Below are 286,926 nucleotides of genomic sequence, written 5' to 3'. Positions count from 1 at the left end.
CAAATAAATAGCCTGTTTTGGAAACGTAAAAAAAAAAAATCTCACCAAAATTAATGAAACTCTAGGCTTACAATTTTGTCCCAAAATTCATCCTTATAAGGGAAGTCAACAGTTTGGTAACAATACAGGAAAAACTTCCAGACACCTTTGGACCAGAAATAAAATACTGTTTGTGGAAGGCTGTTTTTAAGTACTGGGAATGCCATTTCCTTTCGTGAATTCATTCTCTGTGGCAGATGTAGTGTATAAATATGTTGGTTTATTTGCAGACATTAAATTTGAAGATTGAGGTAAAGACTTTTATTAGCTTTTTACTTCAAGGATCTGTGTATACTCATGACAAGAGTTGAAGGAAGAATGACACTCATATTAGGCGTAATTAGTCACTGGGTAGTAATTAAAGGCAGTATATCTCACAAACAAGCTGAGTGGCAACTTCTAAACAAGTCCCTTAGGTCAGACAGATTCTGTCTTTTCTTTCTCCAAGCAATTCTCTTCTGCCATAAACCACAGAGATGTAATTCAAAGAAAAGTAAGACCATTGAGGAGTTGGGTGCTCTCTAGCCAGATTTACTCCAAAAAATATATCCCTAAAGGGAGGAATTAAATTGTGTAGAGGACCTTAAAAAAATACTGTCTGGCATCTTTTTACACCTTTCCCGGCTTTACATCCTAAGAGGCCTCTTGAGCCTAATCAGATTTTGCCATGGTAGAAATCATAGGAATCAGTTATGTTTAATGAAGCTATCCAAAATGTGTGAATACAGTCTGTTCTCTCCTATCCAATCCTCGTAGAAAAAAAAAAAAAAAAATCTTAAAAACGAAAGCAAGTCAAGGAAGGCAGAAAAAGAAACCTAAATTTCGATACATTTTAGAAGGAAATAAAAGTCTTGTGAATCTTATTTTCTAGCTTTAACCTGGTTGTCCGTCGGGATGGATTTGCCCAAGTGATGGCCCACAGAAAGACCAAATTTGTTACTTTTTTGCTCATCCTGCACCTGCTTTTTCATTAAGAATCCTGCCTGGAAGTTTAGGTCAAAGAGGCTACTTGGCGCAAAGTACAGTGGCGTCTCATCCCAAATATTCTCCAGGCGTTTCTTCCACTCTTCCAGGATCTGGATTCGGGCATCCTCTGGAGTGTGCCCAATGCTGTACGTCAGCTGAGGTTCCAAGACTTGGAAGCCACAGAAATGCAAAGTGCCACTCTGGGGATACACAAAGCACACTGGTGAGTCACAGAACAAACCCCGTATGTCGTGCACCATGTGCAAACAGTGTAAGTTCATCTGAGCTTCCCAGCAGGACACCCTGATGTGGAGGCCTGAGGCACCCTGGAGAATTCGCTCACAGCTCCAGTCCCTCACTTTGTCTCATTGTACCTGGCTGTCACCTATTTTAGCGTATTCAGCTGTGCTCTTCTTTTTCTTTTTTTATTTGCTTTTCATGGCCGCATCCATGGCATATGGAAGTTCCCAGGCAAGGGGTCCAATCAGAGCTACAGCTGCCGGCCTACACCACAGTTCATGGCAACACTGGATCCTTAACCCACTGAGTGAGGCCAGGGATCAAACCCGAAACCTCGTGGTTCCTAGTCGGATTTGTTTCCGCTGCACCACAGTGGGAACTCCCTGTGCTCTTCTTTAAGTGAGTAAAACCTTGAAACTGTGCCAGCCCTGCATTCTCTGCCAAAAGTGCCAGAAGTTCCATTACCTAAGGGAGAGGTTCAGCTTCTTAGTATCTGACTCTTGCCAAGGCATGCAGATGTGCATTTCTCTGCCTCTCCTTAACTAGATGAGTCTTTTTTTTTTTTTTTTTTTTTTTTTTTTTGTCTTTTTAAGGCCACACCTGCAGCATATGGAGGTTCCTAGGCTAGGGGTCGAATTGAGGCTGTAGCTACTGCCCAGAGCAACAGCAGTGTGGGATCAGAAATGCCTCTGCAACCTACAGCACAGCTCACAGCAATGCCGGATCCTTTAACCCACTGAGCAAGGCCAGGGATCGAACCCGCATCCTCATTTGTGCTAGTCAGGTTGGTTAACCGCTGAGCCACGAAGGGAATGCCAGATGAGTCTTAATAAATGATTTTTATCATCTACTCTCCAATGTGAATATTAACTCTCCAATATTATGGGTGGCCCCTTATGTGCTGCTCTTCTCTCCAGCCCTCTTCCTGAGACGAGATTATCTTGAGGGTCCAATAACCACCAGTAAGTCTCCTTCAGACTTGAGTTTTATTAGCTGGACTAAATCATTTCTTGACTTTTCTTAGGCTCTAATACTCTGTGAGACTGGAGCAGCAGTGGAGAAGGACAGGAAGATTGGAGAGAACCCAGGTGTCATCTGCACTAGTCCGTAGTTAGGACAGCGTGGTGTTTAGACACGTGCACATAAGGGTAATTCTCTGAGCACAGGGTCCTAGGAAGACAGGTAAGGAAGTAGTTCTGAGTCATCACTGTGCTTTCATCTTCACACCTCAGGTCTGTTTCCAGCTGTTATCTGGAGTATTTGGACCCTACAGAAAGCTCCATTAATTAATCCCCTGAAGGGGAACTGAAAATGAGGTACCTGAATTGGCCAGAGGAGGATATTCATGTCCCCGTGGATACCCTGCAGAGAGTACATGGAGCCACTGCCGCCAGTGGTGATGGAAAGCACTGCTTTCTTATTCTGTAAAAGAAAAGTCATTACTTGCCACAGCTCCTTGATGCCAGAAAGTTAATGCAACAGCCCCAGGGAAAAGAAAAGTACACCCCCATCTGCTGTTTATGTTACTATACACATTGGCTCCTGGGAGCCACTCAGAATGACTGTGCAGAAGTGCCAGCCTGGAAGATAGTACACAGTTGGCGAGAGGGGCAGGCCCAGGATTCCATACCCCTGGATGTAGCAAATCAGGTGAAGGTTGGCAGGGCAATGCAAAAGCCGTGCTGGGTGGAGTTACTTATTTGTGGTTTTTTATCTATCTCTTCACATTGCTAGGCATGTATCTAGACTTATAATCCAGAAGATCTCATAATGCTTCTTGTCTAGTTTTGGGTCTGTGGAAAATGAAGACAGACTTTCTTTTTTTATGATTATTTTAGGACAATTTCAAATACATATAAAGAAGGTAAAATTGTATAATGATGCATCCACCATGTAGCTTTAACTCTCAATATTTTGCCATTCTAGTTTTGTCTAATTCCCTCTCCCATCTTTTACCTGGAGTAAAAACATCACATCAGGATATCTATATAAGGAACTAGAGTCAATATCCTATGATAAGCCATAATGGAAAAAATATTAGAACATATACATATGTATAACTGAATCACTTTGCTATATAGCAGAAATTAACACTGTCAATCAACTGTACTTCGGTAAAATTTTTAAAAATCTATGGAAATGTCTATAAAAATTTGGGGAGAGACATGCATCTTTCCCAAAGAGATCTAGACCCTGATCATGGTATCTAATTGTGCCCAAAACTCTGCCTTAGGAGTTCCCACTGTGATGCCACAGGATCAGCAGCATCTCTGCAGCACTGGGATACAGGTTTGATCCCTGGCCCAGCACTATGCCACAGCTGCAACATAGATTGAAACTGTGGCTTGGATCTGATCGCTGGCTCAGGAATTCCATAGGCTGTGGGGAAGCCAAAAAGAAAAAACAAAATAAAACAGAACAGAACAACTCTACCTCAAGATAGAATCTACCCAGAATCCAGGTGTCAGAAAAAGCAGAACCATCCACCTACCCGGAAAGGTCCCTTGTCATACATGGCAGCGTATGTGTAAGCAAACTCCCCTATGAGCACACGTTCAAACCAGCCTTTCAGAATAGCAGGGACTCCAAACCACTGCAGTGGGAACTGTGGGGCAGAGGACAAAGAAGTCAGATCGAGAAAACAGAAGAAAATCCATGGTGCTAAGCTGCTGCCTGTGATGTCACTGACGGGAAAGCATTCTTGAGGTCCTGTCAGTCATTCTCAAGAAGTTAGCACATGCCAGAAAAGAAAATTATTGTCCTTGGTCAGTCAACTTGACACTCCTGTTTCTGCCTGAAAGTACAAATATTGGGTGGGTGTGAAGAAAGCTACACGCGATAAGATTTGTTCCCATGAAATCGTGTTTGGCAGCAAAGTCTAAACAGAAAGGATTACAGGCAAATTTGGCTTTAGTGTGTGATGACTATAAATCAATATTTTCCCAAGAGCTTAGTGAGTGTGGTATCAAAAATATGAAATATGTGCCTTGTGCTCACAGATGTAAAATCCTATCATTTAGAATAAACAGAACCACTCATGTATGCAAACAAATGATCAGTGTGACTAAGGTTCATCAGAGAATTCCCATGAGAAAGACATGCTGGGCTTCTCATCCTTATCAAAAAGCCAACTTGACTTATGAATTTTTTCGTTTTTGTATTTTTAGTGCCACACCTGCGCATGTGGAAGTTCCCAGGCTAGGGGTCCAAGTGAAGCTGGAACTGCCGGCCTACACCACAGCCACAGCAATGCAGGATCCAAGCCACATCTACGACCTACACCACAGCTCACGGCAACACCAGATCCTCAACCCACTGAGTGAGGCAGGGATTGAACCCGCATCCTCATGGATCCTAGTCAGGTTCGTTGCTGCTGAGCACACCACAACAGGAATTCCAAACTCATTATTTAAAGCAATGACAACAGGAACATGCCAGAGGTTTAAAAAAAAAAAAAGCTAGGATAGAGAAAAAATGTTTTTAGGCCTTGATAGCAGCTCTCTCTTTGAAGGGCAGTTGCCCTCTAAGAAAGGAGGCAAGGAAGTAGGGTTTTAGGACAGAAGACATGTTTGAGAACAAGATCTGCATACTCAGCCCAAACCAGCCAGGAACGTGCTGCACGACCTTTGTCACACAAGCCCCATCCTTTCTCTCTGTTTCATTTGCCTCATCCATAAAAAGAGGGGCTCAAGGGATTGCTAGTGGCTTCTCCCATTCTCACATTTATGATTCTCCAATTGTGAGGGACCAGATCTTTAGCTTTTAGGATATATGCGTAGGTTGTTTAGGCAAGTGGATCTGGTCCCCTGTGAATGTTCTACAGTCATGGCTGAAAACACAATTGGCTGGCTTGCTGGGTATTAAAAGTGTACTCTCTCAAGTTGTTCTTGGAGAAGTGAGACCACTGAGCAGGGGGGCACCTTGGTATGAATTAAGGCACTCCTTCCTCGGGACATTTATTTCCATGTTGAAAGGCTATCATGTATAGTACACTGATTTTGCTAGAATAAAACTCTTCCTATCATCTTTTGGGAAAGTGTTACAATAAATATGCACATCTGCAGTGTTTACATTGCCCTTCAGTGTGTGGATATTCTGCAGTATGCAACCTGCACGGAAGTATTGGTAGTAAAGAAAACGGAGGCATTGGATAAAAGCTGAATTTAAAGGCCGAGGAACATTCCAATTCTAAGACAGGTGATTCTTAGATCTAGAAACTGCTACTGGAGTTCCCGTTGTGGCTCGGTGGTTAGTGAATCCGACAAGGAACCGTGAGGTTGTGGGTTCGATCCCTGGCCTCAGTCAGTAGGTTAAGCGTTGCCATGAGCTGTGATGTAGGTTGCAGACGCGGCTCGGATCCCGTGTTGCTGTGGCTCCGGCATAGGCCGGCGACTGCAGTTCCAATTAGACCCCTAGCCTGGGAACCCCCATATGCCGAGGGTGTGGCCCTCGAAAAGCCAAAAAGCCAAAAAATAAAAATAAATAAATAAAAACTGCTACTGCCGCTGCCTTGGCTGCACTACAGTAAGAGAGAGTAGAAAATGTGGACCAAAACGGGATCTTTTGGGGCACTGGCTAGTGGCCTGTGGCTTTGATTCATAGCAACAAGTAGAATAAGAGACTTCAAAGGTTAGAATCTTTGCAGCTGATGGAATAACTGCAAAAACCACAGCCAGTATCACCGTCTTGTGAAGTTTCCACTGTCACATACATTCCATGTTCAAATCAAAAGGCTGGTTGAGATTGGTAGCAGCGAAATCACTGAGTCCAGTCTGGCATTTTCAGGAAAGGTGACTTACAAGAAGCACACACAGCTTCAGTACGGACTGCTACATGGTGAGGCAGCTTCCGGCAGGAGAAAGGCTACGGTTTGCCGCTGAAACACACTAAACAGGACAATGCACACTGCAGCCGGGATCTCTCACGGCACAGAAGTCTCTCTCATGCCCTGCTCCACGGACTATTGTCAGTATGTTTACGGAGATGGGGAAGAATTGGAAACTTGAGTGATTCCAACAAGAAGTCCCTAATTGAAGAAGAGATTAAACATGCTGGGGGGAAAAAAGCTCAAGGCTTGCATGTCGTCTGTGCAGTCACAGTCATATTTTCCAATAGTAATACAGCCAGACTCACAACATCTGGAAATCTGTGTAATACTGCATCTTTGAAGGGATCACCCTTCTTTATAGAGGATGCAGGCAAGTGGCTAAGGGACTTTTCTGAGATCACATAGCTAATTAGGTGACAGGTCTAGGACCAAAAGCACCCAAGTGTCCCAACACCCCTTCTGATGTCTTACCACACCTGAAAAATCACAAGGTCTGCGGCTTCCACCTTCTTTTGTTCGGCCACAATATCTGGGCTCAGACGGCCTTCTTTATAAGCCAGAGCAGTCTCGGCAGGATACTGAAAGTTCCCGGGATCCTTCAGTTTACCTGCAGAGAGGAAAAAGAGAGGCTGATGCCAGAGAACCCGCAGGCGAGACGTTCCACAAAGCCCTAATTAAAGGGGAGCGCTGCCCCCACCTGTGATGTCCTTTCTGGAGATGACGGGATTGAAGTTCATGGCATACAGGTCCGACACGGCGACCTCCCATCCTCTCCTCTTCAAAGCCTCCACGGCGGCCTCCTTCATGGCATAATTGAAGGACGTCTTCTCGGAGTGGGCCAGTATGATCAGTGCTTTTCTGACTGTTTAGACACACACACACACACACACACGGAACATGGAGAAAATCAATCACCAACCAGCAAAGCTCTGGCTGCAGGGGAGCCCAGCTGGGATCCATGATGGAAGGTGTGACTTTTGTTAGAGACATGGAGTCACGCACTCCATCCACCGCATCCAGAAATATATTTCCTTCCTCTAAGTGCCAACAATTAAAGAAGGTATGTTAACTCAGTGGAAAAGCAGTGGCTAATTTGATAAATGGGGTTGGCGTACTTCATCAGCCATCTGCATGAAAATAAAATCATCCCCCTAGAAAACGAATATAAGATGTCACAAGTCAGTACAATGGGGACTCTCGTCAGGGGGTAGTGACTGGAAGGGGATAAAAGGGCTTTGGGGGGTGCTGGCCATGTTCTGTGTTTTGACCTGGGTGCAGATGACACAACTGCGTGTTCAGTTTGTGAAAATTCGCTTAGAACTTGTGCCCTTTTCAGGATGTCTGTTGTAGTCAGTAGAAGGTTTTTGGTTTTAACTATCCCGCTAACAAACTACATAGAGCAACAGTTTGCTGGCAGATTAAAGATCCAAATTTTTAAAAAGGAAACTATTAGAATAGTATGGGATGAAAGGGAGAATTTGAACAACTCTGGATATAGGATATTTTTAAAGAACGACTCAGATCTAAAAACCGTAAAGGAGAACTTGACAAATAAAGCCACATAAACATCAAATTTGTATTTAATAAAAGGTCTCATGAACAGTCAAAAGACAATCAGAAGATATCTACAACCCATCACAAAGAGTTAAAAATCCCAAAGAATGCCTACCAATAACTGGAAAAAGACAGACAACCCAATAGAAAAATAAGTCAAGGATATGAACACATGATTCAGAAGAGGAAATTGCAAACGACAATAAACAAATGAGAAGGTGCCCTGCTTAGCCAGCAAGGAAAAGCAAATTAAAATGAGATATCATTATTTATCCATTAGATTGGCAAAGCAATTAAAGAGTAAGACTGCAGTCCAGGAGTTCTCATCGTGGTGCAGTGGAAATGAATCCGACTAGGAATCAAGAGGCTGCAGGTTCGATCCCTGGCCTCGCTCAATGGGTTAAGGATCCAGTGTTGCTGTGAGATGTGGTGTAGGCTGGTGGCTGCAGCTCCGATTCAACCTCTAGCCTGGAAACTCCATATGCCACGGGTATGGCCCCAAAAAGCCAAAAAAAAAAAAAAAAAGACTGCAGGAAAACTGGCACGTTGCCAGTGGAATATGATGGAATATGAATTGCCTCGGCCTTTGGGGAAATCTGGGAGCCCCCCCCCCCCGTTTCCAGGGGGTGGAGCTAGAGCGGAAGCATCCAGGAAGGGCTATCAGGTGGCTTACAGGTAGGTCTTCCTGCATGCACGTTAGAGGCTGTTTCCCTCTAGTTGATTCATTCTTCTGCTGTCTGGGGGGCACCAGCACCCCATCCTGAAATACTACATGGTTTACTGAGTACCTACTATGCTCCAGGCATTTGGGATACTTCAGTGTAGAAAAAAGACACAGATCTTTGTGAAGAGTGCATTCTGGTGGCCCAGGCATCCTAACTGTCCCCAGTAATTGCTCTGACATTACAATTCTGTCTTCAAACTGCAGCCAATCTGAATTAAGGAGTTTTTACTAACCTTTCAGACTGAACTGTACTCTGTTAACATGCAGTTTCATTGATGACCTATATAGAACTGAATGGCAAGATATAAAGCTGACAAGAAAGAAAGGGGTTGTGGGAGTTCCTGCTGTGGCTCAGTGATAACGAACCCATCTAGGATCCATGAGGATGTGGGTTTGATCCGTGGCCTCGCTCAGCGGGTTAAGGATCCGGGATCCGCGTGAACACAAGCTACGGTATAGATCACAGATGCAGCTCGGATCTGGCATTGCTGTTGCTATGGCTGTGGCATCGCCAGCAGTTGCATCCCTTTTCTCAGAGTTCAACTAGCTTGTCAACGAAGGGAACAACCCCCCCGTCCATCCTTACTTTTAACAAGATGAGGTGTGTTTTGAATGTGTGTGTTCAGAAAGCAGAACTAGGTTCACAGGAAAGAAATTACAGAAAGGTAGAATTCTGCCCCTGTCGAGGAAATAGATGTCTGGACCTTAGCACTGTGCAATCTCAGGGCCAGGCTTTCTGGCTGGTCCTGGTGTTGCAGCTGGTCCAGGATGTGTGAAAGGGGCCCACGCATCAGACTGACAGGAGAGGAGGGAGTTTCTGTCACTCAACATGCACCCAATGCCAATACCAGAGCAGGTGTGCCCACTCCAAAGGTCACAGTCGAAAATGATTCCTGGCTTGGGAGCTGGGAGCTGGCTCTGGCATCTGTCCAACTAAAGGGAGCAGCTTCCCCAGCCAATTTTCCTCCTATTTGGTCCAGATTTTTATGTTCAAATCTTAGTAACTTACTCTAAAATGTTTTAAATACTATTAAGGCCAAACGAGTTGTGCCAGTGGGTCAGTGTGGCCTCTGACGGCCGATTTCTGACCAGTTTTGGAGAAATTGTGTTGCTTCCAAGGTCAATTCTCTCTTAAACGCCCACTGCGGTTTGTGCGGTCAGAGTATTAGCGGGAGTTCCCCGTCTCCTGGTGTTTGGCAGGGCTCATCCTGGGACCTAATGCCGTCACTCCTCCAGTCCTGCGTCAAGGAAGAAGAAAACGCAGGCTGAGCCCTGCAGGGCTCCGGGGGGGCCACTCACCCGCCATGGCTCCGGCGGCGCGCAGATTGGCCGGGCTGCTGGTTGCCGGGCCGACTCAAGCTGGGAAGGCGCGGGGGGCTGTAGGTCCTCTGGCTGCGACCTGGGAGGTGTCACTCGTGCTGCCGGCGGAGCGCCCGGCTACTTTATACACGATCTGGCCCGGCCCACAGACTGGGGGACCAGCAAAGGCGGAGCCGCCCCATGGGCCCTGGGGTGCAGGGCGGGGCTCACCTCGGCAGCTGGCAAATTTAGGGACCCGCGTGCGAGAAGGGTGCCCAGGGGGCAGAGAATGAGAGGGGCCTCTGGGGTCGGGGCGAAGGTGGGAGGATGTAACCAATGGGGTCCGGGTTCCGTTGGGCGCGTCATTCGTGCCTCCCCAGCCCCAGGAAATCGCTTCCGCACGGAATTGGCCGGACAAAAGGAGGACGCGGGGGACTCCCATCCTTTCGCTCAGAATCTCGCTGAGTCACTGTGACTAGACGTAGGTTTTGAGGGCTAAGGCGACCAGAGAGACTTGCTCCTGGGGAAATGAGTTTGTTTCAGCTTTTGCAAGGTTTGGATTCTGCACTTGGTGCGCGCGGGGTGGGGGGTCCCCTAGAATGTACTCCTCCTCCTCTCAATGGGGGAACTAATTGGTTTTGTTCTCCCCTCTCCCCCAAGAGCTAGTCCGAGTCTTGTGCAGGAGATAGCAGTAAGGAAAAGCATTTAAAGAATAGTCCAGACAGATAAAAGTGTAGTGGCTTTACTCAAAACCCTGCTTAGAGCAGTTTGAACAGCGTAGAGCAAAAGTTTTTAAGTTCTACAAAGTTAAAAGCTCAAGTCTTTGTCTACAGAACAGAGAGAAGTCAGTGTCAAAAGGCAGAAGAAAAAGAAACAGAATCTTAAAGTGTACCCTTCAGAAACCTTACAAAGGGTAAGTAAGAAAATTCAGAGGGGGCCAGAACAGTTCAGGTTGAGATTCCTGGGGTGAGGGAGAGACAAGATTTAAGAAAATGAGAAAACTCAGTAATCAAGATAAAGAACTCTTGAGTGCTCTGTTAAGTCAATTTGCAGAAAAAAGTCATGGCAGATTAAAACACTAAAATGTGGGAGTTCCCGTTGTGGCATAGTGGAAACAATCTGACTAGGAACCATGAGGTTGCAGGTTCCATCCCTGGCCTTACCCAGTGGGTTGAGGATCCTGCATTGCTGTGAGCCATGGTGTAGATTGAAGACGTGTGCTATGGCTGTGGTGTAGGCCGGCAGTTGTAGTTCCGATTAGACCCTTAGCCTGGGAAACTCCACGTGCCGAGGGTGTGGCACTTAAAAAAAGAGCAAAAAAGAAAAAAAAAGTGATATTAATAAAAAAGAAACCCCCCTAAAATGTGGAGTTCCCATCGTGTTTCAGCGGAAACGAATCTGAGTAGTATCCATGAGGACACAGGTTTGATCCTGGGCCTCACTCCAGCGTTGCCCTGAGCTCTGGGGGGGTAGGTTGCAGACACAGCTGGGATCACAGGTGCAGCTCTAAAAAGACCAAAAAAAAAAAAAAAAAAACATGTTAAGGAGTTCCTGATACTGATAGGGATGGAGTAGGCACAGGTAGCTGTAGGAGTTCCCATCGTGGCACAGTGGTTAACGAATCCAACTAGGAACCATGAGGTTGCGGGTTTGATCCCTGGCCTTGCTCAGTGGGTTAAGGATCTGGTGTTGCTGTGAGCTGTGATGTAGGTTGCAGACGCGGCTCGGATCCTGCATTGCTGTGCCTCTGGCATAGGCTGGTGGCTACAGCTCCGATTAGACCTCTAGCCTGGGAACCTCCATATGCCACAGGAGCGGCCCAAGAAATGCCAAAAAAAAAAAGTCCCGATAAAGGATCTTAGAGAGGGAAACATAGGGGACTTTGGGAAATCACTGTAAGTTAATAATTGCTCAAGAACACCATCAAAACAATGCAGGCTTGCTGGACGAGTGTAGGCGTGAGATTTGCCTCAGGTCTTTGGGTGTGGGTGGGTGGGGATGGGATGGGGTGTGCATTCAGGTTCAGACCTAGAGCTGGAGTTTAAGGACCACCTGATTTGAATACCGGATGATCAAGGAGGAGCTGCCACACCCAGAAAGGAAGAGGCGGGCTTTTCCCACCCCACTCCCCTGGATGATAAAACTAGCCCACCTGGTCCTGGGGCCGAGCCTCCTTGCCAGCCCACTGGCCTCTCTCCCAAGCGTCCCATCTCAATAAATCTGTTTCTTGCCTATCCTTTGTCTCTGGCTGAATTCCTTCTGTGTGGAGGCATGAAGAACCTGAACTTCAGTGAGTCCAGACACCAGGTGAGTGATTCAAATTTAAAACCCTGGGTTCAAGTCCCAGTCTGGGTTTAGGGTGGGTTCAAGTCCTGGCATATGGGTTCTGATAGGTTCCCAGGAGGATGGAGACAGACCCCCACCCCCCAAATGTGACTGTTCACCTTGCAGACCTGCTGTGGACACCCCCTCCCAAAATAGAAACAATGGCCTGCGGAAAACACCTGCCTGCCCAGATTAACCTCCTATGGGTTAAGTGCCCTCTGTCACAGGAATCGGCCCCCTACCCACTCCTCCCTGGACCTTCCCCTCCTCCTTCTTTGTTCCTGCCCCAAGGTCCCGCCCTGAACTCCAGCCACAGATTCCAGTCACAGGTCCTTTATAAGGCCAGCCCGTCCTCACGGTCAGGGCTGGTGCCACCTTGAGCTCAGCCCGCCCCCCTCTGATGTCTGCATCAATCTCTCTTGCTTTACCAGCTTGGCCTTGCGCCTTCCTCCCTCGGCAAACCTAACATTTGGTGCCGAAACCCAGGAGGGAATGGCGAGGGAACGGGTAGCGGGTCAGCGGTGCCCAAAATTCCCAGGTTTGCAACCCGGAGAGCGGCAGACAGGGGCAGCTCGTCCTGGGCGAACCTCAGGATCCCACCAGGTCTGGGCCCCTGATCTAGGCACCTGCCATCCAACCCTGTGGAGCCCGGCCAGGGAGGAACGCCAAGCCGGGAACTCCGCCTTTCCATTACTGACTCCACAGCCAAGACCCGCCACCTAGTTCTTGGGTAATTGCCACCTTTCTGGGTCTTTTGTCATCAGGGCCATGGCCCCGGTTCCTCTGACACATCAGAGCGCAACCTGCCTCTCAGACAAATCCTAGCGCTTGGTCCGAAGACTCCAAGGCCGCCTGGCCCCCATTCCTCTGATGTGGGGGCGCCCATAGAGTGCATCCTCTGTCTCTTCTTGGGTCCACGACTCAGACCTTGGGGATGCCCAGCCTGAGGAGTGGCACTGCCAAAGGCGGTCCCCTACTTACCTTCTGCCCCGTCCCCTCTTAGTCTTCTCTTCTCATCGTGGGGAACACTTCCTCCACTCTTCCAGGGACAGCCTCTGGGCTGCCTCTCACGGACTGATAGAGATGTTAGGTCCCAGCGTTTTAAATGGTAACACTGCTTGGACACAATACACATTGGATAATGGCTCTCAGTGGCCCTGAAATGGCACTTTTGTTGTTGTTGTTCTTTTGCCTTTTTCTAGGGCCGCATCCGCGGTGTATGGAGGTTCCCATATGGAGGCTGGGGGTCGAATCAGAGCTGTAGCCGCCGGCCTACGCCAGAGCCACAGCAGCACCGATCCCAGCCGTGTCTGTGACCCACACCACAGCTCACGGCAATGCCGGATCCTTAACCCACTGAGCAAGGCCAGGGATCGAACCCGCAACCTCATGGTTCCTAGTCGGATTCGTTAACCACTGTGCCACAACGGGAACTCCCAAAATGGCACTTTTGATTTTAATATCCTGCGTGACCACGATAACTTTTGTCGCCGTAATGGCGAGGGGTCCAAAGTTCCCTGCGTGCAGGCTGTCTTTACCCTCCACTCCCACCCTCCCTCCGTTCTTCTTGCTCCACCTTTGAAATTCTTCATTCACAACGACTTCCCTCTGATTCTGAGAGCTCCTCCTGTGATCCTGCACATCATCGTCCTCCCTGTGTCACCCTCTCCGTGCAGCCAGCTCTCCCACCAGCTCACAGCCATCCTCTCCTCCGCCCTCGGCTTCCTCAGCTTCTCCCCATCCTAACCCAGATCCTGACCCCTTCTTGCTCCCCTCTTCATCCTCAGTCTGGACCTGACCTCCTGCTTCCAAAGACACCTGCCAGCCGGCTCCTTGACTCCCTTTAGGGGAAGTCGCAGGAACTGAAGGGATTGTCCGGGTCCGCCCACCTTTTTCAACGTCCACCCTCTCTCACATTGAAAAAAGATGAGGCTCCTTCTCTTCTGACCCCTCCACCTACATTAGGCAATTGGAGTATCTCCCTCAGTCCTATGACCTCACCTGGCATCTCCTCCCCCACCCTCTCCCCCGAGGAAAAGTAAAGGGTCTGGTGAACCCCTCAGGCCCACGCTGACACCTCCACTGGCAAGAAAACCGCCAGCAGGTCAGGGCAGCAGCAGCAGGATCCAAAGTGGGACTATCAGGTGGTCACCGCCCCCTCCCCGGCCGCAGACACTGGAGTCTCATGGTAACTTGTCTCATAGGAGGAGTGGCAAAGCAGCATATGGAGCTGTCAACTATAAAAGCTAAAAGAAAGTAGCCGAGGCCCCGATGAAACCCCTGCCCTCTTTCTCACTTCACTTCTTTTCCACTTTCTCCAAAAAGGCACAAATTTAGACCCGGTTTCAGTAGAAGGAAGTCTTTTCTTTCTTTTTTTTTGACGTCAGATGGGTAATATGCCGAAGTTGTACCAAGGTTGGAGGGAGGCACATGTCACACAAGCGTGTGACACCCAGTCATCATGCTCCTGAACGACAAAAGGACCTGAGGTCTTAAACACTCACTTCGTGTCTCAGGCTGCACCTGACATGCGGCACAAACTGCAAACATCGGAGGATGGCCCTCAACCCCCACAGCAGGATCTCTTGAGCCGCGCCCTCAAGGTATTTAATAATCCGGATAAAGAGGCTAAATGCCAAAAATTAAAAAGCGATCAGGGAGTTCCCGTCGTGGCGCAGTGGTTAACGAATCCGACTAGGAACCATGAGGTTGCGGGCTCGGTCCCTGCCCTTGCTCAGTGGGTTAATGATCCGGTGTTGCGGTGAGCTGTGGTGTAGGTTGCAGACGCGGCTCGGATCCCGCGTTGCTGTGGCTCTGGTGTAGGCCGGTGGCTACAGCTCCGATTAGACCCCTAACCTGGGAACCTCCATATGCCGCGGGAGCGGCCCAAAGAAATAGCAAAAAAAAAGACAAAAAAAAAAAAAAAGCGATCAGGCTAAATGTGAAATGCTAGAAACTGCCATTCAGGGCTCCCCAAAATACAGGCTCCTTCACAAGGACGATGGCTCTGAGGCCCCTCCAGGACCATGTTACAGATGCGGCAAGAGAGGCCACTGGAAGGTTGAGTGTGACCAGCCCCCTCCGGGGAGGGACGCATCCCTCCCTGTGGAGAGACCAGAATCCTCGGACCTCGAGCTGCTGAGCCCCTTTGGTCAGGCCACAGAGGACTGAGGGTGCCCTGGCTCCCGGCCCGCATGCCTGTCACACCATCGCAGCCCCGGGTAACTCTGCATACATATGTATGTATATAAAATCACTCCTAACCTGAAAACACTGGGATAACTATCATTAAGATGTTGCTAAGTCCAGACTTTCTAGACTTTCATCTTTTATGTCCCCAATTCTTTAAAAATTCCTCTCCTTCCAAAACCCTTTTTTTTTTTTTTTTTGTCTTTTTGTCCTTTTAGGGCTGCACCTGTGGCATATGGAGGTTCCCAGGCTAGGGGTCGAATCAGAGCTATAGCTGATTCGAGCCACAGCAACACCAGATCTGAGCCACGTCTGCAGCCTACACCACAGCTCACGGCAGTAACAGATCCTTAACCCACTGAGCAAGGCCAGGGATTCAACCTGCAACCTCAGGGTTCCTAGTCAGATTCATTTCTGCTGCGCCACGACAGGAATTCCCCAAAACCCATTTTGAAAAGCTGCAACATAAGGCCATTATAAGGATATGCTAAATATTGTCAACTATTCATTCACTGTTCAGTAGGTTGCTTCCAACTTTTTGCTCAGGGAAAATAAACCACAAATGTATACAGTATTTGCATGCATTTCAGAGTATTTGTCCAATGGATATGAACTTCTTTTTTTTAAGTTCATTTTTTTTTGTCTTTTTGTCTTTTTGCCATTTCTTGGACGGCTCCCGCAGCAGATGGAGGTTCCCAGGCTAGGGGTCGAATCAGAGCTGTAGCTGCCAGCCTACACCAGAGCCACAGCAACGCAGGATCCGAGCTGCGTCTCCGACCCACACCACAGCTCACGGCAACACCAGATCGTTAACCCACTGAGCAAGGGCAGGGATCAAACCCGCAACCTCATGGTTCCTAGTCGGATTCGTTAACCACTGCGCCATGATGGGAACTCTTCTTTTTTTTAAGTTCTTAAAACTGCTTAATTCCTTTCCAAAAAGGGTAACCCCGTGTAGACATCCATCAGCCTAGAGGAATACGTCCGTCTCACCAAACACCACACAGCCCTCAGCACTGTTTTCCACTCTCCACAAATTATATAGATTAAAAAAAAAAAAAAAGTATAAAGATAACAGCTAAGATCTACTGGCCACTTATTACAGACACTACGCTACGTGTACATGATCTAACTGAATCCTCACAAGGATTCACACTCCATTTCAGCCAGGAGGAAACAGGCCTGGGGAAAGCGAGGGCCTTGTCCCAGGCTACAGAGCCAGGGAGCCTCGAACCAGAGGGTGCACCCGGCCAGACTCTACACCACACTGTAAGTCACTAACAGCCTTTGCTTATTTGCTCTAATGCTGTTCTTCAATTACTAGCCAGATTGAGTGTTTTTTCCATGTTCTTGTTAACCATCTGCATTTCCTCTTCTGCTCGTTTCCTTCATGAGGCAGCATTTTTGATGCTCGCATGGCGCCAGCCAGTCAGGGACTCAGCACCAATGAGGCAAGCATACGCCCAGGGCTGGAGGCTAGACAAGCTCCTGGCGTAGCATTCATCAGCGCAGGGGCAACTCCAGGTCATGAGGACGAAACACATCTAGATGGCTTCTACCCGATGCCCCAAATCAGGGCATATAACTGCCGCTCCTAGCGCCTGATGACAAGACTGCCGGGTCCTGATCTCCCATCATGAGTAAGCAGACCTCTCCCTCCCAGACCCCTCTGAGGGGTGACTGTCCTAGAAGGTCTGCAACCTGGCAAAAGGCAAAGCAACCTCCGATTGTTTTTAGCAATACCGGTCTTCTCTAGGCCCAAAAGAACGTCAAGGAAGAACAATGACAGCTGTGGCGAAGCTTCAGGAGCAAAAAGGGAAGGTGCTAGGAAACAAGGTGTAGTGGCTGGGAGGTGTGGCCCAGAAATGAAGTGCTTCCCACAGAGACGGAGGTGAACTGAGGCCCCCTGGTGGTAGGAAAGAAGCTCTGCACACAGACCCTCACATGTAAATAAACTACAGGGACTAGTTACAGAGACCTACCATTTTGAGCTAGACGGCTTCTTTAAAATCAACAAGTTCAAACCCTCTATTTAACAGGTGGGCCAACTAAGATTCAGGGAGGTGGGACAACATACCCAAAATCACAGAGCTAGTCAGAGGCAGTGCTAAGCCTGCAACCAGGTCGGCCAGCTCCCAGGCCAATTCTTTGACCTCTGCCATCATGTTTCCTTTTTGGTCCTCTAGGTTATTTTCTAGTATTTACATAGATAGGTAGATAGATAGACAGAGAGACAGACAGACAGACAGACAATGTGAGATATTTAAAAAGTTGAAGAATAAGACAAAGAATTCCTATAAACCCTTCACCCAGAGTCATCCAGTATTAACTTTGTGCTATATTTGCTGTATTACTCTCCTCTCCCTTGATTCTCTCCCATAAACATTTACATTTTTTCCTAAAACGCTGAGACTGAGCTGTACATGCAGTTCCCCTTTACTCCTAAATCCTTCAGTGTGTCTTTTCTAAGAACTAAGACATTTTCTAACACAACCATAGTTAGAAACATTGGGGATAGTTAACATTCTTTAATGCTATTTCCTAACTGATAGACTTTATTCAAATTTCACCAGCTATCCTATCAAGGTTCATTATGGCAAAAGAGAAAAGAAAAAAAAAATGTTCTAGTTCTGGACGCAATCTAAGATCACATGTTAGTACTTTTATCATGAAGTCTCCACTTTACAGAAAAATTCAAAGAATAGAATCCATAGGAGTTTCCTAGTGGCCTGGAATTTGGGGAGGCAGCATTGTCACTACTGTAGCACAGGTTCGATCCCTGGCCCAGGGACTTCCACAGGCTGCCAGCACGGCCAAAATAAAAAATAAAAATGAAAATTTTAAAAAAGAATAGAATGAAGAATTGCAAGCTCTTCGCCAATTGCTATCATTTTGCCACATTTGCTTCTTCCCTCTCTCTGTGTGTCTGTTTGCAGTCTTACCCAGAGAACTTGCGCAATAATGAAGATGTCCTGCACCAGCGCTGTCCAGCACATCGCCACGAAATGCGTGTGGCTCTGAAGCACCTGAAATGTGGCTGGTGAGACTGAGGATGTGAGCTCTGATGTCTATGTAATTGTATTGTAGATAATACTACCTGGCTACACCTGCTATCCTACTGGATTGCACGGGACACAGTTAAATGACATCTATGTCCGTGTGTGTGTGTGTACATGTATGCCCACACACTTTTTGTTTGGAGGTTCTAGCAGGGGAGCACAGCTACTCGTATACCCTTGACCCAAGAACGGTCCTCCTCTATCGGGCATGGTTGACCTCTGCGACCGAGCGCGCAGCTTCGGGAGGGACGCACCTGAAGCGGCGAAGGAGGAAGGGGACATCCGCCTAGCCAGCCAGAACAGCCCAATCAACCCTGGCCATCAATGGGGTGACAGATATCACAGCCGGATTGCCCTCACATCCTATACCCACACACTTTTTTGGAAAACTATCTGAAAGTAAGTTGTAGACATCATGACAGATCAGACCTCATTACTTTCAGAAACAACCCTGACAATAAAAACACTCTCCCACCCAACCACACCATTATTATACCTAAAAAAAAAAAGTACAGGTGTTGCTGTTGTGGTTCAGTGGTTAACAAATCTGACTAGCATCCATGAGGACGCAGGTTCGATCCCTGGCCTTGCTCCATGGGTTAAGGATCCGGCATTGCCATGAGCTGTGATGTAAGGGGCAGACTCGGCTCAGATCCTACGTTGCTGCGGCTGCAGTGTAGGCTGGCAGATACAGCTTGGATTGGACCCCTAGCCTGGCAACCTCCATATGCCACAGGTGAAGCCCTGAAAAGCACAAAAAAAAGTACAGCCGCTCCCTCTTATCATTTATTTACTATTTCATGAAATATAAATGCCAGTTTATTCTACACAGAGTCACATCTTCACATAGGATTTAGCTTTTAAAGTCAACAAATAAGGCAAAAATCACATATTTCCAAAATTATACCCAACAAGCTGTTTGGAAGACCACAGAATAGAGCGTGGCATATTATCTTTCATTAGGTTCCAAAGAGCCAGTTTTTTGCTGTGCTATGCTATGTTTTCAGTGTCCCTTGAGTTAAATATCAGATAAAATAGTTGGCTTATATAAAACTCTAGGACTGCACTATGGAGGGGCACAGGGCAGAGAGAGGGAACAGCATAGCAACAGCTCCCCTACTACACTGACGGCTTTTCCTCCCACTGAACGCATGAAAGAATCCCCCACACTGTTTAAATGGTTATTTTCCTCCTTCTCTCTCTCCTTCACCATTCTCCTGGATGGTATCATTGAATCTCTACAGGTCACGTGCATATAACGAGATGCACCTGCATGATCAAGTTAGCTCTCTCCACACTAGTAAGAAAAAAACACACTGGAGAAAGGCAGCAGAGAAACCTTTAGAAGCCAGTGTGAGTTCCTGAATAAAAGAACCTCAAAACAGGGACCTCTGCTATCACTGGTTTCCATGGGCGGGCTTCTGTTTTGGCCTAGGCCTGCTATCTATTAGATATGGCACTAAAGGCTATAGTCTCAAGTTCAAAACCATTACCAGTTCACTTGAATCTTCTCCCTTCTCCAAAGGGCTGGAGCAACCATGAGACACCAAGAAAAATAATTAAAATGTACGAAAACTATGAAGAAAATCAGTATCTCGGTAAGAAATAGGCAAAGAATATGCACAGGCAACGTACAGAAAAGGAAATAGAAATTTTCCTTAAACACATGATAAGACACTAAACATCACTTATAATTAAAGAAATGCGAAGTAAAACCAGACTGAGAACACAATTTTCTTTACCAGCCACACTGGCAAAGATTAAAAAAAAAAAAAAAAAAAAAAAAGAAGGAGTTCCCTGGTGGCCTAGCAGTTGAGGATCTGGTGTTCTCACTGCTATGACAAATGTTTGATCTCTGGCCTGGGAATTTCTGTATGCTGTGGGTGCAGCTTTCCTCCACCCCCAACCAAAAAAAAAAAAAAAAAAAAAGGTCTGAAAACACATTGTGTTGGTAAAGATGTGGAGAAATAGGCACTCACTGATAACACAGGTTTCTCCCTCCAAGCAGGAGCATTGAGGGGCTGGAGGAAAGGAATGAATTGTAAAGTATCTAAGTGTATTAAAAAATGAATAACATTTACATTTTTGAAATAATAATGTTTAAATTTTGACCCAAGACAGAATTTTGCCTCCAGAGGACCATGTGGAGAGGCCTGAGCCAGGATACTGAGTGCCGGCCCCTCCCCGCACACCTCTTGGTCCCATGACTCCTGCTCACACTAAAGCTATGCAGCAACATGCTTTCATTCGCGTGCTATTTACTGAGGACCCACTATGTGGCAGGCACCGTTCTAGGCATCAGGGTATCAAGAGTAACCAGAACAGACAAAAATCCCTGCTCTCCTGGGGCTTACGTTCTACTGAAGGAGACAGCGCCGAAATAAAATAGGCAGGGCTGGGACAAGGGCTGGGAAGGAAAACAGAAAGCAGTGATGAGGAGAGATATGAGGAAGCCCAGGAAGGGGGCGGGATGGGGCTCAGGGAAGGCCTCGATGAGGAGGTGGCTCTGGGGTAAAGACCGAAAGAAAGAAAGGAAGCAGACCAGGTGTATCATTTGGCCAAAAGAATTTCACTCAGAGGGAACAGCACGTGCAAAGACCCAGGGGTGGGAGTGTGCCTGGTATAGGCAATGGCTGGCAGGCACGGTCCATGTGCACCCGTGCATCGGGCCAGAGCAGAGGAAACGTGGAACAGGAAAGGAGAAATGGCAGGGGCCCCATCACATGGGATCTTCAGCTTGGTCCATCAAGTGAGTCAGCGAGTCCTCAGTGTGTTCGAGCTGAGGAATGACAAGAGCTGGCTCAGGTTTTAACAAGATCACCGGCTGCTGTGTGATCCAAAGAAGGAAGCTGGGCAAAGGGCAGAGGGAGGGAGCCGGGTTAGGGAGCTACCGCCTCAGTCTCAGGATGATGGCAGCTTGTGGGATGGTGGGCATGGTGAGAGGTGGGGGTGAAGACAGACACAACCAGACTGGCTGACTGGCTTAAAACAGTGGGGAAAAAAATTGAGGGAAAACAATTAGAAGGTGAGCTCTAGGAGTGTTACATTTTGGATGGTCACTGAACATTCAAGTGGAGATGACAGGGGGGCTTACTGGATCCGCAGACCTGGAGTTCAGACACACAGGCACAGCTAGGCTGGAGACACAAATTTGGCAGTGATCTTATTAACAGTGGCATTTAGAGTGATAAGGATAGGAGTTCCCTGGTGACCTGGTGGTTAAGGATTTGGCATTTGTCACTGCTGTGGCTCAGCTTACATCCCTAGCCTGGGAATCTTTATATGCCACAGGCGCAGCCCCAAAATAAAATACAATAAAAAATATGGAGCTCCTGCCATGGCGCAGTAGGTTAAGAAGCCACAGCTCGGATTCAATCCTTAGCCCAGGAACTTCCATATGCCAAGAGGGCGGCCTTAAAAAAAATACAAAAATATAAAATAAAAATGAAAAATGAAAAAGTAAAAAAAGCTAAAGTGATAAGGTTAGATGAAATCACCAAGGGAATCAGCATAGACAGAGCACTGGGGGATGAAGCTATCACCATTTTATACAATTTCTGCCAAAAGTTCCTTTTTTTCCCTCTTCAAGAACTCCAGCTAAAAGAGGGCAACCCAATGAGAATGCTTATGCTCACAGGCCATTTCACAAAATCTGGCTGTCCAGGCCAAGGTCTGGTATCATTCTACTTCTTTCCCAAAGACTGGGCTGGACCTCAAATGACAAGCACGTCACATGGTGCCACTCACCTTTCAAAATAAGCTGAGATTTCTCAAAAGGCAGGGCCACCCCTGCCCGGCTGGAGCTGGCAGATGCCATGTCATCACCAGGACACTGAAAGACAAACACAGCAGGTTTTAGAGGACATCTGATAAGAGACTAAGGAACTGAACCCAACTTTAATATCTGAGTTTCAAGGGACACAAGCTGGAAAATATAAACAATCAAGCAGCTGCAGCTGAGCTACTGCCAGCAGAGTGGTGTTTGTCTCAGGGTGACTACTGAACCTGGATAGGACTTGAAGAGGGAGAGCCTAAAATAGTATCTCCAGAAAGAAAGCCACGGAGTCCCTGCTGTGGTACAAGGGGGTTGGACCTGCAGTGCTGGAATACAGTGTGTCTGCAGTGCTGGGATGCAGGTTCAATCCCCGGCCCAGCACAGTGGGTTAAGGATCTGGTGTTGCCGCAGCTGCAGCATACACCATAACTGTGGCTTGGATCCGATCGCATCCTGGAACTCCATATGCCAGGGATCAGATCCCTCCCAAATGCCATGGGATGGCCCAAAAAGAATAAAAAGCAGAAGAAAGTCACAGTTCAACATTGTTTTTAAATAGTATCAATCCGGAGTTCCCATCGTGGCACAGTGGTTAACGAATCCAACTAGGAACCATGAGGTTGCAGGTTTGATCCCTGGCCTTGCTCAGTGGGTTAATGATCCGGCATTGCCATGAGCTGTGGTGTAGGTTGCAGACGCGGCTCAGATCCCGCGTTGCTGTGGCAGTGGTATAGGCCGGCGGCTACAGCTCCGATTGGACCCCTAGCCTGGGAACCTCCATATGTCGCGGGAGTGGCCCAAGAAATGGCAAAAAAAAAAAAAAAAAGTAGTATCAATCCTAATAAAGACCATATATGACAAACCCACAGCAAACATCATCCTCAATGGTGAAAAGCTGAAAGAATTCCCGCTGAGATCAGGAACAAGACAAGGATGTCCACTCTTGCCACTACTCTTCAACATAATTTTGGAAGTCCTAGCCACGGCAATCAGTAAAGTAGAAGAAATTAAAGGAATACAGGAGTTCCCATCGTGGCGCAGTGGTTAACAAATCCCACTAGGAACCATGAGGTTGCGGGTTCGATCCCTGGCCTTGCTCAGTGGGTTAGGGATCCCGCTTCGCCGTGAGCTGTGGTGTAGGTCGCCAACTCAGCTTGGATCTGGCGTTGCTGTGGCTGAGGCGTAGGCCAGTGGCTACAGCTCTGATCAGACCCCTAGTCTGGGAATCATCCATATGCCACGGGAGCAGCTCTAGAAAAGGCAAAAAGACAAAATAAATAAATAAATAAAAGACCCACCCACATACCCCTGTCCACCCCAAGACATGCCCCTGAGGGAAATTGCTGGCGGAGTCTCAGGCGCAATCAAGGTCCATGTCCCCTTCCCATGTCTGATCTATGCACTAATCCAGACCCCGAGACCAGTGAAGGACACGCCATTCCTGCAGTCCATTTTATAAGCCAGGCTTCCCCTGACAGACAAAAACTACAAAAATTAGAACAGGGCCCACGAACTCCATTCCTGGACTTAATTGGCAAGGCCTTTAAGTCTCAGGAAAGAGGCTTGTAAGCATCGAAGGGAAATTTGTTCTGACCTTGAAGGAACAAAGTCATCCCAGGAGGAATTTGCCGGTGGCTTTGAGGTACAGAGGCTCTGCCTGGCCTTCTGGAACACTTATCTCGCCGTCTTTTTGAAATACAAACTTCAAGAGAAGGGGCACAAGTTGGAAGTTGAATTCTCAGGGGCAAATAGAAATCCTACGTCTTTTTCATAAACATGAGCAAAAGGGGGTTTAGCCATCTAGACAGGTGACCTTGATTTGTTCCATCTGCCAGAAACCCAATTTCGACCCAGTCTCTCTTGTAACTGATGGGTTTTACACAGTTGTACCTTATTCATGGCTGAAACTTAGGAATGGGAAATATGAGGTCTCTGTTTTGCTTGTTTGTATGTATCTTTGTGTGTGTTGTGCATGCATATGGCATCGCCGAAATTAATTCACAAAAGAGCTCTACTTAATTGGCTTAAAGGAAATTAAGCACTTACGTAAGTTCTCAAAATATGTGAGGTCAATTAATTTTAGGTTCACATGAACTGGAAAATATTCAGTATTACATTAACATCTAATATTAAAGTTTGTTGATCTAATATAGACATGACTTTAAAGTCATCAACATAAGTATGATTTCTTTCGTACCTAGGTTTGATAAAAGTCAAATGAGACTGAGACTTCAGTTACTAAACAGAGAAACCAAAGTCATTTAAGACTCTTGATCGGGGAGTTCCCATCGTGGGGCAGCAGAAACGAATCCGACTAGGAACCATGAGGATGTGGGTTTGATCCCTGGCCTTGCTCAGTGGGTTAAGGATCCGGCGCTGCCATGACCTGTGGTGTAGGACACAGACGAGGCTCGGATCCTGTGTTGCTCTGGCTGTGGTGTAGGCTGGTAGCTGTAGCTCTGATTTGACCCCTAGCTTGGGAACCTCCATATGCCACAGGTTCGGGCCTAAAAAGCAAAAAAAAAAAAAGATAGTCTATGGTTGCTTCAGAAGAGTAGGATGTGTGTTTTCGGTAAAGAAGGAAGGAGGAATAGAATTGCATTTTATTAAGGGAAAAGATAATAAGTCTGTCCTATAGCTTGTTGTTTTGAATGGAAAGATAGGGGACAGAATAACATGGATACAGAAATTGATGATAAGTTTGTGGGAAGTGGACACTGAGAAAAGAATTTTGTGCAAGGACTAAGTTTAGAATTAACTTTAATTGAGTAAACTAATTTTATTATTATTACTATTTTTAAGGCCACTCAGCATATGGAGGGACCCAGGCTAGGGGTTGAATCGGAGCTGTAGCCATTGGCCTACACCACAGCCACAGCAATGCAGGATCTGAGCCACATCTGTGACCTACACCACAGCTCACGGCAATGCCAGATCCTTAACCCACTGAGCGAGGCCAGGGATCGAACTTGAAACCTCATCGTTCCTAGTTGGACTCGTTTCCGCTGCGCCATTATGGGAACTCCATTACTGAGTAAACTAATTTTAAAAGTAAGCTAGTGCAAAGCTTTAATTTGGATTCTGTCTCTCTGTTAAGATTTTCTTTAAGTGCTGCTTTTGATAACAGGTTATGTGAATTTCTTTGCCTTTAATTTGTATTTGCTTTCAAAATCCTTTGTTACTTTGGTTGAATGAATAAGTAATGTTAAAACAATAATATTCTCTCTGACCAGGTATTTTTAAACTTGTCCTTGTATTTTTTTTTTTTCTTACAAACTTCCTAAGTGTAAATTACAGGGGAGACAGTGTCAAATGAGAAGTAAAATCAAAAATCTATAAAGATTATGGCACAAAGAATTAACCCCTCATTGTCAGATTTTTGCCATGCCCTTGTAGCACAGGAATAGTCTCCTCCTAAATCAGAGAAGTTAAGAAAAACAATAGCTGTGAATTTAACAGTCAGGGCAATGGGAAATCCAAGACGGCCGCTTGGTTCTTCCCGGCTCCCTGGGAAACCCAATAACGAAAAAGAAACAGTCAGAAAAGATGTTTTCCATTTGGAGGATACTTTCTACAGTCCTAATTTGACTATACTTGGTGAAAATGAGGGTAATTTTAAAGAAAAAGATTGTTTTGATTCATCTAGTTTTGTGTACTAAAACTCACCTCCCAAATAATTCTTTGCTGGTATGTTACATCTTTGTAAAGTTTAAGTGAATTGTTAAGAAAATAGTCTAAGCTTGTTTCTGAAGCTGATTGCTGTAATCTGTCTCTGGGTGAATATCAGATGTTCCGTGATAACCAGGAAAAGTTTCATTTAAAGGGCTGTCTCCAGCCTAGATAAAAGGTTTCTTATCAGGAATTCTTAAATGCCCTATGCACAAAGAAAGTGAAGAAAGTTAACTCTTGTATTTGTATTTCTCACTTAAGAAGGGCCTCTATATGGGACTGGTCTATAGGGAGAACTGCTGACGTCAAACTCACCCTAGGAGTTCCCATCATGGCTCAGCAGTTGACAAATGTGACTAACATCCATGAGGACCCAGGTTCAATCCCAGGCCTTGCTCAGTGGGTTGAGGATCTGGCGTTGCAGACGCGGCTCGGATCCAGCATTGCTGTGGCTGTGGTGTAGGCTGGCAGCTACAGCACCCATTCGATCCCTAGCCTGGGAATCTCTGTGTACTGCAGGTGAGGCCCCCCCCAAAAAAGCAAAAAAAAAATAAACCCAAAAAACAACAACAAAGAAACCCACCTCACCCTAAAACAAGGCTTTAATAAGACAAACACTAATGCCTGGACAAAAAGAAGACAACCTCAGAAGCAGACCAGTATCCTAAAATTGCCACCCCTGACTCACATGGTTATTTGTTTTACTTCTGATTTACCTGGGGTGGGTTTCTCCCCTCCAAGCCTCTGATTATCTTATTATTGATGTTACTAAGTAGGATCCCCTCACCCGGCCAAGTAATACCTGCTCTGACCCAGCCCATAAATATGTTTTCTTCTAATGTTACTTGAGCTCAGTCAGCAGCAAGTAAGACTTCAGTCAAGGGGTATAACTTTCCCAGACTGTATTAATTTAAATTTAAATTTAAAGGCTCCTTATGTTGGGAACAATTACACCATCTAGGGATAACCAGCCTAATAACACTAGGGAATCAGGCTGAATGGACAAAGCCAGTATATAAGTTCCTTTAAGGATAAAGAACAGACTAAGCCAGCTAAACGGGGATATACTGGGCGGTACTTGGTGAAAGCTCTTAGCGTAAATTCTTTTTTTTTTTTTTTTAATTTTTTGGTCTTTTTGTCTTTTTAGGGCCACACTTGCGGCTTATGGAGGTTCCCAGGCTAGGGGTCCAATCAGAGCTGTAGCCACCGGCCTACACCACAGCCACAGCAACTCGGGACCCGAGCCACCTCTGCGACCTACGCCACAGCTCATGGCAACACCGGATCCTTAACCCAGTGAGTGAGGCCAGGGATTGAACCCGAAACCTCATGGTTCCTAGTCGGATTCGTGAACCACTGAGCCACGATGGGCACTCCATTAACTTAAATTCTTTAGGACTTTACTAATACTGCTATCTATATTGTTTTTTATTAACTGTTTTTTTTGTTTTGTTTTGTTTTTGTTTTTGTCTTTTTGCCATTTCTTGGGCTGCTTCCATAGCATATGGAAGTTCCCAGGCTAGGGGTCGAATCGGAGCTGTAGCCACAGCAACATGGGATCCGAGCCACGTCTGCAACCTACACCACAGCTCGCAGCAATGCCAGATCCTTAACCCACTGAGCAAGGCCAGGGATGGAACCCGCAACCTCATGGTTCCTAGTCGGGTTCATTAACCACTGCACCACGACGGGAACTCCTGCGACAGTACATTTTCAAGGTCTCTTCCTATAACAACCTAAAGGAGGCAACATTTAATGAAAGGCTGGAATGATAGGTTCCCAGGAGGATGGAGACAGACCCCCACCCCCCCAAATGTGACTGTTCACCTTGCAGACCTGCTGTGGACACCCCCTCCCAAAATGTGGAGGCTCACGTTGGGCAGCAAGAAACAATGGCCTGTGGAAAACACCTGCCTGCCCAGATTAACCTCCTATGGGTTAAGTGCCCTCTGTCACGGGAATCGACCCCCTACCCACCCCTCCCTGGACCTTTCCCCCCACCTTCTTTGTTCCTGCCCCAAGGTCCTGCCATGAACTCCAGCCACAGATTCCCGTCACAGGTCCTTTATAAGGCCAGCCCGTCCTCACGGTCAGGGCTGGTGCCACCTTGAGCTCAGCCCGCCCCCCTCTGATGCCTGAATGAATCTTGTTTTCCTAAATTGGCCTTGAAAGTTCCTCTCTTGGCAAACCTACCAGGTTCAAGTCCCAATGTGGGTTTTGGCTGGGTTTGAGTCCTGGCACGAGGGTTCAAGTGCCAATCTGGCTTTAGAGGGGGTTCAAGTCCCAGTCTGGGTTCAGGACATTAGTGCTGTCAGTTTCAGCGGGTGGACCGTGAAGGGACAGTGATAAGGCAAGAAGGTGTTAAGAGTTAGGTCTTGGTCCTAGAACAGCAGCTCCAGGACAGAGCTCCTACTCTGCACACTCTTCTCCTTGATTTTGAGGTTTTGCCCTGTTCTGCTCCACTCTCTTCCTTTCTTTCTCTTTTAACCCCAGAAGAACTGTGTGGCCACTAAGATGTCCTTTTTATTGTCCTCGCCCTTGCAGGTGCTAACGCTTTATTCCCAGCTTGCAGCCAGGCCAGCTCCCACCCATCTTGGACCCTGTTGGGAACCCCTTCTGGCGGCACCTTCTCTGGGCACCAGTACCGGGTTGGGGGACGACCTTGGAAGGAATAACATCTATAATAGGAAGTGCAAATCTTGACCAGATTGTGTGGTGGATTTTGACACAAGAGTGGAATTTGGATAATAGGGGACCTAAAGAGATCACCTCACAGTTGACTCTGAAATGGGTCTGGCTGCATCAACCCCAACCACCCCCCAGGTGGGAGCCCCTCCTCCAACCGAGGCTATTGACAGAGCTGGGGATGAAGAGAGGCCCCCTGCATATTCAGGAACTGCTTCTCTGTACCCTGAGTTACCCAAGGGGCGCATCCTTAGCCCAACTCGCACTCGCAGTGGTTTAAATTACCAACCAACTGCCCCTACGGTTTTGCCTCTGAGAGAAGTTCCTGATGGAACCTTTCTCCATGTCTGATCTAAGTATGGCAGAGGTCAAATTAGGACGTTTTTCTGATGGCCCTGAACTCTTTTTTTTTTTTTTAATTGTAAAGCCTTTTATTTATTTATTTATTTTGCCATTTCTTGGGCCGCTCCCACGGCATATGAAGGTTCCCAGGCTAGGGGTCTAATCAGAGCTGTAGCTGCCAGCCTGAGTCAGAGCCACAGCAACATATCTGCAACCTGCACCACAGCTCACCGCAATGCCGGATGGTTAACCCACTGAGCAAGGGCAGGGATCGAACCCGCAACCTCACGGCTCCTAGTCGGATTTGTTAACCACTGCGCCACACCAGGAACTCCCCTGAACTCTTTACAAACCCAACGAGTGAGGGTTTTTTGTTTGTTTGTTTGTTTTTGCTTTTTAGGGCTGTGCCCTCGGCATATGGAGGTTCCCAGGCTAGGGGTGGAATCGGAGCTACAGCTGCCAGCCTACACCACAGCCACAGCAATGCAGGATCTGAGCCGCGTCTATGACCTACACCACAGCTCAGAGCAACCCCAAATCCTTAACCTACTGAACGGCCAGGGATTGAACCTGCCACCTCATGGTTGCTCTGACTAGTGAGATCTTCTGATCTCAGCTGGGGAGATTTGCAGATCTGACTCTCCCACTGCTGCAGTGTGTAATAATGGTGGCCAGAGCACATGCAGACCAACTGGCAGCCCGGGCCCTACCCGACAGGGCCACGCAGTACACCGGCTGGGGAATGATGCTGCTCTGAGGCAGAGCCACAGTGGAATCATTAGGTGAATTCTATTGTTAGCAACAGATGGGATCATGCAGTTAACTGTGTAATAGAGGCTATGAAGAAGCTTACAATGAAACCTGTAAATTATGGGAGTTCCCATCGTGGTGCAGTGGTTAACGAATCCAACTAGGAACCATGAGGTTGTGGGTTCGATCCCTGGCCTCGATCAGTGGGTTAAGGATCCAGCATTGCCATGAGCTGTGTGTAGGTTGCAGATGCGGCTCAGATCCCGTGTTGCTATGGCTCTGGTGTAGGCCGGTGGCTATGGCTCTGATTGGACCCCCAGCTTGGGAACCTCCATATGCTGAGGGAGCGGCCCTAGAAAAGGCAAAAAGACAAAAACAAAACAAAACAAAAAAAACCAAACCTGTAAGTTATCAAAAGGTGAAAGTGGTCCAACAGAGACAGGATGAAAATCCTGCAGTCCCCAAGGGAGACTAGTGGAGGCTTTTAGAAAGTATACAAATGCGGATCCCTCCTCTCCTGCGGGACAGGCCCTTTTGGTTATGCATTTCACAGCCCAGTCTGTCCCAGACGCCAGGCGCGAACTTCAAAAAGCAACTGCTGGTCCTCAGACTCCAATGAACCACTTGCTCCAATTGGCTCATTCAGTTTTCAATAATAGGGATGAGGCCGAAAAGGCTGAATGCACCCAGAGAAAAATGCAAAAGGCTCAAATGATTGCAGCGGCTTTGTCTGCTCAGAGACCACCAATGGGGAGGCTGGCTTTTCTGGGCTAATCTGCCTCTGGCAGATCACTAGGCTCATGGGTACCCAGACAGGACCAGTGTATCCTGTGTGGACAAAAGGGGCACCAGAGAGAAAACTGCATTCGACGTGCCTCTGCAAAGCCAGGGCATTGGAAGAGGGAATGCTCTAGATTCCAGAGGGCGACAGGGCCCCCTCAGCCATTGATGGTTTTGCAATCAGAAGGTCGAGGGGGTGGGGAGTTCCCGTCGTGGCACAGTGGTTAATGAATCCGACTAGGAACCAGGAGGTTGTGGGTTCGATTCTTGGCCTTGCTCAGTGGGTTAAGGATCTGGTGTTGCCGTGAGCTGGGGTGTAGGTCACAGACGCAGCTTGGATCCCGCATTGCTGTGGCTGTGGTGTAGGCAGGCGGCTACAGCTCCGATTTGATCCCTAGCCTGGGAACTTCCATATGCCACGGGTGTGGCCCTAAAAAGCAAAAAAAAAAAAAAAAAAAAAAAAAAGATCGAGGGGCCCAAAGCCAAAAGGGGCTCTGTCTAGAGATATCATCTACATAAAAAGTGACAAGCCTCGAGTGGTCATTGATGTGCCAGGACACTTAATAAAATTTCTTATGCATAGTGGTACAAGCCTCTCGGTCTTAACCCAAAGGATCGGCAGCCTTCATCATCATAAGGGGTTCGTGATGGAGCTGTCACGGAAGGGAGAAGGGCACACTTTCCTGGAGCCCCTCTTGGGTAACACTGATGGCCAGCCGTTTTTACATTCTTTCCCGTTTGTGTCTGATTGTCCTGTCCTAATAGGAAGAGATTTATTTACTGAGTTAGGGGTCACTCTGTTTCTCCCGAAGCAAGGGAACCACCCTCATCACCACGTGGTTCCAACAGAAAACAGAGAGGGACCCATTGAATGTGAAGTTGAGGTAGCCGCCCTAGTGGACTCTGGAGTGTGGAATGTCGGGGTTCCAGGCTTAGCAAAGATATCCAGTTGAGACCTGGGCAGGAATATCCCTGCAAAAAGCAGTACCCCTTAAAATCAGAGGCAGATGAGAATACTGTTAAGACCCCAACTCGTTTATAGAATAAGGGTTCCCCGAGGCTGAGGTGTCACCCACGGACCAGGAAACCATGGGTGTCAAGGGACCCAAAGGAGATAGTGGAGCACCTGGTCCCCAAGGTTTCCAAGGCCCCCCCAGTGAGCCTGGAGCTTCAGGTCCCATGGATCCCCGTGGTCCCCCTGACCCCCTTGGCAAGAATGGTAAAGTCGGAAAGCCTGGTAGCTCTGGTGAAAATGCAGTTCCTGGTCAGATGGGCCCCTGTGGTGAGAGGGGTCACACTGGACACCCTGGCCCTGCTGGTGTTTGTGAAAATGTTGATGCTACTGGTGCTGCTGGACCCCCTGGTCCCACTGGCCCTGGTGGTCCTCCTGGCTTCCCTGGTGCTGTTGGTGTTACCAGTGAAGTTGGTCCCGGAGGAGCCCCTCTGGACCTCGGGCACCAGCAGCCCACCAGGTCCCAAGGGAGCAGTGAACCTGGTGCTCCCGGCAGCAAAGGAGACACCAGTACCCAGGGAGAGCCCAGCACCACTGATATTCAAGGCCCCCCCGGCCCTGCTGGAGAAGAAGGAAAGCGAGGTGCCCAAAGTGAACCCAGACCTGTTGGCCTGCCTGGACCCCCAGCAAGCGTTGTGGACCGGGTGCTGCTAGAGAGCAAGGTGTTCCTGGACCCCCTGGTGCTGTTGGTCCTGCTGGCAAAGATGGAGAAGCTGGAGCTCACCGCCCCCTCACCGCCCTGACTTGCTAGCTTCACTGCAGGCAAACCCAGTAAACAGGGGGTTCTTGGAGTTCCCATCGTGGTGCAGTGGTTAACGAATCTGACTAGGAACCATGAGGTTGCGGGTTCGATCCCTGGCCTGGCTCAGTGGGTTAAGGATCCGGCGTTGCCTTGAGCTGTGGTGTAGGTCGCAGACGCGGCTCAGATCCTGTGTTGCTGTGGCTCTGGCGTAGGCCAGCGGCTACAGCTCTGATTCGACCCCTAGCCTGGGAACCTCCATATGCTATGGGAGTGGCCCAAGAAATGGGGAAAGACAAAAAAAGACAAAAACAAACAAACAAACAAAAAAACAAAACCCAGGGTGTTCCTGGAGACCTCCGTGCTCCCTCTGGAGAAAGAGGTGAGAGGGGTTTCCCTGGCAAGCATGGTGTGCCTGACCCCTCTGGCCCTGTTGGCTTCGCTGGCGCCCCTGGTGCTGTTGGCCAACCTGGTGTGAAAGGTGATGCTGGTGCCCCTGGAGCCACTGGTAACATTGGTGCTCCTGCCCCCAAAGCTGCTCATAGAAGCCTGGTCCTCCTGGTGCTGCTGGTTTCACCATATGCTGTTTAATCTCCAAGGTGGCTGAGAAAATGTTAACCCGAGCCACAGAGGGTTATGGCCTCCCAACAGAAGAGACAGTCGGGTGTTTCACTCCTCCCCCAGGCAGGCCCTCGCCCTCCCCCAGCAGGAAGTAGTTATTGAATGGTCATCACCCAGTAGCCCCTTTAAGCATAAAAGGGTGAAACACCTGGAGGGGGAGTGAGTGCCTGGATGGAGCAGGCACAGTAGCTGTAGAGATCCCAACAAAGGATCACAGATGGAAAGGGAAAGCGAGGGGCCTTGGGAGATCACTGCAAGTTAGTAACAAGAAAGCCATCAGAACAATGCAGGCTTGCTGGACGAATGGAGGCATGAGATTTGCCTCAGGTCTTTGGGGGGATGCGGTGAGGCTTGCATTCAGGTTCAGACCTAGAGCTGGAGTTTAAGGACCACCTGATTTGAATACCGGATGATCAAGGAGGAGCTGCCACACCCAGAAAGGAAGAGGCGGGCTTTTCCCACCCCACTCCCCTGGATGATAAAACTAGCCCACCTGGTCCTGGGGCCGAGCCTCCTTGCCGGCCCACTGGCCTCTCTCCCAAGCGTCCCATCTCAATAAATCTGTTTCTTGCCTATCCTTTGTCTCTGGCTGAATTCCTTCTGTGTGGAGGCATGAAGAACCTGAACTTCAGTGAGTCCAGACACCAGGTGAGTGATTCAAATTTAAAACCCTGGGTTCAAGTCCCAGTCTGGGTTTAGGGTGGGTTCCGGTCCCAGTCTGGGTTCTGGCTGGGATTCAGGTCATGAGTACTGTCAGTTTCAGCTCAGTAGGTTAAGAATCTGGTATTGTCACTGCTGTGGCATGGGTTTGACCCCCAGCATGGCCAAAAAAAAACCACACCCCAAAACAGTAAATTTGGGCTTGGTAGCAATGCCAGACCATACTGAGAGTAAAGCAGAAGGAAGAGTCAAAACTGATTCGCTATTTTGTTTAAAAACAAAACTCAAGGCTCAGTGGGTTAATGATCCCTAGTTGTTACTGCTGTGGCTCATGTTCCGTCCTTGGCCCAGGAACTTCTGCATGCCACAGTCTAGCCAAAAATATAAATAAATAAAAAATTAAAACAAAATTCAAACTGAGTAAATTTTAAAGCTCTTATGGGCTTTATTCTGCAATTCAGGAATCAGGCGGCATCCAATCTAGCAGAGAGGAAGGAGCTCTGAGGAGCTGTTCAAATTAAAAGATTTTTGTAGGTAAAAGGAGAAAGGAACAAGAAGTTACACTGGGAAAAAAGTGGGTTAGTGGGAGTTCCCATCGTGGCTCAGCGGAAACGAATCCGACTAGGGACCATGAGGTTCCGGGTTCGATCCCAGGCCTAGCTCAGTGGGTTAAGGACACAGCATTGCCATGAGCTGTGGTATAGGTCGAAGATGCTGCTCGGATCTGGTGTTGCTGTAGCTGTGGGGTAGGCCTACGGAAGTAGGTTGATTTAGACTCCTAGCCTTGGAACTTCCGTGTGCCTTGTGTGTAGCCCTAAAAAAGACCAAAAAAAAAAAAAAAAAAAAAGTGGGTTAGTTATTGCACAGTGGCTTTCCTTTAAGGGATGGGAGGGGTCTATCTAGCAGGTTACCCAACCAGGGCTGATCAGGAGATTGCTGACTGATTCATTTGAGATTCCATTTCTAGGGGAGCCAAAGCTGTAATTAAGTCCCAGTTTAGTGACCTCAGGCTTAGCATAAGCAACTCCATTTTGGGTCTATTGTCTTGTTTTAACAAGGCCCTTCTTTGGGGAGTTCCCATTTTGGATCAGCGGGGGGTAACAAACCTGACTAGCATCCATGAGGATGGGAGTTCGATCCCTGTCCTTGTTCAGTGGGTTGGGGATCCGGCATTGCTGTGAGCTGTGGTCTAGGTTGGCAGCTGCAGCTCCAATTTGACCCCTAGCCTGGGAACTTCCATATGCTGCAAGTGCAGCCCTAAAAGGCAAAATACAAACAAAACAATGTCCTACTTTTGATCAAACTCTCAACGTAAAAGGTGTGATTTAAAATATTTTAAGGCCTTAGTGCTACTCCCAGCTAAACTCTAGAATTCTCAAAGTTTTTCTGAGTTTCTGTGTGGTACTCATATTTCACAGTATCAGGTTGATTTTCTTTAAGTCAGTCTTTCTCTTTGATCCTCTTCTGACAGTCAAGTCTTAGGGAAGTCATTTCCTTGGTAGTTAGCAGTTGCAAATATGGATCTAAAACTCTTTGTTGTTTTTTTTGGAGTTCCCCTTGTGGCTCAGTGGTTAGTGAATCCAGCTAGGAACCATGAGGTTGCGAGTTCAATCCCTGGCCTTGCTCAGTGGGTTAAGGATCCAGCATTGCCATGAGCTGTGGTGTAGGTCCCAGAGGCGGCTTGGATCCTGCATTGCTGTGTGGCTCTGGCATAGGCTGGTGGCTACAGCTCTGATTCGATCCCTAGCCTGGGAACCTCCATATGCTGTGGGTGGGGCCCTAGAAAAGGCAAAAAAAAAAAAACAGAAAAAAAAAACTTGGGGGGTGGGGGGATGTGCTGGGGTTGTGGGATGGAAATCCTATAAAATTGGATTGTGATGATCATTGTACAACTATAAATGTGATAAATTCATTGAGTAATAAAAACATTAAAAAATAAAGAACATACTGGAACTCCCCCCCCCAAAAAAAACACACCTCTTTGGTTTTTTTGGTAATAGTTTTTATTTTTTTTCCATTATAGCTGGTAAAAACTCTTGAGATAATATACCGCACCAGGGAGACCACTGTGATTTTTGTAAGCAGGATAATTCCCAGTGTCAGGGGTGTATGTACTTCAGAGCCACCGTCCTCAAGACTCAGACCAATCAGAATCAAGTAAGTCAAAGAAAGGCCCTGGTGAAGGAGTCACTTTTTGTTTTTTTATTTTTATTATAGTTGATTTACAATGTTCTGTCAATTTCTGCTGTACAGTAAAGTGACCCAGTCATATATACAAATACCCTCTTTTTCTCACATTATCCTCCATCATGTTCCATCACAAGTGACTCGATACAGTTCCCTGTGTTATGTAGCAGGATCTCATTCATGGCTTATCTACTCCAAATTCAATAGTTTGCATCTACTAACCCAAACTCCCAGTCCATCCCACTCCCTCTCCGTGCCTCTTGGCAGCCACAAGTTGTTCTCCGTGTCCATGAGTTTGTTTCTTTTTGGTAAATAGGTTCATTTGTGCTGCATATTAGATTCCAGACATAAGTGATATCATATGGTATTTGGCTTTCTCTTTCTAACTCATTTCACTTAGTATGAGAATCGTTTCATCCATGTTGCTGCAAATGGCAATATTTTGTTCTTTTTTTATGGCCGAGTAGTATTCCATTGTGTATATATACCACATGTTCTTTTTTTTTTTTTTTTTTTTTTAGCAGGTGTCACTGTTTATTGGGCGAATATAGTTCTTTTTTTTTTTTTCCCACTGTACAGCAAGGGGGTCAGGTTATCCTTACATGTATATATTACAATTACATTTTTCCCCCAGCCTTTTTTCTGTTGCAACATGAGTATCTAGACAAAGTTCTCAATGCTATTCAGCAGGATCTCCTTGTAAATCTATTCTAAGTTGTGTCTGATAAGCCCAAGCTCCCGATCCCTCCCACTCCCTCCCCCTCCCATCAGGCAGCCACAAGTCTCTTCTCCAAGTCCATGATTTTCTTTTCTGAGGAGATGTTCATTTGTGCTGGATATTAGATTCCAGTTATAAGTGATATCATATGGTATTTGTCTTTGTCTTTCTGGCTCATTTCACTCAGGATGAGATTCTCTAGCTCCATCCATGTTGCTACAAATGGCATTATGTCATTCTTTTTTATGGCTGAGTAGTATTCCATTGTGTATATATACCACATCTTCCGAATCCAGTCATCTGTCGATGGACATTTGGGTTGTTTCCATGTCTTGGCTATTGTGAATAGTGCTGCAATGAACATGAGGGTGCACGTGTCTCTTTTAAGTAGAGTTTTGTCTGGATAGATGCCCAAGAGTGGGATTGCGGGGTCATATGGAAGTTCTATGTATAGATTTCTAAGGTATCTCCAAACTGTTCTCCATAGTGGCTGTACCAGTTGACATTCCCACCAACAGTGCAGGAGGGTTCCCTTTTCTCCACAGCCCCTCCAGCACTTGTTATTTGTGGATTTATGAATGATGGCCATTCTGACTGGTATGAGGTGATATCTCATGGTAGTTTTGATTTGCATTTCTCTTATAACCAGTGATGTTGAGCATTTTCTCATGTGTTTGTTGGCCATCTGTATATCTTCTTTGGAGAAATGTCTATTCAGGTCTTTTGCCCATTTTTCTATTGATTGATTGGTTTTTTTGCTGTTGGGTTGTATAAGTTGTTTGTATATTCTAGAGATTAAGCCCTTGTCGGTTGCATCATTTGAAACTCTTTTCTCCCATTCTGTAAGTTGTCTTTTTGTTTTCTTTTTGGTTTCCTTTGCTGTGCAAAAGCTTTTCAGTTTGATGAGGTCCCATGGGTTTATTTTTGCTCTAATTTCTATTGCTTTGGGAGACTGACCTGAGAAAATATTCATGATATTGATGTCAGAGAGTGTTTTGCCTATGTTTTCTTCTAGGAGTTTGATGGTGTCCTGTCGTATATTTAAGTCTTTCAGCCATTTGGAGTTTATTTTTGTGCATGGTGTGAGGGTGTGTTCTAGTTTGATTGCTTTGCATGCAGCTGTCCAGGTTTCCCAGCAATGCTTGCTGAATAGACTTTCTTTTTTTTTTTTTTTTTTTTTTTTTGTCTTTTGTTGTTGTTGTTGTTGCTATTTCTTGGGCCACTCCCACGGCATATGGAGGTTCCCAGGCTAGGGGTCAAACTGGAGCTGTAGCCACCAGCCTACGCCAGAGCCACAGCAACGCAGGATCCGAGCCGCGTCTGCAGCCTACACCACAGCTCACGGCAACGCCGGATCATTAACCCACTGAGCAAGGGCAGGGACCGAACCCGCAACCTCATGGTTCCTAGTTGGATTCGTTAACCACTGTGCCACGATGGGAACTCCCAGAATAGACTTTCTTTTTCCCATTTTATGTTCTTGCCTCCCTTGTCAAAGATTAATTGACCATAGGTGTCAGGGTTTATTTCCGGATTCTCTATTCTGTTCCATTGGTCTGTCTGTCTGTTTTGATACCAGTACCACACTGTTTTGATGACTGTGGCTTTGTAGTATTTCTTGAAGTCTGGGAGAGTTATGCCTCCTGCTTGGTTTTTGTTTCTCAGGATTGCTTTGGCGATTCTGGGTCTTTTGTGGTTCCATATAAATGTTTGGATTGTTTGTTCTAGTTCTGTGAAAAATGTCATGGGTAATTTGATAGGGATTGCACTGAATCTGTAGATTGCTTTGGGTAGTATGGCCATTTTTACAATATTGATTCTCCCAATCCAGGAACATGGAATATCTTTCCATTTCTTTACATCTTCTTTGATTTCTTTGATTAAAGTTTTATAGTTCTCAGCATATAGGTCCTTTACCTCCTTGTTCAGGTGTATTCTGAGGTATTTGATTTTGTGAGGTGCAATTTTCAAAGGTATCGTATTTTTGTATTCCTTTTCTAATATTTCATTGCTGGTATACAGAAATGCAACTGACTTCTGAATGTTACTCTTATAGCGTGCTACTTTGCTGAATTTATGAATCAGTTCAAGTAGTTTTGGGGTTGAGTCCTTAGGGTTTTCTATGTATAGTATGTCATCTGCATACAGTGACAGTTTTATCTCTTCTCTTCCTACATGGATGCCTTTTATTTCTTTTGTTTGTCTAATTGCTGTGGCTAGGACTTCCAAAACTATGTTGAAGAGCAGTGGTGAGAGTGGGCATCCCTGTCTTGTTCCAGATTTGAGTGAGAAGGCTTTCAGTTTTTCCCCATTGAGGATTATATTTGCTGTGGGTTTATCATAAATGGCTTTGATTATATTCAGGAATGTTCCCTCTATACCCAGTTTGGCGAGGGTCTTGATCATGAATGGATGTTGGACTTTGTCAAATGCTTTTTCTGTGTCTATTGAGATGATCATATGATTTTTGACTTTTTTTTTGTTAATGTGGTGTATGATGCTGATTGATTTGCATATGTTGAACCATCCTTGTGAACCTGGGATGAACCCAACCTGGTCATTGTGTATAATTTTTTTGATATGTTGTTGGATTCAGTTGGCTAAGATTTTGTTGAGAATTTTTGCATCTATATTCATTAATGATATTGGCCGATAGTTTTCTTTTTTGTATACCACATGTTCTTAATCCATTTATCTGTCAGTGGACATTTAGGTTGTTTCCATGTCTTGGCTATTGTGAGTAGTGCCGCAGTGAACATGCAGGTGCATGTATCTTTTTCAAGGAATGTATTGTCTGGATATAGGCCCAGGAGCGGGATTGTTGGACCTTATGGTAGTTTTATCTTTAGTTTTCTGAGGGACTCTGTACTGTTTTCCATAGTGGTTGTACCAATTTACATTCCCACCAACATTTGTAGGATGTACCCTTGTCTCCACACCCTCTCCAGCATTGTTACTTGTAGACTTACTAATGATGGCCATTCTGACTGGTGTGAGCTGGTACCTATTTGCAGTTATGATTTGTATTTCTTTGATAATTAGTGATGTTGGACATTTTTTCATGTGCCTATTGGCCATCCATATGTCTTTATTTATTTATTTATTTAGGGCCACAACCATGGTATATGAAAATTCCCAGGCTAGGAGTCTAATGGGAGCTATAGCCAAGGAGTCACTTTTTAAAGTCAACTGGCTTATCTGGTGATCTTAGGCAGCTGAGTCTCATCTTCCCCATAAATTTGTTTTCTCTGTGAGTCTGCTTCTGTTTTGTAAATAAGTTCATTTGTATCATTTTCTCTTAGATTTCAAATAGAAGTGATATATGGCATTTGTCTTCGCTGTTTGACTTAACCTCACTGGGTCCATCCATGTTGCTGGATATTGTATTATTTCATTCTTTTTTATGGCTGAGTTGTATTCCTGTGTGTGTGTGTGTGTGTTCGTTTATATACCCATTTGTCAGTGGACATTTAGATTGCTTACATGTGGAGTTCCCGTTGTGGTGCAGTGATTAACGAATCTGACTAGGAACCACGAGGTTGTGGGTTTGATCCCTGGCCTCACTCAGTGGGTTAAGGATCTGGTGTTGCCGTGAGCTGTGGTTTAGTTGGCAGATGTGGCCTGGATCTGGTATTGCTGTGGCTCTGGCATAGGCCAGTGGCTATAGCTCCAATTAGACCCCTAGCCTGGGAACCTCCATGTGCCAAGAGTGTGGCCCTAGAAGAGACCAAAAAAAAAAAAAAAAAAAAAAAAAAGAGATTGCTTACATGTGTTGGCTATTATAAACAGTGCTGCTGTGAACAATGGCGGTATGTGTATCTTTTGGGATTAGAGTTTTCAACTTTTCTGGATATATGCCCAGGAGTGGGGCTGCTGGATCATATTGTAACTCTATTTTTTAAGGAAACTCCATACTGTTTTCCAGAGTGGCTGCATAAATTTAGAAATCCACCAAAAGTATAGGAGGGTTCCCTTTTCTCCACACCCTCTCCAGCCTTTATTATTTGTAGACTTTCTGATGATGGCCATTCTGACTGGTATGTGGTGATACCTCATTGTAGTTTCTACCTGCATTTCTCTAATAATTAGGGATGTTGAGCATTTTTTCATGTGCCTCTTGGCTATCCTATGTCTTCTTTGGAGAAATGTCTGTTTAGGTCTTCTGTCCGTTTTTGATTGGGTTGTTTGATTTTTTGTTTTGAGTTGTTTATATATTTAGGAAGTTAAACCTCTGTAGGTCACATCATTTGCAAATATTTTCTCCCATTCTGTAGGTTGTCTTTTCATTTGCTTATGGTTTCCTCTTCTGTGCAAAAGCATATAAATTTGATTAAGTCCCATTTGTTTATTTTTGCTTTCATTACTATTGCCTTGGGAGACTGACCTAAGAAAATATTGCTGTGATTTATGTCAGAGAATGTTTTGCCTGTGTTCTCGTCTAGGAGTTGTATGATATTTAAGTCTTGAAGCTATTTTGAGTTTATTTTTGTGTACAGTGTGAGGGAGTATTTACAAGCTGTCCGGCTTTCCCACCATTACTTGTTGAAGAGACTGTCTTTTCTCTACTGTATATTCCAGTCTCCTTTGTTAGAGATTAATTGACCACAGGTATATGGGTTTATTCATGGGATGTCCATTCTATTCCATTGATCTGTATGTCTGTTTTTGTACCAATACCATGCTGCTTTGATTACTGTAGTTTTTGTTGTATTGTCTGAAGTCTGAGAGGGTTATGCCTCCAGCTTTGCTCTTTCCTCAGGATTGCTTTCGCAATTCTGGGTCTTTTGTGGTTCCATTTAGAATTTGATGTGGGGACTTCACTTGTGGCTCAGCCAGTTAAGGATCCTGCATTGTCACTGCTGTGGCAGGTGTTTGATCCCTGGCCTAGAAACTTCTACACGCTTTGGGTGCAGCCACAAAAGAAAAAGAAAAAAAGAAGAAGAATTCGAGGAGTTCCTGCTGAGGTGCAGTAGACTAAGAATCTGACTACAGCAGTTTGGGTTGCTGTGGTGGTGCGGGTTCGGCCCTTTGCCTGATGCAGTGGGCTAATGGATCCAGTGTTGCTGCAGCTACAGTGTAGGTCGAAACTGTAGCTCAGGCTGAATCCCTGTCCTGGGAAATTTCATATGATGTGACTGCAGCCACTAAAAAAATCCCTTTGCATCCCTGTGGTGCAAAGGGATCCATGGCATCTCTGCAGTGCTGGAATGCAGTTGCAATCCCCAGCCCAGCACAGTTGGGTTAAAGATCCGGCATTGCCACAGCTGTGGCATAGATTGCAACTGCGGCTCAGACAGGATCTCTGGCCCAGGATTCCGTATGCCACAGGGCATCCAAAAGAGGAAAAGGAAGATAGAAACAAACACTGAATTATCTATTTAACCAAAGTGACGTAGAAGATGTTAAAGGCAGATGTGGAAATTTTGCAAATGTAAATGAAATCTATGCAAATGTATCTTTTGAGAAGATAGCATTTTCTTAAGTAATCAAAGACCTGACAGCGAGTTACCCTTCTGTTGCAGTGGAAACAAATCCGGCTAGGAGCTATGAGGTTTTGGGTTTGATCCATGGCCTCACTCAGTGGGTTAGGTATCCGGCGTTGCCGTGAGCTGTGGTGTAGGTCACAGATGTGGCTGGGATCCCGCATTGCTGTGGCTGTGGCCATAGGCCGGCGGTTGTAGCTCTGATTAGACCCTTAGCCTGGGGAGCCTGGGAACCTCTATATGCCGTGGGTGCAGCCCTAAAAAAGCAAGAAAGTAATCAAAGACCTGACAAATACAATGTATGCAATAAATTATTTTGGTAAAGACACAAAATCTTTGCTGTCCATGCAGATGACTGAAAAGTTAAGGAAACTTTCACTCTTTCTTATTTAAAGCAGACCAAGAGTCCAATAAAACTTTGTTCTTTTAACATTTTTTATATTAACAATTTTTTTTTAGAAAAACTTAAACTCTTGGGGGGTGGGGGGATGTACCTGGGCTGTGGGATGGAAATCCTGTGAAATTAGATTGTTATGATCATTATACAACTACAGATGTGATAAATTCATTTGAGTAATAAAAAAAAAGAAAAAAGAAAATGCACTAACTTTGTGCAATAAGATACTGTAACAGAAAGACCGTATTCACAGTTTGTATCACAGTATATTATCACTGTTCTACTTCACTATGCTATTGCTGTTAATCTCTTACTGTATCTAATTTATAAATTAAAATTTATCAGAAGTATGTATGTATAGGAAAAAACATAAAATATATATACTGTATGTATAATAAAAAAAAAGAAAAACTTAAACTCAAACCCACTCTTAGCTAGCTTGATTCCACATAATGTTGCTTTCCCAAGATTCCTTTTTCATAAACCTGCTATAACTTTTTTATGTCCATTCAGATTTTGTCCTATTTTTTTTCTGTGTTCTCATTCCGGAACAATTAATTGTTTTACTTTCCTTGTCTGCTTTCTATACAATTATTTCCTTTAAACCTTCTTATTTCTAAGCCATTTTTAAAAATTGAGATGTAATTGTCATACAACATTGGGGAAGTTCAAGGTGTACGGCGTGTTTCTTTGGTACATTTATGTATTGCAGTATGATTCCGTAGCATTCGCTAACACCCTCATCATGTCACGTTTATTATTTCCTGTTTGTATTGAGAACAATTAAGATTTGGTTTCTTAGTAACTCTGAAGTTTATGATGTGGGATTGTTGCCTATAATCACTATGCTATGCGCTGGATCTCCAGAGCTTCAATTTATCCACCAGTTGTAAGGTCGTACTCTTGTTTGGGGGGGATGGGGCCATACCTGCGCCATATGGAGGTTACCAGGCTAGGGGTCCACTCGGAGCTGAAGCCGCTCCCTATGCCACAACCACGCCAGATCTGAGCTGCATCTTTGATATATACCACAGCTCATGGCAATGTCTGATTTTTACCCACTGAACAAGGCCAGGGATTGAACCTAGGTCCTCATGGGTGCTGGTTGGTTTGGTACCGCCTAACCATGGCGGAAACTCCATAAGTTTTTTTTTTTTTTTTTTTTTTTTTTTGTCTTTTTGCCTTTTCTAGGGCTGCTCCCGTGGCATATGGAGGTTCTCAGGCTAGGGGTCCAATCGGAGCTGTAGCCACCAGCCTATGCCAGAGCCACAGCAACACGAGATCCGAGCCGCGTCTGCAACCTACACCACAGCTCATGGCAACACTGGATCCTTAACCTATTGAGCAAGGCCAGGGACCGAACCTGCCACCTCATGGTTCCTAGTCGGATTCGTTAACCACTGTGCCACAACGGGAACTCCATAAGTTTGTACTCTTAAATAACATCTCTCCAATTCCCACACACACACACACACACACCTCCCCACACACACATACACACATACACACCCCAGCTCCTGGTTACCACTATTTTACTCTCTGTTTTTACAAATTTAGTTTTTTAGATACCACATATAAGTGATATCATACAGTATTTGTCCTTCTCTGTCTGGCTTTGCTCACTTAACATAATACCTTTAAGGTCAAACCTTTTGTTGCAAATGATAGGATTTCCTTCTTTCTCATGGCTGAATAATATCCCATTGTATATATTTATTTTATCTTTATCCATTCATCTGATGACAGGTTGTTTCCATATCTTGGTTATTGTGATTAATGCTGCAGTGAACATGGTTGTGCAGATAGCCTTTTGAGATACTGATTTCAGAAGTTCCTGTCTTGGCTCAGTGGTTAACGAATCCGACTAGGAACCATGAGGTTGTGGGTTTGATCCCTGGCCTTGATCAGTGGGTTAAGGATCCAGCGTTGCCGTGAGCTGTGGTCTAGGTCAGGTCACAGATGCAGCTTGGATCTGGTGTTGCTGTGGCTCTGGCGTAGGCTGGCAGCTACAGCTCCATTTAGACCCCTAGTCTGGAAACCTCCATATGCCATGGGAGCAGCCCTAGAAAAGGCAAAAAGACCAAAAAAAAAAAAAAAGATACTGATTTCATTTCCTTTGCATATATACCTAGAAGTGGGATTGCTGGCTCATATGGTGGTTTTATTTTTAATTTTTTTAAATTTAGCTTTTTTATTAATGATTTTTATTTTTTCTATTATAGTTGGTTTACTCTGTTTGTCAATTTCTACTGTACAACAAGATGACCCAGTCACACACATATATGTATATTCATTCTTTTTCTCACATATCCTCCGTCATGTTCCATCATAAGTGCCTAGATATAATTCCCTGGGCTATACAGCAGGATCTCATTGCTTATCCAAATGCAATAGTTTGCGACTATTAACCCCAGACTCCCAGTCCATCCCACTCCCTCCCCCTTGGCAACCACAAGTCTATTCTCCAAGTCCATGAGTTTCTTTTCAGTGGAAAGGTTCATTTGTGCCGTATATTAGATTCCAGATATAAGTGGTATCATATGGTATTTGTCTTTCTCTTTCCGACTGGTAAGTAGTTTCAATTAATTACATATATTGATTGAAATTTTTAACCCTTAGGATCCTTTATTCCTAGTGAAACTGAGGGGTAAGCACCTGTGGACTATCCATTACACTAACATTCTGTGGATTGACAAATTTATAAATACATTTTATAATTTCTAGAAGTATATTCTTCCTCATAGCAAAAACATCACTGTGCCACACAAAGTGTTTACTAATAAACCCAAATATCTTTAGTTTTTCTGTAAAAAGAAAACTGAAAGTGGATACCTCAATCATTAATGTTTCAGTATTTTATCTTGCTTGGAAATGACCTAGAAATTTGATGAATATCTATCATTTAACGTATCTCAGCTTGAGGATTCAAGTATCCAAAAGATTTTGGAAACTATGATTAAGTAGACGTAGAATAAAGCATACGTATCATTGAAAAGTGCATTTATAAATTTTTAGCTTCTACTTGTTCTTAAACATTATGTTGACATTACTCAAAATGTCATGAGACATTGAACAGCTAACCATCATGTTAAATTATTTTTCTTGCAGACAAATTCTGCAGCAGAGATAGCATGAGCGTATCTGACTTTTAGTAGACCTAGGTAGAGTAAAAGTATTACACTCAAAACCAAATTCATGAGAGTCTGAATTTAGGAAGGAAAGGACCGTGCGAGCTTCTACCTTTCTCTCTTGACCGGGCACTACAGAGATCCAGGAGAGCCAGCTCCTGTAAGAATTCTCATCTTTTGCCAACTGCTGTCAATTTTCCTAGGATCCCATCTGCAGGCTCTGGGGCAAATGAAACTAAAGTCGGGAGAGAACGTAGCCCAGGTATCTACAGAACTTGGCAGTTTTTTGATAATTTTCATTTTAGTTTCCCCTTGGCTGATTAAGGGAATGGCTAGAGAATCCCTTGGAGTCCCATCCACACGGGAGGTGCCCCCCTGGGGGCCTCCCTTCAATGGTAGATAGGCATTCAAGTTGTTATGGAAGGATTTGACAAAAACCTTTGAAGACTATCTTTATTCCACTGTCCCAACTGATTACAATTGATACGCCAATTTCCAAGCCCGCGTTTTGTGGATGGACGACCTCTAGGCGGGCGCAATGAGGGAGTTCCGGGGGGGGGTTCAGTTTCTGATCTTGGAACTGGTTGCAGCTGTATTGTTACTAATTTGGTGGACTTTTTTCTTTTTGTCTTTTTGCCTTATTCTAGGGCCACTTCCCATGGCATATGGAGGTTCCCAGGCTAGGGGTCTAATCAGAGCTGTAGCCGCCGGCCTACACCAGAGCCACAGCAACGCGGGATCCGAGCCGCATCTATGACCTACACCACAGCTCATGGCAATGCCAGATCCTGAACCCACTGAGCAAGGGCAGGGATCAAACCCGCAACCTCATGGTTCCTAGTCGGATTCGTTAACCACTGAGCCATGATGGGAACTCCTCAAGTGCATTTCTTACGTGAACTATATTGTATAATTAGAATGTTCCCCATAATGGCCACTGCATGGCCAGATTGTTTTAGTAAGATTTTCCTACTTTTGTAGATATCTACAGCTTCTGGACCACCGTTCTTATATAAAAGTAGTTGTGTCACATGGTGCATGCTCGATTCTTTGAAACCTGAAGATCTCATTTATTTAGCTAAGCCTTAGGGCTCTTGGAGCCGAATTAATACCTAAGATGGGAGTTCCTGCTGTGGCACAGTGGGTTAATGATCTGGCTTCTCTTTCTGGAGGCACTGGTTTGACCCCTGGCCTGGCACGCTGGGTTAAGGATGAGCAGTGGGTTAAGGAGCCAGCATTGCTGCAGGTTGCAGCTCCAGCTCAGATTCAGCCCCTGGCCTGGGAACTTCTGTATGCCACAGATGTGGCCAAAAAAGAAAAACCAAACCAAACAAAAACAGTGATTAAAAAACTACACAACAAACCTGAGGGATGTGCCACAGGCTCGGGGATTTTCTGGTGTTTTACAGTGTACCTCATTGCATGGACATTTTCTTGAGATTTCCAGGTGACCTAGTATTGTCCTAACCTACTCCATAACCAACTTATCCTAACACAGGATTCATACATTTTCGTGGTGAGCACTCCCACTGCTTTTAAGTGCTCCATCTGTGCTCACCAGTTCTGTGGCTTTGGCGTTGAGATTCCTGTTAACAATAGATCTATTATTCCTTTACCACATGTGCACATTAACAGAAACCAGCAGTAACAAAGGAAGCAGAACTGTGGACATCAGCAGTAACCAAGGAGATGGTACTGTGGATTGGCCAAGAGAAGGCTTTAGGTAGTTGCTTCCAGTAGTTCCCAGGTAGAGCCACGGACTGAACCAGCAGAAGCCCACAAATGGGGACCGTGGACTAACTGAGAGCTGGGGACTCAGGTTCCAGGTGTCAGCTCAGATTGACCCATGAAGCTCTCTCCCTGGGCCACAGAGTAACCGGTAGGTAAGGACTAGGGCTCTGTTAGAGCCTCCTGTCAGTCTAGGCAGAACCATGAACCATGGACTGGAAAGCCATTTATTTTTATTTTTATTTTTTTTGTCTTTTTACCATTTCTTGGGCGGCTACTGCGGCATATGGAGGTTCCCAGGCTAGGGGTCTAATCAGAGCTGTAGCCACTGGCCTACGCCACAGCCACAGCAACGCGGGATCTGAGCCGCGCCCACGACCTACACCACAACTCACGGCAATGCCGGATCCTTAACCCACTGAGCAAGGCCAGGGATTGAACCCGCAACCTTATGGTTCCTAGTTGGATTCGTTAACCGCTGAGCCACGACGGAAACTCCTGGAAAGCCATTTAGATCAAGAGCTCAGTGCAGAGAACTCAGATCTGAGAGGAACCTCCCCATGGCCCTCGGAAACAGTGAGACAGAGAATGCAAAGCATGTGTGGGTGTCAACACCTGTGTTGATGGTTGTCCCTGAAGCCATCAACAGTGTCCTTCAATCCCATTATGACCACAAAAACTTAAAAAACAAAATTCAACTGAGTAAATTTTCAAACTCTTAATGTCCTGATGATTCATGAATCAGGCAGCATGCAAGTCCAAGCTCATACTGCTTGCCCCATGACAGGCCAGTAAATCAAGAAACAAATTGTTGGGACAAGGAAGAGTAACTTTGTTTGGAAAGCCAGCAGGTCCAGAAAAGGGTGGACTGGTGTCTCAAAGAGCCATCCTTACCCAAGTTAGAATTCAGGCTTCTTTTATACTAAAGAGGGAAGGAGTGGGGCTGCTTATTGCAAACTTCTTGGTGCCAGAATCCTTAGTTCTTGAAGCTTTCTGCGTGGAAATGTTTCTTTAAGCCTCCAACAAGACTATTGGTGGTTTTCCCTGTTCTGCAACTTTTTATCTCTATATGAATGCAAAAGTATTACACTTTTAAAGACAAGAGCCTTGAGAATGGGCTGTCTTGTTTACTTCATGCAGTTCTTTTTTTACCAAGATGCAGAGCCAGCATGACTATGCACAAGTAACAGAGTTCAAAGGTTAGAGCTAAAGGAATAAATACAGTACACAATCAGGTATATTCTTCTCTCTTAAAAGGAGGTGGAAACAAGGAAGTTATACTATGTAAAAAGTAAATGGATTATTGCAAGGCTACTTTGCTTTAGGAGATAGCAGAGGTCTTTTGCACAGGTCATCTCACTAGTGCTAATAAGGCAATGCCTGATTGACTAGTTATAATTTCCATTTCTAGGAGAGCTGAAACTGTAATTAAGTGTTGGTTTGCTGATATGGGGCTTAGCATAAGCAACTCCATTTAGCACCTATTGTCTTATTTTTAACAATTAAATATAGTTAACACTTTTTTTTTTTTTTTTTTGGTCTTTTTGTCATTTTAGGACCGCACCTGAAGCACATGGAGGTTCCCAGGCTGGTGGTCTAATCGGAGCTGTAGCCGCCAGTCTACACCACAGCCACAGCAATGCCAGATCCTTAACCCACTGAGCGAGGCCAGGAATCAAACCTCATGGTTCCTAGTCAGACTTGTTTCTGCTGTGCCACGACAGGAACTCCAATACTTTTTTTTTTCATTCTGGACTTTTTTCTTCACTAGTTTTGATTTTTAAAAAAGAGTGCATTAAAAAATAGCTTAATTACTCAGTTTTCTGCCACTTTAAACTTTGTGCCTGAGGCAAGTGCCTCCTACTTTCTCATTTGAGTCCTAGTCTTGACTATAAATAAACTAAATATTTTTTAACTTTTTCATGTTACAAAATTTACTGATATTGTGTAAAACTAATACATCGAGAAGTAGTGTACATTATCATAATGTAACCACTAGAACCATTAAACACAATTTTAAAAGTATTTCTTTTTTTTTTGTCTTTTCTAGGTCTGCACCCGAGGTATATGGAGGTTCCCAGGCTAGGGGTCTAATTGGAGCTGTAGCTGCTGGTGTATGCCAGAGCCACAGCAACACAGGATCTGAACCGCTTCTGCAACCTACACCACAGCTCACGGCAACGCCGGATCCTTAACCCACTGAGCAAGGCCAGGGATTGAACCCACAACCTCATGGTTCCTAGTTGGATTCATTAACCACTGAGCCACAATGGGAACTCCAAGATTTTTTCTTTTTTCAGGGCCGAACCCACAGCATATGGAGGTTCCCAGGCTAGGGGTCAAATTGGAGCTACAGCTGCCAGCCTACACCAGAGCCATGTGGGATCCAAGCTGTGTCTGCGACCTATACCACAGCTCATGGCAACACAAGATCCTTAACCCACTGAGCGAGGCCAGGGATTGAACCCGAAACCCCATGGATCCTAGTCGGGTTGGCTAACCACTGAGCCACAAAGGGAACTCCCTAAAAGGATTTTTCCTTTTTTTTTGAAAGATCTAGGCAGCACAATTCAGTAACACTTTGTGTATCTGGGCTGCTCAGAATAACCATGGCCACATGTGGCTGTTGGGTTCTTGAAATGGGGCCAATACAGCTGAGGAAGTGAAGTGTTCCTTTTAATTAATTTAAATTGTAAGGAGTTCCTGTCGTGACTCAGTGGTTAACGAACCCAAGTAGCATCCATGAGGACTGGGGTTTGATCCCTGGCCTCCCTCAGTGGGTTAAGGATCCGGCATTGCCGTGAGCTGTGGTGGTTGCACCACCGCAGCTCAGATCCTGCATTGCTGTGACTGTGGTGTAGGCCGGCTGCTAAAGCTCGAATTAGACCCCTAGCCTGGGAACCTCCATATGTCTCCATATGCCCAGTCCTAAAATGAAAAAAAAAAACAAACAAAAAAAATTTAAGTACCTACACATGGCTGGTGAGCTACTGTATTGGGCACTGCATGTCTAGAACACAGAAGAAAGATGGGGAGCTTGGAGGTCACAGACTGAGAAGTCAGGGTGCTGGCTATGCTGCCTCCCCTGTCTTTTTTTTATTTTTACAGTATAGTTGACTTACAATGTTGTGCCAATTTCTGCTGTACAGCAGAGTGACCCAGTCATACACATGCATACATTCTTTTTCTCATACTCTCTTCCATCATGTTCTATCCCAAGAGATTGGCTATAGTTCTCTGTGCTGTATGGTAGGACCTCATTGCTTATCCATTCCATTTTTTTAAAAATAATTTATTTTGCTCTTTAGGGCCACACATGCAGCATATGAAAGTTCCCAGGTGAGGGGTCAAATCGGAGCCGCAGCTAAGCCTCCAACCAGACAGTTGTTATTTTCTGTTCTCTAACTTTTTATTCTTATATGAATGGAAAAGCATTACCCCTTTAAAGGTCAGATCCTTGAGAGTGGGCTCTGCTGTGTGTTTCAGGCGAGAGGCAGTGTTATTTTACAAAGGAGCAGGGCCAGTATGACCAAGCGCAGGCGACAGAGCACAAAGGTTAGAACTAGAGGAATAGACTCAACATGGAACCACGTTTGTTTTTTTCTGTGACACATCCTTGGCAGGGCTCCCCTTTATGACTTTGTAATATCCTGTTATATGGATAAACCACATTTTGTGTATTTATTCATCAGCTGATGGACATTTAGGTTGTTTCCACTTTGCCTATTAGGAGTAATGCTACTAGGAGCATTGTTTTTGGTTTTTGTTTTTTTTTTTCATTTTTTTCAAGTTTTATTGAAATATTGTTGATGTACAATGGGATACTTTCTGCTGGGCAACAAAGTGATTCAGTTATGCTGTGAACATTTGTATGCAAGTTTTTGTTCGGACATATTTTTTTGCTTCTCTTGGGTATATATCTAGGGGCAGAATTGCTGGTAACTCTGTTTAACATTTGAGAAACTTCCAAACTCTGAGGTGGGGAATAAAACCCCCATCTTACAGATAAACAGGCACCAAGTGGTTATCGGCTTGCTCACAGGTATGCAACAAGTTAATGGTGTAGTCCAGAATTTGAACTCAGGCCCTCTTACTCCAGGACCAGCTCCTAGCCCCTTGTTATTTGAGTAAGAGTCAAAATTCTCAAGTCTAGTTCCTGGTCAGCTACTAGTGCTTCTCTCTGAGCCCTGATTTCCTCAGCTGTAAAAATATGAGTTGGGGCTGGATTGTCTCAAAGATCCCTCTAGCTTTCTTTTGCTATCGCAGTTTAAGATTGTAGAATGCCGGAGTTCCTGCTGAGGCACAGCGGGATCGGCGGCGGCGTCTTGGGAGTGCTGGGACACAGGTTCGATCCCTGGCCTGGTACGGTGGGTTAAGGATGTGGCATTGCTGCAGCTGCAGCTTAGATTGCAACTGTGGCTTGGATCTGATCCCTAGCCTGGGAACTCCATGTGCCATGGGATGGCCAAAAGGGGGAAGAAAAAAAAAAAAAAGGATTGTACCATTCCCATCATTCTCTCTGAGCAGGCCTCTGTCGCAGGAGTCTGTATGTGCTGGGCATTGGGTGTCGACTGAAAACAGTGTCCTCAAGGCTTTCCCCCCATCCCCAGGGAGCAGGCCGGCACCACGGAGCTGTAGGTTGACTGTCTTCATTATCTAGAAATAAAAAGTAGGGGCGGGAGAACCCTCAGGAGTCCCCCATCCTCCTCCCAGTGAAAGTACACAAACAGCCTCATTAGTCACCTCCTAGGGCACTGTGTCCACACATGTGGCTGCTTTTTTGCGCAACAAGTCCCCAAAGCCCCCTTGCTTTTCTCTGAGCTGTGGCTGATGGACTTAGGACAATAGCTCAGAGCCACGCTTAGGTCTGTCTGGGGACCGGGGCATCTGTTGTCCTCAGTGGTTTCCTTGGCTACCAGCCAAGCGTCCCTGGAGGGACTAGGTTCTTGGTGTGAGGAGTGAGATGGTGCTTCTGCTGTAAACCCCACCCATCCTGCCCTCCTGTCTCACCGCCACACCCACGACCCCACAGACCACACACCATTATGCTGGCTTCTCTGCCTGCCTGTGCGTCCTGCTGGTACATAGTGCATAAAGTAGGTCATTCTTTGTTGGGCTTAGACCACTCTTGTTCAACAAACTTTCTCTTGGAATGGCAGGCATGGGTTGGTTGTGAAAAGTTTTTTTTTTTTTGCTTTTTGGGGCTGCCCCTGTGGCACATGGAGGTTCCCAGGCTAGGGGTCTAATCGGAGCTGTAGCTGCCGGCCTACACCAGAGCCACAGCAATGCCTGATCCAAACCGCATCTGTGACCTACACCACAGCTCATGGCAATGCCACATCCTTAACCCACTGAGCAGGGCCAGGGATAGAACCCGTGTCAGGTTTAACTACTGAGGCATGATGGGAACTCCCTAAGCAGCCATTAGTAAATGTCCACCACACTTGCTTGTCATGGTGCTTTGCAGAATTTGTCTTATCATTGTCTTAAATCATGCAAAAGGTTTCATTTATGAAGATTTACCTCCAGGAAGTTCCCACTGTGGTGGAGTGAGTTAAGAATCCGACTACAGCAGCTCAGATGGCTGCGGAGTTGTGGGTTCAACCCCTTGCCTGGAGCAGTGGGTTAAAGGATCTGGCATTGCCACAGCTATGGCTCATTCAATCCCTGGCTCAGAAACTTTCATATGCTGCGGGTGAGACCATGAAAAAGGAAAGAAGGAAAGGAAGGAAGAAAGGAAGAATTTACCTCCAAATACACGAACGCGAACATAGCAGTCGAGACACGTTCAACCTTTCCATGCTAGATTTCTTCCTTTCAGTATGTACTGGGGTACAAAGTGATGATAATTTCTGGGATATTCTTCTAGATGCCACAGGTTTGGCATGTGCTCCTTGGCTGTGATTTAGGGCAATACTGCTTCCTTGGTGGAGGGTTTTGGAAATGTCAATTAACACTGAGCTTCTGATGGACTGGGAACTGGGGGTTAATAGATGCACAGTCTTGCCTTTGGAATGGATAAGCAATAGGATCCTGCTGTATAGCACTGGGAACCGTATCTAGTCACTTCTGATGGAGCAGGATAATGTGAGAAAAAGAAAGTATACATGTATGTGTGACTGGGTCACCTTGCTGTACAGTAGAAAACTGACAGAACACTATAAACCAGCTATGATGGGAAAAATAAAAATCATTAAAAAACCCCAACACTGACCTTCTACCCATATCATGTATTAAAGAAGATGTGGTATAGAAGTGTCAATCAAGGAATATTCCCCATAGAATTTTTTAATGGCTTTTATTTTTTCCATTATAGTTGATTTGTAGTGTTCTGTCAGTTTCTACTGTACATCAGTGACCCAGCCATATATGTGTGTGTGTGTGTGTGTGTGTGTGTGTGTGTGTGTATGTATATGTTCTTTTTCTCACATTATCCTCCATCATGTTCCATCACAAATGACTAGATGTAGCTCCCTGGGCTATACCACCGTATTTCATTGCTTATCCAAATGCAATAGTTTGCATCTATTAACCCCAGACTCCCAGTCCATCCCACTCCCTCCCCCTTGGCAACCACAAGTCTATTCTCCAAGTCCATGAGTTTCTTTTCTGTGGAAAGGTTCATTTGTGCTGTATATTAGATTCCAGATGTAAGTGATATCATATGGTATTTGTCTTTCTCTTTCTGACTTACTTCACTTAGTATGAGAGTCTCTAGTTTCATCCATGTTGCTGCAAATGGCATTATTTGGTTCTTTTTATGGCTGAGTAGTATATATACCACATCTTCTTAATCCATTCATCTGTCGATGCACATTTAGGTTGTTGCCAAGTCTTGGCTATTGTGAATAGTGCTGCAGTGAACATACGGGTGCATACATCTTTTTCCAGGAAAGTTTTGTCCAGATATATGCCCAAGAGTGGGATTTCTGGGTCACGTGGTAGTTTTATATTTAATTTGCTGAGGTACCTCCATACTGTTCTTTTTTTTTTTTTTTTTTTTTTTTTTTGCTTTTTTTTTAGGATTGCACCCGAGGCATATGGATGTTCCCAGGCGAGGGTTCTAATCTGAGCTGCCAGCCTATGCCATAGCTACAGCAACTCGGGATCTGAGCCACATCTGCAATCTACACCACAGCTCACGGCAATGCTGGATCCTTAACCCAATGAGCAAGGCCAGGGATCGGACGCGCAACCTCATGGTTCCTAGTCGGATTCGTTAACCACTGAGCCACGATGGGAACTCCCCTCCTTCTAGTTTTGATGTGCATTTCTCTAATAATCAGTGATAATTGAGCATTTTTTCATGTGCTTGTTGGCCATCTATACATCTTCTTTGGAGAAATATCTCTTCAGGGCTTTTGCCCATTTTTCAATTGGTTTTTTTTTTTCTTTTTCTTTTTGCTGTTGAGTTGTATATGTTGTATATTTTAGATGGCCAATGCCTTATCCAGCAGGCTACTGGGGCAGTTGTTTGCATATTTTAGAAATTAAACCCTTCTCAGTTGCATTTTTTGAAAGTATTTTCTCCGATTCTGTGGGTTGTCTGTTTTTTTTATGGTTTCCTTTGCTGTGCAAAAGCTTGTCAGTTTGATTAGGTCCCATTGATTTATTTCTGCTTTAATTTCTGTTGCCTTGGTTAAACATGAGTTCTGAATATCCTGACCTAGCAATCAAAATTTTGAAGGAGAGGAGTTCCTGGCATGGCTCACCAGTTAATGAAGCTAACTAGCATCCATGAGGATGTGGGTTCGATCCCTGGCCTTGCTCAAGGGGTTAAGGATCCAGCCTTGCCGTGAGCTGTAGTGTAGGTTGCAGAAGCAGCTCAGATCCGTGTTGCTGTGGCCGTGGTGTAGGCCAGTGGTTACAGCTCTGATTTGACCCTTAGCCTGGGAGCTTCCACATGCTGAGGATGTGGCCCCAAAAAAGACAAAAAACAAAAACAAAATACTCTGAAGGACAACTTACTAATATAAACAAGTATTTCCTACATCAATATTCTTGAAAGCAAACTAAATATAGCACTTCCTCACTGTTTCTACATTTTCACTATGAAACTCCAAATCAGATTTAGTTTCATTTGCCACATCAAATTTAAATAATGGTGTGATAGAAATTCCAATCATTTTACTTAAAATACTGTTTTTAGGAGTTTCCATGTGGCTTAGTGGGTTGAGGACCAGATGTTATCTCTGTGTGTTTGCAGGTTTGATCCCTGGCCTCACTCAGGGGCTTAAGGATCCAGTGTGGTTGCAAGCTGCACTGTAGGTTGCAGATGTAGCTGGGATCTGGTGTTGCTGTGGCTGCAGAGTAGGCCCCAGCTGCAGTTCCAGTTGGAACCCTGGCCCTGGAAATTACGTCCATACGCCACGGATGCATCCATAAAAGGAAAAAAAAAAAGATTGTCTTTGTTTTCAAATATGGCTACAAAATAGGAAACAATCCATTGGTTTCTGGGTAGTCATGCCTGCTTTGTTAACTCAGTGTTTTTTTGGTGGAGTAAGCAGATTCACTTTTCTATTATACCCTTATAAAGCACATTTTACCTTTTAATAATTTCTCATATTTGTGTTTCACATAATCCAGAGGACTTGAATTTGCCAGTGGCCTTTGGTGCTAAGGCCAGCCCCATTTTGGTGTATGTATAATAAACCAACCTCCCTCTACTTCACGTTTTACCAATATTTACACCATTCTAGTATGAGTTTTGCTTCTTTGCGTGTGAGTGAAATAGATGGGCTGTCTGGGGGAATGACTTCAGTGAATGGCTGTGGGGATATGTCGCTGGTCTCTTGTGTGACTGGCGCCTGGCTGGTGTTACCTTATTGTGGGTGTGTCAGATTGCCCGTTTCTCAGAGTAGGCTTCACAGGCCATGTTTTCACCTTCTTGATGAAATTCTCTTTTGCTTCTTTATGTTGGGGGCTCTTTGTCTTTGCAGAATTCAATCAGAACTGTGTGTGGTTTGCCTTCGTTCATTCCTAATCAGTATAAATAACCCGGAAGCCCAGCTCTGGGCTACGCGCTCTCAGAGGACTAAGGGACAGCTCCCTCCCCTTTGTTGCCAAAATATCAGCTGCCTCTGCACACGGAGGCCAAATAGAAACACGGACACAGAGTTGGAGGAACTAGATAAAGCAGCTTTAATTGCAAGGCAAGGAGAGGAACACGGCAGGCTAGTGCCTCAAGGACTGTGCACCCCCCTGCCCCCCTGCCTTGGAGAGGATAGTGAGGAGTCTTAGAGTGTTTGTGGGTCAGGGCGTGATCCGCTCATGGACGTTTTCCTGATTGGTGGGTGCTGGGCTCAGTGGGAGTCAGTGCCATCAACCTTCTTGTTCCAACTGGTCTGGGGTCTCCGTGCTTGTGGGCAGCATACAGTTGACTTGTCTACTGGTGGGGCTTCCGCACCTGCAAAACGCCTTCAAGGACATGGCTCAGAACATTCTCTGTAGTCTTTGATGAAGGTCCTTGACTTTGTTGAATGGCTGAATTATTAGTTTTTTTTTTTCCTCTGTGTTTTTTTCCTACGTCCCTCATTAAATTGGTTCTTAGACTTAAGTTTTTCTATAGATAAAAAGGCAGGTGGAGGACGTGAGTGGGGTCCACTCTGCCTCACAGGGTCCTGCCGGGTCATACCCGCTGCACGATAAAGCTATCAGTGGGTGAAAGGAAACCGTCTCTAATTCCTAAGCTTGAAAAACCTAAGGACTGAAAAGCTGGACTGAACAGTCTACTGTGCCTGCATCGACAACCCCTGCGAACATGTTCCTGCAGGTACACATCTCTGCAGGTGTGGTTGTAGCTAGTGCTGCAAGCCCAGCCTCTAGCACCCCGCCCTCCAGATGGGTTAGGATTGTTATTTGTTCCCTTGGGGTTGGGCGGGGCCCCAAGATTAGTTCTGGCCGTTGAACGATTAGATCTTTGATCTTTGTTTTCCTCCCTTTTCCTTTTCACAGCCTCACCCTCGGGATACTGGAGTTCCCAGGCTAGGGGTCAAATTGGAGCTACAGTTGCCGGCCTACACTACAGCCACAGCAGTGCAGGATGCAAGCTGGGTCTCCACCTACACCACAGCTCACAGCATCATTTAATTCACTGAGCAGGGCAGGGGATTGAGCCCGCATCCTCATGGATACTAGGTGGGTTCTTCACCACTGAGCCACAAGACTCCAGTAAATTTTGAATTGTATGTTAGATAATAGTGATGTATCCACGTCACAGTACTGTGGCTATGTTAAACGAACATCCTTTCCTGAGCAGACCCGCAGAAAGAGAAACTACAAAAGAGGAGGAATACTCACAACTGGAGAGAAAGGTAAACAATGAGAGATTCTAGGTAGTTCAATGCCGAATTTTCCTGGATGATCAAAATGTTTCAAAATAAGTTAAAATGCTAGCTCTTAGTTTTATTATAATAAACATAGTGTATCTTCTTACAAAAAATATAAACCTCAACGCTTGATTCTTGGGCACACGCAAGTGTTTGCTTCATATCACCTAAGAGGCAAAAAAAGAAAATGCACAGAAGCTTGCAAACACATTTATTAGAAAAATATCACCACTTGGAAGTTCTCTTCTTTAAAGGTTGAAGATCTGCTTCAGGCACTGTTTCTTCTGCTTTCATTCAACTCTCTCTCTGGATGCACGGGGGCCAGGGCATGGCTGAGTCCCACCACCAACCCAACCCGAGGCACCACGGCAAGTCCTGGGGCAGCACTGGGAAGCCAGGCCCACTCCCTCGGTCCGGCACAGCTGGGGGCGACACATGGGACTCCCCGGCAGCCACGGCAGCAGTCCAGCTTGCCTGTGAGCCCCCCTTCACCTTTTCTTCACAAACTTCTTTCTGGAAGCATTGGGATTTAACCGTCTCCTCCCGGCTCCCAGGGTGCTGTCTCGGACCTGCAGGGTAGCCGACCGGCTGGAGATGTCGTTCTCTGCAAAAGGAGACACCCCAGCTACGTAGTCGGGGGCAAACACGTCGGTTTTCTGCCTGGCCTTGCGGGAGAGCCGCAGTTGAGGGAAGCGCTGGTCCTCGGTCAGGTGGGGGTTGATGGCGTACTTGCCCCCTTTGGGAGCGGGGAGTGAGTACTGCAAATAAGACGACGGAAGACCATTAGAAGGACGGGCTCCAAAGTCATACGCATCAGATCCTGTAAACATACAGCTCACCTGACAACTCGACGCAGGCTCTGCCTGCGACGACAGCAACGGAGTTTATCATCACTGCCCACAGAGCACTGAGCCTCCCACATGAGCCGTGCCCCATCCCGCCTCAAGGATGAGAACTCGGAGTTCCTTTGTGGCTCAGTGGTTAATGAATATGACTGGGAACCATGAGGTTTCGGGTTCGATCCCTGGCCTTGCTCAGTGGGTTAAGGATCTGGTGGTGCCGTGAGCTGTGGTGTAGGTCGCACACTCGGCTCAGATCCCGAGTCGCTGTGGCTGTGGTATAGGCTGGCGGCTACAGCTCCAATTAAACCCCTAGCCTGGGAACCTCTATACGCCTCGGGTGTGACCCTAGAAAAGACCAAAAAAAAAAAAAAAAGGATGAGAACGCAATGTGGTCTTTTGACTACACACCCTCAGCTCAAGACAGACAGAATAACACAAAAACACAGAACTCTGGTAAGCAGGTACCATTTTCACAACAGTAGAGGCTAGCAATTCTCTCTCTATATATTATAGTCTCTGGTTGAACAAATAAACAATTAAGGAAAATGGTGTTACTAAGGGTGTAATGGATACAAAAAGGAAGCTAGAATGAACTATGCGGTGTTGGGCTGAAAGTGAAGTTAAAATTTACTGTTTAATACAGTCAGAGGCCCCATGAACTGTCTGAGCATCAAAAGTCAGTAATGACTAATGACAACAATGAATCACAAGCTACAGACCACACTCATAAATAAATTTATGGCTAAGTTCCTCTTTACAACAGAATACCAAGTAGTATATAAACTTTAACTGGTCTGATGAGAAACAGTATTCATACAGTATCAAAGTATCTTCAGCTACTAATTACAAATAACCTAACAGGAAATTTGGTAATCTTGGGGTGGTAATTATATATTGTGGTTATATAAGAATTCACCTTAACTAAGTGATCAAAGTTATTATCGCTAGTAAACGGAGCAATGAGTCACCATTCACCCCCAACAGGACGGTGAATGGCAAGACAGCATCAGTTCTGGGTGCCCCTGCCAAAACATACACAGCCTGGCTCCAACCACAAGGAAACACCAGACAAACTCAAGGTAAGGGATCTGCTACAAACTGCCTTGTACTCTTCAAAAACACGAGCGACAACAGGCTTGAGAAACTACTTTGGTTTAAAAGAGATGAAAGTGATGTGACAAATGCAATGTGTGAGCCTCGACTGGATCCTGGACCCCCAAACCCTGTTCTTTTGCTGTCAACAGGGAATTTGCGGCAAAGTTGGAACTCGGTCGGGAGACTAGCTGGCAGCACTGTGTGTAGTAAGGCGAACCTCCTGGTTGTTACATCACGGGTGAGACAGTCCTCGTTTCCAGAAACAAACACTCATGGGGCCAAGGGCATCACGTACAATTCCCTCTCACATGGTTACGGGGGAAAATGCAGTCAAAGATTAAATTGGGAAATCTAAGTGAAATGAAAATGGGAATTATCTGTACTGTTTTGGGCAACTTTTCTATAAATCTACAATTATTTTCAGATAGAAAAGTTAGACACTCTTCTCGCCTATTAATGGCATCTGCCGCAGCTGGAGGGCCCGGCGCCAGGTCAGCGGCCGTCAGAGCCGCCTGTCTCTCAAGCCCTCTCTCCCGATTCCTCCAACCAACTCCTGGCCGCCCTGAAGCACCCGGCACTGCCTGTGCTGCTGAGCACTTACTATTACCTGCCCTCTGAAGCTTCTGGAAGTTCTGCTCATTCTCGAACTCCTGCACAAATCCAACCTCTACCATCGTGCAAACCGTCTCCCTCTTTGTGACCCTGGGGCTTCCTGGGCCCGTGGTGTTTACTCCTGCGCTTACTGGTTATGTCTCCTCAGACTGCAACCCCCTCAGAACCCTCTGATCTGGCCGGCCGTGTTGGCATCGGGATCGCGGGCTTCTGACACCGGCCTCTAGAGCCCCCGCGGCCCTGCGGGTGGGGGCGGGCTACTCACCCGGAGGCCCCGCGGATTCAGCACCTTGGGGTTGCGGGAGAAGTGCATGTGCAGGGTTCCGTCGTCGCTGACGGTCACAGACACCTTCTTCAGGGTCTTGTTTCCACAGTGTGAACAGAACACTCGGCTCATGTCGGACGTGGTCCTAGAGACACAAAGGAGACGTGTTGCCCTGGAGCCACCGGCAAAGCGTGGGCCCGGAGCCCAGGGCGGGGCACGGGGCTCGGAGGAGACGGGGAACTGGGGCCGGGCTGGATGGCACCCCACCCTCCGCAGACCCAGGCCAAGGCCGCTGCTCAACCGCAAAGGACACAAGCATCAAGTCAGTAAAGAGGGAAACGGAACAGAATGGTGTTGCAATAATCACGACCTCTCTACAAGTGTAACAATGCTATGCAGTTGCTCGGCCCCCCTTTTAGACGGGAAAAAGGTCAGGTAAGGTCAGGTAGCTTGCTCAAGGTCACAGAGCTAGTAAGTGGCGGGTATGCCCCTGGAATCTAGCTCTAGAATCAGCGCTCTTGGAACCACCACACCTTCTCAAGAGGCAAACTGTGACATCATTACAACTATGACTCAATACCCTGTCCCCACCGTCAGCCTGGGCATTAAGCTGGCGGTGGCTCTGGAGGTGCCAAGCATTAACGAGTGACACAGGAAACTCCGGCAGAGCCGCTGAGGGTGAATGGTGTGCGTGCTGAGGCCGACCCCAGGCCTTGGCTCTCTCCGACCCCCTTAAGCCCCGGGGTGGACCCTGGCGGGACATGCTGCTGCTGTCAGGGACCACGCAGGTGCCCTGGTGTCTGTGCTTGAGGAATTCTCCCTCAGTCCCTGTGGTCAGGAGACGAGGGCTGCGAGAAACTGCTAGAGCAGCCGAGCCCTTTACCTGAAGTCTCTGCACGTGAACTAAGCCTGTCAACAGTGCAGGGAGAATCATTCGATAAAAGAAACTGTCTGGTCAATGGGGCTAATCTCACAAGAACGTTTCCAAGAGTTTCTAAGAATGAATGTTAATTTGAGGAACTTGGGCCTTTTGTAACAAAGGACAATGGGAGAAATGAGACTTCAAGAAGCAAGAAGCCGCACTGTCAGGAGCCTGGTGCATGTATGCGCTAAAGATTCTGAGGGGCGGGAGAAGTTCCCGTCATGGCGCAGAGGAAACGAATCTGACTAGGAACCATGAGGTTGCGGCTTCGATCCCTGGCCTTGCTCAGTGGGTTAAGGATCCGGCGTTGCCGTGAGCTGTGGTGTAAGTCACAGAGGTGGCTCAGATCTGGCGTGGCTGTGGCTGTGGCTGTGGCTGGCAGGTACAGCTCTGATTAGTCAGTCCCCTAGCCTGGGAACCTCCATGTGCCGCGAGTGTGGCCCTAAAAGTAGAAAAAGAAGAAAAAAAAAAAAAAAAGATTCTGAGGGGCGAGAGGCAGCTTTGAGAAGTGGCTAGTGGGCAGATCTGCAAAGGATGGTGGCAGAGCTGGGCCCCAAGCAAGGAGGGATTGTTTCTCTTTTTAATGGCCGACCCCACAGCATGCAGAAGTTCCCGGACCAGGGACCGAACTTGAAGCAACTCAAGCTGCTGCATTTGGATTCTTTTTTTTCTTTTTAGGGCCACACCCTCTGCATATGGAAGTTCACAGGCTGGGGGTCAAATCAGAGCTGCAGCTGCTGGCCTGCACCACAGCCACAGCAATGCTGGATTCGAGCAGCATGTGCGACCTACACCACAACTCACAACAACACCAGATCCTTAACCCACCAAGCGAGGCCAGGGATCAAACCCAAATCCGCATGGATACCAGTCAGGTTCTTTACCTGATGAGCCATGATGAGAACTCCCTGCAGTAGGATTTTAACCCACTGTGCTGCAGTGGGAACTCTACAACCGGTTGTTTTTAGGGCTGTTGGGGAGCAAGGCTCCATTCAGGCTACTCTACCCTCAGCGGAACAGCACTGTGGACTCAGCGAGACACCTGACTGCTTCAGAAAGCAGCACACACAAGGCCTCCGCGAAAAGGGGCTCCACCAGACAGATGACCTACATGATGGCAACGTCTAGAACGAATCCATGGAGAGGCTGGAACCACTGAATGCAGCTCCCAGGGTGCATGCTTTGACAGCAGCGCTGCAGCAGGGTCTCTTCCACTGCCCCCCAGCTCTGGGACCTGGGGGCCTCTCCACGCTAACACCAGCCCCCACTGCAAGAACCAGTTCCAGAGGCAGAGGCAAAATGGAGAGGAGGGCCCGGCCACCAAACTCCCAGTTCACCTGCCTGGAGAGCTTCCTGTGCACCAGACTCACACGCTCATGTGATCAGCTCCCCAGCTCCGCACGACCATCTTTCCAGTTTTGGGTAAGAAGCAGCTCAGGGTACAGAGAAAGCTGACCCATGACTGCAAAGTCAGACAGCTAGGAGGAGAAAGACTCCCGACTTGAACCCACCAAGTCTGGATCCTGACCCACGTTTCTTCTAAATAGAAAATTCCAAATGTACAGCTGATCAAAGCGCATCAGGAAGCCCCGTGGACCCTTCACCCAGCTTCATTTCTACCTGTACCCGTTCTTCCCACTGTTTTATTTCAAAGCAAATCCCAGACATCATTCCATCCACAAACATTTCAATACTTGTCATTAGATGAGAGCTCCCTGCTCCAAAACCCACACCCTTAATCCTATGCCATGAAGACAAGGACTAAAAACAGCCTCCTAGGATTTGGGAGGTGGGAAGTCACTGGAGGTTTCTTTTTTTCTTTCTTTCTTTTTTTAAAGGGCTGCACCCCTGGCATAAGGAAGTTCCGGGGCTAGGGATCAAATCTAATCTAGCTGGCCTCCCCCACAGCCACAGCAATGCAGGACCTGAGCTCCATCTGTGACCTACACTACAGCCCCTGGCAAGGCCGGATCCTTAACCCCCTTAGCAAGGCCGGGGACTGAACCTGAATCCTCACAGACACAACATCAGGAGCTTAACCCACTGAGCCACAATAGGAACTCCTGTTCCAGGGGTTTCAATGCCCTGGTGGGGGCAGGACCCAGCCCACGCAGAAGCGACAAGGGGGAGGGAACACCTGTACACAAGGGAAAGCTCTCCTTCAAGAAGTTCATAGAAGGTTCAGGAAGAGAGGAGAGTGTGCAAAGAGGGGTGCCGGGCGCACATTATTGGCTACGTACTTGAAACAGCCGTGGCAGCGCAAGATGTAGCTCCGGGCCTCACGGATCAGCATGCCGTTCACAGCCAGCACGTGCAGCCCCATCTGGAGCAGGACGTTCTGCAAGCAACAGGTTAAAGCGGAACTGAACGCACAGCAAAACCAACATTTTTTAACAGCTGCATAAACCGCTGTTGAAATGACTTCACAAACCCTGGCCTGCGCCATAGGGGGGGGGTTTGCTAAGGAAGAATAAACTTAAGATGCCTCTAAAGATGTGTAGTCGTACACGAAGACGAGGACCCAGACTTCTCCCATCTCAAGGGCCGCAGACGGTGCTCATCACTTCAGCAAGGTCCCTGTGGGCAAGCTCTCTGAACAGAGACATTTATTTTGCCTTAACAAATACATTCCTTTCTGGGCTAGAAATCTCTACATCCAGTAAGTATTGAACTGAGCACAAGACATTAGCACACTGAAAGAAAAGCATCAACAGACCATGAATGTTAAACATTAAAAATTTACTCTATAGGGAGTTCCCATTGTGGTGCAGCAAAAACAAATCCAACTAGTATCCATCAGGATTCGGGTTTGATCCCTAGCCCCACTCAGTGGGCTGGGGATCCTGTGCTGCTGTGAGCTGTGGTGTAGGTTACAGACTCAGCTCAGATCCCGCATAACTGTGGCTGTGGTGTAGGCCAGCAGCTAAAGCTCCAATTCGAACCCCCTGGCCTGGGAACTTTCATATGCCATAGGTGCAACCCTAGAAAGCAAAAAAAATTAAAAATAAATAAAATCTATTATATAAATTTCCCTAACCTCCAAGCAAAACTAAAAATTACCAAAGACCACAGGTAAAATTTCTAGAATCAGGAAAAGAAGCTGTGTACACAACAGCTCTGTACACACCCCCAAATCTCTGAGGGGCCAGTGCCTGTGTGACAGGTACGACACATAGCGAAGGCCCTTCCGCCCACCTGCATGGCGAAGTCCGTGGTCACACAGCCGACCCGCACGTCCTTGGGGACAGAGCACCGCTCCAGCTCCTGCTGGATCTGCTTGATGTTGCTGGGGGTTATCCACCCGCCCCCGTCGTCATCACTGTCTTGGTCCTTCCCTTCTTCCAATCCGTCCTCTTCCTTCTCCTCCTCACTCGGAACACACCCACCTCCGTCAATCTGAAAATGTTCACAGCATCACAGCTCCCTGCCCACAGGAGCGACTGGGGGATGCTGGTGCATCATCAGGAGATCACAAAGCAGGACCTTACCAGCAGCTCCTGCAGGTCACGATCAATGTCAGGCAACGGGTTTCTCCAGAACACAAAGGAAGTGAATTCTAGGTCCTCAGACGCCCTGGCTGGCTCTCCATGTTCTACTGTTTCTTGTGGACGTTTAGGCTGAGGTTAAAAGAAGTAATACCGTTAAAACCTGCAAATGGAGAGGGTTATAGATGAGATGCCATATGATGCACAAATCAGGTCAGAGAAGCCCGAAGACACTACGGTATTTGTCTCGGGAAATTTGGTTCCCTGTAAACAGACAATGTGTGGAGGTCTGACATGCAGCAGAAAAGAGCATGAAGAGTCTGACTGATCTAAGAAGTTACCTTTGAGGGCAGATGGAAACCAGAAATGTGCAGAGGAGTTTCTGGGTGCTGAGACGATGAACTCACTTTCACCTTTAAAAAGAAAAAAGTGACAACTCTAAGCAAAGAAATACAGGTTGAAACCTCAACATGGAAGAGTAATTAAAAAGAGGGAAAGCAGGAGTTCCCTGCTGGCTGCTAACAGGTTAGGGATCTGGTGTTGCCCCTGTGGCACGTTGGGTTACTGCTGTGGTGTGGGCTCAGTTCCCGGCCTGGGAATTTGTATATGCTAGGGCACAGCAGCCCCCACTCCCGGTTTGAAAAAAACAGAGAAAACGTATTATTCCCACCTGGATAGTGAAAGAGAAGATATTCAATGTTTTTTAAAAGTGGGAAACACAAAAACATATAGAGAGAATTGGTCAGCAATTCCACTACCAATAAATAACCACTTTGAGGCAGTTCTCTTTTGTCCATAGACTTATGAACACCATTACATGTAAAAGTCAGAATTATCTTTGGTTACATCCTTAGGATAAATGCCTCAGAATGGAACTACTGGATCAAAAGATAAGCTGTTTTAAAGCTTTTGATATACAACATCTAACTTCTGCCAAAAAGCCTGTAGGACACAGCAATTTTTAAGAATCCTGAAGTAACAGATACAAAAATGAAAACCCAGCTCAGCCACAGAGTCAGAATTTATGTAAAACTATATAAATTCTATATAAATTATGTAAAACTATATAAATTCACTCCCATCCCCTCAAAACATTCTGGTAACGTCGTAAAGTCTTTATCTTGGGCATCACTGTTAGACTTTCTGGACTGAAGGACTCTAAATTGGTTAAAAACAAATGAAGGCAGTTCTATCCAGACTAGGAACGTGAGTCTACTGAGTTTTGAAGATTTAAGGCAGTGAGGAGCAAGCAATTCTTTGCAAATGCTAGTTGAAATTAATTACTTGAGGCTAATTATCTTCTAAAATCCTCTGGTCTGGAAACAGCCAGCAGAGCGCAGACACAAATCCCTTAGTCTCTTCAACCCGGCCAAGACTCTGAAAGCACAACAGGAACCCAGAATTCTGAAGGTAGCCAGGGTTGAAAAAAAGTGTCAAGCTCTGAAAGTATTCTTTCTTGCTTGTTGCTGGAAAGAATTCTATTTTTTTATAAAGTAGTGAGAATATAGTTGATTTTTACTCTTTCTACCTTTTTTTTTTTTTTTTTTTTCTTTTTTCTTTTTAGGGCCACACTCACGGCACATGGAAGTTCCCAGGCTAGGGGTCTAATCAGAGTTGTAGCTGCTGGCCTACACCACAGCCACAGCAATGCCAGATTCGAGTCGCATCTTCAACCTACACCACAGCTCACGGCAACGCCAGATCCTTAACCCACAAGCGAGGCCAGGGATTGAACCCAAAACCTCATGGTTCCTAGTCGGATTCGTGAACCACTGAGCCATGACAGAAACGCCTCTTTCTGCATTTTTTTTTAACCAACCATTACCAAAAACCTATAGGTCAAGACTGGGACACATTTGCTAACTGCAATGTATGGACTTAACCTGGATCCTGATCCAGACAAACTATTAAAAAGTTTATGAATTACTATTAATTTTGCATCGGTGTAATATTGGTTTTGTGGGTATTTTTTTGAGACATCCATTCTTTACAGACACAGCAAAAATATCTACAGTGAAACCACATGATGTCAAAGTTCAAAATCTTCAGGGCTGGGGGTGGTGAGGACAGAACAGATCATGAGTTGATTAACCGTGGAGGCAGAAAGATGGGGACGGTGGCTCTCTACTTTTGTACCTGACAGTTCTCATAATAACAAAATCCAAACAGGTTAAACCAACAATCCTTCTGATTTACCTTTTCTGGTTCTTGTTTTAGGTGAGACACCCCAACGAACTCTGCTTCCAACTGGTAGGTGAGTGCCAATACTTGGATATCTGTGGCAGAGAGGCTGGGATAGTCTCCCGTTTTCTTTGAAAACTCAGTTACTGTGAACAAGAGATTCCAAACCTCAGTCAGAAGCAAAGAGCCATAGCTGCTGGATAACCATGATAAAAGTATGAAAAGAACTTATATCCCAAGAAAAACCTCTTAACATTTTAATCCATTTACTGATCCTTTGCTACTCAGAACTGGGACATTTGTATTCTCATCACGATTCATGCCAGGGAGTTCCCTTGTGGCACAATGGGTTAGGATCCGGTGTTGTTGTCACTGCAGGGGCTTGGGTCGCTGATGTAGCACGGGTTTGATCCCTGGCCTGGGAACTTCCACATGCCACGAGTGTGGCAAAAAAAAAAATTAAAATTAAAATTTTAAAAAATAATAATAAGGAATCACAATAAAAACTTAAAAAAAAAAAGATTAATCCTAGCTAGTCATGATGTCCTCATTGACTTGATGGCAAATGAAGGAAAAGAACAGGTTAAAAGTTAGCATAACATCTGCAAATGAGAGTTCCAATTTATCTGGGCTTTGGTGATTACATTAGAATAGAAGGTCTCTTCCCTCCCAGAAATAAAATTCTTTTGATTCTAACAATCCAGATTAATAGACTGGATAATCAGGAGTTCCTGTCATGGCTCAGCAGAAATGAATCTGACTAGTACCCATGAGGACTCGAGTTTGATCCCTGGCCTTGCTCAGTGGGTTAAGGATCCAGCATTGCCCTGAACTGTGGTGTAGGTTGCAGATGGGGTTTGGATCCATCTTTGCTGTGGCTGTGGCTGGCAGCTGCAGCTCCAATTCAACCCCTAGTCTGGGAACCCCTATATGCCACGGGTGCTGCCCTAGAAAGACAAAAAAAAAAAAAAAAAAAAAAGGCAAAGAATGGATGAAAAATATTGGGTGCATTGGGTTGCTTCATATTCAACACATAGTAAAAGCCCGCTGTTGCTACTGTTATTCTCCTGAGACATCAACAATAAACACATAAGAGATTTTCACTTATCAGTAGAAAGATGTCTTTTGCTACACTAGCACAAAAAACATTAAGTATGCTAGTCATGTTTCCTAAAAAAGCATCTCTTAAAAGCAGCTAAAATTTACTGGCACTTACTGTGTACCAGGCATTTTTAAAAAGGCTCTCATTTTATCCCTCAGCCAAATCTTGTATAGAATTTCCTCATAAAGATAAATAATTGGTCAAAGATCATATAGCCAATAAGTTGGAGAAAACTACATAAGTCACAAATAGTTTAGATACCAACAACTCCATCATCAACTTTTAAACCCTAAAAACACTTCCAACCACCCAGGCCCTTTAAAGAGGTGGGATCGTTACCTTTGATTCCCTAACAATAGAAAAACGCTGACTCCTAAGCCAAGCGACAGCTGTTTAGTTTTCTTACAGGGCTAATAACGTAAAGCCTAAAAACTATTCCTTTTTCTGATTTGAGACCAGCCTCCTTATCCAAAACCGTCATCACTCTGATCTACTGGAAAAAAAAAAAAAAGGTGGGGGCAAGAATAAGAGATCTGGCTTCTTTTTTTAACCCCAATACATTTACTGAATGTTTCTACAGCGCTGGATACTGTGCTGAGTGACAGACTCCTCATTTAATGCTCCCAGCAAACTCGTTATTAATTCTGTCTTACAGATGAGGCAAGTGAGGCCTAGAGAGTGAGTGATGTAACTGGCAAGTTCTGGCTGACTCGTTACTCAGAAAACCCCTCTCCCACCACGATCTCCTAGATGGTGCAGTTTCTAGTTCAACTCTGCTTTAGAGACTCCAACCAGCACCAAGTTAGGTCCAGTCAGCAAGCCGGGACCCTGCTTCGCCATCAATACAGGGCAGAGGCACTCACCCAGCCGCACGTATTCCGGGAAGGGCTCCTTGAAACGCAGCTCGTAGGGCAGGACCGCGAGCCTCCTGCGCGTGGCCTTGTCTCGAATCTCGCTAACCACATCCCTAATGGTGTAGATGTTCTTCCCGATGTCCTGCGGGGAGGCCGGCCCGGCTCACATTCGCCCGTACCCATGCAACGCGCTGCCCGATTTCCCGCGCCCCTTTAGGGGCCGCCAGCCCAGATCCCGCTCCTCTCCGCCCAAACCCCCTGTACCTGCAGAGCCGCGTTCTGCAGAAAAGCCCCGGCATCGGCCACAACGTGCTCCACCGGCGCCATCTTGGCCAAGATGGGCCGGAGCGCACATGCGCACGGAGCTCGCACCGCCCCCTCAGTCCCAATCAGGGCCTCTGGAAGCCGAGAAGAACAGAGGCGACTAAGCAGCGTCGCCTGGTGGCCGCGCCCGCATCTTCCGGCTCAGGGTTCCTCGCGCGCATGCGCAATGCTGCCACCAGCCCTGCCACGGGAGTGTGGGCGGGGGCAAGCTTTGGGCCGGTGGAGCGGGAGGAAATGTGCTTTGGTATCCACTCCTTGGCGCTTTTTTTAGGTGTAAAGGCCAGTGAAACTAACAATTTCACTGTTCAGAGTTAATCAATACAGGTGACCTCATTTAAAGATCACAACAACACTAGGTACTAGTTGGTGAGGTATGGAGGTTAACAGTGAAACAAGCCTAATCTGGAGATGTTGTCTTTTCTTTTTCGGCTGCACCCGCACTGCATGAAAGTTCCCGACCAAGGATGGAATCCAGCCGCCTCTTCAACCTATCCCACTGCTAGGTCAACGCTGAATCTTTAACCCAATGTGTCACAGTGGGAACTCCAGAAGCCGCTTTCTTGTCCACTTCTTATCCATTCTGCTGCTGTAACCCACTTCATTTTGAGCGACTTGGAGCCAGGATGTATCATTTACTTAGCTTAATATTCTTTTTTTTTTTTGTCTTTTGTTGTTGTTGTTGCTATTTCTTTTTTTTTCTTTTTTTTTTTTTTTTTTTGTCTTTTTGCTATTTCTTGGGCCGCTTCCGCGGCATATGGAGGTTCCCATGCTAGGGGTCGAATCGGAGCTGTAGCCACTGGCCTACACCAGAGCCACAGCAACGTGGGATCCGAGCCGCGTCTGCAACCTACACCACAGCTCACGGCAACGCTGGATCGTTAACCCACTGAGCAAGGGCAGGGACCGAACCCGCAACCTCATGGTTCCTAGTCGGATTCGTTAACCACTGCGCCACCACGGGAACTCCAGCTTAATATTCTTATCCCACTTACATAAGAAAGGTTCTTAATTCCTTGCTGGACAGCCGAGCAGCACAAGGAACCAGGCAGGACCACGTGGCCCAGCCACATGAAGCATGACTGCAGACTTGCAGTGGGCTCCTGAGCTACTTGATCCTTCTCAGGAACCAGGTCACGCTCTTCCCCCTCATCCTGATCTTCTGGATCGAGTTTAAGTTCCTCTTTTTCCTCAGTGCTGTCAGTGGCCTCTACATCAACAGCCTCATCCACGTCAACAGCCTCACCCATCTTTAGGGGCATCATATAAAATTTAGGCCCCCTTCTGAGGATATCAAATTCTACCAGAAAAGGATGTCAAGTTGGGACTCTTCTAACATGTAACCTTAAAATCTCCACCTTTTAGCTTTTGGATGATCAGACCAGTGGCCCAGGTGCCTATTCAGCTGGTCTGCAGCCCAGAGGCCAGTGGGTGACTCAGTGCCACCAGCTGCACTGGCTTAGCTAAGTTATTAAGATGTTGATTTTACAAGAAGAAACCTATTTTTAAAAAATAATTCCTTGCTCAACTGAACCAAAGGGATATTTCTTAAACTTTTAAATTCCCTTTCAAGTCTGAGATTCCATAATTATGAGATCTGGTCTGTTAGAAATGCCTGCTAGTGAATTTTGACTGGATGATGACTTGAGTTTTCAGTCATCCATTTTCAGTGGTATTGAGTTATTCTATACTTCGTCAAGTCTTTCGTCTTACTCTTGGTTAGTAATTTATCCATCTATCTCCAAAAACTGTTCAGTGCCTGGGAGTCTTTTACAACAATTGCCCCAAACCCCTTTTCCTTTTCCCCGCAAAGTATCTCAACTCTTCTTATCATTCATTCTCTTCAACCTCCAGAGCCAGTGATTCCTGTCCCCACTGCCCCACCTGAAATAGAACAGTTGGAGTCTGTTTCTAATTGTCTAGTTCATCATTATCAAATTTTTTTCTTTTTGTTCCCCAGCATTCTCGGTTCCTCCATAGGTTGTACATTGCTAACCATCTCTGCCTTCTGGACTGTCTCTCTTTGTCTCATGTTGTCGACACATCACTATCCTGGTCACCCTGTACTTCTGATGGCTTGTCACCCTCCTTCACTGCACTCTCTTCTGCCTTGCACACAGGGCACCCTCCAAAGAACCAACCTTGCCTCTAAGTTTTCTCCTTCAGCAATACTGTTTAGCCTCAAAGCTCATCACAATTACCACATACAGGAATGCTTCCTGCATCTATAGATCCAATCTCTGTTTATTCCCCAGTCTAGCTTCCATGCACCTGAAAATTTCTGGCATCTTCACTCAGGAGGAAGGTTAAAATTAAGGTAATTATCTCTCCTGCCCCCGCATAAACTTCCTTCACCGATTGAGTTCCTATTTTTACTAATGGCATTATCAAAAAAGGCAAGAAGGTAAGAATCTCTGAGTCATCCTTAGTTCCACTCTCACTCTCAACCCATATTCTTTTTGCTAAACTTTATTGATGTCACTTGCAAAATATTTTGAGGAGCCTCCATTCATGCCCATTACCCTATCAAGTTTTTATTTAGTGCCTAGAAAATATAATCCACTCAACACTAACATTCCTGACTCTAATTTCTTCTTAATAGACTGCTCCTGTTGCTTAAAAAGGGTGGGAGGAGTTCCCTCGAGGCTCAGCTGGTTAAGGATCCAGCGTCACTGCTGTGGCTTTGGTTATAGCTGTGGCACGGTTTCCATCCCTGGCCTGGAAACTTGCTTATGCTGCTAGTGCAGCCAAAAAAAAAAAAAAAAAAAAAAAAAAAAAAAAAAAAAAAAAAGAAGTACATGGAAACTATACTCCCCATTAACAGAGGTTTATTGGAGTTGATGATAATTCCATAGACACTAAGATGAAGAGAAATGATCTAAATCAGTGTTCTTCAATTTGAGTGTGACTCAGAATCACCTGGGGAGCTTGCAAAAATAGATTTCTGCAGTTCATCCTCAGTTTCTGATTCAGTAGTTCTGGGCAGGACAGGAGAATCTGCATTTCTAATAAGTTCCAGGTGATGTTGCTGCTCTGACCTGAAGTCACACTTGAGAACCACTGATTTAGGGGAATGATCAGGAAAAGAAAGATCAAGCTTTGAGCCATTCATTTTTTAGTAAACATTAAGAATATTTGTTACTTGGAGTTCCTGTCGTGGTTCACTGGTTCATGAACCCAACTAGCATCCATGAGGACACGGGTTCAATCCCTGGCCTCACTCAGTGGGTTAAGGATCCGGCGTTGCCGTGAGCTGGGGTGTAGGTCGAAGATGTGGCTTGGATGCCAGATTGCTGAGGCTGTGGTGTAGGCTGGCTGCCACAGCTCTGATTCGACCCCTAGCCTGGGAACCTCCATATGCCGCCTGTGTGGCCCTGGAAAAAAAAAATTTGTTACTATAAAGGTTTCTTGACATTTTGTAGCATATGTCATTTTTAATCTACTTTAATCCCTTTTCCATTTCCCTGTAACACTCATCTCCAAGCCCTTTGAAACTTTAGAAAGACTCTCACTTAGTACAAACATCTATTGAGAGCTAATTTATACCATCATGATTTAGATGATGTAGGAGCTGTGGACAAAGTACTATTTTATATGGTGTCTAGGGGCCCTTTCGAGTTGAAGACTTTGGAGCTGGATCTTGAAGAATGAGTAGGGCAAAGGCATTGAGTGAGCCCTGAAACACTTGTTTGTGGAGGCTCCTTGTTTTTTTTAAAAGCAAAGAAAACAAATGTTCTAACAAAAATTATGGTCACTTTAAACAGTTTACATTAACAAATTAACACTTTCAAACCCTTATGGAAGGACTCAAGGTATAACTCATGCAGTGATAATGACGACTTTTATATGTGGGGCCCTTTATGAAAGAGAAATGTCTTGCTTGTGGGCCAGTGAAGATCTGAGTTAATTTCCCGGACTGGAAAATGTACAGGCTATGAAACTATATGCTAATAGCGGGAGAGGGGATGTGGATGAAACACTATGTGAAAGTATCAGTAAGTATCCCTAGAATTCCTCTGGTCTTTTCTGGGAGTGTCCTGGACTTTGTTTGGACTCTGTTGTCTCTGCCTTTGCCCTTGTTTTCTCTTCTCCCTGGAAACTCTGCTGGCCAATCCCTGCTTACTTAATCTCCAAGAAGTCCCTGAACTCTGTAAACTAGTTCTGATTACCGAAATCACATTTTTCCCCAAGGACATGTTTGAACTCTTCTTTGTCACCACACTTAAGACATTTCAGTTCTGTCACTTAATGAGCAGTTCCTATTTCTGCTTTGCATTGTAGTTAATTGTGTGTCTTCTCTAAGTAGATTGTCTTTTTCCTTAAATGAACATTTCATTTTACTTTTTAACTTTTGGGGGGGGGGCGCTTTTACAATGACACATTTCATATTTTTTTATGTGTCTTTTCAAAATCTCCTATGCTGGAGTTCCCCTGTGGCACAGTGGTTTAAGATTTGGCATTGTCACTACAGCCACTCACGTCATTGCTGTGGTGTGGGTCATATCCCTGGCCTGGGAATTTTCACATGCCGCAGGCACGGCTGAAAAAAAATAGGGTGATTACGAAAGGCTTCACTGAGAGGGGTGGTTGAGTAAATATCTGAAAGAGATGAGTGAGCCAACTGACTACCTGGGGAAAGAGCTTTCCAGAAAGAGGGAAAAGCAAGTCCAAAGGCCCTCAGGCCAGAGTGGCTGAAGCAGGGTACTGAGTGGAAGAGTAGTTGGAGATGAGGTGAGAGAAATAAAGAAGTTTGAATAGGTTTATAGATGGGATTCATATAGGAATTACGGTATTCAGAAAGGCTGTAGCTCCTTGAAAGGCCATCTCCTGGATGGATCTGGAGTGGAAATAGGAAAAGCAGAGACTAAGTGCTCAACCAATTTAATTTGTATGCATAATAGGATCACTCTGAACGGGAAGACCCAAAAATAACAGAATAATCAGTGCACAGTGCTTAAAGCTAATTAAGTGATTAGTCTTCATTTTAGTTTGTGGTGATGAAGAGTGAAAAATTGAGCCTTCCTTCAACTTGTCAAAACTGAATTCCCTACCATCAGTAAAGTATATTGATTAATTTTTTTTTCTAATTCATAAAGTGCTATTGACTCTTTATATTAAGGAAATAGGGGTTCGATTGGTGTGGTGGGCATTTTACCAACCCCAGCAAGGGTTCTGGAGTCTTTTTACTTTTGCTTTATGTCACAAGAACAGATGCTCCGGAGTTCCCATCGTGGCTCAGTGGTTAATGAATCCGACTAGGAACCAGGAGGTTGTGGGTTCGATCCCTGGCCTTGCTCAGTCGGCTGAGGATCTGGCATTGAGGATCTGGCGTTGCCCTGAGCTGTGGTGTAGGTTGCAGACGCGGCTCGGATCCCGCGTTGCTGTGGCTCTGGCGTAGGCCGGCGGCTACAGCTCCGATTAGACCCCTAGCCTGGGAACCTCCATATGCCGTGGAAGCGGGCCAAGAAATGGCAAAAAGACAAAACAAAACAAAACAGATGCTCCACAAAAGTTACTTTTGTGTGTTTCTAGAATCTAGAACCCTGCCTGGCACATAGTAGGCTTAAGGTTGTCAGGTATAGCAAATTAAAACCCAATTTGCCCAATTAAATATGAGCATCAACCACAAATAGTTTTTTAGTATAAACATGTACCAGGCAGTATTTGGGGCACACCTACATATTACATATTTTTTATCTTAAGTTCATATTTAACTGGGTGCCCTGTATTTTATCTGGTGACCCTAGGATATTTTAAGTCAGTAAATTAACCGCTGACTTAATTGACTGAAAGCCTCCTTTCACCTGTGAAATGGGGCTGACAGAGACGCCCCTGGGCTCGATGGGAGGAGTAAATGAAGCTCCTGGCACTCACCGAGCCCTCAATTTACTTGATTGCTCGGGTACCATCTGACGAGGGGAAAACCCTCCCATTTTTAAACATACAAAGGATAAGAAGGCTTTCTGGCTAAAGGTTCCCAGGCCTGGCCTAGGTTGCCCACACCTGCAGGTACGGCCAGCCTCTTCCGGGTCAGGTGACCACGCGTGGTCACGTGACCTGGCCCGAGTGCGGGCGGTCGAAGGCGGAAGTGGGAGAGGAGTTGGGCTCCGCTTCTGTGGTCCCGTCAGGTAGCGAGCGCCGGCGCGGGGCAGCGCGGCGGGCAGGCTGGCGGGGGCGCGGGGCTGGCCTGGGGCAGCGGGCAGCGGGCAGCGCGGGGTGGGCCAGGGGCGGCGCGGCCCGGGCGCCGGGGGGCGGTGGCTTCCTGTGGGAGGGGCCTGGCGCGGCGGTTCCGGCCTCCGAGGAGGGGTGTCCCGGCTCCCGCCCGAGCGGGGTGGGCGCGCTGCGGGCGGTGCGGGGGCAACTCCGAGGTGGGCGCCAAGGCACGCATAAGTGCGGTGGCCAGCAAGTCCTCCTGGAAGGGACAAGCATCTTAGGTGCCAGGGATGAAGAGGAGTGACCTTTGTGGCGGGATCGGGACAGGAGGAAGGGGCAACTTGGGACTGAGCTAGAATGGGTCGCCTGAGAATTGGCGAACGACGTGGAAGGAAAAATCAGGAGGAAGATGCTGCCTGAACCGCGCTTGAGCGCCTCTTCCTTCCTTCCTCTTTGGCAATGATTGGTACCCGAGACTTTGATTTTGGTCCCATTCAGTTTCTAAACTTCAGGAGGGATCAGAGAATCTTGATCATTTTGCTTTCGTCACGCCCACTTAGTCCTGCTTGGGTAGGGTTTCTACTTCTTGAGAACCTAGCCTTTCAGATCATGTTTCTTTGAAATTTCCACAGATCAGATCAACTTCTGGGCTTAAGAAAAGAGCGTGGGCACTTTGCTCTGGCTGTAAAATGGCTTTTAGCTTAAACTGTTGAGCACGGTCCAATCCCAGCATTACCTCACCTAACAGCGACTGCAGTAACCTTGGCCGGTATCTACCTACCCTGCTTTATGACTTTTTCTTTCTTGAGTTTAAATTATTCAGTTTCCTTTGCCATGTGACTGCTTATCTTGACAAACTGTAACTAGCTAGCATGACTGGAAGGTCTGTGTTGTGTTCCATAGAACTGTGACCTGGATCATGATTTTGAGATTAAATACCTGTGTTAAGGCTGTTCACCCGCTTTTTCTTGTGTTTACTAACATTTGCAAAAGTGGAATGCATTTCATGGATGTGATGTAATAGAAGTGAATGTTCAAACTGGACAGTCCCAGGAGCTGGAGTTGTTTTGGGTTACAAGTAGGAAAAAAAAAAAAAGTACCTTGCTAATGTGTTTTGAGTTCAAGTTTTTAGAATGTTTGACAAACATTTAAAAATTGATTTCTGTGACAGCCCTGGGAGTTAGATTAGGAAGATGTTTATTCTCATTTCACAGTGAACAAACAGATCTCAGAAGACTGGATTTTGTTGACAATTTTTTTGTGTTTTCTTGTCTGCTGTTCTCTTTCTTTCTGATAGACTGCAAATTCCTCAAAGGGCGGGGTTTATATCTTATTTGGCTTATTTGGCAACTAGCCTGGAGCCAGGTGTGCTATGGGCACTTGGTAAGTTTTTGGTGAATAAATGAATTTCTAAAGGTCACAGACCTGTAAGTGGAGAAGAGATTTGAATCTGAGTCCTGCCTCTTCTTCTTGGTAAATGAGCTTGCCATTTTGTTGTTTGGTCTATAAGAAAATGATAGGTGTGGGGTTGGGTTGGCTTGGGTTGGCTTCTCAATCTCTTATTTAGTGACTACTTTCCCATAGTAAAAAAAGCTTATGGGAGTTCCCTGGTGGCTCAGCAGATTAAGGATCTGGCATTGTTACTGCTATGGCTGGAGTCACTGCTGTGACATGGGTTTGATCCCTGGCCCTCAAACTTCCACATCCACCTCCCCCCCCAAAAAAAGAAAAAAAGAGCTTATTCAGTCTTCATTATGATCCTCTGAAGGTTGAAATTGTCCCTATTCTGCAGTTGAAGAAACTGAGGCTTAGTGAAGTCCTTGTTTGAGAATCTAGAAGTCGTGAATGACTGAGCAGGGACTCATGCCCAGGCCTTTTATCCTTGGACCTATTCTTTTCCATTTTTAGATTCAATGTAAAGTTTCAAAAAAATGTTTTTTTCAAGTGTGCAAAGGATGACATTTTAAGGGGAAAATAGTATAGGTTATAGCAATAATTGTGAATATGGAGTGTAACTAAAGTTTAGAAAATCCTATGCTATACCATAGCTGCCTCTTTATTTTTTCATTTGGTGGCTATTTATAAGCACGAACTCTTTGCCAGGCATTGTTCTAGGGTTTTCATTGTTCAGATCCGTAGTCACTAGACACATGGGGCTGCCGAGTACAGGAGATAGGCTATGACTATACAATACATGCCAGATTTTGGAAGACTTAGTACAGAAAGATAAAGGTAAAATTTCTCATTAATTTTTAAAAAGATTATACTAAATGACCTTATAAATGTAATGTACTTATATGCTATAAATGGTAGCATTAAAGTTTATTGTCCTAAGTACAATAGAATTGAAATTTCCTTTGTTTAGTTTTTATTTTTATTTATTTATTTATTTTTTTGTCTTTTTGCCATTTCTCGGGCCGCTCTCGCGGCATATGGAGGTTCCCAGGCTAGGGGTCCAATCGGAGCTGTAGCCACCGGCCTACACCAGAGCCACAGCAACGCAGGATCCGAGCCGCGTCTGCAGCCTACACCACAGCTCACGGCAACGCCGGATCATTAACCCACTGAGCAAGGGCAGGGACCGGATCATTAACCCACTGAGCAAGGGCATGGTTCCTAGTCGGATTCGTTAACCACTGTGCCACGACAGGAACTCCCCCCCCCCTTTTTTTTTTTGAGTTTAGTTTTTAAAATATTTCCTAGAGGTGTTCCTGTCGCAGTGCAGTGGAAACAAATCTGACTAGGAACTGTGAGGTTGCGGGTTCGATCCCTGTCCCCGATCAGTGGGTTAAGGATCTGGCATTGCTGTGGCTGTGGCTGTGGCTGTGACTGTGGTGTAGGCCAGCAGCTGTAGCTCTGATTTGACCCCTAGCCTGGGAACCTCCATATGCCACAGGTGCGGCCCTAAAAAGCAAATAATAATAATAATAATAATTCCTAGGAAATTAAAGATTATGTTGGACAGTGCTATTCGAAGCACCAGGAGTATAGTACCCAAGGAAGGTGAAAATCCCTGCCTTTGTGGATTTTAAATTTTAGTGGGTAAAGGCACAAGAAACAAAATAACTGAGTAGAGTGCACCTTATGTTGTAAATGAAGGAGGGAGGCAGGCCGTGAAGTATTGGCTGGCGCTGCACTTTGAAATGGGGTCCTTAGAAAGTCTTGCTGAGTGGGAGATGGTTGAATGAAGAAGGCGTGTGGCTAAATGGGGACCTAGCGGTCCCGGCAGAGGAAGCAGCAAGCTCAACAGCCCTAAAGAAGGACCACCCCTGGCAAGTTGGTGGAGGCCAGTGGTTGGTGGCTGGAGGGTGTGAGTAAGGGGTGACGGAGAGGATGAAGTCAGAGGTACTGGGGAAGAGAAAAGATGGGCCGGTGGGGGCCTTGCAGGCCCTTGTGAAGCTGTTGATTTTCACTGAGTTGGGGCCGTTGGAGGGTTTCGAGCCACAGAATGGACACGTGTCATCCTGCAGCAGGGAGACAGGATCAGAGGTTGCTGCCACCGTCCAAGGGAAGGATGGGCCGGGTGGAAGGATGGAGGGGGCAGAAATGATCAGACCTGGGTATATTTTGAAGTACAGCCAGCAGGGTGGGTGGAGGTGGGATGTACAAGGAAAGAAGTCACTGTGATCCAGAGTCTTGGGTGGGAACCCCTGGAAGAATGGAATTGCCTTCCATTGAAACGGGGCGAGTGTAAGAGGACCAGGGCACGGTTTTGTACCCAGTGACTGTAAAATGCCCAGCAGAAATCCAGGTGAGGGTGTCGTGGGCACTTAGAGAGGGAAGTCTGGAGCCCGGCCGGGGCTGGACGTGTACACGTGGAAGGGATCAGCATGAGGATGGAATAGAGAGTCAAGAGACTGGGCGAGGTCACTTACCGCGTGATGTGGATACAGACCCAAGAGGAGAGCTTCTTGCTGGAAGTTCAATTTTGAGACAAAATCTTAGTTTCTGCCATTATACCAGGAGGCATTTTAAGGGTGGCAAAGCATTGTCGTACATCGCAGGGAACTTGGTTTTCTCTCCTTTTCCCTTTTCATTTAAAGACCCTTTTGAAAACCACAAGCTAATGGGTTTCATTTTGTCCTAAGGAGGCGACTCTTTGAAGCGTGCATCTTTGTAGTGCTGCCGAAATCAATTTGAGCCCCAGTTTCTGGAATTAGTCGGGCTTTCTGGGTTGGCAACCAATTTAGAGACCTCCGAGAAGGATGGGAAGGAGACAGACAGCCCGAAAGGATGGGTAATGGCTTTTTAATGTTTAAAATATTGGTTCTCCCTAACATGCCAGGCATCCTGCTGTTTTATAGACTAAACAGCGCCTCATGGAGGTGACGTGAGCTACATGAGGTCATGGAGTTAAGACACGGAAAGCCTGCGATTTAAATCTTGGCCTTTTGAGTCCAGATCTGATGCTTCTTTCAGTAACATAGGCAGTCCTGGATGCATGCCCATCAACTTCCCCTGGAATCAAATCAGTGAGCTGCTTTTGAGTGACTTTGAATCGCTTCAGACTATTACACATTGGAATTTCTGAGGGGTAGGGACAAAAGGGAAGACCTTGTTTCTCTTCAAGAGAACCAACTGGAATCTTTTTGAGAAGGCTCTCGTCTCCTGCTCCTGCCTCTTCCCCATCAGCTTGAAAACAGACATTTGGTGATTTACGTCAAGTGGGAATCGTTACTTCTAGGAAAATATCAAATACCGAGAATTAGCAGGCCTGACCTAGGGCAGGTCCTCTTCCTCTGTGTGTCACCCATGCCTTTTGCTTCCTGTTTTGTTGTTCGAACTGCTTCCCAGTCTCTTTTATTCCCAACTTATAATTCCACTGGGCTTCCAATTCCATGACCGTCATGGTCCCTCCCTCTTGCTGTTTATGGGCTTGGTCTTTGTGTGGATGTTGTTGGGCCAAGTTCAGTTCTGTTTGATTGTTTTTCAATATGGATTTCTGGATTATGGAAGGTAACCCAATGCTGGACAGAGCAAAGGGCCCAAGAAAGAAGCATTCGTGTTGGAAGAAACTGGAAAAGCGTGAGTGTGAGGAAAGGAAGACTGTTTTGAACAGACCCATCTCATCCACGTCTTTCAAGAAGTGGTTAGAGGATGGATCTTTACTTACAAGTAAGAAACTCAGGAGGAGTTCCCGTCATGGCACAGTGGAAACGAATCTGACCAGGAACAGTGAGGTTGCGGGTTCGATCCCTGGCCTTGCTCAATGGGTTAAGGATCTGGCGTTGCTGTTTCTGTGGCGTAGGCCGGTGGCTACAGCTCTGATTAGACCCCTAGCCTGGGAACCTCCGATCTCCATATGCCTCAGGCACAGCCCTAAAAAGGACAAAAAGACCAAAAAAAAAAAAAAAAAAAAAGAGAAAAAGAAACTCGGGAGTTCCCATTGTGGCACAGTGGAAATGAATCTGACCCGTATCCCTGAGGATGCAGATTTGATCCCTGGCCCCACTCAGTGGGTTAAGGAACTGGCATTACCATGAGCTGTGGCATAGGCCAGCAGCTGTAGGTTGGATTTGACCCCTAGCCTGGGAACTTCCATATGCTGCAGATGTGCCCCTGAAAAAAAAAAAAAAAAAGAAGAAACTGCCTATTTTTACAGCGGGCTAATTAAAAATAAAGTCTTGGTGCTGGTGGGTTGTTTTTACTCTTCCCTGCCTCATCTGCTACACAGGTCCTTTCGACTCACAGTCAGTTGTTGAGTGTTTTCTTGACTCAAAGCTGGGTCAAGGAGTTCCCATGTGGCTTAGTGGAAACGCACCCTGACTAGTACCTGTGAGAACTCAAGTTTGATCCCTGGCCTTGCTCAGTGGGTTAAGGATTCGGTGTTGCCATGAGCTGTGGTGTAGGGCGCTGACGTGGCTGGGATCTGACGTTGCTGAGGCTGTGGCTCTAATTCAACCCCTAGCCTGGGAATTTCGATGTGCCACAGGTGCGGCCCTAAAAAAAAAAAAAAGCTGGGTCAAGAATTTCAGGAATCTCAGAGCCTAGACTTTCAACATCAAGAAGAACAAGTTTCGCTTGTCGTTAACACTTGAAAAGCATTTAGTATATCCTAGCTGCTTACCTGAACTCATTTATTCCCTAAGATAATCTTCTAAGGTAAGTACCACTGTTAGATTCATGTCACAGATGAGGAAACTGAAATTTAGAGAGGATAAGTAGCCTGTCCAGTACCACTCAGTGGCTAGTGAGTGGTTAAACCTCTGTGTTTCCAAAAGAATGACTGCTCTGAAAGGTTCTGGCTGAAGTTGAATGATAAGAGCAGTCAGGTACTTCAGATATTGCAAGAGCCGTCGCTTGCTAACTCTGACTTGTGGTTGCTTTCTCCTGCCAAAAACTCTTTGAGTATTTATGCAATGGGGTCTCTCAGAGAAAGATAGCTGAGCTTCCCTTGCTGGGGCCCCCTCGAATTCTGCTGTGTATTTCCAGGGCCTGCCACAGAGTAGGGTCTATGAGCATCTGTAGAAAGACTGACCCTGGCTCAGGACCCTGACCCTGGCTCAGGGAGTAGCAAAGGGACCTGGAAAAGGTAGAGCCAGAAGATGGACTGCCTTCTTGCTGAAGGGGCCCTTGACCATTGTAGTCTTACCCTGCCTTCAAGAGTCAACCCATCCTCATAATACAGATGTTGAGCTATCTCTTGACTGATGATGGGATAAACAAAATGTGGTCTATCCATACAGTGGAATATTACTCAGCTGAAAAAAGGATGAACTGAGGATACATGCTGCAGCATAGGTGAGCCCTAAAAAAATTATGCTTAGTGAAAGAAGCCCGATTCAAAAGACTACGTGTTGCATGAGTCTGTTTATTTGTAATGTCCGGAATAGGCAGGTCCGTAGAAACAGAGTGGATGAGTGGTTAGGGGCTGGTGAGCAAAGAAGAATGTGGAGCAACTATTAGTGGGTGTGAGGTTTCTTTTTGGTTGATGAAACTGCTCTGGAATTTCATAATGGGGATGGTTGTACCGCTCTGTGAATATACTAAATCCCACTAAATTGTATGCTTTGAAAGGGTGAGCTCGTGGCCTGTGATTTATATTTCAACAAAAATAAAAAATAACAAAGAATCAACCATGCATCCTTTCCTCTGTGTTCTGTTGAGATCAAGTCCAGATTTTGGTGCAGGTGACAGTAGCCACCATCTTTTCTTTTCTGGCTGCTGTGTGTTATTTATTTATTTATTTTTGTCTTTTTGCCTTTTCTAGGGCCACTCCCGTGGCATATGGAGATTCCCAGGCTAGGGGTCGAATCAGAACTGTAGTCGAAGGCCTAACGCCACAGCCACAGCAACTCGGAATCGGAGCCGTGTCTGCGACCTACACCACAGCTCATGACAACGCCAGATCTGTTAACCCACTGAGCAAGGCCAGGGAAACCTCAAGGTTTCCTAGTCGGATTCATTAACCACTGTGCCACGACAGGAACTCCTGTTGTGTGTTATTCAGTTTCCTCTATTGTTCCCAGTTGAATATGTTGAAAAGTAATGACCCTGCTTTTTTGAGCTCAAGTATTTGAAATATTTTAACCAAAAAGGACTCTGGTAAATCTTTGTTGTCTTCTTGAATGTCTCTGGAAACTGTGAACTAGCAGGTGGGCCCTTGAGATGCTTAATTTCACTAATGAGAAGGATTCAGTAATTACTACCTTAGTGAATATTTTCTTTTCTTTCTTTCTTTCTTTCTTTTTTTTTTTTTCAATTTCAGGACTTCACCCGAGGCTCATGGTAGTTCCCAGACTAGGGGTCGAATCGGAGCTGCAGCTGTCAGCCACAGCCACAGCCACCCCAGAGCCACGTTGCATCTGCATCCTGCGCCACAGCTCACGGCAACGCCGGGTAGCTTCTTCTTTTCTAACAGCCAGTGGATTACAGGCAATGAAAGTTTTTTTGGGGCGGGGTGGGGTGTTTCTTATTTAAAAGTAAAGATGTATGGGCACTGTTTCTTCCCTTTTGGGCAGAGCTGATAAGGCCCTGGCAGCTGGTAGTTGAGGCTGGGCCACAGTCTAACTCTGAGCTGAGGGTGGCTACCCTTTTGGTGGCGGCTCAACAGCCACACAGGGCGTGGCTGTGTCACAACAAGAAAAAGGAAGAAATCAGGGGAGGGAGGGCCTAGCAAAGTAGAAAAGGGAAAGGGAGGCGAAGAGGAGGAGGAAGATGGCAAAGCTTTCATTCGAAGATCAGAGGGAGACTGCGTGTCATCTCTTGTGGCCCTTCTTGCTTCATTCTGTCACTTGTCACTGGAACAGGGTTCTCAAATTCTCAAAGGCTGATCGACTGTTGTGTTAGTAGTGGCATCAACATACTGTTCTGAATAGAGCATGAAAAATACTTGTTTCTTAAAAGGTAATGAAATGGTGCATTTGGGATTCTGACTTGTACCTGGAGTCACAATTAAGAAACGGACAACACCTTCAGCAAGACCACAGCCCCCTGTGACTGCAAGGGTCATTACTTCTTCCTCTTCTTCTTTTATTAAAGTATAGTTGATTTGTTGTGCAGGGGTTATCTCTTAAGGGAAGTTCCCGGGGGGCCTATGTGCGGGTGGATGTGGGAGTCGGGGGCACCGAGAATGTGTTGCTGGAGAGGCCCTCCAGCTTCAGCCTCTTGTCATGAAATCCACACCTTCTAAAAAAGGCTTTTTCGCTCCTATTTCCAATTCCTTATGTGTGTAACAGATGACCACAAACTCAATGGTTTCACAGAAGTTTATTCCTTTCTAGTTCTGAAGGCCAGAAGTCCAAAGTCAAGGTGTCCCCTATGTCAGCAGGCTCCAGATCCGTCTGCAGATTCCGTCTTTGTGGCTGCTAGTGGCTGCAGGCGTTTGTGGGCTTGGGTTGTGAGACTCCAATGTCTGACCTGTGCTTCGTGCCCATCTTTCCTGTGTCCCTGTCTTGTCTGTTTTGTCGCCTGTAGGGGCACTGGGCCACCCCAAAGGATGAGATCCTTAACTTAATTACCTTTATAAGGGCCCTATCTCTAAGTAAGGTCCCATTCACAGGTTCCAGAGGGGTTAGCATGTACGCGTGTCTCTGTAGGAACCACAATTCAACCCACTATGCTAATTAAATACAGATGGGATGCTCTTGTAAAAATGAAATGAGGACATCATCCTGTAACCTGATTTGAAGAGAACCCTTTTCCTTTCTTGACTTTAAATTTTATTTATGCCCCAAATAATGCATGCACATGTATTAGAATCTCAAATAGCAGTACATGGCTTAAAATGCAACAGCACTTCACTGCTTCACTCCTTTTTTGTTCTCGATTCCTGTTCCGTAGAGTCAGTGACTTTTTTAAAAATTTTAAGTGAAAATTGCAACGATTTAAAACATTTTTATTTACTTATTTTCACCAATGCCAGATCCTTAACTCACTGACCAGAGTGAGGTCAGGGATCAAACTCGCAACCTCATGGTTGCTGGTTGGATTCGTTTCCGCTGTGCCATGACGGGAACTCCGAGTCAGTGACTTTGAATTCTTGGAGCTCTTTTCTGGGATTGAGTTCTGCATCTCTAAATGGCATCCTTATGTGGTCAGTTCTTAGCTGGTCAGATTTACTATCTATTGCCTTTTAACCATTGAAGATAAGGATTCAGCTCTCTCCCTGGCCCGTCTCCACAAACACACGCTTCTGCCCCCGACTTATTACAGCCATGTTACAAATACTGATTAAGTTGTTCACGCTATTGGAGTTCCCATTGTGGCTTAGCAGTTAAGGACTGGACATTGTCTCTGAGAATGTGAGTTCAATCCCTGGCCTTGCTCTGTGGGCTGAGGATCTGGCATTACCGCAAGCTACAGCTTAGGTTGCAGATGCGACTCCAATTTGCTGTGGCTGTGGCTGTGGCATAGACCTGCAGCTGCAGCTCCAGTTCAGCCCCAGGCCTAGGGACTTCCACATGTCACAGGTGCAACCCTAAAAAGAAACGAAAAAAAAAAAAAAAAGAAAGAAAAATAGAATAAATTGTTCATGCTATTTTGATTATTATTTTTCACTCCTGAGCCATATAATGTATTAGGATTGTTTTTTTTTCTTATACAGTTTTTATTTTTACTAGAGTTCACTATTCCCTGTTTTTTTCCATTTGCATAATTTTCTATGTACTTATCGCTAACCTCTACCCACACATTCTTTTCTTTCTTTCTTTTTTTTTTTTGGTCCCCGTATGTGGCATGTGGAAGTTTCCATGCCAGGGATTCAACCAACACCACAGCAGTGACCCAAGCTGCTACAGTGACAATGTTAGATCCTTAACCTGCTGTGCCACAAAGCAAACTCCCAGTCTTTTAAAAAAATTTTTATTGAGGTATAGTTGATTTAATATGTTAATTTCTGCTGAGCAGCAGAGTGACTCAGTTATCTGTCTATATTCTTTTTAATATTCTTCTCCATTATAGTTTATCATAGGATATTGAATATAGTTCCCTGTGCTATACAGTAGGGCTTTGTTATTTTTCTGTTCTGTACACACTAGTTTGCATTTGCTAATCCCAAACTCCTAATCCATCCTTCCCCTAGTCTTCCTCCTCCCCGGCAGCTACAAGTCTGTTCTCTATGTCTGCGAGTCTGTTTTTTGTTTAAACATTGTGATAGAACTAAAACAACACTTTGTTCAATGCAATCAGATGCCTCTATTTTGTCCATTTCCTGTCTTTCATCTAGAAGTGACACTTAGAAACTCTCTAATCTGCACTTGTTGCTCTTTAGGTAAATGCTTTGGGATTGCTCATCATGGTTAATCTAGGAATTCCTTTTGTCTATGCCGTGTGAATACCCACTATCCTCTAACTTTCTCGTTTACTTCCCCAGAGCGCATTTTCAGTAGCTTCCTGAGAAAGTGAGCTTTGGAAGCAGTGTTTTGAGACTTTCCAAATCTGAAAATATCATTGCTTTCATTGCTTTCCTGTCGTACCTGACTGATGGTTTCCTTGGTAATAGAATTCTGGATTGCAAATAATTTTTCTGAAATTTGAAAGCATTGCATTGTCTTCTAGCATCCCGAGTTGCTGTTGAGAAGTCTGATGCCATGCTGATTCCTCTTCTTTTTAAATGTTGCTGGAAGCTTGTATATTCTTTGTTCTCATGCTCTGAACTTTCATGACCTTGTGCCTTTGTGTGTGTGTGTGTATGTGTATGTTCCATTCATTATTCTGGGCACTAAGTTAGGTTCTTTCTGTCTAGAATTTAATCCTTAAGTTTAAAAAAAAATCTGTAACATTTCCTAAATGTCTTTCTCTCTCTCTCTTTTTTTTTTCTATTTCTGGATCTACTTGTAAGTCTGACATTCGACATTTTAAATGAATCTACTAAAAACTCTTTTCTCTCCTATTTACAATCTTTTACTTTTGGTTCTACTTTTTGTGATATGTCCTTACTTAATCAGCTTCATTTGTGCTGTAAGAACTGTCCAGGAGTGTTTTCTTATTCTTTGTACCAAATGACCAACCAGTTTCCTTCCCTCCCTCCCTTCCTTTAAAATTACTTTGGGTTCTTGTTTCATGGGTGCAACATTTTATCTCTCTGAATTGTTTTGAGCTTTTCTTTGACCTCTATTATATTTAATGATGAGTTTTTTTTTAAAACAAAACTGAGATATAGTTAAAATTTACCACCTTCAAGTGTTCAATTCAGCAGATTTTAGTTTTTCACAGAGTTGTGTAACCATCACCACTGTCCAATTCCAGAACATTTTTATCACCTGAAAAGAAAACCTGTACCCTTTAACAGACACTCCAACCCCCAACCCTCCACCCTGGGCAGCCAGGACTCTATTTTCTATTTCATGGATTTGTCTATTTTAGATATTTCATATAAATGAAATCATAATAATTGAATTTTTGCTTTGGCTTCTTTTACTTAGCATAATGTCTTCAAGGATCATCCATACTGCAGTGTGAAAACAGTACTCCATTCCTTTTAATGGCCATATAATATTCCAGTGTATGGATATGCTACATTTTATTTATCCATTTACCAGTTGATTTATCTACTTGCTGGCTACTGCAAATAATCTGCCATGAACATTTGTGTACATTTTTTTTTGTGAACATACAATTCAATTCTTTGGGGAATATACCTATAAATGGATTTGCTAGTCCTTTTGGTAATTCTATGTTTAACTTTTTGAGGAACTGCCAAACTGTTCCAAAGCTGGTCATCATTTTTCATTTCTTGCCAGCAGTGAATGAGGATTCTACTTTGTCCAAATTCTCGCCAGCATTTGTAATTGTATGTTTTTTGGTTTTGGCCATTTTGGTTTGTGTGAACCATTGTGGTTTTAATTTCCATTTGTCTAGTGACTAATGATGTTGAACATCTTTTCGTGTTTATTGTTTATGTTTTATTTATTTTTTATCTTATTTGGAGAAATGTCTATTTATATCCTTTGCCCATTTTTGTTTTGGTTGGATTATTTGTCTTTTCATTGTTGATTTATAAAGGTTCTTGATATATTCTGGATACAAGTCTTTTTATCAGTACATGACTTGCAAATATTTTCTTTCATTCTTTGTGCTATCTTTTTTTTTTTGATGTTATCTTTTGAAGCACAGACATTTAAAATTTTGGGAGTCACATTTACATAGTTTTTCTTCCAATGTTTGTGCTTTTCCTGTCATATCTAAGAAACCATCTCCTAATATAAAATCATGAAGATTGACCTCAGTGGTTGATTCTAAGAGTTTTATGGTTTCCTTTCTCCCTCCCTCTCTCTACTACTTCCTTCCTTCCTCCCTCCCTCTCCCCTCCTTCCCCCTCCCTCCTTCCCTTTCTTTCTTTCTTTCACCACATCCATGGAATGTGGAAGTTCCTGGACCAGGAATTGAACCTGTGCCACCATTGTGGCCTGTGTCACAGCTGCAGCAGTGCTGTATCCTTAATCTCCTGTGCCAGAAACTTCCAGTATAGCTTTTGCTCCTCTGTTTTGGTCTATGATCCAATTTGAATTCATTTTTGTCTAAGGTTTGAGGGAAGGGCCCAACTTCCTTCACTTACACATGGATATCTGGTTTTCCACCATTTGTTGAAAAGACTAGTATTCTTTCCCATTGATTTGTCTTGCAGTCTTGTAAAGTCAGTTGAACATCATTGTGGGTTTGTGTCTGGACTCTCAGTTCTATATCGCTACTCTATGTGTTTCTCCTTATGCCAGTACCACACAGTCTTGATTAATGTGGTTTTTCGGTAAATTTTGAAATTAGAAAATGTGAAGCCTCGAATTTTGTTCTTTTTCAAGATTGTTTTGGCTATTCTGGGTCTCTTGCATTTCCTTATGTATATTAGGCTCAGCTTATCCATCGACTTCTTTTTTTCCTCTTTGTTTTGCTGTCTGGCTTTAATATTTGGGGCTCTCATCAAATACTTGTGTGGTCAGGTGAGTGGGGATGGGGGGACAGTGACCCTTCGTAGTTGATGATACAGACTTTCTCTTCTCTTCCTGGATCAATATGGTGCCTTCTCCGCACCCTCCTCTGTGCCTGCAGTTCTCAGATCTGATTTAATCTCTCCAGAGACTAAAATGTAACTCTCCTGTTTGGGATTAGGGAGGGGTGGCTGCCTAGCTGAACTGGGTGGAGGGGAGTCTGGGACTCTTTCCCATATAGGCTTTTTACCAGTCCTCCTGTTTTTAGCCCCATTTCCCTAATCACAGACCGTTACGTTTTGGTTTCAACTCACTCCCCATGTTCCATAACGTGGCTGCCATCTCTCTTGATTCCTTTTCCATTCATTTTACTGGGTTTATATTTTTTTGTGTTTCTTTCTTGACGTTTTGATGGGGTTTGAGAAGGGAGCAGAGATAAATATGTGTGTTTAATCTGTCATGTTTATTGAAAGCTCCTGGAAGACTCTAAAAAAAAGTTGGTATCAAGGATGGCGGTGCAATCCTTAGTCTCCTTGGAACCACTCCTGTCACAGCTCCTCCTTCTGTTCCTTGAGTTACGTACATATTGCCCCATTTTCTCATTTGCATTTTTTTTGCATAATTTTAGTTTAGCCTCGAACATTCTGATAGAACTAAAGTCTTGAAGTGCAGTCAAATTAGTTGAGGTCTCAACTGATTCTAATCCAGTGCTTCTCACCCCAACTTCCTATAGAATCATTGGACCACTGGGGAATTTGTAAAGAACACAACTGCCCCCACTTGACTCCTAATCAAATGAGAATCTCTGAAGTTGAGGTTTGGTCATCACTGTGCTTTTTTTTTTTTTTTTTAATGCTCTCCAGAGAATTCAAATATGCATGTGGAAGTTTCCAGGCTAGGGGTCATGGATACTGGTCAGGTTCATTACTGCTGAGCCACAGTGGGAACTCCTTCAGGCAGGTTTTTGTTTGAGAAAGTCTTTTTTTTTTTTTTTTTTTTTTCCTCCTTCACTTTGAAGGATAACTTCATTGGATACAAAATTCTAGGTTGGTCAGATTTTTCTTTCAGCACTTTAAATATTTCACTGCACTCTCCTTTTGCTTCTTTTTTAAGTTTATTTTTTGATTTTTGTGTTTACCCTGCTTGGTGTTCTCTGAGCGTCTTGGATCTGTGGTTTGGTATGTGTTGTTAATTTTGGGAAATTATTGGCCATTATTACTTTGCCTATTTCCTTTGTTCTCTCTTTGGGTATTCCAACTTTGTGTATTTTGTACCTTTTGAAATTGTTCCACATTCTTAATATGTGTATTTTGTACCTGCTTTTTCCTTTTTTTTTTTTTTTTTTTTGGCTGCACCTGCAGAATGTGAAAGTTTCCAGGCCAGGGATACGTGAGTCACAGCAGTGACAACACTGAATCCTTAACCACTAGGCCACCAGGGAACTTTGATTTGTATTTAACCATTGTTGTGATTGTAGGTACCAGAGGCCTCAGATTACTCTAGTATCCTTGTTTTTGTTTCCCCTGTAGTTCTGGTCTTCCCTAAGAATGCTTTCTTAAATAGAGTGCACATTGAAGTTCTTTCTGTGGCTCAGTGGGTTAAGAATCTGATCGCGTGGAGTTCCCGTCGTGGCGCAGCAGAAACGAATCCAACTATGAACCATGAGGTGGCGGGTTTGATCCCTGGCCTCAGTCTGTGGGTTAAGGATCTGGCGTTGCTGTGGCTGACAGCTACAGCTCCGATTCGACCCCTAGCCTGGGGACTTCCAATATGCTGTGACTGTGGCAAAAAAAAAAAAAAAAAAAAAAAAAAGTGTACGCCTTTTACCTCTTTCAGCTGTAAGCTGTGGATTCACTGTTTCTCTATTGGAACCATGCTATGGTGACAGGGTGTGGGGGAGGGGAAACATTTTAGAATTTTATGATTAAATCTCAGTCTTTCCATGGGTCTCTTTCCTTGGGGTGTGACCTTTACAAATGTTTATTAACTTATTTCCCCTTCTTAGTGAGAGGAGAAGTCTAGAGGGGACCTTAGGGAAATCTCCCCTCCCCAGTTGGGGTAAGGCTCTGGTAGAGTCTTTTTCTCTGGGGTGAAGGCCAAGGTTACTAGAACACTTTGGACATATACCACAATGGTTACTTTTCCTCTTCTCCTGCCAGAGCTAGGAGGGGATCGTTCTTGGCTTTTTTTTCCCCCCTTTTTAGGGCTGTACACGTGGCATGTGGAAGTTCCCAGGCTAGGGGTCGAATTAAAGCTGTAGCTGCCACCTACACCACAGCTCACGGCAATGCTGGATCCTTAACCCATCAAGCGAGGCCTGGGATTGAACCTGCATCCTCATGGAATGTCGCGTTTGTTAATCGCTGAGCCCTGACGGGAACTCTGTTCTTGGCTCTTTATTAGGAGAATCTTCTAGGGTAGAATTTTTTTTTTTTTTTTTTTTTTTGTCTTTTTGCTATTTCTTGGGCCGCCCCTGCGGCATATGGAGGTTCCCAGGCTAGGGGTCGAATCGGAGCCATAGCCACCGGCCTGTGCCAGAGCCACAGCAATGCGGGATCCAAGTCGCGTCTGCAACCTACACCACAGCTCACGGCAACGCCGGATCTCGTTAACCCACTGAGCAAGGGCAGGGATCGAACCCGCAACCTCATGGTTCCTAGTCGGGTTCGTTAACCACTGCGCCACGACGGGAACTCCCTTTTTGCCTTTTGTAGGGCCGCTCCCGAGGCACATGGAGATGCCCAGGCTAGGGGTCTAATCGGAGCTGGAGCCACCAGAGCCACAGCAACACGGGATCTGTGCCTCATGTGCAACCTACACCACAGCTCACAGCAACGCCGGATCCTTAACCCACTGAGCAAGGGCAGGGATCGAACCCGCAACCTCATGGTTCCTAGTGGGATTCGTTAACCACTGAGCCACGACGGGAACTCCTAGAATTTTTTTTTTTCCCTGTTTTACTCACTGATGTATTACCAACACCAAAAAAACAGTGTATGTACAGAGTAAATGCTCAATTGGATGATTGAATGAATACCTTTTACCCAAGCCCATGAGATTAATGTAGATGTGGAAAAATTCGTCAGACCTAACCTGATGAGGATCAACTGTGAGTGAGTGGTTGGTCTCAGTCTAGTGTTTGGCTCTTTACTTAGTGTCTGTGTTTCTTTAATCTAAAATCCTAATAACTAAGCTAGGATTATTGTTGAGCAGTTTTTCTCAAGGTTTTTAGCTACAATCTTTAGTAAGACATACATATTTTTAAAATTTTATCGACATGTATTTGATTTACAATGTTAATTTCTGCTGTACAGCAAAGTGCTTCAGTAATATAGACATATACATTCCTTTTTATTTTCTTTTCCATTCTGGTTTATCACAGGATGTTGTATATAATTCCCCATACTATGCAGTAGGACCATTTTTTTAAAATCCATTCTCTATATACTGGTTTGCATCTGCTAATCTCCCAATCCTTCCCTCCCCTAACCCCTCTCCCTTGGCAACCACTAGTCTGTTCTCTGTGTATGTGAATCTGTTTCTGTTCCATAGATAGGTTCTTTCATGTCATATTTTAGATTCCATATATAAGTGACATCATGTGGAATTTGTCATTCTCTTATCTGACTTACTTTACTTAATATGATAATTTCTAGTTGCATCTATGTTGCTGCTAATGGCATTATTCCATTCTTTTTTTATGACTAAGTAGTATTCCATTGTGTATATGTACCACATCTTTTTTTTTTTTTTTGTCCTATTAGGGCCACACCCACGGCATATGGAGATTCCTGGGCTAGGGATCAAATCAGAGCTGTAGCCGCTGACCTACGCCACAGCCACAACAATGCCAGATCCAAGGTGTGTCTGTGACCTACACCACAGATCATGGCAACACCGGATCCTTAACCCACTGATTGAGGCCAGGGATTCAACCCACATCCTCATAGATCCTAGTCAGGTTCGTTAATCTATGAGCCACAAAGGGAATTCTCTTTGGTATTCTCCTGCTTCTCTCTGCCTGCCTCAGGCTTCTGATAATTTAGTTTTTTTTTTTTTTGTTTTTTTTTTTGTTTTTTTTTTTTGGAGTGATTTGAATGCAAACACTTCTCATCACTAGTAGCACTTGAACAAATTGCTTGAGTGTATATACGGAGTCATCTATTTGTGTTGCTGAGATAGGTGTAGAGTAAATTCTGGGTTTCAGGTTTCATAAGCTTCCTGAAGTGGATGGAAGGAGTTTGGACCTCTTGCCCATTAGGAGCCATGTCCAGTTTGGGGCCCTGAGTTCATGGGTTTTAGGTACTTTAGGGTGGGATCTGACTTCCCTTCCAATCTGAAAGGTGCAATTCACGATACTTACCTTGTAGTGTCAGGTTGGTATTTTGTCAATGGATTCAGAAAGACAGCCCCATCAAACCCGAGTCCTCATTGTTACTAGTTGGGTTCATTAACCCCTGATCCACAATGGGAACTCCAAGCCAGTTTAAAAACTGTCCTCAGGGAGTTCCTGTTGTGGCTCAGCGAACCTGACTAGCATCCGTGAGGATACAGGTTTGATCCCTGGCCTTGCTCAGCAGGTTAAGGATCCGGCGTTGCCGTGAGCTGTGGTGTAGGTCACAGACGTGGCTCGGATCCTACGTTGCTATGGCTGTGACTGGCAGCTGCAGCTCCAATTCGATACCTAGCCTGGGAACCTCCATAGGCTGCTGGTGCGGCTCTAAAAAGCATTAAAAGCAAAAAACTATCTTCGGTAAGGTTGCTTTAAGAAAGAAAGAGTCCCAGGGTGCATGTATAGTGTGTGTGTGTGTGTGTGTGTGTGTGTGTAAGATATATATATATATTTTTTCTGTGCCCATGGCATGTAGAAGTTTCTGGGCCAGGGATTGAACCCATGCCATAGCAGTGACAATGCCGGATTCTTGAGTGCTAGAGCACCAGGGAACTTTTCTTTTTAAAGTCTATAAATAATGGATTTCTAACTTTTAGTGCTTTAACCTCTGTTGCTAAAAGCCCCAAGGCTTCATTTGTAATCATTAGTCTTTCCTTCGTTACTCAAGATACCATCTTTTTTTTCCCTTCAAATTATTAAATTATGAAAAAGATCAAACATATGAAGAGGTTCAGAGAATAAGATGACAAACCATCATAAAAACCACCATCTGGATTTAATGAATATTAACATTTTGCCGTATTTGCTTTAGAACTTTTTCCTTTAAAAAAATGAACTGTTGCAGATAGAGTTGAAGTTCCTTTGGCCTCTATTCACTCCAATTCCCATGTTCTCTCCTCTGCTACTCTAGAGGTAACTTCTGTTTTGCACTTGGCGTGGTTCCTTCCCGTCCGTGCTTCTGCACTTTAATTCCATTTATGTGTGTCCACCACAATGGATAACGTCATTTCAAGTTCAAGTGTAGACCCGTGGCATCATACTATGTACTATACTTAGGCTACCCCTTGCCTTTTTTTTTCCTCTTGGCATTATAATTTGGGTTTGTACATGTAGATTGAATGCATATATTTCAATACCTATGTAGCATCCCATTTTATAAATATTTCACAATCGATTTATTCCCCCATCAGTTCGTAGATTATTTACACATTTTTGCTGTTATAAACATTGCTCTGATGCACAACTTCGCACGTGGCTTCTTCTGCATTTGTTGGAAAATTTTCCCTGGCAAGGAGTTTCCGTTGTGGCGCAGTGGAAACGAATCTATTATTCATGAGGATGCTGGTTTGATCCCTGGCCTTGCTTCATAGGTCAGGGATCTGGGGTAGCCATGACCTGTGGTGTAGGTCACAGAAGTGGCTCAGATCCTGTGTTGCTGTGGCTGTGGCGTAGGCGGGTGGCTACAACTCCAATTCGACCCCTAGCCTGGGATCTTCCATATGCCATGGGTGTGGCCCTAAAAAAAAAAAAAGGGAAAATTTCCCTGGCAAACAGCTAGAAGTAGAATCCTGGGAGGTACGATATATGCATCTTTAATTCTCCCACAGGCGGCCAGATGCCATCTAATTGGACCTGCCTCGAGGTCTCATTTGCACTGCCTCCAGCAGTCTGTGAGGCTTCTTACCAACACTATTGTTAGATGTCTAATCTCTTGCCAATCTGATGAGTCAAAGAGAGCGGTTCTGTTTATTGCTCTACCAAAACAACTTTAACGGAGTCAAACATCCTTTTGAATTGCAGAAAATCGATGCTCATTTGTTCCATAAATATTTATGGAGTTCTTATGAGAAGCCAGGCACTGTCCTAGACAGTAGATTACAAGGGCCAAGAGGTGGGACACATATTTCGGCCCTCATGGAGCTTACCTTCTAGAGGAGGGACGCAGTAAGTACGATAAACCAGTACAGTATGACCCGTGACTGTGAAAATGCCAAGGAGGGAAGGTAAACTGGAGAAGATGGGTACAGTGTGTGTGGAGAGGTGGGGATGAGGGGGTGCTTAGGGAAGGCCTACTTAAGAAAGCAACACTTGGAGTTCCCGTCGTGGTGCGGCGGAAACGAATCCTACTAGGAACCATGAGGTTGTGGGTTCAATCCCTGGTCTTGCTCAGTGGGTTAAGGATCCGGCATTGCTGTGAGCTGTGGTGTAGGTCGCAAATGCAGCTTGGATCCTGCGTTTCTGTGGCTGTGGTGTAGGCCGGCAGCTGTAGCTCCGATTGGACCCCTAGCCTGGGAACCTCTATATGCTGTGGGTGAGGACCTAAAAAGCAAAAAAAAAGGGCAACATTTGGGGAGTTCCCTGGTGGCTTAGTGGTAAAGGATCTGGCATTGTCATTGTCACTTCTGTGGCGGGAACTTCCACTGCACATGTGGACAATTGGGAAAGGAACATTATAGACAGAGAAGTAGAAGTCTGACGGGGTAACATGTCTGGCATGTTCAAGGAACAGCAAGGAGGCCCATGAAGCTTTGGGGGGAAGAAGCAAGGGAGGAGAGGAATGGGAGGTGGGGTCAGAGGGGTATGTGGTGGTGTATCACGTAGGCCCTCAGGGTCATTTCAAGGACTTTGGAGATCGGTGGGAAGCCACTGGATAGCTTCCAGCTTCTGCAAAGCAGAGTGCTATGATTTGATTACATAATAGAAAAACATGACTCTTGCTAAACGTAGAAATTAGATTGAAGGGTGCAGAGGGCAAAAGCAGGAAAAACATCAGTCCCGCTGAGAGCTGATGGTGCTGTGGACCAAGGCAGGGACAGCAGAGGTGGAGGGAAATGTTGGAGCTGGGAGATGTTTTAAAGGTAGAGCCAACGGGATCTACTGTCAGATTGAATGTGGGGTGTCCGAGGGAAAGGGGAAGCAAGAATGAGCCCCAGAATTTTGGCCTGAGCCAGGGGGTGGAAGGAGTTGTCATTCACCACTGAGATGCAGAACAGGATTGAGGGCAAGTGTCAGAAGCTCTGTTTTATCAGTAGACAAAGAGCATCTGAGGTTCGGGGGTGACGTTTATACCAGATACACCACCATGGGATTGTCCGTGAATAGGTGGTATTGAAAGCCATGAGATGATTGAGATCACCAAGGAAAGACATGCAGGGTCTGAGCTACCGGACACTCGGAGGGTCAGAGGGTCCGCAGAGAAGGAGCCAACAGAGGAGGCTGAGAAAAAGCAGCCAGAGAGGCAGGACGAGAATCAGGCAGGTGTGGTGTCCGGGAGGCCAAGGAGAAAGCATTTCAAGGCTTCGCAGAGTCATCCATTGTGTCAGATGCTGCCAGGAGGCCGTCATCTAACTCTCGTGTTCGTTTTAGTATCGTATTCCTGTATGTTTCCCACTACGTTTCAGAGGTTTCCACGGCTGCTCCCTCTATGAGATTGAAGTACAATGCCTGTTACAGACTAGTTCAGGGAAAAACTGGTCACTTAGACTTTTTTTGGACTGGCTATATGTTATAAATAGGGCAAGCACGTAGTTTTGTTTTGTTCTGGCTAAAATCTTAAAGCATAGACTTCTTTGACTTCAGCTGTGGAAAATGTCAAAATCAGTGTGAATTCTCTGTCACTGCATTTAATCTCATACAAAAGGCTTCCATTTGTAGAGTCATATGGTGAAGTAATAACCACGTTTTAAGGCTGAACAGCTCTTTAGAACAGGGAGTTGAAAGAAGAGATCAGGTACAAATACAACGAAAGCAGGGCTAAATGATGTTGAGTAGAATAGGAGTTTCATAGTGTTTTTTTTTTTTTTTTTTTTTTTTTTTTTTTGTCTTCGTACGGCCGCACCCGCAGCACATGGTCGTTCCCAGGCTAGGGGTCTTATCGGAGCTATAGCTTCTGGCCTACGCCAGAGCCACAGCAACATGGGATCCGAGCCGTGCCTGTGACCTACACCACAGCTCACAGCAACGCTGGATCCTTAACCCACTGAGCGAGGCCAGGGATCGAAGCCGCAAACTCATGGTTCCTACTCCGATTCATTCCTGCTGTGCCATGACGGGAACTCCAACTTCGCCTTTTTAACTTCGATGCATTTGCACTCATGCAAGAGCAACGGTGAGTGAAAAGTGTTGGTGCCACAGCACAAATCAGGGCAGTGCCACTGTCCTGGGCTGTTGTCTTGTGTTTCTCACCATGGCACACTCAGTAAAAAGGCAAGAAAAAGCCAGTTTCACATAGGAATGTGCTTGGTGACGCAGTGAAACTGACTAATTTTATTAAGTCTTGGCTCTTGTGCACATGTCTTTTTAATATTCTGTGTGTTGAAAATAGGAACTACGCCTAAATCACTTCTCCCGCATACTGAAATATAATGGATGTGTTGAGAAAAAGCACTTGTAGGACTCTTTGAATTGAGAGCTGAATTATGTAGTTTTTTCCCATGAAATATCATTTTTTACTTAAAAAAAAATCAGCAAATGAATGTTAATAGATTTGAGTGTTTGGCAGACATTTTCCTGAAGATGAATGACATGAGCCTGTCAATTCAAGGAAAACAACTGACAGTACTTGTTGCCAATGATAAAATATGAGTTTTTAAGTGCAAATGAGAATTTTGGAACACTTAGCATCTACCACAAAGCGCTCGACAGCTTCCCAGTACTCAAAGACTTATCTGATGAGATCAGTGGTGACATTCAGAAATGCAGTTTTTTTGGATCGCGTATAATGAAATTTGTCCACATTTGGCATAGCTCAGTGAACTATTTTCCAAATGACAAGCGACAATGTTACAAAATTATGTGTGAGGAAAAGCTCCACTCAAAATGCAAGATAGGCGTTCCCGTCATGGTTGAGCAGTAATGAACCAACTAGGATCCACGAGGACTTGGCTGCTTAAGGACATGGTATCCTTAAGGACAGGATCCGGCTTTGCCACGAGCTGTGGTGTGGGTTGCAGATGTGGCTCAGGTCCCGTGTTGCTGCAGCTGTGGCGTAGGCCAGCAGCTGTAGCTCCCATTTGACCCCTAGCCTGGGTAATTCCTTATGGTGTGGTGTGGGCTCCCCCAAAAAAAGCAAAACAAAAAACAAACAAAAAAACCCCCAGATGGACCCCTGCTTGTAGCCCCTCAGGTGGAGTGACATAGATGCCTTACAGCTCACAGAGTCAATCAAGAGTTATTTCATGTGCTTATTGGCCATTTGTATATCTTCTTTGGAGAAATCTATAAGATCTTTTACACATTAAAAAATTGGATTGATACTACTTGTTATTTTTTACATTTTTCTTTTTCTTTTTTTTTTTTTTTGTGTCTTTTTTTGCCATTTCTTGGGCCGCTCCCGTAGCATATGGAGCTTCCCAGGCTAGGGGTCTAATTGGAGCTGTACCCCCCCGGCCTACACCACAGCCACAGCAACGTGGGATCCGAGCCACGTCTGTGACCTACACCACAGCACATGGCAACGCTGGATCCTTACCCACTGAGCGAGGCCAGGGATCAAACCTGTATCCTCATGGTTCCTAGTTGGATTCGTTAACCCCTGAGCCATGACAGGAGCTCTGATACTACTTTTTACTTATTTTATTTTATTTCTTTATTACTCAAATGAATTTGTCACATCTGTTAGTTGTATAATGATCATCACAGTCCAATTTCACAAGATTTCCATCCCACAACCCAAGCACATCCCCCCACCCCCCACACTGTCTCCTCTGGGGACCATAAGTTTTTCGAAGTCTGTGAGTCAGTATCTGTTCTGCAAAGAAGTTCATTCTGTCCTTTTTTCAGATTCCACATGTCAGTGAAAGCATTTGATATTGGTGTCTCATTGTATGGCTGACTTCACTTAGCATGATAATTTCTAGGTCCATCCATGTTGCTAAAAATGCTGGTATTTCGTTCCTTTTAATGGCTGAGTAATATTCCATTGTGTATATGTCCTACATCTTCTGGATCCACTCCTCTGTCGATGGACATTTAGGTTGTTTCCATGTCTTGGCTATTGAAAATAGTGCTGCAGTGAACATTGGAGTACATGTGTCTTTTTGAGTCATGGTTTTCTCTGGATAGATGCTCAGGAGTGGGATTGCTGGATCAAATGGTAGTTCTATTTTGAGTTTTCTGAGGCATCTCCATTCTGTTTTCCACAGTGGTTGCACCAATTTACAGTCTCACCAACAGTGTACTAGGGTTCCTTTTTCTCCATACCCTCTCCAGCACTTCTTGTTTGTAGACTTTTGGGTGATGGCCATTCTGGCTGGTGTAAGGTGGTACCTCAGAGTGGTTTTGATTTGCATGTCTCTAATGATGAGTGATGTTGAATATCTTTTCATGTGTTTTTTGGCCATCTGTCTGTCTTCTTTGGAGAATTGTCTGTTTAGATTCTGCCCCTTTTTTGATGGGATTGTTTGTTTTTTTGGTATGGAGCTGCAGAAGGTATTTATAAATTTCGGAGATGAATCCCTTGTCAGTTGATTCACTTGCAAAGATTTTCTCCCATTCTGTGGGTTGTCTTTTTGTTTTGTTTAGGGTTTCCTTTTCTGTGCAGAAACTTTTCAGTTTGATTCTGTCCCATTTGCTTATTTTTGTTTTTATTGTCATGAGTCTAAGAGGTGGATCTGAGAAGATGTTGTTTTATGTCAGAGAGTGTTTGACCTATGTTTTCCTCTAAGAGTTTTTTAGTGTCTGGTCTTATATCTAGGTCTTTAACCCATTTTGAGTTTATTTTTGTGTATGGTGTTAGGGAATGTTCTAATTTCATTCTTTTCCATGTGGCTGTCCAGTTTTCCCAGCACCAGTTATTGAACAAGCTGTCTTTTCTCCATCGTATATTCTTGCCTCCTTTGTCATAGATGAATTGGCTGTAGGTGCATGGGTTTAATTCTGGGCTTTCTATCCTGTTCCACTGATCTGTATATCTGTCTTTGTGCCAATACCATATGGTTTTCAGGATTGTTGCTTTGTAGTATAGTCTGAAGTCCGGAAGCCTGATTCCTCCAGCTGCATTTCTCCTTTTCAGGATGTCTTTGACTATTCTGGGTCTTTTGTGCTTCCAAACAAATGTTAAAATATTTTGTTCATGTTCTGTGAAAAATGTGCTTGGTAATTTGATAGGGATTGCATTGAATCTGTAGATTGCCTTAGGTAGTATAGTCATTTTGAAAATATTAACTCTTCCAATCCACGAGCATGGTATATCTTTCCATCTATTTGTGTCATCTTTGATTTCTTTTATCAGTGGCTTGTAGTTTTCAGAGTACAGGTCTTTTGTTTCTTTAGGTAGGTTTACTCCTAGGTATTTTATTCTTTTGGATGCGATGGTAAACGGGATTGCTTCCCTAATTTCTCTTTGTGCTCTTTTGTTGTTAGTGTATAGAAATGCCATCGATTTCTGTGTATTAATTTTGTATCCTGCGACTTTGCCAAATTCATGGATGAGCTCTAACTGTTTTCTGGTAGAGTCTTTAGGATTCTCTAGGTATAGTATTGTGTCATCTGCAAATAGTGATAGTTTTACTTCTTTCATCCAATTTGTATTCCTTTTACTTCTTTTCTTTCCTTTTTTTTTTTTTTTTTTGGTCTTTTCTAGGGCCTCTTCCTGCGGCATATGGAGGTTCCTAGGCTAGGGGTCTAATTGGAGCTGTAGCCACTGGCCCACACCAGAGCCACAGCAACGTGGGATCTGAGCTGTGTCTGCAACCTACACCACAGCTCACGGTGACACCGGATCCTTAACCCACTGAGCAAGGCCAGGGATTGAACCCACAACCTCATGGTTCCTAGTGGGATTTGTTAACCACTGCGCCACGATGGGAACTCCTGTATTCCTTTAATTTCTTCTACTTTACTGATTGCCGTGGCTAGGACTTCCAAAATTATGTTGAAGAGTAGTGGCAAGAGTGGACATCCTTGTCTTGTTCCTGATCTCAGCGGGAATTCTTTCAGCTTTTCACCATTGAGGATGATGTTTGCTGTGGGTTTGTCATATATGGTCTTTATTAGGATTGATACTACTTTTTTTTTTTTTTTTTGCCATTTCTTGGGCCACTCCCGCGACATATGGAGGTTCCCAGGCTAGGGGTCCAATCGGAGCTGTAGCCGCCGGCCTATACCACTGCCACAGCAACGCGGGATCTGAGCCGCGTCTGCAACCTACACCACAGCTCATGGCAATGCCGGATCATTAACCCACTGAGCAAGGCCAGGGATCAAACCCGCAACCTCATGGTTCCTAGTTGGATTCGTTAACCACTGTGCCACGATGGGAACTCCGGATTGATACTATTTAAAAACAATGTTGAACTGTGACTTTCTTCTGCTTTTTATTCTTTTTGGGCCATCCCATGGCATTTGGGAGGGATCTGATCCCTGGCATATGGAGTTCCAGGATGCGATCGGATCCAAGCCACAGTTATGGTGTATGCTGCAGCTGCGGCAACACCAGATCCTTAACCCACTGTGCTGGGCCGGGGATTGAACCTGCATCCCAGCACTGCAGACACACTGTATTCCAGCACTGCAGGTCCAACCCCCTTGTACCACAGCAGGGACTCCGTGGCTTTCTTTCTGGAGATACTATTTTAGGCTCTCCCTCTTCAAGTCCTATCCAGGTTCAGTAGTCACCCTGAGACAAACACCACTCTGCTGGCAGTAGCTCAGCTGCAGCTGCTTGATTGTTTATATTTTCCAGCTTGTGTCCCTTGAAACTCAGATATTAAAGTTGGGTTCAGTTCCTTAGTCTCTTATCAGATGTCCTCTAAAACCTGCTGTGTTTGTCTTTCAGTGTCCTGGTGATGACATGGCATCTGCCAGCTCCAGCCGGGCAGGGGTGGCCCTGCCTTTTGAGAAATCTCAGCTTATTTTGAAAGGTGAGTGGCACCATGTGACGTGCTTGTCATTTGAGGTCCAGCCCAGTCTTTGGGAAAGAAGTAGAATGATACCAGACCTTGGCCTGGACAGCCAGATTTTGTGAAATGGCCTGTGAGCATAAGCATTCTCATTGGGTTGCCCTCTTTTAGCTGGAGTTCTTGAAGAGGGAAAAAAAGGAACTTTTGGCAGAAATTGTATAAAATGGTGATAGCTTCATCCCCCAGTGCTCTGTCTATGCTGATTCCCTTGGTGATTTCATCTAACCTTATCACTTTAGCTTTTTTTACTTTTTCATTTTTCATTTTTATTTTATATTTTTGTATTTTTTTTAAGGCCGCCCTCTTGGCATATGGAAGTTCCTGGGCTAAGGATTGAATCCGAGCTGTGGCTTCTTAACCTACTGCGCCATGGCAGGAGCTCCATATTTTTTATTGTATTTTATTTTGGGGGCTGCGCCTGTGGCATATAAAGATTCCCAGGCTAGGGATGTAAGCTGAGCCACAGCAGTGACAAATGCCAAATCCTTAACCACCAGGTCACCAGGGAACTCCTATCCTTATCACTCTAAATGCCACTGTTAATAAGATCACTGCCAAATTTGTGTCTCCAGCCTAGCTGTGCCTGTGTGTCTGAACTCCAGGTCTGCGGATCCAGTAAGCCCCCCTGTCATCTCCACTTGAATGTTCAGTGACCATCCAAAATGTAACACTCCTAGAGCTCACCTTCTAATTGTTTTCCCTCAATTTTTTTCCCCACTGTTTTAAGCCAGTCAGCCAGTCTGGTTGTGTCTGTCTTCACCCCCACCTCTCACCATGCCCACCATCCCACAAGCTGCCATCATCCTGAGACTGAGGCGGTAGCTCCCTAACCCGGCTCCCTCCCTCTGCCCTTTGCCCAGCTTCCTTCTTTGGATCACACAGCAGCCGGTGATCTTGTTAAAACCTGAGCCAGCTCTTGTCATTCCTCAGCTCGAACACACTGAGGACTCGCTGACTCACTTGATGGACCAAGCTGAAGATCCCATGTGATGGGGCCCCTGCCATTTCTCCTTTCCTGTTCCACGTTTCCTCTGCTCTGGCCCGATGCACGGGTGCACATGGACCGTGCCTGCCAGCCATTGCCTATACCAGGCACACTCCCACCCCTGGGTCTTTGCACGTGCTGTTCCCTCTGAGTGAAATTCTTTTGGCCAAATGATACACCTGGTCTGCTTCCTTTCTTTCTTTCGGTCTTTACCCCAGAGCCACCTCCTCATCGAGGCCTTCCCTGAGCCCCATCCCGCCCCCCTTCCTGGGCTTCCTCATATCTCTCCTCATCACTGCTTTCTGTTTTCCTTCCCAGCCCTTGTCCCAGCCCTGCCTATTTTATTTCGGCGCTGTCTCCTTCAGTAGAACGTAAGCCCCAGGAGAGCAGGGATTTTTGTCTGTTCTGGTTACTCTTGATACCCTGATGCCTAGAACGGTGCCTGCCACATAGTGGGTCCTCAGTAAATAGCACGCGAATGAAAGCATGTTGCTGCATAGCTTTAGTGTGAGCAGGAGTCATGGGACCAAGAGGTGTGCGGGGAGGGGCCGGCACTCAGTATCCTGGCTCAGGCCTCTCCACATGGTCCTCTGGAGGCAAAATTCTGTCTTGGGTCAAAATTTAAACATTATTATTTCAAAAATGTAAATGTTATTCATTTTTTAATACACTTAGATACTTTACAATTCATTCCTTTCCTCCAGCCCCTCAATGCTCCTGCTTGGAGGGAGAAACCTGTGTTATCAGTGAGTGCCTATTTCTCCACATCTTTACCAACACAATGTGTTTTCAGACCTTTTTTTTTTTTTTTTTTTTTGGTTGGGGGTGGAGGAAAGCTGCACCCACAGCATACAGAAATTCCCAGGCCAGAGATCAAACATTTGTCATAGCAGTGAGAACACCAGATCCTCAACTGCTAGGCCACCAGGGAACTCCTTCTTTTTTTTTTTTTTTTTTTTTTTAATCTTTGCCAGTGTGGCTGGTAAAGAAAATTGTGTTCTCAGTCTGGTTTTACTTCGCATTTCTTTAATTATAAGTGATGTTTAGTGTCTTATCATGTGTTTAAGGAAAATTTCTATTTCCTTTTCTGTACGTTGCCTGTGCATATTCTTTGCCTATTTCTTACCGAGATACTGATTTTCTTCATAGTTTTCGTACATTTTAATTATTTTTCTTGGTGTCTCATGGTTGCTCCAGCCCTTTGGAGAAGGGAGAAGATTCAAGTGAACTGGTAATGGTTTTGAACTTGAGACTATAGCCTTTAGTGCCATATCTAATAGATAGCAGGCCTAGGCCAAAACAGAAGCCCGCCCATGGAAACCAGTGATAGCAGAGGTCCCTGTTTTGAGGTTCTTTTATTCAGGAACTCACACTGGCTTCTAAAGGTTTCTCTGCTGCCTTTCTCCAGTGTGTTTTTTTCTTACTAGTGTGGAGAGAGCTAACTTGATCATGCAGGTGCATCTCGTTATATGCACGTGACCTGTAGAGATTCAATGATACCATCCAGGAGAATGGTGAAGGAGAGAGAGAAGGAGGAAAATAACCATTTAAACAGTGTGGGGGATTCTTTCATGCGTTCAGTGGGAGGAAAAGCCGTCAGTGTAGTAGGGGAGCTGTTGCTATGCTGTTCCCTCTCTCTGCCCTGTGCCCCCTCCATAGTGCAGTCCTAGAGTTTTATATAAGCCAACTATTTTATCTGATATTTAACTCAAGGGACACTGAAAACATAGCATAGCACAGCAAAAAACTGGCTCTTTGGAACCTAATGAAAGATAATATGCCACGCTCTATTCTGTGGTCTTCCAAACAGCTTGTTGGGTATAATTTTGGAAATATGTGATTTTTGCCTTATTTGTTGACTTTAAAAGCTAAATCCTATGTGAAGATGTGACTCTGTGTAGAATAAACTGGCATTTATATTTCATGAAATAGTAAATAAATGATAAGAGGGAGCGGCTGTACTTTTTTTTGTGCTTTTCAGGGCTTCACCTGTGGCATATGGAGGTTGCCAGGCTAGGGGTCCAATCCAAGCTGTATCTGCCAGCCTACACTGCAGCCGCAGCAACGTAGGATCTGAGCCGAGTCTGCCCCTTACATCACAGCTCATGGCAATGCCGGATCCTTAACCCATGGAGCAAGGCCAGGGATCGAACCTGCGTCCTCATGGATGCTAGTCAGATTTGTTAACCACTGAACCACAACAGCAACACCTGTACTTTTTTTTTTTAGGTATAATAATGGTGTGGTTGGGTGGGAGAGTGTTTTTATTGTCAGGGTTGTTTCTGAAAGTAATGAGGTCTGATCTGTCATGATGTCTACAACTTACTTTCAGATAGTTTTCCAAAAAAGTGTGTGGGTATAGGATGTGAGGGCAATCCGGCTGTGATATCTGTCACCCCATTGATGGCCAGGGTTGATTGGGCTGTTCTGGCTGGCTAGGCGGATGTCCCCTTCCTCCTTCGCCGCTTCAGGTGCGTCCCTCCCGAAGCTGCGCGCTCGGTCGCAGAGGTCAACCATGCCCGATAGAGGAGGACCGTTCTTGGGTCAAGGGTATACGAGTAGCTGTGCTCCCCTGCTAGAACCTCCAAACAAAAAGTGTGTGGGCATACATGTACACACACACACACGGACATAGATGTCATTTAACTGTGTCCCGTGCAATCCAGTAGGATAGCAGGTGTAGCCAGGTAGTATTATCTACAATACAATTACATAGACATCAGAGCTCACATCCTCAGTCTCACCAGCCACATTTCAGGTGCTTCAGAGCCACACGCATTTCGTGGCGATGTGCTGGACAGCGCTGGTGCAGGACATCTTCATTATTGCGCAAGTTCTCTGGGTAAGACTGCAAACAGACACACAGAGAGAGGGAAGAAGCAAATGTGGCAAAATGATAGCAATTGGCGAAGAGCTTGCAATTCTTCATTCTATTCTTTTTTAAAATTTTCATTTTTATTTTTTATTTTGGCCGTGCTGGCAGCCTGTGGAAGTCCCTGGGCCAGGGATCGAACCTGTGCTACAGTAGTGACAATGCTGCCTCCCCAAATTCCAGGCCACTAGGAAACTCCTATGGATTCTATTCTTTGAATTTTTCTGTAAAGTGGAGACTTCATGATAAAAGTACTAACATGTGATCTTAGATTGCGTCCAGAACTAGAACATTTTTTTTTTCTTTTCTCTTTTGCCATAATGAACCTTGATAGGATAGCTGGTGAAATTTGAATAAAGTCTATCAGTTAGGAAATAGCATTAAAGAATGTTAACTATCCCCAATGTTTCTAACTATGGTTGTGTTAGAAAATGTCTTAGTTCTTAGAAAAGACACACTGAAGGATTTAGGAGTAAAGGGGAACTGCATGTACAGCTCAGTCTCAGCGTTTTAGGAAAAAATGTAAATGTTTATGGGAGAGAATCAAGGGAGAGGAGAGTAATACAGCAAATATAGCACAAAGTTAATACTGGATGACTCTGGGTGAAGGGTTTATAGGAATTCTTTGTCTTATTCTTCAACTTTTTAAATATCTCACATTGTCTGTCTGTCTGTCTGTCTCTCTGTCTATCTATCTACCTATCTATGTAAATACTAGAAAATAACCTAGAGGACCAAAAAGGAAACATGATGGCAGAGGTCAAAGAATTGGCCTGGGAGCTGGCCGACCTGGTTGCAGGCTTAGCACTGCCTCTGACTAGCTCTGTGATTTTGGGTATGTTGTCCCACCTCCCTGAATCTTAGTTGGCCCACCTGTTAAATAGAGGGTTTGAACTTGTTGATTTTAAAGAAGCCGTCTAGCTCAAAATGGTAGGTCTCTGTAACTAGTCCCTGTAGTTTATTTACATGTGAGGGTCTGTGTGCAGAGCTTCTTTCCTACCACCAGGGGGCCTCAGTTCACCTCCGTCTCTGTGGGAAGCACTTCATTTCTGGGCCACACCTCCCAGCCACTACACCTTGTTTCCTAGCACCTTCCCTTTTTGCTCCTGAAGCTTCGCCACAGCTGTCATTGTTCTTCCTTGACGTTCTTTTGGGCCTAGAGAAGACCGGTATTGCTAAAAACAATCGGAGGTTGCTTTGCCTTTTGCCAGGTTGCAGACCTTCTAGGACAGTCACCCCTCAGAGGGGTCTGGGAGGGAGAGGTCTGCTTACTCATGATGGGAGATCAGGACCCGGCAGTCTTGTCATCAGGCGCTAGGAGCGGCAGTTATATGCCCTGATTTGGGGCATCGGGTAGAAGCCATCTAGATGTGTTTCGTCCTCATGACCTGGAGTTGCCCCTGCGCTGATGAATGCTACGCCAGGAGCTTGTCTAGCCTCCAGCCCTGGGCGTATGCTTGCCTCATTGGTGCTGAGTCCCTGACTGGCTGGCGCCATGCGAGCATCAAAAATGCTGCCACATGAAGGAAACGAGCAGAAGAGGAAATGCAGATGGTTAACAAGAACATGGAAAAAACACTCAATCTGGCTAGTAATTGAAGAACAGCATTAGAGCAAATAAGCAAAGGCTGTTAGTGACTTACAGTGTGGTGTAGAGTCTGGCCGGGTGCACCCTCTGGTTCGAGGCTCCCTGGCTCTGTAGCCTGGGACAAGGCCCTCGCTTTCCCCAGGCCTGTTTCCTCCTGGCTGAAATGGAGTGTGAATCCTTGTGAGGATTCAGTTAGATCATGTACACGTAGCGTAGTGTCTGTAATAAGTGGCCAGTAGATCTTAGCTGTTATCTTTATACTTTTTTTTTTTTTTTAATCTATATAATTTGTGGAGAGTGGAAAACAGTGCTGAGGGCTGTGTGGTGTTTGGTGAGACGGACGTATTCCTCTAGGCTGATGGATGTCTACACGGGGTTACCCTTTTTGGAAAGGAATTAAGCAGTTTTAAGAACTTAAAAAAAAGAAGAGTTCCCATCATGGCGCAGTGGTTAACGAATCCGACTAGGAACCATGAGGTTGCGGGTTTGATCCCTGCCCTTGCTCAGTGGGTTAACGATCTGGTGTTGCCGTGAGCTGTGGTGTGGGTCGGAGACGCAGCTCGGATCCTGCGTTGCTGTGGCTCTGGTGTAGGCTGGCAGCTACAGCTCTGATTCGACCCCTAGCCTGGGAACCTCCATCTGCTGCGGGAGCCGTCCAAGAAATGGCAAAAAGACAAAAAGACAAAAAAAAAAATGAACTTAAAAAAAAGAAGTTCATATCCATTGGACAAATACTCTGAAATGCATGCAAATACTGTATACATTTGTGGTTTATTTTCCCTGAGCAAAAAGTTGGAAGCAACCTACTGAACAGTGAATGAATAGTTGACAATATTTAGCATATCCTTATAATGGCCTTATGTTGCAGCTTTTCAAAATGGGTTTTGGGGAATTCCTGTCGTGGCGCAGCAGAAATGAATCTGACTAGGAACCCTGAGGTTGCAGGTTGAATCCCTGGCCTTGCTCAGTGGGTTAAGGATCTGTTACTGCCGTGAGCTGTGGTGTAGGCTGCAGACGTGGCTCAGATCTGGTGTTGCTGTGGCTCGAATCAGCTATAGCTCTGATTCGACCCCTAGCCTGGGAACCTCCATATGCCACAGGTGCAGCCCTAAAAGGACAAAAAGACAAAAAAAAAAAAAAAAAAAAAAAAAGGGTTTTGGAAGGAGAGGAATTTTTAAAGAATTGGGGACATAAAAGATGAAAGTCTAGAAAGTCTGGACTTAGCAACATCTTAATGATAGTTATCCCAGTGTTTTCAGGTTAGGAGTGATTTTATATACATACATATGTATGTATATGTGTATATATATATATATATATATATATCTCCTCAGATTAAAAAAAAAATCTTGAGAACGAGGAAAAAACATTTCTTTTTAAAAAGAAAACACCGAAAAAGAGGGAAGACAGCTGCCACAGGGGGGCACCTGGGAGCCCTCTGACTCATCCCGGGCTCTTTCTGTCTTTCCCTCCAGTGGTGTCAGCAAAGCCCAAGGTGCATAGTCGTCAACCTCGAATTAACTCGTTTGTGGAAGTGGCAGTGGATGGGCTCCCCAGTGAGACCAAGAAGACCGGGAAGCGAATTGGGAGCTCCGAGCTTCTCTGGAACGAGATCATCATTTTGTAAGAGAAAAACCCCCTTCCCTCCGAACTGCAGCCCCTGCCCCGGGGGCTCCGAGGGGGCTTCCTGGGCCGCCTCGGCCTCTTCTGCCTTTGGTCCCTGAGGCACCTTCTCCTCAGGTGTTTCTCCCTCACTGAGCTCACAGAGCATTCATTGTTAGCTAAGTGGCTACCGGGTCAGCTCTGTGGGGCAAAGGGTATATGTGAGGGTCTTCCTCCTTGGGGGTCCCCCCCCAAGACGTCAGCAGTTTAGCTTATCTGGCTTCTTCTAAGAGGAGTGCCCGAGCTGCTTGCATGTGATGAGTCAAGTGTTTTGTCTTCCAGGAATGTCACGGCCCAGAGTCATTTAGATTTGAAGGTCTGGAGCTGCCACACGTTGCGAAATGAACTGCTAGGCACCGCCTCTGTCAACCTCTCCAACGTCCTGAAGAACAATGGGGGCAAAAGTATGTATGATGAAGGGGGGCGATGCGACTCCTGTGTGGGGCTGGGGAAGAGCGGGGGAAGGAGGGCGTGGGTCTCGCGCCTGGCGGGGAACCCGGTGATGAGTTTCCGGCAGGACCGGGGGTTTGCAGTGACTCTGCTCCACGGGCTTGCGGTCCGTGCAGTTTTCGGAAGGCGGAGAGCTGCCCTCTCCCCTGCCAGGGACCTGAGCCCCTCGGTCCGGGGCCTCCCGTGGGAGGATGCAGCGGTGTGGCCCCGTTGTTCCTTCCTCAGGGACGAACGTTCCCTCCGCCTCTGCCCCCCTCTCCCCGTTCCGGGGGGGTGTGACATGTAGACTCAAACTGTCAAGTGCCTGAGTCGTTCCTTGCCTCGTCTGATCCCTCACAGGGAACAAAGAAGCTTCGTGCGTGGGAGGGCGTGTGCCCGCGTGTCTGTGTGGGATGGTGTGACAAATAGTGCCCTGTGCTTCGCAGGCGCTCGATAAACATTTCCTGGATGTTGGAATGTGCTGGAAGCTCTGTCATGATTACTCAGGGTGCCTCTGCTGCACGGAAAGCTAAAGCCCAACGTCTGTTTATTGCTGTTTGTGGTCAACGGAGTAACTCGCGCCTGTGGGATCTGGACCCTCCCTCATAAAGCCTCTATTGAGAGCGGTGCCAGATGTGGCGAGCGAAGGCCACGGAAAGAAAGGCGCCTTTTTCTCTCCATGTCTGCTGTCTAGCAAATATTTTCTGACCGTGCATTTAGCTTTGGGCAGACAAGGGGGTGGGCAGCGGCTAGTCCCGGGGAGAGCGGTGTGTGGTTCGGGGGTCTTTGCTTTCTGAGCCAGGCCTTCCTGATGCGCCTCCGGAGTGGTGCTCGAGGCAACCCCCGGCCGTGTCCTTCCTGCCGGGCACACGGCGGGAGCCCACGCAGGGCTCTGGGATTGTTGAAAACCGGACTCCACCTGTGTTCTAATTCCGCAGGGAGCTCCCCGACGCTGTCTTCTGAGTCGGCCTTTATCTTCCCAGACGCTCTCCTGCCTTTTATGATTTAATTCTCAAGGAAGATTATATTTGCTGTGTCACTTGGAAACACACTCGTGGGCATATTCTCACATTCGGATCAGCAGGCGACCCGAGTGTCCTTTTCTTTCTCTCCGTTTTCGTTTGTCCAGTCGGCATACTTTTGCTTTCAAGTACAGGAGTCATGGTGGAAGAGTTGGGAGTTACACAAAAGCACACAGACACACAGAGAAAATAGGAGTTCCCCTTGTGGCTCAGGGAGTTAAGAACCAGATATGGTATCCGTGAGGATGCTGGTTCAGTCCCTGGCCCCGCTCAGTGGGTTAAGGATCTGGCGTTGCCGCAAGCTGCAGCTTCAGTGGCAGATGTGGCTTGGATCCATCGTTGCCGTGGCTGAATCTCTGATTCCATCTCTGATTCCACCCCTAAGCTGGGAGCGTCTGTATGCCACAGGTGTGGCCCTAAAAAGAAAAAGTAAGAAAAAGAAAACAAATTTTTCTTGGAAGCACAGTACCTAATAATAATTACCATGAACATTGTTATATGCCCTTCTGAGCTTTTTTTGCCCCCTGTGTCAGTGTGTGAATATTGAGGACATCCGTGAAACAAAATTGAGGTCATACATGAACATGTTATTTTATAATATGCCTTTTTCTCTTAAAATGTATCAGTAGATCTTTGTTTTAAATGGTGATTTAAAAAAAAAACACATAAAACTTAACCATTTTTAGGAGTTCCTGTCGTGGTGCAGTGGTTAACGAATCCGACTAGGAACCATGAGCTTGCGGGTTCGATCCCTGCCCTTGCTCAGTGGGTTGGGGACCCAGCGTTGTTGTGAGCTGTGGTGTAGGTTGCAGACTAGGCTCAGATCCCGCGTTGCTGTCGTAGGCCGGCGGCTACAGCTCTGATTCAACCCCTAGCCTGGGAACCTCCATATGCCGCAGGAGCAGCCTTAGAAAAGGCAAAAAGACCAAAAAAAAAAAAAAAAAAAAAAAATTAACCATTTTAAAATGTACAGTTTGGTGGCTTTAAGTACATTCACAGTAATTCTGTAGTCATCACCACCATCCATTTCCAGAATCATTTTCATTGCCATCTTCTTCATTTTGCTAAACTCAAACTCTGTACCCATTAAGCAGTAATTCTCTCCCTTCCCTCAAACCCCGCCATTCTACTCTCTGTCTCTATGATGCGCTTACTCTAGGTACCTCATGTAAGTGGAATTATACAGTATTTGCCCTTTTTTTTAAATTAAAAAATTGTTTAAATTTATTTTTTTATTTTTGTCTTTTTAGGGCCGTACCCATAGGGCATATGGAAGTTACCAGGCTAGAGGTCAAATCAGAGCTGCAGCTGCCAGCCTATACCATAGCCACAGCCACGCAGGATCCCAGGCGAGTCTGTGACCTACAGTGCAGCTCACGGCAATGCCAGATCCTTAACCTACCGAGCAAGGTCAAGGATTGAATCTGCATCCTTATGGATACTAGTTGGGTTCGTTATTGCTGAGCCACAAGGGAACCCCAGTATTTGCCCTTGTATGTCTGGCTTCTTTGATGCAGTATGTTTTCCTTAAGGCTTATTTACATGGCATGTATCAGAATCTCCTTTTTAAGGCTGAATAATATGCCTTTGTATAGATAATACCACATTTTGTTGATCTGTTCATCCATGCAAGGACACTTGGGTACTTGGGTTGGTTTTTCCTTTTTTTTTTTTAAGGTTTTGTTTTATTTATTTATTTTTGGCCATGCCTGTGGCACATGGAAGTTTCTGGGCCAGGGATCAAACCTGCTTCACTGCAGTGACCTGAGTTGCTTCAGTGACAATGCCAGATCCTTAACCTGCTGTGCCACAAGGGAACTCCCTACCATTTGCTTATAGTGAGCAGTGCTGTTGTGAACATAGGTGTGCAAATATCTCTTCAAGTCCTCACTTTCAGATCTTTCAGATATATATTCAGAAGTAGAATTGCTGGATTGTGTAGTAATTCTATTTTTAGTTTTTTGAGAAACTGCCATGTTCTTTTCCATAGCTGTTATACCATAAAATACAGCAGCTTAGCTTTAATTCTTCTTCTCAATATCAGTTTTTTATGACTGTCTGGTAGTAATCTATCAGATGGCTGTGTGAAAATTTAAGATTGAGCATTTGGGTAGTTTTCAGTATTTCTCAGTCACAAATAATATTATGATGATAAACTTTTTACTACCCTCTGTACCAGTTGAAAATTTATTTGTGACAAGTTATTGAACACAGACTTGCTGGGTTTAAACTTTTTTTAAGGTTTTTTATCACATATTGCTAGATTACCTTCCGGAAAACTTCCACCAATTTATGCTCCCATCAGCAATAGCTGAAATGACTCTTGCACTTTGGCATTGATTGGATTTATTTGTCTAAAGTACACACACACACATTTGCCTTTTTGATAATTAACATTTTTATTTTTTGGTTTGTTTTTTTGCCTTTTCTAGGGCCACATCCGTGGCATATGGAGGTTCCCAGGCTAGGGGTCTAATCGGAGCTGTAGCCGCCTGCCTACGCCAGAGCCACAGCAACGAAGGATCCGAGCCTTGTCTTTGACCTACACCATAGGTCACGGCAACGCCAGATCCTTAACCCACTGAGCGAGGCCAGGGATCGAACCCGCAACCTCATGGTTCCTAGTCGGATTCGTTAACCACTGAGTCATGACGGGAGCTCCTTGATAATTAACATTATGCCAGATTTGCTTCATCTGTTTCTTTTTGGCTGCACAATAAATTACAGATGTTTCAAACTTTTATCCTAGATTCTTCAGCATTCAGCTCATTAAAAAAGAACTTTTTTGGAGTTCCCTTGTGGTGCAGTGGGTTAAGGAGTCAGTGTTGTCACTGAAGTGGTTAGGGTCACTGCTTTGGTGAGGGTTTGATCCTTGGTCCGGTAATTTCTACATGCAGTGGGCATGGCCAAAAAAGGCTTTTTTTGTCTTTTTGCCATTTCTTGGGCCACTCCCGCGGCATATGGAGGTTCCCAGGCTAGGGGTCCAATCGGAGCTGTAGCTGCTGGCCTGTGCCAGAGCCACAGCAACGCAGAATCCGAGCTGCGTTTGCGACCCACACCACAGCTCACGGCAATGCTGGATCATTAACCCACTGAGCAAGGGCAGGGGTCGAACCTGCAACCTCATGGTTTCTAGTCGGATTCGTTAACCACTGCGCCACGACGGGGAACTCCGGCTTTTTTTTTTTTTTTTAACATAAGCACTGTACAGTTATCACATCTGGCAGTATTTATATGAATTCCTCATTACCACCTAAGACCCAGTTCATATTCGGTTTCATCATTTATCTCAAAGTATTGGTTTTATGGTTGGTTTGCCTAAACCTGGATTTGGGAAAGTTCCCCTCATTCTCTTATTGGTTATGTCTTTGAAGCTGTGATTTACTCAAGGAGACTGAATTTTTAAAAAATTTTCTTTCTTTTTTCTTTTAATTATTTCAAAACTGAATGTTTTAAAAGTGTGTTTATTACTTTATGAATGTCCTTTGCTCATTTTTATACTGAAATGCACATTTTTCTCTTTTGGTTTTGAAAGAGCCCTTTTACATTAAGGCTTTTTGCTTTGTCTTATAATTTGTAAATGTTTTTCCAGGTTTTCATTTGAGTCTTAATTTTGCAGACTCTTTTATTAAAGTATAGTTGATTTACAGTGTTGCGCCAATTTCTGCTCGACAGCAAAGTGACTCAGTCATCCCTTCTTTCTTTATATACATTCTTTCTTTCTGTTATTTTCCATCATGGTCTATCCCAGGAGATTGGATATCGTTCCCTGTGCTATGTAGTAGGACCTCACTGCTTATCCATTCTAAATGGATAGTTGGCATCTACTAACCCCAAACTCCCAGTCCATCCTACTCCCTCCCACCTCCCTCTGGGCAACCACAAGTCTATTCTCTATGTCTGTGTGTTGTAGATTCTTCTTCTTTTTTTAAATATGTGTATAGATATATATACAGATATTTTAAGACTTTTTGTAGTCAAATCTGTCACCTTTTGTAGCTTCAGCCTTTTATGTTTTGAAAGGCTTTACCTTTTTCCAAGATCGGGTAAATGATCACCTCTACTTTCCCCTAGTTCATCGTGATTTTATTTTTTAAATTTAATTCTTCATCCAAATGAATTTATTTTTGTGTATACTGTGAGTAGGGATCTAATTTAATTTTTCCCAAATAGGTAACCAGTTACTTTAGCACTACTTACAGAATAATCCATCTGTGTCCACAGTGATTTGAGTTGTTACCTTAAGCATGTATTAAAAACATGTGCATACTGCCTGTTTGGGGACTTGCTGTTTCATCTGTTTTTTTTTGTTTTATTTTTTTAAATTAAAATTTTTTTATTGTAGTTGATTTACAATGTTGTCACTTTCTGCTGTACAGCAAAGTTATTTATTTATTTATTTTTAATGATTTTTATTTTTTTCCATTATAGCTGGTTTATAGTGTTCTGTCAGTTTTCTTCTGTACAGCAAGGTAACCCATTCACACATACATGTATACATTCTTTTTTCTCAAATTATCATGTTCCATCATAAGTGACTAGATATAGTTCCTGGTGCTATACAGCAGGATCTCATTCTTTATCCATTCCAAAGGCAATAGTTTGCATCTATTAACCCTAAATTCCCAGTCCATCCCACTCCCTCCTCCTCTCCCTTGGCAACCACAAGTCTGTTGTCCATGTCCATGATTTTCTTTTCTGTGGAAAGGTTCATTTGTGCTGTGTATTAGATTGCAGATATAAGTGATATCATATGGTATTTGTCTTTCTCTTTCTGACTTACCTCACTTAGTATGAGAGTCTCTGGTTCCATCCAAGTTGCTGCAAATGGTGTTATTTTGTTCTTTTTTTATGGCTGAATAGTATTCCATTGTGTATATATATACTGCATCCTCTTAATCCATTCATATGTTAATGGACTTTTAGATTGTTTCCATGCCTTGGCTATTGTAAATAGTGCTGTATCGAACATACAGGTGCATGTGTCTTTTTCATGGAAAGTTTTATCTGAATATATGCCAAAGAGTGGGATTGCTGGGTCATATGGTGGATATATATATAGTTTTCTAAAGTATCTCATACTGTTTTCCATAGTGGTTTTACCAATTTAGATTCCCACCAACAGTGCAGGAGGGTTCCCTTTTCTCCACATCCTCTCCAGCCTTTGTTATTTGTGGACTTATTAGTGATGGTCTTTCTCACTGGTGTGAGGTGGTACCTCATAGTAGTTTTGATTTGCATTTCTCTAATTATCAGGAATGTTGAGCATTTTTTCATGTGCTTATTGGCTATCTGTATATCTTTGGAGAAATGTCTATTCAGGTATTTTTTCCCATTTTTCAATTGGGTTGTTGGCTTTTTTGCTGTTGAGTTGTATAAGTTGTTTGTGTATTTTAGAGATTAAGCCCTTGTCAGTTGTGTCGTTTGAAACTATTTTCTCCCATTCTGTTAGTTATCTTTTTTTTTTTTTTTTTTTTTTTTTTTTATGGTTTCCTTTGCTGTGCAAAAGCTTGTCAGTTTGATTAGGTCCCAATGGTTTATTTTTGCTTTTATTTCTGTTGCCTTGGGAGACTGACCTAAGAAAACATTTGTACAGTTGATGTCAGAGAATGTTTTGCCTATGTTCTCTTCCAGGAGTTTGATGGTGTCTTGTCTTATGTTTAAGTCTTTAAGCCATTTTGAGTTTATTTTTGTGCATGGTGTGAGGGTGTGTTTCAGTTGTATTGATTAGCAAATTTATTTTTTATTGGCCTTTTCAGATCACTCTGTCTTAGCTGTTGTAACACTATATATATATGTATATATGTGTGTGTGTGTGTGTGTGTGTGTGTATATATATATTTTTTTTTTTTTGCTTTTTAAGGCCTCACATGTGGTATATGGAAGTTCCCAGGTGGTCGAATCAGGGCTGCAGCTGCTGGTCTCTGCCGCAGCCACACAGAATCTGAGCCATGTCTGTGATTGACACCACAGCTTATGGCAATGCTGGATCCTTAACCCACTGAGTGAGGCCAGGGATTGAACCCACATCCTCATGGATACTGGACAGATTCATTACCGCTGAGCCACAATGGGAACTCCACGTTATATTTTTCCTATCTGACAGTTCACATTTCTCTTCTCTTCAAAATCTTCTACCTCTTTTCTTTGCATGGATGACCCCATCCCATGAATGTTAAATTATTTGGTCGGGTTCTCCCCTCTTCCTGTTTTCCTACCCCAAAACCTTTAAGATTTTTGTTGGAATCCTTTCACATGTAAAGTTCCCTTGTGGAGAATTACCACGGATTTTCCTCCCCAGGAAAATGGAATGTCTTCACATTCACTCAAGTCATTTTGAAGTTTTCTTTTTTTTTTTTTTTTCCTGGTAATCAACTCTTTTTATTTTTATTTTTGTTTATTTGTTTTTTTTGTTTATTCAGTGTACTATGCTTCATTTTGAAGTTTTCTTCAGATAGCTTCATTCAGTTTTTTTTGTTGTTGTTGTTGTCTTTTTTTTTTTTTTTTTGTCCTTTTAGAGCTGCACCCGCAGCATGTGGAGGTTCTCAGGCTGGGGGTCCAATCAGAGCTGCAGCCACTGGCCTACACCACAGCCACAGCAATGCTGGATTCTGAGCTACCTCTGTGACCTACACCACAGCTCATGGCAATGCTGGATCCTTAACCCACTGAGTGAGGCCAGGGATTTGGTATTATTTTCAGCAGGATGTTTTCCTATTATATCTTCTAACTTCATGCTTTTTGTTGGTATATGACTGTTTCTGTATTTTTCTTTTATAATCAGTCACTTGCTGAATTCTTAATACAGGTTTTCAACAGTTTCTTTTGGGTTTTCATGGTAGACATTTATATGGTTTCTGAGACTGATAATTTTGCTCATCCTAGGAGATAATCATACTCCTTTTTCTTGTTAGTTGCTTTGCATGTAACTTCTTGTTTTAGTGGCGATGGAGTGGCCAGCCTCCCTTGTCTGATAACCAAGTTTCTTTGTGACTTTTTTTTTTTTTTTTTTTGGTCTTTTTGCTATTTCTTGGGCCGCTCCCGTGGCATATGGAGGTTCCCAGGCTAGGGGTCCAATCGGAGCCATAGCCACCGGCCTACGCCAGAGCCACAGCAACACGGGATCCGAGCCACGTCTGCAACCTACACCACAGCTCACAGCAACGCCGGATCGTTAACCCACTGAGCAAGGGCAGGGACCGAACCCGCAACCTCATGGTTCCTAGTCGGATTCGTTAACCACTGCGCCACGACAGGAACTCCTCTTTGTGACTTCTTTAAGTGTCAGTTTGAGTATTATTTGGTAACCTGTCTTTTTGGCTTATTAATCATTATTATTATTACTATTTTTTAATCAGAACAGGGACGCGAATCTTTAACACATATCTTATAAGCAACCATTGGGATAATTCTGTGATTTTCCTTCTTTCAATTTATTGTGTTAATTTCCTTGCAGTAACAATCTAAGAATTTTTAGAATATAATTAATTGCTCCTGGTAGATTATTCCTTGAAAATGTTGTTAGAGTTGCTTGTTCATGTTTTATTTGGAGGTTTTCCGTCTGTATTCATAAATGACATTTGTCTGTAGTTGTGTACTATTTTTGTCAGCTTTGGAGTTGAGGCTAGGCTAATTTTATAAAGTAAATTGAAGTGCTTTCCAGCATTGGGAATCGTCTCTATAACATGGGAATTATCTGTTCCATGAGTATAGGAAAGAGATTACCCATAAAACCAACTAGGTCTGGCAGCTTTCTTTGAAATAATTCTTTGATGACTTACTCAGTTTTTACCCCATAATGATTGGTTTGTTCAGCTTTTCTGATTCATCTTGTGTCAATTTTTTAAAGTTTTATTTTCTGAGAATTGTCTCATGAGATTTTCAAATTACTAGTATAAAGATTTTAATTAGCATTCTTTTTAAAGTGTTTCTAGTTTTTCTCACTTAAAAATGTTGATATTTGTGTATTTTTTCCCATTTTTTTTTCTTGACCAACAGACATTTTTCTTTTAATTTTTGTTTTTTAATTTATTTTTGACAGGACAAGTCCTTGGACTTATTTAGCAGTTACACCGCATTTTCTAATATTAATTTCAATTTTTAGCTATTTTCAACTGTTTGCTCTAGATCTGCTTTATTTATTTGTTTATTCACTCAGTCATGTATAGCTTTTTGAGTTTAATGCCTTAGTGCGTTTATTTTTGTCCTGTTCTGTTCAATAATGAAAACGTTCTTTAAATTTGTCTCTGAGTCCCATTTGCAATTTTTTCTTTCAAAGAATAATGCATAGATTTTTGTTTGTTTGTTAGCTTTTATAGCGCTGCACCTGTGGCATATGGAAGTTCCCAGGCTAGGGGCTGAATTGGAGCAACTGAGTGAGGCCAGGGATCAAACCCGCATCCTCATGGATACTAGGTGGATTCGTTTCTGCTGCACCACAGTAGGAACTCTGGACAATGCACAAATCTTAAGTGACAGAGTTCAATGAATATTTATATATGTTCACTTCTATGTGACCGTCACTCAGATCAAGATAAAGAACTTTTCCGGGGCCCCAGAAAGTTCCCCGTGTCTCTTCCAGTCAATATCCCCTTGTCCTGCCCTGAGATAACCACTATTCTGGATTTTCTCACTGTTGATCACTTTTGATTAGTTTTGCCTATATTTCAATTTCATAACAGTGAAGTCAGATAGTATGTTTCCTTGTGCCTGGCTCTTCATCGTATCTGTGAGATTCATCTCTGCTTTTGTATATGAGAGTTTGAAATTTCTGAGTTTGTCTTTATCCTCTTGTAGGACTATACCACAGTTTATTTGGCTAGTCTCCTGTTGGACATTTGGGTTGTTTCTGCTTTTTAGCTATCACAAACAAAGCTTCTGTGATCATTCCTTTATTTTATTTTTTTTTCTTTTTTGCTGAACCCACGGCATATGGAAATTCCCGAGACAAGGATCAAATCCGAGCTCCAGGTATGACCTATGCCAGAGCTGCAGCAATGCTGGATCCAGGAGAGAACCCATGCAACCACAGAGACTACACCAGATCCTTAACCTACTGCAGGATTAAGTGGCATTTAAACCACTGCCACAGCAGGAATTCCTAAGCATTCTTATTTGTATATTTTGGAGGACATAGATGTGCATGTCTGCTGAGTTTGTCTCTTGTCTTGTGGAGGTCCTTTGTGGCACAGTAGGTTAAGGATCTGGCATTGTCACTGCGGCAGCTCAAGACACTGTCATGGTTCGGGTTCGATCCCTGGCCCAGGAACTTCCACATGCTGTGGGTGTGGCCAGAAATATCTGTCTCTCTGTCTGTCTGTCTCTATATCTACTTTGAGGACTTGGTTCATCGGGTGAATGTATGTTTAGCGTTTGTAGAGACTGTCAGCAGTGTTGCAATGGTGAAGCCATTCGCCATCCCCTACACTTTGCTGAGTTCTGATTCTTGTTTGTAGTTGCTGCTGTGATTTTCTCCTTGAGCCCAGAGGGATGGAGGAGGATGTTTTCCATGGCTCCCAGGGAGTGTTGCTTGTGGCAGTGGCTGCAGCTCCTGCTGCTCTGCCTGACACCAGCTTAGCACTGTGAGTGTGTGGCTGGCTTGAGTAGTGAGGCCCATCAGATCTGTATCCGATGGAAAATTTGGATTGTAATAGGGCAGTGGGCTGCTTTTTCTTAGAAAAAGAAAATCTAGGATGAAAATTTATAAATCTAGGATGGCAGTAGCATAACCAATAGAGAAAATATTCTAGCCATTTTTCATAAAGCCTCCTATTTAGAGCACAGCTGTTTCTGGTGATTGCAAATCTGCTGTGTAGAGAAGTGGTTCAGGATGGGAAGACAGTGGACTCAGACTGCGTGGGTCTGAATCCTGATTCCAGCAGCTTTGTACAGCCTCCCATCCCTTAACTTCACTTTGCTTCTGTTTCCTTGTCTGTAAAATGTTGTTTTGAGATTAAATGAACTCACAGTACCTGACACATGGAAGTCCTATGGGGGGAGGAGGAGGAGTAAGGGTAGTTATTATTCTGCATCGTAGGCTACTTTCCTTTGCAAAGAGTGGGCGGGTCAAATCCCAGAGATGGACATCAAAGACAGTTTCCTGATAGGGAACCTCCTTGCCTACATGGGAGGCAGACCTGAGGTTGTTCCAAGAGACAGTTCTAAGACTGAAGAAGTGGGAAGGCTTTGCAGGTGTGGCGCGGGGAGGCCGTTGGCAGCATGGGACACTTCTGCACCGTGGTCTGGGCGCATGCGCTCCCTGGGGAGCTGCCGGGCCGGAAGTGTTTCCAGAGTGATGTCTAAGTAGGAATACGGTTTCGTAGGGTAGTGGGTCCCAGTGGGTGAGGCGACTCCTCTCATCGGGAGCCCCGGTCTTCTGGAAACCACTTTTCCCGGGAAGGACATGACGCGTAGGGGTTGCCCCACCTGGCGTTTTTCTGCTCCACGGAACATAATTCATCCTTTCATTCGCTCCCTTGTTTTCCCCTGGGCGGACTTTAAAGTTCATTGGGAAGCCCAGCTGACGCTTGCTGCCTCCCCCTGGCCGAGGGATGCTGGGGTAGAGGGTTTTACTCAAGCCCAGCACTTGCGTCATGGTCAGCCTCCGCTGACCCTGCGGGGACACTGACCTGGCTGCGCCGGAGCGGAGGACTTGCCCAAAAGTCCTGGTTTGTCTCCTAAGGACAGGTCTCGTCATCTCTGTGTGCAAGCCAGCTTTTGCGGTTGAATATTGATTTAAAAAATTTGTTTTTAATTGCATGAATATCGACTTTTAAAAACCTTTTCGTTAGGGGAATTTTCAAACCTAATCCCTGCCCTCCAGCTTCAGAGTTGTCAACATAGGTTTCAACCGCCCCCGTCCGCTGGACGGTCTCCCTTTCTTTCTGGCTTGCTGGCACGTAGGACCCGGGACCCACTTTTGTCCTGAAGCGCTCCTCTCCCGCAGCCAGCCTCATCAGCACCACAGACCTTGGCACTACCAGTTCGTCCTGCTTCTGAGGAGGGAAATCTAGCTTGAGGTGGATTAAAAACGACAACAGCAACAAAACTCCTTTACTTTAAAATAATTTCAGGAGTTCTGTTGTGGCACAGCGGAAATGAATCCGACTAGGAACCATGAGGTTGTGGGTTCGATCCCTGGCCTTGCTCAGTGGGTTAAGGATCCGACGTTGCCGTGAGCCTGTGGTGTAGGTCACAAACATGGCTCGCAACTGGCATGGCTGTGGCTGTGGCTGTGGCGTCGGCCAGCAGTTTAGCTCCGATTTGACCCCTAGCCTGGGAACTCCCACAAGCCATGGGTGAGGCTCTCAAAAGACAAGAAAAAAATAAAAATAAAAAATTTCAAACTCAGAGACAGGTTACAAGCATAGGACCAAGAATACCCCTCTACCCTTCACCCAACTGTTGATATTTTGGTGCATTGGCCATAACATCGTCTCCATCTGTATATACACATATAATGATTTGCTGAGTCATTTAAAATGACAAATCTTGTACTTCTTTATCCCTAAATAGTTAAGTGTCTGTTTCCTAAGAAGAAGGGTATTTTCTTACTGAAGTACTGTATAATTAACCAAATCAAGAAACCTAACGTTCTGGAGTTCCCATTGTGGCTCAACCAGATCGGCAACATCTCTGCAGTGCCAGGACACAGGTTTGATTCCTGGCTGGGCACAGTGGGGTTAAGGATCCAGCGTTGATGAAGTTGTGGTGTATGTCACAACTGAGGCTCGGATCTGATCCCTGGCCTGGGAACTCACTGTGGCCTGGGGCAGCCAAAAAAGGGGAAGAATTTAAAAAAACAAAAACCAAAAAGCCAGAGTTCACATTGTGGCACAGCAGAAATGAGTCCTACTAGGAACCATGAGGTTGCGGGTTTGATCCGTGGCCTGGCTCAGTGGGTTAAGGATCCGGCGTTGCTGTGAGCTGTGGTGTAGGTCGCAGGTGTAGCTTGGATCTGGCGTTGCTGTGGCTGTGGTGTAGGCTGGCAGCTGTAGCTCTGATTTGACCCTTAGCCTGGGACCCTCCACATGCAGCGGGTGTGGCCCTAAAAAGCAAAAAACAAAAACAAAACCCCCCCAAACTAACAAAAAAACCCCAGTGCACACAGACATGTAAATATCTACTCCTTTGTCTTGTATTAAACATGATGAATTTGTACTGAAACCTCCGGTTCTAATTCAGCCCCGCAGGGTTCTTGCTGATACTCCTGCTTTCCTAAGAGCCCTGCCTCTTCCCATCATCCATCAATTCACTCATTTCCTCAGTTCTGCAGGCACAGGAGGTGGTTTGAGAATCACTGTACCCAAACCACTGCAAGGAATGAAGTACCTTTGAAAAACTCTTTGCTTAAGCTCTTCATTTTCTATGTAGGTCTGTTTTCTTTCCACATGTGTGTCTCCAGACTGAAAAAAAAAAAAAAAAAAAAAAAGCAGAGAAAAAAAAGCAAACAGCTTCCTATTTATTTAAAAATCTTCTAAGCAGAGGGTTGTTACTGCACTTTACGTTCCGAGAACAGATAGGCCAGTCACGAGCCCTCCCTCCCTCCTTCTCTGCGAGGATGGTGTGCTCTGGTGTGTGGGCCGTGTGTGGCTCAAGGAGGCAGGCCTGACACACAGTGCATGCATTGATTTTAAAGTAAACACAGCGCTGTTTTTCCAGTTTTTCCACTGAAAGGTAAATAAAACCACTGATCCTTGGAACGTGAGTCAGGGGGAGACGAGAGAAAATTTTAAAACGTTGCTCCTCACTTGAAAACAGTTTTAAGTTTGAAAAAGTATTCACTGCTTCTTCAGCTGAGGGGGAGGCAGGCAAGAGATGGAAGCGAAAAGGAAGTACGTGACAGTGCTATGGACTGGTAGGGAGCTGTTCTTTAGAACATAGCTGCAAACTCCAGTGCCTTGATGAGGCCTGATGGGAGGAATGGCCAAGCCAGTCCTGCAGAGCCAAGAGGTTACGTTTATGAACCTGGTCAGCCACTAAGACCTAGTTATTTCAGTCTCATGGAAGGCTCACAGAAAGTTTCTGAGAAATTCTCTCTTGCTCCCAAAAGTGAAAATATGTATATATTTTTTTTGTCTTTTTAGAATCACACCCGTGGCATATGGCGATTCCCAGGCTAGGGGTTGAATTGAAGCTGCAGCCCCCAGCCTACACCATAGCCACAACAATGTGGGATTGGAGCTGCATTTGGGACTTATACTACAGCTCACGGCAACGCCGGATCCTTAACCCACTGAGCAAGGCCAGGGATCAAACCCGCAACCTCATGGTTCCTAGTCGGGTTCATAGCCACTGAGCCAAGATGGAAGCTCCCCAAAATTGAAAGTATTATAATTGTTCCTTGGTATCTGTGGGGCCTGCCCCAATACCACAGGCCAAAGATGCTCAAGTCCCTTATGTGAAATAGTGTTATATTTGCATATAACCTATGCACATACCTCGTATCTGTTAAATCATCTCTAAATTACTTATAATACCTCATACAATGTAAGTGCTTTGTGAATTGTTGTTGGAGCACAGTAAATTCAAGGTTGGCTTTTGGGAACTTTCTGAAATTTTTTTTTTTCCCTCATGTGTAAGTTCCCAAGGTAAGGATCAAACATGAACCACAGTGGTGACAGTGCCATATCCCTAACTCCTAGGCCACCAGGGAACTCCCTGGAATTTTCTTTTTTTCTGATTTTTTTGTTTTTGTTTTTGTTTTTTTAGGGCTGCACCATGGCATATGGAGGTTCTCAGGTGAATCGGAGCTGTAGCCACTGGCCTATGTTAGAGCCACAGCAATGCAGGATCTGAGCCTCATCTGTAACCTACACACAGCTCAGGGCAATGCCGGATCCCTAACCCACTGATCAAGGCCAGGGATTGAACCCACAACCTCATGGTTCCTAATCAGACTTGTTTCCACTGCACCATGGTGGAAACTCCTTTTTCTGAATATTTTTGATCCCCATTTGGGTGAATCTGGATGTGGAACCTCTGGATATGGGGGCAATGAGGGGACTATTAATACTTTTTTGTGATTATAAAGGAAGCATAAACCTAAAACTGAAAATGTTATCATTATTTTTTGGATTTTTATTCTTTCGTGCTTGTTGAAAAAAAAGACAAAAACATTGTGACCGCTTAGTATGTGCCAGGTATGAAGTCTTAATATATATGTGTGTGTATATATAGATATATATATATTTTTTCCTTCTCATTTAATCCTCCTCATACCCATGAGGTAGGTGGTACTGCCATCTCCTTTGAGGAGGAAACAGGCAGACATGCTGTAACTTGCCCAAGGTCGCATAGTAGGTGGAGGCAGAGTTGGGATTTGACCCAGGCCTTTTTGTCTCAAGAGCCTTTGCCTGCACTCTCTGCATATATTGCCTTTCAACGAAGGAGGTTAAAAATCATGGGAAATTCTTTTTTTTTTTTTTTTTTTTTTTTGTCTTGTTAGGGAAAGATCACTGGAAATTCTTTTTTTTCCCCCCACAATGCTTGCAAATCTTGTTCTGTTGTTATGAACTCCATTGAGTGTTTGTATTTTTTAAAGAATTTTTTAGAGCAGTTTTAGTCTCACAGCAGAATTGAGAAGATATGTGGAAATTTTTTTATTCAGAGCTAACCCTGTTAATATTTTGGTATATATCCCCTCAGCTTTTGGGGTGTATGTCAATCATATGTATATAATACAGTCATGTATATGTGCGTGTATAGCTTTTTTCCCAAACTAGGAACTCGCTGTATGTATTGCTTTATAAGTTGCTTTTTTTTCCACCCAGTCTTTCCACCACAATGAAACTAGATCCTTTTAATGGCTCCAATAGCATTTTTTGGGTATGAATACACCATAGTTTAACCAGTCTTTTATTGTTGGCTGTTGCTATTCCTTTACTACTATAAGCAAGAGTTTTCGGTAAATTCTTGTAAAGATATCTTTGTTCTCTTGTCTTTTTTTTTTTCTTAGGGTAGTAAATTCCTAGGCATGCATCACTGGGTCAGAAGGCAGGCACGTTTCAGGTTTTGTGATGCCTGTGGCCTGGGTCTGTTGCAAAGACTGAATTCACACTCCCACAGTGTGTGCGCACGTGGCACATGGCCCTGTTTCGTTTAATCTCAGTTGTGCTGGGTGTTGCCAGTCTTTTTAACCTCTGCCAGTCTGTTTGGCTTGGAAAAGTGATTAATCTGTTAACTTGCATCTCTTTTCTATCTCCTTCTCCCTTTTTCTTCTGCTGCTGCTGCTTTTTTTTTTTTTTTTTTTTTTTTTTTTTGCTTTTTAGGGCCGCACCCAAGGCATAAGGAGGTTCCCAGGCTAAGAATTAAATTGGAGCTACAGTGGCCAGCCTACACCACAGCCACAGCCACGCCAGATCCTTAACCCACTGAGCGAGACCAGGGCTGGAACCCACAACCTCATGGTTCCTAGTTGGATTTGTTTCCCGTGCGCTGCGACAGGAACTCCCTCGCCAGTGCTGTGCATGTTCTTCAGCCGCCGCCCTGCGGCTCACTCCAGTGGTCAGTTCTCATCCCCAGCTCCTTGCCTTGAAAACTGGATGCAGAGAATCCATCCTTCCTCCTTGATGCTCTCTTTCCACTTGGTCGTCTGTCTTTCCTTCTGGTCACTCTTTTCCAGTCTCCTTTGCCGGTGTCCTCCTCACCACTCTAGAAACATTGTGATGCCTCGAGATGGCTTAGTCCTACATCCACTTGTTAATTTACACCTCTTCTTGTCATGGCCTCATCAGCCTCCTGGGCTTTAAATTTGGTCTGTTCCCCTGTGACTCACACCTGGGCCTTGCCCTGGGCAACCAGCGGTGGTGTTTGAAGCTGCCCGATTAGCATCCTCGGATGAACACGTTAAAAGCTGAGCTGCCTGCTTTCCCATGGCTTCTTCCATCTCAGGCAGTGGCAATTCGGTGTTGCTCGGGCTAAAAAATCTTGGAGTCCTGGAGTTCCCGTTGTAGCTCAGCGGAAGTGAATCCGACTAGGAACCATGAGGTTTGGGTTCTATCCCTGGCCTCGCTCAGCGGGTTAAGGATCTGGCGTTGCCGTGAGCTGGGTGTAGGTCATAGACACGGCTCGGATCTGGCGTTGCTGTGATTGTGGGGTAGGGCGGCAGCTGTAGCTCTGATTAGACCCCTAGCCTGGGAACCTCCATATGCTGCAGGTGCGGCCCTAAAAAGCAAAAAAGAAAAGAAAAAAAAAAAACCAAAAACCTTTGCCATTACTTTTCCTCCTCTAACCCACATCTGGTCAGTGTGTCCTGCCTGCATCATTTTGTGTGATTTAGGGTTTTGCTTTTTTGTCTTTTCAGGGCTTCACCCATGGCATATGGAACTTCCCAGGCCAGGGGTCTAATCAGAGCTATAGCTGCCGCCCTACACCATAGTCACAGCAATGCAGGATCTGAACTGCATCTGCGACCTACGCCACAGCTCCTGGCAATGCTGGATCCTTAACCCACTGAACAAGGCCAGGGATTGGGTTGCATCCTCATGGATCCTAGTCGGGTTCGTGACCACTGAGCCACGAAGGGAATTCCTGATTGAGGTGTTTGTGGCCAGTGTCGTGTCTGACCTCTGAGGCAGAGGCAGGACCAGGATGGTGCTGGATGCCCTCTCTGGGGACACCTGGGCCTGCGTCCATCCCCAGCCTGCAAATGCACACGCTTGTTTCGCTTTGCCTCAATCCGGTTGCAGTTCCATCCATGACTGTTTCCCTGATGGGCCCCAGACGCCAGGCGTCGGGTTTAAAACTGTCTTTAACAGCCTCTGAAAAGCTCTCTGTGTGTTGCTTTCCGTCCTTGTGCACCTCGGGCAGACCCGGCCAAGCCAGACCTCAAGGAATTCCCGAAGCAGCCAAAAGCCACCCCCTCCCCGACCCCACGCCCCCAGCTCCTCGTAGCTCCAGCCGGACCCACGGTCTCAGCTTCGGTGTCGGCAGAGAGCTGTTCAAAAGAAAAGGTCCTTTTAGTTGGGAGTCTCAAAAGTAAACACACAGGCCCCTGCAAGCGAACGTTAAAACAGACCTGCTCTCTGTGTCACCGGCTGAGAGGCTGCCTTGTGAGCCCTCACTGGGAGAAAGAAGAAAAGCTTTCTGTCAGGAAGGCCTTCCCCTGTACGTGGCCGCCTCAGTGTAACCTGGGGTTTAAGGCCACCTCTAGAGTGTTCTGTAAAACTACTGGCTTTGGAGATCGGTCCACTCCGTGGGAACGTGTGTTTGAGCAAAGGTTCATTCTACCTCTCAACACACGAATGCCGGCTGAGGCCGTCCCTCTTTTTCTTTTTCTAGCGGTGTGTCATGACCTTTTTTTGCATTTTAACCTATAGCAGGTGGTCAAGACACTTTTCCCCTCTCTTTTCTTTTTTCTTTTTACTGTATGAATTGTCAGTGTTCCATCAGAGTTTTGTGCAAGAGGAAATTTCCTTCCTTTCTATAGGGCATTTTCTTAGCATGGTGGGATGGGCCTGGAACGGGGATGGGTGTGAAGTTTATTTCCCAGTGTTGACACAGTGAATCCCTCTGAGCACTGGGCTAGGTTGCTAGAGATGCTGCAGGGCACAGAGGCAGCCCGTCCTGGAAGTTAGGGCCTAGAGAGGACCATGGGACAGACGTTAAACAGAGAGCTCATGCGGACTGTCCCCGTCAGATAGGATGGAGGACACTGCAGGGTGCTCTGGGCGTTGCTTCACCGCAGACTTAACCTCACCTAGGGTCGGGGTGTCAAGGAAGGCTTCCCCAGGGGGGTGACTCTAGGACTCCAGGAAGAGGAGGCACGATTGTCCAGGCCAACAGGGAAAAGCACGCCAGCCTGAAGGAACAGCATCTGGGAAACTTGGCGGTAGGGATGAGCTTGGTCCAATGAAATTCCAGAGAAGGCCCCTGTAGCCGGCCCAGCCTGGGGAGTGAGAGAGCAGCTCAAGGTTTTGACCAGAAATGGCAGGGAGGAGGCGCCCAAGCAGTGCTGTCCAGCAGAAGTGTAAAGCGAGCCACGTATGTTAAAGTTTTCTGGTAGCCACATGAAAGAAGGTAAAAACAGGAGTTCCATGGTAGCTCAGCAGGTCAGGGATTTGACGTTGTCACAGCTGTGGTTTGGGTTGCTGCTGTGGCATGGGGTTCAGTTCCTGGGCCTGGGAACTTCCTTGTGCTGTGGATGTTGCCCCCCGCCCCCCAAAAAAGAAGAAGATAGAAACGGAAACAACCAGAGGGAGAGGGATGGATGGGGAGTTGGGGGTTAGTTGATGCAAACTATTACAGTTAGAATGGATAGGCAATGCATCCACTATACAGCACAGGGTTTTCAATCATTCTGGTCACTCTTTTCCAGTTTCCTTTGCTGGTTTCCTCCCCGCCAGTCTGGAAACATCGGGATACCCTAAGTTGGCTTAGTCCAGCGTCTCCTTGTTAATTGGGATGGACCATGATGGAAGATAATGTAAGAAAGGGAATATAAATATATGTATGACTGGGTCACTTTGCTGTGCGGCAGCCATCGACACAACGTTGTAAATCAACTATATTTTAATAAAAAATTGAAAAAAAAAGCTAGAAACAAACAGGTGAAGTTAATTTCCATAGTATATTTTCTTTAATTCAATATATCCAAAATGTTATCATTTTGATATATAACCAATATAAAGAAGTCTAAGACTATTAATGAGATATTTTTCTTTCTTTTTTTTTTTTACGGTTTCATGTCTTGCCAATCAGGTGTCTGTCATTTTCATTCCTAGCACACACATCTCAGTCTGGACCGGCCGCATTTCCAGTGCTCAGTGGGCACGTGTGGCTTGCGGTCCCCATGTTGGATGGTGCAACGTGTAGCGATTAATTTGCTTAAGGAAGATTCAGGAGACTTTCCTTCCAAACTGGGCAGTTAATAGTGTAGGACTATGTTGTTCATGCATTTCTGGAAACTTCTCCCGTTCCTCTTAAGCCTGTCCCATGGCTGTGGGATTTTGTCTCTCGGGGGCCCGGGCTGTCTCTAATCATAGCATTCAGCTTCTGAACTGACAGCTGTTATAGCCGTGAAATGGTGGCTTTGCAGAGAGCTTGGAATTGGTGAGAGGAAAATGAGACTGTTGCCTGGATATGAGCTGTTTCCTTCCCCTTTGGCCAAAAAAAAAAAAAAAAAGAAAATCAACCCTGAAACATTTTGTCTGACAATGGGGCCTCTGCCTTGTGCCAGTTGTTTGAGCGTGACTCCCGCCTGCTTGTCCGTTTAGTCTCCCAGGTTCCTGGGAAGATGCTGCTGCTGTAGCTGCTGGAGTCCCGGAAGATCAGACCTCACTTATGCGAGTATTTTATTTCCCCTTTTCCTTCAGTCTGCCAGTATTCCAGGAGCATTTTTCTTAGAGTAGGAGACTGACTCTTGTAAGAGAGTGGTGAGTCAGGAGGGAACGCAGTCCTGGACCGGAGTAAGAATGCCACAGTTACCCGGTCAGTGCCATTGTCAGGTGCGGAGCGGCGGAGACTTTGACCTTGGCGTCAGGCCCAGCCTTGGGGATGCTGTTTATTACATACAGGACAGCAAGGCGCTCATATGCTTCCCTTCCTCCTCCTCTTGCTCACGAATGCATGAGTGTTTACTTACACATGTATCACACAAGGGCATTCTCTTGGAGGTGGGCACGGTGGGGGAAAGGCTGAATTTCCTTTGTTTTTTGTTTTTTTGTTTGTTTTGGTCTTTTTTGCCATTTCTTGGGCCGTTCCCGTGGCATATGGAGGTTCCCAGGCTAGGGGTCAAATCGGAGCTGTAGCTGCCGGCCTACGCCAGAGCCACAACAGAACAGGATCAGAGCTGCATGTGCGATCTACACCACAGCTCATGGCAATGCCGGATCCTTAACCCACTGAGCAAGGTCAGGGATTGAACCCGCAACCTCATGGTTCCTAGTCAGATTCGTTAACCACTGAGCCACGACGGGAACTCCTGAATTTCCTTTGAATGTGCTCTTCCCATGATCCTAAAGCCCTCCTCAACAGGTAGGTTGTTCCTGTATATATTTTTAAAGATTCTTAGGATACTTTAAGTGAAAAATCAAAGGGCACAACTTGTGGGCCTAGGGTGAACTCACTTTCACATGTGTAGTTTATGTGTGTTTTTGTGCTGCTGTTTTCAAGTGTGACTGCTTTACACAGGGTCGAGAGCAGTGAGCTTTGTCATGGGGAAGGGATTTGGAATATGAGCGCTTATGTCATATTTTGAATTTCTGCCTGACTTTTTTATAAGCATGTTGTTTCAAAACGTTTTAAAAAAGTTATTATTATTATTTGTCTTCTTAGGGCTACACCAGTGGCATATGGAAGTTCCCAGGCTAGGAGTTGAATGCAGGCCTACCCAACAGCCACAGCAGTGCTGGATTGGAGCCGAGTCCAAAACCTACACCACAGCTCATGGCAATGCTGGATCCTTAACCCACTGAGCGAGGCCAGAGATCAAACCTGTAACTTCATGGTTCCTAGTCGGATTCGTTTCTACTGTGCCTTGATAGGATTGCCCTGAAACTGTAATTTTTAGAAAGCCATTCTTTTTTAATAGCTGCACTTGCAGCTTAAGGAAATTCCTGGGCCAGGGATCAAATCTGATCTCTGCCACAGCTGCAGCAGTGCCAGATCCTTTAACCCACTGTGCTGGGCTGGGGACTGAACCTGCACCCTGACGCAACCCAAACGACTGCAGTCGGCTTCTTTTTCTTTTTTTTTGTTTTTGTTTTTGTTTGTTTGTTTGTCTTTTTGCTGTTTCTTTGGGCCGCTCCTGCGGCATATGGAGGTTCCCAGGCTAGGGGTCGAATTGGAGCTGTAGCCACTGGCCTACGCCAGAGCCACAGCAACTCGGGATCCGAGCCGCGTCTGCAACCTACACCACAGCTCACGGCAATGCCGGATCGTTAACCCACTGAGCAAGGGCAGGGACCGAACCCGCAACCTCATGGTTCCTAGTCGGATTTGTCAACCACTGCGCCAGGACGGGAACTCCTGCAGTCGGCTTCTTAACCCACTTTGCCACAGTGGAACTCCTCACCCTGCTGATTTTTAAAAAGCAGAGTAACCATAAAAGTTTTCTTCTAGCTGGGCTCCTGTCTTTTGCTATTCAGAGACAGTTGAAAAGGAGATTTGTGCAGTGAAAGCCTGTCTTTGCCGTGTTTACAAACAGGGCTTTGATTTTGTGCAACAGGAGAGGTATTGTGATTGCTGAGGTTCCTTGAGGGCTCAGAGGATGGATGAGCTGTTGAGATGGGCCTGGTCTAGGAATCCTCAGAATTAATGGGTGATGACGACTCCCCCTCCTTGGGGAAGAGCAGCTCTAAGGACAAGGCAGCAGTGACCAATGTGATTGGACAGATTGTCCTAAAGACCTAACTTTCCCAGGTCATATTTTTTTCCCCCCTAAATTGCTTAGCAATTTTAGAACTAGGCTGTAGCTTGACAAACAGATTTACCAAGACAGATGAGGCCTTTTTTGGTTCTCTGTGTTAAAGGGACCCTCATTTGATTCAAGAGGGACGCTTTGTTTATAAGGTACCTTATCTGATAGATGACCTATCTGGCTCTCATGATGAATAGCCAGTTCTGAAGCCTACATGTGTGTGGACTTTTTTTTTTTTTTTTTTTTTTTGTAAGTGAAGAATCACATGTGTAGCCGCAGGGGCTTGGGCTTTAGAACACTGGGACCCTGGCTCAAGAGAAATAAGGACAGTCATGATTGATGCATCTGACAGCTACCAAAACGAGGATGGATGCATGTGCCTAGTGTCCCATCCCTCGTCTTTGTGGTGGGCAGAGAGCTGTCCCTCTTCCTCCTCTCCGAAGGGCAGACTCTCCATCCATGCTTTGGAGCCCACCCTTTCCTGTCTTCTAGGGCTCCTCTCTGACTTTCCTCCTGCCTCTCTGACCGTCCTTCTCTGTCTTCATTTTAAGGTCATCTTTGTCTGACTATTAACCAAGTTTCCTACCCTTCCGTCCTCTTCTTCAGTGATGGCGTTACCATCCATACGTTCTCTTTATGCATAGCCCCCCTGTGCAGGTGACCCATAGATTGAATCTCCGGCCGAGACCTCGCCTCTGAGCTCCATATCCAGTGCCTAACTAATGTCCTGTGGTCTCCTTCCTTGTGGATGTGTCAGAAGCGTCTCTAAATAAACATGTCCAGAGCTGAACTTCCCTAGACCTGGTCCTTTGCCGGGGTTCCCTGTTTCAATGTGCAGATCTCCATTTGTCCAGTGAATATGTCAGAAACACATAAGTGGTCTTTGATCCCCTCATCCTTCTTGCCTACTCTCTTTGCTGATCTGTTCTCAGGTTCTCTTGGTTTTTACTTTTGCAAGTCTGCCCACTTGCATATGGAAATTCCAAGGCTAGGGGTTGAATTGGAGCTGCAGCTGCCAGACTGCGTCACAGACCCAGGAACTTGGGATCTGAGCCTCATCTGTGACCTACACCGCAGCCCATGGCAACGCCGGATCCTTAACCCACTGAGCGAGGCCAGGGATCAAACCTGAGTCCTCATGGATGCTGGTTGGGTTTGTTACCGCTGAGCCACAACAGGAACTCCCCACTTCTTATATCTGCACCTCTGCTGGCCTGGGTCCTTCCCTTTGGCCTCCTGTCTACTCTTTCTGTATCTGCTTTTCCTTCCCTCCCTTCTGTTTTCCACTGCAGAATGATTTTTGCAATCACAAAGCTGATGTGATCACACCTTGATTAAAAACCCTCAAGTACCATGCTTGGGCCCTTAGGGTAGAGAAGAATTCTTGAGCATGGTGGACCCACAAGCCACTGTCATGTCTGGCTGCTCCCTAGCTCTCCTACCCCATTTAGGTCACATTCCATGCCAGCCCCACTCATCTCCGTTCAGTTTCCTGGCTGCATCTAGTTCATCGTGCCACAGGGCCTTTGCAGGTGGTATTTCCTCTGCCCGGAGTAGTCGTCTTCCTCCCCAGCGTACTTCACCTCCCGCCCCCAACCTGACAGCTCTCTGCCTGAAACTTGAGATGACAGTTGAATTGTCCGTTTTTCAGGAAACTTTTCCTGATCCCTGACCAGGCCAGATAGCCAGCACTCATGGGACCATAAGGTCTCCGGAGTGCAGTCTGTCTCACAGTTGCAACGTGGCATTTCTTTGTGAGATTATTTCGTTACTTCTGTTTAAAAGTTTATGAACTGGCTTTGTAAAATGAAGCCGTTTTCATTTTTAGAGGAGTAAACATCGGTTGTCCAAAACTTTAATTAATTTAGAGAAGATGAAGGATGGTTTCCCTGCAGCAGCCTGCAGGAGAAGCTTCACGGCCCAGGTAGAGCCTCCTTACACCGTGTGCTATGGGAAGACTGTGCTGAGGTGTGAGTGGTGGGCGCTGGGGGGTGATGCACAGTCAACACTGGTTCCCCAACCCGAATTCCAGTGTGTACAACCTGCTGCTAGCTTGGGAGGAACGGCTCTCTGTTGTTAGGCTCTGGCTCAGGTTGGGAGCCAAAGAGACATCGTAACAGTAAATCCTGGAAGCTCTGGCTTCCTTTCCTGCGAAGGGAACGTGAAAGAGGGTTCTCTTTAAGCCCCCCGGTCGCCTCCAGCCTGTGTGTGTCTGAGTTCCGGGGAATGGAAAAAGACTATTTGCTCTCTGCCCTTCTGGAATTTCCTCTGGTTCCGTTGCTCTGTGCCCCAGTGTTTCACAGCTACGTGTAGAATGAACACTGACCTGTTAATGAAAGCCCTGCTTATTTTCACTTTCTTTTGATGGGCCTATGGGATTGAGGGAGAAGGAGGCAGGAAGCGCGAGGTTTGTTTGTTCCACTGAGCAGCTCTGTTAAGGCCAAATCAGTCCCATCTTCATCGGGCTTCTGAGGTTCTTGACCCCAGAGCGCTTGGTCTCCCTTAAAAGGCTCCTACTTGTGTATGTTTTGTGTTCCGCAAATTTCCAGGTGAATCCTTACATTTGTCCCCTGAGTTAGGTAGAAAAGGGAAAAAAATATTTTTTCCTCTTAAAAGATGTAAGTATGGACATGCACGAACGTGTTGGTGGTGTGGGAGCCGAGAGGGACGGTGCTAACGCTGAAAGTTCTTTCGTCTCCTGTGGTGAAACTGCTCAGGCAGGGCTTCTGGATTTCAGAGCTGAACTGCATGATAGGGGCACATTTTGGCAGTTCTGGGTTTATAGAGTTTTTTTTCCCTCTGTTGGAATAAGGAAGGCAGCTTCCATGCCCCATTTATCTATAGTTATTAATCCCATATGCAAAAAAACATACTAAAAAGTCCAAGTCAGGGAAGGGAAAAAGTAACTCTTAGAAAAATATTACTCATCCTTGTTGCACGTAGCAACTCTTCCCAATAGGAAATTATTAACCTGAAGGTACTTGTAAAACTGAGGCTTTGAAATCAGGGAAAATTAACGCTGGGGCTACTCCCTAAGCAGCTTAATTGTATATTTTCTACCTTTTTATATTTCAAAATGTGTATGTAATGTAGAATTCATGTAGTTTTTTAGTTGACAGTCAGTTTGTTCATTAGGTTTGCCGAATTGGAAAAATAAACTATTATGGAAAATGTCAGTCATACACAAAAGTGGAAAGAATAGTCTGTGGACCCCTATGTGCCCATAACCCAGCTACTGGTGACCAGTCCCACCCCACCTCCACTGGGTTATTTTTATATAAATCCCAGACATGCTTCACTTACAATGATTTTAGTATGTAGCTCTAAAAGATAAGGACTCTTGGAGTTCCCGTCGTGGCGCAGTGGTTAACGAATCCAACAGGGAACCATGAGGTTGCGGGTTCGGTCCCTGCCCTTGCTCAGTGGGTTAACGAGATCCGGCGTTGCCGTGAGCTGTGGTGTAGGTCGCAGACGTGGCTCGGATCCCGTGTTGCTGTGGCTCTGGCGTAGGCTGGTGGCTACAGCTCCGATTCGACCCCTAGCCTGGGAACCTCCATATGCCGCGGGAGGGGCCCAAGAAATAGCAAAAAAAAAAAAAAAAAGACAAAAAACAAACAAACAAACAAAAAAGATAAGGACTCTTAAAAAGCGTAACCGTGACACCAGCTTCCTACCTGGGCAACTTAAAGGTAGTGATTTAATCTCATCAAATATCCAGGCTTTTTACATTTCCCCAGTTGTCTTAGAAAGTTTTTTTCCCCCTCACCATTGGCTTGTTTGACTCAGGATCCAAACAGGATTGATTTGTCTCTTAGGTCTCTTTTATTTTATTTTTTTAAAAAAATTTTAATTTTTTTTATTTTTTTGTCTTTTTGCCTTTTCTAGGGCCGCTCCCGTGGCATATGGAGGTTCCCAGGCTAGGGGTCAAATCGGAGCTGTAGCCGCTGGCCTATACCAGAGCCACAGCAACTCGGGATCCGAGCCTCGTCTGCAATACCGGATCCGTAACCCGCTGAGGGAGACTAGAGATCAAACCCACAACCTCATGGTTCCTTGTTGGATTCGTTAACCACTGCGCCACGTTGGGAACTCCTTAGATCTCTTCTAATTAGTACATTCTCTTTCCTCTTTTTACCCCTTATAATTCATTGTTGAAGAAACCAGACAGTCTGTCCTATGGTTTCCCATGTTTTGAATTTTGCTATTTGTGTTCCCGAAGTGTGGTTTAACACATTCCTCTGTCCCTCTCTTTCCCCATCTGTCGAGTTCTAGATCTGGATGCTTCATCTGCTCTGGGTTCCTGTTTTTTCTTTTCTTTTTTTTTTTTTTTTCTTTTTTGTCTGCTCTATGGCATATGGAATTCCCAGGCCAGGGATCAGATCTGAGCCACAGTTGTGACATAAGCTAAAGCTGTGGCAGTACCGGATCCTGAATCCACTGTGCTGGGCAGGGGATCGAACCTGCGTTCCAGCGTTCCCAAGATGCTGCTTATCCCATTGCTCCACAGTGGGAACTCCTTTATTTATTTATTTATTTTTTGATGAGTTGGTGTATGTGTCCACTGGGAAGCACCTAATCTCTCTGCTTGTCTCTCTTGGCTTTTAAAGAGATCTCCTGGCATAGTCCTTGAGGATTTTCCAGATTCTTTGCCACTAGCTGCTCATATCCAACCATAGCACTGTTCTCTTGACCTCCAGAAAGTAGCATTACAAGGTATTGGTAACTTGTGGGGACTTAGAACAGAAGAGGTACGTTTGCTGATGACTCAAGTTAGCACGAGCTCAGGACCTTGGCTTTCCCGGAGGAACTGAAGTCGCTTGCCAACGGAATATTTTCATTATGTATGTTCCATTCGGTGGTAATTGAATCTGACTTCCTCCAGCCACGCTCTAAGTTGGCGCTTTTTGCAGCCCTGCCCATGATTTGCCCAAAGTTTTGATTGGAAGAGCCTGGTGGGCCTGTGGGGGCTGGCCCAGGTGCTGGGTGGTGGGGAGCCATGGGTCTTTTCTAACGAGTGCTCTAAAGGAGGAAAAGGGCAAGTCTCTCTTTGGCACCCTGTTCCGGGATGGCACTGCCGTTGCTTGGCCTAAGCCACCAGCCGCTGCCACCTGCAGTATTGCAGGGACCTCCTCCCTGGCCTTGGCTGCTTCAGCTCTTGCTCCTCCTATAGCCGGAGTGACTGAGCTACAACAGAGCCCTCTTCTGATATGGAGAACCCTCTGATGACTCCATATCTCATGCAGACTAAATGCCAGAAACCTTGCAAGGGCTCCAAGGCCTTCCTGTGAGTTCTGGTTCCTTTTTTTTTTTGTCTTTTTAGGGTCACATCCATGGCATGTGGAGGTTCCCAGGCTAAGGGTTGAATTGGAGCTGTAGCCATCGGCCTACGCCAGAGCCATAGCAACACCAGATCTGAGCCGCATCTGCGACCTACACCACAGCTCATGGCAATGCTAGATCCTTAACCCACTGAGCAAGGCCAGGGATCGAACCTGAAACCTCATGGTTCCTAGTTGGATTCATTTCCCCTGCGCCACAACGGGAACTCCTTGTTCCTTTTTTTTTTTTTTTTCTCTTTTCTCTTGGTGGCACCCATGGCACACAGCAGTTCCTGAGCTGGGGTGGAACCTGCGACACAGCAGTGAGAGCGCTGGGTCCTTAACCCTCTAGACCACCAGGGAGCTCTGAGTTCTGGTTTCTGACTGCCCTCGTCTCCTGCTCCTCCCTTCCCTCATCCACACCCGCCTCCTTGCCGTTCCTCAGGCCTGAGCACACTCCCACCCAGGGCCTCCGAGCTTCCTTCTCTCTGCCTAGAATAATCTTCCTCCAGATACTTTGGTGGCTCCCACGCCTCATCCTTCTTTAAGTCTTTGCTCCATTGCCACCTTCCCGGTGAGACATGCTCACCACCGGGAACCCTCCTTCCTCTCCATCCCGTTCCCTCCTTTCATTTTATTTATCCTACTGCGTTTGCTGCCATCTAACAGATGATGCCGTTTTCGCAAACCACCAACCCCTTGCCTCGTGCCTGCCCCAAGTAGAATATACACACCCAGCAGCACAGCTTGCTGTCTGTCCTGTGCCTGTTGGAGCGCAGGGGGCCGAAGAGTAGGTGCTTACTGCACACGTGTGAACTGCATGACCACAGCCAGAGCAGGGCTGGACGGGGTTGACGGAGGGTGGCGGATGAGCCTCCTACGCTCATTCTGGTTCTAGCTCTGGAACATGACTTCCTACACCCATGTTTTCATCAGTTTCTCGATTTTTGAACAGTGCCTGCAGGGGAAGACCTGGTGTAGGAGAAAGGCCCTTTGTAGAGTCACTGGCCTGGCTGCAGTGAAACCCGAGGGCCCCAGAGGCGAGGTGCCTGATGCTGCTATTTATAGCTCGGATTCCAGTATATGTTTTCCAGCCACACTTACTCCTTTCACCCTCCCCTGTATGCTCAAGTCCGTCACTCAATTAGCTAATGGTTTCTTTACTCCCATTATGCATTGTAGGGCTCCCCTGGCTCAGGTGGATTTTTTTTTTTTTTTTAAGAATAATAGAGTGTTCTGTTCTCAGAGGTTTAATTTTTTAATAGCCTTGCCAATTAAAAAAAAAAAACCTGTCCCCACATTTTATCATGCAATTTTCTGACATGCAAGAGAACTGAACCCACAGACGCCAAGAACCAACGTTTGTTAAGATCCTGCTGCATTTGTTTTCGAGCCTGTGTGAACAGGCTACGTATGAGGCCGTGACCGTGTGCATGTTCCTCCCTGAGCCATTTCCAGGTAAATCGTAGCTATCCTGACACTTCACCTGTGACAACCTCAGCCTCTTCTCCTACAAAACTATTTGAAAATATGTGCAGATATCATCGTAATCTACTCTTGACTGTCCCAAGAATGAGAACATTCCTAAATAAAGCCACAGTACCATTAAGGAACCGAAGCGAACCACCGGTAATTCCAGGCATCATTGAACATCCAGTCTGGATGCAGAGTTCTTCCATTGTCCCAAGAACATATTTTTCAAACCAAGGTTTAGTCAGAATTCATTGGGTCGTTAAGTTCTTTTAAATCTGGAAGAGTCTTCTTCCCACCCACTCTGGAAGGTTCTTCTTCTCACCTCCCCATTTTAAATGGATTTCATGGCATTGCCTTTTCGAGGAGCCTGGGATAATTCCCATGCAGATGTTCCATATTCTGGACTAGTGTGATTGCTTCCTCATGGTATCCCTGAGTTTGTTCCTTTATCCCTTGACTTCGTGTAAACTGGAAAGGAGGTTTAGAGCCTTGATTGGATTCAAGTTAAATGCTTTTAGCAAAAAGTCTTTAAACATGATGCTGTGTCCTTCGTCCTGTATCCCGTCAGGAGGCACATGGGTGTTGGGTTGTCTTGCTCTTAGTGATGCTCAGTTGGATCACTTGGTCCTGACAGTGATGGCCAGAAGTCTCTCTTAACGGTCTGTCTTTTTAGTAAATAGCAGAGTGGAGGGCTATGTTCACAAAAGTTTAGTTTAAAGGAAAAAGAGCTTCCTCCTCACTGGCTCTTTTTGAAGGTCACTTGTGTCTCAAAGAGTCACAAGGTAACTTCTTTTTTTTGGTTGTTTGTTTTTTTCCTGGGCTTTTTAGGGCCACACTCACGGCATATGGACATTCCCAGGCTAGGGGTTAAATCGGAGCTACAGCCACAGCAATGTGGGATCCGAGCTGCATCTGCAACCTACACGATGGCTCATGGCAACACCAGATCCCCAACCCACTGAGCAAGACCAGGGATCGAACCGGCATCCTCATGGATACCAGTCGGGTTCGTTTCCGCTGAGCCATGATGGGAACTCCCACAAGGTCCCTTCTTAGCCTGCATGCAGATAATGACTTTGCTGGACATGATGGGATGGTAAACCAGACAGAAGAGGCTGTGCTGGAGCCTTGAGAAGAGACCATGGAGAGAAAAACGGGGCTCTGCCCATGGCTTTGTTCGAGGACCATAGCAGAGTGGCTGTCAGGAGGTTGAAATTAGCAGCAAGAGGCCTTGGGCTCCTCTAGCTTCCTGTGGAATAGTATCATCTCTCCCTCAGGAAGGAGGGGAAGAGGCGCCCACACTTCACTTGTAAAGTGATAGCTTTTGAGATACAAGAAGGAACGCAAGGAATCCTTGTAGAATTCTCATCTTAGCATGTTTCTGATAGTGGTGTGCAGGGCATCTTTAGAACGTGTCCTAGAAGCAAGGCAAGAGGATTATTCATCCTTGTGATGGGTATGTGGCTGACCTTGGAGTTTGTTGCCAAAACCTGAAAAAGGCTTAGAAAGGTCAAGAAAAGAGCAAGTGTACAGTGAGCGAGTTAGGCCAAGAGAGATTGGGACTCCTCGGCCTCAAAACAGGAGAGTCAGTGAGGGGTAAGAAAACCAATAGCATAGGAGTTCCCTGGTGGCCTAGCAGGTTAAGGATCTGATGTGGTCACTGCTGTGGCATGGGTTCAATCCCTGGCCTGGGAACTCCCATAGGCATGGCCAAAAAAAAAAAAAAAAAAAAAGGCAGCCTATCAGGAACTTATAGGTGCTCTTTAATTTTTTATAAGTATTCTCTGAAAAATACGTTCTTACTGCTCCTGTTTTGGAGGTGGAGAGACCAGTGCTCAGTGATTTGTGTGATCCCATTTAGCTGCTAGATAGAACTGAGATTTGAATCCTGTCTACCTGACTGGTACCTGCCCTCAACTTCTGTGCTCAACTACCTGCTAGGGACTTAAGCCCTGGATCTCGGCATGGTAGAGTAGGGAGATGCTTCTTGACTTAAAAAAATCTGTCTCATAGTTTCAGTGGATCAGGTCTTGGGAGCAGCTCAGCTGGGCAGTCATTCTGGCCTGGGATCTTCCGTGAGGTTGCACCCAATACATTGGCTGGGCTGCAGTCATGAGAAAGCTCGACCGGGGCTGGGGGACCCACTTCCAAGGTGGCTTATCTTCCTGGCTGGTGAGTGGTACTGCCATTTGAAAGGCCTCAGGTCTTTCCTTCTCGCTGGGACTTTGGAAGGAGCTAGTTCTCAGGTTAAAGGTGTTATTTTATAGAAATATTTGAAGCTCACCAAGCCCCTGAGTGAAACTTACTGAAAACAGACTCAGAAGGATTTGGAGAGATCTACTACGGGAATGAAAGATTAAGGGGAGAGAGAGAGATGCTTGGAGAGCTTGAAAATATGAAGGATGACTGGTTTCTACCTTATTACAGTAGATCCTTGAATTGATTGAGACTTTTTTCTTTTCTTTTTATGGCTGCACCTGTGGCATATGAAAGTTCCCAGGCCAGGGATCGAATTAGAGAGCAGCTACCAGCCTACACCACAGCCACAGCAACACCAGATCTGAGCCACATCTGTGACCTACACTATAGCTAGCAGCAACAGTGGATCCTTAACCCACTGAGTGAGGCCAGGGATCGAACCTGCATCCTCACGGAGACTCTGTCGGGTCCTGAACCCACTGAGCCACAACAGGAACTCTAAGACTTTTTTTTTTTTTTTCTTCTAAGTTCTTAAAGATCTGTGTCTGTTTCTTAGAGAGATGCAAGGCAAACTTTTTTGGTAAGGGGAGGTTGTCTCTAAGAAATTCTTATGGAGATAGTTGTTTATACATAGCCTGCCTTGTTTGAGAAAACCAGCTTATAATAATACAGTAGCGACCAAGAGATAAAATGGAGTGGCGGTCGGATGGGTAGTGTGGGTGGGGAGGGAGGTTGGAACATGGGCCACTTTCCTGGTCTGGCTTCGTAAGATGTGGGGAGCCGTGGAAGGACTGCATGCTCTTTGGAAATCCTCAGATCCACTACTCTTTCTTGGTAATTATTGCACGGCCCTGAGCTGGAGGCTGTAGTCCTGAGCGGTAACTGGGTGGAAGCCATTCGCAGCGGCCAGGCTGGGGGGCAGGGTTGGGGTATGCAGTGCTTTGCAGTCCGCCTCGGGTTTGTGCTTCTGCTTGTTTGCCCACGGAGCTGCATCTGCCTCGTGTTCCAGGGACCAGGGGACCCTGAGCTGCCTTCTCACCCCAGTCACAGTGCCGGTGTCGACTAGACTAGTCTCTCCTTATGGGATCACAACTCAGGACCATGTAACTGTGGGGTGACTTGCCCTAATTGAACTTCTGTTGTTTGAAAGTTTTTTCCCCCTTTTTTCCAAGTGCAACAGTACAGGATTGAAAATTAAAAAAACACCTCTTTACCATCAATAAGAATAAGTCCCTGCCATCCTTTATCTAGAGATGACACCTGATGGCTTTTCCACAGGGTCTCCTAGCTGGTTTTCGGTTCTGCTTTGCCACCATTCCTTGTACGGGTGGGGTGGAGGTGCTGCTTGTAACTAAGATCTTCCTCTCCCTGCCATCCTTCTCTCTTCTTCTCTCCTTACAGCCCTGCAGGTATAAGCAAACACGTAAAAAAGTGATATAGTCTATAGTGTTACCTAGCTAGCCTAAGGATATGAAATGTTAGGGAAAAAAAAAAAAAAGCGTACAGCCTTTCCCACTGGCCTAACACAGCGATGACAACTAGGCATTTTCCTCTGCCCCCCCTTTTTTTTCCTTCTGTGCCCATAAGACAAGCGTGAAGATGCAGAATGATGTTATTAGGGAAGCCAGAGTGGGTGAAGCGAGGGCTTATAACTTAGAGAATCTTAACTTGGTGCGTGTTTGCTTTTGTCCATCCGTGTTGCTTTTTGTGTCCCACAGTGGAGAACACGCAGCTGACCCTGAACCTGCAGACCGAGAACAAAGGCGGCGTTGTCTCGGGTGGTGAGCTGACAATTTTCCTGGACGGGCCGACTGTTGATCTGGGAAGCGTGCCTAATGGCAGTGCTGTGACAGACGGTGAGTGCCGCCCTGCTCCCCAGGGCTGTGCCGGGATGGGTGGGGCGGGGTGGGCCAGGCAGCCGGAGAAGGTGCCCAGGGCCGGGTTCTCTAGCAGGTATCTGGGTGTGGGTACTGCTCAGCACACCCTGACTCTGCTCAGCATCGCGGATCCACATCCTGATATGCTTTCTTAAGGACCGTTTTCTGATAAAGGACCAAAAAAAATGTCACGTCTTTGTAAGCGTGGTGTTGTTTGGTTGGAGAGCAAACGTCATTTCATCCCACATGGACTTTGGAAAGTAAAACATCTTTATAAAATGTTACTTGGGCCCGTTCTCTTCTTCCCAATGCAATTAAACTTCCCAGGGAGCTGGAGAGTGGCTTTTGTGGGACAGTCTTGGTTGGGAAAGGGTAACTGTGTGTCTCAGAGTCACACTAGCAAAAACCAGGCAAGACGCAGGGAAATTGGAGCGTGTCTCTTGCTCTGTCCTGAATGTGGGCCTTTTTTTTCCTTTTCATCTCGTCTGAAGTTAGTCACCTTTAGATTTAGCAGGAAATTATTTCATGAAGTCTGAGGTCTGAAATGGGTTGGCTTTCTCCATAATTTTTCTCGTTAAATGTGATGTAACCGTGGTGCTTTCCAGGCCCCATACAGGCTTGCCGTAGCTTCAGGGGGTGAGATTTGAATTCTATTTCGAGAAGGGCATTTGGGTGGAATCTGAGATTGGATGGAGCTTGACTGCTGAGAGTCCTCCCTCAGCTGGGCTTGTATGGTGCTCAGTGTACTTCTGGTGCATCTAGAAAAACACGCACCATTCACTCATTCAGCACCTCTAGCCATGATTGAGCGACTCTTAGACCTTAGCTCTTGGATCAGGTGCCAACCAGATGGCAAGGGCAAAATTCACGTGGTTTTTACTCCCTAGAGTTTTGAATCTATTTGGTGGGGGCAGGGCACACTGGACATTAAGTGAGTAAATGCACTAATAATTCTTTAACTGTAACTGTGACAAAAGCTGTGAAGAAAATAGTCCTCGGTGGCATGAGATTCCTGTACTTTGGAGGGATCTCACCTAAACTCGGGGGCAAGGGAAGCTTTCTCTGAGGAAGCTGAGACCCACTGGAGTACGAGGGGTTTAGACAGGCCAGGGTGGGGCTGTGGGGTGAAGAGGATTAAAAGCTCTGAAGTGGGAGGGGGTCCTGCAGTGAGTCCAGAGGCAGCCAGGGTGCTTGGCTCATGGGGAGCAAGAAGGATAGTGGTGGGGGTGAGGCCACAGAGGCAGGTCAGCTCCAACCACACAGCCCTGAGGGATTTTGAACCTCATCCTAAGAAGCAGCAACAGAGTTCCCTTGTGACTCAACAGGTTAAGAACCCAACTAGTATCCATGAAGATGTGGGTTTAATCCCTGGCCTCGCTCGCTCAGTTGGATGTGGCTTGAAGATGATTTGGATCAGATCTGATTTCCACTTTTTAAAAGCTCTCTGGCTGCGACGCAGAGAGATGCCCTGCTTCCTTGCCCCCATCGCACGGCCAGCCCCTGTCCTCTGTCTCACGTGGTGTGGCCCAATTCATTTAATGTGTAAGGCAGCAAGCGAGGAAGTGCCTTGGACATTCTCGAAGGTCTCAGAGAAGAGCTGCTTCCCAGGTTTGCGCCTCCTCTGTTCCGAGGCCCCAGTCAGACCTCCCCGCTTCTCACGCCGGTGGCTGCGGCTTGCTGGACTCTCCGTCTCCCACCAGGGAGGGTAGCTCTAAAGCTGCAGTGAGCGCTCTCCCTCTGCCTCCTTCTCAGACAGAGGTGTGGGCTGCTCAGCGTTTCTGTCCTTTCCTGTGATGGATTGATCTCTTTTCTAGGCCCACAGCCGCCTTCCAGAGAATCCAGCGGGACAGCTGTCGCCACAGAGAACCGGCACCAGCCCCCCAGCACAAACTGCTTCGGTGGGAGATCCCGGTAAGACCCCCACCCCACACCCCCAGTCCACCAGCTGCCAATGATGAGGATGATGAGGCGCTGGGAAGTTGGTTAGAGCCCTTGAAAACACACTGGGAAGTGGCGAGGCACAGTTGATGTTAGAAACTGGTGGAAGTTTCCAGAGAGCTGATAACCAACTTATATGAGACTCAGGAGTATGTTAAGTGGGTGCAGAGGGGAATACAAAACTCAGAATTCTCGAAAGGGCCAAGGGTTCCTTGACAGGACTGGGACTGACTCACTTGGTTACTTGGCTGAGGGAGCAGAGCCGGACGCTTTTTTATGCATCAGGTACAACGGCCGCAGTTTGCCTTCCAGGATGCATGTGGGAACACTTAGAGCAGTGGTTCTTTGTACATGAAAATTTCTGTCCGTGGCGGTGATCCGTGATCCCCTTTGGAGTGTGTGTTAAGACCTCCGGTGCTCAGGGTCTCAGCTATATTATACCTGTTGTAAGATACCACGTGACTGAATTTCATTTACTGATCATCCCATCATATTCCTGTGTTAATGGTGCAAACTTATTTCCACAGCGGCTGAGCACCCCGGCAGGGGGCAGGGGAATAGTTTTAAGTGTATGAGAGAGACGGGGAGGGGTTTGGGAGCCTGTTTTATTATTTATTGTAATGTACAAATTCCTCAGATTTTTTTGGACATTTTAAGGAATAGAATCATATGGAATGTAGTTTTAAACCATTCTCTGTGGAGAATAGCTGGTAAAAATGTTCCCAAACAAATTTTGCGGGTGGGAGAAATAATGCTTTAAGAGCCAATATCCACAGCATCTGGAAAGATCCCTCTGAGGATAGCCTTCAGCCTCTCTGGATTTGGTTGTTTTGAGGGTTTGTGAGTGAGGTATTAGTGCCTGACAGGCACCAGGAACAAGAGAGTTGGGTGTTTGGATCTTTTGTCTATAGTGTCATTAGAAGCAGAGGTGCCATTTTCCTTTTGTCTTTTCTCCAAGCCTCTGCAAAGGTCTTACCTCATATCCTGCAGTCTAGTCACTCTTCTCTGTGACTTGCTACATGACTTACAAGTTGGGATAAATAGTTGCGTTTCACGAGCTGAGGACAAATCCCGTATCAACAGAGGCATGCGTGGTGCCCAAAACCACAGCAAAGTCTCCTCCGTGGCGGCAAGTGGCTGTGGGAGAGGAACAGCCCACCCTTCACTCTGCGAGCCCAGTGCCTTCTGAGCTCTGGTCTTTAGCTGACTTGGAAAGTTGGTGTCACGCACAACGGATGCCACTTCATTTGGCGCTGGAAGGCAGAGTTCACGTCTTAACTGGTTTAGACTTAGTTGGTGACCTGTTTGTTGCTCTCTGAAGTTCTTGAGTTGATAGACCTTGAAATCACACATCCGGATATCCCTTCTTTTCTTGTTTGGGTTGAGGATTCTTGACTGTTACATAGCAGCTGGATTACAACAGAAAATCAGATGGTTTTTGTGCCCGTAACACATAGCAGACATTCAGTGCTCATTAATTATTGGTGGGCAAAATGCCCTCTAGGTAGTTTAAGCCACGTGGGAGTCTTCTTCCGTCTGCCCAGCTACTGCAGCATTTTGCACCCATGGCTCGTGAGTTTTTACCCACTGAAAGCATTCAGCAGCAAACATTTTTGGAAGGATCACCCCAAAGTGGGGTCTTGTGCATCCCTAAGAACCCCCCTCCCCATTGCTGCTGCCTTTATGAAAGTCATTGTTGACACAGGTGGTAGCAGAGTAGTCAACTAGATGGGTGTAGGACTTTGGAATCAGATCCCATTATGGCTCAGTGGGTTAAGAACCTTACATGGTGTCCATGAGGATGCAGGTTCAACCCCTGGCCTCAGGCTGTAGGTTAAGGATCCAGTGTTGCCACAAGCTAGAATATAGGTCACAGATGCCGCTCAGATCTGGCATCGCTGTGGCTGTGTCCTAGGCTAACACCTGCAGCTCCATTTCCACCCCTGGCCTAGGAACTTCCATGTGCTGCTGGTGTAAAAAGAACTTCCATGTGCTGCTGGCCCTAAAAAGAAAAGGGGGGAAAAAAGATGTTGATGGAATCCTGGCTTGTCGTTTACTTGCCGTATGATGTTGGGCAAATCATTGAACTTCTCGGTTTTTTCAGTTGTAAAATGAGGCTGTCGCCCGCCTCGCAGGGTCATTGCAGGAATTAACCGAGATGAGTTAGGTCAGCCTGAGGGCCCTGCACCCTGGCAGTGCTTGGTGACGGTGGCCAAGGTGGCCTCTGGAGACTGTCTTTTGCGCCCCATTTCCCCAGCCCCAAACCTGGGCGGGCCGGCATCCCTGAAGCATTCCCGGCCAGGAGACCGTAGGTCGTGATGAATGGGGATGAATCCAACCTGAAGGATTCGCGGACAGTCCTCTGCTGTCCTTGGTTTCCTGTGGCCGAGAGAATGATGGGCTTCTGCCTGCCGCCTCCCAGACTAAATATTTAGCTTTCACTGTCTGAAGGGTAGGTTTTTCTTGGACTTGGGTGCGATCCCCCATGATCAAAGGTGGTCTGACGTGCCCGAGAAGGTGAAGATTGCGATGTTGAAGCAGGCTTTTCCTCTCCTTCCCCTGCTTTATAAAGCCCCAGAACTGAAACCGTCTGCGGGTTTTATGTTAAGGGTTCATCTACCCAAGTTCACTCAGCAAAGCCACCGTGTGCGTGCCAAGCCCGCACCCCACCCCCCACCCCCCGCGCCGTCGTGAGACTTGCTCCCTCTCTCAGGACCCTCCGGTGGTAAAACATCTCCAGGGCTTTTACCACCTGGGCTGCCACGTGAAGCCAGCACAGAGCGCCACCCACGATTCATAGGCATACATTTGTGAGCAGGCGGACCAGGATAGTATCTAGGCAGCGAGACTGGTTCAAGAAAGAAAAAGTTAATATCATACACTGTTGTATAGTCCTGCAGTGAAACACTGTCCCATAGCAAAAATGGGGGCGAGGCAGTCACACCAGTATGGTGGGTCTCATGAACATAACATGAAACAAGAGAAGCAGATTGCAGAAAAAAAAAATGTATGGTATGATGTCATTTATATAAAGTTTAAAAAGGAAAAGTGAAACCATGTTTTTTTAATGGATACCTTCGTAGGCGGTAAAACTATAAAAAATGGAAGGGCACAATTACCTCTGAATTCAGGAGAACGTTTCTGGGGGATTTATTGAGGACAAAGCACATGAAAGCTTCTGGCTACTGGCAGTATTATTTCTTAGCCCAGGTGATGGGTCCCTGGGTGTTCATTTTATTATTCTTTTTTTTGGCTGAGTATATATTTAATATATGCCTTTGTTTGCAGGGTCTATGTCACAACACAAAAAGTCTCATCCACCTACCTGGGTGAACCGAACAGCAGAAGTGTTAGTTAGGTTGGAGAAATTGTTGTCGGCCATTGAGGCGGATACGTTTCAGAACTCAGGGTTTCTCTGGGCTCAATAACCCCCTCTCATTTCTCCTCTGCCCAGCTTATCTGTAAAGCCAGTGGTTCTAAGACGATGCTCCACGCTGGCCTTGTCAGTCTCGCTGCCTTGGTCATTCAGAATCTCAGGTGGGAGAATTTAGTTTGGGCCTTGGGCAGGGGCTCCAGAGGAAAGCTGGTCACTGCCAGATAACATGTCAGAAGAGCACTGATTTGGTGGCAGGAGAAGGGCTGGTCTAACACCACGTGGTGTCTGGCGTGGCATGGGGACCATTATGTGGTGTGCCCAGGGCCCTGTCTGTTCGTGTGCTGTCCTGCCCTGTGTCCTCAGTCAGTGTTCCTTGTTCCAGTGTGTTATGGAGCCCCCGGGGACAGCATGAGCTAGTTGGCACAGAAGGGACCCACCACGCCCTTTAATAACCCCCCGCTGTTTATTTTATTTTGCTGGAATGAGGGCCGGCTTGGGAAGGGAGCCTAAGTCAATTCAGGTTTTGCAGCTCTCATGCGGTCCCCGTATCGCGCCCACATCACCTTCTTGCCAGATGCATGGCATCTGCTTTGCACCGCGAGTTCACCGCCGCCATGGCATATGTGGTGTGTGTGAAACTCTGAGAGCCTTGGCAGCCCAGAGAGAAGAGATCGGTGTGTGGAGAGGGAAGGACGGAGGAGAGAGCAGGCGGGAGTTCGCAGCGGGACTCTGGGCCATCACCCAGTGGTTCGGTACAGTCTCCTAGTGCTGACAGCGCAGGGCTGCTGAGTGGTGACCTAGAGAAGCCGGCAGGGAGGCAGGCGAACGTGGAGGGAAGAGAACCCGGCAGAGGGCATCCATGCGGGTACTGGCAGCTCTCTTCAGAGTGACCGCTAAGTTAGAAATGGTTGGGAGGAGTTCCCATTGTGGCGCAGTGGTTAACGAATCCGACTAGGAACCATGAGCTTGTGGGTTCGATCCCTGGCCTTGCTCAGTGGGTTAAGGATCCGGTGTTCCCGTGAGCTGTGGCGTCGGTTGCACACGCGGCTCGGATCCCTCGTTGCTATGGCTGTGGCGTAGGCCGGTGGCTATAGCTGATTCGACCCCTAGCCTGGGAACCTCCATATGCCGTGGGAGCGGCCCTAGAAAAGGCAAAAAGACAAAAAAAAAAAAAAAAAAAAAAAAAAAAAAGAAATGGTCTGGAAACTCTGGATGAAGGTGGACGGAACGCCTCTGTGGTTTGCTGATTGATTGCTCATCAGCTGTGGTTTTTCTTTCCCCCTCTCCAGCTATCACATGAAATCAGGGAGCTTAGGTAAGGAAGTCAACCCATAGGCCTGCCTGTGAGTGTTGCTGCCGCTCCAAGCACAGCTTTAAGAGCTCTTCTGCTTGGAAAAACGAGCTCCTCCATCTAGAATCTGTAGATTTTCCACAGTCATGTAGGGCAGTGGTCCTGTGACCTGGAGACGGGCACTTGCCATCTGCCTCTACATGGACTGAATCATGAGCGGCTGCAGCCGCCGACTCTCAACACCCCCTGCAAGGGCTCAGGGTGAGGATCAGGACTGAGGCATTCGGTGCCCCCGGGAGAACGGGCAGAACAGGTCTTCAGATAGTTAGAATTTTCTGGAGAAGATTTTCTGAGCCCGGTTCTTATATCTCTTCACATCTAGAAGAGTGATGAAGTCCTTCGTGGTGACATCTGCTCGTGACTAGCAGTAACCTTCATGAGGCTGGCAGCAGCGACCTTCTGCAAAGTGTGTGCTTGGTTGCATGTACCTCCCCCTTGACCAAAATCCCATGTACACTGACTTTCCCCCTGCCTCGTGGGAGTGGTTTTTCAGAGCTATCCGAAATGCTGCCTCCTGGGCTATAGTCCTGACTTTGCCCCAAATCAAATTTAATGTACAACTCTCACGAAGTACTTTTTTTTAAGTTGACAGGACCAACAAGTGGAAGAATGCATTGAATTTGCTTTTGGTTCATAGAATTTTTTATTAATAGGTCTTAAAACTGTGAAAGGAATCTTAGTTAAGAAGCTTTATAGAGGGACTTAAATACTTTTCTTTATTATGTATTATGTACATGTTTACTGTAAGAGTATATGTGTGTGTGTGCGTTATTGTGTGTGTGTGTTGTGAAGGGCTGGAGGCCTCTTTCCCCCGTCAGCTGTCCACATTGGCCAGTGTTGGTCAGAATTTGCATTTTATCAAGCTCCCATGTGCTTCTTTTTTGTTGTTGCTATTTTTCTTTTTTTGGCTGCCCCGCGGCATATGGAGTTCCTGGGCCAGGGATCAGATCCAAGCTGCAGTTGCAGTGTATGGTGCAGCAACTCCAGATATGCAACCCACTGTGCCAGGCTGGGGAGCAAACCTATGTTGCAGTGCTCTAGAGACACCAATGATTCCACTGCACCACAGTGGGAACTCCTTTTTTAAATTTTTTTTTTTTTTTTTTTTTTTTTTAAACAGCCGTACTGTTGGCAGATGGAGGAAGTTCCTGGGCTAGGGGCCAAATTGGAGCTGTAGCTGCCAGCCACAGCCACAGCCACGCTGGATCCTTTACCCACTGAGTGAGGCCAGGGATTGAACCCGAATCCTCAGGGAGACAACGTCGGGTCCTTAACCTGCTGAGCTACATCAGGAACTTTGCCCCTGTGATTCTTTTTACATGTGTGAATTTCAGACCCTCCTATGATAGAGTTTTCATCCACCCTCCTTTCCTCTTTCCCTTTTTATCCTGTTGTGATGAAAACATGTCAGATTTATTGACTCCCTTGCCTTGGCATTAGTGACCTCTGGAGATTTAAAAGAGCAGTAGTCTCAGAGACGTACAAAGGCCCAAGGTCTCTGGTGAGCTCTAAATAGCTCATCAGCTGTGTCTGCAGACAGCCTAGCCCAGAAAGGAAAGAAAAATAAACTTAACCAGGCGTGAGGCTGCTGGGAACACTGCTGGGAACGCTGCTGCGAGTCCTGGGAGGGCCAGCAGGATTGGGAAGCAGAGCCTCACGGGGAGCCAGGGGTGGGCGGGAACTGAGCCTTCGGGCATTGGGCCCCTCCCTCTCATTGTCGGCCACTGCCACCTCTCCTTCCACTGAGATGACCAAAGGCTACTTGATCAGGCACTGTAATTATGTGGAGATGTCACCCCATCCACCCTGACACTGAAGCAAGCATCTTTGCAGTTTCCATTCAGGCCTCCCACCCAATAGCTTTTACTTAAAATCTAGCTGTAACCTCATTGCAGACGCTGGAGCAAAGAAAGGAGGAAGAAAAGAACCTTTGGGGGGTTACGCTGTGGCGCAGCCGGTTAAGCATCCGTCACTGTCACTGCAGCAGCTTGGGTTACTTCTGTGACGTGGGTTGGATCCCTTGCCAGGGAGCTTCCACGTGCCGTGGGTGTGGCCAAAGAAAAAAAAAAGAAAAGAAAAGCAACACCTGTAATTCGTAATTCATTCGTGATAATTGAGACCCTGTCCCTGCACACAAGGAGCTTGTGGGGCTCCCTTTGGAACAGGTGGTGTGTAAGGAATAGGGTTAAAACTGTGGACACGAGCCCCCCTGTGTCCTTAAAGCCAGACGTGGAAAAGTCATCCTGGAGATGAATGACACATTCATTTATGCATTAATTGATTAATTCCATGCCAATTAAAATTAGGCATTACGCATTATGGTATGCTTATCGAGATCTGTTTATTTCATTGGTCTTTATTGGCATGTCTTCTGCACAAGCCTAGAGAGATGGGTGTGTGCCAGAAAGCAGGTGAGGAACTTCTCAGGAACTAGGAGAAAGTAAGGCTGCAGTTGGAGGCTGTCTTCGTTCCACCTGCGTGAATGGCAGGAGCTGAGCTAGGTTGCGGTGAGAACATGATGAGACATCGTGGCCCCTGACATCAAGGAACTGGCATCTAATAGGAGACAGATACACAAAGGACAATTCCATTTAGTGCCATGGCCCCCTAGTGTGGGGAGTGTGCGTCTGAGCGGAAGGAAGTGGAGAGTTTTCCTGAATCCTGCTGGGAGGTGGGGTGGGGGGGACCTCACACGTTTGAGGTGTACTTGGGAGGCGTTTGCAGACCCGAGAAGTGAAGTGAGGGTGAGGGTGAGGGAAGTCACTCCGGCGGGGGGAACAGCATGGGCAAAGGCAGTTGAGAATAAGAGACCTCGGCAAATTTGAGGACACATGAGTGGTAATGGTAATGCTGACCCATGAGATGTTCAGGATGATAGCAAACCATGGTTTGCAGGTCAAATCCAGGCTGCACCTGTAGGGTTTTGTTTGTTCTGCTGTTTTTTTTTTTTTAATTTTATTTTTAGGGCTGTACTTGTGACCTATGGAGGTTCCCAGGCTAGGGATCGAATTGGAGCTACAGCTGCTGGCCTATACCACAGCCACAGCAACGCAGGATCTGAGCCACATCTGTGATCTACACCACAGCTCCTGGCAACGCCGGATTCTTAACCCGCTGAGCGAGGTCAGGGATTGAACCTGCAACCTCATGATTCCTAGTCAGATTCGTTTCCACTGCACCACAATGGGAACTCCATGTTTTGCTCTTTTTTTTTTTTTTTTTTTTTTAAGAGCAATTATTAGGGAGTTCCTATCGTGGCACAGCAGAAACGAATACAACTAGCAACCATGAGGTTGTGGGTTTGATCCCTGGCCCTGCTTAGTGGGTTAAGGATCCAATGTTGCCATGAGCTGTGGTGTAGGTCGCAGACGTGGCTCGGATCTGGTGTTGCTGTGGTGTAGGCCGGCACGTGTAGCTCTGATTTGACCTCTAGCCTGGGAACCTCCATATGCCGCAAGTGCGTCCCTAAAAAGACACAATACAAAAAAAAAAAAAAAAAAAAAAAAGGCAATTATTAGGTTCACAGCAAAACCGGGAGCTCTTTTTGTGGTTTAGCAGGCTAGGAACCTGACTAATATCCATGAGGACCCGGGTTCTATCCATTACCTTGTTCAGTGGATTAAGGATCTGGTGTTGCTGCAAGCTGCGGTGTAGATCACAGATGTGGCTCAGATCTGGCATTGCTGGGGCTGTAGTGAAGGTCGGCAGCTGCAGCTCTGATTTGACCACTAGCTTGGGAATTACCATATACCACAGATGAGGCCCTGAAAAAACAAAAAACAAAACTGAGCAGAAGGTATGGATATTTCCCCATATACTACCTGCCCCCACATACACACAGCCTCCCCCACTATCAGCATCCCAAGCTAGAGTGGTACATTTTGTTACAGTCATTGAATCTACATTGATACATCCTTGTCCTAAAAGATAATGAAGGACTTTATCCCCCAAATCCATAGTTTATATCAGGGTTCGCTCTTGGTGTTGTACACATTATAGCTTTGGACAGATGCACAATGACAGACACCCATCACGACAGTCTAGTATGGGGCAGTTTCACTGCCCCCCAGTCTCCGGTGCTCTGTCTCTTCATCCCGCCCTCCCCGCTAATGCCTGGCACCCACCAGTCCTCTTAGTGTCTGCCTTTTCTAGAATGTCATGTAACTGGAATCCTAAAGGCTGTTGCTCACATTGTCTCCTTTCACTTAGTGTTATGCATCGAAGATTCCTCCATGTCTTCCCATGACTTGCTGGCTCATTTGTTTTTTTAGCACTGAATAATATTCCATTATCTGGACATACCACAGTTTATTTACCCGTTCACCCACTGAAGGACATTTTGGTGGTTTGTAAGTTTTGACAGCCGTGATTGAAGCTGCTATAAACATCCCCGTGCAGGTGTTTCTGTGGACATGTTTTCAACTCCTTTGGTAAATACCATGGAGAGTGAGTGATCACTAGGCTGTATGGGAAGAGGGTAAGAGTATGTGTAGTTTTGTAAGAAGTTGCCAAAGTGGCTGGACCATTTTACACTCCCACCAGCGATGACCGCACATTCCTGTTGCATGGCATCCTTGCTAGCATTTGGTGTTGGTGGTGTTCCAGATTTTGGCTGTTCTAAAGAGCTCGTACTGGAACCTCATTTGCATTTCCCTGATGACACATGCTAAAGGGTCCCTTTTCATGTACTTATTTACCGTCCGTACATATTCCTTGGGGAGGTGTCTGTTCATATCTTTTGCCCATTTTTTTAATCAGGTTTTTTTCCTTTTCTTATTGTTGAGTTTCTTTTTTTGTTTTTTGTTTTTTTTTTTTGTCTTTTTGCTATTTCTTGGGCCGCTCCTGCGGCATATGGAGATTCCCAGGCTAGGGGTCTAATCGGAGCCATAGCCACCAGCCTACACCAGAGCCACAGCAACACGGGATCCGAGCCACGTCTGCAACCTGCACCACACCTCACAGCAACGCCGGATCATTAACCCACTGAGCAAGGGCAGGGACCGAACCCGCAACCTCATGGTTCCTAGTCGGATTTGTTAACCACTGAGCCACGACAGGAACTCCTTATTGTTGAGTTTTAAGACGTCTTTGTATATTTTGGATAACAGCCCTTTATCAGATAGGTCTTTTGCAAACATTTTCTTCCAGTCTGTGTCTTGTCTTCTTAGTCTCTTGACCACCTCTTTTTGTAAATAAGATTTTATTGGAATCCAGCTATGCTCATTTACATATCCTCTGTGGCTCCTTTCATGCTGTAACGGCAGAGTTAAGCATTTGTGACAGAGACCATATGGTCTGCAAAGCGTGAAAGACTCACTATCTGGCCCTTGACAGGATGCTGCTTCCTGCTGTAGGAGATGGTTCAAAAAGGGTTATGTTTTGCTGAGGACTTGAGATTTTATTCTTTGGAAACAGGGGACCACTGAATTCTGAGCAAGGGCGTGATGTGCTGTTTCTGTGGTAAAGGATTCAGGTAAGTATCTGCTGGATGAGTCTGAAGCTGTGTCAGTTAGGGCTCCCTGCAAGAAACAGAGACCGCTGTAGGTATTTTGAGCAGAAGAGGATATAATATGGGGAATTAAGGGTTTATAAAGATCACTGGCTGTGCTGGAGGAATAGAAAGGAGCCCCTCCCCCTCCCTGGTTTCAAGGTCATAGTCCTGTGGCTGCAATCCAGAGGTCAGGAGACTGCTGCTCCTACAACCATCTCACATGCATGAAGCGGTGTCCAGGCGGCGGTGCATGGAGGCTGCCAGAGTCCCCCCCCCATCATCACCCCCAGAAGTCTCTCCTTTCCTTCTGCTTTCCAGGTCTCTCGTAGGAGCTTCTCATTGGTGCCATCTAAGTCACTTCCTAGCTGCACGGTAGTCAGTTTGAGGGGGATTGGAGAAGGGCCACTTGTGGAATAGAAGAAGGTGGGCATGGCTGACACAGTGGAGGCTGAGGCCAGACTCAACGGGAAGAGCACTGTGGGAAGTGGTGAGACAGGAGGTGGTGACAGATTAGAGAGGAGAAGGGGAAGTACCTGGGAGGTGTGATCATTGAGCAGGACCCAGTGACTCACTACTCAGACATGGTGGAGGGTGAGGAGCCACAGAGGGGACTCTCAGACTCTTGGATTGTGATGCCATCCCTGGAAAGAGGAAATGCAGGAGGGGAGCAGCTTATGAAGCGGTCACTTTATTATTATTATTATTTTTGTCTTTTTGCCTTTTCTAGGGCCGCTTCCTGCGGCATATGGAGGGTTCCCAGGCTAGGGGTATAATCCGAGCTGTAGCCGCCCGGCCTGTACCAGAGCCACAGCAATGCAGGGTCCGAGCCTCCTCTGTGACTTACACCACAGCTCACGGCAACACCGGATCCTTAACCTACTGAGCAGGGCCAGGGATCAAACCCCCAACCTCATGGTTCCTAATTGGATTCATTAACCACTGCATGACTACGGGAACTCCGAAGCGGTCACTTTAAAATGACACCCCCGTAATGGTTGTGATTGGTGTTGAGGAGGCCCCATGGAACAGTGGTACCATGTGGCTCTGGGGCAGAGTCCTTCCTCTGAAAGCGTATCCATTGCAGGAGGAATGCAAACCAAAATGTGTTCCCGACATTGAACAACTGGGCCAGTGGAAGGGTCACCACAAATCAGGGAGCAGGGGTGACATGTCTACTTTAACCAGATCCTTGTCCAGATTCTGGGACTTCTCAGTCCTAGAAAATTGTGATTGAAAGGGAAAGAGTTGAGCGAGAAGCCAGGAAAAGGAGCCCAGGTCTCAAAGAAAGTCACGGGAGCTTAAGTGGTTTGGGTATGTGCTGACTGAAGACCAGAGCAGAACTGACTGCAGATGCTCTGGACAGATGTGGATGGCGGGGAAAAGGGTTGCCTCAGCCATGGCGTTTGTGGCTGTGGTTTGGTGTGATGAGGTTAGACTTTTCCTTTAGGATTCTCTTGGCCCTGGATGGCTCCTTTTGAAAGTGCCAAGGTCTGTGGAAGTGGAGATTTGGGGTTTGGTTTAGTGACTGTCTTTACGATGGCATGCCCAACGTTTTAAATAGAACGACTCCTTTCAAACACTGGAACAATTCTATATTTAGGTTTTTCATTTTGCATTAGGTAAAAATAGTCACAGAACTGAAGCACAGAATTTATATTGCTCTGTGCTCTACACATCACAGAGTTTCCTGAAGTTACGATGTACCCACAACTAGTTGAAAATATGGTCAGACTATTAGTCTCAATATTCTTTGGGTCTCCAATCCTTATTTCTGTTTATGTATTGGTTCACATCATTCTGGATTTTGCCTCTTAGCATTTTTGCCAAAATTATAGCCACAATGGCCCAGCTGACCTATCTACAGGTTTAAGTTTGTGGACTAGTCCTTTCTGGAAACGTTGCCACCTCGGTGTCTATAGTAACATGAAATCCCAGAGTGTTCCTCCTTTTTTTTTTTTCCTCTGGTTTTATTGATCGTTATTGTTATTATTTGTCTAAAAGGGTGGCACTCACAGCATATAGAGATTCCCAGGCTAGAGGTTGAATTGGAGCTGCAGCTGCTGGCCTACACCACAGCCACAGCAACACAGATCCGAGCCACATCTGCAACCTACCCCACAGGCCTGGGATCGAACCCACATCCTCTTGGATACTAGTCAGGCTCGTTAACCACTGAGCCATGATGGGAACTCCTATCTTCCTTATTTAAAAAACACACTTGAGCCATGCGAAGACGTATAAATGTGTTAGCTGATTTGCATTTCTCTAATAATCAGTGATGTTGAGCATTTGTTGGCCATTTGTATATCTTCTTTGGAGAAATGTCTATTGAGGTCTTTTTGCCCATTTTTCAACTGGGTTGTTTTTTTGCTGTTGAGTTATATAAGTTGTTTGTGTATTTTAGAGATTAAGCCCTTGTCATTTGCATCATTGAAACTAGTTTCTTGAGAAACTAATGGACTTGGAGAACAGACTTGTGGTTGCCAAGGGGAAGGGGGAGGGAGTGGGATGGATTGGGAATCTGGGGTTAATAGATGCAAACTATTACATTGGAATGCATAAGCAATGAGGTCCTGCTGTATAGAACTGGGAACTATATCTAGTCCCTTATGATGGAGTATGATGGAGGATAATGTGAGAAAAAGAATGTGTGTGTGTGTGTGTGTGTGTGTGTGTGTGAGAGAGAGAGAGAGAGAGAGAGAGAGAGACTGGGTCACTTTGCTGTATAGTAGAAAACTGACAGAACACTGTAAACCAACTCTAATGGAAAAAAATGAAAATCATTAAAAAAAAGAAACTATTTTTTCCCATTCTGTAGGTTTTCTTTTCTTTTTATGGTTTCCTTTGCTATGCAAAGCTTGTCAGTTCGATTAGGTCCCATTGGTTTATTTTTGCTTTTATTTCTGTTGCCTTGGGAGACTGACCTAAGAAAACATTTGTACAGTTGATGTCAGAGAATGTTTTGCCTATGTTCTCTTCCAGGAGCTTGATGGTGTCTTGTCTTACGTTTAAGTCTTTAAGCCATTTTGAGTTTATTTTTGTGCATGGTGTGAGGGTGTGTTCTGGTTTCACTGATTTGTATGCAGCTGTCCAGTTTTCCCAGCACCACTGGCTGAAAAGGCTGTCTTTTTCCCACTTTATATTCTTGCCTCCTTTGTTGAAGATTAATTGTCCATAGGGGTCTGGGTTTGGATTCTCTATTCTGTTCCATTGGTCTATGTGTCTGTTTGGTACCAGTACCACATTGTCTTGGTTACTGTAGCTTTGTGATATTGTCTGAAGTTTGGGAGAGTTATAATAGTTTACATCTGCTAACCAATCCCCAAATCCCAATCCTTCCCTCTCCCACTCCCCTTCTCCTTGGCAGTCACAACTCTGTTCTCTTTATCTGTGAGTCTGTTTTTGTTTAGCCTGTTTTTGTTTCCTAGATATGTTGATTTGTGTAGTCAGTGATACTGTAATCACTTTGTATGGTGACACGTAGTTAACCAGACTTACCATGGTGATCAATTCATAAAGTACATAAATGTCCAACCACTATGTCATATGCCTGAAAGTAATAGAATATTGTATGTCATTTATATTTCAGTTAAAACAAAAAATTGAAAAAAAATCTAAGCAGTATGATACCTTTTATCTTTTTTTTTTTTTAAACATATGCTTTTTTTTTTTTTTTTTTAACAGTTTCAGCATCTTTATTTATTTATTTATTTTTGTCTTTTTTGTTGTTGCTGTTGTTGCTATTTCTTGGGCCGCTCTCGCGGCATATGGAGGTTCCCAGGCTAGGGGTTGAATCGGAGCTGTAGCCTCCAGCCTACGCCAGAGCCACAGCAACGCGGGATCCGAGCCGCGTCTGCAACCTACACCACAGCTCATGGCAACGCCGGATCGTTAACCCACTGAGCAAGGGCAGGGACCGAACCCACAACCTCATGGTTCCTAGTCGGATTCGTTAACCACTGCGCCACTACGGGAACTCCCCTTTTATCTTTAAACTGTCATCGTTAGTCCATTTATGTCTCTTGTAATTCTTGATAACTTTGCAGCTTTCTCCAAAGATGATTTTTTTTTATCATGTTGCCTTTTTTTTTTTTTTTTTTTTTGTCTTTTTAAGGCTGTACCCATGGCATATGGAGGTTCCCAGGCTAGGGGTCGAATCAGAGCTGTAGCTGCCGGCCTACGCCAGAGCCACAGCAGCGCTGGATCCAAGCCGCATCTGCAACCTACACAACAGCTCACGGCAACGCCGGATCGTTAACCCACTGAGCAAGGGCAGGGACCGAACCCGCAACCTCATGGTTCCTAGTCAGATTCGTTAACCACTGCGCCACGACGGGAACTCCCATCTTGCCTTTTAATTGCTGTCTGTCCTGCCTTCTTTGTTACCCTCTCTCTGCTAGGCTAACTTTCTGGTTTAAGCCTGTGTTTGGCCTACCTTTTCTTTGTCCTGATGAATTGAAGCTATCTTTGGCTCACCGGTTTTTTGATAATGGTGTATGAACTTCTGTATCTTGACGGTGTAAAAAGAACAAGGATTTCTTCCCTGGCTCCCTGTTTGCAGATTTTCTGTTTGGACTTGGCCTTCACTTGGACTTTTATGACACATCTATGTATTAAGTCTACTTTGTGTGCTTATAAATGGCCTTGGAAGGTACAACTTTTTAATGGGAAAATGGCAACAATTTTTAACATGAGATTAGTGAAAAGTCTAGAGTAGAAGATGTGTGAATCATTTTTATTTTGTGAAGGAGAGGGAAGATGAGAACAGGATTGGTTTTATAGGTTTTTTTTTTTTTAATTTTACCTGAATAATTGTACCTTTAATAAAAGGGAAGCATAAATCAGCTATAATAGAAAAAATAAAAATCTTACCAAAAAAAGGAAGCAAAAGGCTTTCTTTTAAATCTCATAATAAAATTTTGCTTTACTCTTAGAAAAGAATGTTGAACTGGGGACTCTTGAGGGGTTAGTTTTCCTCTTCCATCCATGGCACTCTTTTTTTGCACATGGGGAGGGGTACAGGGGGAGTGGTGCTGAGTTGTCAGCCAGCTCTTCTGGGCCTTATGCATCTTAGTGTCATCCCCAGGGCCTAGAATAGTGCCTTGCTGCACATGGCAGCAGCTTGATAAATACTCATTGAACTGATAGCGTCTTGTGTTCCTGCTTCTCACTTGCCAGAACTTTGAGGTGGGTCCTGCTACCACTTTACATTCCTCGGCACCCTGACTTCTGAGAAGGGTTGGTTTCAGGGGCATAGAGTACAGGGGAGACTTTTTATCAGGATGGCCTGGTGCTTTCCAAGTTTTCCAGGCCTTAGCCTTTCCAAGGCTTAGCCTTACCGCCAAATAGTGGGTTCCCACTGCCTGCTCAGTCTCCTCTTCCGTCTTTTCTTCATCATGGATATTTTCACTTGGAACCCTTTTCGTGGACTGTCGTTTCCAAATCCTTGCATCTTTTTGTTATTGTTTTGGGGGTCGGGGTGCTGTGCCTGTAGTATGTGGAAAATCCTCGTCCAGGGATCAAACCCGTACCACTGCCTCAACCAAGCCGCTGCAGTGACAACTCCAGATCTTTAACCCTCTGTGCCACAAGGGAACTCCTCGAGTCCTTTTAAGGCTAATGTTGGAATCAGAGATAAGTTGATACGTGAATAAGTCTTGTTTGGAAAAGGATCCTGTAAAGTCCATGTGCCTGAATTCTACCAGAAAAGAGTGTTACTCACCCTCTGAGAACAGTAGTGTCTCATAGATGTACAGATCTCCAGGTGATGGTGAATCTTAGGAATGTGTGTCTCATCAAGGACACTGGGATCGTGGAAACGCTATTCCTGTGAGATGAGCACCGACTCCATGGGCCACTGCCGTCTGAGTCAGGCCCTCTAACTAGACTGAGGCAGGAAGCTCAGCAAGAATTCCGGCTGAGGCCATTACCTAACCGTATATTCAGAGTATCTTCTGTGGAAATTGCCCTTTGCCTGGAGAGGATGTATTCATTTTCAGTTCCCAGGTGACAGCACAGGTTTAGGACTTCATACAGTGTCACTTATGAGCTCACAGTTCTGTGGGTCAGAAGACCCAGAGCCTTGTGGCTGCTGACTGGTCTCCTCAGGGTCTCACGGGGCCCAGATCAAGGTGTCAGTAGGGTTGCATGCTTATCCAGAAACCAAGGGAGAATTTGCTTCAGAGTTCATTTGAGTCACTGCCTGAATTCAGTCACTCACAGTTGTAGGACTGGGGTCCCCATTTCCTTGCTTGGTCTTTTTTTTTTTGGTCTTTTTGCCATTTCTTGGGTGGCTTCCACAGCATATGGAGGTTCCCAGGCTAGGGGTCCAATCGGAGCTGTAGCCGCCGGCCTACATCACAGCCACAGCAACTCGGGATCTGAGCCGTGTCTGTGACCTACACCACAGCTCCCGGCAACGCTGGATCCTTAACCCACTGAGCAAGGGCAGGGATTGAACCCACAACCTCATGGTTCCTAGTCGGATTCGTTAACCACTGAGCCATGACGGGAACTCCTTCCTTGCTTGGTCTTGATCGAGGCCTCATTCAGCTCCTTAAGGCCACCCATGTTCCTTCTCATATGTGTGCGCCCCCTCCCCCCCGCCCCCCGCCGTCATCAGATTGGCAAGGGTGTGTCACGTTTCCCTTGATCTTTGACTCTCTGATTTTCTCCTCTGCGCTTCATGTCTGACAATTGCAGGAGAAAGTGCTTTTAGAAGCTATGTCATTAGATTGGGCCCGTCTGAATGAATGATCTCCCTTTCTTTCTTTTTTATTTTATTTTATTTTATTTATTTTTGGCCATCTCCACAGCATGTGGAAGTTCCTGGGCCAAGGATCAAACCTGTGCCACAGCAGCAGTCCAGACCGCTGCAGTGACAATGCCGGATCCTTAACCCACTGCTTCACAAGGGAACTCCTGATCTCCCTTTTTTAAGGTCAGCTTTGACATACAATATCATAATAGATCAATATTATTATGCATATTATCATATAGTAACATAATCAAGGGTGTGTTATGCCAGCATATTCCCTGGTTTTAGGCATTAGGGTATAGTGTCTTTGGGAGGAGGGAGATTTGGAAATTCTACCTGTCACAGAAGATATCTCTCTTAATTCCTGTGTCTAATCGCTTACCCAGACTTTACCTATTGGAGATTGCTTGAAAATTATAGATAGAGGAGTTCCCATCGTGGCGCAGTGGTTAACGAATCCGACTAGGAACCACGAGGTTGCCGGTTCGGTCCCTGCCCTTGCTCAGTGGGTTAACGATCCGGCGTTGCCGTGAGCTGTGGTGTAGGCTGCAGACGTCGCTTGGATCCCACGTTGCTGTGGCTCTGGCGTAGGCCAGAGGCTGCAGCTCCGATTTGACCCCTAGCCTGGGAACCTCCATATGCCGCAGGAGCAGACCAAAGAAATAGCAAAAAGACAAAAAAAAAAAAAAAAAAAGAAAGAAAATTATAGATAGAACCACCACCACAACAAAAGAAACCCGTGATAAGTAAAGTTTGGTTGGATTTGGAGATCGTCTTACAGTTTTAGTGTAGGTCTTGGCACAAAATGAGTCTAATGAAATGATTTTTATTTGTTGACCTCAACACTAGAGAATGTTTTCACATGATGCTGAGGGCTGATCTTTCCGGAAGACAAAAGACTTTGCAACACCTGCTAGATGGTGAATTCCATCTCTTAGTGCGGATTCTATTCTTTAAAGGGGTGGTGGGAGGTGGGAAAGTGAGGAGTGGCTGGATTGCCCAGAACAAAGGCGGTATTAGAGATTATAGGCCCAAGAGCGCTTTTATTCTTGATAAGTCGCTTTTTTCATTTGTTCAGCAATTTTGTTGTTGTTGTTGTTGTTGTTGCTATTTCTTGGGCCGCTCCCGCGGCATATGGAGGTTCCCAGGCTAGGGGTCGAATTGGAGCTGCAGCCACCGGCCTACGCCAGAGCCACAGCAACGCGGGATCCGAGCCGCGTCTGCAACCTACACCACAGCTCATGGCAACGCCGGATCGTTAACCCACTGAGCAAGGTCAGGGACCGAACCGGCAACCTCGTGGTTCCTAGTCGGATTCGTTAACCACTGCGCCACGACGGGAACTCCCTGTTTAGCAATTTTTATACGTCCACTGTGGAGCCAAGCACGTGCTAGGTGCTGGTTATACAAAGGTACACAAAACAGACATGACTCCCGACCTCGTGGGCCTTGTTGAAGACAGACATTAAACAGATAAACGAACACCTAGGTACCAATAGAAGTGCCATAAAGGCAAAGGGGAGAATTCTATGCGAGAGAATTCAAGGGAATTTAGTGCATCCTGGGAGAGGAGGGCCAAGATCGGGATGGGCAGCCAGCTGGGTGAAGAGTCCAGAGCAAAGTGTGCCAGGCCAGTAGATGAGCGAAGGCTCTGAGCTTTCTTCCGGAGGCGCTTAGAGGGGGCTTTGGAGGAGGGTCCGTTGAACCTATCCTTTTAGGAGCTTACCTCTCTCCTTCTGAACTCCGGCCTTGGTGATTTGTAGTGTCCCAACACTTGGACATAATGCCCCAGTGTCCTGTCATCCCTGGTACCTCAGGGTCCTATGCGGTCCTTTCAGGTCTGGGGCTCTAGCACAGGGACACTCTGGGCCAGGCCACGTTCAAACAAGATATGATGCCTGTAGGAAGGGGGAGACTCTTTTCTAGTCTACCCGGTGCCAGAAGTTGGAGCTTGGCTTTCGGGGTGGGCCCCATGCAGCTTCCTCCTGTCAGTGGAGGTCGATGGTCCACCTGGTCTCCTGAGCAGCCTGTGCCCTTGTGCCATCTCAGGACGTGGGACAGGTAAGTCTTGGGCTGCCACCTAAGTTCAGGGAACCTCAGGTCATCCCCCGCTGCCCCAGGCGGTGGGGAGGGGGCTCGAAGGCGACAGTGAACACCTGCCCTGGACCTCATTTCTCCCTCAAGTCTGGGAGCGTGTTTGCCCTTCTTTTCAGTGAAGCCCAGCGTACAACCTGGAATGAGAGGCGGTGAATCAGTTGATGGTGTGTTTTGTCTTGAAGTGAATTTTGTAGTCTCAGAAAGCTGCCACCATTGAGGAGATTGTCCTCCAGGTTGGGCAAAAGTCCATCACTTGTCCTTCTGTCATGTGCAGTGGACTTAGCAGCAGTTTTATTTTTACCTTTCCTGTCATTTCCGAGGCCAGCAGCTAGAGGTAGGGTGTGGAATGGAGCCGTAAATTACCCTTGGAATGACTAGAATTGTCCCATTTTTAACTCTAATTGCGCCTTTCCCTTTTCACCTCTCCTCTTTATCCTCCTCCCACCCCACCCCACGCCCACTGCCCAGTCCACGTTTGAATAAGAAGGAAGCAGGGCGAGGGCAGAGGCGGGAGCAGATATGCTTATGGATGCCTCCCTGAGTAGTGGAAACTTTTCCCATCACTGCTTCCCATTTTTTCTCCATGCTTCTATTTTAAGTGCTTTTTTCCCTCCCCTCTGGTTCTTTTACTGGAAACCAGCCCAGCCTCAGTTTTGTTTCCATGCTGCTATTAAAAGACAATGCCCAGTTAAGAGTTCTTGGAGGAGGGGCAGCTCTTGGTCTCGTGGTGCAGGCAAATATCGGTTCCCCGGAGGGAGATGTGAGACGGGTTTTAAGTTTATTGAGCAACTATGACTTCTGCATCTGTCTTTGTTTTTGTTTTTTCTTTTAAATGGAGGCATACCCACTCTCAGCGGTTCTACTCTGAAACTTCTCTTTTGCTGAGATTGAAGGCTAATGGGCCTGAATTCTGAGGTTGAAGAACCTCTCTTTAGGATTCTGGGCCTCTTTTTACCAAGATAGAAACATACACTTGGGCACCCAGTGTCCTGTGAGTGAATTCTTGACATAAGGGAGAGCCGTGTCCCCAGGCTTTGAAGTATCCCTGTATTTATTAATTCAGAGTGTCTGTGATGTCCTGAGTATCGCCTAAATCACATTCCCAGCAGGGTTCTTGTTTGCTGACTGTTTTTGAGCATATCTTCATAACATAAGTTACCTGCTTTTTAAAACTTCTGCTCACTTTAACTTTGTCTCACGTGATGAGCAGTTTTTGCAGTGGCTAGAACATATAAATTGCTCTTTAAAAGTATTAAGTTTGGGGAGTTCCCTTTGTGGCTCAGCGGTTAATGAACCCGACTAGAATCCATGAGGATGCAGTTCGATCCCTAGCCTCACTCAGTAGGTTAAGGATCTAGTGTTGCCATGAGCTGTCATGTAGGTCTTAGATGTGGCCCGGATCCTGCATTGCTGTGGCTGTGGCTGGTGGCTGCAGCTTCAATTCAACTCCTAGCCTGGGAACCTCCACATGCCGTGGGTGTGGCCCTAAAAAAAAGTATTAAGTTTGGTTTATGGAGGTATAATTTATATATGGTAAAATGAACCCTATGCCATGTACAGTTCTATGGCTTTTGACAAAAGAATTAGAGCCTGGTAAAGTATGACCACAATCAAGATACAGAAAGGTTTGTCTCCCCCACAAGTTCCCTTGTGCCCCTTTGTAATCAACCCCTACTTCTACTCCAGCCACCGGCAGATGCTAATTGTTTCTTTTCCCTACAGTTTTGCCTCTTCCTAAATGTCATGAAAATGGAATGATATACTCAGTCACCTTGTGTGTCTGTCTTCTTGCACTTGGCATCATATATGTGTGATTCATCTTCGATGCTTCACGCATCAGTAGCTCATTCCTCTTATTTGCTGAGTAGTATTTCACTGTGTGGTTGTACCACAGTCTGTCTGTTCATTCATCACTATGGATTGTGACACTTTTGGAAATGATGAATAAAGTCACTATAAATGTTTGCCTACAGGTCTTGCATAAACATGTTCTCATTTCTCTTGAGTAAATACCGAGGAGTAGAATTGCTAGTGTGCATGCTAAGAGTATGTTTAGCTTGAGAAGAAACTGCCAAGTTACTTTCCAAACTGTTAGCACCAGCAGTGTTTGAGAGTCCCAGGTGCTTTGGATTCTTGCCAGTGTTGTTACTGTCAGGGTGCTTTTGTTTGTGTTTGTTTGTTTTTTACTTGGTCCATCCTAACACTTGGTGAACCATCTCTTGGTGCTTTTAATTTGTGTTTCCCTGATGACTAATGATGTTGAGCATCTTTCAAGTGCTTATTTGCAATTTGTAGACCTCCTCTTTTAAAATATTTTGATTATTTCTGTATTGGCTTATTCTTTTTTGGCCATGCGCATGGCACATAAAGTTCCCAGGCCGGTGGTTGAAACTGCACCGCAGCAGTGACAATGCCGGAACCATAACCCACCCAGCCACCAGAGAACTCCAGTTTATTCTTTTTATTATTGAGTTTTTAGAGTTTTTTCTTACATAGTCTAGATATTCTAGATGTAATCCTTTATCATAGATGTATTTTGCAAACAATTTTTCTTAGTCTAGGGATTGTCTTTTCATTTTCTTGATAGTGTCTTTGAAAGAGCAGGAGTTTTGAATTTTGATGATGCCACCAACTGCTTTTTTAAATTTTTTAAATTACTCAATGAATTTATTACATTTATAGTTGTACAATGATCATCACAATCTGGTTTTATAGGATTTCCATCCCACAATCCCAGCACATCCCCCCACCCCCCAAACTGTCTCCTCTGGAGACCGTAAGTTTTTTGAAGTCTGTGAGTCAGTATCTGTTCTGCAAAGAAGTTCACTCTGTCCTTTTTTCAAATTCCACATGTCAGTGAAAGCATTTGATGTTGGTGTCTCACTGTATGGCTCACTTCACTTAGCATGATAATTTCTAGGTCCATCCATGTTGCTAAAAATGCTGGTGTTTCATTCCTTTTAATGGCTGAGTAATATTCCATTGTGTATATGTCCTACATCTTCTGGATCCACTCCTCTGTCGATGGACATTTAAGTTGTTTCCATGTCTTGGCTATTGAAAATAGTGCTGCAGTGAACATTGGAGTACATGTGTCTTTTCGAATCATGGTTTTCTCTGGATATAGATGCCCAGGAGTGGGATTGCTGGATCAAATGGTAGTTCTATTTTGAGTTTTCTGAGGCATCTCCATACTGTTTTCCACAGTGGTTGCACCAATTTGCAATCCCACCAACAGTGTATTAGGGTTCCTTTTTCTCCACACCCTCTCCAGCACTTCTTGTTTGTAGACTTTTGGGTGATGGCCATTCTGGCTGGTGTAAGGTGGTACCTCAGAGTGGTTTTGATTTGCATGTCTCTAATGATGAGTGATGTTGAATATCTTTTCATGTGTTTTTTGGCCATCTGTCTGTCTTCTTTGGAGAACTGTCTGTTTAGATCTTCTGCCCCTTTTTTGATGGGGTTGTTTGTTTTTTTGGTATTGAGTGGTAGGTTTTTATAAATTTCGGAGATGAATCCCTTGACAGTAGCTTCATTTGCAAAGATTTGCTCCCATTCTGTGGGTTGTCTTTTTGTTTTGTTTAGGGTTTCCTTTTCTGTGCAGAAACTTTTCAGTTTGATTCTGTCCCATTTGCTTATTTTTGTTTTTATTGTCATGAGTCTAAGAGGTGGATCTGAGAAGATGTTGCTGTCATTTATGTCGGAGAGTATTTGGCCTATGTTTTCCTCTGAGAGTTTTATAGTGTCTGGTCTTATATCTAGGTCTTTAATCCATTTGGAGTTTATTTTTGTGTATGGTGTTAGGAAGTGTTCTAATTTCATTCTTACATGTGGCTGTCCAGTTTTCCCAGCACCACTTATTGCACAAGGTGTCCTTTGTCCATCGTACATTCTTGCCTCCTTTGTCATAGATGAGTTGGCTGTAGGTGCGTGGGTTTAATCCTAGGCTTTCTATCCTGTTCCACTGATCTATATATCTGTCTTTGTGCCAATACCATATGGTTTTCAGGATTGTTGCTTTGTAGTATAGTCTGAAGTCCGGAAGCCTGATTCCTCCAGCTGCATTTCTCCTTTTCAGGATGTCTTTGACTATTCTGGGTCTTTTGTGCTTCCAAACAAATGTTAAAATATTTTGTTCATGTTCTGTGAAAAATGTGCTTGGTAATTTGATAGGGATTGCATTGAATCTGTAGATTGCCTTAGGTAGTATAGTCATTTTGAAAATATTAACTCTTCCAATCCACGAGCATGGTATATCTTTCCATCTATTTGTGTCATCTTTTTTTTTTTTTCCTTTTCTAGGGCCACTCCCACAGCATGTAGAGGTTCCTAGGCTATGGGTCTAATTGGAGCTGTTGCCACTGGCCTACACCATAGCCACAGCAACACAGGATCCGAGCCGCATCTGCGACCTACACCACAGCTCACAGCAGCGCCGGATCCTTAACCCACTGAGCAAGGCTGGGGATCTAACCTGCAACCTCATGGTTTCTAGTCAGGTTCGTTAACCACTGTGCCACAACGGGAACTCCCTATTTGTGTCACCTTTGATGTCTTTCATCAGTGTCTTATAGTTTTCAGAGTACAGGTGTTTTGACTCTTTGGGTAGGTTTACTCCTAGGTTTTTTATTCTTTTGGATGTGATGGTGAACAGGATTGCTTCCCTAGTTTCTCTTCCATCATCTTTTTTAACTCTTCATTTTCTTTTCGTTTACCTTACTGATGGAGGGCTGGCTTTTTTTTTTTTTTTTTTAACAAAGAAACAAAGTCTTATTTTGTTTAATGACTCCACTGTATATGTGATGATGATGGACAAAGCTGCCCTAAGTGACAATGCCAAGTTACCAGCCAGGCTCACTCCCTGCAAATGGCTCCCACCCACACGTATTGTAGTGTGTGATGCAGAATTACAAATCACTGCATTTCCACTGAGATAGAAGCTCCTTGAGGTCAGGGACTCTTTCTCTTTGGTTGCTAGCCCTAGAACAGAGCCTAGTGCTCAGAGATTAATGACTGAATGCAATCCAGTGACCTTGATAAAGGGTGACGCAGGATGTCCCATGGCGTCCAAGGCTGTGACTCTCAGGGTCAGCAGAGGCCTGAGGCCAACACTGAGAGTGTTGGAGCTTGAATGATAAGGGACAGCTAAGAGCCCACTGCTGTAGCAGGTGCTCTCCGGAGTGTGGAGGGAGAACCCCAGGGTACTGACTTTGACTGGCGTTCCTCCAGGAGGCCTTATTTTCTGAGGGGGGAGCTTAGGTAAGTTCACAGCATGTTCTGAGAAGCGCCTGCTGCAATGAGAGCTGAATCTCTGGAGCGAGGTGGCCGGAAGCCATCTGTGGAGTTGTGCTGTCCATCCCTCTTCTGACTGCCCCAGGGGCAGCCTAACTCCTCCTCCCCGCCCCCGAAACGGTGGAGGGATCAGGCCAAGGTTGAAGTCACTGGCAAAGCCGAAGCCAGGCTCCTGTGGTGGAGCCCAGCTCATCTCCACCCCATCGCCCTGCTTTTGTCCTGATACTATTTTGGCTCATGGGATGTGGTTTCAGCATTTGGGCCAGCTTTGAATCACGACACAGTCCCGTCTTTTAAGGGTTGGGTGAGTCTCCCAAAGAAGAAACTGCTGAAGAGAACATTTTCCTCAAACGTTGAGGCCTTCTCTTCCTTCTAATAGTCTTATTTGACGGTAATTCAAGAGGGGAAAAGTGGAAGGTCCAGATTTAGGGCAAGGGAAGAATCTGGGGGAAGGGTGTAAGCATGTTTGTGTGTGTGTTGGGGGTGGTGATGTGTGTGAGATGTATGTGGTGATGGTGCGCTCTGTGTGTGTGTGTGTGTGTGTGTGTGTGTGTGTGTGTGGTGTGTATGTGTTGGTATGTACGTGTGTGTGTTAGGGTGTTTGTTGGGGGTATGTGTTGGTGTGTGTGGAGGGTGTGTGTTGGTATGTGTGTGTTGGTGGTGTGTGTATGTGTATGGGGTACGCATGTGTGGTGTGTGCACGTGTGTTGGGTGTGTGTGTGTGGTTTCTGTATGTTTGTGTTGGGATGTGTGTGTGTGTGTGTGTGTGTGTGTGTGTGGTGGGCGGGCAGCAGGGCAGCTGCGGGCCCGGGCGGAGAGCTGGCCGTTCGCACCTAGTGCTCCCAGCTGCCCCTGGTTTACAGGCTGAGCCCGGCTCTGCTCCAGCCTGTCATTCAGGGCGGCTGCTGTCATTAGCGGTTGGCCGTGTCTGCAAGTGTCCCTCTCCACTCTGACCACACGCCCTTTCGGGGAAGGGAGGGAGGGGCCAGGAGAGTGACGGGACCCACCCTGTTGTCCTGTCCCGCTGCTCTGCGGAGGGACAGGGAGCCCAGGGCACTAGGAGTAATCACGGGCCTGTCAGAGCCCACACGCGGGTGTGACACGACTGCTGCTGCGTGTTCCGCTCGGCCCCGCGCAGCACTGCTGCGCTCGAGGGATGCGGCCCTCTGCTGCGGGCCACCAGATCACAGTGGGCTTTTGTGTCCTTCGAAGGGGATTCCTGGCCGAAGTAAACCTTCCATCAACCAACTTTCTCTCTCAAGCTCCCCGCCCTCCTCACGTGGACACACAGTCCTCAGTGGCTGACGACCGTCTTTCCCTCTGGACTAGTCCGCGCTTGTCCCGCTCTCCATGAGGGCCGGTGGCAAAATGCTCAATACTAATATTTCTTCCCATCAAGTGGGGACTCTGAATTATTTTTCTTGACTGAGGTGTGGTTGACAGCTTTTGATTTATGAAATTAGCTCAGGGAAAAATAAGGTGGAAAAAGAGTCCGCATTAAATTTTGGTTTCCGTAGCTCAGCCGTGCCCTCTCTACCCATTTTTAACTGCCACGCAGTCTTTAGGTACGCAGGACTCTAGGGTTTGCGCGGTTTTCTTCTTCTTCCTTTTTTTTTTTTTTTTTTTTTTGGAGTTTTGGCCCAAGGAAAAAACCTTCCTTTTTTTTTTTCTTTTAACATAATCCTGTTCTTTTCCTCACTCAAAAGTAGACAAGCTTGATGAAGAAAACCAGAAAAACACAGAAAAGCGCAAAAGGAAAAACAAAAGGCATCCATGGTCCCGACTTCCCCAGATAATCACTGTCCCCATTTTGGTTTCTGCACATCTTATTGGAGAAGGTAGTTGATGGGGACGCTCCTTAGTCCCCTAGGAATCTCCGAGTTGGTTGTGCAGCTTCGCCCCAGCACACTGGACCAGAGTCTCCTCAGGAGAGGGTTCTAATGGGGATGGAGCCTCCCAGGGAGGGAGCTTTCCATTAATGGGCTTCATCGCATCACTGGCCAAGTGACTGGGGAAAGAGTGTCCTTGCATTCAGGACACTGGGATTCAGCTTAAGTCCAGGTGTCCCACCTCCAGCCTACAACTAAAGAGCTTGATCCCTTGACCCTAGAGCACCTGGATTTGAGTCTTTGCTCTGTTGCTAACTTTCTTGATGTCTGTTTTCTCATCTGTAAAATGGGCATAATAATAGTAAGCTACCTCCAGGGAGGGTTAAGTTTAATGAGATCATATATGCAGAGTGCACGGCACACCACAGGTGCCGGAACATAATGTTCCTGCTCAGTGCATATTAAATACTTCCACAGTCATTGTTTTCACATTGATTGTGGTGGTATTGTCACCGCCCTGCGTGTCGTGGTTATAGGTTGTTCTCTGAGAGTTCCCATGTGGCTCAGCGGGTTAAGAGCCTGACTAGTATCCTTGAGGATGTGGGTTCCATCCCTGGCTTCACTCAGTGGGTTAAGGATCCGGCGCTGCTGAAAACTGCAGCATAGGTTGCAAATGTGGCTTGGACCCGGCGTTGCTGTGGCTGGATCCCCTCCCCCGGAAACTTCCATATGCCTCAGTGCATATGGCCCTAAAAATAAAATAAAATAAAAAAAAAGGTTCTCTGGAACTCTGTTTCTCTGTTTGGAGAAGGGTGGTATTTTCTTCATGGGGTAATATTTACATCATCTCACCGTTGAAAAGTGGTAGATGATGATGAAGTAGAGTAATCTCCTTTGACACCCGTGAAACCAAAAGACAGGGAAGCTCAGACTTTTTTAGTGAGTGAACCAAGTCGGACTGCAGCAGGACTGTGAGAACACATACGCCTGTGGCTGTGCGTCCTCTGAAGACGGCAGGCAGATTTTCCTGGTGGTATTGATCCCTCTCTGCACTGTTCCTCATGTACTTGCCGGGGCCGTCGAGTCCTCTTCTCTTGAGAAAATATGTCCACGTACACGTTGGTCGAGGTCGTCTAATGCCCCTTGACTTTCATCCCCAGGGGAAGCATGCTTCTAGCTATAGAGAACATGGATTTGGATACGTTTGGGGCTCATTTTTGGCTAATGGGAAAAATAGGTCATCTGTAGCCTGTCCAGCGATGCTTGTTTATTTCTTACATTCGAGCCCAATAAAAATACTGTAATGGTCACAGGATAGTTTGCCAGTTATTTTGGATGTGGGGGCAATTCACTCCGGATTTGTTTACTTCAAGTGGAGAAGTTTACCCAAAGTTGCCTTCTGTGCTTTTACCGGGAAGAGAGCTCACCTGGGTCTCTGTGTTCGGGGCCAGCCTTTGTCAACTCAAGGACTGGAAGGACTATTGTGGGACTTATTGCCCGTCGTAACTAGCAAGAGAGGGCCTCCGATGACTTAGCTGGGGCACACCTTTTTCCCAGTGACTTATATTTGTCCGCTTTCTATTTTGAACTCCCAGGACACACAGACATTCAGGTGGTGCAGCCAGAACAGCCACAGCGGCCAGCGAGCAGAGCCCCGGTACTAGCAGCCGGCACCACCAGCCCATCAAGAACCCAAGCCACAGTGGCTTGGCCAACGGCACAGGTGAGTGACAGCGCAGAGTACCAGCCTGGACTAAAACCTGTCCGTACAGGGCGTCAGGACTCTGCCTGCTGTGTCAGAAGGCAGGGTGGGCGGGAGAAGACTCCCACACGAGGATGGAATTTGAACCCGTCAGTCTTTCCATGAGCCCAGCTCCTTTTCTCCCTGGCATAGTCTGTACGCCAAGGTTACTCTCCACGTGACCGAGCGCTTCTAAACTCTTGCTTTGCACAGAAACAGAGTATTGCTTTTTAAACTCATTGCTTGTCCACATTGGATTTCATTGGTGGGGGGGGGATAGATTTTATTTGTACATGACACATTTTAAAATTTCCTTAATTTAAGGAAGTGATCAGATCGGGGAGAGAGAAGGCGAAGTGTTGTTAGGAGCTGGCTTAGAGAAGACGGGTTGGGACGCTGGACCAATGGCCCGGCCCATCTGCCACTTGGAGACCATCTGTGGCTGTTCCTTTGAGAGTACTTGTCCCATTTGAGAGTGGGTAGCCCTTCCACCACCCTCCTACCCCACCCCGTAGAGCTTCTCTGCTCTTGATTCTGCTTTCCCGTAAATCGCTTTCCTTCTGTCTCTTTGGGATAGTGTTGAATTAAAAAGGAAAAAGACCCCCTCTCCCACCGCAAAAAAGTTTATTTTTCCAAACATTTCAAAGATTGTCAAGCCTTTTGTGACTTCTGGTCATTTGGTAATTTGTCTTAATTTGAGGCCGTTGGGAAAGGACATGGACATTTGCTTCCATAAACTGTAGGTGGGGAAAATACAGGTGTTTAAATTAGTGACATTGAAGTCATTTTGTAACTGGAAGTTCCTGTTGTGACTCAGCAGTAACAAACCTGACTAGTATCCATGAGGATGCGGATTCGATCCCCGGCCTCACTCAGTGGGTTAAGGATCCGGCGTTGCCATGAGCTGTGGTGTAGGTCACAGATGTGGCTTGGATCTGGCATTGCTGTGGCTGTGGTGTAGGCCAGCAGCTGTAGCTCCAGTTTGACCCCTAGCCTGGGAACCTTCATATCCACAGGTGTGACCCTAAAAAAGAAAAAAAAAAGAAGAAGAAGCAATCATTTTGTAGCTATGCTTGTGACAGCAGAAGTGGGGCATGAAGGATGGGAAATTCAGAGCAGCACAGCTTGTTCACGTCACCATTACTGTGGTAATGCTACTGCCCTTGGTGTGACAAACTTATTAAGTAGGAGACATCAATTAGGATTACTTTCTAATGGCAGTTCTCTGGCAGCAGGGAATGAGGGTTGCAGAGCCCTTCTGGTAGCTTCTGGTGCTTGGCTCTATTCCACTGGCTCCGGCAGACTGTGGCGTGGAGTGGCCTGTGTCCTGCCAGGCTCACAGTGTGTGGGGTGGCCTGATTTTTCTCCCTGGAGTTTGGGACCTGCCTGCAGGAGTTGAGTTTGCTAGCTTGCCCTGAGCCTTGAGGACGAGGATGAGCTGGCGGTGAAGAAGGATGAGTGGCCACCCAGTGCTCCTGTACTAGCCCCTGTATCCAGGTGCTGGAACAGCCAGTCACCGGAGCCAAGGGTGGCCTGGCTTCCCACCTGCGTGGTGGTGCCAGCAAGGTGGTGGCTGTGGACCGTGCTGTAGAAAACTGCGAGCACCAGAAACGTGCTTCTCTTAGAAGAACGAGCCCCTCACAGAGGAGGGCCAGTGTTCACAAACAGACCAGGGGAACTGGCTCTTGGAACCGGATGTTTTCTGGAGGCCGTGTTACCAGCCCCTTTGTTTTTCCAGGGGCCAACATTTTTGTGATACTGGTGTCCCTCAGCCGTCTCTGCTTGTCATACAAAACCTCTGGGTAAATTGACTTTATATGGCGATGGTCTTTGAGTCACTCTTCTTGGACATTTAAATAGGTCTGTGTTTCCACTACGCTTAATTTTAGGTACCTTTGCGTGTTGTCCTTATCTCAAGGAACATGATGTATTTCAGCAGACGAGGCAGGTGCCAGCCACGTCTGCAGGAAGCCAAACGCTGTAACCCCAAACTGCCTTGGAGATGTTTTATGGCACTGTATCTGAATGCCCGACCTGTTCCCCAGACCCATCTGCTCAGGGCAGCCCTTCGCATGTTAGGGAGCCCTGCCTATTCAAACACCAAGACCTTGGCCCCGGCCCGTCTCTCGTCTCTGCTCTGACGATGGTTCACCTCTGCCTCACTGCCAGCCCACACTTTGTAGGCCCTTTAATGTCTATCCAGAGGGTACAGAAAGATCTCACCTTTCCTTTGGGGCGCAGACAGAAGGCCCTGTCTTTGGCAGTGCCCAACGAGAAGGGGCTTTGGGGCTCTGAGGGCATCTCCAGCGCTCAATAGGCTGCTGTTCGAACCGAGGACCGGTTCCAACATGGTGGTGGGAGCGAGCCGTGCCTCTAGGAAATATTTCCAGAGACACACAAGATTTATTTAGCAAGCCTTTCTTTGGCTGTGCTCTGCAGTTATGCATGAAAAAGACATTTGGGGTAAAGACAGAGCTGAGTTCCAGGTGGTTTTTTCATGTTGTCGCAACTGTCAAGTATCCACTTATATAAAATGAAAGTGAATGGCAGCCTGTCAGCATAAATATGACATCTCCAAGTGTTAGAAGTGGTGGCATGGAGAACTACACTAATGGTGGAGCACTTTATTGATACTTGTGTGCAATGATTTACTTTCTAATTTTTGATTGAATACTTTATCCAAAAAAAAAAATTTCTCTCTCTCGTTCACTCCTCCCTTAAATGGGATTTCCATGCACTTAAGATCAGGAATCACACTGGCCACAGTCAGACCCTGGCCCCCGTCTATAGTATGTGTATAAGACCCAGTGACTCATTGGGCCTTAATTTTCTCATTAACCAAGTCAGGACAAGAGTATGTATCTCATGGGGTTGTTAGAAGGAATAAATTATATGAAATGTGTAGCAGGTCAAGCATGGTGCCTGGGGCATAGTAAGCTCTCAACGTTAGCTTTAATCTTTAGGAATCGTTTCATACAGTTATAATTACACAGCCTGGATAGATGTTCTTTTTCCCACTTCATTATTTCTGATACACATGTCCGTTTATCAGTGGTCTTCTCATTTACCTTTTTTTTAAGTGGCTCCGTACTATTTCACACCTAATGTGCCAGAACTCATATAACTGTTTCTCAGTTTCTGTGTATTTCCCTTTCGTAAAACAAAATCCTGCTGTAATCTTTGCACACAACTTTGTTTCTTCTGGAATGAAGTTCTTGAGTCAAAGGGTATGAAATTTTATTTTATTTTTTTGTCTTTTGTCTTTTTTTTTTTTTTTGCCTTTTCTTGAGCCATTCCCACGGCATATGGAGGTTCTCAGGCTAGGGGTCCAATTAGAGCTGTAGCCACCGGCCTACACCAGAGCCACAGCAACGCCAGATCTAGCCGTGTCTGGGACCCACACCACAGCTTATGGCAACGCCGGATCGTTAACCCACTGAGCAAGACCAGGGATCAAACCCGCAACCTCATGGTTCCTAGTCAGATTCCTTAACCACTGAGCCACAACGGGAACTCCAGCCATGACGGGAACTCTGAAATTTTAAAACCCAGTGTAGGTGAGCAGATTGCCTCCCAAAGGTTTGAAGCAATCATTCATCCCAAAGCATTGTAAAATGTTCCTTGTGGTATATGAGGTTTATTTTTTTCCCCTGGACCTTGTAAATCCTGGTTTGTCATTTTGCTCACAGGTGTTAAGTGCCACCTCATTGTTTAACCTCATTTCATTTCTGTATAATTATCAATTGCTTTTCTCTTAGGTGACTTTTTTCACAGGGTTCAGTTATTTGCCTTGTGGAGTTTGAGAAGTTTACTTTAGAGATTTTTATAGTCCAAGTACAAGTTTTTAATAAAATTGTGGTACAATGCTCATAACCTAAAATTTACCATTTAAACCATTTTTAAGTGTATAATTCCGTAGCAATGAGTACATTACAGTGTGGTGCCACCTCACCACTATCCGTTTCCAGAACTTTTCCATCACCCCAAAATGAAACTTTGTACTCTTTACGCAGAAATATTCTCCCTTCCTCCTACCTCTCCCCGTCACCCCCGTCCCAGCCCTGGTAACCTCTGTTCCACTGTATGTCTCTATGAATTTGCTTATCCTAGGTAGCTCATAAATGAAATAATATCTCCTTTTGTCCCTAGTTTATTGCAGTTAGCATCATGTTTTCAGGATTCATCCACATTGTAGCATGTGTCAGGATTTCCTTCCTTTTTCAGTCTGCGTAATATTCCATTGTGTGTGTTCACCACATTTAATTTATCCATTCATTTGTTGATAGACACGTTGGGGGCGTATCCACCTTTTGGCTCTTGTAAATAATGCTGCTGTGAACATGGGTATACAGGTATCAGCTTGAGTCTGTGCTTGCAATTCTTTTGGCTCTGTACCTTGTGGTAGAGTTGATGGGTCATGTGGTAATTCTGTTTAGCTTTTGAGGAAGCCTCAAAATGTTTTCCAGAGCAGCTGTACCATTTTACATTCCCACCAGCAGTGAATGAGGATTCCAAATTTCCCACATCCTTGCCAGCACTTTTTCCTTCTTTCTTTCATCCTAGTGGGTGTGAAGTACCTATATAGAAATTTTATCTTATATAAATAGATAGATATAGATATAGATATAATTTTTGTTTTTGCCTTTTGTCCTTTTAGGGCTGCACCTGTGTCATGTGGAGGTTCCCAGGCTAGGGGTCTAATCGGAGCTGTTGCCACCGGCCTACACCACAGCCACAGCAACTCCAGATCCGAGCCACATCTGCAACCTAGACCACAGCTCATGGTGACGCTGGGTCCTTAACCACTGAGCGAGGCCAGGTATCGAACCCGCTACCTCAGGGTTCCTAGTGGGATTCATTTCTGCTGTTCCATGATGGGAACTCCTATCTTTTTATATTTATATTTATATATATGATAAGTTTTCCTCCTATATCATTGTTTTGTCTTTTATTTCATCTTCTGTGGTTTTTGTAGAAAAGGAGTTAAAAGACTTTAAAAAAAATCATGGAGTTCTCTTGTGGCACAGTGGGTTAAGGATCCAGCAAAGTCATTGCAGTGGCTCAGGTCACCGCTGTGGCACAGGTTCGATACCTGACCCAGGAACTTCCACGTCCTGCAGCCATGGCAAAAACAAATAATTGTGCCTGAGCATTCTTTTAATGTTTCTAATTTCACCTTTTGCTTCAATTGTGAAAAGATGCTCTCTTGTCTATAGATGGAATAAATATTTTGTTCTGTTTCACTTTTTTATGTTAAAAAAATAACTATCACACTGGAATTCATAGTGGTATATTTGTATCTATATGTATATAAATATAATGAATAGGTTTCAATTAATTTTTCTCTCTGATGGGGTCCTGATATCTTACAAGCATTAGTTTTTTTTCTTACTGTGGTTTTTGCTTAGAGCTTATCACTTACTATATTCCTCGATGCAGTGAATATTCATTTCTGGACTCTTATTTATTTCTGGTTTTAAGCCAGTCTTGTGTGATTTTGATTACTGACCTGTTATAGGCTGCTTTTCTAATGTCCAGAAGGGCTAATCCAGCCTTATTGCCTTTTCTCCATGACATTCTTTGATAATTTATGCAATTTCAAAACAGATTTGAGGCTTTGAGTGCTTAGACGCGTGGTGAAATTTAAACGGCAACAAGAGGTATCTCCGTACTGACCGGGGAGAGGCTAAGCTTTCCCATCCGGTGACATGGTACAGCTTTAACCACTTTAAAGTTTTTCTTCTTTTTGCCATCTCATTCACTTGCTTTTCTTGATCTAATCCTCACCCAACCTGTGTCATGCTAATTATGAAATATTTTTCTAGTTTGGGTTGCTCTTGGGAAGAGCTGAGTTGACTGACTGCATTGGAAGGCATTGCTTTGGTTTCACGGATAAGAGATACCGACTGCTTCACTGTGCCTCGCGACTTTATGAGCTGATCTTCTGTTTAAAAAGCTTCCTTTGTTGGCAGTCGCCTTCTCCATGCCCGAGTGAGGGGGCCAGAAAGACCTGTGTGTACAACAAGAGCCTGTGCCATGCCACACACACACACACACACACACACACACACACACACACACACACACACACACACACACACCCTAAAGATCTTGGAACACACAGTGAGCTGGCAGCGTGTCTAGGACTAAGAAAAAGAATTTCCAATTCCTGATCTTTTTTTTGGCGAACTGTAACTCAAGTATGTCTTAGTCCTGAATGAATATCTGATTCATAAAGTTAGAATGTTTAACCAGCGTCACAGAAGGAACCTTGTGAAATACACAGGTTGCAGAAATCAGAGGCCATCCAGCTCCTATTTGATCTCCTTACCCCATTTACCCCGTAATCTTGGTACCCAGCTTTTCTTCCCTTACAGGAAAACCAGGTCAGCCATCCTCGCTTCTTCCCTCCCCCATCTTCCATTGTTTTTATTTAAGGGTCTTCTTGTTTCAGTGCTAGTTCTCCGACTGCTTGGCACCTCTCTGAATGGTCCCTCTGGGAGCCTCAGTTTTGTCTTCAATAAAATGGGAATAAAAATATTTTCCTCATGCAGCTTTTCAGAGGATAAGTGAGCTAATAATAAAAGTGAATTTATGGGAGTTCCTGTCGTGGTTCAGCGGTAACGAACCTGACTAGCATCCATGAGGATGTGGGTTCAATCCCTGGCCCGGCTCAGTGGGTTAAAGGATTGGGCGTTGGTGTGAGCTGTGGTGTATGTTGCAGACACGGCTTGAATCTGGCATTGCGGGGGCTATGGAGTAGACCAGCAGCTGCAGCTCTGATTTGACCCCTGCCCTGGGTTTCTCTATATGCCGAGAGTGTGGCCCTAAAAAAAAAAAAAAAAAAAAGGAAATTTTCGAAAAGCAGACCAGGATCCTGGATTGGATCTTGGAGTAAAAGGATATTAGTGGAAAAGCCGGTGAAATCCAAATAAAGCCTGAAATTTAATTAATAGTATCCATTAAGGTTAATTTTTTAGCTTTGACACATGTGCCGTGGTTAAGCAAGGTAAGTGATGTTATATAAGCTTGGATGAAGGGCAAGCTAATCTTTATACTGTTGTCGCAACTTTTCTGTAAATTAAAAGTTAATTCAAAACTTAGAAAATTATGCGAGAACCAGCTTTGCAAATAATAGTGTTACCCAAACATAAGGTGTTTTTTTTTTTTTTTTTTTTTTTTTCAGGGCCGCACCTACAGCATATGGAAGTTCCCAGCTAGGGGTCGAATAAGAACTACAGCTGCCAGCCTACACCAAAGCCACAGCAATACAAGATACGAGACTTGTCTGCGACCTACACCACAGCTCCTGGCAATGTCGGATACCTAACCCACTGAGCAAGGCCGGGAATCAAACCCGCATCCTCACGGATCCCGGTCAGGTTCGTTACCACTGAGCCACGATGGGAACTCCTTAGGTGGTTTTATTTCAAATATCTTTTGCTAGATTATTAGGCCTCTTGAGCGAGTGTTTATTCAACGAATACTTATTGAATGCCATTTTGCTAAGCACTGTGGACAATGTGAACAAGTGTAAAATCAGGCCTTTGCTCGAGAATCTGTTTCAGGGAAAGAAGCTGAAAAGACACGATTAGCCAACCAACACAGCTCATGTCACAGGGGCTGTGTGGTTGAGCAGCTGAGACCGTAGTGCTGTGGTCCCGAGGAGGGAGCGGTCTGGGCTGAAGTCGTGGTGGTGAGGGCTCCAGGAAGAAGGGCTGAGGGGAGGGCAGGGAGAGAAACAAGAACGTAGGCAGCAGAGAGTGGAAGTGGCCAAAAATGGAGATTTGGGAGTTCCATCTGTGGCTCAGCGGTAAGGAACCCAGCTAGTTTCTATGAGGACGCTCATTCAATCCCGGGCCCGGCTCAGTGGGTTAAGGATCTGGCATTGCCATGAGCTGCGGTGTAGGTCACAGAGGAGGCTGGTAGCCCATATGCTGTGGGTACAGCCCTAAAAAGCAAACAAAACAAAACAAAACAAATCCCCCCCCCCAAAAAAAAAAACCCAACCAAAGAAGGAGATTGGCCCTCATTGTCAAAAAGGTACTGTCTTTTGGTGGAGATGAGTTGTGTATAGAGAATAATTAGGATTCATAGAGGACAGTGGTATTGCATAGAGCTAAAATGTCAACTGCAGCAGTTCTCTAAGGTGCGAGGAAGTGGCAACTCCTCGTCTTTGACCATCCAGGTTTTCTCTCTACTTGAAGCCACAACCTGGCTCAGGTATGGGCTTGTCTGCTCTGTCGCTGCTTTACCAGGGTGACCCCGGACAGTAACTGAACTGTCTGGACTTTAGTTTCTTCTGGCCGTAAGCTTTGTGGCGTGCATTTCCTTCTCAGGTCACCAGCCCTGGCGTTCTGAGAACATGTGTGTGTGTGTAGGCGCACCTTGTTTTATTGCTTTTCCCTTTATTGTGCTTCACGGATGCTGCACGTTCCACAGATTTGAAGGTTTGCGGCAGTCCTGCATCAGGTAAATCTTTCAGCACCGTGTTTTCCAACAGTATTTGTTCACTTCCTATCTCTGTGTCCTATTTTGGTCATTCTTGCAATATTTCAAACCCTCTACTAGCAAAAAGATAGACTTACTCAGATGGTGGTTGACTTTTTTTTTTTTTTTAAGCAATAAGGTATTTTTTAATCAAGTTGTTTTAAGACGTAATGCTCTTGCATACTTAATAGACTGCAATATAGTGGAAATATAACTTACCCTTCCTGGGAAACCCCACCATCCTTATAACTTGCTTCTCTTGCAGTATTTGCATTATTGTGGTGGTCTGGAGCCAAGCCTCCAACATCTCTAAGGAACGCCTGCACACACACACACACACACACAGAGTTTCTAGAAGCAGAGTATAAGCACAGCCACACAAAGTTTCAACGCTAAGATATTTGGCTTTCATATTCTCTTTCCAAATCCAAACTCAAGATAGCACAAAACCTTTTAACAGATGAACTACTTGAGTGAATCACAGGCTCTTGGATGGCTCTGTGGACAGATTCGGTCTTGGTGGGAACCCTTCTAACGAGATTTGCAGCTGCACGAACATTCAGACCCAAACAGTGTTGACTGGAGGGTCTTTTCCACTGGTATGCCTCCGGGCTTCGCTTTTGTTCTTTTTTCAGTGGACAGCACCATGATAGTTTTTTAATAGGTAGTACCTATATGTTGTCAACACTTTAAAATTATAAAAGCTTAAACAGTGTAAAGAAAGTCACCTTCCTATTCCAGTCCTCCAGCCTCCTCTTCCCTCTGCAGAGGCAGTCACTGTTGTGTTTCTTGTGATTCTTTCCAGGATATTCTCTGAATATATAAGCATATGCATATATATTCTTTGAACACACACACACTATATATGCTATTCTTCACTCTCCCACTTGTTAATTATCTTAGAAAATTTTTCCAAAGAACTAGAAGCCAATGTGAAGATCTTTGCCCCTTCCCTCTCCCGCTCACCCCACATGGGGACAATTTTTGTTTCAATAAGAAGAGTAATCACAACAGACTAAACATTTTAAATATGTTTAAATCCACGAAGACATAATGATTTTTTAAACAGAACAAATGTTCATTTTTGTAAATTGGTACAACCACTGGGAAAACAGTATGGAGGTACCTCAGAAAACTAAATAGAGAACTACCATATGACCCAGCAGTCCCACTCTTCGGCTTACATCCGCACAAAACTTTCCTTGAAAAAGGTACAAGCACCCATATATTCATTGCAGCGCTATTCACAGTAGCCAAAACATGGAAACAACCTAAATGTCCATGGACAGATGAATGGATTAAGAAAATGTAGTATATATGCACAATGGAATACTACTCAGCATAAAAAGAACAAAATAGTACCATTTGCAGCAATGGGTGGAATTAGAGACTCTCATGCTAAGTGAGGTAAGTCAGAAAGACAAAGACAAATACCATATGATATCACTTATATCTGGAATCTAATATACAGCACAAATGAACCTTTCCATAGAAAAGAAACTCATGGAGTTGGAGAACAAGACTTGTGGTTGCCAAGTGGGAGGGCGAGGGAGTCGGGTGGACTGGGAATTTGGGGTTAATAGATGCAAACTATTGCCTTTGGAATGGATGAACAGTGAGATCCTGCTGTATTGCACTGGGAACTGTATCTAGTCACTTATGATGGAGCATGATAATGTGAGAAAAAGAATGTATATATGTATATGTGAATGGGTCACCTTGCTGTACAATAGAAAATTGACAGAACTCTGTAAACCAACTATAATGGAAACAAAAATCATATAAAAATTTAATTCTTGGAGCGCATGAGGATATCAACGCATTATTTTGAAAACTGGTGAGTAAAAGGAAAGCCTCAGGCAATTCTCCTGCCTTTTCTTTACAAACTGAACCTCAAGGTAGTCTCGAATAGTTTTTTGTTTTTTGTTTTTTTTGGTCTTTTTGCCTTTTCTAGGGCCCCACCTGCGGCATATGGAGGTTCCCAGGCTAGGGGTCGAATTGGAGCTGTAGCCGCCGGCCTACTCCAGAGTCACAGCAACTCGGGATCCGAGCCTTGTCTTTGACCTACACCACAGCTCACGGCAACGCCAGATCCTTAACCCACTGAGCAAGGCCAGGGATCGAACCCGCAACCTCATGGTTCCCAGTTGGATTGGTTAACCACTGCGCCATGATGGGAACTCCTCAAATAGTTAATAAGGGAAATTACTCCGTAGGCATGATAGAATTCAAATATTACTATTTTGCAGTCCTTAGCCCACTAGTGGATTTAGGCGAAAATCGTCAATGGCTGTTAACACTGGGAGAGAGAGACCACTAGACATTGTGTGTCTCCTGATGGGAGTACACAACTCCATGTGTGCTACACTCATTGCATGTGTACGGAAGTTAAAGGAATGTTATAATGAACTCATCACCCAGCTTCAAGTGTTATTGACTCAGGCCCATTTTAATTTCATCTATGAGCCACCTCCCCCACCTTCCTTCTCCGTGTCCACCCCAGCTTCCCCCCTGCTTCGAAGTTACTGTATTTAAATTCTTGATATTACCCAACTGCACTCCATAAAGGTTCTAGCAATTTCTCCTCCTTCCTGCAGTATGTATAAATTCTGGTTTTTCTTACACTCTCATCAGTGTGTGATGAAATATTTTTCACTCTTGCCTATGCAGTAGGCTAAAAAATGGCCTTTCTGTATAGTCTTAAATTGTATTTTTCTTTTTTGCTTTTCTTTTCCTTTTTTTTTTTTTTTTTCTTTTTTGTGCTTTTTCTAGGGCCACTGCCTCGGCATATGGAGGTTCCCAGGCTGGGGGTCTAATCAGAGCTGTAGCCACTGGCCTATACCAGAGCCACAGCATCTTGGGATCCGAGTCACCTCTGCGACCTACACCACAGCTCACGGCAGCACCGGATCCTTAACCCACTGAGCAAGCCCAGGGATCGAACCCACAAGCTCATGGTTCCTAGTTGGATTTGGTAACAACTGAGCCACGACGGGAACTCCTTTATGGCTATTCTTTTGTATTTAATTTCCTTAGAAATTTTAGAATGAATTCATGTCGTTCTCAAAAAAGTCTTGGTGGTTTTTTAATTGGGACTGAGTAAAATGTATAGATTTGCATACAGAGAATTGCCATCTGTTGTGTTTTACTAACGCAGCTGAGGTGGCCTGGAACTATAAATATAAATTCTTGCATTTATGTTGGGGAAACATCAGTTGCACAAAATGCAATCATTTATTGAATGACTAATTAAGTCTGTGTGCCAGATAATATTTCATATACTGGAGAGAAAGCAAATAAATTGGTAGTTCCTAGGATCATGATGTCATGTGAAGAAATCCTAGTTTCAGCTAACTACCAGTCTCATGTTAGCCAATAGCATCATGTATTTGCTTTAGAGGTAGTATAATCTTGGGCCGAATCAGAGGGTGTGCAGCGAGAGAGAGAAGTGTAGAGAGTGAGTGTTTCAGGCTCTGGAGGCAGACAGCGGGGTGTGAATTAGGTGCCTTGTGACCTTACAGGGTGTTTAACCTCTTTGAGCCTCAGTTTCTCTGGCTGTAAAATGGGCAGATGTTAATTGTACCTAACTCATACAGTTGTATGTGAGGCTTAAATGAGATGATCCAAAAGGCTTTATAGTTTGCCTGGTGCATACTGGTGTTCTGTAAATATAACTAATATCATCTGTATTGGAAATCTGACTCTGCTGGTCTGATGGTGTCTCATTTATTACATTTTGCTCCTGATGTTATTTAGAAATGGGCGGCCAGAGAAGAAGATAGTGACAACAGAGCCGCCACGTGGTAAAAAGAGGGTAACCTAGAGGCACTAAAAGAGTAGGCCTTTTTATTGGAGCAGAGAGGGTGAATGAGAAACAGAATAGCCAGGCACTCATTTTGTATCGCGTAGGGTGTGGAGACGGAAACCATCCAGTGGAATTAGGCTTCACATAAAAAAAAAAATGTTTCTGGAGTTCCCATTTTGGTGCAGTGGTTAACACTCCGACTAGGAACCATGAGGTTGCAGGTTCGATCCCTGGACTTGCTCAGCGGGATAAGGATCTGGCATTGCTGTGAGCTGTGGTGTAGTCTGGAGGCTACAACTCCTGTTTGACCCCTAGCCTGGGAATCCCCACATGCTGCAGGTGCAGCCCCAAAAAGACAAACAAGAAAGAAAGAAAGAAAGAAAGAAAGAAAGAAAGAAAGAAAGAAAGAAAGAAAGAAGGAAAAAAAGCCTGAGCTGCCTGCTTTCCCATGGCTTCCTCCATCTCAGGCAGTAGTGATTAAGTGTTGCTCCGGCCCAAAACTTTGGAGTCCAGGAATTCCCATCGTGGCTCAGTTGTTATCAAATCCAACTAGGAACCATGAGGTTTCAGGTTCGATCCCTGGCTTCACTCAGCGGGTTAAGGATCTGGCGTTGCCATGAGCTGTGGTGTAGGTTGCAGATGCTGCTTGGATCTGGTGTTGCTGTGGCTGTGGCGTAGCCCAGCGGCTACAGCTCTGATTGGATCCCTAGCCTGGGAACCTGCATATGCCACAGGTGCGGCCCTGAAAAGACAAAAAACAAAAAAACAAAAAAAAACTTTCTGAAAGTTCCAACTGCAGTGAAGTGAGTTAGTGATCTGATTTGTCTCTGTGGAGGCCTGAGTTCAATCCGTAGCCTGGCGCAGTGGCTTAAGGATCCAGCCTTGCTGCAGCTGTGCCTCAGGTTCAGTCCCTGGCCCAGGAACTTCCATAAGTCATGGGTGCAGCTGAAAAAGGAAAAAAAAAAAAAAAAAAAAAAGAAAGAAAAGAAAAAGTCTTTCCGGCAGCTCTGTGCGTTCAGCAATGAAATGGCTCTATTAAGAGCTGGCTGTCAGAAGAAATGTTCAAGAAGGATCTGGCTCGCCATTTGTTAGGGAAATTACAAAAGGAGTTTCCTATTAGTAAGGTCAGGCTAAACCAAGGCATTTTCCTACAAGATGCTAGTGTGAATGTACACACATGCAGTCATGGATGTGGAAACTCCTCTGTATATGGCTCATCCATTTTCAAAGAATTTTAATTCTTTGAAACTGTGTTCGACTCCTTTTTGACTGAGAGGATATTGCAGTGCCTTGGGGTCCTTGTAAAGATGAGTGATCATCAAAGAAATGGAGAAATGAGGAGACTCAGGGATCAGTTTGTTTCACTTCTGTCTCTTTGTGTATTGTTACCTTGGAGACGAGTCCCTTATCGCCAGGCCTCATCTTTTCCATCTAGGGTGTTAATCTTTGCTCCCCACTTTGAGCATGAATCTTTAAAAGAGCAAGCACGTGATTGGAATTTTCTGCCTCTTAGTGTGTATGGAGCTTTTTGAAGGAAGGTGCTATTAGTGCCTAGCAGACAAATGACAAGTTTAAAGGAAAGTATATAAGCCTTTAAACTTGGCCTTGGTCTTGGGCAAGCTCCATGTATCACTGACACACTTCCCTGGTACCTTATTCTTCCCGCGACTCTTTTATTGCAGTAAATGTAATTACAGTATGCTAGAAAAATTTAATAAAGGTCTGTAAAAGAGGTCATGGTTAATAATCTGTTTATTTCAGATCCACCTCTCAGTTTTCTTCAGGCAGGCCATTACAGACTTGCTGTCGTTTCCAAAGTTTTTTTTTTCTTTTCTTTCTTTTTTCTTTTTATGACTGTGCCTGCGGCATATGGAAGTTCCCAGGTTGGGGACTGAATTGGAGTAACACCTGCTGGTTTTCGCCACAGCCACAGCAACGCGGGATCCGAGCCGCATCAGCAACTGACGCTACATCTTGCAGCAGCACTGGATCCTTCACCCACTAAGTGAGGCCAGGGATCAAACCCACATTCTCACGTCCTCATGGACACTATGTCAGATTCTCCACCTGCTGAGCCACACTGGAAACCAAGTTAGGTTTTGTAAAACTTTTTGACGTCTCTGGATAACCTGCATGGTTACCTTGCAGGTACTGCGTTATCATATTAAGCGAAAAACCGAGTAAATGTGAGCACAGCTCTGAGCTGATCTCTCAGCTACAATTTCTGTATTTTCAGTGAGTGATGAACCCACTGCAGCCACCGATCCTGAAGAACCCTCTGTGGTTGGTGTGACATCCCCGCCTGCTGCATCGTCGAGTGTGACCCTAAATCCCACTGCCGAGGCTCTCCCTGCCACCGCCACGCCGGCCGAAGGAGAGGAGCCCAGCACTTCGGGCACCCAGCAGCTCCCAGCGGCCTCCCAGGCCCCCGATGCTCTGCCTGCTGGGTGAGTAGTCTGCTGTCCCACCACAGCGCTGCCACCCACCTCCTGAAAAAACCAACAACTGAGATTCCCTCAACAGGGCAGGAACAACGTGGTTATTTATTACCTGGTGGCTAGCTAGTAGTCTCAGGGGAGGCTGCCATGCATAGTAACGAGCAAGGTGTGGAGGGACTGCTTGGTCTCCATAAATCTTGAAAAGAATCTAAATCATCAGGGGCAGAATCAATGCCACCTTATGCCGTGACTTGAAATGAACAGTTTGATGCAAAGCGTGTGGCTTGTCTGGAACAAGGAGCTCCTTTTGCCCTCTAAGATCACAGAAGGGTCTTTGCCTGGATCCTGCCTAGGAAGCAGCTTTTCTGTCTTGCTTTTTATCTTAATGGCCCATGGAGGACTTGAGGCTCTGAATATTACTGTTTGTTATTCCCAGGGCCGGGCTGACATTCACATGGGCTCCTAGTTTTCTTGCCACGCTGTAGGTGAGCATAAAATCTGAAGGTAAGGGCCTTGGATGACAGCAAGATAGCCCCGGCAGACCGAAAGGAAGTTCAGGGTTTGACTGTGTAGTGAGTGGAGATGAGGAGCGTGGCATCTGCTCGATCTGGGCTTGGATCTCCGCTCCACCCACGGTGACCTTGCCTGAGTGACTTTCCATCTTGGTGAGGTGGAGGTAATAATCATGCCTATCTGTCTCCCCAGGAAGTTAAGGGGCTCCAGTAGACAGCATATGTGATGCCCTCCCCCAGTGGTGGGTCTCACACCTGGTGAATGCTATTTTTGAAGCAGTTGTGAAGGAACCACAAGGAGGGGGAAAGAACCTGAGCTAAAAACAAGTCTCGGAGTTCCCCATCGTGGCGCAGTGGTAAACGAATCCGACTAGGAACCATGAGGTTGCGGGTTCGATCCCTGGCCTTGCTCAGTGGGTTAATGATCCGGCGTTGCCTTGAGCTGTGGTGTAGGTTGCAGGCACGGCTCAGATCCCGCATTGCTGTGGCTGTGGTGTAGGCTGGTGGCTACAGCTGTGATTAGACCCCTAGCCTGGGAACCTCCATATGCTGTGGGTGTTGCCCTAGAAAAGACCAAAAAAAAAAAAAAAAAAAGAAAAGCAACAACAGAGTCTCATCTCAGGGCTACCAGTCACTGTCGGGGCCAGTTCCATTGCCGTCCTGCTGCCCATCCTGATTATCAGTTTGGTACCAAGGAAACCCGTGTCCCTGTCTCCATGGTCCCCGTGGTCTTGCCGATGGTGGTGACGTGTGGGTTGGTCCTCTGAGCCTTTGTCATTTGTAAAGGAAAAGAGAAAGATGGATGGTGTCTTGCTTAACGTATATCATGCTTCATTGTTCTTAAGCCGCTTCAGAAAACCCAGTTGTTGCAACAACAAAAAAAATCACAATCTGAAGGCATTTGCCATTTTACCACATACATCTCCCATCCCCAGCCTTTGGCTCACTACCTAACTTAGATTTCTTAATAAAACATGCTGAACACATGAAAAGTCTTGCAAATAGTTTTTAATACCTCAGACCCGTCAAGAATCTGGGCCATCGAGAGGTGGTTCCAAAAAGTTTTTTGGTGAAGTTTTCAACTTTGCGAAAGGATTCACAACCCATTGCTTGTGTGCAGCTTCTTACAGGGATTGGTTGCTTTTTCTTTTTTTCGTATGTGGTAAGGAATACTCGAAAGACCTTGGTTTGGTTTATAATTTGAAATCTGTATATAATTTGGGGGGAACTGGGCAGAGTCACGTTGGCAGAAGGGAGAGAAAATGCTGTCTGTGTCCCCCTTGAGCTGTCCCTGTGTACCCCCCCACCGCCCCTGCCACCCCAGCAAACGCCTGGAGGGCGGGCTTCACTCCTGTGTGGGTCACAGGTAATTAGGACTCATGGCTCAACGTGTCTTTATGTAGGGCGTGTGTGAGGGTTACTGTTCTCCTGGATTGGGCTCTTCCTGTTTCCAGGCAGCTGGAAAACTCCAGGCCCTGAAACCGCTCTTTATTCTACATCTGGCACTTGGAGCGGCCCAGGGAAGCGGTTCTCCTCCCCCACGAGCCAGAGGCTGAGACACTTTGGCTCAGGCCAGCATCCCACCGTGGAGCGTTTAGAATGGGATGAGGCCCCATGGGCAGGTCTGGGGAGGCCCCTCCCCACTTGAAGACGTATGATGGTCCAGAGAAGGGTATTGAGACCCAGTTTTCTGGCCCAGATGGGCTTCCAGGTGCCCGTCCCTGAGACAGTGGGGCGCTCCCGTACCTCGGGGGCTGCCTCAGGGCCTGGAAGTCGCCTGGAGCAGCACTGCTGAGTGCGTGGCACCGGGGATGGCAGGCTTTCAGTTCTCTGCTCTGTGATGGCAAGCCAGAAAGGGCACACTTTCGCCCGCCAGCCTTGCAGTTCGCAGACCTACCATCCCCACCCCAGCTTATTTACACGTTTAGGAGATTCAGACAAGATGGGTTATTCCTCTATTCATAGTATCTTGGCTTCAGGAGTCAGGGGACCACTTTTAACCTTTTAAAATAAAACTCTGAGGCGTTCCCGCTGTGGCACAACGGGATTGGCAGCATCACTGGAGCGCTGGAATGCAGGTTCAATCCCCAGCCCAGCACAATGGGTTGAGGATCCAGCATTGCTGCAGCTGTGGTGTAGGTTGTAGTTGGGGCTCGAATTCAATTTCTGGCCCAGGAGCTTCCATAAGCCACAGATGCAGCCAAAGAATAAAATAAAATAAAACTCTGAGCGTGACATTTCACGACTTAGAATGCTGCCTATGGCTTCCTTTTGTCTTTAGGGATAAATTCGCAAATCCTCGACAAGACCTCAAAAGCCCTGTAGGATAGGACCTCATCTACCCCTGAAGCCTTCTATGGAAGACATTCTTTGCTTTCCGCTCTAAGCTCTAGCCACAGTAACTCCTCTTAGTTTGACAAACGTACCACTGTTTCTCCGGATTTGGGACCCTCTGCCATGCTGGTTACACTCTCTGAAACCTTCCTCACCATCTTTGTGCATTGATTCTATCCATGTCCGAGTCGCAGATGAATCAGCGCCTGCTCTGGGAATCCTTCCTCGATCCTTGGTAAACAAGGTCAGACCGCCCCGTGTACTGTAACTCTTCTCACACGTGTAATTGCCTGTTTGGCGTCTCTCTGCCCTGCTGGGCTGTAAACGCCAAGACGGCAAGGAGCCCTGTACAAAGTCAGCCCCCAAGACATATTTGTAACAACTTAATGAATCAATTTCAATGCCATTGCTTCCTCTCCCCCCCCGCCCCCACCTGGATAAATGTTTTATCCTCAAATAGAGAGCAGTTCTGAAGGAATATGGCATTTTCTTCCCAAGGGCGAGACCTTATGGGGTAACGCGCTGGGTTGTCAGGTATGAAGCTATCACAGGATCAGGATGCTCTTCCCTGCTCACCAGGGGCCCTCATGCCTTGGGAGACCCTGTGGAGCTTGGCTCCCCTTTGCTGAGGCATTTCTGGGCCCCGCTAGACTGCTTTTGCAAAATGTCCCTCTGCCTTTGTCTCTTTGCGACCCTTCAGTCTCCCTGAGAGAGCAGGATTCACTTGGGGATCCCAAGGGCTTATTTTTCCAGTTGCTGCGTTGCCTTTCTGAAGCTTGCAGCCGATGAGATTGGTCGTAAAGATGTCACAGATGTCTCTCTGTTTTAATGACTTAAGGCCGCTGAAAACTGGGCTGTGTAAGTCCGAATAGACCACCCTTTATCCCGCTCTACTCCCCCGGCTCCAAACCCTCCTGCTTTCTGTACCTTTTAATTGAATTAGCACGAAAGAAGCCAATTGGGAGGGCGTGGCATTTTCAGCTTTGCAAATAGCTGTTACAGGACGGGGTGCCAGGGAGGCTCGGGAGACGTGGTGAGATAGTGGTCCGGGCCGTGGGGAGGGAGGCCGCTTTGATCCGCTGGCCCTGCATCTGGTTTTTATCAGCCCGGAGCCCACTTGGGGGACCGAATGCTCATTAAGAGCCCGTGGGTACATGGCTTAGATAAACTGCAAGCGCGTCCCCGGCTCAGCCGCTCGCGCAGCCCCTCGCGCACAGAGGCACATTATTTGGCCCTGGCAGCCGGCACCGGGCTGCGGTTTCTTACATAAGGGAGGCCGTTGTGCTTGGACTGCCGACTTAGCCCAGCGCTGCCATTTCACACCATCCCTCTCCTCCCGCAGTCATTGGCTGCCCTGTCTGCTTCCTGCCTCAGAGTAGAATTAATTGAGGAGGGTGTTTTCTGGATCTTTCGGATTGGCCATCTCCCCTACCCCCAGGCCCAGGTAGGAAGATCCAGTGGTCCTTGACACACTATCAAGGAGGACAACCCAGGAAGAGTTTTTGGATGTTTTCTTTGTAGAAACACTTTTTGAGAGACGTTGACATTTGGAGCTTCTCTGCTAAGTTATAAACCAGCCGCTGCCATTTGAATTTCATTCCAAACTCCATTTTGGCGCGAGCCAAAGAGCCTTACCCAGGAGTTTTGAAATAGTGCTTCTCAAACTGTCAGTGAAGAACTACTCTTTTTTTTAAATCTGTTTGTTTCAATTTTTTTTTTCTCCACTCTCTTATGAGTCCCTACTTTGGTCCTCTATTCAATGAGACAAATCCACAGATCACATATCTGGATGTTGTGGCAATGTCACATTGGTTTTTAAATGCTTAGAAACTTTGGTCCTTTTCTGTTTGCTGAACAGTAACAGCATGAGCCATGGACCGTACTTTGAATAGCAAAGGATTAAAGGATTATACTGGAAGAATCTGTGCCTTCTTGCTAAGTGGTATGGTTTTGTTCTCAACTCTGCAAAGACTATTACATGCTTAGGTAATGCCAGATAGTACATACTTTTGGCTTCTTCCTCCTTGTCTCAGAACAAAAGTTCCTGTTGTTGGGGCCGGCCTGTGAGACGTCCTCGCCCTGCTATGTGTATGTTTTCACTTGTAATTAGGAGTTTCCATTTTTGCTGTACCTTTTAAGAACTCTTCAAGAGCTGGGATTATTGTGTCCATCTTTGTATCCCCAGCACACAGGACTTGACTTCTAGGGAGATGGAGTGAGAAGTATTTGTGGAATGACTGGATAAATGCCTTCCATTCTCAGCACCTCTTACAACAACAATTTTTAAATTTTTATTTTTTGCTTTTTAGGGCCACACCCATGGCATATGGAGGGTCCCAGGCTAGGGGTCAAATCAGAGCTGCAGCTGCTGGCCTACACCACAGCCACAGCAATGCAAGATCCAAGCCTCGTCTTCAACCTATACTGCAGCTCACAGCAACGCTGGATCCTTAACCCACTGAGCAAGGCCAGGGATTGAACCCTCAACTTCATGGTTACTAGTCAAATTCATTTCTGCTGCACCACAATGGGAACTCCACCTCTTACACTTTTTTAGTTTTTTTTTTTTTTAATAGAAGAAATAGAACAACAACAGTAACAAACACCCACCTAGATTTACTCATTGGTAGTTTTCATGCACCTAGTGTATACTTTTGCCTGACCATCAGCAATAGCTAGCACCCAGTAAACATTCCCTTTGTGCTGGGGAGGTTTATATGCTGGTTATTTCATGCCATCTTCATAGCCCTCTGTGTAGTGGCTACTTTTACCCTCATTTTGCAAATGAGAAAGCCTTCAGCAGTTTGCCCAAGACCACAAAGACAGACATGCACACATAAACACACATCTACCAAAACCGGACTTTCTTAGGGTCGGTGCTATTAACATTTATTTTAAGCACGCAGATAAGAATAGAGAAATACCTGTGGGCTCCACCCCCAGCTTTATCAAAGTTTAGCACTATGCTGCGTTTGCTGTGAAGGCCCTCCCCCGACTCCCGTTTTTTAACTTCCGATGAAGAAGACATTACCAGTAAAGTTGCAAGTCCCCATGCAGGCCTCCACGATCCCACTCCCTCTCCATAGAGCTACACGGATCTCGGTACATTCATTTTAACTGCTATATGGTATTCTGTTGTAGGAAGAGGTTGAACTTTATTTATGTCATAATTAAAATTTATTTATCTTGGAGTGCCCGTTGTGGCTCAGTGGTGAACGAATCCGACTAGGAACCATGAGGTTGCGGGTTCAATCCATGGCCTCGCTCAGTGGGTTAAGGATCCGGCGTTGCCGTGAGCTGTGGTGTAGGTCACAGATGCGGCTCGGATCCTGCGTTGCTGTGGCTGTGGCGTAGGCCAGCAGCTACAGCTCCGATTCATCCCCTAGCCTGGGAACCTCCATATGCCGTGGGAGTGGCCCAAGAAATGGCAAAAAGACAAAAAAAAAAAAAAATTTATGTATCTTTACTGTATCTATCAGACATCATGTAAATACAAAATGTAAAAAGTAATATGTTTTATATGTACTTATAATTACCTCTTTGCCATTGTAAACAATGCTACAGTGAAGTTTTTTCTGAGCATGCCTTTTTGTGTGTGTGGTTGTTTCTTTAGTGCAAGTGCTGGAACAGGACTTTCTTACACACTTTCAGTAGGCACTGTCAAATTGCTTTTTGAGTCAGCTCACTGATTCACACCCCCATGAGCAAGCATAAGCATTCCTGCTGAAACTTAGAACTGTCAGATTTTTTTCACCTTGGCCAGACTGATAGGCGTGAATGGTATCTCTGGGTGGTTTGTTTTTGCTTTTGTTTTTTCTTCTTTGGCTGCCCCGCAGCATATGGAGTTCCTGGGCCAGGGATCAGATCTGAGCTGCTGTGGCGACCTTTGCTGTAGCTGTGGCAATGCTGGATCCTTAGCCTATTATGCTGGGAGGGGGATTGAACCTGTGTCCCCAAGGCTCCAGAGATGCTGTCGATCCTCTGCACCACAGCAGGAACTTCTCTTGGTGGTTTTAAATTTGAATTTCATTGATTATCATTGAGATAAAACCTTTCTTACATTTAAAAAAAAATTTTGTTCTTGAGTTTCCTTTCTTGTGAGTTATCTGTTCTTATATTTTGGTTCATTTTCATGCTTAGGTATCTGCCTTTTTAATCTGCAGGATTTCTTAATATGTGCTGGAGACTAATTGCCTCTCAATTGGGTATCACAAATACTTTATTTCCACTCTTTGGCTTGTCTTTTCATTTTTGTATTTTGCATTATTGTATAAGAATTCAATTTTTTTGTTTTTTTGGTTTTTTTTGCTTTTTTTTGCTTTTTAGGGCTGCACTAGCGGCATGTGGAGGTTCCCAGGCTAGGTGTCCAATCAGAGCTACAGCTGCCGCCCTACCCCACAGTCACAGCAACATGGGATCCGAGCTGCATTTGCAACCCACACCACAGCTCACAGCAATGCTGGATCCTTAACCCACTGAGCGAGACCAGGGATTGAACCCATAACCTCATGTTCCTAGGTGGATCTGTTTCCGCTGCGCCATGATGGGAACTCCAGTTCAAATTTTTACACACCAATTTTGTGAATCTTTTCACCTGCCTTTTGTGTCTTGTCTAAAATACTTTCTTACTCTGATGTTGTAAACATTTTACATGGATAAACGAGCCCCTTTTGCCCACATTTTGTTGATTCTGATATGCACGATATTTCACTTTTAACTTCTTTAAAATCAAGCCGTGATTTACCAGCACTGGTGTGTCGTAGTTTAATTGGTAGAGACTTTTTCTTTCTTGGTGTTATGTTAACAATCTTGCAGTTTTTACTGTCTTACCATTAGTGACATTTTAGATTTAATGAAAAAGACTATTTATATACTTTTTCAACAAAATTTTCATTATCTTATGCATGTTATTTTTTCACTTTTTCCACCGAATATATTGTGAACATCTGAAAAGTCGATATTATTTATAGTAGTATTTTCTTTTACTCTGTGTCAGTAATTTGTACCTCTTCATACAATTGTATTTTAAATGACTGAGTAGCCATTATAGAATTAACATAATTTATTTCTCTAATCCTCCATTTTGGAGCATTTACATTGCTCCCAGTTTTTCTGTAACACGCCGCAACACACTGTGACAGATGCACCTATGGGTGACTTCTTGACACACAAGTATTTCTTTAGGGTATATCCTCAGAGCAGGGTTGCTGAATCAAAGGGTATTCATGTAGGAAAGGTTTTTAAAAAAAGTTTTTTTTGGCTGTGCCCATGGCATGTAGAAGTTCCCAGGTCAGGGACTGAACCCGTGCCACGGCAGTGACCTGAGCCACTGCAGTGACAATGCTGGGTCCTTAACCTGCTGCGCCACAAGAGAACTGCCCCCCCCCCCATTTTTTTTATTAAGTATAGTTGATTTACCATCATGTGTCAATTTCTGCTTTACAGAAAAGTAACTCAGTTATACATATACGTACCTTATTTTTTATATTCTTTTTTAATCGTGGTGTATCACAGGACATGGGATATAGTTCCCTGTGCTTTACAGTAGGACCTGGTTGTTATCCATTCTAAATGTAATAGTTTGTATGTACTAACTCAAGCTCCCAGTCCATGCTGCTCCCTCCCCGTCTCCCTTGGCAACCACAAGTCTGTTCTCCATGTCCGTGAGTCTTTTTCTGTTTCATAGCTAGGTTCATTTGTGCCACGTTTTATTTTATTTTTATTTAATTTTTGTTTTTTAGGGCTGTACCTGTGGCCTGTGGAAGTTCCCAGGCAAGGGCTTGAATTGGAGCTACAGCTGCTGGCCTATACCACAGCCACAGCAACATAGGATCTGAGCCGCATCTGTAACCTGCACCGTAGCTCCCGGCAACACCGTATCCTTAGTCCACTGAGGGAGACCAGGGACTGAACCCATATCCTCACGGATACTAGTCGGGTTCATTACTGCTGAGCCATGACGGGAACTCCCCATTTGTGCCATATTTTAGATTCCACATATAAGTGATATCATATGCTATTTGTCTTTCTCTTTCTTATTTCACTGAGTGTGAGAATCTCTAATTGCATCCATGTTGCTATGAATGGCATTTTATGGTTCTTTTTATGGCTGAGTAGTATTCCATTGCATATATGAACCACATCTTCTTAATATAGGAAAGGTTTTTGACCAAGTTGCCAAATTGCCATTAGGAAAGAGTATACCCATTTTTGCTCCCATCAACTGTTTTTTAAGAGTGACTATTTCCCTGCATCGCCAAAGTTATCTGCAAAAATGTAAAAAAAAATTGTTTTTAATAGATTCCATCTCTAGGAATTGTCTTCCCTATTTATGAAAGCACATCTTATAATGTTGCCATCTTCCACAGAAGAGCTTTGGGGACTTTTCCAAGGCAAAGAAAATGGGATGGTTGAAGAAGAAGAAAAACAGACCTTAATTCAGAGTCCTCAGTAGCTACTACCGTGCCACCCTGTGCTCCAAGGACATAAAGTGCTAGTTGTTGATAGTTTTTAAAAGGGGGTTAGTGTGCTTAGCTTTAAAGGAAGGCTCAGTATTTCAAGCAGTGTTCTTGGGGGCAGGTCTGAGTTTACAGAGGACCTACTGAAGCGGGGAAAGCAGTGAGAAGGAGCTGTATTCCATTGCACACCGACTTCGGACTCCTAAAACACTGACAGTGTCCCTACAGAGGACATACATCTTACGGTTCACCCAGGAAGTGGCCAGAGCGTCAGGGAATAGGATTTGGTTCAGAGTCAATTTAATATAGAAGTAGACCATAAGAAAATTTGAATTCCCTGCCGTATTTGCCTGAGAGGAATTGAACTTCTACATAGGCAGCTTTCAGAATACCCGAATACTTTCGGTGTATTTTTCTGAAGTTTAGTTTTTGTCTAAGTAACCAGCAAGGCCTCTTTTCTTTGTTGGTAGTACAGTCCTGTTTGACTTTGTTTTCTGATGGAGAGAGCGTACTTTGAATGAGCATCAGCCCAGTGCTTGTGTTAATGAAATTAATGAATTATAAATAATACAAGTTTTTAAAAAAGAAGAAAAGGAGTTCCCATCATGGCTCAGTGGAAACAAATCTTATTAGTGTCCATGAGGACACAGGTTCAATCCCTGGCCTTGATCAGTGGATCAAGGATCCGGTGTTGCCTTCAGCTGTGGTGTATCCTGCAGATACGGCTTGGATCCCACATTGCTGTGGCTCTGGCATAGGCTGGCAGCTGTAGCTCCAATTCGACCCCTAGCCTGGGAACTTCCATATGTTGTGGGTACAGCCCTAAAAAAAAAAAGAGAGAGAGAGAGAGAGAAAAGAAAGGGGAGTTCCCTGGTAGCTCAGTGGGTTAAGGACCTGGCATTGTCACTGCTATGACTCAAGTTGCTGCTGTGGTGTTGTTTTGATCCCTGGCCTGGGAACTTACACATGCTATGGGCACGGCCAAATAACAACAACAATGATAATAATGTCCTTACTAAGAATTTTTGAGCATGTTGATGTTGTCTCTGATACTAACCTGAAATTCTTGGATTGCCCAGCTTCAAATTCCTTCCCAGTTTAATCCCACTGTTAGTGAAACTGTGGTTCTGTCCAGATTTAGAGGAGTCAGACCAAGAAGTGTGTTGATCAGGATGGTTGAATATACACTAACGGAGGATTGATTTCCTGAAGATCTTCTAGGGAATCCTCCACAAGAAAATGGGGTTCAGGTGACCAGATAATTTCCTTTCAGATAACATAGGAGAGAAATGATCGGATGTCATTCTAATAATGGAACTGAGATTTTTTTTTTTTTTCCAACCTTTACTTTTCCGTGAGAATGATGGTGGAGGGACTCAGGGCACAGGCCTGGAAGATATACAGCTAAATAAAGGGCAGTTAAAATCCATAGGAGCAAAGGGAATTTAGGCAAAAAAAAAAAAAAAAAAAAAAAAAACCACAGTAAGATCAATTGAAATTGGGGACTACTTTTGAAGTGCTTTCAAATATAAAGACCCTGTATAGTCCATGGTCCAACTGAACGTTCCCCGTCGAAGGCCAAGGAGCAATGTGTGGGGAAGGGACCTGAATCACGCTTGGCGCTTTGAACACTCTTTGCGAGAGCATCAAAGAAAGCTCTTTCGTGGGAGAGGAGGTGACCCACGTGACCAGGATGCAGTATCGAAACCCACGGGTCGTTTGATTGAAAAGCCTTTTAATCTCAGCGTGAAGAAGATGCTTATAAGGTTCAGACACCTAACCCCTGCCAGGGATGTGCTGATGAAAGGTCGCTGCCAGTCTCCCTTTCTTGGCATGGGGAGACCAAACCAAGACCGTGGGAAGGCTTCATCTATGTGGGTCAGCAGCGACTGAGGCGGAAACGAGGCTCAGGAGGCTCGTGTGACGACAGCCTTGAGCGGCTCTGCTGCCCGAACGGAGGGGAGGGATTCGTATGAAATCTGAGGCGCCACGCAGGCAGGGAGGAGCTGCGAGTTCGCTGAGAAAAGCAGCTAGACCAGGTCGTGGATCCGGGAGGACCCGCATGGACATTTCATCCGAGCAGGAGTCCAGTTGTAAAAGGAAAAATGTAGATATCAAAAGAGGGTAATGGAAGAAAGGCCTGGTTCCTCTGGTAACTTTTTTTTTTTTTTTTCCTAGCTAAGCCAACTGAGAGGGTTCATAGAAGGACACTGAGATTTGCTGGGCAGTAACAGTCCCCGAAAGAGAACCTTTCATTTGAAGGATCGACTGGGATCAAAGATAGTACAGACGGGGCTTATCCAGGCTTGGGAAGAGCCGCCATGGCTCTTGAGTATAAACCAAGAGGGTTTCCTTTCTGGCAGTGGAGGAAGAAAGGCACTCACTTCATGGGATTTTAAGAAGTATCCCATCTTCACATGAACACATAAGCCAAAGTATATAATCAAACCAAAGTTTCCTCCTTGCCTCAAATGAAATATAAAAGAAGCCAGAGGTCAAGACTTACTTGCAAGATGACAGGTGCAAAGAAAAGACTTGTTGGTGTAAAGAAAACAGCAACAGCACATATTTTGTCTTTATTCAGGAGGCAGCCCCACCCCCCTATTATGAGCAGTTTTCTAGATAATGACTGCAAAATGAGCAAACCTGTTTTCTTGGCCCCAAAATTGCCAAGGGAAGGAAGGGTAGAGCTAACTTCTGAGGAAATGCTGAGGAATTCTCAGCATCTTTAGTCTCATTGGGAACAAATTTTACGAAGGAGTGATTTGCTACCCTTGCCTTGAGGAGCTTCCGTATCTCAGTTCTTAGTAAGACAAGTCTTGCTCAAGACTTTCCTTAGTGGAGTTCCCGTCGTGGCTCAGTGGTTAACGAATCCGACTAGGAACCATGAGGTTGCGGGTTTGATCCCTGGCCTCGCTCAGTGGGTTAAGGATCCGGCGTTGCCATGAGCTGTGGTGTAGGTCACAGACGCGGCTCGCGTCCTGTGTTGCTGTGGCTCTGGTGTAGGCCTGGCAGCTATAGCTCCGATTTGACCCCTAGTCTGGGAACCTCATATGCCGCAGGAATGGCCCAAGAAATGGCAAAAAGACAAAAAAAAAAAAAAAAAAAAAAAAAAAGACATTCCTTAGTTCCAAATTCAGATGAGTAAAGAGGGGATCGGATTCAGAGAGCTGGTGTGAAGTCACAGAGAGGAGCCTTTGTTGTTGCAGGGTTCCCACCAGATCCCCACCGATGGGGACACCCTTCCTCTTGAGCGGGCAATAATATCTGTTAACTCTTTTGTCTTTAATTCAGAAGGAGGTTGAGAGGGAGAAGAGCCTCAACTTTACCCTGTCTATATTTTCATCTGGTCGTTTTTGCGAGAAGATTTTCCCCCTGACCGAAAAAAAGGATCTTCCTTTTGTAATTGGGAGGAACCAGGGCACCGAGCCAAGTCACTGGTATCCGCTTCCCCCAGAACCTTGAATGGGAAGGAAATACCCAGGAGAGAAAGTGCTTGAGTGCATTTTTTTTTTTTTTTTTGTCTTAAAGTTTTTTTTTTTTTAAATTATAGCTGATTTGCAATGTTGTGCCACTTTCTGCTATACAGCAAAGTGACTCAGTCATATGTATATACACATACTTTTTTATTTAAAAAAATTTTTATTGTAGTTGACTTACATTGTTCTTTCCATTTCTGCTGTACAGCAAAGTGACGAAGTCATACATATATAAATATTCTTTTTCTTTCTTTTTTCTTTTTTCTTGATTTTTAGGGCAGCACTTGCGGCATATGGAGGTTCCCAGGCTAGGGGGTCGAATTGGAGCTATAGCTGCTGGCCTACACCACAGCCACAGCAATGCAGGATCCAAGCCGAGTCTGTGACCTACACTACAGCTCACGGCAACGCTGGATCCTTAACCCACTGAGCGAGGCCAGGAATCGAACCTGCAACCTCATGGTTCCTAGTCGGATTTGTTTCCATTGCACCACAACAGGAACTCCCTCTTTGTCTCATATTATCTTTAATCATGTTCCATCACAAGTAACTGGATATAGTTCCTCGCGCTAGACAGCAGGACCGCATTGCCTATCCATTCTTAATGTAACAGTTTGCATACTTTTTTATACTCTTTTCCCTTATGGTCTATGCTGTAGCATGTCTTTTTAAAGCTGTTTTGAAAAATACTAAAATGTTTAAAACAACAATTTCACGCTTTTTCTTGTCAGAAGAGTGTGTACAAAAATGAAGCTGGATCACGAGTAGGTGTTCTGAAATGTGCTTTTGCATAAATATCATATCGAGTGATTGAACAGATTTGAATGTAAATAAGCAGTGTTTTGAAGGCATGTAACAAAAATAGATTGCTTTATTCAAATGGTTTACCTGCCCTGGTCCAGATTATACTCAGATATACCAAGTGGAATAAATCTTGAATGAAGAATTAGCTACCGTGAAATTTAGTGGTGTTTGTAACACTCCAGTCCTCAACCCTGTGGCTGATTGATCCCTTTTGAGAGGAGGGCGTGTGGGACGACCAACCTCAGGGCTCCCCAGGGTGAGCCTCCCCAGGGTGAGCCTCCCCGTGGGGCCGAACGTGCAGCCTCTTCCCCTTCAGTCATCTCTGAGCAGAGGGTTGTGATTAAAATGGAGCCCAGGGAGTTCCCGTCATGGCACAGTGGTTAATGAATCCAACTAGGACCATGAGGTTGCGGGTTTGATCCCTGGCCTTGCTCAGTGGGTTAAGGATCCGGCGTTGCCGTGAGCTGTGGTGTAGGTCACAGAAGTGGCTCGGATCCTGCGTTGCTGTGGCTCTGGCGTAGGCTGGCGGCTATAGCTCCTATTAGACCCCTAGCCTGGGAACCTCCATATGCCGAGGGTGCGGCCCTAGAAAAGGCAAAAAGCCAAAATAAAATAAAATAAAATGGAGCCCAGAAATGAACAAGGCGGACTCATTATAGTTCCTTCCCCATCGTCTGGATCTGCAGGGCCCTGACCCAGACTCCTGCTCCAGGGAAAGCTGTTCACGTTGAGTGGGCATTGGAAAGGTGCCTGGCATCTTGTCTGCTGGGTAGTGGGTTCCTTGTAGGTTCCTGGTGACCTTCCTTTTCCTCCTTTCTTCCTTTCCATGTGATGTGGTACCACAAATGGGCCAGAGTCAGAGCTGAGTTAGAGTTACTAGCTTCTCTGAGCCTCAGTTCTGTTCCCTCAGTGGTGATGGCGTTGCCCACCTTAAGGGATGGAGGCAGGGACTGACTGAAGTAGAACATGAGCCTGTAGCCATGGTGGGTGATGGGTCCCCCCTTCCCATTTTTGGCTCAAAAACCTCGTGTCTGTCTGTATCCGAACTAGCCTTGGAGGGGCTCATCCGTGCAGTCTGTTAATCATACCTGAGCAGTGGGATGGCATAAAGCCAGTATCTATCAGAATAGACACAGCAGGCTTAGTAATAGAAGTTAGGACATTTATTTCGTTTTATAGTGTCCTCTCCTGTAAAATATGTCTTCCTTAAAATCACCACGCTTTGCCAAATGATGCAATGCAACCTACAGGGCTTATGGGAAAAAAATGGGTTGGGACATAACACTCAAAAATTTGTCAGTGATGCACAGTGCACACTAATACCCATGGTAGTGTAGTTTTACACATGTTAAATGGTTGCAAGCATAACCCTACAATAAATACCGTATGTTTCCATGAGGAGACCTGAAGTTTGCTTGTGGCAGCAGGTGTTGGAAGGGCTGGTGCTTGTGAGCATTCTTGTGGAGTGGTACAGGGAGGGTTTTCTGAAATCAGGCAGGCGTTGTAGCCCCAGATGTGGATGGGTGGGTGTGGTGTCCATCACGCAGTAAAGCGAGGTAGCTGGCGGAGGTGTGCGGGTTTTGTGTGTTGCTACACGACTGCTTTCAGCTGGGGGAAGTCTTCTGTGTTCATCTCTTGTTTTTCAAAGGCAGATTCATGCAAAGCAAACACAAAACTCAAATTCTGTACACACTGTTCCCTTATGTATCAACTGCATTGGAATAGATCTGTGTTTTCCAAATAAGCATTTCACCGGCACTGACTGTACTAACTTCCTGGAAAAGGTCACCTTCCCCTAGACAGTAGCCCAAAGTGGAAGTAAATAAAATCAGTGTGAAACATAAAGGCTAAGGGAACCATCAACATCCTTTGTAAAAGGATGATCGTTTGAGAAACATAAATTCTTCACATCCTTTATATGCAGGATGCTGTGTTCCAGGTAAGTGGATTTACTGTCAGGCTGCATTGAATACGGGAAGAATAGGAGTTGGGGATGGGTGGTCCTTGGCCGTATTTTGTAGTGAGTGTGTGTGTGGATTCACAGCTTGGATCATCTGCTGCCTTGTCATTCTGCCATTGGATGGCACCCTGATCTTCTGTTGACCTATACACAGTCTTAAGGGTAGAGCAGCCAATAAACAGTTGGCTGTGTGTCTTGATTCATCCTGATCTCTTTTCAAGACCCTTTATACGTGAATCTCGTATTTTCACAAGAAATGTATGGGGTCATGAATCTGTGGTCATAGAATTTGTGACCTGAAGAGGTAGTAGGCAACGAAGGCTGGGGCTCCATAGATGCACTGCAGGAGAGGTCCATGAATCCCAAAAACTACACACACATTTTTGTTGGTAAGAGCATTTTGGAAGGAAGGACTCTTCAGCTTTCATCACATTCCTAGAGGGGTCTTTGATCCCCAAATGGCCAAGAAACATAGCTTTAGAAAAGTCTATGGGATGTAGGTTCATATGGGTTGTTCAGGGGAATTTATTGCCATCTATGGGCTATCTAGTGCCTTGAGTTCATAAAGGGGACCTATTCTAGTTTTCTCCGGAAGCAGTCCCGGTGCCATTAGCGGTGCCACCATTAGTGACAGCCTGGAGCTGGTCTGACCAAAGGGCTGGTCTTGCACGTCACATTAGCCACATCACTAGTGAAGGACCCTGTTGAGCAAGGACTTTTGCCTTTCCCCGTGTGTCTCATGCCTCCCTTGACTGTATTTTGCAGATGGGAGCAGCGAGAGCTCCCCAACGGGCGTGTCTATTATGTGGACCACAATACCAAGACCACCACCTGGGAGCGGCCTCTTCCTCCAGGGTAAGGCTTGGGCCAAAAAGCCCCAAACTCGGGAACTGGCACCAGAACCCCCCATCGGCTTCTCCCCCACTCACTGCCATGACCATCTCTTTATTTCCTCTCCCTCCTCTTTTCTCTCTCTCTTCCCTTCCTCCATCCACCAGGCCATTCTACAGTCTCTCCTCTCTTGGTACTTTTCCTTCTCCCCATATGTGTCGTTGGCTGTGGGCATTAGTGAGCGGTGTTCAGAGCCCCCATGGCTGTTGGGCTTGGGAGGAAGGCGGGCTGGGGATGCCTCTGGGGGCAATTGTGTTTTGGTGGCTTCAGTCACTTGACCTACAAAGAACCCTATGGGGCCCAATTTTTGCGCTCCTTCTGCAGAGGTAGCACAGTACAGGGACGTTTATCGTCCTGGGCCACTTGATTGCTTTTCCTAGTCACTTACCTTCATTGTGCTCTCATTTCTTAGGACGTACTAGGATACTGAGAGCACATAAAATGTCTGGGGGGAAAAAGAGCACGAGGGAGCCCAGCTAGAGAGGGTGTTGTTGATGCATTTCACAGTGCCCCGTGTCCATCCAGCCCCTGAGGACAGCGTGCATCTCATTCAGCTGGGCGTTGCGAGAACTCACTAAGTTCTCCAAAACCAGAGGATGAGTGAGGCATCCAAGTGAGGGAAGACCGTCCAAGTTCAAGGAGAAGGGGTTTGGTTCCCTGTCTGCCAGGGACAGAAAGTTCTTTCCACATGCGTCTCCGGGTCCTGAGAGCTTTCAAAAGGGAGTGTATTCTGCTCTAGGAAAAGAATCCCCTTGAAGGAAAGTCGCCATGAAGGGCTCCTGCATAAAACATGAATACAGGGCGGGGGGGGGGGGGATGTTGGAGGAGGGGCCTCGCGGGGGACCCTTCTGTTATCTTTTGTTCTGTTGTCAGGCGTTTGCCAGGCAGATACCCCCTCACCTTCCTGTCCCCGGAGTTTCCGTGGACGAGCTGCTTTTAGTTTTGGTTTTCCACGGGAATGCTTGTGTTTTTCCTTTTCTTCCTTACCCTTCTGGAAATCAAACTCATGATCCATCATCATTAGTTGTCAGTCTGTTTTCTCCTTTGACTTCAAGGCCAGAGAACTTACCAAAGTTAAACACTGACCTCCTAGAAAAAAGTTAAACATTTCATCATGGCGGTGGCAGAGATTTTCTTACTGAAATTTTCCAAGAGGGCACAAAGTAGAGAGAATTCCCACACAATCAACACATAACTGCAATAATTATCACCTCTTGGCCATTCTCGTTTCATCTGTACCAGAGGCTGGCCACCTGTGGGCCGGTGAACAAAATCCAGCCCACTGCCTGTTTTTGTAAATAAAGTTTTATTGAAACACCGCTGCTCTCATTTGTTTTTGTCTGTGGCTGCTTTTATGGTCATTGGCACAGCTGAATAATTTTGACAGAGCCTGCAAAGACTGAAATATGTACTTTGTGGCCCTTTGTAGAAAAAGTTTGCCAACTCCTGCTCGTAATCCTCCCTTACCCGTGTCCTATATTATTTTGAAGCAAATCCCAGACGTCCTATCTTCTTATCCAAATTTCGGTCTGTAGTTCTAAAAAGTATTCTCTTATTAAAAGTAAAACCACTGTATTGTTAGCAGTATTTACCTGCCACAGTCAAATACCCAGTCAGTCAGATTCCTCCAGTTGTCTTACAAATTAACCACCGAGGTTTCCCAGGACAGTGTTGCCTACGTGTACTTGGTGTGTTTACAGCATGTCTATTTAAAAGCAGCAGTAACTCTGTATGTGTGCTGGTTGCTTGTCTCCTAACCTCTCTGGTCTCTAAGTTATGCAGGCCTTGACCTGGTGAACATTTGGGTGGTGTCTAAATGAAGATATTTAATGGTGTCTTCTGAGAAAGGCTGAGGATCTACTCTTCTTTAAGTATCGAGGTGGAACACTAGATCCACCTTTCTTATTTTCTGGCTAGTTTTTGTGTTTAATTGGGAGATGGCTCAGCTCTGCAAACCCCCCCACCCCACCCCCGGCCCCATAGCCTCTTCGTTCTTCCTGAATTTCAGGCCCAGACCTTTGAGCTCCTGGCACTGAGTTCTGCTCTGTAATCAGGAACCCAGAGAGAACAGTATGCTCAAGCTTTCATCTCTAATTAATGGGAGAGGTTCTGCCATTACCATAGTGAGAGCATTCTCGAAACTATAGGCGGAATCATTATCTCAGCAGACCCAGTCATCCAGGAGTGAGATTGGGCCAGAAGACTCACTTTATCATAGCCACCCCCTGCCGTCCCTTCGCTTGTATAAAGACCGGTCCATTTTTATCCAGGAGCAGAGGGACCGGACCTGGTGGTTAAGGATGAATGCAGTCATTTGCTTTTTAGTCATGCCTGGGTGTCTCTCAGGCCTGGGGTGAGCAGGGAAAGTGGTCACCACAGAGCCTGGTCCTGGGGAGGTCGCATAGAGGCATCAGACTTGGGCTTTAGGAAAGGCTGGAGGTGGACCTCAGTAAGAAGAGGGAGGCGATCCAGGTCCGGGGAACTGTGTAAACCTAAACGGGGCTTTGAGGGAATGATGCTTGGAGCAGTTTTGCTGGAGTGGAGCGTTTGTGTGAAGCAAAGATACCCAGTGTATGTCCAGCACGGTGTTTGGGGCAGATGCCTATTGGAACCAAAGAGCATTGGCGGGGGGGAGCTGCCCAGGCCTCCAGCCACTGCTCTGTTTTTATAGATTGCGATTCTGCATAAAATTTCACCTGAAATCAAGGGTGTGATTATGCTGCTTAGAAGTTTGACCAGTGCATGGAGTTGCCATCGTGGCTCAGCGGAAACAAATCTGACTAGCATCCATGAGGTTGCGGGTTTGATCCCTAGCCTCACTCAGTGGGTTAAGGATCGGGCATTATCCTGAGCTGTGGTGTAGATTGCAGACATGGCTTGGATCTGGTGTGGCTGTGGCTGTGGCATAGGCTGGCCACTATGGCTCTGATTGACTCCTAGCCTGGGAACCTCTATATGGCGGGGGCCGCCCTAAAAAGACAAAAAAAAAAAAAAAAAAAAAAAAGTTAGACCAGTGTAGAGGATTTCTAGTTAAACATGTGGATTAAACATGTGTTTATTTCCATTCCTTCCTGAAAAGCCACTGAAATGGCAATAAGGGTTATTTTTTAAAAGTATAATACAAAGGAATGGAAGAGGAGCAAAAGCATATGGAAGACTGTACTCCAAGTTTAGTTGCTGATAGATAAATGGCAGCGTTGAGAAAGCTGAAACCCAGGCTTACAGTGTGGGGTTTCTACCGGGAAGGCAGCCAGTTGTACCAGGGAGCCCTGGAAAGGCTCAGCGATGAGAGACATATGGGGCGTGTGTGTGTAAGTGTGTGTAATGAGACTAAAAAGCAGAAGTTTAAAATTTGTGCAGAAGAATGTATACATGTATGTGTGCCTGGGACACCTTGCTGTATAGTAGAAAATTGACAGAACACTGTAAACCAGCTCTAATGGAAAAAAATAAAAACCATTAAAAAAATTAAATAAAATTTGTGCAGAAAGCAGCTAGATTCCTTGGTTGTCAACCATAACTCCCACCCCTCTGCCACAGGCATGTCGCATGACTGCTGCTGATATGAGAAGTTCCTAGGAGAGCAGAACCAGCCTGGAGAACACAGCCGTAGCCAAGGTCAGGGATGAACTCAGGAAAAAGGGATTAAATGAGGCCGGTGGCCTCAGGGTAAAGATTGGAAATTTTTTTGTTTTTTTTTAAACTGGGGAATGTGACCATTCTAAGGGAAGAAAACTTCAGATTGTACTCTTTAGGGAATCTTCTGGTAACAGTGATTCCGGAGATCAACTTTTAGATAGTTTATCGCTCAAGTGTGAGGGTTGAACTAAAGGCATCTTCAGACATGCAGGGTTTTAAAAAATTATGAACTTTGGTGCCTCCTTTCTTAGAAACTAGTCAACGATTTATTCCACCAGACAGGAGGAAACAGAGAAGTCCTGAGATGCAGGGCACAGAGGACTCAATTCTGGGGGCGGAGGTGTTCCCTCGAGGACAGCGAGGGACGATGGTCGAGCAGGCCTGGAGGCCGGCTGTCCACACTGGGCAAAGGATGCCCAGAACGTTGGGACCAAGTGTTACGTGACACCTGCCCTGGCAGAATTGGGGGGTGAATTAGCGATAGGTCCAAGCAGCACAAAACACGCCGTTCTTAACCGTAAAAGAAAAAGTTGTACAAGGAAGGAAATGTAGGTATAGTATATACTCCAAGGGCATCATCCACACTCTGAGTATTGACTTGATGATGGTTTTCTAGGAGTTCCTGTCGTGGCTCAATGGTTAATGAATCCGACTAGGAACCAGGAGGTTGCGGATTCGATCCCTGGCCTTGCTCAGTGGGTTAAGGATCTGGCGTTGCCGTGAGCTGTGGTGTCAGCTGGCGGCTACAGCTCCGATTGGACCCCTAGCCTGGGAACCTCCATATGCCGAGGGAGCAGCCCCAAGAAATAGCAAAAAAAAAAAAAAAAAAAAGATGGTTTTCTAAATTGGGAGGGTGGGGGAGGGGAGGGCACTGTGTGGGTTGGGGCGGGGAAGTGCCATAACCAGACCCTCAGCTTTGATGGTGGAAAGTCCATTAAGTAACGTCTCACTTGGCAGAAAGCAAGAAATGATGGAATGCGCATTTATGTAGCAGTGTGGCTACAAATAGTGGAAGAGGTCAAGAGTTGAAAGCAATTGTTGCCACGGTGGGTGGGCGGGCAGGAGACACCGGTTTTCACTGCCTCCCCTGTAGTACTTGTTCGTATCTCAGGCTATAGATACAGGATTCCTCTGATAACAGATAAAGAAAAATCACTAGTGGGGAGAATTTGTGAGAAAGGTGGGAAGATTCCAGGTTATCGTGAGCCTTGAGTGCTGGTTTCAAGGTTTTGGCTCGAGGGCAAGTGGGGCGTCAGTTGATGTTTCCAAGCAGGAGCATGGAGCAAAGGGTCCATCTGCTGGGGCTATCCTGATGGCAGTTGTCCGCTGGAATGGATGGGGAGATGAGTTCAGGGACTGTTGGACGTAGACATGGAAGGTCAAGGGCAGAGAGACAAAAGAAAAAGAAGCCCCTGGCCTGGGTGGCTTACTGAGGTCCGAAGGAGAGGACGAAGCCAGGAGTGATGATGTGGTTTCCTTCCTGGGAAGGGACAGAGGAGGAGAAGCCTGGAAAGGCTCAGGTTCGGGGCAGGAGGGATGGCATTTTGTCAAATCCAATGTGGCAGCAGGTCACGAAGGCAAGGCGGTCCAGCAGGTGGAATCCAGACGCCATCTGGGAACGGGCCACAGGGGCTGGGAACTGTTTGAAGAGAAGACATTTGTAGAGATGCTTGGAGTTTGAAAGGATCACTGAAGAGGTGGCGAAAAAGTCGGCCAGGAGGCTAACCCTGATTGTTGCAGAAAGTCCCCGACCATGGGGTGATAGTCAAGGGAGTAAGATCAGAATTCAGAGCAGAGGATGAGAGAAGGTAGTTGGGGCACCAAGACTCTTCAACCCTTTGGAATCATGCAGTATAATCCCTTTGGGATTCCCTCTGCATTGGATTAATACTGTTTGCTTCGGGGTTTCTCTTATCCTGTTCAAACTCCTTCCCTCGGCCCCACATCCCCTTTCAAGCTTATAATGGAAAATACAGGCATACACCAAATTTGGTGTACAATGAAGCCCTTGCAAGCATTGCCTGGTTCTAACAGTTAGCAACATTTTGTTTTATCTGACCTCCCACTTTTCAGAGGAGGGGACCAGTGAATTTTAAAGTAAATCCCAGTCATCATACTCTTTGATCCATAAATACATCACACACATCTCTAACAGATGAGGATTAAAAAAAAAAACCCGAATACCCAACACAATTAGCAGTATTTCTTTACTTCATGTCATTCTGTCTGTTGCATTTTCCCCAATTGTCTTAAAAATGTTTTCACATTTGACTTGTTTGAATCAGGTTCAAACTCAAAAATCAACATATGTATCTCCTAAGTCTCTCTCTCTCTTTTTTTTTTGGTCGTCTTTTGTCTTTTACGGCCACACCCGGGGCACATGGAGGTTCCCAGTTCGAGGGGTCTAATCAGAGCTACAGCTGCAGGCCTACGCCAGAGCCACAGCAACACAGGATCCGAGCCACGTCTGCGACCTACGCCACAGCTCACGGCAACGCCGGATCCTTAACCCACTGAGCAAGGCCAGGGATCAAACCCGAAACCTCATGGTTCCCAGTCGGATTCATTAACCACTGCGCCACAACGGGAACTCCCTAAGTCTCTCTTAATCTGTATGTTTCTTCCACCCTTTCTTGTCTGTCCCCACCCTACCCTGCCGGCTCTTTATCTGTTGAAGATTGGGCATTTGTCTTGTAGAATTTCTCATTTTCTGAATGTGGGTGATGGTGACTCCTGGTGCTGTGTTACATGCTCCTTTATTCCTTATCTTTCCTGGTGAACTGGTTGTTGCATATGGAGGCTTAATTAGATTCAAATTCACTTTTTCAAATTGAAATATAATTTACATACAGTGAGATATATAGATCTCAGGTATACAGTTCACTGAGTTGGGACAAATGCATACACTACGGAACCCACACTCTATCAAAATGTAAAACTTTTCCATTGCCTGGCGTAAATCCTTTTCTTACTTTCTTTTGATCACGTCTTCCCTGTGTATGTGGAAATCAAATTACACCTACCAAGCTCAGCTGAGGATTTCTCCTGTCTGTTGTAGCCACGTCTTGGCCATGGATGTTTTAGGGCCAACTTTGGAAAGGTTGCTTCCTTATCGAAAATAATATAGAGAGGTCTGCTGTCATTTTCAGCAAGTCTTCTTCTCATAACCATGCACCATATTTTCACTGGCATCTTATATCGGGATAATTTCAATTGCAGGGGGAGAAATTGGGATCCAAATTAGCCTGGATAATGAAGAGAATTCACTGGCGTATGTAACTGCTAATTCTAGATGTAGATGCTGGTTTCAAGTGAAACACAATGTCATGGCTCAACAATATCCCAGTGGACTGGCTTTCCCCCCGTTTTTCTGCTCTGCTGACCAGTGGGTCAACTTCATGTTGTGTTTGGGTCCGAGATGGCAACAGGTCCCAGGCCCTCGTGCTTTCTCAGTCGTACTGGGCGGGGAAGAGAGGCTGCAGTTTTCCTGTGATTCCTAACAAACGTCATAGATTCACCCTGACTGGCTCAGCTTGCATCTCATGCCCGCTTCTGGTCCGGTCAACCTTTCACCTCCAGGGTTGGGAGGACAGTCGGCTGCCCCAGAGCCACTTGGCGCTCTGAAATGGAAATGGAGAGCTGTTGGTACAGATGGACTGGTTGTTTCAGGGGCAACCATGGATGTCTGCTAGAATCATCTAAGCCCAGAAGCCTCTGTGATGGGGGCCCATCTGGCTGGGCCTTCCTGGAGGCGCCAAGCACCTGTGCCAGCCCCCACACCAAACCCTTCCTCTCCGTCCTCCTTGCCAGCTGGCCTGAGATTCCCTAGGATTTGAGGGTAGCGGTGAGGTGGTCACTGTATTCACCCTGAGTTTAACATTTGCAGCTGGGAGAAACGCACAGACCCCCGAGGCAGGTTCTACTATGTGGATCACAACACTCGGACCACCACCTGGCAGCGCCCTACAGCCGAGTACGTGCGGAACTACGAGCAGTGGCAGTCCCAGCGGAGCCAGCTCCAGGGCGCAATGCAGCACTTCAGCCAAAGATTCCTCTACCAGGTGAGAGGCCGGGGGCCCGCCGCGAGGGAGGGGAGCCTGCTGGCACCATAGGATGGTCAGCCTTGCACATTCTCTGTAACCCTTTTGGGTGAGCAGGGGAAAACGGTAGCTGGAAATGTCAGTTCTCTGACCCTGGAGATTTTACTCATCGCAGTGAAATTCCTCAAATTCCAGTGTTTCTAACTTAGTAACTCAATGCCAGCATCTGTGTTTATGGACTCAGTGTGTATGTCTGAAACCGAATCCCCCATCTTTCTCCCGGGATTGGCTTTTTCCTGGTCCCTCCATTAAATGCAAGTCCATTACACGGTCCCTCCATGTAAACCCAAGTCCATTTACAGTGTCTGGAGCCCTGAAGGTCGCTGTGACCTCTCCCATACCTTGTCCTGTCAAATAAGGTAGTCACCCAAATCCTTCCCTTCCCGCTGCTGCTACTGTTTTTCTTCTGATCTTTATCATCTGACAGGTTCTCAAGGATGGAGGGACCATGAGTTTATCTGGATCTGGGGTGGGCAACTATGGCCTTTGGGCCAAAATGGCCCCCTGTCTGGTTTTGCAGATAAAGGTTTTTTTGTTTGTTTTTAGGGCCACACCTGTGGCCTATGGAGGTTCCCAAGCTAGGGGTCTAGTCGGAGCTACAGCTGCCGGCCTACACCACAGCCACAGCAACACCAGATCCGAGCCATGTCTGCGACCTACACCACAGCTCACGGCAACGCTAGATCCTTAACCCACTGAGCAAGGCCAGGGATCGAACCTGCGTCCTCATGAGTACTAGTCAGGTTAATTTGTGCTGTGCCACAGCAGGAACTCCTGAAGTCTTCTTGGAACACAGTCACACCTGGTAGTGTGGGTATAGGCTGAGGCTGCTTTCATGCCACAGTGGCAGAGTTGAGTAGCCACAACGGAGACCAGGTGGCCCTTGAAGCCTAAAATATTTTTTGTGGCCCTTTACCAAAAAAATGGATTGACCCACTAGTCTAGATGACTCTCCCTCTATCCAATTCCTGGTTTTCCTCTGTCCCTCCCGACTGAATGGTTAGGGCAGCCTTGGACTTGTTTTCTTTGCTGGCCTCATTTTCTCTCTCTCAGTCTTCAGCAATCATCATCATTCTGTCACTTTTTAAAAAATCACTGTGGAGGATTTAAGGGAAGGGGGTCTTGCTCTGTATTTATCTCTTTATCACTGACTCAAAACCTTCTACAGTTGGTACCTACAGAGTAACATTTAGACTTTCTAGTCCAGAATTCAGAGTGTTGTGGTCCCAGACTAACTGTCTAAGGGTCTCCCACACCGTGTCCCTTTAGGAACCTTCTTCCCTGGGTCTCCATCTCATTAGAGCCTCTCCTAGCAACCCGGTGCTTGGTGGGGAGCCCAGGTACCCAGTCTCTTGGCAGGGAGAGGTGAGGTTCCTAAGGTGGAACTCTGATTGCGTTTTCTCAGAGCACTTTGAACACCCTGGGATCTGCAGTAGAACCTGCACGGGGTGTGGTAGATTGGAGGTTGGAACCTTTTTGAGCTGGACTATGGCATCACTGCATTTAACCCACGTTGTTTCCATTGAAAATGAACTTTAACCCCACAAAACTATTTGTGATTGCTCCAAAAGCCTACAGTTCCATTGGGTTGCACAGCACTCCTCATCAGCTTTGCCCTCGTTTCCAGCTCTTTTACTGCTCACCCAAAGCAGGAGCTGCACCATCAACCAGAGGCATGGTAGCATTGCCCTGGGCTGGCTTGTTCCTTCTTTGGAATGTGGGGGTTGACTGCTCATCATGTAGTGTTTCCTTGGTCCCAGTGAGAAAGTTCAGTGTTTGTCACATTAAGTTGCCTCCAGGGTCAACTGGAATGCTCCGGGGGTCTGTCTGGTGCAGCCCCACATATGTTCTTCTGCCAGGCCTCCCACTCCACAGCCCCTTTCACGAGTGCGTGGCCTCTGGTTCTGGCATCTTCCCACATTGAGTGGGATCTGGCCCTTCTCTCCATTTCAGAAACTCTTCCTCTCGAGCTGGGCCCCAAAGACTTTCCCTGCCGTTTCTTGAGTGGTCGTGGCTGGAAAACTGGGATGGTCTGGGCCTCTCTGACCTTTGACTTAGAGACAAGGACACATTCTGGGAGTCTCACATGGTTTGGTGTCCCTGCTTCCCCAACTTGTCAAATTAAAAAGGAAAAAATCTCTTGAAGGAATCTTTTTTTCCTACCTCCAAGGCACCATGTGAGTTCTGTCAATTGACCGAGAAGTTGGGTGAGTGGAAGGGAAAATTCTGGATCCTCATCCCCTCTGTCTTTCGGGGGCTTCATTCCTCTTGCCTCTCTCATTTTAGTGACATCATTTCGGGCCTATGGAGATGGAGCTCTGATCTGGAGTACCCCCTAAAAGTACAAATTCAGGGCTTAAAAAAAAAAGAAACCTCTGAGTCCTCTCTCATGGTTTGCTCAGCCTGGCTGGGGATCCAGGGGGATTCTGGATGGAGGTAGTGGTTCCATTTTCTCCCTGAAACAAGATTCCTATTGAAAAACGAGGGGTTAGCTTTCAATGTCTCTCTGTTGGTTTCTCTCCCCTCTGCACTGGGTTTGCCCCTCTTGTTTGCGATGGTGCCATGTCCTGGTTACAAGTAAGAAGAGTCGCTTTCATAGAGTTATTTTGGGGTTTGGCCTTGGCCCAGGGTTGGCCTCCGAAGACTTAAGAGCTGATACTACACCAGAGGCGTCCCCTCCTCCTCCGGCTGCTGGGCTAAAACCAGATCTTGTTCTTCGCTGCTGCCCGGCAGAGAACACGAAACCCAGCCCCACGCGGGAAATCGAGGGCAGCCCAGATGTCAGGCTCCCGCAGTTCCTTCCTGCCGCCTGCCTCAACACGCGCCTCTCTCCGTCTCTCCGTTACTGCTCTCTTATTTCTGACACGGTTCCCTCCCTGACGCCCCAGTGCGTCTTTGCTGCTCGTGATCATCACTTGTGTCTGGCCCCTGCAGTTTCGCCTTGCCTTTCGCCTTTGGTCCACCAAGCATGGCCAGCCGGGGCCTGTACGTCTTGTGTCGCGACGGGCCCCCGCTCACAGCCTGCTCCCACGTCTATGACAGCTCCCCTCTCCCGTCCCGCCTTGGTCCTCCCCTCATAACCAGAGGACTAGTCCGGGTTGGCGGCACTGAAACACATCATTCTGTGGCTCCCAGCTTGTGGACGCCCAAGTGCTTTATCTGGGAACAGCTTGTTTCTTCCTCTGCAAAGAGCCCATTGGATCAAATTCTCAAGCAACTGTGTTTTGTTTCTGTGTCCACTGGGTGCCTCACTTTTTTTTTTTTTTTTTTTTTTTTTGGTCTTTTTGCCTTTTCTAGGGCCCTCCCGCGGCATATGGAGGTTCCCAGGCTAGGGGTCGAATCGGAGCTACAGCTGCTGGTCTACACCACAGCCACAGCAATGCAGGACCTGAGCCACACCTGCGACCTACACCACAGCTCACGGCAATGCCGGATCCTTAACCCACTGAGTGAGGCCAGGGGTCGAACCCGCAGCCTCATGGTTCCTAGTCGGATTTGTTAACCACTGAGCCACGATGGGAACTCTTTTTTTTTTTTTTTTTTTTAAAGGAGCCTGCCTTCCACCCTGTAACCTCTCTCCCCTTCCCAGAGTTTTTCTTGCCCTCAGCTGTGTTGGCTAGACATTCTTTATTTCTGAGTTTCTGTCTTAAAATATTACTGCCTTGTCCCTAAGGGAACTGAACTCATGTGAGCCTCTGGCTCGCAGCCGGCACCCCTGTCCTCCCAACCCAGGCTGGTTACCAGGAAAACTATCCAATAGCCTTCCTTTCCCTTCCTGGCAAAAAGGAAACTGCCTTGTCTCTTAAAGTCACCTGCACATCCCAGAATCTCTCTTCTGACTGGTATCTCCCCACACCCCTCTCTCTGTGCCTCTCCAGCGAGCTCCAGGTCACACATGGGACCCCTTATTTCAGGGGAAGACTTGATAGGAGAGGAGGGGAGTTGGTTAGCTCACTGGAGATGTGAGGTTTGGGGGTTTTGGTTCTCGGGTCTCGATGTGCAGCTTTTATTTTTTGCATCTCCTTGGGTTCTGTCCACTTTTTTACATTTTTCAACTTGTATACATTAGGGAAGAAATATGCAAAAATAATCAAGCGCTTTGCTTTACCTGTAGGAGGTCAGATAATTACGAGCATCAGCTTCCACCAGCTCTGGTTCATGTGTTCATGTTTCTCAGTCTCTGGTCTCTCTTCCTTACTCTTGGCCTCCTCTTCTCTCCTCCTCTTTTAGGTTTGGAGAAGGAGGTGTTTTCACAGGGTGAGAATGAGAGGATACCAAAGATTTTTTTTTTTTTTTTTTTTTTTTTTTTTTTTGTCTTTTTGCCATTTCTTGGGCCGCTCCTGCAGCATATGGAGGTTCCCAGGCTAGGGGTCAAATTGGAGCTGTAGCCTCTGGCCCACGCCAGAGCCACAGCAACGCGGGATCCGAGCCGCGTCTGCAACCCACACCACAGCTCACGGCAACGCCGGATTGTTAACCCACTGAGCAAGGCCAGGGACCGAACCCGAAACCTCATGGTTCCTAGTCGGATTCGTTAACCACTGCGCCACAACGGGAACTCCCCTTTTGTTTTTAATGTCAGAAATTTCACACAGTGTTGGCTCTCTATTGTTAGGGTTTTTTTTTTTTTTTTTTTTTTTTTTTTTAAATCTGGAGTTCCCGTCGTGGTGCAGTGGTTAACGAATCTGACTAGGAACCATGAGGTTGCGGGTTCGATCCCTGCCCTTGCTCAGTGGGTTAACGATCTGGCGTTGCCATGAGCTGTGGCGTAGGTCGCAGACGCGGCTCGGATCCCGCGTTGCTGTGGCTCTGGCGTAGGCCGGCGGCTACAGCTCCAATTAGACCCCTAGCCTGGGAACCTCCCATATGCCGCAGGAGCGGCCCAAGAAATGGCAAAAAGACAAAAAAAAAAACAAAAAAAAAAACAAAAGGACAAATATTGGAGTTCCCTGGTGGCTTAGTGGATTAAGCATTGTCACTGCTGTGGCTTGGGTCACTGCCCGGGAACTTCCATATACCACCTGCATGGCTAAAAAAGAAAAGGCAAGGATTAAGAAAGGGGCTGATAAACGTGTGTGTGTGTGTGTGTGTGTGTGTGTGTTTTGTCCTTTTAGGGCCGCACCAGCGACATATGGAGGTTCCCAGGCTAGGGGTCGAATCAGAGCTGTAGCTGCCAACCTAGCCAGAGCCACAGCAACGCCAGATCCAAGCTACATCTGCAACCTACACCACAGCTCACAGCAGCGCCAGATCCTTCATCCAGTGAGCAAGGCCAGGGATCAAACCCCCTGCAACCTCATGGTTCCTGATCAGATTCATTTCCGCTACACCATGATGGGAACTCCTGATAAACATTTTTTGTTTCTAGTTCAGTGCAGGTCACGGAAGCCATCAGGAAAGACCTTTGGTGTGTTGATTTGTAGAGTTAAGCAAGATAGGACTGTAAGTCCCCTGAGGCCCAGGTGGTAGCTAATTTCACATCCAAGCTCCTGAATTCCTTGCACATAATCCAGTTTGGTTGGGGGGGAGACTTACATCAGCAAACAATTTTGCTCCAAATGCCAAATGCTGCCTTCTTTTCATGTCTTTAAATGACCTTTTCTGCAGTCCTTACCCTTTGCAAGGATGTTGCTCCAGCTCAGCACTTAGGCGCTGTCTCCTGTTTGGCCTCATTATCTGAAGCGCATGCGTGTTTCCCAAGGCAGGGCTTTCCTTCCGTTGTCTTACGTATTAACTACAAAACACAGTTGGAGGAGCTTGGATTTTATGAGATGCTGACTCCCCCACCCCTCTCCCCTCCACACACATCAAAACAACCTCTGTGAATTTGGGAGGTTTTTTGGGGTGTTTTTTTTTTTTCCCCAGTAACCATCAGACAAATCCGAATTGGGGTGGAGCTGGCAAACACACCCTCCAGATTGAGGGCAAGGTGCCCTAAATCTAGGACGGCCCAGCTTCCCGCACCTTCGAGCAGTTTCATTCCGCCCAGGCTAGGAGGCCCTGGGCTGAAAGGGGGCTGCGTCCCTTCAAGGAACCTACGGTTTCAAGACTTAACCGTCTTTGTTAGAACTGGCTTTGGAGGAGTTGCTTGAGCTGCCACCTTGGAAGGAAACTTTCCCTGGGGGTGGAGGGAGGGCCCTGGAAGGGGGTCCGTTGGCAGTTGAGTTCGGCCAGTGTTTTCTTAAGCCAAGACTGAGCTCCATTCATCCTGCTGCCCGTGTGTGGCTCTGTCGCCCCCAGACGGGGCCAACCAGGCAGCCCAGAGTCTGCATGGAGAACTTGATCCCCCCCATTTAATGATTAACTTTTAGTAAGTGAAATAAAAATGCCTGGGCAAGAAAAGAAGAAAAAAAAAGAAAGAAAGAAAGAAAGAAAGGAAAGCGAGAGAGAAAGCAAGCAGGGAACAATACTTGTTTTATTTAACCTTGAAGAGGCTTCCACGGCCCTGCCCCCTTCCCCTCAGGATGTGAGAACCCTCGGCCCCCGGGCAGCCCTGCCCCGGGGACCTGGCAGCAGCATTGGGCTGCGGGTGGGGGCCCTCATGTAAACAGTGACCCCGAAGGCCTGGAGTCAGGCCTCCCTTCTCTGCCGGCTCCCCTTCTCGCCCCCTCGCCCCCAGCCCCACCTCCCCAGACAGGCACACCGGGAACACTGAGCGACTTCAGGTTGAGGCCGGAGGAGAATAAAGGTGCTTTTGTGAAGGGAAGCAAAACATTCCTGGGGGAGGTGAGGGGCCTGGGCCTGAATGTGCCCTCAGTCTGTCGCACACCCCGGCCTGCCGGCGGCTCCCTCTCCCCGGCACCCAGGCGGGAGGTGGCGGGAGGAGGCCCAGCCCCCGGCCAGGAAGCTCTGGGCGTGGGCAGGGCTTGTGGGAATGATTTCATTGGAAAGGCCTGCGATATTTTTTCCCCTCCCGTGTGTGGTTCTTGGAGAAAGTTGGAGGTGGTGGTGATTTCAGTCGCCTTGGCCGCCTGAGCGGGAGCTGAGCAGAGGCCCTGGGCCCAGCCCGCCGGGCAGCCCCGCTCCGGCCCTCCTGCCCCGCCTGGGCCGGCTCCCTGCCTCGCCAGCCTCGCCAGCCCCGGGCCCACCTTCCCCTGTGCACCTCTCCTCCCCCTCGCTCCACCCTCCAAAGCTCCCCTCCGCGTGCAGGGCCCTTTTTCGGGTTTTTCTTTTTCCGAGAAGACAAGACGTCTGAGAGGAGCTCGTGTCACCTAAGGCCCCCACCCTGTGCTCCACCAAGTGCTCAAATGTGGAAACCAGCCCTTGGCATTTATATTTTGATCACTTGAGTGATTTTTAACCAGCGGCTTTTTATTTTCATTTTTTAAACATCTTGTGTTCTGCTGTGTTTCTTGTGTTTAGTCTTCGAGTGCTTCCACTGACCATGACCCACTGGGCCCCCTCCCTCCTGGCTGGGGTAAGTACCGAGTTCTCCTCCTGTGCCCCCAGCCGTGTCCGCTGATGCTCCACTGCGCTCTGTCCTCTTTCCCTGGGCATCTTCCTTGCTTCCATGCCTCGGTTTCCCGCCTGGGTTCTCTCGGGCACCCCCTCTGGGGACGCCTAGCTGGAGCAGTTGCAGGAGCTGCAGCTGGAAGGAAGGTTGGAAGAGCAGCCGAGTCCCTTGGCGCCCCTGTAGCACTCACCACCTTAGCTGCCGGAGGGTGACCTCACGAAAGGAAGCCCCGAGCAGCCGTGGGGCTCTTGGGTAGTGGTGCTGACTTTCAAGGTGTCGCCTCAAGAATCCATCCGAGTTGATTAAGGCACTCTGACACGGGCTGATGCCCAGATGCATTTGTTTCAGGTCTGTGGCCATGGAAAGCAACCTTACCAAAGCTTTCTTTGCAGCTGAGATGTTGGAGGACTTCAGCCTTATTTTGACTCGCAGGCATATAGACTACGAAAGGGACCAGAGGGAAGCAGATGAGAGAGTTGAGCTCTGGCTGGTGGCAGGTTGAAAGTGCCAGTTAAGAGTGCCGTGCCGGCCTCCCCTGCTCACTGGAGGGTACCAGGTCCTGGGTGTAATTTGCCAGTGATGGGCTAGAGGGACGGCCATCTGTGCCTTGGGAGAGATGGTGGGCCTCGTGGCTGTTCTCGGAAGGAGTGGCCGTGCAAAAAAGGGGTCACAAGAGATGGCGGGACTCAGCACACTGAGTCAGGGTTTTGGTCCATATGTCCAGTGCCTGTCCCTGGAATCAGTTTTACATGCACCAGGCTGTGCCTGGTGTAATTTATTTGTTAGGCCCACAGAGGACAGTGCGTTCGGTGGTCTCCACAGATGGTATTAAATTGGGCTTGGCAGGGGCGGTGTGTGCTCCCCAACCACGATGAAGAAGCAGACAATGAGAGCATGAGCATTGCCCGGAGAAGTGCAGCTTTTGAGCTGGTTCCTCTCACTGCCAACACGACTACTCCCTGCTAGTATTTTATAAGGTTGCATCCATCCCCTTGGACCCGCAGGGTATCACTTGTCAATTCCCATTGCATTCCTGGGCGCTGGCAAGACTGCCTAGTCTTTCTCGTGGAGCGTATCCGTTATGGAAGCCCCGACACAGTTCGTGATTTTTAGCAGATGGATGATCCACCTGGCTCCCTGAATGGATGAAAGGTCATTGTTCACTGTTATCTCAGAGATCGCAGCCAGTCAGAAGTGCGAGGGTCAAAGGTAGGACCTCTGGCTGGGCAGGGGAAGGCGCATCAGATAAAATAAGAATCTGAAAGGCCATCTGGCAGCCAGTAGACACTGTGACCTAGAGCAGGGGACCCAGAGTCGTCCCTGGATCTGTGGAGTCAAGTGATTGATTTCCGTAGCACTTCTCCTAAATGCTGCTCACCAAGTCAGAGCAGCTCTAGGGTCTCGAAAACAGCTCCTAGAAGCCAAGTGTGAAATATGAGACGGGGCTAAGGGCCCTGGTTGGAGTCCGTGCTCTTAGCAAATCATCCAGAAAGCAGACCAGATGATAATGGTATGAAACTGAGAGAAAAAGAACTTCTGGCTGAGGGCCAGGGAACCTTCCTCATCAAATCCTCTGGGCTTTTTGTTGGTTTCCCCAGGGCTGTGGCAGGGCCACCTCCCCTGGGAGAGTTAAGAGTGAACAGAAAAAGCAGCAAAACCAAAGGAGAATTGTGTTTAGCAATTGAGCCTGCTGCTAAGTCTCCTGTGTTCTCCTTTGCTGTCCTGGGTTCCCTTTCTGCTCCCCTAGGGAGACCCTACATTCTCTCCGAGCCCCCACCCAGGGGCCAGGACACCTCAGGTTTAGGTCCGTGTCTCCTCAGCCGCTCTGACCCCGGGCAAGTGACTGAATGCTTCCCAGTCCATTTCTTCCTAAATCAGGTCGAGCTAGATGACACCTGAGGACTTTCCCCACCCCCAAACTACCACCTTGTGTGCAGCGACCAGGGCCATGGAAGGCCCCCACGCAGTGGGCCATGGAAGGCCCCCACGCAGCAACAAGGGCCCCGGGCCGGCTGGACAGATCCCCCAGCTTGGCAGTTGGCCTTGGCTTTGGTCCTTGGCTGAGCACGTGCAGAGGATCTAGTTCAAAGCAGAAGCTCCTGGGCTGGGAGCGGCTCCTCCCTCCCCCAGGACCTCCTCGGGAAGCCTGTCTTCTGTGGGGTGGTCCCCCAGGCTGTCGTGGGGTGGTAGTGGCTCTGGGCCAATACCTTTTCTTTCTTTCCTTTTGTCTGTGTATTTGAAATTTCCATTAAGAAATGGATACCAGGTAAGGCAGAGAGAGACGGGACCCTGGGTTGATACGGGGCACGTGGCAGCTTGATACGTGAGGCGAGGGGGCTGGGCCCCCCAGTTCTGTGTCTTTTTCTGCTTTTGATTTCCCCATAGCTTCTGGAACTGGTTATTTTTATTTCTTCAATTTCTCCCCGTTATCATAAAATAGAGAGGGCCATTAGCTTTGTTTGTCTTCAAGACAGAAACAGGTTGGAGGGCTCAGGAGCTTTGAGCTAGGAAGAGCAGCCACGCGTGCGGTGGTTGTCTTGCCCTGAGTCTTATCTGCCATCCGCCTGGAGCTGGTGGGCTCTCTTTTCAATCCCTTCAAAGGCCAGAATCACCAGCTAGAGTTGAGTCTGCCCCCAGCCCGCCCAGACTTCTCTCCCTCGAACAACCCAGAGCCATCGTGAGTCCATTGGGGCTAGAGGTAGATACTGTCCCGAGGAGATCAGAGCTGTGTCTGAGCTCCCAAACGCTGCCCCGTCTCGAAGCACGCACTTAGGTGTAAGGCCGAGATGGCATTGTGCGTGCCTACAACCCCAGATGTGGATTTGCGCATAAGCAGCATAGAGGTTTTGTTAGGATGTGGGAGCTTTAGGACAAAATTTTGCCTTTAAGCCGGAGGGGACATAGGCCCGGTGGTGCAGAGCGCTGATCGGAGAGGCATGAGGGGAAATGCAGCCACCCCACAGTGACCCTGCCTGTGAGACAGGCACCCGGGTCACTGCATCCAGTGGGCGGAGCGGTTGCAGGACCAGAGAGCAGCAGCGATGGACTGGGGTGGGGACCCGGGTTGAGGGGAGGCTGGGCTGTGCCTCCACTTTGCACACAGCTGGTTGCAATTACGCCTCTGGGTTCAGCTGGGCTGCCCCCCCTCGTGTTGCCACACCACCCCCTTCTCTCCCGCAGACCCACCCACCGAAGACGGTGCTTGATCTTGAGTTGAAAACGTGTCTATCCCTCCTCCCCAGAAAGGAAAGGGCTCCTTGTCCTTTTTGCCAGTGACGGATATGAGAGCCAGGCTCTGGGTGGTTAAACTTCTCTGACAGCTTGGGACCAGGAGCAGGCATTCAGAGCCAGCAGCCGGGAGGCGGGAGCCAGAGGGGAGAGGGATGTGGGCTCAAGATGTCTCAATCTGAGCGTCTTTTCCTTTTTTTTCTTTCTTCTCCTCTGGCAGAGAAGAGACAGGACAATGGACGGGTGTATTACGTGAACCATAACACACGCACTACCCAGTGGGAGGATCCTCGGACCCAGGGGTAAGGACTCACACCAGGAGAGGTCTGAGCTGGGCCCCTGTGCAGCTCTAGCCCTGGCCCAGGAGCCTGCATGCGTCCTCCATGGCCGATGTTCTGGGACCCTTAGCCACACACGGGTGCCCCGAGACCCTCACGATCTGATGTCTGCCCAGTGAGAGCTTGTGAGTGGCACCTTAAATTGACCTTCCTTGTGGACAGAGAGTGGCCTGGTGGGCAGGTGTTGCTGGTCTCTGTACCAGCTGTGCAGGCTGCCGATTGTGTGATTTCAGAAGGGCCGAGAACTTCCCCCTCATCCTAAAACTCTGTTCTTCCCAGCCTCCCAGAAGCTAGTCTGGGAGAGGGGTACTTGGTGTCCTGGCATTGTTGGTAGATGCTCAGACCACGGCCATCCACCCAGGGCTGGTTCTTTGGCTTTGGGACAATAGATGGCCTCTCTCTGCTGCAAAACTGTCCTCAGGGTTCAGGCATTGCCAAGTGCATTTGCTCAAGGCCCACCTTCAAGGGCTCAGCAGGGCCTGGGAAAAGCAGAAATAAAGCAGCCCTGTGGGACCCCAGCCTCCTTAGCCTGGAGGCCCAGCAGGTGAAATTTGCCTTCAACCCCTCTCTTCCCATGTTGCCAGGATGATCCAGGAGCCAGCTCTGCCTCCGGGGTGGGAGATGAAGTACACCAGCGAGGGGGTGCGTTACTTCGTGGACCACAACACCCGAACCACCACCTTTAAGGATCCTCGCCCCGGGTTTGAGTCTGGGTAAGGACCTGGCACAGGTGATACCCCGCTCTGTTAGCTCAGGCCGGGTCCAGCTGTTCTCACTGCCCTCTAGCGGCCAACTTTGATGTCACACTTTTTTTTTGGTCTTTTTAGGTCTACACCAGAGGCATATGGAGGTTCCCAGGCTAGGGGTCTCATTGGAGCTGTAGATGCCAGCCTACACCACAGCCACAGCAGTGCCATATCCGAGCTGCGTCTGCGACCACACTGTAGCTCACGGCAGTGCCAGATCCTTAACCCACTGAGCGAGGCCAGGGATCGAACCTGCATCCTTGCGCATGCTAGTCAGATTTGCTTCTGCTGAGCCAGGATGGGAACTCCTGATGTCACCCTTTAATCAGTGTGAGTGGGGAGAGGGAAGGGGCTCCTTTGTTCAGAATAACACTGGCGGTCTTTCTCTAAAAGCAAGAGGTCTGGCTTTGTTTCTATTTTTTTCGTTTGAATCTTCAAATCTGCAGATGGTCTTAATGGCAGTCACTTCCTTTCTCTTACGCCTACTTCGCTCATCTTTAAATTAACGTGGCATCAGCTTTCCTTAGGGCTAACAAGATATGTTTTTGAGAAACCCCATGGATTCCCGAGCATCTTTGCTCTTCCTAGGACAAAGCAAGGTTCCCCTGGTGCCTACGACCGAAGTTTCCGGTGGAAGTATCACCAGTTCCGCTTCCTCTGCCACGTGAGTTCTGGTAGTAGGGCTCCCAACCCCCCAACCCCTGAAATTATAGTTTCGGCCCAATTTCTAGCCCAGGAGCAGGCGCTGGAATGCCTGTGTCTTAGGTGGGAGCCGGTCACTCATCTCACCCAAGGGGTTATGTGACATTATCTCCAGGAAGCCGGCTTCCTTTCCTAGGGCATCAAGTTGTTCCTTCTTGGCCCAGGGTGGGTGGGGAAGCCTATTCAGACAGACAGGTGATCAGGCGGAAGACTTGCCACCAAGGCCCCAGCTGGAGGTTTGTTTCTCTTTTCTTTTCAGTCAAATGCTCTCCCCAGCCACGTGAAGATCAGCGTCTCCAGGCAGACACTTTTTGAGGATTCTTTCCAACAGGTTAGAGAATAATCTTCATGTCTGAAACCAGAGGGCCGGCAGAAGGCCCCCTCCTGCAACCCGTCTTCTGTCATGTGGCCTTTTAAGCCCATAGAAGTAGAATTTTCAAGGCGTGGTCCACGGTGACCGGTATCTGCCGAAGAGCAGGCCTAGAAGTCCCCCGTCCCCTGCCCCCGGCCTGCCGTGGACTGGAGAGTGGCAGGCTGGCTCAGTCTTCTATCTCCCCAGATCATGAATATGAAGCCCTACGACCTGCGCCGCCGGCTCTACATTATCATGCGCGGCGAGGAGGGCCTGGACTATGGAGGCATCGCCAGGTGAGCTGGGTGCCCCTGGAGGGCTGTGCTGCACCCCACTTCCCCGGGGCCGCAGAGCCCATGGCTGGAAAGCTGCCTCCTCCCTTCTCAGACAGTTGCCAGAGCTCCCCTGCACCTGCAGGAGTGGGCACGGGTGTGGCGGGTCTGAAGGGGTGCTGGAGCAGGGTCTTGGGGTCCCCTGCTGGGCTAGGCATCAACCCTGTAGTTACCGGGTCATGGGGAGGCTGAGGGGCTTTGTGGGGAGGGGCTCACTCAAGACAGTAGCTCTACCCACCAACATCATTATGTCTGTATTTCACCCAGTCCGTCTGACCCGTGGGCAGGGGAAAAATACCGGTGTTGAGTGGTTGTCCATGAAAGCTGACCCTGGGCCTCACTTCCTCTTGAGGCAGCCGGGGCATGCTGAGTTGGGAGTCATGGTATGTACCTGCCGTGCATAGGCTGTGTCACCCTCCAGAGGGCATTGATCAATACCCAGCTGTAGGTCATGTGCACAAGGTCAGTGGACTCAAAATAGCTCCTATAATCCTACAAAGAGCTCAGAGCGTTGTCTTGCCCTCCCCACCGTCCACCTACAAAAGTTAACAGACTCCCCTTCCCAGTGTTGCCTCGGATGAGGGGCACAAGGGCCCTGGCAGAGAGAAGGAGCATCTTGGCCTGTGGTGACCGCTCAGCTCACTGCCTCTCATGGTGTGGGGACATCTTCTCGCTGGGTGTTGGCTTAACTTGCTTCTGGTTCTCTGTGTGCTGGTGGCGTTGCCCGCTGTGTTGGCCCCGTGGATCAATGGCTCTTTTTCCGTGGTGACCGCGATAACCTCCTCTCCAGGCTCTGCTTGGTGGTGTGGCTCCCGCCCCGTGTGTGTCTGTCTCTCTGTGTCCTGCCAGTGGTTTTACCCTATGGTAGGTTACGTCATGCTGTTCTACCACAGGGTAGAACCACGGACAGGATACCGGGGCACCCTCTGCATCGAAGGACTCCTCATCTGCCCGGCCACAAACAGCCCAGCAGCCAGGGACCGGTCCCCTTGGGCTGTCCCCCTGCTGGTCTAGCTCAAGCTCCAAAAAGGACTCTGACATCTGGCTTCAGGCTTTACCTAGGGCCCAAAGTGATGCCAAGTCATGGACATGGGTTCACAGGAATGCGTGGACATACAGGGAAGGGTATGATGATGGGGTCGGGGGCGAGGGAATGGCCAAGTGCCCCAAGGGCAGCGAGATACCTGGGCTGTAGCTGGGGGAGTGAGGTGCAGGCACAGCATGGGTTCCAGAGTTTTTGTGCATCGGGAGTTAGGAATGTGTTACCACATGTTCACAAGATGCTGCCTCCTCAGCTAGGGCGGAAGCAGGCCGGCTGCTATTCATAAAGCATTTCTGTGAAGTTTAGAAAAAGGTACCCTTTCTCAAGACACTTCTGTATTGGAAAATGGCCACAACATACTGGGTTTTATCCGAAAATGGCAAAATGGCAACTTTACAGCTGTTTGCAGGGACATTGTTGTGATAAATGTACAAATTATGGTTTTTTAAAAAGATTGTGCTAAAGTTTAGTTGATATAAAATGTGTTAATTTCTGCTGTATAGCAAAGTAACTCAATTGTACATGTATCTCTTCCTTTTCATATTCTTTTCCATTGTGGTTTATCACAGGATACTGAATATAGTTCCCTGTGCTATACAGCAGGGCTTCGTTGTTAATCCATTCTATATATAATAGTTTACTTCTGCTAATCCCAAACTCCCAATCCTTCCCTCCCCTCCGCCTTCTCCCTTGGCAACCACAAGTTTGTTCTCTATATACGATATTTTAACATAGTGTCCTTGTGCAGTGCACAGCCCACACAGCTGTGCATGGTGGCTCAGGGTGCAAGGAGCCCCTTTGCCGTTAGTTGCTCTGGATATCGGATGGGAAGTCCTGGAATGCAGCACCCAGAGCTAACATGCACGCACATGGGTCTTCCTGAGCATCATTGTCAAGTGCACTTGTTGTTCTGGTTCACCTCGGGTCTGACTCTGCTCTGTCCGTAGAGATTGGCCCAGCTGCTGATCCTGGTGGGGCTGCCTCCCCAGGACACAGGTCTCCAGACCGGGTGAAACAGGAGGCAGAGGAGAGTTGCAGCTCCAGAGGGGGTGTGCAGGGAGGGATCCATTAGTCTTGTCTTTCTCTCTCTTCTCTCACAGAGAGTGGTTTTTCCTCCTGTCCCACGAGGTGCTCAACCCCATGTACTGTTTATTTGAATACGCCGGGAAGAACAATTACTGCCTGCAGATCAACCCCGCCTCCTCCATCAACCCCGACCACCTCACCTACTTCCGCTTTATTGGCAGATTCATTGCCATGGTAAGAGTCACTGCCACAAGACCTCCAGGGCAGGCGGTGACCCCAGACACCAATGGCAGCTCTGCAGACTGGCACCCCCTCTCTGGGCCCCACCCTCATCCTTATAGAACTCCTCACTGAAGGTGCAAAAAGCTAGTGAGAGTTCCAGCGCTAGATCAGAGCTCTCTCGGTGGCCACCACAGGGTGTTGAGCAAGTTTTCCTTATTGATTCGTGTAGGACTCACCAAGCGAAAGCCCGGGCTCCCCGGATCAGAGTCTTCACTGAACATTCGTCGTGTGCCCTGTTGGGGTGGGGGATGACGGGCACGGCCCACCTGCTGCCCATCTCCGGGTGTTGCCACGAGCTGGGTGGCAAGAGCTTGGGAGGGTCTGACTATGACTCAGACCTTCTGGAAGGGAATTGGGAATCTACACTAGCTTAGAACAGAGCTCTGGTGGACCAGCTGGTGCAAGATGGAGGAGGCACCTGTCACGAGGAGGGCAGAGTAGGGAAGAAGAGTCGGTATTTGTGTTTCTGCAGAAATAGGCTCCACAGAGTGAACATGAAAAGGGGGTGACACTGGGTGCCTCCGGTTGAGTATCTCACGAGTATGGAGACAGGGGGATCTCTGGGAGCCCCAGTCCTGCTGCCATATTTGGTAGCTTGAGATGTTTTGCTGCTAACTTTCCTTCACTTCTTCCTGAGGGAGTGCCCCGCCCTGCCCCCCTCTCGGGGGGACCCAAGAGCCCATGACTAAATATGTCCTTTCCCTTTGTCTGGAAGTTCTTGGCCAAGGTGCTGGGCTCAGGAAGTGGGCACATTCTTCCCAGGTCTAGAGACCCGCCTGGCCCCGCAGCTGACAGGACAGACCAGTAAAACCCTAGACTATTACTCACCCCTGGCCCGCCAGCAGCGGCGTCTGCATTATTTTTGGCTGCCTCTGCTGCCCGGCTCTGAGCACCAGTGAGTCAGGGCCGCCCTCTGGAGCGGTACAGAATGAGTCTTCTCTGGGAGCTTGGGGCTGACTCGGCCAGAGCAGGGAGCCGGTGGGCGGGTGGGCAGGTGGTGGGCCTGCTGGGCCTGCAGGTGGCTCCCTGAGGTGTGCAGGTGGGACCAAGGGCCCTGCTTGTTCCAGGCCTTCCCTTCAGCCCCTGGGGCAGCTGGGTGCTCAGGAGGGCGGGGAGCAGGAGCCGGGCTTTGAGATGGGGCATCCTGGGAAAAGCACACCTCCTCGCCCTGTTGCCTCCTTCCTCAGGCTCTGTACCATGGAAAGTTCATCGATACGGGCTTCACCCTCCCTTTCTACAAGCGGATGCTGAACAAGAGACCAACCCTGAAAGACCTGGAGTCCATCGACCCCGAATTCTACAACTCCATCGTCTGGATCAAGTGCGTGCCCCTCCCTCGCCCCACGCTGGGTTAAAGGCTGGGGTGGAGTGGGGGGGCTGGGTAGCTTCCAGTCTGCCTGCAGGGCAGCTCAGGAGGTGTCCTCTGCCTCCCGAGGTGGGTTCTAGGCCACCTGCGGATCCCCGTGTCCCGTGGGCCCTGCAAGTGCGTGACAGCCGAATTGGGGGAAGGCCCCTTCTGTGACAGACTTCTTCCCCCTGGGTCTGTCGTGCCCCCAGAGAGAACAACCTGGAGGAGTGCGGCCTCGAGCTGTACTTCATCCAGGACATGGAGATCCTGGGCAAGGTGACGACGCACGAGCTGAAGGAAGGCGGGGAGAGCATCCGGGTGACCGAGGAGAACAAGGAAGAGTACATCATGTGAGTCTCAAGCGCTGGGGGCTGAGGGGCTGGGGGGCTGCGAGAGGGGAGCAGAGGCCCAGCTGGCTGCAGAGAGAGGGTTTCCTGCTCTTGTCTCTGGGTGCCCTCTTCAGCCAGCCCCCCACACGTGGCCCGTGGGTCGCCAGGGGTGGAAAGAACCTCCCACTTGGCCCTGACCGTAGGTGGCTGCTGTGGCCAGTCAGGGACTGACCCTAGTGAGCAGCTGGAGCCCAAGCCCAAGGCCCTCTGTTCCCCTCCTGGGTTCTCTGTCCCCCAGGTGGTGGACTTCAAGGCCGCAGGGCCGGGGAGTTCCTGTTGTGGCGCAGGGGAAACAAATCCAACTAGGAACCGTGAGGTTGGGGGTTTGATCCCTGGCCTTGCCCAGTGGGTTAAGGATCCGGCGTTGCCGTGAGCTGTGGTGTAGGTCACAGACGTGGTTTGGATCCCGCGTTGCTGTGGCTGTGGTGTAGGCTGGCAGCTACAGCTCCGATTCGACCCCTAGCCTGGGAACCTCCATATGCCGCAGACGCGGCCCTAAAAAGACAAAACAAAACAAAAGGCTATAGGGCTGAATTCCTTTGATGAGGCATAAAATTTAGATGGCGCCCTCTTCTTTCTCCTGATTCTGTCCAGTTGACTTAAATCCATTATCTCACATGCCCATTCATGGTCGTGCCTTTTAACCTCCACATGTCAGCAGTAGTGGGAGGAGGAGGAGGAGGCGATTTCAAAGATTCAAGTGCCTCTGGGTTCCGGTGAGGTTTTAAAGGCTGTTCCCTGGGGCTGGCAGCAGCCCTGGGTCTCCCCGCCGGCCTGAAGTCAACTCTCAGCTGACCCCTTGCTGCCAGCGGTGGGCTTCCCCGCCCCACCCTGCCGCTCCTGAGCCGTGGCTCTCGGGCTCTGGTTTTAGGCTGCTGACTGACTGGCGTTTCACCCGGGGCGTGGAAGAGCAGACCAAAGCCTTCCTCGATGGCTTCAACGAGGTGGCCCCCCTGGAGTGGTTGCGCTACTTTGATGAGAAGGAGCTGGAGGTGAGAGCTGGGGTAGTTGGGACCCCGAACCCCTGCCTCTGGGGCAGTCCTGCTCTTTGCTAGCCTTGCTGGGAACCCACAGCGACTCACCAGGAGAACCCCGAAGTCTAGCTGGGGGGCGGCAGCAGGCCAGTCACATTGATTTGGGTTCACACCTGCCCTTACCTGGGCCCTGGTTTGCAGGGGGTCCACCTTACGACTTGCGTTGCCCGCACTGTTAGGCCTGCCGGCAGAGACAGTCGAAAACGTGTTTCATCTGGCAGGGAGTGGATGAAGCTCCGTGTGCCGTGGGGGGTGCTGGGCTGGGTGGCTGACTCCCGGGCTTTCTCCGGCAGCTGATGCTGTGCGGCATGCAGGAGATAGACATGAGCGACTGGCAGAAGAACACCATCTACCGGCACTACACCAAGAACAGCAAGCAGATCCAGTGGTTCTGGCAGGTGGGCCCTGGGTCTGGTCCCTGCCCTCAGGGCAAGGGTCTGGGCGGGGGCGTTTTCGCAGTCCCCACAGGAAGCGAGACCTGATTCCACCCCAAGCTCGAGGATACTTGTTGTGTTACCGCCTCCCTCGTCTTTGACCCTCTCCTCACCTCCCTCAACTTGCAAAAGGAGATGAGACACCCAACCTTGAGACAAAGGGAGCTGTGGCATCTGGGTTGTGGCCAGTGTGGGTGGGCGGTGGGTGGCCCAGCTCCAAATGCTGGAATGCAGTGGGGGCTCATTATGTACAGGAAGGAAAGCTCTCGTCTGTCCTGTGGGTCCCTGTCCAGCCAGGTGGCAGGGGCAAGCATGAGGTTGGCTCCAAAGAAACGGAATGGGCTCGTTGTCTCAGATACAATGAGTCGATTCCTTTGTGTGTGTGGGTCCAGTCGTTGTCGTCATTATGAAGTATAGCATATACAAAAAAGAACAAGCATGTGTAGGTTTTTTGTGGCAGTGAAATTCCTATGCTGTAAAATTCACTGGGTTAAGCATTTTAAGGTGTACAGCTCAGTGGATCTGACGTGGCTTTTAACAGTGCTGTGTAGCCTTCATCACTGTCTAATTCCAGAATATTTCATCCCCCATAAAAAGAAACCTCATACCCATTAAGCAGTCACTCCTGTCCTTAGTATACTTTTAAAAGCAGAACTTGGGAGTTCCCATTGTGGCTCACAGGGTTGCAGACCTGACTAGAATCCATGAGGGCGTGGGTTCAATGCCTGGTCTTGCTCAGTGTTTAAAGAATCTGCCGTTGCCGTGAGCTGTGGTGGAGGTCGCAGACGTGGCTTGGATCCTGTGTTTCTGTGGCTCTGGTGTAGGCCTACAGCTACAGCTCCAATTCAACTCCTAGCCTGGACACTCCCATATGCTGCGAGTGTGGCCCTAAACAGCAAAAATAAATAAATAAAATCAGGGAGTTCCTTTTGTGGCTCAGTGGTAACAAACCCAACTTGTATCCATGAAGACAGGGGTTCAGTCTCTGGCCTTGCTCAGTGGGTTAAAGATCCGGTGTTGCCAGGAGCTGTGGTGTAGGTCACAGACGCTGCTTGGATCTGGCATTGCTGTGGCTGTGGTGTAGTGTGGCAGCTACACCTCTGATTGAACCCCTAGCTTGGGAACTTCCACTTGCCACAGATGAGCCCCCCACAATAAATAAATAAGATAAAAATAAGTAAACAAATAAATAAAAGCAGAACTTGGAGGGAGGAAGACTGCCTGATCCAAAGTGTCCCTGAGACCAAGCGATGTGACATCACCTGGTGGGAAAGGCCAGCACAGCCTTTTAGAGAGAATGGCTTTGGGGTTGCCCAGGTGGCAGTGGTCAGCTCCCCCTCCAGCCCGGGCTCCGAGTTCTCCGTCCCAAAGAGGGGCCCGGCTCAGTGGAGAGTTAGAGGTCAGGGGAGGTACTGGGCCAAGCGGCTCCCTGACGCTGCCTTGGCTTGTGGAGCTGCAGGTGGTGAAGGAGATGGACAACGAGAAGAGGATCCGGCTGCTGCAGTTTGTCACTGGGACCTGCCGCCTGCCCGTTGGGGGCTTCGTCGAACTCATTGGTACATTTCCCCTTGGCCTGCGGGTGCCCTTGGGGGGGTGAGGACAGCTCAAAGAAGGGGGCAGGACCTAGTGTCTTCCTGGAAGCAGATCAGTGGGAGGGAGGCTGAGCCTTCAGCGGTTGGAGCCGGAGGGTCCTGCCTTCGGAAGGGACCATCCTGTGACACACAGTGCATTTTTCCGGACCACAGGAAGCAATGGGCCACAGAAGTTTTGCATTGACAAGGTTGGCAAGGAAACTTGGCTGCCCAGGAGCCACACCTGGTGAGTGTGTTGGTTGGAGGGGAGGTGGCAGGAACCTGAGGCCGGGAGAGCGCCAGAAGGCAGCCCAGTGGGCGAGGTGTCTTCAGGGCCTTGACACTGGCCACTCTTGAGTAGCTCTGGGTGTTGGGCTTAGAGAGGAGGGGTGTGGCATGCCTGGGCCTCTGACCTTTGGGAGCTGTCACGCAGTTCCGCGCTCTGTTGGCCACCCCAGGGGTTCACTACTGAAACACCCTCTTCAAGTAGGCAAAGAGCTGCTGTTCCGAGCGCCCCCTGTTGTTCCCCATCTCCCCTGCAGCCCTGCCTCCTCTAAGCCCTGCTTGGTCCAGGGACACAGCAGAGAACCCTGTCCCAGGATCTGTCTGCCTGGCATCACGGTTGAGCGCAGTGGGGTGGTGGTGGTGGGGTTCTATGTGGACCCCCGGTGGCTGTGAGAGCTCTGACCTCCCTGTGCTGTCTGCCCAATTCTTTCTCACCAGTTTCAACCGGCTGGACCTCCCACCATACAAGAGCTACGAACAGCTGAAAGAGAAGCTGCTGTACGCCATCGAGGAGACCGAGGGCTTCGGACAGGAGTAGCTGAGGCCGCCCTCTCCCACGCCCCCCAGCACATATGCAGTCCTGAGTCCTCCCTGCCCGAGAGGCTGCTGGCTGCGCAGCCCCCGGGAGGCCCCTGCAGACGGTGGCCCCGTGTGGGACCACAGCGTCGTCAGGCCGGTGGCGGCAGAGCCTGCCTTCAAGAGGTCCCGCCTGCCCCTCCCTCCTACCCACTGGTGGCAGCCTGGAATAAAGCCCCCATGTCACCCTCGGCCCCATCACCCACTGCAGTGTCGGGAGAGCTGCCCCTCTGTGCAGAGCTCACCCTCCTTCTCCCCGAGACCCGCCCTAGCTGTGTGTGAGGGTGCCAGGCAGGGCGCCCGAGCCCAAGCCCTGGGCCTCACGGGCTGGCTAGGTGAGAAGGAGACCGGCCACTCGGGGTAGGTGTTCTGGGCTAAGGAAGCCCAAGGTCTTCGCCAGTAAAAGAGGTTCTGTTTTATATGGAACTTTCCAGTGACCTGTGTAAAGGAAGGTCTGAGGGAGAGGAGCTCTGGATCTAGGCCACCTCCCTCAATGGCTCTAGCTCCCGAGGCCGAGCAGCAAGGCCCCTTCCTGCACTCGGCGCGGGCCCGTTCGTTCTTTCCAGCAGATAAAGGGTCATGTCAGTGGGATGGAAACAGCAAACGCCCTCAGACTTTCTTTTCCCTTTGACATAAACTTGAAGCATTTTGTGTGTGGGGTTGCTTTGTGTTTCGTGGTTGCTATGCTGCTGTCACTTTCCATCAAGGAGCTGGCGTGCCAGGCATGGCTAGGACCTCGACGGCCCCAGCCCTGTTTGTCCAAGAATTGCCCCAACAGCGGCTCCACTTAGGAACCTGCTCAGCAGTTGTGTGAGCTCAGGCAGGCCTGACCTGGCAGCTCAGCTTCACAGCAGCCTTGTCCCCGAGCCCTGACAGAGAGGGAAGGGCGCTGTTGTCCCGAGTGCCACCCCAACCTTGCCCTCTCCCTCCGCGAAGAACCCCCCCCGCCCCCACCACCGCTAGATGTAGCGATGGGGCTCAAGTCCCTGGACCTCCAGGCAGCCCGTGCGTCCGGGTGGAGAATGAGGTGGGACGCAGCCACTGTGGAGTGAGCCTACTCTGCCTCCAAGTGAGGCGACAGCTGCTTGTAGGAAACCAGCAGAAGGGCCCTGAGCTGCCATGCCCAGTCGGGCCTGATTTCTGGAGCTCCCGCCAGCCTCTGCCGTGGGCATCCTGCCATGTGTTGCAATCGTCAAGGTGAACACACTCCTCTGGGAAGCTGGAGTGGTGACTGTCGCGGGGCCCCCATGCAGCCCTCGGGCCGGTCCAGGGGCCTTCTGAGGACCCTGTCATGGTCCCAGGGCCTCGTCCTTCCCTGGCCCGGCCCAGGGAGGAGGGCCCTGGCCGCTCTGTTGCGCGTGCTGATGTCAGCGGCTCAGTTCATCGCGGCTCAACCATTTTTCCTTCCCTGGAATCGTTTGCCGTGCTTCCCTGCAGCATCTCACCGTGTTGGGGGTTGGGGTGCCAGCTGCCAGGCGGGGTTTGGAAGCCTCGGGCTCTGGGTGTGCGGAGTGTGTTCATGTGGGTGTGTGTGTACATATGTGTATATAACTGAGGTGTCTGTACGGAATGCCCTTTGGTAGCTCTGAGGTGGTCACCAGATTGTTTTGTAACGCTCCCCGCCCTTGCCTCGGTATTGCCAGTTTCTTGTGCAATAAACAATCAGCAGCTGTGGGTGGTGTTGGCGTGGATGTGTCCAAATCTCTGTCCTCCAGGCAAAAGGCCTCTGGGCCCCACACACCCTCCAGGTCCAGACTGGGTGGAAATTCCATGACCTTGCTGGTTTTGAGAATTGTGTGCGTCATCTACCAAGACAGCCGCACTTCTGACAGGTTGCTGTGTCCTTGTCCAGGGGTTCCAGACTTCAGCCCTCCGTCACTTGGTTCGCGGCACCCTTTTGGCCTGGGTCTCTTTGGGCAGGTGCTGTGGCACAGGAGTGCCAAGAGATGAGGCTACAGGTTAGACAGGCTTCGGGCACCAGCTCCTGGGGACAGTGTTCTGGGCGATCATTCATTCGAGAAACATTTCCTGGGATCTCTTGAGTTCCCTGATGGTGCAGAGGGCTCTCTGGTCTTGGGCTCTTGGTCAGACAAGGGCTTGCTGACCCCTTTCTTGAAGGGTTCCGATGGGACCCATCAGTGCGGTCTTGGTGCTTTCGACATGGAAATGACTTTGTCCTGGATCAAGCCTTGCTGTGATCAGGCTTCTTTCCAGGGGAGGCAGAGATGTACAGAGCACCTCCTTCCTGGAGTTCATGAGCCGAATTCACTACCCCCCAACTCCGAAGCCTTTCTCCACTTGACAGGGCAGTGCCGTACTTTCGAGGAAATGATCCACCGAAGTCTATACATTATACAGACATCTCATAATCAATTCAAGTAAGACACCTCTCGGTGAAACTGTTCTCCCCACAAGTAACTGCTGTTCAGTGGGTGGTCCTTCCAAACAATTTTGTGTGTATAAATCATATATACATATAGTTGGAAAATACACCAAAAATGACATACATGTTGAGCAGCTTATCTCATTAAATGAGGTATTAGGGACACCTTTCCATGATTGTCAGCATAGGTCCAATGAATTCTTTAGGGCGTGATAGTCCACGGTATGGCTGTTCTGTAGCACACCCGTCTTTGTCCGAACAGGCATTGCATTTGTGTCCAGTTTGCTGGTGAATGCTGTTGGCCAGGTCTTGTGCATCGATGCTGCTTTTCCAGGAGGGGCCCGTCCTGGAGTTGGACTGTTGATTATGCACTTTTTTTTTTTTCTTTTTTGGTCTTTTCTAGGGCCGCACCCGTGGCATAGGGAGGTTCCCAGGCTAGGGGTCTAATCAGAGCTGCAGCCGCCTGCCTACACCACAGCCACAGCAATGCGGGATCTGAGCCGTGCCTGCAAACTACACCACAGCTCACTGCAACGCCAGATCCTTAACCCACTGAGTGAGGCCAGGGATTGAACCCGCAACCTCATGGTTCCTAGTCAGATTTGTTAACCACTGCGCTACGGGGAGAACTCCTGTGCACCTCTATTTTTAATTTAAAAACTTTTAAAAAGGTTTCAAACTCCAGGCTAGAAAGGGTCCACTGTGAAAGCCCCCCTCCTTTGTTCCTTAGCCATTCTGATCACCTTCTGGAGGCAGGCATTGTCGCTGGTTTCTTTTGGATCCTTCCAGATAGATTCTACCCAGCAGGCATTGTCGCTGGTTTCTTTTGGATCCTTCCAGATAGATTCTACCCAGTTGCCCTTCAGAAACATTCTTGTCTTACCAGCCTTTGCAGTGGACAGGACCCCTTGCTGCCCCACTCTGGTCACTCAGTCTATGAGCTCCCTGTCTCTCCTTTCGGCTCTTCTTCCACTTCTCCATCTCCTAACTCTGGGCATCTGCCCTTTTACTTTTGCATGGTCAAAGTAGGTTTTTTTTTTTTTATTTAAAATATTTATATTCCGAAGTTCTCATTGTGGTGAAGCAGAAACGATTCTGACTCATATCCACGAGAAGGCGGGTTTGATCCCTGGCCTCACTCTGGGTTGGAGATCCGGCGTTGCTATGAGCTATGGTGTAGGTCACAGATGCAGCTCGGATCCCATGTTGCTGTGGCTGTGCTTGGCAGCTGCAGTTCCAATTTGAGCCCTAGCCTGGGAACTTCTATATGCCGCAAGTATGGCCTTAAAAAGCCAAAAAAAAAAAAAAAAAAAAGCAATAAATATTTATATTCTATTGTGTAACTATTATGAAGCCTGTATTTTTTTTTTTTTTTCGCTGCATGCAGAAGTTCCTGGGCCAGGAATCAAACCTTCGCCCTGGCAGTGATCAGAGCCACTGCAGTTAAGGATCCAGGACCACTGGATCCTTAACTTACTGCACTACAAGGGAACTCCAGCCTGAATTTTTTCTGAAGGTTTATTAAGGAAGCTGAAAAGCATGGAGTTCCTGTTGTGGCGCAGTGGTTAATGAATCCGACTGGGAGCCATGAGGTTGCGGGTTCGATCCCTGCCCTTGCTCAGTGGGTTAAGGATCCAGTGTTGCTGTGGCTGTGGTGTAGGTTGGCGGCTGCAGCTCTGATTAGACCCCTAGCCTGGGAACCTCCACATGTTGTGGGAGCGGCCCTAGAAAAGGCAAAAAGACAAAAAAAAAAAAAAAAAAAAAAAAACCCAGAAAGAAAACTGAAAAGCAACAAATATGTGCACACTACTAAGATGGTAATAATGCCTATTACTCCAGAACTAAATAATATAGTACAACTAATTCTTCATACAGCTCTTTGACCCTTGGGGTTCTAATTACCGACCTTTGCTTTCATTATAGCCCGCCCTTTTTTTTCTTACTCTGAAGTGTTTCAAGTTAAATTAGATAGTCAGGAAAGCTCCCTACCTTTTCACACTGTGACAAGTCCCTGATAAAATTAACCAAATCTGCAAAATTATTTTGGAAGAGCAAATATGACTCCTTTTGTCACCCAAGGTCCCCAATGGGGCTTAAGACTTCACATAATGGGGGAACCTTACTGGATCTGGAAAGCTCAGTCTCTGCATCCCTGTTACCTTTCTATATTGGGGCTCAGATCACCCTCTAGAAGCACTTACCCTAAAGATCTGTGTGCTTCCATTCAGAGGCATGCTTACAAATAGCAAGCGCTTGCTGATCTTGCGCTAAATGCAGTGATAACAAGGCCCCAGCTTCATCTTGGGGAAGCACATTGATTCAGTGCCCAAAGTTCCTATCTCAGCTCATTCCCCTGCAGTCTCCCCCATGAATCTTTTCTGGGAGTTCCTGCTGTAGCGCAACAGGATGAACGGTGTCTTTGGAGCGCTGGGATGTAGGTTCAATTCCCTGGCCCAGCACAGTGGGTTAAGAATCAGGCATTGCCACCGTGCTGGATGGAATCTCATCCCTGGCCTGTGGGGTGGCTACAAAATTAAAAAAAAAAAAAAAAAAAAAAAAAGAGAGAGAGAGAGAGAGAGAGAAAGAAAGAGAGAAACCCTATTCTCCAGGTCTCTCTGATTCTGAGGATGGTCCAAGTTCCAAGCTCACTTTCCTGTGGTCCATTTGGCATGAGTCAAGCGCCAATCAGCTGACTTAGAGTGGAGCCTGTGACCTTTCTTTGCTATGCTTTCTTTTTTGTACCTTTTGAAATGTTGAGGCTTTACGCCAACTCAGTTGGTTCCGGCGACAGTGATCCTTGTTTTCCTTTTTGAGGCTTGTCACAACTTGGGCCCCTTCAGGTTGACTCCTGTCACCCTTCCACTTGTCTTTGATGGTCTCCATCTAGTCCCAACTCTAGTTCTCTCGCCCAAACACAGTATCATCTACTCCACTAGGAGCCCTGGTTCTTCTTGGTATAAAAGAGGACTAGAAAGCAAAGCGTGGGCTTCCATCAGGAGGGCACCATGAACGCATGACTTGATCAGCTTCTCTGCTCCCAAATGCATAATCTAAAAAAGAGAACACAAAACATATATGTGGGGGTGGGGAGAAAGAGGGAAAGTTGGTTTAAAAGATAAAAATAAAACAAAAATGCAAAACGTTGGGCAAGATTGAACCATGGGTCTGCTGCCCCTAGAGCCTGGCAAATGTGAGTTAAGCTGCCATGGGTAAGGGGTCTGATACCCCCGAGTAGGTGGAGGATGGGGCACCTGTTGCGTATCTGACTATGGCTTGGAGAAAGTCGATAGGAGGCTCATTAAACCAAACCACCCCACTGATTCTGGCCGGGATCTGTGACATTCCCAGGTCACCCCAGGCTGGGGCCCCAAACTGCCACTCAAAGACCAGGCTCTAGAATGGATGCCCAGCTGGATAGGATGTGGCAGCTATAAAACCATTAGGAAAGAATGAGCACAGGCAGAAATCACTCAATATTTTTGACTCCATATTTCAGAGAAAGGCACTCATGGGTGGTCTCTTGCCTGCTGTCTTTGCTGTAAGGGGTTAGGGGGCAAGTGGGCCTTTTCATGGGGCCCCCTATGTCGCTGTGCAGGGGTCCATCCTCTGGGGTGACCCCTTTCTCCAGAGATGAATCCTCTGCTCCCCGCCTGAGTGGGAGACTCTGCCTGAACCAGGGAACCTTCCTGGAGGCTTCCTGGGACTCCTGGCCACTGACCTGATCTTTTCTCTCCTCCCGTCCTCAGCTCTGACTCAGGTTCCTGAGCTGGGGGCTCCACTCAACCGCTAATCTCCTGCAGCTGGCAGAGAGGAGGTAGCCAAGCTGCATGGGGCTCCGGGGGAGACCTCAGTGGCCCACTCTTACCGTGGTTTTCAGCTCTCCTCTGCCTGCCTTCTGTCCCCAAGTACTGTCTCTCTGGGGACTCCCTCCTTTCCTGTCAGCATTGGCTTAGGTGCAGACTTGTGCTTGCACCTGCTTTCCACCTCTGAACATCGCAGAATCCTCTTGTGTTCTCTTTGTGCCTGTGGATTAGGACCTTTGTGGAGCTGCCTTCACTGTCATTTTAGTGTGGCTGGTGAGGGCCAAGAGCTGCTTCACCTGCTCCCTCACTTAACTTCCTTTCCTTGGGTCTGCCTGCAGGGGCAGCTTGCAGCTTTGCACGGAGGTCCCGGAGGGGGCGTGTCTGTTTCCTTATTTGACTTCCGACTCATGCAGGGCACTAACTCCAAGCTTAAGCCTAAGTCTTTCCCTGTTCAGAACCCTCATCAGCTAAGCTTTTTCCACGTGAAGTTGAGGCTGGGGCTGTGGCTGCCCAGCTGCTGCTCCTGCTCTCCTCCTTCCAGAAAGGTGTCGACCTCCCTTGTCCGCCTTCCAGATGCTGCTTCTCAAATCGGACCAAATGGCGAGGACAAAAATGGGAATGCTTTCCCAATGGCTTTAGTGGGGACTTGGGAGGGAACAAAGCGAAATGCATGTCAGAACTGATTTTTGTGAATCAGCCACAGTTTTGCACCTCACCTCTGAAGAGCACTAGCTCTAAGCGTTGGTTTGGTTTGGTTTGTTATTTCCAAAGCCACTGGCACCAATAGCTAGTCCTTCTAAACAAGAAGGATGCTTTATTTCTGCATTTTCTATCAACATTATCTTTATTCTATGACTTTCATGAGGCATTGACAATAAAAATGAAAAACCCACTGTAGTCGATGGTGGATGACCCTGCTGAATTCTTTTTTTTTTTTCTTTTTATCTTTTTATGGCCGCACCTGCTGCAGATGGACGTTCCTAGGCTAGGGGTCAAATTGGAGCTGCAGCTGAGGCCTACACCTCAGCCATGGCAACACCAGATCCTTAATCCACTGAGCGAGGCCTGGGATTAAACTGGCGTCCTCACGGAAATTATGTCAGGTCCTTAACCCACTGAGCCACAACGAGAAGTCCTACCCTGGAGAATTCTTGCTTTTATCTCTAGGATGAAGGCTTCTTAGTCATTCCTCCCCCCATGGCACTGCTCCCTGCGCCCCCTCTGCGCACCCCCGTGGTGAAATCCCCTCCTCTTGAGTGGGGCTGGTCTAGTAACTAACCAATACATATGGCCAAGGTGATGGGCTGTCTCCTCTGTGGTTAATTGATAAAGGATTCTGATCTACTTGTTAGCCGAGCCTCCATTGCCTTCTCGGCTTGTGTGCTTTGATGAAGCAAGCTGCTGTGGTTGGGAGGCCCACATGGCAGGGGACGGAGGGCTCCTTCGTGTCAAAAGCCAGCAAGGAGCTGCGGCTCTTGGTCCCACAGCCCTTGAGGAACAGAATCCTGCCAGCAACCACGTGTCCTTGGAAACTTGAGATGACAGCAGCTCAGCTGACACCTTGATTGCCACCTGGGAGTGTCACCGAGCAGAAGACGCAGCTGTATACCTGGGCTCCTGCACCCCAGAACTGTGAGATAACGATGTGCAGTTTTAAGCTGTTCAAGTTTATGGTAATGTGTTGCTCAGCAATAGATAACGAATACACTGTCCTAGGTCAGATGTAATGTCCTTGGATTAGCATTTCTTGAAAGTCCTAAGTCCTGAATGTGGCCAGGATTTTTAACAAATGAAAGAACCATGGCATGTGGATTATCCGTAGTTCAAAAGAAATCACACTAACTGGGAATTGAGGCACAGAGGTACCGGTATCCCTCTTCTTCCTTTTCTTGGAGGAAAGAAAGTACTGGGAAGTGGGAGTAATTTCAGTCCCCCCCACACCCCTGTCCCCAGCTCATGTGACATTGCTTGTTGGTTTCCGAGGCCTTGGCTCTGGCCCAGCCTGTGGCTGTGGCACTCTGCCTTGGGTTGTCATTCATGCTTATCTGGGCTTCTAGCCAAACCCAGTTGGCAAGGGTAGGGTCCAGTCTCTGAAGGACAATGTTGGGTGCCATTCCCTGTATAATGACAGCGCGAGGAGTAGGGTGGATGGTGCCATCACAGCAGTGCATGAGCTGAAGAATGGCCTTTGCAGCTCCAGGATTTCCACTGGCGTTGGTTGCAGGGGCACATCTCCCACCTCAGTTAGGCTCCCTCATGAACATCTGGTCCAGAGGTATAGCAACATTCTTTTCTTCAGGGAAGGAATTAATTTCCTCCTTGAACTTCTGCTTTTCATAATCATGGGTGTTTGCCAACTCTTGTGATTGGTTCACGTTGGTTCAAACACGGGGTGGGGGAGAAGCAGCTGGTGCATTAACCTTTGTCTCTTATTCCATCCCTGCTCTTGAACAGGCGCGCACATCTCTGAGGCATCGGCTGTCTGCTACGGGGTACAGGAAGCCCCTGGATAAGTCCTTTCCCCAGCTTTATGGAGATGTAATGGACAGAGCGTGTTAGTTTAAGGTGTAAATCCTGTGATGACCGGATACGTGTATGTATTGCAAGATGATGACCACAGTAAGGTTAGTTAACACACCCATCACCTCACAGAGTTACCATTTTGTTATTGCTGTTGAGACCATTTCGGTCTGAGTTGTGGTGAGAACATTTAAGATGGACTCTTAGCAACTTTCAATACACCTTTCATATTGTATCCAGTGCTGGAGTCTCTCTGCCAGGGGGTAAGAGGTAGGGATAAAGCCAGGATTAAATATGAGAAAGAAGGGATAAGAGATGAAATAAGGATCTTAGTTAGTTGTTTTGGTTAAAAGATTAGCCAGATTATGTTATCAGGGATCAGACACTGGCTGTAGCCTCTAGACAGAGGTCATCACTGCAGAGGAGTGTAAAAGGTACATGTGTATAAGAAGGTATCTTGAGCTGGGAAAGGGCTTAAATGGGATCCATAAAGAGCTATAACCACAAGGCAAAAGCAGTGTTAGGTCCATCTACATCAGAATAAAAGTTCTCTATCTTGCACATGTGTAGAGACCATAGATCTCTTAAAAACACAGATTCCCAGAGATTCTAATGCAGCAGGCAAAAATGTATAAATTTACAGTGAAATAAATGATATCTGAAAAGGGTAATAACTACTCAGTATGTATCATAGATTAATAATTTTACTACATTTAACTCTCGTGTTCTTGAGGATATTTTTAGCTATAGTAGCCATATTTAGGTTATACTATGTGATGTTGTGCTGATGTGCCTCTTTTCCTAATTTACGGCTCTGTCTTGAAATCAGCCATCGTGGGAGTATTTACACCAGGGAAATTGGCAAAGACTGCAAATCAACACCCCTCCTTCTTTTTTAGAGAACTGGTTATTACACATGTACTACTGGACATAGTCCGTAAAACAAATCATGAGTGGTATCAGTAGTGAGGAAAATCAAATGAAGAGCTTTCTGAAGGGCAGAGGAGTCTTTGCATGTTGATTGCCCAAGCAGTAGTGTGCAGTAGAGTACATCATGGGTTGGAGGTGTGGCAAACTGACCCAATCCTTTTGCACCCATATGCTCTCCAGATTCCTTCAAAATCTTGGCTTAGATGGTTGCAGCCCAAAGCAGAAGTGGCGGGCAACACCTTTGGTGGTTTCCCAGTTCCTTGCTGAACTGGCAAGCAAATGGTTCTCTTGCCAAGATGAGATTAGTCAATGGCGCCATCTAGTGTTGAAGAACAGATTGGTTACAAAGAGAAATGCTTAGAAAGCCATTCTCTTGACTTAGGCTTTGGAAACACTCCTGGTTTCCTCTTCCTTTCTTTTCCTTCTTCCATTTCCCTATTTCTGGAGTCATTTACTATTTCCCTAATGCAAATAGCCATTAGTAGTTTTGTTTTATTGAAAAATATGAACTCCATGTTACTTCCAGGCAAAATAGATAATGCCAAGAATTGAGTGGCATAGATATGCACATCAGCACTTGCCTATATTATGCATAATAATTTGGAAAGAATTTGTTTAGGGAAGCTGTAGAGATCTCTTGTGGGCCACAGTTATTTCGTGTAACAGGGGCAGACGAAGTGTTTTGGCTAATCATATCATAGTACCACAAACAGCCCAAATTCATTCTCAAGTCTTACTTCTGCTTCATAGGTATTTTTGTAGAAAAGTGGTAGAAGAAAAGACCTGTTCGTAACTCTTCTAAGAGAGCAGGACCTTTCATTCTTTTAGGAGGACCTATGTTAAGTCTTTTTTTTTGAAGTGAAGGTAATAATGTATGCTTAAGTTCTCAAAGCTGGAGGGTCTTGCAAAACTGGAGTAAGATTCTGAGGTTGCTAATTCCTGCTAGAGAGGTTTACTTTTCATCTTTTGCACTGGAGAAGTAATATGGTAGTCCATCAGTAAAGACTCCCTCCAGAGTTCCCTTCGTGGCGCAGTGGTTAACGAATCCAACTGGGAACCATGAGGTTGCTGGTTCAATCCCTGCCCTTGATCAGTGGGTTAAGGATCCGGCATTGCCGTGAGCTGTGGTGTAGGTTGCAGACGCGGCTTGGATCCCGCGTGGCTTGGATCCCGCGTTGCTGTGGCTCTGGTGTAGGCCGGCGGCTACAGCTCTGATTAGACCCCTAGCCTGGGAACCTCCATATGCTGCAGGAGCGGCCCTAGAAATGGCAAAAAAGACACACACACACACACACACACGACTACCTCCATTTGTCCCTTAGTGATCGATGATCTGAGTACAATGAAAGAACATTTAACTGATTAGTGGGCCCAGAGCTGTTGTTCCCTCCTGATAGTTTTCAATTTTTTTTTTTTCACCAAGGAAAACTAACCTCTAAGTTCAGGAATATTTCAGATGCTGGTTATCAAAGAGAAAACCAGTAAGGAGTAAATGCCATACTCTATAACGTGTGTAGCGGAACAGCCTGAACTCTGTTAAGTCATCCTGAAATGTCCTGGAAAAAAAGTGAAGGGAATGCCACAACTCTGGATGTGAGGTCCAGAATTGGGATCAGGCTTTATCCAGGATGCTTTTTCATTGTGCACAAAAACAACAAAAATGCCTTAGAAATCTCATCTTGAGACTGCCAAGCTATCTGAACACATGGCTTTATTTTAGATGAGGGCCATGGGTTTCACAAAGTCAGCTGCTCTCTGTATAAGCAAGACCCTCTTACGTAGAAGAGTCATAATATTGCCTTAGAAAATGAGCCTAAGTGACTCTAGAGGCTACCAATGACTTTTATTGTAAGTAGGAGCTGAAGATCCTATTAGGAAGGTAGAAGTCAGTTTTGCCCATATGTGGGCCAAACTATTAGATATAACAAGACCTGAGTATTCCCAAGTTCTCATATGCTCAGTAAACATTCCAATTTATCAGATGTGACAAACTTAAAAGCCTGTGGCATTGTCCTGGTAGACCCTGGGAAAGCTTTTAAGTGCAGATCATACGACTAAAGGTGGACCCGATCCTGTGTGGTCCCCTGGTCCTACACAAAGGACCCAGGCCTCAGGGTGACATCCTCCTCCTTCCCCTGCCAGGACTCGGAAGCACTGCATCCGGCTCCTTCTTGCCCACCTGGGAGAAAGTTTCCCTTTCTCATATCAGTCTCTTCTAAACATGGCAACCATCTCAAAACAACACCCTCCTGTAGCTTTAAATATGTCTCAAGCTTTGAACTATGGATTTCAATTTTTTTTTTTGAAACGAAGAGCTACTTTATTCCTTAGTATTTGTTTTCTCTTTACATAATACACGATTCAGACACTCAAACTTCACCTCTCCCTAAAGCAGCACGTTTTGTCTATTTCTGCATTGACCTGTACTGAGTTAAATGAGATATTGTTTATTGTTTAGTTCCCCCCACTAGAAGCTTCCCGGTAGCACAGACCACACCTCGTATTATCATAGCTCGTCCCAGTGCCCAGTACATTATTTGGCATATAGTACATAGGTACTCAAATTTGTTAAAACTAAATAAATAGAAGTTGAGATAGTTGGGTTAAGCTATGTTAAGTTGGGTTAAGTTATGTTGAGACAGTTGGGTTAAGTTATGGTATAGGTCGCAGATGTGGCTCAGATCTGGCATTGTTGTAGCTGTGGCATTTGCTGGCAGTTGCAGCTCCAATTTGACCCCTAACCTGGGAATTCCCATATGTGGCAGGTACGGCCCTTTAATTTTTTATGAAGTTAAATTTAACAACCATCTGACTTTTGACTGCTGTAATAGACAAGTGTAACATGGTTCTCATTTTTTTCCCTTTACTGTTTCATCTCACTTTTTTTTTTTTGGTCTTTTTAGGGCTGCTCCTGTGGCATATGGAGGTTCCCAGGCTAGGGGTCGCATTAGATCTGTAGCTGCCAGCCTATGCCACAGCAACGTCATCTCAAGTCTTAATGAACCTTGAAGTGACCACTAATGTGGGTGCTTCTATTTATGTAAGATAAAAGCTCAGGTCTAATATGAACCCCTAGATTCCCACTAACTAGTTCTTTGGCATGTGGGTTAAAAATAGATGCTTCTGGTAACTTTAAGGCACTATAACATGATGGTTTAGGAGATTCAATTTAGTTTTAGTGCTATTTTATCGTTTTCTTAGATACTTGAACATTGATAGCCCATATGGTGCAATAGAAAACGCTTAGGGAGGTTCTAACTGCTTACGAAAAGAAATTAATGTCCAAGTGTCCATGGTTAAGTCCAATGATATGTTCCTTGAACACTTACTCTGGGGAACTTTGCTCCATCCCCACTAACTCTGTGGGTGATGCACTCAAACCTACGGCAACAGTAATCGAATGTGTCCCTTACAGGAAGGTGCTCTCGGGACTTCACAGGTGAGGACTGTGAGGCATTCATTAGCTAGGACCCGGGTCTTTTGGGCTCCTTTAAGAGCACTCCTCACCAAACTGTTTTTAAACAGAGTAAGACTCTTTCGTTCATAAAAGATTCCACTTGTTTAAGGCAGCTTCCATGAAAACGATGGTCTTGGCTGCTTCTGAAGACAGATTGCCACTCTGAGTCAAAAACGACTAGAACACAGACTTAAAAACCAAGCCATTTAATTGTGTCTTTGAAGGTAAACAATATATTGAGCTGGATCCCAAGCCCCGAGAATGCCAGAGCTACGGGTCCGAGAAGTCCTGTGGGGTGGTATTCGCAACAGAGTTCAGGGGGTCAGAACTCAAGGTTTTCCGAGGCAGAGTACTTATGGAATTCATGCATTCCATTTTGCAGTTTTGCAGACTGCCAGAAACAGACCCCAAGAGTCTTTTTTGACTGGGGAGAGTCAACTCCTGGTTTTATAGATAAAAGCATGAAGAGTACCAGCAGTGTTAGGTGTACTTCTCTTCACTCTTTCTCACACAGGCTGCAGCCTGAGCTATCACATCCCCAATCACAGCAGCCGGGGCTGCAGCTTAGGTGTGCGATCAGTCCCTCTATCCAGAGAGCGCTCATCAACACAGCTTTGGAACAAGCGCTTAAAGTGAAAAGAACCCTCTGGTGGCACACTGAGTTAGTTTATAAGATTTTAATTTACAAATTAAAAAGCTACATGTTTTATTTTTTCTCCTTTTTCTCTTCTTTCTTTACATCACTCTTTTCCTTGTCTTTCTCCTTCTCTTTGTCATCTTTTCTATCCTTTTTGCTGTCTTCTTTTTCCTGCCCCTCTTTCTTCTCTGCGTCCCGGTTGGCGATCTTGTTGTTGATGAGGTTGTGCAAGGCGACGACGGAGCGGATCAGTGAGGCCAAATACACCACCACCATCTGGTCGTTGGTCTTCAGGTAAAAGGCCTTGACAAACTCCTGCAGGCTGACATCTGGCAGCAGGTTGAAGACGTCCTGCAGCTGGTAGATGATCTGGTGGTTGATGGGCAGCTTGCCGGTGGCCACTTTCTCCAGGTAGCTCCTGATATCCAGAAGCTTGGAGTTGAGTCCCTTCAAACCGTGGACTTGGTTTGTGATCCGCTGGGAAAGCGTGCCCACTGTAGTGTCTTTGATGTCTCTGTAGCGACCCATGAGAAAGGGCAGGGAAACACGTCAGTGTACAGTTCTATCACACAGATGTTCCCATTCTAAGAAAACACCCAGTTTGGGAGGAAGAGCAAGTTTTTAAAAAGAAAAATGTTACTTCTCAATTTGAGAAAGATTTGAATATAAATTGCCTTAGTTTTGTTTCCATTTGGAGGCATAAATTTTCTTTCTCATTACAAGGCATTTTTCGAGAGATAAGTGGGAGCTAAAATGGAATCACACACACACACACTCTACTCCAACTTTGCTGTTTCTGAAAAGGGTGGCATTCTCTCCATCTGCAGCTGACTTTTTGAGAGCTTTTACATCAGTCAGCAGTAATTGAACTAGAAAGAATCTTATTGTTTGAGAAACTGTGACCCTTTCAAACAAGTCCGGTTATGTAAGCAGAGTATTTTAAAAGAAAAGCCAGCCCAAGATGCAGATCTTGGCAGAACACTGATGAGCTACATTCACTGGAAAAACACACACCTGCTTTTATTTCTCACATCTTCTCCTGTCACAGCCGGCTCGACAGTTTCCAGACAAAGTGTGCTATCCACAGAGTCATAAATCCTGAACTCAGGACCCTTTAGAGACGATCCTGGACTAGAAGCCAGGTCTCCGTACCCCGGACGTGGATCTCGTCCTCACACCGAGCAGCCTCTCGGGCTGCTTCTGATTCCGATGCCGCCCCATCTCACCGTAACAAGTGTTCCACTCCAACTTCCTCAGCTTCCTCTGCTCCGATTTCACTCGTCACATGCTCAAATGTTTTCGAGGTTGGAGTTCCATCCTGGGAGAGGAGACTTAACTGTAGTTACTGACATAAAACAAATTACACACTGGCACATGTTCCTTTTCATGCCTTGATCCTTCTGCTTTAAGTTTGATCACCTCATGGATCATCAAACTGGGTTTTCCAAGGCAAAGGTGGGTTTTCCAAGGCAAAGGTGGGTAGAGTTTGTTTTAAGTTAAATTCTAAGCTAAAATCGCAGTGGTCCTGCTGAGCGAGAAGGTGCTGGGGCACCAACATTCGCTTTATGTCTCGGGAAATCTTGATATTCCCTGAAGTCTACAGTAGGGATGGACACTCGGGGAAGTCTCGACTGGGCTGAATTTTAAGGACTATCATAGCTCATTCTAAAATAGGCAATGTACAGAGCATCTGTATTTGAGGCAAACTCATGTCAGAAAATATAACTTTTAACCATCTACAGTCCCTGGGTTCAGTGATCAGAGTGCCAAATAGTGCGGTTAGAAAAACTGACCTTCTGGTGGCCTGAATGAATCAAGGAGCCCGTTAATGGAAGTGGTTCACTGCATCACTCAGTGATTTCTTTCTTTCCTCTTTTTTTTTCCCCCTTTTTCTTTTTAGGGTTGTACCTACGGCATATGGAAGTTCCCAGGCTAGGGGTCGAACTGGAGCTAGAGCTGCTGGCCTACACGACAGCCACAGCAGCTCCGGACCCGAGCCGAGTGTGACTTATACCATAGCTCGTGGCAATGCCAGATCTCCAACCCATGAGCAAGGCTAGGGTTGAACCTGCATCCTCATGGATAATAGTTGGATTCGTTTCTGCTGTGCCACAATGGGAACTCCCATCTAGTGATTTCTTGATGGGACTCAGGAAGAAGTTTGCTCAGATCTAGTATCAAAAGAGGCTGTACAGCTCCTGGAAAGGTTGTAAAATGTTCACAAGGCAGGACAGCACGGTGGTGGGTGCACAGACTCTAGCCAGGCTGCTTAGATTCAAAGCCTGGCTCTGCCACGTACACAATAAGGGAGCCGTGAGAGCTTGGGAAAGCCCCTTGCCATGCAGTAAGTGGTAAAAACACTATCTGTTGTTATTTTACAGTGTGAATCTTGCAAATGGCATTTTCCTCTTGACTTTATGCTAGGATCATCAGAGCCTTGGAAGACCTTGCAGGACTTCATGGCATGTCTCTTCAGGTACCAATTTTCCCCTGGCTTCATCTTATAATACGACCCTTCCATTCTCTATTTAAAACATCTTGTTTCATGGTGTGTGTGTGTGTGTGTTTGTGTAAGCAGCTTTGAATTCCTTTTTGAAAGAGGCAGGGTAAAATTTAACTTAAAACAACTCTATCAGGAGTTCCCGTCGTGGTGCAGTGGTAACGAATCTGACTAGGAACCAGGAGGTTGTGGGTTTGATCCCTGGCCTTGCTCAGTGGGTTAAGGATCCGGCGTTGCCGTGAGCTGTGGTGTAGGTTGCAGATGCAGCTCGGATTCTGCATTGCTGTGGCTATGGCGTAGGCTGCGTGGCTACAGCTCCAATTTGACCCCTAGCCTGGGAACCTCCATATGCCGTGGGAGCGGCCCTAGAAAAGACAAGAAAAAAAAACACAACTCTATCAAGACCAGGGATGAAAGGCTTATTACAACTAGGCAATACATTTGGACTCAGCGCTCTGGTAAGCAAGGCAAAGAGAGACAGAAGAACGAGCTCAGTGCAAGGAACATTTGCCGGGAGCTAATTTAACACAGCCTTTTCCCAGGAGTTCCTGTCACGGCTCAGCAGATTAAGAACCTGACTAGTATCTATGAGGATGCAGTTTCGATCCCTGGGCCTCGCTCAGTGGGTAAAGGATCTGGGATGCCACAAACTGTGGTGCAGGTCGCAGATGTGGCTCGGATCTAGTGTTGCTGTGGCGTAGGCTGGCAGCTGTAGCTATGATTCGACTCCTAGGCTGGGAACTTCCATATGGGGAGGAAGAAAAGAAAAAAAAAAGGTAGAAAGAAAGAAATAGCCTTTTCCAGACCTAAAAATGGAATATATGTATAAGAAAGAGAGCCTTTAGTACATCCCTCTAACTTGACTTTGGAAATTCAAGACCGAGCACGGTGCACATCCTAAGTACAAATATGTTACACTCACAACAAACACACAGTTCCTATTAAATCTTATCTTAGAATTTGAGTTCAATTTTCCTGGAAATAGAAGCTATTCTGGCAGCTCCTCAGGTCTACACCCACGGCACAAGCTAAGAGACTACACAGAAGGCATGGAATGCCAGGGAGCTGACTCTTTAGGTGTCAAATCACACAGACGGTCTTGCCATCGAGCTCCTGGCAGCTCTGATTTACTCTATTTGAAAACCTAGGACCTAGTCTACAGGGACTGAAAAATCTTCCAAGGAGACGATTGTCAGAGAGGGACCAACAGCGAAGACTGCTCTAGTTTAAGACCAAGCTCCCCAGGTTTTGCGTTGACTTTGCTGAGAACATCTCTTGGCAATCATTTGACTTCTTTGGCTTCAATTTCATTTGCAAAAGGTGGCTCTAGCTTTCTACGGTCCTATTTCTAAAATCTGGTGATTCAAACACTCAAGGGGGAAAAAACATAAATATCAAACCGCTGACAGAAATCAAATAACATTTTCTCTGTTATAAAGTATTTGTTGCTTGAAAATGGAAAACAAACCCAACTGTCTTATGAGGAGCAAATCTAACCTCCTAGGCTCACAGCAAGAATGACTTACATCGTGAACTTCTTCCACCGAAATATATGCTTCCGTAGGCAGGCCCAGGTCTTTCGGCTTCACGTCAATGATGACTAATACCTGGCAGAAAAACATATCTTAGTAAATAAAGTACTTCCCGCTGAGCACATAGGCGTAACTGTAGCCATGCTCACGATTACTGAAGCTTTTTCATTCACCCAACCAGATAGGAGTCAGGATTTTCAGGAAAAAAGACTCCACGTTTCAGATTATCTTATCACTTGCTCTACTCCTCAGTATCAACACGCTGAGAGGCAGTATCATAAGTTTCTCAAGCAGAAGGACATGAGGGTCGAGACAGCCAACATTTCAACCCCAGCCCCACACTTAGAAGACGTAGGTAACGTATACAGCTGGCACTTAGCAGATGTTTGCTGTAATTTGCTAAATTCATTAGGTTACTGTGTACTACACGAAACAATGCAAACTAACACAATAAGCTTATAGAGAAGAAGTGGTGAAATGATTCACGAACCAAATCCTTCCCAGGCTGCTCTTTTGCTTGAATAAGCTGGCAAAGCATGTGAGTCAAGAGTTTTCAAGACAGAGTGCACTCACCGAGTTAGGGCAGTATCTCTTCATGAGCTCGTTGATGGCGATGTCATTCTTGTGCAGTTTAGGGCCTGTGTGGTACCACCCGACTATTCTTTCTCTGGCTGGGAAGGAAAAATTTAGCGGCTTTGAATTGTTACATAGAGATCTCTCTATTTCCCTCCAAAAGGGTACGAACTCCAGCAGTTACGTTCTCTACCTTTTTCTAAACCGTGACACGCTTATGGAATCTAAAACCCAGAAACAGGGAGTTCCTGCTGTGGTGCAGCAGAAACAAATCTAGTATACATGAGGATATGGGGTCGATCCCTGGCCTTGCTCAGTGGATCGGGGATCTGGCATTGCTGTGGCTGTGGTGTAGGCCGGCAGCTGTAGCTCCGATTCGACCCCTAGACTGGGAACTTCCGTATGCTGAGGGTGAGGCCCTAAAAAACCAAACAAAATCAAATAAAACCTCCAAAACAGGATTCTCAGAAAATAAGCGGCAAGGGAAATCTAGAGACATCCATATCTCAGACTAGGTTAAGAGACCAGTCATACATGAAACAACTAGAAAACAATTCCAAGGCAATATATAAACAAATGCAAGCCCCTGTCACATAGACGGCACCTCTGGGTGTTGCGGGAATACAGCTTCCAAAGCAATGTGGTTGCTGTAATGAAATAAAATGAAAACGATACATGTGACAGAGAGAGATTTACCCCGGCAGTACTAAAGCTCAAGGGGCAGGTGGCTCTTATTTGAGCATTCTTTGCTGTTCTGCTGCAGAGGGCTAGCTCTCTCCCGAAACCTAGGTGCTCTAGCTGGCCTTAAATTGATACTCTTCTTTCTCATTTACTCTACTTCATTCCTCTACTACCACTAGTCTTACCTGGTATAGCCAAATGAAAGGGCCTCTGACATTAAACAAAGAAAAGTGGAATATGAAGAACAGGCCTGGGGGGCACACACGTCCATTTACACACACACACACCAATGCCACACTGCCACCTACCATTGACCTTCTTAAACATGCCATACATGTTTTCCAAATAATCATGGTCTAGAAACCAGACAGAATCATCTTTGTCATCTTCATCAAAAGGGACTAGAGGAGAAAAAAAAAAATAGGTTGTTAGAACTCTAAGGGCACATATTACACCTTTGGACTGGCTCCTAGGCCTGACCTGATCCATGTTTTCGGTTTGTCCAACACAGTATTAATTATTTGTGTGAGTTTTATGAAAACCTGGGAAATTTCACATAAAAATCCAGACTTCCAGGTTCTCCTGAAAAAGTGGAAGATCTGGCAACAACCGGCTAGAGCCAGACAGAGGCTGTCCCCTTTGAAAAGGACACATATTCTTCAGTTGGCAAAAAAGCTCCATCACTTTCTTTTTTTTTTTGCTATTTCTTTGGGCCGCTTCTGCGGCATATGGAGGTTCCCAGGCTAGGGGTTGAATCGGAGCTGTAGCCACCAGCCTACACCAGAGCCACAGCAACGCGGGATCCGAGCCGCGTCTGCAACCTACACCACAGCTCACGGCAACGCCGGATCGTTAACCCACTGAGCAAGGGCAGGGACCGAACCCGCAACCTCATGGTTCCTAGTCGGATTCGTTAACCACTGCGCCACGACGGGAACTCCCTCCATCACTTTCTAATATTTCCTGTCTGGCAAATTACATTACTGCCTAATCCTTTCAGACACTGGAGTTAGTGACCTCTAGTCTAGCAGCTGAGCCGGCAATTGTTTTGTTTTTATTGTTGTTGCTTTAATTGTAAAATATATGGATACATTCCTGTAAAGATTCATGAAACAGAGTGAAAGAAAGGTCTTCATCTCCCCCTTGCTGTTAAACCGTCTCCCTCTTGCTACTGACCATGGTGAACAGTTTAGTGCAGGGCTTTAAAAACTACACCAGCTGTCTATTTATTTTTAATTTTTATTTTCTATCACTAGCTGCCTATTTTAATTGTTTTACTACAATACAGCTATTAGTTTGTCTATGTACTGTCTATAGTTGCTTTCTTGTTATATGAGCAGAAGTGAGCAGTTGCAATGGAGACCATATGGCCTGCAAGTTTAAAAATATTTACTATCCAGTAGTCTAAACTAAAATTTAAACTAATTTAAAACTTTAAGCTATTTTAACTAATTTAAAATTCTGAAACAGAATCTCTTGGTTGTAGTAAAAAATGGAGACCACAAAAGTTTCTCTCTTTTAAAAGGTAACTGACATTTTAACAAGATGCAGAAAAAAAGTAAAATTGTCTATTTTTTTTGAAAAATTGAGGTATAATTGACAAATGTTTCTTTTACCTGCAAAACTGTTGGATACATCAAGTACTTTCTTTTGCCATGACCCCAAAAGCACACCAACAACACGCTTCTGGTTTCCAACCTTGCCTATTCTAAATGAAAAAACAGAAGGTCAGTCTGGATGAGCACAGACAGAAGTGGACTCAACAATAAGATGCCCAACAGGAAATATCAATGGTACACACACTGGCTTAGCTGAGAACTAATCCCACTAAACAAAAGTAATAGGTTAGGCCTTAATAATTAATTTCTAATGAATATAACGGGTAATTCACGAACTTGGTACACTGGCAGCTTTACTCACTCCTGACTGCAAATTAATACATGCCTGGAAAAAAATCTCAAACTTGTATAGACATTTAAAATGGAGAAAGTGAAAACTCCCCAGATCTTGGTGTCTTAAATGTTATACAGTTGGTGTTTGGTTACACATTAATGTTACCATATTTAACTTCAGTTTTTCTTTGCAGCTTGTCTTTCTCTTTTAAACTTTCCCCATCTTCTCTAGCCTCAAATCGTTTCAGGGATAAAGATACTAAAGTAGATCCAGTTTTATGGCCCACCTTGCCAACGCTTCCCCGGAGCATCTATTCTGTCAACAATTTCCACTAGATGTTTTTAACTCTTTGTATCAAATAGAGGCTCAGAAAACCATTCCGATCCAGAGGCATTTGTGTGCCATTTGTGGTCCCTCTGAATGGCTTAATGAGGCAGAAGCTGGAAGTGAGCTGGTGACTAATCATGCTGGTAGGAGGGCTCAATGAATGAGAAAGACTATTTCAGAATTTCTCCATATCAAACCTCATCAGTGATTCTGTCTTAAGGAACTACAACTGTTTTGCTTACATAATCTAATTTCATTGGTTTTCATGTAGAATTCTCCTTTAACCATTAACAAATGAGACATACAGAAACAATACAATTCTATGTTCAAAGCAAAGACAAAAGCCACTGTGAAATGAAGTACAATTCCTTAACAGCTGCTGCTTTCACAATGATTTAACTGTATTTATCAAAACATATGGTTTGGCAAATTTATAAATGCTTACTATATTTAGGGTTTGGATGAAACAAAGTTAAGGATTTTCTATTCTGGTGGTTCTTGTTTTTTTGGAAATCTCTGCTTAAAGGAAACTTCCACACTCAGGGCTTTTCTTCTGATCTACAAAAATCCATCTGCCTTCTTAAAAACACTACAACTGTTATCTGACAGAGCAGCTCACAGTGTCTGCCTGCACTAGGCCCTTAGCAAGTGTTTGTTGAACTTACAGAATAGAACTGAAATGATCCCTCCCTTAGCACCTCTAGTATCCTACAGGAGAAAAACAGTAATTATTTTTAGTGCGATAGCTTGCATATCCTGTTAGGCTAAGGCTCCTACAAAGCAACAGAACTGAAATGGGGACCCTAAACCTCACAGGAGTCTGGAGTTTGTTTTGAAGAAGCTGTACAAAGCAAGTTGCAAGAGAATGAGCACTTAGCAACTCTGACTTTACAGCAAATGCTCCCAACTGGGTCTTGCAGTTTTCCAAATCAAGTAACTATCTGGTAAAACTTCTGAACACGTGTAACAGGTCCAGCGAGACGAACAGCTCACAAACAAGCAAGCAAAGGCGGAAGAAACATCTGTGGGATGTTACCTTATTCATTAATGCCCAAATCTCCAACTGGTCTCATTAAAAACAAAATAATACAAAGAACAAAACCCAAAGCAGACTTGACACCTCATCTACATTTTAAGCTGTCGTCAAACACGATTCCCACTTCGAAACTCTCACAAGTTAAAACCACAGCTCTTCCAGGCGCTGAGACCAGAATTTCGCTGACAGCCTTCACAGGCAAAAAGCGCGAGTCTGAAGGGCTTTACTACGAGACATCAAGTCTTTTTGGCAAAAGGGGGCGGACGAAGTGACAGACGGGCACGAGGCCTGGGAATCAAGGCCAAGAGAAGCTTCCCAGACTCTGGCATCGAACGGACTAGGTAAAAGGAACCAGCAGCCCAGTTCCCGGAGCGTCGGCTGGGCGGCGTGGGAGACAATGCCAGGTGTCTTGGGCTTCGCGAAAGGAGGTTGGTCTGGGACCCTCGGCGACTCAGGGCCCTCCTGGTCCATCAGCGCCCCCGCGGCCGCCGCGCAGTCCCCAGCGCGCCCGTGACTCAGCAGCGGCGGCGCCACCGGCCCGGGTAGGCCGCCCCGTGTCGCCCGCTCACCGATTGAAATGATCCACCACACTCAGCAGCACCAGGGGGTGGACCACCACCTTCTGCACAGCCAGCTCCGGCATCGCGACACACCCCGCCCGCCAGGCCCTGCTCCCCGCGACCCGCAAACGCCGGCGGCCAGAGCGGCAGCGACTCTTTGGGATCCTCCAGGCCCGGCTCCTCCTCTTCCGGCTGGGCCGCTGCCGCGCGGCCCCTTCTTCCGCTCCCAGGGTGCTGCGCGCGCCGGGAGCGGGCTGTCGCTCCCGCTGCCAACTTGAGGAGGGCAAGTTCCCGGGAGGCGGAATCCGCCTCAGGTGACTGGCTGCGAATTTCCGGGGTCTTGATAGCTAAAGGGACACTGGAGACGTTAGAGGTTGACCTCCTGGTGTTTCGCTTGTACCGTTACCCACGGTGGCTTTTCGCTTCCATGCCTTCCCAACTCCCCTCCCCCATCGGAAATCTCGAGAAAATACTAAGAAAAAAATGTAAACAGTGATATGTAGTAGTTCCACCATTCAGCAAATGTTGACCTTTGCTTCTAGTCAGAGTCGTCTACAATTTCTTAGAGGAACTAATTTTAAGTCTCCAGCATTAGGGCATTCCCTTTAAGTAGATATGATAGTTTATCTCATTATCATCTTGTCAGGGAATTTCTCCTTAGTCTTCGCTATAGATGATAAGCAAACAATCAGCCTGTCTGTATTTTTCCACCTATCTTTATATTACTTACCATTTAACAAAGGATAGAATAATGCCGTTTGTGCCTAGAGTCAGATCATTCATACAGGTTGATGTTCAAATAAAAACTTAGAAAAAGATTGAAAAAGATGGGAAGCAAGAAGAAAATGTGTTTTCATTTTTCGCTGAGAAAGAGAAAAAATACTAAAAGGGGAAATGTAGAAAAAATACTAAAAGGGGAAATACTAAAAATACTAAAAGGACTTAAGGTTATTTGCAGAAAGACGCAAATGACTTAAAATCCATGCAAGTTTAGTCGCCGGACTGACTTATAAGTTGCTGTTTCTGTCAACAAAAATAATACTTACGCAACTTGAATTATTTAGTTACTGTTCATCCTCTTTTTAAACACCTTTTACCTCCCTGGGTCACGGAGGATCTGACCTCTCTGAAAAATGACCAGGAGATTTTGCTCTGAATCTTAGCCACCTTCCAGTATAGTCAGGGAGCTTTTGATATTCTTTATGGATTTTACCCCTCACTTTTATTTCATGTACTCTTCCTACTTTTGAGAACACTGTTTTGTATTTTCCTCGTTTTTTAAAGTGTTTTTGATTTGGCTATCAGGTGATTTCTGCTACTTCTTAAGATAATAGAACTTGTAAATTGAGAACATTTAAGTCAGCCCCATTGTGAGTTAAAGCATGCTTGCTGGTGTTTAAAGTAGATTCTCTTGTTTCATCTCTTGTGTGATGCTGTTCAACAGAGGGTAGACATAGATCTGTTAGACAAAGAGCTTGGAGTCTAAAGGAAGAATTTTGGGCGGCTAAAATATATAAAGACTATAAGGAAGACAACTTAAAATCATAATGTATTTTCCATGTTGCCCTATTTTTTTTCTTTTTCTTTTTTTTTAAAGTGGAACTGACTTGAAATCATAACTGATTTTGTAGCCACTTCTAGGGAAGGAATTCATTCGGCTGAATACAGAGGGAGATATAAGAAATCTAATTTCTTTTGTTCATTTAATTCTGGGCTTTAAGAGGATCTGATGAGAGCATAAGGATAATAATTTTCTTTTTTTAAAGAAAAATATTATTTAATTTGCTTTCTATTGAAGTATAGTTAATGTACAGTGTTATATAAGTTATAGGTGTACAATATAGTAATTCACAAATTTTAAAGATTATATTCCATTTGTAGTTATTATAAAATATTGGCTAAATTCCTCATGTTGTACAATATATCCTCGTTGCTTATTTTATAATAATACCTTATACCTCTCAATCCCCTACCCATGTCTTTCTTTTTTAGTGTTAAATTCTCCTTTCCTCATATTTATTGAGATGTTACTCACACATAACATGTAAGTGTAAGGTGTGTAATATAGTGGTTTGCTACACATACATATTGCAAAATGATTACCATAATAAGTTAGTTAATACTTCTATCACCTCACATAATTACTATTTTCTTTTTGTGGTGAGAACATTTCAGAGCAACTTTCAAATATGTAACACAGTGTTGTAAACTGTAGTCATCATACTTGACCTTGGAGCTCCATCTTGTAATCGTAAGTTTGTACCCTTTGACCGACAACTCCCGTATCCCTGCTCCCAGCCTCTGGCAACCACTATTATTATTCTACTATTTCTGCAAATTCAGCTTTCTTTCAGTTGTACATACGAGATCATACAATGTCTGTCTTTCTATCTGACATTTCGCCTAGTAAGATCCATCCATGTTGTCACAAATGACAAGATTTCCTTTTTTACGAGTGAATAATATATATATATATATATTTATTTATTTATATATACCACATTTTCTTTATTGATTCATCCGTAAACGGGCACTTAGGTTATATCCATGTCTTGGTCGTTTTGAATAGTGCTACCGTGAACAGCGGGGAGCAGACATCTCTTTGAGATAGTGATATCATTTCCTTTGGATACATGCCCAGAAGTGGGGTTGCTGGATCATTTCTTTTTTCCTTTTTTTTTCTTTTGTGGCTGCCTGGCAGCATATGGAATTCCCAGACGAGGGCTCAGATCTGAGCCACAGTTGTGACTTAAGCCACAGCTGCGACAACACTGCAACCATAACCCACTGTGCAGAGCTTGGGATCCAGGCTGAGTCCCAGTACTCCCAAGATGCCAAGATGCACCACGGCAGGAGCTCCGGAGTTGCTGGATCATACGGTAGTTATATTTTTTGTTTTTAAAGGAACTTTCATACTCTTTTTCTTTTTTTAGGCTAAGGTTTTCTTTTTAAAAATTAAAAAAAAATATGGTTGATTTACAATGATGTGCCAATTTCTGCTGTCCACCAAAGTGATGTATTCATACATATACACATTTATATATACATATACAGTCATATACACACACACATACACATACACACATTCCCTTTCTTATATTATTTTCCATCATGGGAAAATACATCACAAGAGACTGGATATAGTTCCCTGTGTTATACAGTAGGTCCTCATTGCTTATTCATTCTAGATGTGATAGTTTGCATCTACTAATCCTCAACTCCTGGTGCATCCTTCTTCCTCCCCCCTCCCCCTTGGCAGCCACAGGTCTGTTCTCTCTGTGAGTCCATTTCTGTTTTATAGATAGGTTCATTTGTGTCATATTTTAGATTTCATATAATAAGTGTTATCATATGTATTTGTGTTCCTCTTTCTGACTTACTTAGTATGAGAATCTCTAATTGCATCCATACTGCTGCAAATGACATTATTGTGTTCCTTTTATGGCTGAGTAGTATTCCATTGTGTATATGTACCACATCTTAATCCATTCCTCTGTCAGTGGATGTTTAGGTTGCTTCCGTGTCTTGGCTCTTGTGCATAGTGCTGCTATGAACATATGGGTGCGTGTATCTTTTTGAATTGTAGTTTTTTCCCAGATATGTGCCCAGGAGTGGGATTGCTGGATCGTATGGTAATTCTACATTCATACTCTTTTTCGTGGTGGTGGCACCAATTTACATACCTACTAATAGTGCTCAAGGGTTCTCTTTTCTCCTCATCCTTACCAGCACTTGTTATCTCCTGTCATTTTGATAATAGCCATTCTGTCAGGTGTAAGGTGTTAGCACATTGTGGGGTTTTTTTGGCCACTCCGCAGCATATGGAGTTCCTGGGCCAGGGATCAGATCTGAGCTGCAGTTGTGAGCTATGCCACATCTATGGCAATGCCAGGTCCTTTAACCCACTGTGCCAGGCTGGGAATCGAACCTCTGTCCTGGTGCTGCAGAGATGCCCCTGATCCTGTTGTGCGACAACATTGTGGCTTTGATTCACATTTCTCTGATAATTCGTGGTATTGACCATCTTTTCATGTACCTGTTGGTCATTTATATGTCTTCTTAAAAGAAAAAAAAAAATCTCTGAAGTTTCTGTCGTGGTGCAGTGGCAATGAATCAACTGGGACCCAAGAGGTTGTGAATTCGATTCCTGGCCTTGCTCAGTGGGTTAAGGATCTGGTGTTGCTATGAGCTGTGGTGTAGGACACAGACGTGGCTTGGATCCGGTATTGCTGTGAGTGTGGTGTAGGCCGGCAGCTGTAGCTCTAATTAGACTCCTAGCCTGAGAACCTACATGTGCCGTGGGTACGGCCCTAAAAAGCCAAAAAAAAAAAAAAAAAAAAGAAGCCATCAGGTCCTCTACCCATTTTTACATTGGATTAGGTACTGTGATCCCTTACCCAAAATTCTTACGTCTTGTTTAAGGTATTTTTGCTGTTTTTAAGAGAGGATGAGTGCTAGAAATTCCTATACCACCAACATGTTCATGTCACTCGCTCTAATCTACCTTTGTCTTTCAATTTAGGGAGATAGCTCCCACAGACCCTAGTATCTTGAAAGAATTCTTACTTTCGTTAGGCGCAGAACATGGAATACTGGTCCTAAAGCACAGCAGCAGTATTTTGAACTCTGAAGCCTCTATTTATTATTCCCTTAGATTTGGAAGAAAAAAATAGGAGATATACCACCTTTAGTCTAAGCTATATTCATGGATAGGGTTCAGACATCCTTGGGGATGTTCTGATAGTCCCACCAGAATTCTCCTTGAAAGAATCACTGAGAAAGTAGAATGGAACTCATCTTAAGGGTCCCTTAGACCAGTTTGATCTGGAAACAAAGACCCAGTCTTTATAGGGAGAACAGTGATTTTTGAGGTAGTATGAATCTGCCACTCAGATTTGGCTTTGAGTTCAGCTCGTCATGGACATATCTGAATTCAGAAAGCCACGTTAGATAAATGTTATGAGAAAATTGAAAGAACTATTTCATAAAAACTTTGTGAGACATTTTGGCATGCGTATGGTATTTCTCTGAAAGAGTGTGAGCCAAAAGCGTGGGGAGAAGCCTTTTTACTAATGTTGCACTTTTGGCCCCTGGAGGCACCAGTACTTGAACAGTAGTGATGGCAGGAGACTATAGTCTGTGGGAATTGGTAGTGTCTAGCAGTGTCTGTACGCCTGGGAGATTGTTGAGACATAAACCAGACAGGGGCTAGAGCAGGAAAAAACCAAGGATGCCGCAGGCTCATTGCTTTAATGCATGTACTGTATCCCTGGGGTTCTGAGAAATATTTGCAGCGGGAGAAACTTAGTAAAGTCCTGGGGGTCTTGCCGTAACAAGTAGGATGCAATGGGCAGTGGAACACCGATTTTATATGTATGTATGATGGTATTATGTATTCAACAAAGACTGTCTAAAAATATTTCCCTGCCTATTACAAATTATATATGTAGCTTAAGACCTGTATTGGTCATTAAATTTTTTTTTTTCCCCTGGAGTTTCCATTGAAGCTTAGTGGAAGCACATCTGACTAGTATCCATGAGGACGCAGGTTTGATCCCTGGCCTCCCTCAGAGGGTTAAGGATCTGTGGTGTAGGTCACAGACAAGGCTTGGATCTGGCCTGGCTGTGGCTGTGGTGTAGGTCCATAGCTGCAGCTCCAATTCGACCCCTAGGCTGGGAACCTCCATATGCCGCAGGTGTTGCTCTAAAAAGACAAAAAAAAAGCACTATTCACAATAGCCAGGACATGGAAAAAAATTTTTTTTTCCTTAGAGGAGACCTTTAACTTCTCTTTATCATCTCATAATAAATGTAAGAAAATAATTTAAAAATTCTAGTACTTTACTAATCAAAGTTGATGATGTACATGAATATGGGAAAGTAAGATTTTTAGCTTCTTTTTTTTCCTTTTAGGGCTGCATGTGTGGCATATGGAAGTTCCTGGGCTAGGGGTCGAATGAGAGCTGACACCACAGCCATAGCAATGCCTGATCCGAGCCACATCTGCAATCTACACTGCAGTTTGTGGCCGTGCTGGATCCTTAACCTAGTGAGTGAGGTCAGGGATCAAACCTGCATCCGCATGGACACTATATTGGGTTCTTAACCACTGAGCCACAATGGGAACTCCAAAAGTAAGATTTTTAGAGGTCATATATGTAAAGGCAAAAAGCGTTATAGAGGTATGAGTGTGTGTCTGTATGTATTGGACTGTAATTATGTTAAAATGAAATCGTCTATCTCTTTTTCAATGGAAGCTGTGGATATGCGCAATGGAGGCAATCTTTGGAAAATTATTATTGTCCTTCCCGTCTTTTACCTTGCCTTTCCCATACAAAACATTCGCTTTGGTTTTGGGGAGGCATCCATTGGTGGGGAGGGTATGGGTCTTTTTTACTTCTTCTTAGAAGTAAATCAGAGAGAGATGATACTTAGCTTCTGACATGCAAAATTGAGTTATTCAGTAAGTTAATACCTTTGCAAGCCAGGGCATTGTCTTGAGAGATGATTTTCTGCATCTTTTATTCTCCTCGTTTCCACCCTAGCTTAGAGATTTCAGTTCATAGTGTCCTCCTGTAGTTTAAGGTACTGCCCCATTTACCACTAAGGCTTTCCCAGGGAAAGAGAAGGAGGTCAGATGTAAGTGCTTTCCTTTCTTTGGGCTTTGTCTCATCGTCTCAGTGAGCCAGAGGTGTGGTAGATGATTGAGGGAACTAGAGGGTAGGAAGGAGTTTTGGGTACCTTGTTTGGGACTCAGGAAGATCTTAGATTGCCCTGTATTTGCCTGGCCGCAGCCACATTGATTTGACAGCACAGTGAGGAAAGTAAATGCAGGCTTTCCGATTTGACTGCCTGAGCACAGCAGCACCATGGGTGTGGCATGGACAGAACCCATAAATGGCAAAGGGAGGTGACTACAGTGGGGGGAGATCTGTGCTCTGCACTAAATCCCACAGCGCAGGATGCCTGATTTACACCTAACCACAATCATAGGTATACCTCAGAGTTGGCCTGGGAGCACTTGTAGAGCAGCCTGGCCACGAGAAAGTGTCGTAGGTGCACCAGTCATGGAATGGACTTTGGAGGCCAGCAAGGCTCCCAGCAGCCAGGCTCTAAGAGACATTGTGTCAGAGACCAGCCGACACTGGTCAGCACACCTCTAAGGGCCAGCATGAGGAATAGGGCCCTTTCTCCCCTTGCTACCAAGTCATGTACACCCCACACCTCTCTCCCCGTAGGCCAGCAGAACTTAGGGAGAAAAAGGAGGTTGGGAGAAAACCAGCTAAGTGACGGAAACTATTCTAAAGGGACTATTTAACTTCAACGAGTTTGGACATTTAATGTTTTAAAGGTTATTTTCCCCTTGTTAATCAGCATGTGGAGGCTTGTGAGGGAAGGATAGAGATAGACAAAAATTAGAGTACAGGTTCCTAGCACATTTGAGGGTCAAAATAAATGTGAGTTAATTTTGTGATTCCTCCATGTCAGTAGGGACTATAATCCCCAAACTTTGTGCTTTCGTTTCCTTAATGAAGACAGTATGGAAGCTAGTGTAGCATATCTTGGGTGTGAGGGAAAAAACTCTTGTAATTTCTGTGGAAAACCTGGTTGAGCCACCTTAGGGGGAAAAAAAAAAAAACCCTCTAATTTCTGTGGAATACTTGGTTCAGTTGCTGAGAATTTTGTATAGATTTTCTCTAGTCATGTATAATCTGGTTGATGATGATAGTTTATAAAATACTTTAAACCTTAAAGACTTAAATATAAGACATGACACCATACAGCTCCTAGAAGGGAACATAGGCAGACATTTTCTAAGATAAATCTTAGCAATATTTTCTTAAGTCAGTCTCCCAAGGCAATAGAAATAAAAGCAAAAATAGGAGTTCCCGTCGTGGCGCAGTGGTTAATGAATCCGACTAGAAACCATGAGGTTGCAGGTTTGATCCCTGGCCTTGCTCAGTGGGTTAACGATACGGCGTTGCCGTGAGCCGTGGTGTAGGTCGCAGACGTGGCTCGGATCCAGCGTTGCTGTGGCTCTGGTGTAGGCTGGCGGCTACAGCTCCGATTCGACCCCTAGCCTGGGAACCTCCATATGCCGCAGGAGCGGCCCAAGAAATGGCAAAAAGACAAAAAAAAAAAAAAACAAAAAAAAAAAAAAAAGAGAGACCTAATCAAAGCTTTTGCTAAGCAAAGGAAACCATAAACCAAATGAAAAGATAACCTACGGGCTGGGAATAAATATTTGCAAACGATGCAACCAACAAGGGCTTAAATTCCAAAATATATAAACAGCACATACAACTCAATAACAAAAAAAAACCCAATTGAAAAATGGGCAGAAGACCTAAATAGACATTTCTCTACAGAAGGCATACACACGGCCAATAGGTACATGAAAAGATGCTCAGCTTTGGTAATTATTAGAGAAAAGCATATCAAAACTAAAATGAACTATCACTTCACACCAGTCAGAATAACCATCATTAAAAAGTCTACAAATAATAAATTCTGGAGAGGGTGTGGAGAAAAGGGAACTCTTCTACATTGTTGGTGGGAATGGGGGTTAATTCACTGTGAAAAACAGTATGGATGTTCCTTAAAAAACTAAAAATAGAGATAGAGTTGCCATATTTTCCAGCAGTCCCACTCCTATTCAGGGAAAACTCTAATTGGAAAAGATAGACACATCCCTGTGTTCATAGCAGCACTATTCACAATAGCCAAGACTTGGAAGCAACCTAAATATCCACTGACAAATAAATGGATAAAGAAGATGTGGTTTATATACATGGAATACTACTCAGCCATAAAAAGAATGAAATAATGCCATTTGTAGCAACATGGATGCAACTAGGGATTATCATACTAAGTGAAGTAAGTCAGAACAAAAAAGACAGATATCACTTATTTGTAGAAACTAAAATATGATACAAATGAACTTAGAAACAGACTCACAGAGAAAACAAATTTAGGGTTACCAAAAGGAAGTGGGGGAGGGATAAATTAGGAGTTTGAGATTGACTACATATAAAATAGATAACATCCTAGGACAGGGAGCTATATTCAATATCCTGTAATAAAAGATAATGGAAAATAATATGAAAAAGAATATATATATAGAGAGACACGCACATACATCTGAATCGCTTTGCTGTATAGCAAGACTAACACAACACTGTAAATCAGCTGTACTTCAACTTAAAAAAAATACCTTAACGAAGTTCGCTTGTGGTGTGGTGGGTTAAGGATCTGACATTGCTGCAGCCGTGGCACACAGGTTGCAACTGTGGCATGGGTTCCATCCCTGGCCTGGGGACTTCAACATGCTGCAAGTGTGGCGCCCCCCCCCCCCCAAAAAAATATACCTTAAGCCTAAAACTCTTTGCTGAATTCCAGATCAGGGCACACTTGTCTGTGTGTTGGCTATCCTATGTCCCATAAGCATCTCAAGTTGAACAGGGTAAAACTGAATTTATCGTTTTTCTTTCCATGTTTGGTTTTGCTTCTGTAGAAGCTTAGCAGATGCTATGTCAGAAACTTAGTGGCCTAGTCAGAAACTTGGCTGTTATTCTAGATTTTCTATTCCTTTTTCAGAGAAATCTAATTGGTTAATCGGTCCTGCAAATGGCTTAAGAGGCTCGTCACTGTCTGGCACCTGCCTGTTCTTCCAGCTTCTTTACATACCTGCTAACCACCAACCGGAGTGGTGATTTCTCCACCATGCCATGCTCACTCATGTTTCGGCAACTCTGCGTGTATTTTTCTCTCAGTCTGCGGTGTCCTTCCCTTTGTTTGCTTATGGAACCCCTAACTTGTCCTTTGAGTTTTAGTTGAGGAACCTTTGTGAGACCTTTGGCCCCCAGGACAGTTAGATGCAAGCATTTGACACACAGTCTGTTCTTTCACTTATGTTATTTAGTCCTTGTTTATTTTCAGGCTCCCACCGTAGAATGAGATGCTCAAGATGGTAGAGATTTGGTCCTGTTCGCTTTTCTATCTCAGAGTGGGTTAGTGCCAGACACGTAATAGCACCCAATAATAAACACTTGTTGAATGAAGCAAATTCTCAGAGCCATGTTTTTAGAAACTTTAATAATTTTGTTTTACTTTTGATTCCTTCCTAAAGGTAGGTAAATTAACATTTGTATTGCTAAGAGATCTTATGCAAACTGTGCTGACCTTTCATTTGATTCTGAATGTTTTAAATGTTTCCTTACTTTTGAGTATGCCTTATGTGTAAATATAGGCTGGGTTGCAAACATGGCCCTCAGTTTGTCTACTGCCTTCTGCTAGCAGTTTAACCTCTTTAAAGGTGAGCTTTGTGTTGCCTCATAATGTCTAATAGTGCGAGTTTCTTAAAAAGTAAGAAATATGAGGTACTAGTTTTAAGACTACTCTGTGAATACTCAAGTATTAATATGAAATATTATCAGATAATGCTTCAGAAGAAGCCTGGAAGGAAAGAAAGAAAATTGCTAACAGATTTTGTCTTTGTAGACAATGGGTAGTATGTTTCTTTCTTTTTTTTTTTTCTCTTCTGGGTTTCCCAATTTTTCTGTAGACTTCTTCCTCCTGTTGTTTTTTAGTAGAAATCACTGGACCTAAGTTGTCACATTAGTGTGGCAGAAAAACAGTGGTTAATGGTGCCATCTCCCCACGCAGACAGACCGGTGCATTTTAACAACTTCTGTTTCCTCATCTGTAAAAGTGGATGATAATACACTTTTAATGTACCCATATTATTTAGACCATTCTTTGATTCCTTTCTCTTGATCTTTTCTGTATTTGCTGTAAATGTTGGCTTTGTGGTTACCATGAGACTTAAATAAAACAACTTATAACAGTTTGTTTTAGGCTGATAATAGCTTCGATCACATATAAACTATCCTTTTACTCCCCCTACACACGTTTTATGTTTTTGATGCCACAGTTTACATCTTTTTATATTGTCTCTTCATTAACTAATTATTCTTTTCCACAGCATATGGAAGTTCCTGGGCTAGGGGTTGAATCCTACACCACAGCTGCGGCAATGCCAGATCCTTTATCCCACTGCCGTGGACCAGGAACCAAACCCAGGCCTCCATGATGATTCAATCCACTGAAGTAGTATTTTCTTCTTCTTCTTCTTTTTTTTTTTTTTTTTTTTTTTTTTTTTTAGGGCCACACCTGCAGCATATGGAAGTTCCTGGGCTAGGAGTCGAATTGGCGCTGCAGCTCCCGACCTACGCCACAGCCACAGCAATGTCAGATCTGGAGCAGCACCTGTGACCGCTGCAGCAGTTTACAGCTACGCCGGATCCTTAACCAACTGAGAGAGGCCAGGTATCGAACCTGCTAGGTCAGGTTCTTAACCTCCTGAGCCAGATGAGAACTCTTGTAGTTGGATTCTTAACCCACTGTGCCACAGTGGGAACTCCTGTCCTTTGACTTTTATATTAGAGTTAAGCGAATAACATACCATATTGAAGTATCCTGAATTTGACTCTACATAGCTTTAACCATTGCTTTATATTTTCATATGTTTTCCTGTCACTAATTAGTGTGCTTTCATTTCAACTTGAAGAACTCCTTTTAGCATTTCTTGTAAGGCAAATCTTGAGGTGATGAACTCCTTCAGCTTTTGTTTGTTTGGAAGGGTCTTTATCTCTCCTTCATTTCTGAAGGACAGCTTTCCTGGGTAATTATTCTTGGTTGGAAATTTTTATTTAGCACTTTGAATATACCATCCTGAACCTTGCTGTTCTGTAGCTTTTCTGCCCAGAAATCTACTCATAGCCTTGTGAGGGTTCCCTCATCTATGAGGAATTTTTTCTGTCTTGCTGCTTTAGAATTTTCTTTGTGACTTTTGATAGTTTTATTATCATGTGTCTTGGGTAAGATTATTTGGGGTTGATTTTTTTTTTGTCTTTTTAGGGCTGTACCCACGGCATATGGGGGTTCCCAGGTGAGGGGTTGAATCAGAGCTGTAGCTGCCAGTCTACACTGTAGCCACAGCAATGCTGGGATCCAAGACACATCTGCAGTCTACACCACAGCTCATGGCAATGCCGGATCATTAACCTACTGAGTGAGGCCAGGGATCGAACCTGTGTCCTCATGGATACCTCTTGGATTCGTTTCCACTGCACCACAGTGGGAATTCTGATGGTCACGTTTTCTTGGATCACTCTAGCAGAGCTGCTGGTGACCCACCTTGCTTTCTCAGATGCAACAAGGCAAAAGTCTGAAGTTTTCTATCTCTTTGTTGAAACTTTTGTTCTTGTATTACTTTCCTGATTTCATTAAATTGTTTATCTGGGGAGTTCCCGTCGCTGCGCAGCGGTTAACGAATCCGACTAGGAACCATGAGGTTGCGGGTTCGATCCCTGCCCTTGCTCAGTGGGTTAACAATCGGCGTTGCCGTGAGCTGTGGTGTAGGTTGCAGACGCGGCTCAGATCCAGGCGTTGCTGTGGCTCTGGCGTAGGCTGGTGGCTACGGCTCTGATTAGACCCCTAGCCTGGGAACCTCCATATGCCGCTGGAGTGGCCCAAAAAATAATTAAAAAAAAAAAAAGTTTATCTGTGTTCTCTTGTAACTCTTTCAGCACCTTTAGTACAATTATTTTGAAGTGTTTGTCAGGCAGTGTGTATCTTCATTTCTTTGGGGTCAGGTCCTGGAAGTTTACTGTTTCCTTTGGTGGTGTCTTGTTTCCCTGATTCCTTGCGTTCCCTGTACCCTGGCATAGATGTCTCTGCATTTGGGGAGTTCCCACTGTGGCTCAGGGGGTTAAGAATGTGGCTGCAGATGTGGCTCAGATCCAATGTTGCTATGGCTGTGGTGTAGACTGGCAGCTATAGCTCTGATTTGACCCTTAGCCTGTGAACTTCCTTATGTCCCCGGTATAGCTCTAAAAAACAAAAAGACTTCTCTGCCTTTGCAAAAGCAGTCACCTCTTCCAGACTTATGGACTGACTTCAGAAAGGAAAGACTTTCACCTGTGAATGAAGGCACTCTGCAGTGTGTATGGTTATGGGTCTAGGGGTGCAGGGTGCTAACTGTGGGGGTGAATAGCGGCTCTGGGCCCAGGGGTCTCTGTCTTAATGGCTTAGGCAGCTGGAGTTCATTCCATCAATTGCATGATCCTTGGTGAGAGCTGAGAGGGGTCTGCAGTAGCTAGAAGGGCTGTTGAATTCTTCAGTGGTACCTACGGGTCTAGAAGGGCAGGTAGCAATGGTGGCCAGAGGTTGTGATATATACATGCTTGGCTCTAGGGGCTGGCCACAGGTGTCAGGGCAGGGGCCTGTTTCAGACACACATGCAACGGTGAGGGGCAGGGCCAGGGCCAGCAGCAGGGGCTGGTGTCAACTGTGGGCACATGAGCAGATTAGGGGACCCTGGCTGCATGGGCTAGCTCTAGGTGTGTGTGCTAGCCAGACCCTTCTTAATTGCTAATAGCACAACCCAAATTCTAACCAGCTGAAGCAAAGGGAAACTTATTATCTCATCTAACAGGCAAATCCAAGGGCCTCAATGATACTTCTCTCTTCAGCATCCTTGGATGTTTTGGTTCCATCTTCAGACAAATTTCGTACTAGTGGCAGGGAAACCTGTTGATGACTACAGGTTTAAATCTTTAAAGGGAGACTTTGAACTCCTAATCTGTATTTATGAAGTTTGATGGACCTTTCTGGGACTGGGGGTCTCTCTCAACTGATGACTGTCCCCCACAGGAATGGAGTTCTCTAAATGTCCAGTTTAGGATCAGTTTTGCGATGGTGAATCTGTGATGGATCTGCTAACTATGACCACATGAAGCAGGGAAGGAGAAAGGGGTTGCTGTAATTGGAAGAGGGGGATGAATGTCTAGCAGGCAAAAATAAGTCTGTCCTGTGATTTAAAGAGCTTAGCATAGTTCTTGGAATAGGAACTCAGCAGATGTTGGACGTGATTATTGTTAGAGTGTAGGGTCATCATCATTATTATATATTATAATAGACTATAAGAATTTTTTCTTTTTATGAAGTGGTGTATATATTTTATGTCACCTAGGAGACAAGAGTTGAAGTCCATCTTTTGCATTGGCCAAGTATCCCTTTATTCTTCTTTTGCTTTGGGTATATTTAGTTTATGGAAATGGGTTTTTTTTAAATTCCTATTTCTTTCTTTTCTTTTTTCCTCCTTTTTTTGCTTTTCAGGGCCACACCTGCAGCACATCGAGGATCTCAGGCTAGGGGTCCAATCAGAGCTATAGCTACTGGCCCATGCCACAGCCACAGCAATGCGGAATCCAAGCCAAGTCTGCGACCCACACCACAACTCATGGCAACACCGGATCCCAACCCACTGAGTGAGGCCAGGGATTGAACTCGTAACCTCATGGTCCCTAGTCGGATTCCTTTCTGCTGCGCCACGACGGGAACTCCTAAAATTCCTTTTTCTAAGTGTACTAGTGATCATTTTGATTTCTCAAAAAGGCTAAATGTTACAGAAAGGTTGACTTTGTTTTAAGAGGTTTTCCTTATTTCATGCTTTACACAAGTGATGGCCCTATGTGTTGGCCCTGTACGATTGTTATTCCTCTTGTGGTTGTCATATTTCATTTAACTGCAAATTAAAAAGAACTAAAAAAAAAATTACAGCAATTTCTAGTTTATATCCAGGAAATAGAACTCTCCACAGGAGACTTTGTATGGTATAAATATGTTAGAAAACCATTTTCCATTGTGCTTTGAAAGCCTGTAAGGAGGCCACGATGGAGCACGTTCGCCTGTCTTGGATGTAGCCCAAAAAGACTGCAGTGTACAGACTGTAGGAGATCTCCCATCTGAAGAGTTAATTTTCGTTCAGGATCAGTGTTAGCGGCTGCTGCGATTAAAACAAGACACTTTAAGATTGGTACAAGAACACTTACAACAGTTGACTCTAAAAGAAAACCCAGGAGGCCAGATTCAGCCTTGGGAACGCCTTTGTTTTGAGCCTCAAAGACCTTTATTTTGAGTTTACCTCTTCCTTCAATTACACCTGCTTTCAGCTTTATTAAAAAGAATTCGTTAACATAAATGAGCAAACAACTAGTTTCATCTTTTTAACTTTTTAAAATGTCTTAAAGGCAATTTTTGTTTTCATTTCTGGTTTTTTTCAGAGCCACCCTTAATGACTGTAAAATTAAACATTTGAGATGCAGATTTATGAATGTAGTATCAAACAAGTATAAAGTTTGAAGACAGATGAAGCATTTCATCTTTTAAAGGACAGAGATGTTTTTCCTTATTTTCTTCAAGGCAATAAATCAAAAAATGTTACTTTTTAATTTGAAAAGCTGGGGCAATAACTACTGTTGGGACTTGTGGTTGCCAGGGCAGGGGAGTGGGATGGACTGGGAATTTGGGGTTAATAGATGTAAACTGTTGCCTTTGGAATGGATAAGCAATGAGATCCTGCTATGTAGTGCTGGGAACTATATCTAGACTCTTATGATGGAGCATGATAGTGTGAGAAAAAAGAATGTGTATGTGTATGTGTGGCTGGGTCACCTTGCTGTACAGTAGAAAATTGACAGAATACTGTCAACCAGCTATAATGGAAAAAATATAAATCATAAAAAATAACTAATTCTTGGAAGAAAAAAATCAACCATAGTCCTAATTTCAAATGGAGCAACTAATTTCAGTTTTGTATTTACCTTTCAGTTTTACCCTTCACTAAAGCACACATACTTTAGTGAAATTGAAGTTTTAATGCAAGTGGAAAGACAATTGAAAAATTCACGGAAAGTTGAATCAATTTGAAGTTAGTATACCTTGTGTTTTAAGCATAGAGCAATATTTGTCAACCGTAGACTGTAATTTTTTTGCTTTCTGTAGGAACAGGAAGGGGTACAAAGTCTTTTAAAAAATTGCTCATATGACATGAAATTTTCTTCTTTTAGACCTGGAAGTCATAAGAGAAGTAGGCATTGATGTGGGTTTATGGTAATTCTTCATGATCACTGACATCCTCTCAAGTTTTCCAAATTTCTGCAGGTTTGTTCCTACAGGTACCTCTTACGTTCTTCAACCAGGACTTCCAAGCCATCTTCCACATTGCTGGTATTTTTTCCCCCCCAGTATGAAGTGCTGATGTTACTTCCTTAAAATTCTTCAAAACCTTTCCAGTACCTATGAGATAAAATCTGAAGTTTAGGACGGTATCCAAGACCCTTCTTAGGCTGGCCTGAGCCAGACCTTCAGAGCCTCATCACTTGTTCTCATCCTCTCTGAAACCCACCTGAAACTTCAGCCATTTCATCTGTCTCTGAACGAATTTGCTGTTCTCTGTGTTCATCCTGTTCCTGCTTTCTGAATTGCCCTTGACCCCTTAAACACCAGAATTTCTAGGTCTTTCTCAAGAACCACACTCAGGGGAGTTCCTGTCGTGGCTCAGTGGTTAACAAATCTGAATAGGAACCATGACGTTGAGGGTTCGATCCCTGGCCTCCCACAGTGGGTTAAGGATCCAGTGTTGCCATAAGCTGTGGTGTAGGTTGCAGATGCGGCTCGAATCCCGCGTTGCTGTGGCTCTGGGGTAGGCCGGCAGCTATAGCTCCGATTAGACCCCTAGCCTGGGAACCTGCATATGCCATGGGAGCGGCCCTAGAAAAGGCACAAAGACCAAAAAAAAAAAAAAAAAAAAAAAAAGAACCACACTCAGTAGGTCATTTCTTCTTTTGGTGTTTTCCTTACCTTCCTCAGGCAGTGTTAGTTCCTCTGTCCTCTGGATCCCCATAGCACCTCATGCATATTTTTATTGTACCTCATCATGCTCAATAGTAATGATTCACTTGACTTGTGTCTTTTTAGTACTGGGGTGTATGTGGAGGCCAGGACCATAACTCAGTCATTTTTTTTTTTTTAAGCATCATATACTTGTTAGCTGCATTGTATAACTTGGGTAGTATATTACACAGTGCATCCGTAATATGCTGTTGAATGATCTTTTAGCATGCAACCCCTCCCTCCCCCAGTACTATCTGTAGGCTCCTATTTAGCCCCCCATCTACAAAACCAAAACAACATAAAACCAAACTCATGTAGAATGCGCAAAGCTCTTTGGTTAAAAATTTCCCATCAGTGCATGTAATTTTAAATATATCTATTGTTTCAAATATAAATGAAATGTGTTGAAATGTGAGTGAAAAGAAATATGGGCCATTATTGATAAAACCATTCAAAATCAAATGGTATATTCTGGGTAGCTATAATTTTTCAAAAGGTACTATGTTAAATTTTAGGTTAGTGTCAGATAACCTCTTCACCTTCATTTCTCTCTTAACACCTTTTATCATAATTTCTGAAGCTCCCCTTTGTAGTTTGAGTTAAAAGTCCTGAGGCAAGCTCTTCAGAAGTCTAACACCTGCTTAGGGCTGAACTGGCAGGGGGAGAAATTGAAAAGCAGTGAAGAGTCTTTTCAATAAAGTACTTAGCATTTTAAATAGTAGATGTTTGAAAAAAAATAATGGTAATAATAGTATTGGGGACTCTCATACCACCCCACACAGAGAGAGGAATGTGGAGCTGTTTAGTGGATTCATACTTTGAGTTCTCAAAACCCTTCATTTGCAGAGATAGTTCAAACTTGATTTTGATCAAATTAAACTAAGAATGTAGACGTTTCCTTGAGCACAGATTTATACTTTCTCTTTTAAAATTCAAACTCGTTTCCCTCTGACATCAAAGAGAAAGGATTCAAGGCTTTTAGAATCTTACTCTAAGGTGCCAAAAACCCTAGGATAATGGTTAGAAAATTAGGAATGGAGTTTTGAAATAATCAAATTTTGATTCTCATCTGCTATTTGATATTGACTATAAAGTACCATGCTCCAGGTTAATGACAAAGTTCTTAAAAGATGCCTGTTTTTTAACCCTTAATGATTTTATATTATTGCCATGAATTTCTGGAGCCTTTTTTAAGATTCAGAGGCCTGTGGTGGACTTTTTATGGTTATATCTTTCAATTTTTTTATCTTTTTGTTCTGTAACTGGAGGAAATGATTTAATTTGCTTTTCCAGCAGAGGGAGACATCTGACCATGAACGTGGTATTGCTACTTGCCAAGAGTGTTCTGTAGCCCTTTTTATCAATATACATAAAAAACTCAATGTTCAAATTAACTAGTTCAATAAGTAATTTAGCTCATTGATTTTTGGGCATATCCTAAGTGCCATTACAAGCTACGGATATTTTAAATGCCATTACCTAATAGAAGGAATGTTTTAAGCACCTTTTATTGATTTTATTACTGCTTTATTTTGCTGTCTTGGTTTAAAATCATTTTAACCACTCCGTAATCAAGAAGAAATATATCGTTGGTGAAATACAGTCAATTTCCTAAAAACCTTTGACATCGTTAAATAAGGAATTACAGTTGTTAAATCATGTCAGGCAATAACTGAGGGACAGAAGAGATATAAAATTTGGAGCGGTTGGGCCAGCATGCCAGTAAGACGTGTTGACCTCCAACATTCAGATTCTGCATGTGACAGTCACACTTCAGGTTTGCTTATGGTTTTTACGTCAGCAAGAAAGATTTAAAAGATCAGGTAGCAAGGAAAATGGAAGAATGATAGCAAAGTATAATCCCAGGGCAATTACAGTGCTTTTTAATGACCTCCTGTGACTTTCAATGAAAATGATTCTCTAAGCAATTTTTGAATTTCATTTGCTTTACTTGCTAGATTGTAGTATATTGATATTCTACATAAGAGGGAACCAGAGTGCTCACAGGGGTTTTACCACTTCCTTCGTTTGCTCATCTGATTTTATATTAGCAGTATTACTGAGCTGATCAGCTGGTGGACAGGCAGGGAATATGGCTCATACACGGCTTAATCAAAGAGATGCAGAAATGGGTAGTGAACACTGAAGCTTGATACAAGCCTGCTAATGAGTCGATTGCATTGACATTTGGCGCAATTTAACTGTAGAGTGGCAGATATCAATACCTGTGTATGATTTGGCAGATGGTCGTTGAACTGTGATTAGAAGTTTAGAATGATTCCCGGTAAAAGACCACCTGGCAGTAACCCAACAACAGAGAACTGAGTTTCCCCCATTAGCTGGAATAGGTCCAGAAAGTCAAGTGTTTTGATCATTAATAGAATCTTTCCTTTTCTTTTAACAAATGGTGGCTTCAAGAGGAAATTGATAATTATGCATAGGTCTATTAAATGATCTTAGGGAGAGCTCTTTTCATTCCTTCAAATGAGCTCATATCTCTAGTTGTGGCAATTATTCACAGCAAGGAAAGAAAACTGGTTAAAATGTTGATATGTGTCACTTCAAATATATCAGGGATGTTGGAAGCATCTTTGTAAAATTAATGTATCTGAAGCTAAAAATCAGATTCAGCTGTAACATTATTGATTATATTCTGTATTAATTTATACACTATATAAATACAATAGGAAATAATTTAAGGCGTATTGAGTATCTATTATATGCGAGACATTCTTTTAGGCGTTCCGAATACCAAGAACACCAAGATGATGTCTTCCTTTCTCTCAGTGAAAGAAGGCTGGTAGACAGACCTGTGTAAGCATGTGCCATGGGTGGGTTGGAACAAAGACCGAGGAGCCGAGGCAGCATAGAGAAGAGTGATAGGTTCCTCGGTAGGAAGAGAAAGTGTTAAGAAGGGCCTTATGGAGTTGTCACTTAAAATAGATTTTGAGCAATTAGAGATGAGCATTGAGAAGTGGAGTAGGAACACAAAATCTTTTTTAAAAAGAGGTTTTATTTTTTAGATCAGTTTTAGGTTCAGAGCAAAGGGGAGTGGGACGTATAGGGAGTTCCCATATGCCCCCTGACTGTGCAGGTACACAGCCTCCCCCACAACCAACATCCTGCATCAAAGTGGTACGTACCTTTGTTGTACCTGAGAACCTCCACTGACGTGTCATTATCACCCAAAGTTCATAGTTTGCATTAGTGTTCACGCTTGGTGTTGTACATTCTGTGGGTTTTGAAATGTATAATGTATAATGCAAATGTATACTGAGTTGTATCCACCATTTTCTGTATCATACAGAATAGTTTCACTGCCCTAAAAGTCCTCTTTGCTCTGCCTAATCATCCCTTCCTCCCTCCCAACCCCTAGCCACCACTGATCTTTTTTCCATCTCCGTAATACAAAAACTTTTGAAAAATTTGAAATGTTTGAAGTACCATTGTGTGTGTGTGTGTGTGTGTGTGTGTGTGTGTGATATATAAAGAACAATGAAATAAATAAAATGTGTTCACTTCCCCAGCTGAGGTGTTAGAATATTACCAGTATTTCTGAAGCTCTGGTGTATTCCTTACCAACTGCTCCTGCCAGTATTTCAAATTATTTAATATTTCTATATCTTGTTGCAAAACACAGAAATCTTAAGACCTACAAAACCAACCCCCTTATTCTAATCTTTTGTTAGGTCCGTGCAAGATGAAATGAAGGAGTGGGTTGATGTTTGTCTATTGAAATCGGATTATATGGAAAGCTATTTTTTTTTTTTTTTTGTCTTTTTGCCTTTTCTCGGGCTGCTCCCATGGCATGTGGAGGTTCCCAGGCTAGGGGTCCAATTGGAGCTGTAGCCACCAGCCTACACCAGAGCCACAGCAACGCCAGTTCCGAGCTGCGTCTGCAACCTACACCACAGCTCATGGCAACGCCGGATCGTTAACCCACTGAGCAAGGCCAGGGATCGAGCCCTCAACATCATGGTTCCTAGTCGGATTCGTTAACTACTGGTTTTTTTTTTTTTTTTTTTTACAGTGGCGAGAAAGGGGAAGTCCTGGATAACCTGAATGACTGTCAGTATAATTTGAAATAGGAGCTAGTCTGACTTATTCAAATTATAGTTTCTGCTTCACTTTGAGCTTTATAGACCTTTCTTTTCTTGCTCCACACTGAATGACTCATCTCATGCAATATGGTGAATCCACCTATTTGCTTATGGAGACTCATTTGGAATTTTCATGCATATAAACTTCCGTGTCAGCATGGACTACTTATTTTTAAATTTAGCAACAGGTAGTTTCAGAATTAGTTTTTCATTTGGCTGATGGTCGTGGCCTCCGTTTTCAGTTTCTAGTTTCATAAGACTTATAGGTGAATATATTTTATATTAAAGGCAATGGTATGTTGAAAAGTAGAACTCTACAGGAAGCAAACAGTAATCTCCCCCTCCCTCTCAAACCCACTCTGGGGGCCAGTTTTTTGCCTACCCTAGCTAAAGCCTCAGGCACAGCCCTTAGCTTTCCCAGCCACTCTTAGATTTAAGAAAATATACTCTGATGACCTCTAGTCATAATAAAAATATACTTTTGGCGATAAAAAATGACCAGTGCACTGTAACATTCTGAACTTTATTAAAGCCACTCTTCTTGCCCAGCTTGGTGCTGCATTAGGTTGAGAAGCCCACAGCAGGAGGTGGGGACAGGTTGACTTTTCTCTTTCCCTCTTGGAGCTTCTCCTCCCCACCTGTCCCAACCCCATGGTAGGGCTGGGAGAGGTGAGGAGTTGGGGCAGGCACAGGAAAGTCTTCCTGGGAAATCCTCTCGTGATTAGCTGAGCTGGTGGTGGTCTCTGGGCTTGGCAGAGGCTCTGACTCTGACGCACTCTCCCAGGTGCCCCTTCAGGGAGTGGCAGGTGGCAGATGGCAACTCACATCCCTCTCCTCTGGCTTCATTCCAGGGTCCACCTCCAGCCTGTTTCTGCTGAGGTACCCTGACCTTTTTGGATTGGGGCCTCTTTTACGTACGGGCCAATCCTACAATTGCTGTAGCGATTAAATGAAATAACATATGTAAAGAGCTCTGTGTGGCACATATTTTTTTGAATAAGTTAATTAGTGATTTATTGGGTGCCTTCTCTGTGGGGCACTTTGCAAGTGCTTTATAAACCTAACTCGATGCCAATCCTATGAGATCGATTTAAAGGGACTTAAACACATTATGTTATTTGTAAGGTCACAGAACTAGAAAGTGGCTGAGCTTGAATTTGCCTGCAGCTCTGTCCCATGCGGGAGTCTCTGGTCCTTTGGACTATGTTTTACTGCCTTCTGAAAGAGCCAGGCATGGCATGGTTCTTCCTGTTCTACACCCTGGGCAATCTGGTTAACAGCCATGGGTCCCAGTGCACATTCTATCTTATGAGTTTCTTAAATGTCAGGCAGGCTATAAATCTGCAGGAGCACTTTCTTAGACATTTTCACTGGACCACACCTAGCTGACTTTGGACACCTTAACTTCCTTTACATAAGTCCTCTGTCTCCAGGGACCTGGGACAGGTTTCTGGGCAACTCAAGTCTGAGATTCAAGGAAATTTATCTTGATAATCCAAGCAGAACCTGGGTTTTCCTTCCAGAGAAATGCCTCCATGTTTCATAGCTCATATGTTAATTGCACCCGTGGAGTTCTGAGCCTCATGGAATAATCTCGGCCAGCAGGGAGATGACGGTAGAGAGGTAACCGCACATCTTCCCTTTGCTTCTAGTAGTTCAAGAACCGAAGACCACCTCTGAGCTGCCAAAGCTCTGCTGTGCCAACTTCCTCAGATGATTCCGAGGGCAACCCGTGCAGGTTGGCAATCTCAACAGACAGGCCTGCAAGAATTTGGAATCTTGTTCATTCTTATTTACTTGGGACAATGGGTGGAGAAAATTCGCTTTTGGAAAGAATTGGCCAGAGTTAGGGTAGGATAGAGCAAACCGTGGAAACGAAACAAAATCTCCAGAATATTAGCTCTAATTTGTTTCAGTAAAATGTGTTGCTTAATGAAATCCTAATGGCAAAGCCAGGTCCTGGATATATGCTGCTGTGAAACATCAGAATGTTCTAAAACCGCCATCAAAATTAGCTATGGTTTAGTTCCTTTAACCTTATGCCCACCAAACTACAAAGTGCCACAAGCAGATCAGTTTGAAAATCTGATTTTTATTTGCCCTTGTCGCTTCCAGCAAAGAGAAGTTGAACCCCAGATCATAAACTGGCCAGTTTCTGGTGCACAGATAGTTATTCAGCCAACGTCAGTAGATTACTAACCCTTCTTTCCTCTGTGATGGTGATATTGTGATATTGTCAGAGAAAAGTACATTCGAAATTCTTATTTTGTGAGCTGTAAAATGAATGAGGTCTTAAGAATACCAACTTGGGTCTATTTTTTGGCTCTGTGGAGAACTTAGCGATAATCAGGAAAAGACATCTCTCTCTCTTTGTGCCTCCACTTCCTCTGCGAGCAAGTACAAATAATAAAGCCAGCCCTCTAGGACTGCGTGAGGCTGTTATGGTAAAGTATTTTAAGCTCCTTGGAGAAAACGCCTACTCAGTGAAGTTGCTTTGTTATTCCTTTTAATGTCAATTATATTCTGAAATATGATTTCAGAATTTCAGGATCCCAGGCCCTCTGATGGAACTGGCAGCTGATCGATTCAGTGGAATTTCATGTTCTCTTTCTCAGCCTTCAACCCAAATTTGCCTTGGCTAAAAGAGGTAAACCATACAATTATGGTCAGAACCATAGTAATAAATCTACCGTGACAACCTTCTTTCCACCACATATCTTTTCTGGTATTTATCTGAATATACAGCTTATGAAAACTAGAAGAGATTATAATTTCAGTAGCACCAGCAACTCTATGAGTACACAAAGCCATTTAAACGATGATCTGCTTGTGTTTTTCCAATGTGCATGTCTGAAAGGTTTTCTTTCTTTTTTTTTTTGAAAATTAAAAAAAGGAGACAAACAGTTAAAACTATGGAAGTTCCACGCCTGCTGCTTTTTCTACACCTTGAGGACTAGCAAAATCTTTAATATGAGACTTTATTTGTACAAAGCAAAACTTCAAAACCACTCAAAAGCTTTTCTTATTAACTGCTGTCAGTCCTGTGATTTACAGAGGCAATAAAGAACGAGAGGGGGCACATTTATCATGGAGTTCAGCACACCAGGAGCCATTTTCTCCAGCAGTAAAGGCAAGTGATAAAAAGAATTCTTTTGTTCTATAACCAAGACACATTCCCTGCTCCCCGTTCTCTAAACTTGGGCGCGCCAGGCTTCTCTGGTGGCAGCTTGGCGCTACCTCATCCCCACTTAATGATAAATTGTTAACATGAAAACATCGATGGTACACCTGGAACACCTGGCTGTGAAAGGTGCTTCGTGGTTTCCTTCAACACACAGTCGTTACCCACCAACGTGTTTGCAGTATTAAATCCCACTTTGACTTGAACAATGCTGTGTGTGTGTGTGCTTTCTTTGGTTTTCAGAGGTGGGTAGATGAGAACGTTAAGTCATGTGGGTTTTGTGTGTTTAGTAAAGAGCGTACAAATTTTGATTTTTGAATTACAAATTTCTTGCTGTGTCAAAGACTGCCTCACCCGAATTTTGATACTGAAAAGCACAACCTGTTCCAATACACATCTTTTTCATTTTGCTTTGTATTTGATTCAGATTTTGTATTTTGTGTCCTAGGCAGGCAGGTGTGAGACACAGAGACACTTTTAAACTGTCTCTGAGCGTCGATTATACATTCGTGGGTTTTGAAATGCATTTGTCAGACTTTGAGCTAAGGTGGATGTTAAGGCTCCACCAGTGTTGCTCTTAGGGAGACTTATAAAATGGAGCATTTTGGAATATTCTGTAATTGGGTACATCCATCATCCAATAGTATTTATTAAGTGCTCACCTGTGCATGACAATGTATTGGGGACAGAAATTATTGGGAAAAAGGTCAATGGTTTGGAACCAGAGACGGTGATAGTGTTTATACCTTTGGGAAAATGAACACAAATGTGAAATCGTGGATGCCGTTCCTAATGGAGCAAGTTAATGTAGTTAACTTAGTCCCGGAAAAAGACGAGAACACTCAAGTATTACCTCCCGGCATTTCCGAATTACACAGTCCTTAACTGTGCTCCTATTGATGTCTTCATGAAAAACATTATATTCAAAAGACAATAATAAGGCAGAAGACAAAAAAATCCAGGAAAAAATTTCAGGCCAGATGCTTTTGTGACTTATTGACCATTTTTATGAACCTTTAGCTGGGAAAGAATTTGGAATGAAATTATGTGGGAGTTTCATTTATCCATCTGTTGTTTGCAATGTATAATTTAGTGGTTAAAGTTATTCTCTTGCTTCTGTCACTATCAGTTTCTTTTCAGAGGAAGGGGAAATAGGTCTTTCTGTCAGTAATTTGGCAAAAGTGCTGAAAAGCCCATTATCCCTGTTGGAGAGAAAGCAAACCAGCCCTGGTATGTGAGGGCCTGGCAGACTTCAGAGAGAGAGATGAGCCCAACAAGAAGCTTCCAGTGAGAGATTTTTTTTTTTTTTTTAATTTTCTGAGAGTTACTGATCGTTAGACATTCTTCTTGAATCCACCTAACATTTTGTCAGAGCATAAGTATCTGCTCCCTACCCTCCCCCCGCCCCTGCCAAATAAATTCATTGGTATAGAAGATATGGGATAGAGAAGGAAAAAAAGCAATCGTTTGCATGAAGAAGTCGGAACTCGTATGTACTTGATGTTATATTCTATGCACTTGGGGAGGGACTGAGGATGGCGGGAAATTGAATACTGTGCTTCTGTGGTGTGCTTCTTAAGAGTATTTCCTTAACAAAAAAGGAGCAGCTGTTAGGAAGCAGAGAAAGCATTGTTAGCACCAGAACATATGGAAGCCTGAAGCTGTGGTTGATGTGTATGTCTGGGCACCATTGCAGAAAGACCATCGTAATTGTTTGCTGTGATTTTAGGTCCGCATCTCAATGTTGGAAGGAAAAACTTTTTTTTTTTTTTTTTACAGAGGCTTACTTTTTTTTTTTTTAAATATGGCTTTGAAGGGAATTGTATTTTATTTCTGACACTTATTGTATAGTAAAATCTCTAGTCTCTGCTATTTAAAGGTGGAAACTTTTAACTTTTAAAAAAACCAACTCTAGAGACTTTTTAGTACTCTAGCCTCTCGAATAATCCTAAAGCTTTGAAAAATGAAATACTTGATTTTATGAAGCAGTTTTGGGGTTGGTTTTTTTTCCCCCTAAAATGTATGCTTTTATGTTGGGTAGTTTAAAGACCAGCTGTTAACTGAAACCAACCGTCAATGAAGTTACATAAAGTTATGTTTCTTATTAGTCTTGTATCTTTCCTATTAGTCATTTATGAAAGGATATAGGAACATCTAAGAGAACTCTCAACAAAAATTGAAAAAACAGATGCCAAAACCATATTGGTTTGATGGTTTGCTGCTTTTTTTTTTAAAGTGAACAAGGAGCTCAGTAATTATTAGTGGATTATGAAATAAAGCCTGTGTTGCCAATTTATCACAAAATTATTTCTAGTAGCTTGCAGTTGAACATTGATGTTTTACTAGAATTTCAGGAAATCAAAAGAATCAGTTGAAGGGAGTTCTAGTCGTGGCACAGTGGTTAACGAATCTGACTGGGAACCATGAGGTTGCGGGTTCGGTCCCTGCCCTTGCTCAGTGGGTTAACGATCCAGTGTTGCCGTGAGTTGTGGTGTAGGTTGCAGACGCGGCTTGGATCCAGTGTTGCTGTGGCTCTGGCGTAGGCTGGCGGCTATAGCTCCGATTCGACCCCTAGCCTGGGAACCTCCATATGCCGTGGGAGCGGCCCAAGAAATAGCAAAAAAAAAAAAAAAAAAAAAGACCCCCCCCCAAAAAAAAGTCAGTTGAAGTTTATGCCTGGGAGCACCACGAAGGAGGAACTATGACATTTTCAATAGTTGGACATGTATGGGCCTCTAAAGGTGTGTTTATTATGTTGTCATGGTGAGCAGTGAATTAAAAAAATAACAAGACTGCTCCTTGGGTAGTTGTGACTTATTGGTAGTTATCTTTACAAGAGTTCCATGCTGACTTAAGTAAAGATCTTCAGGGAAAAAAAAAAAAAAAACAAACTTTATTTTTCAAATAAATTCAGCTCAGAGCCTACAGGCTTCCATGACACCACACTGAATTATTATTAATGTGCACTGCTGTGAGAATAATGCTTGCTGCTGTTTAACAATAACCCCGTCCTCTGGAATTTCAGGAAAGTGGTAGGAAAATGAGAGGCAGATTTAAGTGCTGCTGCTGCATTAAACGTGCTGGTTGACAGGCACAACATTTTTATTGTTACTTGTGCAAAGGAGGGCAGAAAGGGATCTTTATTCCGGGTCAGGTCACATGTGGGACTGGTGAAGAGAAGTTTGAGAGGCAGTTTTGGCAAGGAAGGGCATTGCTCCTATTCAGGAAGAGATTTGTCCCACCTCTGCCTTTACCTCGGAGGTCCCATCTCCATCCTTCTCCCCAGGGTTATGTTTCTTGAAGGCAGGGATATGATCTTTCAAGGGTCTCCCTCATTGACTTTCTGAGTTTATTATTAAAATCAGATATTGGGCTCATTAGTACTTTTTAACTTTGATGTTTAGTAGAGTGATTTTTTTTCCTCTTTTTGTCTTTTTTAGGGCCGCACCTGCGGCATGCAAAGGTTCCCAGGCTAGGGGTCGAGTTGGACCTGTGGCTGCTGGCCTACACCACAGCCACAGCAACAGCAGATCCAAGCTGCCTCTGTCTGTGGCCTACACCACAGCTCAGGGCAATGCCGGATCCTTAACCCACTGAGCAAGGCCAGGGGTCGAACCTGCGTCATCAGGGATGCTAGTCAGATTCGTTTCCACTAAGCCACAACAGGAACTCCCAAAGTTAGATTGATTTGAAGTTCCTTATCATGATTATAGAGACCTTTTCCATTCGGAACAGTCTTTAAGTCAAGGTCCTCCAGACCGCATTTCCAAACATATATTCTGCCATTCCCAGTAGTTTGTCCTCCTCCGTCTCTCTCCTCCCCACATGCCCATCTTCTAGCCATGCCAGACTATCTGCCGTTCTCCAGATATACCTGCTACTATAGTGCCTAATACCTCTGCGCCTTTGCTCATGCTGTGCAGGTGGAATACTTGTACACCAGTCCCTATTCCTTCTACAAGGTCTAGATCCTGTATCACCTCAGCAAATGGCTCTCAAGTCCCTGCATGGGCTTCCATGGAATAAACTTCTCCCCTTGCTCTTCCCCTCCTGCACTCACTTGTTACAGTGTATTCTTTCTTGTTTGCCAGCACACCTCCCCCTCTTCCCGGCATGGTGGGCCCTGGACGTTGGAGGGAGAGTGACTCTTACCTTTGTATCCTGCATGTGGTCAGGAACAGCACCTCAAGTGATTGCACACGGTCGGTGGTAGATAAATCTTTAGGGAGTGTAATTCAGTCATGAGTGATTGCAGATTCCTTATAACCTGAGACATTCAAGGAGTCTGCAAATTTTTCAGAGGTCATTTAATTGTAATTCCGGTGGATGGAGCCTTATTTTATGAGGGAGGACCTGTGGCCAATAGGGAGACAGCTTCATTGAAGTGTGAGGTTGGTGAAGTTCCTTTTGCTGTGCGGTGTCTCGCTCTGCTTCTTGTGCCTTTGTGCTTGCCGTCTCAGTGTAACTTCCTCCTTGGGTGGGGAAACGTCAACAGACAATCTGAAAGCTGCTATTTCAGAGGATATTTAACATGCTTTTCTAAGGTGCTTTTGCTATATTTTTTAACTAGTCCTTAAATTTCCACAAATTCATAGGAATCTTAGAGACCACCTAAAGGCACTTCCTTGCCTGGCAGAAACCTCTTCCTAGACCTTCCTCATTGTATCTGTCTCAAAACGTTGGTGATGGGGGGGGGGGGGATTGCCACTCTGACCATTGAAAGAAAGCTGGGAAGAGGTTAAAAAATGTCTTCCTATGATAGCTTGTTCACAGTTCGTCACTCTTACTCTTGTTTTTTCTCTTCTAAGTTGAATATTTCTTTCTTTTTTTTTTAGGGGCACACTTGCGGCACATGGAAGTTCTCAGGCTAGGGGTTGAATTGGAGCTGCAGCTGCTGGGCTATGGCCCTGCCATAGCTACACAGGATCTGAGCTGTATCTGCAACCCACCCCACAGCTCACAAGTACCCCAGATCCTTAACCCACTAAGTGGGTCCAGGGATTGAACTCCTATCATCATGGATACTATTTGGGTTTGTTACTGCTGAACCATGACGGGAACTCCCTAGGCTGAATATTTCTAATCCTCCCCCACATGAATCCAGATTCCCATCCAGCACAGCTAATTCAGACAGACACCTCATCAAAGTCACCTGTTCCACTGGCTGGCCATTGACCAATCGAATTTCTGTCTCTGAAATCTGACTCAGAGACAGGAACTGGAGTCAGTTAGCTGTAGAGAGCTGAGCTAAAGGGGCCTATGGAATAGAGGCCTGAGTCAGCACCATGGCAAGCCAAAGTTACATAAAAGCTACATTTATGGTGGAGCCAAAACCAAAAATTAGGGGAAACTGAGTGTAGAGAGGATGGAGCAGAGCCCCACGAAGAGAATTAGTGACAAGGGTTGTGCAATTCCAGAGACAAATGGAGAGAGAGGCTGTGTCAGTCCCCAAAGGTGGGGCCTCGTGGGACCTGGAACCGAGAGAGCTTTTTCTAGTGGCATCTACCATACAGGGGTGTGGCGCAGGAGAGGGCATGCCAGCAATTGCTCAAGAGGCCGTTTAGTGCTCATCTGTCGAGGCAACGGTGGTTAAGATGAGGGATGCTGGTGTGAGACTGACAGGATTTGGGTCCTGTCTCTTTTTACCACTGTGTGACTTTGAGTTATTTACTGACTTTTCCTGGGCCTTAGTTTCTGCCTCTGTAGGGTGGGCACAGTACTAAGACCTGCATCATAGCATTGTTGAGGAATCGAACAGATTAACTTGTGTAAAGCATTTTACTTGAATGTGTACCTGGCCTCCAAAATGATAGCCATTACTGTTATTTAAAATAATGATAATTGTGCTTGTTTTAGTGTCTGAAAACATTTTTCAGGCCTTATTTCTGGAAGTCAAGCATGGTGGTTAAGATGATGGACCCTAGAGTCTGACTGGAGGATTAGTTTAAAATAACACCATTTCCTGGAGTTCCCGTTGTGGCACAGTGGTTAATGAATCTGACTAGAAACCATGAGGTTGCAGGTTCGATCCCTGCCCTTGCTCAGTGGGTTAACGATCTGGCGTTGCCGTGAGCTCTGGTGTAGGCTGCAGATGCGGCTCGGATCCCGCGTTGCTGTGGCTCTGGCGTAGGCCGGCAGCTACAGCTCCGATTCGACCCCTAGCCTGGGAACCTCCATATGCCGTGGGAGCGGCCCAAGAAATGGCAAAAAGACAAAAAAACCCAAAAAAACAAAAAAAAAACCCCACAACACCATTTCCAGCTATATGACATAAGTTTTATAAGCTTCTTGTGCCTCGTTTTCCTTATTTATCTAATAGGGATGCTAGTACTACCTACCACACAGAGTTCCTTTGAAGAGTAAATGAATTAATATGTGTAAAATATTTAGAAAGTAACTTGTATAGAAAGGATCTCAGTAACAGGGAACTTTATCTAGTCACTTGTGATGGAGCATGCTGGAGGATCATGTGAGAAAAAGAATGTATATGTGTGTGTGACTGGGTCACTTTGCTGTACAGTAGAAATTGACAGAACACTGTAAATCAATTATCATGGAAAAAATAAAAAATCATTAAAAAAGAAAGGATCTCAATAAATATTATCATTACCTCTTATGACTTTAGAATGCCTTTGGTTCTTATTAAGACACATTATTTTTATGAGCTATAGGAGACCTAAGTATATTTACTTGGTTGCTCTTCTGTCTCATTTTTCTCTAGGGGGATCGTAGTCTGTCTGCTGGTCATCTCCAGCTGATGCAGGGCTTCACCAGGAGTCACCGAAGTAAAGCCTGGAGATGTCCAGCAGGACATCCGGATTTGGAGTTCAGAAAGAGGTCTAGAAGAAAGGTATACGTTTGAGTAGCTATAGCAAAAGCCATGGGAATGGCTAAGATCATCTTGGAAGAAGGTTCAGAATGAAGGAGAGAAAGGGTTTGGGACAAATACCCGAAAGAGGTTTTGGAGTGATTTTGGCAGAGGGTGACCAAAGGAACATGAGCCCGCAGAATATACTCAGTGTAGTCAGACAAGTGATACCAATAAGGAACACGACTAAAAACATCCTATGTGTCAGACATTGCTCCCAGTTCTTTTATTCATTCATTTAACCCTCTTAACAACTCTTATGTGGCTGTTATTATATTCTCATTTTACAGGCGGGAAAATTAAGATCCAGAGAAATTCAGTAATTTGCGGCAAGGCTGCAAAGCTAGTAATTGATAAACACAGAGGAATTTGAATCTAGGTAATCTGACTCTAGATTTTACAGTCTTCTTTTCTGTTTTAATATTTTCTGCTTTTGTTTGGATTTTTTTTGGGGGGGGGCACGCTTGTGGCATCTGGAGGTTCCCAGACCAGGGATTGAACCTGTACCACAGTTGCAACCTGTGCCACAGCTGTGGCAATGCCATATCCTTAACCCACTGTGCCACAGGGGAACTTCCTGTTTGGATTTATTTTATTCAAATATTGTTGATTTACAATATTGTGTTGGTTTCTGCTGTACAGTAAAGTGATTCAGTTATATATGTATATATATTCTTTTTCAGATTATTTTCTATTATAGTGTGTAATAAGACAGTGAGAATATATTTCCCTGTGTTACAGAGTAGGACCTTCTTGTTTATTTTATATATAGTAGTTTGCATCTGCTA

General features: G+C 45.8%; 4 protein-coding genes and 1 non-coding gene across 10 annotated transcripts; 2 read left to right on the top strand and 3 right to left on the bottom strand.

Moving 5' to 3' along the window:
- NQO1 (NAD(P)H quinone dehydrogenase 1) lies at nt 278-9,909 on the bottom strand. The gene is given in 6 exon segments (NM_001159613.1): nt 278-1,205; nt 2,566-2,667; nt 3,737-3,850; nt 6,550-6,680; nt 6,771-6,935; nt 9,651-9,909. Coding segments are annotated over 6 exon segments (825 nt in total). The 5' UTR covers nt 9,658-9,909; the 3' UTR covers nt 278-899.
- On the bottom strand, nt 57,420-69,008 carry NOB1 (NIN1/PSMD8 binding protein 1 homolog). Of its 2 annotated transcripts, XM_003126901.3 has the most exons (9): nt 68,848-69,008; nt 68,593-68,725; nt 66,643-66,773; nt 64,788-64,859; nt 64,450-64,578; nt 64,157-64,357; nt 63,202-63,299; nt 60,040-60,184; nt 57,420-57,983 (listed from the first exon to the last, which is right to left on the bottom strand). In XM_003126901.3, the coding sequence occupies exons 1-9, from the start codon at nt 68,908-68,910 to the stop codon at nt 57,714-57,716; spliced, it is 1,242 nt and encodes a 413-aa protein (XP_003126949.1). In that variant the 5' UTR covers nt 68,911-69,008; the 3' UTR covers nt 57,420-57,713. The 2 variants fall into 2 exon arrangements, with proteins under 2 accessions (XP_003126949.1, XP_013843954.1); XM_013988500.2 differs by lacking the exon at nt 66,643-66,773 and having other exon boundaries at nt 68,848-68,993.
- On the top strand, nt 74,889-234,091 carry WWP2 (WW domain containing E3 ubiquitin protein ligase 2). Of its 5 annotated transcripts, none has more exons than XM_021093861.1 (24): nt 74,889-75,032; nt 101,591-101,675; nt 108,635-108,782; nt 109,104-109,225; nt 142,339-142,476; nt 144,312-144,408; nt 172,224-172,351; nt 186,901-187,111; nt 203,415-203,504; nt 211,066-211,240; nt 218,642-218,696; nt 222,181-222,262; nt 222,883-223,011; nt 223,633-223,708; nt 224,006-224,077; nt 224,306-224,394; nt 226,573-226,732; nt 227,968-228,101; nt 228,338-228,478; nt 229,389-229,509; nt 229,845-229,949; nt 231,445-231,541; nt 231,731-231,803; nt 232,280-234,091. In XM_021093861.1, the coding sequence occupies exons 2-24, from the start codon at nt 101,606-101,608 to the stop codon at nt 232,377-232,379; spliced, it is 2,613 nt and encodes an 870-aa protein (XP_020949520.1). In that variant the 5' UTR covers nt 74,889-75,032; nt 101,591-101,605; the 3' UTR covers nt 232,380-234,091. The 5 variants fall into 5 exon arrangements, with proteins under 5 accessions (XP_020949520.1, XP_020949523.1, XP_020949524.1 ...); XM_021093864.1 differs by having other exon boundaries at nt 74,895-74,913; nt 232,280-234,088; XM_021093862.1 differs by lacking the exon at nt 74,889-75,032 and adding an exon at nt 75,180-75,523 and having other exon boundaries at nt 232,280-234,088.
- On the top strand, nt 225,272-225,341 carry MIR140 (microRNA 140). The gene has a single exon (NR_049169.1). It is a non-coding gene; the product is annotated as a microRNA 140 (primary transcript).
- Nucleotides 245,701-255,451, bottom strand: PSMD7 (proteasome 26S subunit, non-ATPase 7). Its single transcript, XM_021093860.1, has 7 exons — nt 255,259-255,451; nt 253,050-253,141; nt 251,742-251,834; nt 250,753-250,850; nt 250,174-250,254; nt 247,374-247,465; nt 245,701-246,661 (listed from the first exon to the last, which is right to left on the bottom strand). Exons 1-7 carry the CDS (start codon nt 255,330-255,332, stop codon nt 246,217-246,219), a joined length of 975 nt encoding a protein of 324 aa, XP_020949519.1. The 5' UTR covers nt 255,333-255,451; the 3' UTR covers nt 245,701-246,216.

Source organism: Sus scrofa, chromosome 6 (assembly GCF_000003025.6).
Source record: "Sus scrofa isolate TJ Tabasco breed Duroc chromosome 6, Sscrofa11.1, whole genome shotgun sequence".
Classification (NCBI taxonomy): domain Eukaryota; kingdom Metazoa; phylum Chordata; class Mammalia; order Artiodactyla; family Suidae; genus Sus; species Sus scrofa.
This window is presented reverse-complemented; position numbering and strand designations above follow the sequence as displayed.

Coding starts and splice junctions, on each gene's coding strand:
- NOB1 (XM_003126901.3), bottom strand. CDS start 68,910: ATGGCGCCGGTGGAGCACGTTGTGGCCGATGCCGGGGCTTTTCTGCAG. Junction 66,774..68,592: donor CCCGGAATACGTGCGGCTGG/GTGAGTGCCTCT, acceptor TCTTGTTCACAG/TAACTGAGTTTTCAAAGAAA. Junction 60,185..63,201: donor CGCTGCCACGGCTGTTTCAA/GTACGTAGCCAA, acceptor TTGTGTCTCTAG/GACCACGTCCGACATGAGCC.
- WWP2 (XM_021093861.1), top strand. CDS start 101,606: ATGGCATCTGCCAGCTCCAGCCGGGCAGGGGTGGCCCTGCCTTTTGAG. Junction 101,676..108,634: donor ATCTCAGCTTATTTTGAAAG/GTGAGTGGCACC, acceptor CTTTCCCTCCAG/TGGTGTCAGCAAAGCCCAAG. Junction 223,709..224,005: donor AGTTCCGCTTCCTCTGCCAC/GTGAGTTCTGGT, acceptor TTTTCTTTTCAG/TCAAATGCTCTCCCCAGCCA.
- PSMD7 (XM_021093860.1), bottom strand. CDS start 255,332: ATGCCGGAGCTGGCTGTGCAGAAGGTGGTGGTCCACCCCCTGGTGCTG. Junction 253,142..255,258: donor GTGGTGGATCATTTCAATCG/GTGAGCGGGCGA, acceptor TTTTTCATTTAG/AATAGGCAAGGTTGGAAACC. Junction 251,835..253,049: donor TGTATCCAACAGTTTTGCAG/GTAAAAGAAACA, acceptor TTTCTCCTCTAG/TCCCTTTTGATGAAGATGAC.